Raw genomic sequence first — 276,302 nt, 5'->3', positions numbered from 1 at the left:
AATCACTATTGACCAGATGACACTAGCATTAAAATATAATGTTCCCATCAACTTTCATGGTTTCAGAATCATATATTCCAAGTTGTCAAATTCTTCGTCATCGTCATCATAATTCATAAATAAAAAGTAGTTACTCATGATCCATATCATCATCAATCCATTAACTTGCCACGTCAACCCAACTTTGTTTCTTTGAGTTACATTTGTAAATGCATCATTGGTTTCCCTTTTTCATATGTCAACCAACTGTTACTTTATGAGGGTTTTTCCTTTTTTCCATTTCTTCTCTATACTTTGATGATCCAAGCAAAGTTCAAAATATCTACACGGCGCGTATCGGCCTGTGTCAACGTCCTCGTGTTTGTTGCAGAAATCTGATGGGTAGGAGTCTGAGTTGGCTGTGGTCCTTCCTGCCTTGGTTGCTAAGCCTGTGGCTCACTGAAATAGACCTCTCTTTTTTATAGTTGGGCTGTGAATGTGCCAGTAGAATTATCATATCTCTATGGTAGAGTAAGAGTTGTTGACAAAGAGACAATACTGAGCCATTTGAAGCATTAAATCATGTCCACGTGCAACCAGTCCCAACATTACCATCTGAGGCCACCAAGAATTTGAATACAACAAGTCTTAGCTTCACCGGCCCAAGCCCTTAAATCATAGAATGACAGGACCAAAATCTCCATAACTTCCTTCTGCATTTGCAGAAAAACCCTGTTAATGCTTTGCCCATTTAAAGGTCTGTGACAGTCTGTGGCCGCACGCTAGCACTGTTCATGAAGGAAAAGATAGCTTTATTGGCCAGACCCAGACGGGGACGGGGGGGGGGGGGTTGGAGCCTTTGAGGGAAACAAGCTGGCGTGGGACTTGAGCATGAGAGACAGAGACGACAGAGAGAGAGAGATTAGATGAGAAGAGGGGGAAGAAAAGAGAGATTGCAGCTGCAACCTTGACCCAATTGAATTGGCAAAGCCACCCCTAACAAACAAATGACCCACTGAAGCTGTGAAGATCCCATGAATATAGCCAGGTCAGAGTGAATAGCAGTCCCAGCTTAAGGCATGCCCTTGCCTCTAAGGGTGTCAATGGACCGGTTTTGGATTGGACCCCATCCAGCACAAAATCAATTTAGATGGATTAGATGGACTAATAAGACATATTGGATTGAACCAATTTGGTCCAAAATATTTATTAGATTGGATTGGATCTGATCCATCCGTAACAAATTTATATTGGATTGGATTGGATTAAGCCAATATCTGGTCCATTGATATAAGATAAGAATATATTGAAATCAATCTAAATCAAAATGAATTTGAACAGATTAAATGGTCCAAACATTAAATTAAATCGATCTAAATTAATCCAAAACATTTATTAGATTGGATTAGACCTGATCCATATATAATAGACTCACAATGGACTGGATCGAATTAGACCAAATCCAGTCCAATTAACACCCCGACTTGCTTCATTGGTGTGACTCTACATCATTTATTGCTTACATAAACAAACATCTCACTCCCTGTTTGATAATTGATGCCCCCCATGTGCCTTATCAACTCAACTGACAACTAAATTTTGCAAGCGTGTGGGTTGGGGGTCTTGGGTGGTCCTCACTCCTCACTCTCTGTTCTTCTGCCCTTCTGGGGGATGGACTAGTCAAACTCACCTAGTTGGATCCTTATTACCTTGTCCTGTCTTCTCTCTCTCTCTCAGATAATTACTCCGTGCGTGCGTCTTCCCGAAGGACCCCAACCCACTTTTGATTCCATTTGTTGGAATTTAGTACACCCTCTCTCTCTCTCTACAAGCATGGAGAGCATGTGTTTGTTCCTCACAAGTCATAATTCATAACTGGTCCCAATTTTTGTGATTTAAAAAGTAGGATAAATTACAATGACCTCTTGTAATGTGGGATTAGTGACAAAGATTCCTTATACTTTAATTTGTAACAAAACCCGTTGAATTTTTACATTGTGATAAAATACCCCCTCAGTTGTTAAGTTAAATGACCAAAAGCTTAAATTATCAAAATACCCCACTAAATTTTTTCTTGCCATTTTTTCTGAATCCAAAAATACCTCCATTACTTCTCAGCAAAAAAAATACTTCAGTCATCTCACTGGTGGTCATTGCCGAAATGCAACTCTAATGGAATCTGAGTTCTTGAATTCTTTGATGGGTGTTCTGTCAAAGAAAAGATTATGTGAAGACGTGCATGCTCTGCAAATTCTTCAAGCCTCCAATGGAGGGTGAAATTTCCCCACCCAGATTCAAATTGGATGGATTCTTGCTCAAATAAGAAAGCAGGAAAAGAAAAGGTTGAGAGAGAGAGAGAGAGGACGAAGTTGCCTCGATTGGGTCATCGTCTGGTGGGGGATTGGAGTCAGGAGGTGGCTATTAGAGATGAAGATAGATACTAGAATGGGTGGTGGGTTTTGGAACGATGAGGATAAAGCCGCGGTTGGGGCAGTTGTTGGTGCTCGGGCTTTGGAAGGTCTGATGACGCGCGGCTGTTGGGATGGGAACGGCGGGGATTTGCAAAACAAATTCAGGCACAGAGGCAAGCATAGACAAATGAATTGACATTCGAGCCCTTCATGATGAGGTTATTGTAAGGGTAAGCTGCCCTTTGGATGTTCATCCTGTATCAAGAGTCATCCACGCATTCAAAGAAGCACGGATCACTGTGGTGGAACTGGAATCAAAGATCTCTGCTAGAAATGATACCGTCTTCCACACATTTGTGGTCAAATCTGAAGGATCTTAGCAGCTTACAAGGAGAAGTTGATTGCTACATTTTCTCATGAATCGAGCACCTTATAACCATTCTTCTTGAATCGAACACTACCTAAACTGGTGTGTTAGAGATATTCCTACCTTTTATGCTGCGGCCGCTTCATTCTGAAGGAGCACATATACAAGAAGTGGAGCTGAGATTGGACGTTTTGTTACCTTGCTTCATAATCTTGTAGAAACACAACAAACAAGCGGAACCACACAAGAAAAAGCAAAGAGAAGCAAATACACTATAACTAGAAATAACTATGCATATTACTAATGCAAAACATCACACACGTGCACTATTTTAACTTACAAATTACACTCACTAATCTTACTTGACCAAGAGACTACTCTACACCACCCCCTGACTATTTTAACTTTGAATTACAACACATTTGTAGGGGGTGAACCCCCTATTTATACATGAGCTAACCGCCTATTAGAGGCGATTCTTAACATTATGGAGTTTAATGGACCACGTGGGTCCTTTATTAACCAAGTGTTAAGTCGGTTAAAGAAGTTGGTTGCTGACTTCTTGAATCCTTCTTCTGTCCTCAAGGCATGTGCACCTCTTGCTCTTCTCCAATTTACCATTCCAGGCGGCAAGCATGAAATGCACCATGCAAGCCCCTTGCAGAAGGCAAATGCAGTGCAGGACTTCCAGCTAAAGATTGATTGGATAGATGGAAAAGTTTTCAACTTACACTCATCAATGGAAAAGTTTTCTTTGCTTTCTTTTCCGATGGCCTTAGTGCTATAGAATAGGGTAGTTTGGACATTTAGAAAACTTTAAAAAGTTAGATAAAAATCTTTTTTTTAAGTTAACTGATGAAATACTAACGGAAGAAATTTTTTGTGTAACGGCCAAAGTTCAAAAGGTTTGTTGCAAATTATAGGGTATTTGTCACTAATCCCATAGCACAGGGAGTTTTTATAATTTATCTTAAAAAAATAAAAGCTCTTTTAACAGAAGACGTTCCCTCAACCTTCATCCACATTGGAAGGAGGGAGCTTTCTCATTTCTGAATCACACCTTCCCTTCAACAGGGAGTCCAGCTCCGGGACCAGCACTCTTCCACCTTCTTCACCAACACTACTTTCCTTCTTCGGTCTTTTGTCTTTTTTTTTTTTTAATTTTTTCTATTCCTATGACACTCTCACTTGTCTTGGAACTAACTGCCTGTCGGCAAGCTAGGAGGAGACACTATAGACTACCACCCAATGGCCCACCAGGCCCATTGCCCACAGCCCACAGTACCAGAGAACCAGATTTTACTTTGAACGCACCAACGAACGTCGCCAGAAATGGGGGCCCATGACGCAATTAGTGAGTCCAGTCTGTAATCTGCACTTCACGAATGAATCCCTACCCTCCGTTCATGTCACTGCGTAAGCGTAACTCGGATATTGATATGATATTCCCAGACTTGTACCAACAGTCCAACACCAAGTGGGCCTTCACGTTTCACAGTATTGAGTATGGAGTATTGACCAATGATGACTCTTCTTATTATTTTATATATAATTTAGATAAAAAACAATAGGATCACGTAGTAGTAGGCCACAATGACCACGTTAATGATTGATTCTCCAGGGAGGGCATCCAGGGGACCCACAAATCTCTCCTCCATCTACTTAACACGTGGCAACCTTCAACAGTAACGAAGATCGCCCCTCAAGACTATCACTATCGAATCCCTACGGGCACACCAACAAGAAGCCGAACCTACCGCGGTATCTAATCTCGGGATAAATTACGCTCTTGTCGTTTTCTGCACTGCGGACTCTGATTGACCACGCACGCGCAAGTTGCAACTTGGTTTTATACATGGAGAAGAGAGACCAAATTGCCCTTCATCTGTGGCAACAATGCCTAGACACCCAAGGGCATTTCAGACATTTGGGACATAAATGGCTCCACCGTTGGATGGTCTAACTCCAGATCATCGGACGGTCAAAAAGCAAGGGAGCACGTAAGAGAAGTCAGGAGAATGGTGTGAAAGCATAGCATAACGGTTATGTTGTTGCAGCAAAAGCAAAAGCGGATCATAAAGGAGGAGAGAGAGAGGATTCTGAAAATGACAAAAATAGGAGTTGAATGAATCAAGGATGTATTTGTTATGATATTTATGTCGTACCATAATATAGCGTGTAAATTCAGTGGTAGCCGTAGAGGTAGATTCCAATCAGATGCTGGTACATTTTTTTTTTGTATTTGGGAAATGGGATGCTATTTGATCTGATGAGCCCACCGGTGAAGCCATTGGTGTGGTCTACCTTGCAGACCGGATTGCCCATCGATCGAACCACTGACTGAACCGGAAAAGTGATGTGTGTGGACTGGAGTACAAATAAAAAATATGTATGGTGCAAATACACACAATACATATTTGTATTTGTACTGCTTCCAAACTAAACCTTATCCATACATTCAAACCACGAGATTTATTCCTTCCTTGATGTGTAGTGTAAAGAGAGGTATAGAATTGGGCCCCACTTAAAGGTGTAAATTGGGCTTGCTGCCCGTGGCCCGGCATGCCTCAGGCTAAATTTGGGCCAGTCCGGCACAGCATGGCATATAAATCGTGTTAAATCCGGTACGATGGTTCGGACCATGTTAGGCTTAGGCTTAGGGTTTTAATTTTTTGAAAGTTTTTTACAAAAATATCCTTTCAACGTTGATAAAAATCATTTTTTAGATTTTTTTTTATAAGAAATACCCCCACTTAAACCAGAGACTTCGGTGGGGACACGAGGTACTGAATGGTTGTGGGCCCCCACCAAAGCGTCCCTCTCTCGGCGCGTTAATACCCAAAGCCCAAGTCCACTCCCACCCCACACTTTCACTCACTCACTAATCAGTAAGTAGTAACACATGACTTTGAAAAAAAAAAGTACCCAACTGAAAAAGAGAAAAAAAAAAAAAAAAAAGAGGGGAGAGAAAATAAACAAAGCAAAAGCGAGAGTTCCAGGCTTCCAGCATCACTGTTACAGCTCTCTTTGCTTTGGTCTACTTACTTCTATCTCTCTCTCAAAAAAATAAAAGTTACAGAGAAGAAGGAGAAGAAGTAGCTTGGTTTCTTTCATGCCCTAGCCGTAGCTGTAGAGACTAGTAGCCCTAGATTCAATACTTCCCTTCAAGCAAGGACTAAGGAGAAGGACCTCCGAAGGTTCATAGTTTACTGGTGCGTTATATTCTGATTCTGTTCTTCTTGCCGTGAAATCTCTCTCTCTTTTTCTTTTGCTATTTTCTCTTGCATTCCTGTTTCCTATTGATCTCACCTTTCGAGTTTTACAATGTCGAATTTCTTCGAGCTATATGGTTATTTTATTCTATTTTAACTTTTATGAGGTTTTGCCGTGCCTTTGAAGGATCCGGTTGTGCAATATGCTTTAATGGGAAACCGATTCTGTAGAGGGAATTTCGCGTTTTTTCTTTTCTCAGCTTGTTTGTTCTTCCTTCTTTGTTCAGTTTCACTTATTTTACTTGATTATGAACTGATATAAGTGGTTGGGTGGGGGTTGCTGGATGGTTTCTCTTTGACTTCCCAAGGTTTATACAAATAATTGCTAATTAGGACTTCTTGCTAAGTGATTTTGGAACTGGAGGTTCTCCAGAGGTCAGTGACAAATTGGATTTCCTATGTTGTTCATTGCTTTAGAATATATGTATGGTTTTATTTAATTTGCGTATATATGTTTACTCTGCGTTTGGAGAACATGCTTGTGTTACTAGTGTCTGGACTCGCATGCATGCAGTTCTATTTTCGTTTGATCTGAACTTGTATATTGGTTGGATCTTTCTTTTCTTTATTTCCATAATTACTCAATCGAATGAAAACCCATCTTTTTTGTCCTTGATGGATTTTTTTTTTTTCATTTTGTAGGTATATTTATCATAAAAAGATTGGTTTTGCTTTCTCAGACATCAGGAAGTGATTACATTGCCCTGGAAATTATGAAATTTTAAGACTAGAGCTACAAATGCTGATACAATACTCACTACTTCCGGCGAAGCCTATCTTGACTGTTCTAGTAGGCTGGGAGAAGGAAGGAAAGGATTTCACCTTGCAATATTGACTTAAGCCAACGTCCATTTGTAAATCCATTAAACTGAGAGAGCTCACGTAATGATATATAATCATCTGAAATGGAAAGGATTCCCGAGTCAAAGGCACTTCCTGGGCAACTGCCTGTAGCAAGTCAGGTGACAAATGTACGTGCAAATCTGGTACGAGAGGAAGAGGGTCCATCCAGCGCAAGAGGATCTCGCAGTTCAGACTCACCTGCTTTGGTAAAAGCATGGAAAGGAAAAAGCTCTTCCCAGGAAGCGGCGGACCTTATGCCCGACGTTGTATCACTTAAGGGAAGTGGAGATTCCTATGAAGAAGTTGGCTCTACTTCCTTCTCTGGGGCTAGTCATCCCCCCGAACCTGTTGATACAGATCTTATGAGAACGGTCTATGTGCCAATAGGGCAGAACAAATCTGAACCTGGGTGCTTGGTGAAAAGCTTGTCTATGAAGGGTCCTTTTATAGAGGATCTTTCAATCCGGGTTCCTATGAAGCCAACTACAACTGTTCTTTCAGCTGCAGAAAGCCTGGTTGAAGAACCAAATGACCTGGGTGCATCATCATCATCTCCATTTTCAGTTGCCCGTGCATCACAAACTACAGAAACCACACATCTACCACCTGAGTCTGATGAGAAGGAATGTGTTTGGGATGCATCTTTGCCTCCTAGTGGTAATGTAAGTCCACATAGTAGTATTGACAGTACAGGTGTTGTCACTGCTATGAGCATTGTCAATAGCTGCACCAGTACATACAGGAGTGATGGGATTACTAGTGATGGTATGCTTAGTGTAGAAAGAAACTGTGAAAGTGCAAAGGGGAGTGTTAGAGGAGACTCACTTGAGAGTGCAAAAACTAGTGTTAGCAGAGCAAGTGATAGCAGTGGTCTTAGTGATGACAGTAATTGGAGTAACATTACCGGGAGTGCTAATAAGCCTCACAAAGGAAATGATCCTAGATGGAAAGCTATTCTTGCTGTCCGGGCACGGGATGGGATTTTGGGTATGAGCCATTTTAGGTTGCTCAAAAGACTTGGTTGTGGAGATATTGGCATGGTTTATCTCTCAGAGTTGAGTGGGACAAGGTGTTACTTTGCAATGAAAGTAATGGACAAGGCATCTCTTGCAAGCAGGAAGAAGTTGACCAGGGCTCAGACAGAAAGAGAAATTCTTCAGCTCCTTGACCATCCATTTCTACCTACTTTGTACACACACTTTGAGACAGACAGGTTCTCATGTTTGGTCATGGAATACTGTCCTGGAGGTGATTTGCACACTCTAAGGCAGCGACAACCTGGGAAACACTTCTCCGAGTATGCTGCACGGTATGGTTTATTTTCTCTGCTGCCCTGAGCATTGATTTGGTTTGTGTCCTTTTTTAATCATCAGGGCTTTGTCTCAAGCAACTAATTGATATGGTTGTTTATTTTTCTCTGCATTATTGTGCACCGTAACCACTTATGAGTGCCTTCTATTTTTGTTTCTTTGCTTCTGTTCCCATTGTTCTTTTTCTTCTCTAGTTGAGATATCCATGTGTCTTTGTTCTACTTTTTTATCTGAAAAAAAAATTGTCCACCTGCCATTGCTCAGTTCTGTAAGATTCTAAATTAGGGATTTTCTATAAAATTAGTCTTTTCATCTAAATGCCTTCATCTCTTCAGATATATTTGTTTCAAGATAATATTTTTATTGATATTGCTTAGTTTCGATTTAAAAGTTATGTCCTATATCGCTCATTTACTATAAGTTTTTATGGTTCCTTTTTTTGTTGTTTCAGAGTTAGAAAAGTTGGTGTTTTTATTTATTTTAGTTAGGATCATTCCTCCCTATTTGCTCTTTCCGCAAATGGCAAGTGTCTGCAAGTAGCCGGCTCACATATTACATGTCATAAAATAATTGTTGTCATGGAGGGGACAATCCTTGTTTCCTTGAGGCCATCATTCTCTTAGAAACCCAAAATGTTGCTGAAAAGATGGGTCAATATTTCATTTTATCCATTAAGACTGTCTAGGGTACTTTATCTCTAAGACTCTAACCTGATTCTCTTGATATCCAAGGTTACCAACTTTTTTGAAACAAAAAGAAAAGCAGCTAAAACAAAGAGGGGCATGGGATGCCTCATTAACCATTTCTAAATTTGTTAAGGCTGGATACACAAGCACACATGCACTATAGTGCACCAGTAGTTTAGTGTAAGTGCTCAAAATCAGATTTGCATTAGAATGCATTCTATGTATTGGTTTGCCTAGAATGCTATAGATTTTGTTATTTTAGAATTTTGCAGTTGGTATTATTAGAAAATTTCATGTAGACCAGAAATTATGTTTTGGCTGTTTGTATTGCTATGCCATTATGTTCAGCTTGTATATCCGTGCTACTCTATAATTGGGACATTGGATGTGGTTTATAGTTATTCTCATAAATAGAGCATTTATTCATCGTTTCTAATCAAAGAGAAAGAAATGTAGACTAGAAATTATTATAGGAGACAAAATGCAAATAGTGAGCTGGATCTTACTGAGTAACAACTTGTGTGAAGCTAATTCAATCTTCCGGAGTATGCCTTCCTGGTTTATACACTTGACTATTTGGAGGCTTTATTTAGAGATCTTAGGCATTTTGTTTTGGAATCTGTTTCAGCTGAGTGGCACTTGAAGGTTCTTGATTTAGAACTATTTTTTTCTGGTTTAATTCTCCTAGGGATGTTCCTCACTCTATTGGGCCTTACAATCAATGGCAGCAGTTTCCATTGGATCTAATATTATGGGCTGTGGTTCCATGTGTCATCTGTTGGTCTATTGGGAAGAAAATAAACTGCATTGTCTAATAATGGAAAAGAGAACAACATTTCCGGTCTGTGTGCAGATGCTAGTAGCCTCCTTTTAGATCTATTGTTTTGTATGTAGAAGGTGTTACACTGTAAATCCTTGCAAGCCATATCTTTCCTTTGAGAATATTTATATACTTTGTATATATAATAAAAATTTTCAAGTACTTGTCAAAAAGATAATATCTATTTTGCGAGCATGTTGTGAAGTCTTAACTTCTCAAGAACCTCCTCTAGATAATTGTTTAGCTTGGAGATCCTTCTTGGCTCTTCACCTTGAAACTCCTTGATTTTCTTTTTTCTTTTCTTTTTGGAATTGATTCTGCATGTAGTTAGCTCAACCTTTGCAGCAAGAAGTATAGAAGCTTTTCATGACTTCATATACTCTCTATTATTTCTACTGGAGTACTAATTTGATTAGGGGGGAATAGGTCCTTGAGAAGAGAATCATGATGAAATTGTCTCATTAGTATGCTGTACATTCTCACCTTTCACTCGAAAAGGACAAAGAAAAAGAAGTTAGAAAAAAAAAAGCATACTTCTATGGCTTACGTATAAGATTATTCTCAACATGTGGTCTAATTGTTAGGGCCAAGAAGATCAAAATGCATGCAGCAAAGTCCCAAGACTATCCTTGGATGCTAAGTTTGATAAGCAATTTGTAGAGGTTATTTGAGTGGTTATTCTTTTACATGATGTTATATTTGATGAAAAGCGATCAAAATGCATGCAGCGAAGTCCCAAGACTATCCTTGGATGCTAAGTTTGATAAGCAATTTGTAGAGGCCATTTGAGTGGTTATTCTTTTACATGATGTTATATTTGATGAAGAAATGTAGCTGACCATTTAAATTGATGGTATCTTGGATTGTTGAGTTGCAGAAACTGATTCTTTATGTAGTGTTTTTCTGGTGGCTCTTTGTTGTTCCAAACAGAAAAATAGAATTGATCTGATTTCTTGTATATGTTAAAGGAATCAAATATAGGATAGTTGACAAGAGAGGAGACATGGTATCTATGGTGTCCATGGTATCCATCTTCGGATATGAGAGAAGGTCTAATATTTCCTTTGTTAGAGTGGTTCTGTTTTACTAAAGGCCAAAGCCTTCTAAGGTTCGTAGCTAATGACAAAATAGTCCAGGTTGTAGAGCATATAATTCTATATGGAGGTCTAATGCCTCCTTTGTTAGAAGAGCAAGGTTCTGTTTTACTACTCAAGGCTAAAGCCTTCTAAGGTTCGTAGATAATGACAAAATAGTCCAGGTTGTAGAGCATATAATTTCTATATGGAGGTCTAATGCCTCCTTTGTTAGAATAGCGGCTTCTGTTTAGTGGAGGCCGACCCCCCCCGTCCTTCATGTTGTATGTGAGTTTAACATATGTCTGAAAAGATGAAACATTAGCACAAATAAACAAGTATATTTTGTGACTTTAGAGATACATATTCCAGCTCAAAGCAAAACTAGGGGAAAATTAGAGGTGTAGACCTAGGTCTTGAGATAAGTTGTATGTGCCAGAGGCATGTCTATCTAATTTTTTATTCTAAGTGGGCCTTGGATAGATTTGGATGATCATGAACCAAAGATCACTGTTGCTGGAGATGGAGATAGTTGAAGGTTTCAGTGAGAAAAAGAAGCCAATTAAAGTTCTCTTTTCTGTTAAACCTACTCTTCAAGCTCCCTTACACCATCATACTAAATATATTTCCAACTGTATTATCTTTACACTGCTGTCCACTCATTTTCTCAGCTACTAAGGATGTTTATTGTAATTAAGATAATTACTGGAAGTTAAGATAATTGAAGTGCAGGAAATCTGCAGCACAGCCCCAAGCTACCAATGCTGCACTTTGCCATTGGCATCTACCCTGGTAAGAAGGTCAACCTCTACCACAATCTGCAAAAAGAAGATGAACTGCAGCTAAGAAAACCTACTAGTAATGTAAGTCCCAGAATACATGAGAGGATGTACAGAAAGGGGGGGGGCTATATAGCAAAAATAAGGCCCACTCAAATCTCAGGTTAGCTAATTGCATCATACAAAGAAATCCTCTCTGACCCAGATTTAGCAGTATCAGCCCTTTGGTTTAACTCTGTAGATACATCCAAGAATATCAGAAATTTTGCCAATTCCAAGGAGTAAATGAGCTAATCTCCAGGGACCAGTCCCAGGCTTGCTGGCCCAGATTTAATTTATAAATTTATCATTGCCCAATCTGCAATTAAATTAACATTATATGATTTCTGGCCTTCAATATAGTGGAATGGCAAAATAGAATTTGTATAGCTGAACCTTTGTGCTAAGGCTTTGTTCAGTTGAGTTTTATCTGAATTTCAAGTAATTATGTATGATAAGTTAGTTTGCCCTACCTCAAACTCATGTTCTTTTTCTTTCTTGAGCAGGTTTTATGCTGCAGAAGTGTTGTTGGCCCTTGAGTATCTCCACATGCTTGGAGTTGTCTACAGGGACTTGAAACCAGAAAATGTTCTTGTCCGTGATGATGGCCACATAATGCTCTCAGATTTTGACCTCTCTTTAAGGTGTGCAGTTTCACCTACCCTGATAAAGACATCCTCATTTGATTCTGATCCTTCCAAAAGGACAACTGGGAGTGCATTCTGTGTCCAGCCTGCCTGTATTGAACCAGCTTCTGTATGCATCCAGCCTGCATGCTTTATCCCGCGGATCTTTCCTCAGAAGAACAAGAAAAAAACCCGAAAACCTCGGGCAGAGCCTGGGCAGCCTGCGAGCACCCTTCCTGAACTTGTAGCTGAACCAACAGCAGCACGGTCCATGTCCTTTGTTGGAACCCACGAATACCTGGCTCCAGAAATAATCAAGGGAGAAGGCCATGGCAGTGCAGTGGATTGGTGGACATTTGGTATCTTCTTGCATGAACTCCTATATGGAAAGACCCCATTCAAAGGATCAGGCAACCGCGCAACACTTTTCAATGTGGTTGGACAGCAGCTGAGATTCCCAGACTCACCGGCAACAAGTTACTCGAGTAGGGATCTTATCCGGGGCTTACTGGTGAAGGAACCCCAGCATCGACTTGGGGTGAAGAGGGGAGCAACTGAGATCAAGCAGCACCCCTTCTTTGAAGGTGTAAATTGGGCACTAATACGGTGTAGTACACCACCTGAGGTGCCAAGACCAGTGGAGACCGAGTTACCAGGGAAGTTTGGGGTAGTTGATACAGTTGGGGTGGGAAGCAACAGTAAGAGAATGGTAGGGGCAGACATGAAGTCCGGAGGCAAGTATTTGGACTTTGAGTTCTTCTAGTTTGGATTACAGGATTCTATATCTGTTGTATTACTGTGCCTGGTTAATCATCCTATGAGAACTTGCTTAATGCATTTGTGCTCAAGGCCTCCTAGTTTACACTGGAATTATAATTCATAAGCACGCATTTTTAGTTCTAGGTATACACCTGGAAAAGCTTCTAATCAATCATTTGTTATCATTTATTCGACCTCACTTATGGAGATATCTTACAAGGGTCTGAAGAACATGTTAAGAATGCAATGTCATGGCCTTTTCTTTGATGATTCCCAGTTGCTCATGTACCAGTTGGGCAATAGCCTGCAAAACTGCTTGAATTTCTATGATGACATCCTATACATAAAGTTGGTATTGTGTATTGTATTGGTAAGCCTGGAAATGGATATGCATCACAAATTTAATGAGCATAAAAAGAAAGAAACTAAATTTAAGGTTGAAATAACCATAAATAAGGTATAAATACATAAAAATATATATGCTTTTTTTAATGAGCATAAAAAGATATACTTAGTTATCTATATGAAAAATGCATTATCATGATCACATCATTTGGGACATGTGGGTATCATACAATGTCTTTATTAATAATGCATCAACCAAAAGTCCAGCAGATGTACTATTTAGCATTTTACAAATTACATGTATAAGGGCTCCCATATCTTATTATTTAAGTTAATTTATTAATTAATTATTACAGAAATATATAATTAACCTAAAAGATATATTAGATCCATAAGAAGAAAATAGAAGATCAATAAAATCCAAGAGGCAGACAAAAATCATAAGCAACTATTAGATTTTAATTACTAAAAAATTATTCTATATATTATTATTTTTACCCTTTTATATTGCCAAAAGAATAAGTCAACTAGGTCTTAAATTCTTAATATGATAGATAATGATGAGTATATGGCTTCCTAAAAATTATTAATGTAAATTAAGTAAATTTTGTAAATAATAATTTTATTTATATAAACAATATATATGCTGCTATGTATCATAAATTATATTGTTAATTAATTAGTTTTAGAAGTATATAGTCTTAATGTAAAAAAGTATATCAAATCCATTATAATTTCAGAGATACATATCATATACAATTCATAGATTTTAATTTCTGCTTTTATTATTTTTACATTTGCGACATAAATATGGAACAATAGATTTGCTAGATCATTCATATATCATTTATTCCGTTAATATTTATAAATTACTATTTAATGATCAATTTTTTTTTTAATTTTCTTTTGAACACTCATATATAACACGATTTGTATGAGTTAAATGTGGCCCTCAAGTTTATCAAATACCATCCTTATTTTATCCATTCAATGGTGGACAAGGATAATTGGGTTTGAATCTTACCAATTGCACTTGCACATGGTTTTCTAAAATCTGTATCTAACTGCAATTAATGGCGTCAATTAAGGACATTAATGATACAAAATACAATTTGAATTTCAAAAGGCATGATTAAGAGAGAGATAGAGAGAGAGAGAATTAGTGAAGAATTTGGAAAGCCTGATTAATGGGCGAGAATGGTGGAAAGCAAATTAATATGGGGCATTAAACCTAGAACTCAAATTTCATAATAGCATGGTCTGTATTAATTCACTTCAGTGTTCAGTCGATGAAGGCCAATCCACCCGTTTTCACGTTCCCCTTGCCTTGGAAACCGATATGATATACCTGATATTTTAGCCTGGGTGACTCACCGGGTCACTCATTTTTTCAGCTTACGTGTGACTCGTATCCAAGTCTGAACTCTGAACTTTTCCATCAATGCTTCCAAGGCAAAGAATGAAGGCCCAATGTTTTTAAAACTGACCCATAAAAGGAACAACCTTTCTATCTGGCGGTGGGTCAATTTGAGTTTAGGGTGCAAGATGAGCTGAGCTAGGTCAATCCAATCCGAGGTTTTGAACCTCCAATCTTAACCTTAACCCAACCCAACCTAGTTAACCTTGATCCTATTTCAGACTGAAGGTTTTAGTTGACTCAGTTGGTAAGGTCTTTAGCTTTAATAGATTGTAGTGGAGATTTGGGATTGAATCCCACCTTCATGAGAGCTGGGGATTGGTAAGGTGTTAGCTGACTCAGTCGGTAAAAAAAAAGCCTAGCTTGAAGTTGACTTTGGATTGGATTGGGCTCGGGTTGGACCCAGCCCAACCTTTCCCATTCCTCTTAAAATATCATACAATCTTTTAAATTTTCTTGGTCTTTGACTAAGAGACCTAAGCTCAACTTTCTTCACCGTATATTGATCATATTTTTTATTGGTATTTGTCTATTTGATTCTTTTCAGTGCATAAGTGAAATATATATATAATGTTTCAAATGATGAATTTGTCATGATTTTTTATTGAAAATCTAAAATCATGAAATCAAAACTAATAAATGATAAAATTATGGAATGAAATTTGATGATGCATGATCTAGTGCTCCCTACTAGCAGACAGTTTAGACACCAAACTGAGTAGGTCATCTAGTCGAATTGCAAAAAAGTGATTATTAGAGTGTCCGGGTTGTTTTACCCAGGGTGGGCATTCTGATGCCTAAGTCAATGAAGAACTTTGAGAGAGCTAAAAGCGAGAGAATTAGAAAGTTAGTGAACTATGAGAGCTAAATCGCGTGTATCGTGTGAAGTTGAAGGTGAGGCCTTTATATAGGCGAGTTGTTGTGAGCCTCACAAAGTGCGTCCTGGATCCCCGACCGTCTGGTTCTGAGGTGGTTTCTGTTGAACCCGGGATGCATCGTTAAATACCCGGGATACCGATTTAATAATTTATATTTTTCCAATCCTCAAAACTAAATAAAGAACGTAGTTTAGTGGTGAGGAAGGTGTCGAATCCTCAAGGAAGCAAGGTTATATTATTTTGTTCCAGACAAATAAGAAAAAGAAAACAAATTTGGGATTTGCAGAAAATAAGAAAATAAAATTTATTAAAGCTGAAATTAAATATTCAAAATTGAAAAAGACAAGAAATAAAATTCAAAAATTAAATACAACTGAAATTAACAAGAAAATAAATAAAAATATGTTGAAATTCAAATCCAGTGGCGGTAGCTTTCCGGAAAGACAAACTGCAAGTCGTTCCTCCTTCGTTTGAACCCCTCGAAACACCTTAGCCATGAACTGGGCGAATTCAGATCTACAAAAGACAAAGAAAAACAAAAATTAAATCAAACCAAAATCAAAAATTGCAAAAATTAAATTGCTCGAAAAACTAAATAACAAAAAGAAATAAAATAAAACAAAATAAAAATGGTGGATCAGTTCCAGTGGTGGCAGTTGCAAGTTGGACGAACTGCTTGTAGGAACCCCTCCTAACAAGAACTGGGTGTCCTTCTTCCTGTAACCCTTGAACCCCTCTAGAAGCCTTGGCCTTGTGAACTGGGCTAACCAACCCCTTCTCAAGGGGTGGCTAGTGGGTCTATGCAAAAAATGGGTGCCCCTAGGGTTTAAGAATGGAGGATTAGGATTAAACTAGAGGGATCCTATGGCTAGAGTGAAAAGGAGAGGGCGCCTATAAGTATGAAGGGTTGGGATTTAAGCTCCTAAGATTGAATGGTGGAGATTAGGAGTTAGGTGGCACCCTAGGGTTAGAATGCTAAAGAGATGGCATCCTGGAATGGAGGGTGGAGATTGCAAGGTGAAAATCTAAGGGTATGAGAGGTTACTAAGGCTTTGATGGTTGAGATTAGATGTTAGGGAGGAGTGGAAGGTGAAGATTTAGTAGTTAAGGGCGACTAGGGTTTGTTAGAGGTGAAAAGAATGAGTAGGGAGGCGCCCTAGGGTTTGCTAAGGAGAGGAGAGTATGCTAATACAGTAGGAGGGGCGCCTTTTTGGGTTTAGCAGATATAAAACACCCTCCTGTGCTCAGTTTTTCACATAAACACCCCCTCTCTCAGCTAGAATTCTCACCAGCTTCCCAAAATCTATAGAAAGCTCTGTAAACTTCCCTGTTTTTACCCAGAATTTGCATAGGGACCCTTAAGGTCACAACATTGAATTTAACCGGAAAAAGGGTACTGATTAGTCAGTTTAAGGTCTAAAATACCCCCAAAATGATGCCCTTAAGGCATCAAAATACAGAGTTACCAGTTTTACACCAGGAGGTGGACTCCACATAAGCGAGTAACGTTTATACAATCTTGCGCGAAGTAGGCGAGGTGATAACCGGCTCTTCCAATGTGGCGTCGTGATTCTAGGGAAGTCGAAGGCGATAGCCAGCTAAAGGGGCAGGTCACTAAACGAAGTCGGGTCAGATCGGTGGAAGCAGGTCGCCTCTTACGTTAACCTGAGGTCTTGCTTGGTTGTTCACAATTCGACCTACCAAAGTGGTTCTAAGGTCATAGAGCTGATTGTGAAGTGTTTGAAGTGCTTCTAGGGTCTATTTACATGATGTCAAGATGTCACTCTCCTGATCTACAATGCCATGTGTCGTGATATCATTAGAGGACCAAATTACCCCTCATCAATTGCCCCCACTCCCGAGCTCGGTGAGGGAGTAGTATTAATCCGAGGTGATTTGGTCCAAGTTCTAGCTCCGGAAGTGGTCCGACCAATGGCTCGAGATCGGGTTGGCTCAATCAGTCTAGCTTAGGCATGAGGTAGTGTTCCGAGCACACATAAACGCCATACAATCATTAGGTCACATGGACGTAAAAATGCATTAAACTAATTTTGCCTCAAAATACAAATTGTTGTGTCCTTGTAAACCGTTGGATCCAACCGATCTCAACCATCCATAGTTCAGTTCAACTATGTATAAATAGGACCCTCAGGGGCCCATTTCACTCGTCCCTAACCTTGGAGTTCTGGTGCACAGTGAGATCTTAAAGCTCGGAATTGTTGAAGTCATCGACGTGGTTAGCGAGGTTGGTCTATTCATTCTAAGTAAGTCATATCCCCTTGATTCCGTTCTTTGCTTTTATCATGTTGGGTTTTGAGTCTAAGGAAGAAAGGGGTTCGTCCTACCAGGCCGAGGAGGGGTCCTCAGCCCAAAGAATGACAAGTTTACAATAAGGGAGCCTCATCCTCCCATCATCAACCCAAGAGTAAATCTGATTTCGGTCCCACCAAACTTGAAGGAAGGTGGGATCCATCATTTGAATGGCTGAATTATGCTAGATGGTTGGGCAAAATTTCAAAAAATTTATTTCTCACTTCTAGGAATCGTATTCCATAGTTTCAAAAAAACTACATTTTTCTAGGATCATTCTTGCACCAAAACTGGATCAGATTTGAAACCAAAAGGAGGGAAATGTATACCTGATACGGAATTCATAGATTGCAACTGATTGCTTTCACCTAAGGGGTGGATCTACGAGAGTCTAGACTCTTAGTTTTCATTGAGTCCATCTCGACTTTCATAGCATCTACCCACTTTAAGGAATCTTTGTCCAACATAGCTTCCGTATAAATCATGGGATCTTCCTCATTGTTCATAGCTTCCATCAAGCAACTTTCTTGATAATAACTGTAACGAACTGGAGGTCTAGACACCCGAGTAGATCTTCTAAGTTGAGTGTTATCTGGAATTTGTGGGACATCTCCCACTACTCCTAAGCACTCTTCATCAAGAACAATTTCTTGATGATGATCATTCAAAATGTATTCTTCTTCCAAAATGTAGGCATTTCAACTAACAAATGTCTTTTGTTCTCTTGGGTCATAGAAAATATATCTTGTCGATCCTTTGGGGTAGCCTATAAATAGGCAACTAGTCTTGGATTCCAATTTGTCTGCACTTGTTCTTTTGACATGTGTTGGACAATCTCAAATCTTCAAGTATTTTACACTTTGTTTCTTACCGGTCCAAAGCTCATAAGGAGTCTTAGGAATTGATTTGGTTGGAACCCGGTTCAGCACGTAACTTGTAGTCCCTAATTTGTGTCCCCAAAAAGATATAGGTAGTTTTGAATGCACGAGGAGTGATCGGACCATATCTAATAGAGTCCGATTTCTTCTCTCTAACACACCATTTAATTGTAGTGTAGCAGGAGGAGGCGACTGTGATATAATCACATTGTCCTTTAGGTAGTCCTTGAATTCGTCGGAGAGATATTCATCTCCTCGATCTGACCAAAGGGCTTTGATGTGTCTCCCCAACTATTTCTCGACTTCTTGTCTAAACACCTTGAACTTTTCAAAGGATTCAAACTCGTGTCTCATTAGGTACACGTAACCATACCAAGAATAATCATCGGTGAAAGTTATGAAATAACAGTGTTGTTTTATGTCCTAACATTCATGAGACCATATACATCGGTATGTATCAAGTCAAGTGTGCCCGTAGATCTTTCAGGCTTACCCGTAAATGGTCATTTTGTCATCTTATGCTGAATGCAAAGCTCATAAGTAGGCAGATCTTCTACAGTTAGAAAATCCAAATGACCATCCTTCACCAATCTTGTGATACGTTCTATATTAATATGGCCAAGTCAGTAATGCTACAGGCACATGGGATTAATCGTATCACATGTTCTTTTCTTCGGGATGCATTCCAATGTAGTTTCGGTTATGTTCATTTCCAAAGAAGAATGGAGGACATAGAGACCTTTCTCAAGTTCTCCATAAGTAAGGAATTTATTATTCAATTTAATAGTGATCTTATCACTGAATAAAATAGAATATCCATCATTCCACAATTTAGAAACCAAAATCAAATTTCCTCTAAGTAAAAGTACATAAAGACAATCCTTTAACGTTACAATTCCTTCTCTGAAAAATAAGTCTACTATTCCTATAGCAGTAGCTACAACAGTTGCAGAAGTCCACAAGTAGAGCACCACCTCGTCGTCATTCAGCCTTCTACATTCCTTGAACCCCTGCAAGGTGTTACATGCATGAGTGGAAGCCTCAGAGTTAATACATCAGGATGCAAAAGTGACCAACATATTGGTCTTTATGACAAGTGATTCAAAATTAAGTTCATTATTCTTGTGGGATTCCAGATACTGAGGACAGTTCCTCTTCTAGTGCCCGGTCTTTTTGTAGTAGCAACACCCATCCGACGATTTGTCCCTTTTCTGCTTTTTAGGCTTACCTGCCTTCTTCTGAGGCCTCTTCTTACCCTTCCTCTTTCTCTTTCCAGATTTGCCACCTTCAACAAGCATGGCCACCAGCTTATCCTTCTTTATCAGTTCTTCAACCCTCTTGCAACATATTGTTGAGTTCCTAAAGGCTAACCGTTAGTTTGTTCATGTTATAGTTCATGACAAACTGATTAAAGGACGAGGACAGAGAGTTTAGGACGACATCAGTTTTTTATCATCATCGAGCTAGAATCCAAGAGTCTCCAGTTCATTTATATACCTCATCATTTTCATGACATGGTCATGAACCGGTTAGCTATCGGTCATACTCGTGGACATCAACAGCTTGAGGACCTTTTGTTAGGTAGAACGATTCTGTTCTTCGTACATAGTCTTTAGACTATCTAGAATATCTTTGTAGATTTTGATCTTATCGAATTGTCTCTATATACTATTGTCTAAAAAGGCCATGACATAACACTGGGCAAGAAATTTCTTCTCCTTCCGTTCTTGATACTCTCTCTTGCGTGCTTCAGAAGCCCTATCACCCGGACGTGAGCACCAGATTAAGGTTACGGTACCAGTCAACATAGTTAGATCATTTTAGTTTGTTGTCGTCCAACAAATTGGCAAATTGTTCGTGTGCCCATTTCTGATGAAAGGAAATAGTTATTAGTCCATGACCTAAAAAGTTTCATGTTATCTTACATAGAACGATCTTTTATCTATGTTTCATCTCCATTTATTCATCTTTGATATTTCCCTCCTATCTCAATGACGAGGACACAGTGCATGTCCATGAAAATGTAGGAAATCACATAGGTGCATGGGATGAATTGTTTTAGCTACATAACCCCACCACTTTTTGTGAAGGATCAAGTATCCACCCATCCAATGAGCCCCTTTGGCCTCCATTAGACAATGTTCATTTCCATTTTAGGTTAAACTTTATGTTTGATAAGTGTTTACCCATCATATCGTGGGCCCCAAGGTACCATGAAAGAGTCTTCCATTTTAGGATAGGCCTCTCCCACATCGATTTATGACTCCCATATCATCTCATGAATCAATCCCACCAACTGCATCAACAAAATGGATAGCACAATTTTATGGTGCATCTCCACCCATCGATTCAGCCCATTTTCATGCTATGACGAAAGGCCTATAAAGAATTCATCATATGATATCCCCTATCTCTTTGCACTTATATTAAACTAGAGGGAACAAATAAAGCAGTCCTTATGTCTGATTTATGTCATACCAAAGTCGCTCCCACTGACTTTCATAAAGTCAAATTCGAATGGAACCAAAACGAGCTAGGGTTTCGCGGGGTTCCTCTAGGGGAGGAAGTTGATCAGGGGCCCATCAAAGAGGGAGATCATGCAATGGTCTTAGGGCATCATGATAATGATGTGCATTTAGCCATGATGTTTGCAGAGAGCCACATAAGTCCAAACATGAGTCAAGCACTTATGGCCCATGAACGAATCACATTCATTTAGCACATCACAAACAAGCACACATAAATTGATTAAATCAATCAAAGCATGTAAAACCCTAATCTATTCAGGTTAACACAATATTAGTCCATTAAAGGCCCAAAATTATCCAATAATTTGATCTTGGTATATGGGCTAAACTGCAAAAAGCAGTTTGGCCCACATAGCAATAATGCTGAAATTGGCTAATGTTGCTTTAACTTAACATAAGTAGGGTTTCTCAAGGGAGGGCCGAATTGGTCCATGTAATGGGCCATCAAACCCTTGGCCCAAATCTGATTTTGATCCACCAAAAATGTGACCCATGAGGCTGTGATCAGACCCCATCGAACCATTGGTTCAGTCCAACTAGTTTGGACCAAACTAGGTCAAATCGTTCTAGGGTTTAGTGTCCAAAACATGCAACAATAAATATGAACATGATCTGAAATTTAACAGCTGAAAAAAAGACAATCATCACAAAAAATAAATAATAAACTAGGTCTGCAAGTGTGATGGTCCGAATCTGATCTGGACGAACTACAAACCTGCACAAAACTGTTAATCGCAGATTGCAGTTTCTTGCAAAAACTTTCTTCTTCTCCTCTACGCGCTCCAGAAGTTCTCTCGATGTAAAAAAATAGAAAAACCCTAATTTTCTATTACTTATATTAGAAAAAAACTAATACAACTTTTCTAAAAAGAAAAAAAAATTATTACAGGCCAATAATCAAATAATAATTTTCTTGGGTGCGCAGATCTTGGCGCCATAAAAGAATTCAATCTCCAACACACAAACAGCCCAAGAACCAAAGAAATCACAATAGAACAATTCTAAACTATATCAGAATATAATAAAAAGATTTCAAAGCGATTCGCCCAAAACTGATAACCGATTTCTCAAAAAACTGCAAACTACTCAAATTCGGCTAGACTAGTTCTATCGATTTGAACCTTGGTTCAGATCAGATCTATTTCAGTTCAAGATTGAACCTTTGGCTCTGATACCACTAAAGGAAGGTGAGATCCATCATATGGATAGACGAACCATGCTAGATGTTTGGGCGAAATTTCAAAAAAAATCTTTCTCACTTCCGGGAATCGCATTCCCTAGTTTCAAAAAAACTACATTTTTCTAGGATTGTTCTTGCATCGAAACCGGATCAGGTTTGAAACCAAAAGGAGGGAGATGTATACCTGATACGGAATCCACAGATGTAACTCCCAAGGTGATAGTTCACACCCAAACTGAATCCCAAAACTAGCTTCCACTAAAGATGGTGCAGCTTTGAATGAAGTCAGTTTAGCAATGCAGTTTTCAGCAAAACGACAATCCAACTGGATGGATCAAGCAACGGAGGTGAGCACGAAATTTCTCTGATTTTTTTTGAAAAAATCAAAGGTGAAACTGATCAATATCAGTCCAAGAAACTAGAGATTGAACTAGGGTTTTTGGGCAACAAGAGCAGAGAGAGAGAACCGAAAGCAAAGAATGATCTGGAGCAATTTGACTCCTCTCTTTTTATAAGCCTTAAGGAGCACCACTCCTACTCGAATTAGGAGGTTCCTAATCCAAATCTTTATTTGGATCTAAACTCTATAAGTGGATAAGACTTATCCTCTTATGATAATGGGTGCTCCAGACCATATCCAAACCCATCTTTGCCCAAGACACATGACAGCTTAAGCAGTCATGTGACAGCTTGATTAATCTCATTAGTCATGGGCTTTAAGCCTATTAAGCAAGTGGCTCATGTCCCAAGATAGTTTCTGCCCATTTAGGTTCAATTTGTTTGGCATGGGACCCCAACAATGACCCCACATAAGCCCACATGGGTTCGGCCCAGCCTTAGTAAAAAAGCCTTGCCGAATTCACTACTAAATGTAGTGAACCCCTGAGTTCATCAGTATGGGCTCAATATGGGCCTAACATTTATAGTTAAATTATCCTTGAGTCTAGTCATCCTATTAAGGCCCAAGGATAATGGACTTAAGTAAGATATAGCCCATCAATCTAACAGCCCTTAATGGTCTTTTACACTTAACCTCTCAGCCCACAATGATCAAACACCATCCGATAGGTAAGGACCTCTCCCCTAACTGCAAGGTGCAATGTTGCACTCTCTACTCAGATGGATACCAAGAATTAAAACCTTTTGCAAACACTTTTCTTAAAACATAATATACAAATATCATATAAATATATTTTGCAAAATAAAAAAATCTCAAACACGGATAAAATCGATTGTCGGAAATTTTGGTTTCCATCTGAGAGAATACAATCCCGATCATTCACTTTGCTTAACAAAGGAGCTGATCCTATCACTATGATCACCCACTAAAGTGAATTCTCATACTGTCCCAACATACCCAGGTTTTGAGCCCCAAAGGTGCCTACAGTCCCTAGGTGTTACAAGGTGGCTTGGCCCAGGGACCACTTAGGGTAAGTGTAGGTCCCATAGAGCCCATGTGATGGGTTTCAGGGGGTGCACTGTCCATAACAGTGTATTCGGCTAGGCCTTGTAACAAAGGTTGGGTTGAACCCATGTAGCTAATGTGTAGATCAATGTTTGGGTCCCACGCCATACAAGAAAGCCCAACTGGGCAGCAGTTTGGAAGGCTAAGTGAGCACATAACCTTATTGGGCTTAAAGCCCATTTCGAACTGGGCTGATTTGATTAGTGAAATGAGGGGCGAATTCTGAGATTATATTAGCAAATAGGATTGGGCCTTAACCCTATCCACTTAGAGACTCCATATCTGAATGTGATTCAGATCTGGAAACCTCCTAATAGGATTAGGAGGGGGCTGATCTAATCTGCAGATAAGATAAGGGTTTACCCTTATCATTTAAAGGGAATTCTGATCCAAATCATATTTGCAAAGGATCCAGCTGATACTTGCAAAGGGCTGATTAGAAATAGTGCTCACGTGCCATCCAGCTGATACTTGCAAAGGATCTGGTTCTTTTGAAGAACGCCGCTAATTCTGCTCCATCCTACACTGCGCCATCTTCAGTGGGAGCAGTTTTTGGTTCCTTCCTTGGGCATGAACACCTCCATTGGAAGATACTATTTCTCCATATCAGGTATATCTCTCTCCTACTGCTTTTGTTCAGATCTGGTTCGATTCTTGGTTCAAGATTGATCCTTGAAAAATATAATTTTTCTAAAATAGGGAATACGATTCCCACCACCAATGTTCGTGCTGCCGAGGTCTAAGCTATTAAGGACTTCAAGACTTCGCCTAACTTTCTAAAGGAGAGGGAGGAGTTCAGGACAAACGCCTTTCGTTAGGGTTTCAAGCTATGTCGGATATTGGTGGCCTCGGTGTGCCGCGACTTTGACCTGGCCAAGTTAAAGAGTTCGGCGTGCACCGACAAGATGATGACTAAGGTTAATAAAGAGCCTGGCTCCAAGGAGGAAGACGAGGTCATCGGGGCATTGAGGGTTGCACGAACAACGGAGTTGGTACTGCAAACAATGGAGTCGATGACATGGGCGTTGAGGAGCCCGAAGACATTTGAACTTCTTGCCTCATTTCTTGGACCCCCAGTATATTTGTTATGCGCCAAGTCTCCAAGCTAGGCAACCACAGAAAGATCTACTTCTTTATCTTCCTTTTTTTAGTAGCGATTTACAATGTACTTTGGCATTACTCAATGGAATGAACTTTTTTGCATATACTGTGTCCCTTGTTCTTGCCTTCTATTTTCAGTCACTAGGAAATCAGCCAAGTGTTAAAACACGATCCGAAGTTGCTGAGGTACAACTATGCCTATATCTCAAAGCGACTAGGTTTACGATGTTGGCTAAGTCAAAATGTTGCTGATATGTCGAATTGTCGGCATCTATCAGGTCGGCATAGGGGGCTTTAGAGTCAAAAGCGGTTTGAATTCTCCTTGTTCATTTGACCAGGTCATTGTAATAGGCGGTTTATACTTTTGTTCTCGCAGACGCAGCTTGAAACTTCCAAACTCCTCACAAGTAGTATCTCCTTAAACTAGACACTTATGAGACTTGTGTTAGTTTAGAATGTTCTTAGCCGTTGGATAGACTTAGGGAGTTTATCCTACCAAGGCTACACTGATGTGTTTCCAAAGAAGTTGGGGCAATTTGTATCAACTGCTAGGTTTAGACCCAAAGCACATGCAGTGTGTGTTTGGTTGAAACACTGAACCTGAACCATTTTCAAGTTATGCCCAAAACCTTGGATATTGATGGAACAAACTAGAATGTTACACATAACCCCTAGACTTGATTATAGTATTGCACTAGGTGTTAGATTGGGTTGTCTTTGATATGCCAATCAGTGAGATTCATTGAGAGTCAAAACTTGGGTATGTTAGAGTAGTCTGAAAATTCACTTCAGTAGGTGATCATAGTAATAGGAATGGCCCCATTGTAGGGCAAAGTGAATGATAGGTGATGAGGGCGGGTTTGGCCCTCCAGTGAAATTGTGACACCTGGCACCTCATGCAAACCAAGTGCAGCCTCTTGATGACTGGGCAGCTCGGGCAGCTCGGCATAGGCAGCTCGGTACAGCTCGGGTAGCTCGACATAGGCAGCTTGGTATAGCTAGGGCAGCTCGGCATAGGCAGCTAGCCACTCCACAGTTCAGCACAGGCAGCTGGCCACTCCGCAGTCAGCCTGGCATCTTACGAAGAGCTCGCCACTTAGGGGCAGCTCGCCATAGGCAACTGGCCACTCCGCAGGCAGCCTGGTGTCTTACGAAGAGCTCGCCACTTAGGGGCAGCTTGGCATTTACAAGCAGCTCAACACTCAGGGGTAGTTCGGCGTATCACAGGAAGATCTCCTGCCTGACAACTGTACCTGACAGATCCGGAGACCTGCGCCCACGTCTCTCGCTAGGCGGCGCCGTGCCTGCCAGTCCTAAGAGTTGTCCCTTGAATGGCAGAGCCGTACTCTACAGCAGCCGCCTGCACCCGCCACCTCAGCTCTGACAGTAATGGCTACAGCAGAGAGACAGAGGCGGTTACGCCTGACTTGACAGAGGCTGTTACGCCTGACTTGATAGGACACCACTATATAAGGACTCCGACCCCCAAACACAAGTGGGAGAGAATGAAAAAATGGAGGTAATCCTTGCTCTCTAGCTCTCTCATTTCTCTCCAAACTCCCTCCAATCAGAATGCTAACTTATGCATCGGAGAGTCCCCATCGAGAAAATACCCCTGGGTGCTCTGATTCAGTTCTCGCAGGTCCCTCAGCTCCTGCCACCAGCAAAGGAGAGGAGATCACCTCATGCAAAGGGAAGCCAAGTAGCTCTCCACCAGGGAGCTCATCACCAGGTAGCTCTCCACCAGGGAGCTCGTCACCAAGTAGCTCTCCACCAGGGAGCCCGTCACCAGGTAGCTCTCCACCAGGGAGCTCGTCACCAAGTAGCTCCCAACCAGGGAGCTCGTCACCAGGTACCTCTCCACCAGGGAGCTCGTCACCAAGTAGCTCTCCACCAGGGACCTTGTCACCAGGTAGCTCTCCACCAGGGAGCTCATCACCAAGTAGCTCTCCACCAGGGAGCTCGTCACCAGGTAGCTCTCCACCAGGGAGCTCGTCACCAAGTAGCTCACCACCAGGGAGCTCGTCACCAGGTAGCTCTCCACTAGGGAGCTCGTCACCAGGTAGCTCACCACCAGGGAGTTCGCCACCAAGTAGCTCATCACTAGGCAGTTCGCCACCAGGGAGCTCCATCATCCTTTGAGTCACAGGCCACTGGGGAGCAGGTCAAATGACGAGGAACTTAGCCAAAAAGTTGGTACATCACAAAAAAAAAAAATTAGTACGTGACCAGAAACGGTTACATCAATTGGCGCCGTCTGTGGGAACACACTACAAAACGCTTAAGTTCTCATCCTACAAAAGCTAAGTTCTCATCTTACAAAAGCAAAGTCCTCTTCTCCCAGAAAGCTATGTCCTCACATTTTAGAAATTAAAGCCCTCGCTCTATAATTTACATTTTTTATGAACTCAAAGACTATGCAGGGAGCTAACAGACTAAGTAACTTTACTTTCAATTCGGATAAAGCCTCATCAATCATCTTTGCAAAGTTCCCCCTACAAAGATGAGCTCTTCGTGGCTTCCGCGGGAGTTGGCGGCCAACGAACTACATAGGCGCCCTTACCGGTCGAGCCTTCCAAGGCTCCCGTGTGAGCTGGCGACCTAAAGTTAGTAGTGCTGCCCCCGAAGGTCGAGCTCCTAGTAGCTTCCTGTAGGAGTGGGTGACCGGCATTACAAAGATGATGCAGTGCAATCATAGATCTAAGGCACCCACCTGGTCGGTTCGGCACCTCACTGGTAATTCGGCACCTGGTCAGCTCGGCACCTCGCAGGTAGCTCAACACCTGGTCAGCTCAGCACCTCACTGATAGCTTGGCACCCGGTCAGCTCGGCACCTCGCAGGTAGCTCAACACCGGGTCAGCTCGGCACCTCACTGATAGCTTGGCACCCGATCAGCTCGGCACCTCGCAGGTAGCTCAACACCGGGTCAGCTCGGCACCTCACTGATAGCTTGGCACCCGATCAGCTCGGCACCTCGCTGACAGCTCAGCACCTGGTCAGTTCGGCACCTCACAGGCAATATCTATGGGCCACATTACTACTTAAGACCTAGTCGCCTCTTCGGCATGGGTAAAGTCAAAGAAGAGTGGACTACGAGTCGCTCCCAAAGCCTACGGGCCACATTACTGCTTAAGACCCAGTCGCCTCTTCGGCATGGGCAAAGTCAAGAAGAGTGGACTACGAGTCGCTCCCAAAGCCTACGGGCCACACTATTGTTAGACAGTTTTGTATGCCCTTAGCTTCAATCAGAATGATGTACTTTATGAGTTTATTGTAAATGAATAAAGGTGCATATTTGATTCATGTTCCCTTGGTATGTTTCTGTGTAATACCCTTAAACTGGACACTTAATGAGACTCGTGTTAGTTTAGAATGTTCACAGCCAGTGGGTCGGTCTGGGGAGACCTATCCTGACAAGGCTGACACTGTGGTGCCACCAAGTCGGTTGGGGTGGCCTGTCTCAGCTGCCAGGGTGAGACCCTAGGCACATACAGTGTAGGATTAATTGAATCTTTGAACTGGACCAGATTTCCAGTATTGCCCTGGACCTTGGAGATAGATGGGCAAAACTGGAAAGTTATACCTGACCCCTAGACTCGATTATGATACTACACTAGGTGTCGGATTGGGCTATCTTTGATGTACCAATCAGTGAGATCCTTAGCGGGGGTCAAAACCTGGGTATGTTGGGACAGTCCGAGAATTCATCTGAGTGGGTGATCATAGTGACAGGATCAGCCCCTTTGTCGGACAAAGGTAATGATCGGGGATGCACTCTCACTGGTGGAAACCAAGACTGCCGGCAGCCGATTTCAACCGTTGAGATTTGTTTTGCAAAATATATTTTATATAAGATATAAAAGTATATATATTATGGTTTCTAAAATGTTTGCAAGAAGGTTTTAATTCCTGGGATCCATATGAGTGGAGAGTGCAACACTGTTCCTTGCAGCCGAGGGAGAGGTCCTCTCTTGCCGGGCAGTGTATGATCATTATGGGCTGAGAGGTTAAGTGTAAGACCATTGAGGATAATACCTGATGGGCTAATCTTGCATCTGCCCACAGTCCCTGGGTGTTACAAGGTGGCTTGGCCCAGGGACCTCTTAGGGTAAGTGTTGGGCCCGTAGAGCCCATTTGATGGGTTTCAAGGGGTGCACTGTCTTTAACAGTGTATTCGGCCAGGCCTTGTAACAAAGGCTGGGCCGAACCGATGTGGCTGATGTGTACATCAATGCTTGGGTCCCACGCCATACAAGGAAGCCCAACTGGGCAGCAGTTAAGAGGGTTAAGTGAGCACATAAGCTTAATGGGCCTAAAGCCCAATTCGAACTGGGTTGTTTATTTAGTTAATAAAGGGGCGAATTCTGAAGTGGATCAGCTAATAGGATTGGGCTTAGACCCTATCCACTTAGAGAGTCCAAGATCTGAATAAGATTTAGATACGGAAACCTCCTAATTAGATTAGGAGATGACTAATCGGATCTCCAGATAAGATAAGGATTATCCCTTATCACTTAAAGGGACTTCTAACCCAAATGTGATTTGGATTAGCAACTCCTAATCTGATTAGGAGCTGATCCCTTTAAGATTATAAAAGAAGAAGGGGGCGGCAGCCTTTAGACAGATTATCAGGTTTTCTTTAGTGCTGAAAAGAAGAGAGAATTCTGCTCCCTGCAAATACTCTCTTGCCGCCTCCCTGTTCTTGCTGCCCTGTTTGCCAGTTCGATCTCCAGTTGTGGGAGAAGATTGGATCTTGACATCAGTTCTTTGAGAAAAGATTGAAAGGAAGCTGTGCTCACGTACCATCTTGCTGATTCTTGCGAAGGTCAGAGTTCTTGGAGAAGAACACTGCTGATTCTGCTCCACCTGCACTGCGCCATCTTCAGTGGGAGCAGTCTTTGGATCCTTCCTTGGGCGTGAACACCTTTGTTGGGAGATTCTACTTCTCTGTTTCAGGTATAATTCTCTCCTACTCCTTTTTGTTCAGATCTGGTTCAGTTTAAGGTTCAAGAATGATCATTGAAAATATGATTTTCTAAATAGGGAATATGATTCCCAGTTGAAGGGAGAGAAAAATTTTTGAAATTTGCCCCTTATTCCGCAATCTTTGGGCGTCCATGGGATGGAACTCTCATCCCTTCAACTATTGCTAAATACCCAGTCGCTTCCTCAGCATGAGCAAACTCAGCAAAAGTGAACTATAAGTTGCCCCTAGAGCCTAAGGGTTACACTACTAAACTAGCGGAGACCTCCTAACCTTACAGGCAACTCGCCATTGGCAGGCAGCTCGCTACATACAGGTAGCTCCCAAAGCCTAAGGAATTGGATCAACACTTACTAGCTCATCGACTTACGGGCCAAAAGAAGAAATCTACTCCCTTCGCTGAGTTACTCTCAGCTCGGGAGTGGAGGGCAAATGATGAGGGCGGATTTGGCCCTCCAGTGAAATTGTGACACCTAGTACCACATGCAAACCAAGTGCAGCCTCTTGACGACTGGGCAGCTCGAGCAGCTCGGCATAGGCAGCTCGGTACAGCTCGAGCAGCTCGGCACAAGCAGCTTAGTATAGCTAGGGCAGCTCGGCATAAGCAGTTGGCCACTCTGTAGTCAGCCTGGCGTCTTACGAAGAGCTCGCCACTTAGGGGCAGCTCGGCACTTACAGGTATCTCGGCATAGGCAGCTTGCCACAAGCAGCAGGCCACTCCGCAAGCAGCCTGGCGTCTTACGAAGAGCTAGCCACTTAGGGGCAGCTCGAAACTTACAGGTAGCTCGGCACTCAGGGGCAGCTCGGCGTATCGCAGGAAGATCTCCTGCCTGACAACTGTACCTGACAGATCCGGAGACCTTTGCCCACGTCTCTTGCTAGGCGGCGTCATGCCTGCCAGTCCGGAGAGCTATCCCTTGACTGGCAAAGCCGTACTCGGCAACAGCCGCCAGCACCCGCCACCTCAGCTCTGACAGTAACGGCTGCAGTAGAGAGACAGAGGCGGTTACACCTGACTTGACTGAGGCTGTTATGCCTAATTTGACAGGACACCACTATATAAGGACTCCGACCCCCAAAGACAAGGGGGAGAGAATGAAAAAATGGAGGTAATCCTTGCTCTCTAGCTCTCTCATTTCTCTCCAAGCTCCCTACAATCAGAATGCTAACTTAGGCATCGGAGAGTCCCCACCGGGAAAATACCCCCGGCTCCTCTGATTCAGTTCTCGCAGGTCCCTCAACTCCTGCCACTGGCAAAGGAGAGGAGATCACCTCATGCAAAGGGTAGCCAAGTAGTTCTCCACCAGGGAGCTCATCACCAGGTAGCTCTCCACCAGGGAGCTCGTCACCAGGTATCTCTCCACCAGGGAGCTCGTCACCAAGTAGCTCACCACCAGGGAGCTCATCACCAGGTAGCTCTCTACTAGGGAGCTCGTCACCAGGTAGCTCACCACCAGGGAGTACCTCGTCATTTGCTGGTGGAGAGCTACTTGGTGACGAGCTGCCTGCGGAGTGGCCAACTGCCTGTGGCAAGCTGCCTATGCCGAGCTACTTGTAAGTGCTAAGCTGCCCCTAAGTGGTGAGCTCTTCGTAAGATGCCAGGCTGACTGCGGAGTGGCCAACTGCCTAAACCAAGCTTCCCTAGCTATACCGAGTTGCCTATGCCGAGCTGCCCAGTCGTCAAGAGGCTGCACTTGGTTTGCATGAGGTGCCAGGTGTCACAATTTCATTAGAGGGCCAAATCTGCCCTCATCATTTGCCCCCCACTCACGAGCTGAGAGTAACTCAGCGAAGGGAGTAGATTTCTTCTTTTGGCCCGTAAGTCGATGAGCTAATAAGTGCTGATCCAATTCCTTAGGCTTTGGGAGCTGCCTATAAGGTGAGGAGGTCTCCGCCAATTCAGTAGTTCACTTTTGCTGATTTTGCTCATGCTGAGGAAGCGACTGGGTATTTAGCAATAGTGTGGCCTGTAGGCTTTGGGAGCGACTCATAGTCTACTCTTCTTGACTTTGCCAATGCCGAAGAGGCGACTGGGTCTTAAGCAGTAATGTGGCCTGTAGGCTTTGCCTATGAGGTGCCGAACTTACCAGGTGTTGAGCTGCCTGCGAGGTGCCGAGCTACCAGTGAGGTGCCGAGCTGACCCGGTGTCGAGCTACTTGCGAGGTGCCGAGCTACCAGTGAGGTGCCGAACCGACCAGGTGGGTGCCTTAGAGCTATGATTGCGTTGCATCAGCTTTGTAATGCCGGTCACCCACTCCTACAAGAATCTACTAGGAGCTCGACCTTCGGGGGCAGCACTACTAACTTTAGGTCACCAGCTCACACGGGAGCCTTGGAAGGCTCGACCGGTAAGTGCGCCTATGTAGTCCGTTGGCCGCCAACTCCCACAGAAGCCACGAAGAGCAAATCTTTGTAGGGAGGACCTTACGGAGAGGACTGATGAGGCTTTATCCGAATCGAAAGTAAAGTTACTTAGTCTGTATAGTCTTTGAGTTCATAAAAAATGTAAACTATAGAGCGAGAGCTTTAATTTCTAAAAAGTGAGGACTTATCTTTCTGGGAGAATAGAGAGCTCGGCGCTAATTGATGTAACTGTTTTTTGTCACGTACCAATTTTTTTTTGTGATGTACCAACTTTTTGGCTAAGTACCTCGTCATTTGACCTACTCCCAGGTGGCCTGTGACTCAGAGGATGATGGAGCTCCCTGGTGGCGAACTGCCTGGTGATGAGCTACTTGGTGGCGAACTCCCTGGTGGTGAGCTACCTGGTGACGAGCTCCCTAGTGGAGAGCTACCTGGTGACAAGCTCCCTGGTGGTGAGCTACTTGGTGACGAGCTCCCTGGTGGAGAGCTACTTGGTGACGAGCTCCCTGGTGGAGAGCTACCTGGTGACGAGCTCCCTGGTGGAGAGCTACTTGGTGACGAGCTCCTTGGTGGAGAGCTACCTAGTGACGAGCTTCCTGGTGGAGAGCTACTTGGCTTCCCTTCGCATGAGGTGATCTCCTCTCCTTTGCCGGTGGCAGGAGCGAAGGGACCTGCGAGAACTAAATCAGAGGACCCGGGGGTATTTTCCCGGCGGGGACCCTCCGATGCCTAAGTTAGCATTCTGATTGTAGCGAGCTTGGAGAGAAATGAGAGAGCTAGAGAGCAAGGATTACCTCCATTTTTTCATTCTCTCCCCCTTGTCTTTGGGGGTCGGAGTCCTTATATAGTGGTGTCCTATCAAATCAGGCGTAACAGCCTCTGTCATGTCAGGCATAACCGCCTCTATCTCTCTGTCGCAGCCGTTACTGTCAAAGTTGAGGTGGCGGGTGCAGGCTGCTGCTGCAGAGTATGGCTCTGCCAGTCAAGGGACTGCTCTCAGGACTTGCAGGCACGGCGCCGCCTAGCGAGAGACGTGGGCGCAGGTCTCCGGATCTGTCAGGTACAGTTGTCAGGTAGGAGATCTTCCTGCGATAGGCCGAGCTGCCCCTGAGTGTCGAGCTGCCTGTAAGTGCCGAGCTGCCCCTAAGTGGCGATCTCTTTGTAAGACGCCAGGCTGACTGCGGAGTGGCCAGCTACCTATGCCGAGCTGCCCTAGCTATACCGAGCTGCCCGAGCTGTATCGAACTGCCTATGCCGAGCTACCTGAGCTGCACAGTCGTCAAGAGGCTGCACTTGGTTTGCATGAGGTGCCAGGTGTCACAATTTCACTGGAGAGCCAAATCCGCCCTCATCAATAGGGCTTACACTCTCTTTGATGGAAACCTAAACTACCGGCAGTGGATATCAATTGTGTTTGAGATTTGGTTTTGCCAAATATATTTATATGATATATAGATATATGTATATATATATATTAATGTTTTATTAAAGATGTTTGCAAAAGGTTTTAATTCACGGGATCCATCCGAGTAGAGACTGTGACACTATACCTTGCAACCAGGGGAGAGGTCTTTCCCTGTCCGGCAGTGTTTGATCATTATGGGCCGAGAGGTTAAGTGTAAGAGACCACTAGGGGCTGATTACTTGATGGGCTTTATCTTACTTAAATCCATTATCCTTGGGTCTTCAAAGGATGGCTGAATTCAATGATCATTTAAGTGTAAATGTTGAGCCCATATTGACCCCATAGTGATGTGCTCAGGGGTTTACTTCGTTTAGAAGTGAATTCGGCCAAGTCTTTTCACAGAGGCTGTGCCAAACCCATGTGGACTTATGTGAGGTCAGTGTGGGGTCCCACGCCACAGAAATCAGGCCTAAGTTGCCCATGCAACATCTTGGGTCGTGAGCCTTTGAAGGAAATGGACCTAAGTCTCATAATTAATAAGATTAAGTAAATTGTCACATGAAAACTTTCGAATATGGGTTTGGAAATGGGTATGGAGCACCCATCCTCTTAAGAGGATAAGGATTATCTCTTAATAGAGTCCAGATCCAAATTAGATTTGGATAATCTCCTAATTTGATTAGGAGAAGTGCCCCATAAAGAGATAAAAGAAGAATAGGGCGAACTAGACTAGAACACCACTCTCTCTTGTTCTCTCTTCTTCTTTTTTGTCTTCCAAGAAACCCTATCACAACCTAGGCTTTCAAGGACTGATGGAGATCAGTTTTCTTATTTTTGCAAGAAAACTTCAAAGGAACTTCAGGATCACCTTCCCCAATTCGATCCAAGTAGTTGGGTTGCAGTTTTTTTGAAAACTGTGTTGCTAAATCAACTTCACCTACACATTGCGCCATTTTCAGTGGAGGCTAGTTTTAGGACTAATTTGGGTGTGAACTTCCACCTTGGGATATGCATTTGTGGTATTTAGTATTCTCGGACCTTAAAACTTGCTGGATGTACCAAGAGAGGAAATCGGGTAGGAGCTCTCTAACCTTGGCCAAATAGGCCAACATGGCGAGCTCCCATGCCCCATACTGCCCATTCACTTGGTTCACCAATAGTTGGGAGTTGTTGCACACTATGAGATATTTTGCGTCAACCTCCTTTTCCAATGATAGTCCAGCTATCAGCGCCTCATACTCGACTTCATTGTTTAAAACTCGAGACACAAATCAAAGAGCATACTCTATCTTCACCTTGCTAGGTCCATAGAGGATCAGCCCAAGCTCCGCTCCTCTGCAAGTTGGACAAGCCATCCACATGAAGGATCAAGACTCCTCGTCCTAAGTCGAGTTAGGTGCTACGCTAGTAGATGCCTCCAAGGTGGTCGCGGGCTCGACAACTTCAGGGGTTGCATTGTTGAACGTGCACTTGGCGATGAAGCCTGCCAAGATCTAGGCCTTGATCACTGGACATGACTCAAACTGGATGCCATACTCTCTAAGCTCGATTTTCCATTTTGTTAACCTTCCCGAGACCTCGGGCTTCGGAAGGACTTGCCTCAGAGGTTGATCGGTCAGGACCACAATGGTATGGGCTTGAAAGTAAGGGTGTAGTTTACGGGCTACTAGCACCTGCAAGAAGGCCAGCTTTTTGATATTCAGGTTACTGCACCCCGTCCACCTCGCAAATTAAAACCGGTATGACTACCTCGCCACTCATTGAGAGGTAGAATTTTAGCTCGTCTCCAAGCTCCGGCCTAGTTAGCAAGGGTGGTGAACTCAAGTACCTTTTCAGCTCGTCAAATGCAAGCTAGCACTCTTCGGTCCACTTAAAGTCTTGGTTCTTTTTGATGGCTTTAAAAAACAAAAGGTTGTGCCAGCCGGCTTAGACATAAACCAGTTCAGGGCAGCTATCCGGCCTGTTAGTCTTTGGACTTCTTTAATCGATCTAGGGGTATCTAGGATGTCCTAGATTATTGTCTAGGTTGGCCTCGATGCCACATCGGTTCACTACGTACCCAAGAAACATGTTTGACGTGACCCCGAAGGCGCACTTGTTCGGGTTAAGCTTCATGTTGTATTTTCTTAAAATGACAAAAATGCAATTTAGGTAAAAATTTAAAGAATTTGAAAACTGGATTTTGACAACTATATCATCGACATAAGCTTCTAATTTATTTCTAATTAAATCAGAAAATACTTTGCTTACAAGGCGCTGGTAAGTCGCTCCAACATCTTTTAAACCAAAGGGCATAACTTTATAACAGTACAAGCCCGTTCTAGTTATAAAAGTAGTTTTTTTCTACTCGATTGGATTTGGTTGTCGCTGGAGTAAGCATCCATGAAGTTCAATAGCTTAAACCCCAAGGTCACATCTACCAGGCAGTCTAACCTAGGGAATGGGAAGTTGTCATTTGGGTAGGCTCTATTGAAGTCGATGTAGTCAACGCACATGCACCACTTGTCACTGACCTTCTTCACGAGCACTAGGTTTTTAATCCAACTCGGGTATTGGACCTCTCTAACGAAGTCTACTGCGAGGAGTTTCCCAACCTCCTTGTCCACTATACTCCACCGCTACTGAGCAAAGTTCCTTTTCCTCTACTAGGTTGGTCTAACTAAAGGGTCAACATTCAGCCTATGAGTTATGACAGAAGGGTCTATGCAGGGCATTTCTACTATCGACCAAGCAAAAAATCTAAATTATTAATTAAAAGGCTTACCAGTTCAGAGAGTAGTGACTCCGTGAGGTGGGCTCCGATCTGCACCGTCTTCGCAGGGTCAATATCTAAGGCCGACACCAGGATGGTGTCCTCCATGGGGTAAGCTCTCTCATCGCCATTCTCTAGGGGCAGCTCCAAGTTGACGTTAGCAGCCTACTTTCCTTTCCCTTTCACCACGACCACAAAAAACTTATGTGACTCAAGCTGATCTCCTCGCACCACTCCCACTCCAAAGTCAGTCGAGAACTTCATCGACAGATGATAGGTCAACACCACAACTCTGAGGGTGTATAGGATCAATTGGCCTAATATGGCATTATAGGGCAAGGGAGTTGCGACCACTAGGAAGTTATGGTCGAAGTGCACCTGGTTTGGTGGTGAGCCTGTTGTCACTGGCGCTCTTATGTGGCCAAGAGGCCATGCCACCTCTCTACTGAAGCCGACCAAGGGGACATCAATCGGTAGCATGTCCTTCCTCTCCAGCTCAATTTGCTCGAATGCCTCTAGGAAGATGATATCCGTCAAGCTGTCAAAATCGACCAAAATCCACATTACCTCAAAGTCATTTATCACTAACTTGATCATAAGAGCATCATCATGCAGATACTGGATCCCACGAGTGTCATCCTTGGTGAAGTAATTACTTCCTCCACACGAGAGCGCTTAGGTGAGTCTCGTCCTCATGCACGAGCTCCCAGATTAAGTTCTTTCCAACTAAGGTGCTACATCCTGCCACAATGGACACACCCGTGATCATGTTAAACACACCACGAATGGGCTACTCTGCTAGTGGTGGGTCTCGGGGAGGTTGGTCCCGGCTCGACTACTGCACTTCTATGGGCTAGTCGGTGGTAGATCGGCGATGGTCTTCCTACTTGATGAACTACTTCAAGTAACCTTGGCAGATCGGCTTCTCGATCTCATCCTTGAGATTATAACAATTTTCTATATCATGGCCGAGGTCCCAGTAGAAGTAGTAGTACTTGTTTTGGTTCTTATTGGTGGGGTTTTCTTTCATCTTGGGTGGCCATCTGACTTACTTGGTCATCTTTATCTGCATCAGGGATTCTCCCCTCTTTGCGTTCAGTGCAATGTTGTTACGGTTCTAGATGAGAGGGGTGCAAGAATGCTGGCCTGAGGATCTGCTGCCTCTATAAGGGGACTTGCTCCTTCTTCGTGGCAACTTGCTACAGCAGTTGCAAGGGGACCTGCTACGCCATGGAGACTTACTCTTCTGCCTCTACTTTCTGCTTCCCACTTGTCTTCTGATCTCTTTCGTTTACCGCTCAGCTCTAACTAAGACCCGAGTACTTCTTCGGCCTTCGTAAACTTGGTAGCCTAGTTAACGAACACCTCCATAAAGGCCGGAGGTTTCAACTCAACCTCCTAGCACAAGTTAGGATGTCGAACATTGTTGACTGCTACAACAAGATGTATGGTTGGGTCGAGGTTAGCTATCTGAAGTTGCTCGAGGTTAAACCACTTGATGTAGTATCGAAGCTTCTCATCGGGTCACTAGATGTCATTTAGTAAATAGGCCACCAACTTCAGGTACCGCTTGCTTATCGAGAAGTGGGTGGTGAAGCGGGTTTTGGTCTTCTCCTTGCGCATGAACACCTTCATTGGGAGTTACTGCTACTTCGTATCAGGTATATCCCTCTCCTCCCTTTTGGTTTCAGATCTGATATGGTTTTGGGTTCAAGTTTGATCCTTGAAAGTGAAGTTTTCTAAAATAGGGAATACGATTCCTGGATGGGAGAAAAAGAAATGTTTTAAATTTCGCCCAACCTTCCTGTAGGGTTCGGCCATCCATATGATGGATCTCCCATCCCTTCAGTGATAATTGGATCTTCCGATCTGGCATCATAATCCTGAGGAAGTCGAATGTGATATCTCGCTAAAGGGGGAGGTTGCTCGACACATCAAGCAAGTCGCTAACCAGAGTTGGGTCAGATCAGTGGAAGCATGTCGCCTCTTACACCAACTTGAGGTCTGGCCTGGTTGTTCGCAATTTGGCCTATCGGAGTGGCACCGAGGTCATCGAGGCGGTTGTGAAGTGTCTGAAGTCCTCCTGGGATCTGCTTACATGGTGTCGAGATGTCTCTCTCCTATCTTGCAATGCCACGTGTCAAGATATCATTGGAGGACCAAAATACCCTCATTAAAATTCATTAATTACAACTTGTCATTAGGTCAAGGTTTAAGAGTTAAGATAAAAGGGTTAGGATAGGTGGCAGGACTATAATACATACATACATTCATTAGTAGTAATATAGTCTTGGTCAGGTTGGGTCGGGTTGCCTAAGGACCTTGGCCCATAGACTAATCTGGCCCATGATCACACCTAATTAAGAATGTCATAGGGCTCTTTCCACTTTATGTTCTCTCAAAAAGTCCACACATAATATTTTATATTATATGTTATCACAATCTCTTGCTTCACTTTCCCTTGACAAATCTCGTGCATCGTACAGGTCCCCACTAATTATCATATACTTTATAATCACACTAGAATGGCTAAGGTGATGTTTGGCATTAATGATAATTCCTCCTTGCCGATTATCTAGAAATTGGTGATTTTTGAAAAATCATCAAAAATTATTTTTTGGTATCATTTATGCCATGTGAGCTGATTTTTGAGAAATCAGCTTTGAGTCTGTTTGGTACTAGTTCTCAAGGGCCGATTATTTTTTGTATTAAAGTTATTATTTAATGCCTGGTTGGATGCATGTCATCCTCAAAAATCAGAATAAGCTAGAAATGAAGGAATCACCAAAAAAATGTGATCCCTGAAAAATGTGAGACCTGAGGTACATGCAGTGTGGGTTTTCTTGAAACCCTGAACTGGACCAAAATTCCAGTATTGCCCTGGACCCTGGAGATAGATGGGAAAAATTGGAATGTTACACCTGACCCCTAAACTCGATTATGGTACTGCACTAGGTGTCAGATTGGGTTGTCTTTGATATGCCAATCAGTGAGATCCTTAGAGGGGGTCAAAACCAGGGTATGTTGGGACAGTCTGAGAATTCAACCGAGTGGGTGATCATAGTGATAGGATCAGCCCCTTTGCTGGACAAAGTGAATGATCGGAGAATGTGCTCTCTCTGATGGAAACCTAAACTGTCGTCAGTTAATTTCAACTATAGAAATTTGTTTTTGCAAAATATATTTATATAGAGATATACATATATATAATATGGTTTCAAAAATGTTTGCAAAAGGTTTTAATTCCCGTGATCCATGTAAGTAGAGAGTGCAGCATTGTTCCTTGCAGCCGAAGGAGAGGTCGTCTCTTGTCGCGCAGTGTTTGATCATTATGGGCTAAGAGGTTAAGTGTAAGACCATTGAGGGTAATACCTGATGAGCTAATCTTGCATCTGCCCGCAGTCCTTGGGTTTTCATAAGGTGGCTGGACCCAAAGACCATTTAGTGTAAATGTTGAGCCCATTAAGAGCCCATGGTGATGGACTCATGGGTTCACTGTCTCCTACAGTGAATTCGGCCTGGCCTTGTAACAAAGGTTGGGCCGAACCTATGTGGATGATGTGTAGATCAATGTTTGGGTCCCACGCCATACAAAGAGAGCCAACTGGGCAGCAAGTTAAGGGGTAAATGAGCACATAAGCTTAATGAGCCTAAAGCGAAATTTGAACTAGGGTTAAATTAGTTAATTAAAATGAGGCAAGATCTGATTTATAATCTTATTAGGATTAGCTGAAAGGATAAGATAAGTCTTATCCATTTAAGAGTTCACATCCAAATATCAGATTTGGATCAAGAAACTCTCTCCTAATTAGATTAAGAGGTTGATCCAAAGAAGACTATAAATAGGGGGCGAATTCCTTAGTTTTTACGATACAACAACCTGCAGAATTTTCTCCTATTCTCCATCCCTACCCAGTTTGATCTCCTCTTGTGGAATTCATCAAGAAAGCTTCTTGATACTATTTCTTGGTTGCAGAAACAATCTAAAGTCGTGATCACCAGCCCCTGTTCGATTCTTGCTGAAGAGCCATGCTACTAATCCTACTTCATCACACACTATGTCATCTTCAGTGGAAGTGGGTTTTGGTCTTCTTCTTGGGCGTGAACACCTTCATTGGGAGTTACTGCTACTTCGTATCAGGTATATCCCTCTCCTCTCTTTTGGTTCCAGATCTGGTCTTGTTTGGTTTCAAGATTGATCCTTGAAAATGCAATTTTCTAAAATAGGGAATACAATTCTTGAATGGGAGAAAAAGAAATTTTTGAAATTTCGCCCAACCTTCCTACAAATTTTGGCCATCCATATGATGGATATCTCATCCCTTTAGTGATATCAGAGCCAAGTTCAAGTCTTGCACTGAATTAGATCAAATCTGGATCACTGCAAATGTGTAGAAGGCGTTCTTCTCGATTTTCAGAGTTAGCAATTTTTTCTGGGAAATCGGTTCCCAGTTTTGGGCGAATGATCTGAAAATAAATCTTTATTATTCTGTTATATATTTAGAATTGTTCTATTTATATTTCTTGAATTTTGGGATGTTCGTATGGAGGAGATCGAAATCTTTCTACGACGCAAGAAATCTGTGCATCTGTGCTTTTTTTCTATTCATTCTTGGTCCGTAAATAATTTTTTTTTTTATTTTAGACAGAATTTATAGGAATTCGATTTTGATGTAATGTTAATAGAAAAATTAGGTTTTCAAATTTATTCTATTGAAGACAAAGCTGGAAGCGCAAAGGAGAAAATTTTGCAGATTTGGAAACGACAATTTAAGATTTGTAGTTTTGGAAACTATAAACTGCGGAGTAACTTTTGTTTTGCAAGGTTGCAGCCTTACGAACAGCCCTCTCACTATTGCTTATTGATTCTTGATTGTTATGTATCGGTTTCTTTAATTTCAGATCATGTTTCTTGAATTGGATCTTGAATTAAACATCAATCCCTAGACCCATTCGAACTAGATTGGACCAAACTGGTTGGACCAAATCTGTGGTTCGATGGGGGCTGTTCTCAGCCCTAAAATTTCCTTCATGGGCCAAGGGGTTGATGGTTAATTGCAAGATTCATTTCGGCCCAAATCTGTAAAACCCAGTTTTGATTTGTTAAACTACTTTAGCCCAATTCAACATAAATGCTATATGGGTCGAACTTCTCTTTGCAATTCAACCCATATACCTAGATAATATTATTTGATAATATTATGGGATTTAAATGGTCTGAAAAGGTTTTTAAATTTTAATTATGGGTTTTACAGTTATTTAATTGATTGAACCAATTATGGATTTCATGTATGTGATGTATGTGATGTGATGTGATGCGTACATGGGTCATAAGTGCTTGGCCCATGTTAATTTGATAGTGGATCTTTCGAACACCATGGCTGAATGCACATCATTGCCATGGTGCCCTTAATATCATTGGATGATCTCCCTTTCTTAGTGGGGCCCACTTCAGTTTCTCCCCAAGAGGAACACCCCAGAACTTTAGCCATTTCGGGCCCACTTTGAATCTGGCTTTATGAAAGTCAGTAGGAGCCACTTCGGTTTTACCTAAATCAGATCTAGGGGGTTTTTCGTTCCCTCCATTAAATATAAGTGCATGTGATAGGGAATTTCATATGATGAATTCTCTAAAGCCTTCCATCATTAGTATCAAGGTTGGTTGTATTAGTGGGTGGAGATGCACCATAAAATTGGGCTATCCATCTATTAATGCAGTTGGATGGATTGCTTCATGAGATGATAGGGGCATCATAGACCGATGTGATGAGGGCATATCATCAAATGGAAGACTCTCTCACGGTACCTTGGCATTCACGAGCATGATGGGTGAGCACTTACTGGACAGAAAGGTTTAACCTAAAATGGCTATGAACCTTGTCTGGCAGAGGCCAAAGGGAAAGCTCATAGGATGACTGGATGAGATCCTTCATAGAAGGTGGTAGGGTTTTGTCGCTGAAACAGTTGGCTCCATGCACCCCATGTGGTTTCCCACATTTCCAGAGACAAAACTGTCTCCGTCACAGAGATTGGAGGGAATCTCAGAGGTGCCCAAAATGGAAATGAAACATAGATTAAAAGCCCTTTCTATATGATGACATGAATTAATTAGGTTTTGGACTTATAAATCTGCTATGCCTTTACCATAAATGGCAAACGAAAACTTCACCAAGTTGTTGGATGATAACAAACCCAAGGGCCCTAATTATGCTGACTGGTTTCGAAACCTTATGCTGGTTCTGACATCCGAGAAATTGGACAAAATTGCTAAGAACCCTGCTCTGGATCGTCTGGGTGACAGGGCTTCTGAGGCCCGAAGAAGAGAGTATCAAAAATGGGAAGAGAAAATCTCTCTTGCCCGGTGTTATATTATAGCCTCTTTAGACAATCCGATACAGTGACAATTCGATAAGATCGAAGTGTCCAATGATATATTGGATAGTCTGAAAACTATGTATGAAGAGCAGAACCGTTCTACTCGACAAAAGGTCTTAAAATTGTTTATGACCGCACAGATGATCGAGAACCAACAGGTTCATGACCGTTGTCTAAAGATGATGGGTAATATCAATGAACTAGAGGCTCTCAGGTCAGGACTATATCATGACACCAAAATTGATGTTGTCCTCAATTCCTTACTTCCATCCTTCAATCAGTTTTTCATGAATTATAACATGAATAAGCTAAGGGTTACCCTTCAGGAACTCAGCAATATGTTGCAAAGGGCTGAAGAACTGATTTAGAAGGATAAGTCGATAGCCATTCTTGTTGAAGGTGGAAAATCGGGCAAGAAAAAGCGGAAGGCTAAAAGGAAAGCTCAAAAGAAGAGTAGCAAAACTAAAAAGCAAAAGAAAGACAAGGCATCGGATGTCTATCACTTCTACAAGCAGACCGGCCACTGGAAGAGAAATTGTCCTCAATACCTGGAGACTAAGAAACAAGGTATGTTCGATTCTTTCATCATAGAGACCAATTTGTTGGTCACTTCTGCTTCCTGGTGTATTGACTTTTGGGCTTCGACTCATGCGTGTAACTCACTGCAGGGGTTCAAGATAAATAGAAGACTGAGTGATGGAGAAGTGACACTTTACTTGTGGACTTCTGCAACTGTTGAAGCTACAGCCATAGGAACTATAAAACTAGTTTTTAGAGAAAGAACAATTGTACTTAATGATTGTCTTTTCCTACCTAATTTAAGAAGAAATTTGATTTTGGTCTCAAAATTGTGCATAGATTGTTATTCTATCTTATTTAGTAATGTGATTACTATTAAACGGAATAACAAATTCCTCGCATACGGAGAACTTGATAACAGTCTCTATGTTCTCCATCCTTCTCTAGAAACAAACATTACCAAAACTACGTCGTAAATAATCCCCAAGAAGATGACCCATGATACAGTTAATCTCACGTTCCTGTGGCATTATCAACTGGCCACATTAATATAGATCATATCACAAGGTTGGTAAGGGATGGTCCTTTGGATTTTCTAACTGTAGAAGATCTTCCAACCTGTGAACCTTGCCTTCAGGGTAAGATGACGAAGCGGCCATTTATCGGTAAGCCTGAAAGATCTACAGGCACACTTGACCTGATACATACTGATGTATGTGGTCCCCTGAATGTTAGGACACGAAATAACACGTTTATTTTATAAAATTTACCGATGATTACTCACAGTATGGTTACGTGTACCTAATGAGACATGTCTGAATATTTTGAAAAGTTCAAAGAATTCAAACAACAAGTCGAGAAACAGTTAGGGAGAGAAATTAAGACCCTTCGATCAGATCGAGGTGGCGAGTATCACAACTAGCTCCTCCTGCTACACCACAATTAAACGGTGTGTTAGAAAGGAGAAATCGGACTCTATTGGATATGGTCCGATCACTCCTCGTTCACTCAGAGTTACCTAAATCCTTTTGAGATTTCGCATTAGAGACTGCGATTTACGTATTGGACCGGGTTCCAAGCAAATCCGTTCCTAAGACTCCATATGAGCTATGGACCGGTAAGAAACCAAGTGTGAGACACTTGAAGATTTGGAGTTGTCTAGGGCATTTTAAAAGAACTCTGTAGGTTACTTGTTCTATGATCCAAAAAAGTAAAAGGTGTTTTGCAGTCGAAATGCCAACTTCTTAGAGGAAGATTACATCCTGGATAATCTTCATCAAGAAGTTGTTCTTGATGAGGAGAGCCCAGTGGTAGTGGGAGATGTCCCACCAGCTCTAGAAAATATCCAACCTAGAAGATCTACCCGGGTTTCCATGCCTCTAGTACGTTACGGCTATGACCAAGAAATTTACTTGGTAGAAGCCACGACCAGTAAGGAGGATCCTGTGACTTATTCGGAAGCTATGTTGGACACAGATTCCTTGAAGTGGGTAAATGCCATGAGAGCTGAGATGGACTCAAAGGAGACCAATGAAGTCTGGACTCTAGAAGATCTGCCCCTTGGGGGAAAGGCAATTGGTTGCAAATGGATTTATAAGAGGAAGAAGAGCCCCGAGGGTAAAGTTGAGACCTATAAGGCTCGTCTTGTGGAGAAAGAAGGAATCGATTATGATGAAACCTTTTCGCCTGTGGCCATGCTTAAATCCATTAGGATCCTACTAGCTATAGCAGCATACCATGACTGTAAGATTTGGAAAATGGATGTCAAAACCACATTCCTGAATGGAGATCTTATTGAAGATATCTATATGCAGCAACCGCAAGGTTTCATAGCTACAGGTCAGGAACACATGGTATGTAAACTCAACCAATCCATATATGGACTTAAGCAAGCTTCTAGGAGTTGGAACATTCGGTTTAACTCTACCATCAAACAGTTTGACTTTGCGCAAAATCTGGATGAGCCCAGTGTTTATAGGAAGACCAGTGGGGATAAGGTTATGTTCTTGGTTTTGTATGTAGATGACATTCTACTCATTGGGAATGATGTAGGAATGTTAACTATGGTGAAAGTGCGGATTTCACAGCAATTCTCCATAAAAGATCTTAGAGAAGCCTCCTATATATTGGGTCTTCGACTCTATAGAGATATATCGAAGAGGATAATAGGATTATCCCAGTCTACTTACATTGACAAGATTGTCAAAAGATATAGTATGGAGAACTCAAAGAAAGGAAATGTTCTTTTCAGACATGGGGTCACTCTCTCTAAGGGTATGTCTCCCAAGACTCCCGAAGAGATTGAGGGCATGAAAGAGATTCCCTATGCCTCAGCCATAGGGAGCATCATATATGCCATGCCGTGCACTCGTCTTGACATTTCTCAAGCAGTGAGTGTGGTAAGCAGATACCAATCTAACCCAGGGTAGGAGCATTGGATCGATGTGAAAAACATACTAAAATACCTTCAAAGGACAAAAGAGTTTTGTCTGGTATTCGATAGTAGTTCACTACAGATCTAGGGGTATACTGATGCCAATTTTCAGTCAGATCCAGATGATAGAAAGTCTACATCTGGTTATATCTTCACGTTATGATCGTTTGTTGTTAGTTGGAAAAGCAGCAAACAGGGGTCCACTACAGATTCCACAACCGAAGTCGAGTACATTGCCGCAAGTGAAGCTGCCAAGGAAGCCATTTGGATGAAGAAGTTCATTCAGGAATTAGGAGTACTTCCATCCAGCACATCACCCATTCCATTATTGTGTGACAACATTGGAGCCATTGCTCAGGCTAAGGAGCCATGAGCCCATTCGAAGTCAAAGCACATCGAGAAGAAGTACCATGTACTGCGGGTGATACTTGGAAGAGGGGACGTCCTAATTCAAAAGGTAGCATCAGCGGAAAATGTAGTAGACCTATTGACTAAGCCACTGACACAAAAAGTGTTTGAGAAACACATGGAAAGTATGGGACTCCGACTTGTACCTGATTGGACCTAAGTGCAAGTGAGAGTTGTTAGACAGTTATGCCCTTAGCTCCAATCAAATTTATGTATCTTTTGGCATTTATTGTAAATGAATAAAGTACATAATTGATTCATGTCATTGTGGTGTATTTCTATATAATACCCTTAAACTGGACACTTATAAGACTCGTGTTAGTTTAGAATCTTCACAATAGTTGGATAGATCTGGGGAGATTTATCCTGGCAAGGCTGACACTGATGTACCACCAAGTTGGCTGGGGTGGCTTGTCTCAGCTGCCATGGTGTGACCTGAGGTACATGCAGTGTGGATTTTCTTGAAACCCTAAACTGGACCACAATTCCAGAATTGCCCTAAACCTTGGAGATAGATGGGCAAAACTAGAATGTTACACCTGACCCCTAGACTCGATTATGGTACTGCACTAGGTGTTGGATTGGGTTGTCTTTGATATGCCAATCAGTGAGATCCTTAGAACGGGTCAAAACCTGAGTATTTTGGGACAGCTTGAGAATTCACCTGTGTGGGTGATCATAGATACAGGATCAGCCCCTTTGTCGGACAAAGTGAATGATCGGGGAATGCACTCTCTCTGATGGAAACCTAAACTGCCAGACAGCTGATTTCAACCGTTGAAATTTGTATTTGCAAAATATATATATATATATATAGAGAGAGAGAGAGAGAGATACACATATATATTATGGTTTCAAAAATGTTTGCAAAAGGTTTTAATTCCCGGGATCCATGTAAGTAGAGAGTGCAACACTGTTCCTTGTAGCCGAGGGAGAGGTCCTCTCTTGTCGGGCAGTGTTTGATCATTATGGGCTAAGAGATTAAGTGTAAAATCATTAAGGGTAATACCTGATGGGCTAATCTTGCATCTGCCCACAATCCTTGGGTTTTTCATAAGGTGGCTGGACCAAATGACCATTTAGTGTAAATATTGGGCCCATTAAGAGCCCATGGTGATGGACTCAGGGGTTCATTGTCTCCTAGAGTGAATTTCGCCAGGCGTTGTAACAAAGGCTGGGCTGAATCCATGTGGCTGATGTATAGATCAATCTTTGGGTCCCATGCCATACAAAGAGATCCAAATGGGCAACAGGTTAAGGGGTAAGTGAGCACTAAGCTTAATGGGCCTGAAGCCCAATTCAAACTGGGCTTAAATTAGTTATTTAAAACAAGGCAAAATCTGATTTATAATCTGATTAGGATTAGCTGAAAGGATAATATAAGTCTTATCCATTTAAGAGTCCATATTCAAATATCATATTTGGATCAAGAAACTCTCTCCTAATTAGATTAGGAGGCTGACCCAAAGAAGACTATAAATAGGGGGCAAATTCCTAGTTTTTACGACACAGCAACCTACAGAATTCTCTCATATTCTTGTCATCCCTACCCAGTTCGATCTCCTCTTGTGGAACTGATCAAGAAAGGTTCTTGATATTGTTTCTTGGTTAAAGAAACAATCTGAAGTCATGCTCACCAGCCCCTGTTCGATTCTTGCTGAAGAATCCTAGTTCTTGTTGAAGAGTCGTCCTGCTGATCCTACTTCATCACACACTGTGTCATTTTCTGTGGAAGCGGGTTTTGGTCTTCTCCTTGGGCGTGAACACCTTCATTGGGAGTTACTGCTACTTTGTATCAGGTATATCCCTTTTCTCCTTTTTGGTTTCAGATCTGGTCTGGTTTTGGGTTCAAGATTGATCCTTAAAAGTGCAGTTTTCTAAAATAGGGAATACGATTCCTGGATGGGAGAAAAATAAATTTTTGAAATTTTGCCCAACCTTCCTATAGGGTTCGGCCATCCATATGATGGATCTTCCATCCCTTCAGTGATAATCGAATCTTCCATTATGGCATCGTGATCCTGAGGAAGTCAAAGGTGATAGCTCGCTAAAGGGGGAGGTTGCTCGACACATCAGGCAAGTCGCTAACCAGAGTTGGGTCAGATCGGTGGAAGCATGTCGCCTCTTACACCAACCTGAGGTCTTGCCTGGCTGTTCGTAATTTGGCCTATCGGAGTGGCACCGAGGTCATCAAGGCGGTTGTGAAGTGTCTGAAGTGCTCCTGGGGTCTGCTTACATGGTGTCGAGATGTCTCTCTCCTATTCTGCAATGCCACGTATCATGATATCATTGGAGGACCAAGATACCATCATTAAAATTCATTAATTACAACTTGTCATTAGGTCAGGGTTTAAGAGTTAAGATAAAAGGGTTAGGATAGGTGGCAGGACTATAATACATACATACATTCATTAGTAATAATATAGTCATGGTCAGGTTGGGTCGGGTTGCCTAAGGGCCTTGGCCCATAGACTAATCTGGCCCATGATCACACCTAATTAAGAATGTCATAGGGCTCTTTCCACTTTATGTTCTCTCAAAAAATCCATACATAATATTTTATATTATATGTTATCACTATCTCTTGCTTCACTTTCCCTTGACAAATCTCGTGCATCGTACAGGTCCCCACTAATTATCATATACTTTATAATCACACTAGAATGGCTAAGGTGATGTTTGGCATTAATGATAATTCCTCCTTGCCGGTTATCTAGAAATTGGTGATTTTTGAAAAATCATCAAAAATTGTTTTTTGGTATCATTTAAGCCATATGAGCTGATTTTTGAGAAATCAGCTTTGAGTCTGTTTGTCACTAGTTCTCAAGGGCCGATTATTTTTTGTATTAAAGTTATTATTTAATGCCAGGTTGGATGCATGTCATCCTTAAAAATCAGAATCAGCTAGAAATGAAGGAATCACCAAAAAAAGGTGATCCCTGAAAAGGGGCCGACTTCAAGAACCGATTTTTTGTCAAATCCCTAAAAATCACCAAAATCGACCAACCAAACAGAAATTCCAACATTAATTCCTCTAATGCTGATGTGGCTCCAACATAACAGTGATTTTCAATAAATCACCATCGATGCCAAATATCACCTAAAACTTCTTATATTTTTAACATTATATCACATTCTTTCCCTTTAACAGATTTTAATTGCCACTCTTAATAAGGCCTCTTATCAAATGACTGTTTTCACTTCATTTATTATGTAACCAATATATAATCTTGCCTATTTTGGAGGTTAGATTTCTTCTCATCTCATTAGATAGGAGCAAGGCTTTAACCCCCTCCACTTTACTACATTTCGTTTTCATGTAGCAATATAGTCATTATGTTGCCATATGAATCAAAAAGCGAGATAAGAGGCAAAATGGTTTTGTATTCTATGCACATGTTGATATCAATATTATTTATTCTAAAATACCATAAAAAATGTTTAGGTATTTTTAAAGATTTTCATATTCTTCAATACTTAAAACTATACAATTGTCACTTTGCCAATGCCCGTTTTCAAATAAATTTTTCTAGCCTATTAACAAAGTCTTCCTCCAAAAAATTGAATTTAATGTTATCATTTAGATAGAGTCAAGTTATGCTAATAGACTATTCAATTTGTGCTTAAGGCTTAGTTTGGAAAGAGTACAAATACAAATATGTACAATGCAAATACATACAAAATAATACAAAATATATGGTTTTGCACTCTACATATTTGTATTTGTACTCTTTCCAAACTGAGCCTAAGGCTGCATTTGGAAACGATGCAAATAAGTGTGAATGCAAATATGCAAAATATAAAATGGTTCATACAAATTGCAAACTTGGGTTAGTTTTGTATTGACAATTTACATTCTTGCCAAACAGACTTTTAGCTGTAATGGATGCAAATATGAATTCCAATAAAGTATATGCCTTTTTTTATCAAACCCCAAGCAAATTTACTTCTTATTTATTGATGTACTTTTACATCTCATTGTCAATGTAAACATGCATTGGAAAGTGTGTTTTCTGTCATTTGTCAATGCATAAATGAATTGTTTACAAACACAGGCAAAACTGAACCAGGGTGCAAATTTATCCTGAACCGGGATTTACACTCCATTTACATCGTTTCCAAATGCAGCCTAATGGTTTATCAAAGACTTTTTCTTTCTTCCTTAAGAGACCATTCAACATTTTATTGACCTTTTCATGTCCGTCTGTGTTTGTATTTGTATTGCATATACCCATGTATGTGTATGTCTGAATCAATAGCTATTTGATTTTTCATTTTGTTGTAATTACAAAGCTAGTAATCATGTCAACATTACCATGTTAAAAATGCACATTACAAATTGTCATCGCCATCATCATCATCATCATCATCATCTAAGTCTTATCCTAATCCTATGGGGCCAGCTACATGAATCAGGTTTCACCATTCCACTCTTATTAGTGCCACATCAATTGTTAAACTATGAGCACTTAAATCACTTTTTACTAGTTCAACCCATGTCCTTTTTGGTCTGCCCCTTTTATGTACTTGCAACAGATTGCTTCTTCTTATGGGTGCTTTGGATGGTCTTCTATGCATGTGACCGAAACCATCTTAATCTTCTATACACTAAAGGATTATTACCAAAATCACACTAACAAAATGGTATTACTTATTTTGTTAGTCATCTCTATTTGTAATGTTAGTTAATTATACATCTTCATAGTGGATGCATTGAAATATTTTGGTCTTTATGAACAATATAATATATACGTGGCTCTGTAATTGTATGAGATCAAGTAAACAAAACAAGTAAGCTAAATCACTTGACAATAAGCAATATATCCCTTTATGAACTAATTAGAAGGCATAGTTTAGGTTGTCCTTCAATTATCTTAAGATGTATGTAAGGCTCCGTTCACTTTTCAAGAAGTTAGTTACATGCATAAATGCACTTACTCGGGTAAGTGTTTCCTATGAAATACTTACCCGAGTAAGTGCATGTACCCATGTTCTTTTATTTTCCATGTAAATAAGACAATGGTCATTTTAGCCATAAAAAGGCATTATTAAAAGGGACAAATTTGTCACATCCAAGTGTTGACAACTTTCCCCCATGTAAAAAGTTATTTACCCACCTAGGAAATGGGTATCACTTACCCGGGTAAGCGATACCTAGGGAAAATAAATTTTCCATGGACCCCACATAAACCTGAAAAATGAACCTAGGTATCTTATTCAATGGGAACCAAAATCCCATTGACTAACTTTCCCCCTCTCAAAATCCAAAAATTGAACAGGCCCTAAGATGTATCAAAAAAAGAAAGATGTATATAAGATGAAGTCCATGAAAAGATTTCTGTTATTTGCTTGATCTCAACTCCCAAAAGTTAATTATTGTAGTTTAAGCTTCAAAGACAATCACATTTGAAGTAGAAAGAAAAGAAAGTAAGCATCATACCTGTGGAGGAGGGATAGAAATTATAACATTAGAAACCCAACTTCCATATAAGTAGGGGTGTAAACGGATAGAATTCAAACCGGATCGAGCAATATTCGAATTTGAATCCGATTAGAAAATTCGATATCCGAATTTGATTCGAGATTCGATGGATATTAAAAATTAATATTCGAATTTGAATTCGATTAAATATTCAAATATTCAATTCAATTCAAATTCGAATTCGATTAGTTAATTATTTTAGGTAATTAATAAATAGATAAAATAAATATTTTATTTATATAAAGTATATAAATATATAAATCATTTATATTATTTAATTATTATATATAAATTATATAAGACATTTAAATATTTTATATATTATATATAAGAATCAAATAATTAGTCAAATTTGGATATTTATCGAATCGAATAAGGTCATATCCGAATTCGAATTCGATTAACTATTCAATATGAATAGGATATCCAAATTCGACCGATTAGATATTTGAATTATCTGAATTGATTTGATATGTCAGATCTCAAATTCGAAATCGGATTTTTGAATACCGTTGACACCCCTACATATAAGCTTAATTTACTATGAAGTTTATGATGTCGAACATACTATAACATAACCTCGTAGTGACCATAATTTTCACAGCGAGTGAATCTAGACGTTAATACGACAAGGATAAGGATTATGTTTTGAGCAAGATGAATACCTAAGCAGTTCTATATAACCCCCAAAGTTGGTTGTTGCTTATCATCTTTATTTCTGCATTGGTTTCTTGTCCTCTCAGTTTCTTCCTTTTCTCCCTTTCTTATTGTTAGTTTCTTTGCAGTGTTCCTTCTTGATAGTTACATGGAGGAGGCCAAGGCAAGCAAAATTTTGAATTATCAAGGGTACATGTGGTGAAGATTGAAGGCCTAGCAAGTGTACAAAGCTTCTTATGCGAAGAGCTCTTCCATAAGAAGCTCACTCCCAAGTGATGTTGGTAACTTGTATAGGCTTGTGATTCCAAAGAGCAAGAGATCCAGTGAAGTACTTCCCTCCAGCTCCAAATGCTAGACTCAGAGGAAAAGCTTTGTATTTACAGGAAAGTGGAATGTGGAATCAATTTGTAAGGAAAAAAGCTCTGAAGGCTGGTGACTTTGTATTCTTTTACAGGTGCCAATTCATAGGGGGATTTCAATGACAGACAACCATTTAACATAATTGCAAGTCGCAGCAGTGGGGGTGAAAGAGAAGGTAGATCTATTGGAAGGAATGTGGAGCTGCAACATGGTACGAGAGGGTATTCTCAGCATATGCTGGATGGGGAGAATTCCAAATGCATATTGGATGGGGAAGGGAATAGAGAAGAAGAAAACAAGAGAGTTTGACTATTTGGTGCAGAGATCATTTGATAAAGAAATGAAGAAGATGTAACTGTTTGGATGTTTTTGAATCAATCTTAAAGACTCAATTGTTTCCTTCATTTAATCTTATCTCTATATATTTGTAGAATCAGCCTATTCATCAGTATTCATGATTCAATTGTTTGGAAACTATCTTCATTTGATATTATCTACAAATTATATTTGTAGGATCAACCTATTCATCAATCTTCATGATTCAACCATGTTGGTTTGGGTTGATGTCTGTGTTGTCAAGCTTGAACTGGATACATAAAGCCATTTATTTTGGCTATTCGGTCATGGATTGAACAGCCCAACTATCCAGTTCAACTATTAAACCAGCTCAAGTAAAAATGTTAAAATATGAAAAACAAAAATAATAAATGATTCCACGTTATCTTTTAGGCCCCGTTTGGTTCGCGGGAATAAAGGTCTGGAATCAGAATCGGAATGGGCTATTCCGATTCCAACTGTTTGGTTGAGTGGAATCGGAATCTCATTCCAATTCCTGTTGGAATGGCATTCCTCCATATGAGTGGATGGTCATTCCCTACCTTTCCTTTGGGAATGAAATCTCATTCTTTCTTATTCTACTTCTCAATCTTATTTCTGTTTGAACCAAACAGACTATGGGAATGGATCATTCTGATTCTAGCTGTAAACCAAACAGACCCTAAAATCTGTTTTACATCAAAATAAGCTTAAAACAAGTTAGGCATCTTTGAAATTCTATGGTCACTCAAGAAAAACATGGAGATGCTAAAAACCGAAGAAAACATAGATCACCCATGCTTCAAATTAAAAACAAATGATAACTCTCCTTTATTTTCAGATACCTCAAAGGGACCCATTTTCAAGTATTAACTGTCAACAAATGCATGGAAATTGATAGTTTCTTTTAGAAAATTAGACTGTCATTGGTTTAACAGAAAATAAGAGAGACAGATCCCTCATCTTTCTGTTTCTCTCTTATTTTCATTCAAACCAAAGACACCCTTCATGTTGCATGAACACATGAATTAGAATCTAACACATGATCATTAAGTTTTGACTTAGAAAGATGAAAATAAAAAGGGTTGGAGTGTTGACATGTTTGTAGAAAGGTTACTAATTAAATCAGAAACGTATAACATCTTTCTTTCTTAATAAATTCCCATTTACTCTATCCATTTAGGAGAATCTGTGTGATATTGACCAAAATGCCCTTTTATTAAATACAATAATTCAATAAAGTTGAAAAAGAGTAATTAATAGCAGGTAACAAGAGAAAAAAAAAAAGAACACCCTCAACTAAACTGGACATCTCATCTATGTACTACGTACAACAAGATTTGAACCCTAATATCACCACTTGTATAACTTGTTAACATGTATACAGCTTATAATTATATGGTTGTGACTTGAAAACAAAGCTATTGCCCAGATCAAACGGGCGGACCAGCAGTTCAACTGGTCCTTGTTGAACAAAACACAATTTTTTGGAAAAAAAAAGAAGTCTAGGGTGAAACAAACGCAAAAATTTGATTGGGTGGTCAATTGGTCTGACCATCTCGTTCAACTGAAGGTTGAAAACATTGATATAAAATACAAGTAAAAAGGTTTGAAATGCGTATTTAGGATGAACGGTGAAAAATCCACCACCATACCATGTAGGGTGCAAACTTGAGAGGCTCGAGGATTTGCCAAAATTTGAATAGTGAAGCCCAACGTTGTATAAATTCTTGGGGTTTTAATTGTTCAGTCCACCCCTAGAAATCCTAGCTCCACTATAAGGGTGGACTGAATCCTGATCGTTGATTGATGTCAAATTCACGGACAGGATGAAGTTTTATAGGGTGGGGCTGCCATTTAAAATTTCTCAGGGGGAGTACAGCGTATTTATCCCTAAATTTTCTATGGAGAAGTACGGACAGGCCCAATGCAAATTTCTGATGTCCATTGCAGAACTATAAACATTCAAAATGTCAAAAACCCCCACTCTACACACCAATGCCCGCCTGTGAATTGGCATCAATTCCGAGCTGGCACCCACCCCAACTGTACTTTGGGCCTAAAAATTCTGACCCTGGGCTGAACCGCCATTCTCCCAATTTTCTTTGGGTGCCTTACTTATACCTCCCTACCTTTAATATACCATTCTTTAATTATAATCAAAATCCTTTGGAATTGGAATTTGAATGGTCTATTTTCATAGCCTATGCAGGAATGAAAATGGGAATTGAAATCAGAATGGATGAAATTTCATTCCCAAGGGAGGGGCAGAGAATGGCCACTCCCTCAAATGGGGGAATGCCATTCCAGCAGGAGTGGGAATGGGATTCCAATTCCACCCAATCAAATAGGGGTACTATGATTCCGATTCCAGACCCCTATTCCTACAAACCAAACGGAGCCTTAATTTTTCATATCACAATGGGGTTTTAATTTGATAAGGACAAAAAGTTATTATTATTATCTGAAATTGCCATATACAAAGCATATATACATTCAATAGCATAAATGCTGCCCTAGAGGACCTTCAACCTATTAAATAGCCTCCAACCTCCTTTTAATCTTATTCATTAAGGTTGTGTTTGGTTGTAATATAAATAAATTTGCATTGATGCAAAACCATGGCAGTGCAAATGATTTGGGTGTAAATTATGACATATTTTTTGTTTCAAATTTTAGCTTATTTTGTTTGATTGCGGCACAAATGAAGTAAATTAAGACATGAAGCAGGATAAAGTAAAATCCAAAACAAAATTAAACAAGAATTTGCAATTTTTACATTTACACTACTATGCATTTGTACTAGTGCAAATAAAGTTGCACTACAACCAAACACAGCCTAAAAGACAAATCGGTCAACTTTTCCATTCAGCATCTTCAGGCATTACCAATATAGTATTGTCTTGAGGTATGAACGGAGATTCACCGTCTTCAGCTGTTATATATCAAACAGCCCCTAAGCATTTTCATATTAAAAAAAAAACCTAAGCATAATTGAAAATCAAACAAAGGGACAGCGTATGAAGCTCATTTGGTTGCAGCAAAGTAAAGTAAGTAAAGTTTGGAAGAAGGATTTACATCGAATGAAATTCTAGGGCCTGTTCGTTTGCTCTAAAGTCTAACATCTGAAAATACAATAATTACATTAAGAGGTATATTGGCATTAATGAACTTTTTTTTCCTCTGAACTCTGAATGCAAAGAATGTTGTTCTGAATTCTGAATTCTGAATTCTGAATTCTGAACTCTGAAAATTACTAAATATCCATTTTGACCCCATATATGAGAGTTTTTGTTTGTCTTTTTGGGATATCATTAGAAAACAAAAAATTGCATGATTACACTTTAAGAGATAAGACATATGAGGAAAAGAATAACCATTTTTCTCTTAAAGTTAAAAGATTCCTCTTAAGAGATAAGAGTTTAGAGGAAACGAACAAGCCCTAAGATTGTTACCAATGGTCTTCAAGGCGCTTTGGATCCATCATGGAATATTATTCCCATTATTGAGGAATGCTATAAAGCAAGAAGTTTGAGTTAATAGTAACATATATGTTGTATGCATGTGTTAACAGAAGTTAACTATGCAGCAGATTGGTTGGCCAATTTTAGGCACAATGTCATCATTGGTTGCAGTGCAATTTTATTTGCACAAGTATAAATGCAAAGAAGTGTAAATGAAAAGAATGTAATTTCTGGTTTATTTTGTTTTCGATTTTACTTTATTCTGCTTCAAATCTTATTTTACTTCATTTGTACTGCAACCAAACAAAATAAGGTAAACTTTGAAATTAAAATAAATCAAAATTTGCATCCAAATCATTTGCACTATCATAGTTTTTGCATCAGTGTAAATAAATTTGCATTGCAACCAAACACAGCCTCTTGTTTGTTCTTCATTTGTTTCCATGATGCGTGGGGCCGCTTTACCCGTGTGGATTGTAACTTTGTCCCAAAATATAAAAATAAAATAAAAAAAACTTGGAGAGATTTCAATTCAATTAATATATCAATAAATCTTTATAAAATTAACATAAATTTATAAGATTAAATATAATATAAAAATGTATTAATACTTACTTGCATATATACATATCATGTATAGTTACATTAGTATCATAAATGGAAAATAAATTTATACAAAATCTCGAATCTAACTTAATTTTAGGGTTATATTTGAATGCATGGAAAAAATCCATCGTGTAAAAGTCAACCGATGGAAAAACCCATCGTGTAAAAGTCCATTAGTTTAAAACTATTTGGACCATTGGGAATTTTTAAGTGAGAATGGATGTAAAATTATATCGATTTTATCAATGTAACATTTACATCGATTAACGATATAAAAGTTAGCTAAAAAACAAGATTACATCGATTTTGATGTAACATTTACATGGGAAACAAACAACTATAAAAGTGGACCTGGTGTAGAGTTTTACACCAGCCCACTTTTACACCAAAAACAAACAGGTGTAAATGTGAATTAACGGTTGAGTTTTACGTCAATTCACATTTACACCTCAATCAAACACAACCTAAAGAATTTTAATATATAGTCAAATTATATTGCGTCCCACATCAAGCGGTATCCTAATTCCTGGTTTAATTAATAAAAGGACCAATCATAGTTTCTGAACCATCTTTGACTTGGACGATTGGACCATTTGGTTTAAAAACCGTCTAGTTCCATTTCACCCTTCACCTGTTCCTTGGCAAAAAATTGTTGATTTGATGAATGATCTATCGATTTGGGTGGTTAAACCATTAGACCCATTCAACCCGAACAACGATTTTTTACCTTTTTATTTTAATTTTTTTTATTTTTTTAAATTAAAATGGGTTATTGATTCGAACTACATGGTCAAACCATTGACCTAACAACTAGTGGCCAAAATGATTCCGGTTCCGGATCGGTTTTAAAAGCATTGGGAGCAATATAAATATGGGTAAATTTCTTAAACTACCCTTACGGTTTAGCTAATTAACTAAGTGTACCCCTACGATTTGAAAATTGACTGGTGCTACCCCTATTGTTTCTGATAATTGACTAATCCTTCTTAGTCATTAATGTTTATTAACAGAGATGTAAAAAAGACTATTTTACCCTTCATTGGATCTCTACCTCTCCTCATTTTCTTCATTGTAACCATTGGAAGAGAGAAAATCAGCCCCCCACAATGTCCCACAGCACATTTAAGTCGTGTATTGGGAACATCGGATGATGATACTAGAAATGATGACATCATCATCGGGAGATGTTCACAATACACGGCGAGGATGTGCTATGTGACGTTGTGGGGGGAAATCTAGTGGGGGCTGATTTGAACTCCCATTAGAAACGTTGTAACTGCCGAAACAGTGGAGTTGTAAAAGAAAATCTGATTGCAAAAGTATTTGGAACTGTCGAAACAGTGGAGTTTCACTGGAGTTGTAGAAGAAAACCTGAAATGGGGGGACCTTGAGGCAACACATGAGATTCCCAAGGCCCTGACTACAAAAGTCATAAGGGTCAGATTCACTATTTGCTAGACCGGCTAGAAAGCTTCGATGGATGGTGTAGGAGGATGAAGAGGAAAGAATAGGGGTGGGCCTCAAAGACGGGGGTCACCTGGTCGAAACACAGGGGGTGTGTAGTCAAGAATACTAAGGGCTGCGAGGAAAATTTCAACGTTCAAGGTGAGCACAGTCGCTGGTGCTAAGAGTGGTGTCGCTACTTTTCCTAGAAGAGGGAAAATGAGCCCATGGAAGCTTTGACAAGGTTGGAAGGTGATGGAGGGTGATTTGACCCGACCCCTTGAGACGATGACACATGGACATGACTCAGCACGAACAACAGCTCAGCACCACAGCCTGACCGTGGCTAAGTAGCGAGCCCGCAGGATAGCTCACTACGTCATAGCTCACTATAGGGGAAGCTCGCTACAACGCGAGCTCAAGGACCTCTAATCTACTAAAAGGGAATACTCCAAGTCTATCCCATCTCGCGAGCTAGGGTAACCAGCTCGCTCCAACACTTAGGCAGAAAAACTGCCCCAAAGGCAACCTTGAGAGGGGTCACCTCGAAGTACCCCTAGGAGCTCGCTATAAAGTAGCTCGCGACAAGGTAGCTCGCTATGCGACAGGGTACCTCGCTCCAAGGTAGCTCGCAAATAAGTGACGCGATACTTTCAGGAAGCTTCTATCTGACAAGACCGTACTCATCAGACTGCGCCACGTCTCTTGGCTGACGGTGCAGTCCCTACCAATTCAACAGACTGCACCCACGTCTCTCAACAGATGGTGGCGTGTCTGTCTTCCTGGGACGTGTCACTCACCTGATTGGGTAGTACCCTGCAACGGTTACCTACGCAGCCCTGGCAGATAACGGCTGCGATAGAAGCCCAGTGGCGGTTACACCCGATTTGACAAGAACGCCCATATAAGAGCCCCTTAGTCAAAAAGGGAGGGGATCTGATCTGATTTTGGATCTTGAATCATCTGATCTGACTTTGGATCTTGAATCATCTGATCTGATTTTTGGATCTTGAATCATCTTACTTGCTCTCGAGCTAATCTTGAACACTCAATGATCTAGCACGACCTACACTCTTAGCCTCTTTACACTCTTTACTATTTTCTCCCCAGCGTTCTAACTTAAGCATCGGAGTATTCCCACCGGGCAAGTCCCCCGGGAATTCTTCATCGTCTTCTTCTCAAGTGTCGTCCATTGCCAGCTAGGAGCCAGTCAGCAGCCAGCTAGGAGTGCCCGGATTGCACAACATCATTTGGCGTCGTCTGTGGGAAATGCTTCAAAAAGCCTTCCTCTAAGCTTTTACAGTTTCCTTTTGAAAACTCAGCATTCATGGCCTCCTCCAGCAACGTCGGACGTGGTGCCAGCCAGAACGCTTCTGGGGAGCAACCCCAACTTCCTACTGTCTGTATTGGACAGTTCACCATCCCCCTCTCTATGGACGGGATTCCTAGTTTGAACGTGCCTCTCACGGTGGCACCCGCGGTCGCTCCACTCCCTTCCACGGTTGGAGCAACCTTTACTGAACCCTCGGTTGTGCCCCCAGTGGCCAACCCGAATCAGTTGGAAGACTTAATGCAATGCATGCGAGCCATGCAAGCTCAAATGCAACAGTTCCAGCAGTTCCAACTTTACCAACAACAAGTGTTGCATCAGGTCTCCCAGTACCAGTACTAGCAACAGTTTCCCTCCTTGCCTTAGGCCCGGCCGCCGCTTCCCCCTTGGCACCCGGCCACGAAGCAGACCAAGCCCTCCCGCCGGAGCGAACAACCTTGCCGGGGAGAGCCTCCCAGGCCTAGGATCCCGCCAAGAGCTAAGCCTCTTCCCATGGTAGGAAGGAGAGGCCAGCCACCCCCGCCTCACAGCCTGTGGGCAGGTCGGGGGCCTCCCAACCAATCAAGCCTGCCTCGCCCCAGCGTTCGCAGTTCGAGCTCCCGCTCGCAGAGAACTCGTTTGAGGTCCTAGCCGCAGACTACAGGCAGGGCCCTTCAGTTCAGAGCCACTACCAACAATCCGAACCCATCGAGCTCGACAACACTAAAGCATCGAGCACCAATGTCGAGCCAACAAAGCAGCAGCGAAGACGCCGGCAAGCTCGCCAGACTGCTACCCAGGTCTCTCTCGAGCTCAGAGGAAAAGAGGAGGTAAGCACAGGTGAAGTGAAAGCTACTCCTCTCCTCTCAGTTTCTTCCCCACTGTCTCTAGAACTCCTCGTTGTCCCCATGCCAAGGGACTTCAAGCTCCCTCCACTGGACAAATATGATGGATCCTTCGATCCGAATGATCATGTGGATGCCTTCCAGTCCCAGATGCACCTGGCAAGAGCCAGCGAGTCTTGCATGTGCGTGGCCTTTTCCACCACCTTCAAAGGGGTAGCCCGCAGTTGGTACCAAAACCTCGCACCCGGTTCGATAAGAAGCTGGGCGCAGTTCATGCAAGTTTTCACCTCCCACTTCGTCACCAGCAAGAGGTGCCCGACAACCCAGGAAAGCCTCCTCGGCATAGTTCAAAAGGAAGGGGAGTCCATTCGGAGTTACATCAAGCAGTTCAACGATGCTTGTTTGTAGATACCCGACCTGGATCTCGTAGTTCACCTCACCGCAACCAAGTGAGGTATCACCAACAAAGAGTTCAAGTGGCACGTAGTTGTCAATCAACCCAAAACCGTGACCGAGTTCTTCAAGCTCGTGGATCGGTTCATAGAGACGGAGGAAGAAATCAACCAGAAGGGCAAGCAGGACCCTGAGAAAAGGAAGAGGGAACCAGAGTCCTCGTCTCAGGGCGACACTAGGAAGAAGAAGGACCTAGCTTGGGGGACAAGGCCAATCCAGCCCTTCCGAGCTCCGGTAGTAGAAAGGAACTACACGTCCCTCAATACAAAGCGAGCCGAGATCCTCATGGCGATCAAGAACGCTTCGTACGTGAAGTGGCCACCTCGACTGAAGGTCGACCCTAATGTTAGAAAGAAAATTGTATTGTAGCTTTCATAAAGATCACGATCATAGCACCGAAAGTTGTAAAAACCTCCGCGATGAGATAAAAGAACTCATTTGTCACGGATATCTGAGAAATTTTGTACAAAATAACAGTAATAATAATAAAGCAGGTCGGCAAGGGGAGCAGAGTAGAGACGCTCTCGAGTCCAGTAGGCAAGCGGAACAGCCACAGAAGCAGCCCCTCGAAGAGAGACCAGTTCGGGGGACCATCCATGTCATAGTCAGAGGCTCGATTGTGGCAGGCTGCACCTCAGCTGCAACTCGCGTATCAACTCGTGAGGCCGCCAGGGAAGAGCATAACCCCCCAAAGCGGCCAAGGATGGAAGACCCCATCTTCTTCACAGAAGACGACGCACGCGGGGTCCACTACCCCCATGATGACGCGCTCGTCATAAAGGTGAAGATCAACGACTTCGAAGTCAGGCACGTCCTCATCGACTCAGGAAGCTCAGCGGACATCCTCTTCAAAGCAGCCTTCAACCAACTTCAGCTCCAAGAGAGCGACCTGAAGCCCGCAAACACTCCCGTGGTAGGCTTCAGTAGAGAGAAAGTCAGGCCCCTGGGAAGGATTATAGTACCCATGGAGGTCGGCACTTGGCCTAGCATAGTGAGGCTCAACCACGATTTCTTAGAGGCCGCAACCCTCTCCCTGTATAACGCCATAGTAGGTCGGCCAATTACCCATGCCTTACGGGCTATGGTGTCCACTTACTACTTGGCCATGAAGTTCTCCACGGACTTCGGAATCGGGATAGCGCGAGGTGACCAGTTTGAGTCTCGCAAGTGCTATGCCGCCGCCCTCAAAGGGAAAGCCAAGGGGGCCAATGACCTCGAGTTGGAGCGACCTACGGAGCAGAGCGAGGAGCGAGCTACGCCCACAGAAGAGACCATCTCCATCCCAGCCTCGACGGAGGACCCAACCCGAATGCTTCAGATTGGTGCTTCCATTGAGGAGTCTCTGCGATCTAAACTGGTACACTTTTTACTTGGGAATTTAGATGTTTTTGCATGGTCTGCGGCAGAAATGCCCGGCATAGACCCTAGCATCATAACTCATAAGCTTAATATTGATCCTGTAGTTAGGCCCGTTAGACAGAAGAAACGCAACCTAGCCCTAGAGCGATGGAGGGCAGTCGATGAGGAGGTCGGGAAGCTCCTTGCAGCCAATTTCATCAAGGAAGTCCATTACCGGAGCTGGGTGGTCAACCCCGTTCTGGTAAAAAAGGCTAACGATAAATGGCGATGTGCGTCGACTACACCGACCTGAACCGAGCTTGCCCAAAGGACCACTTCCCACTTCCCAGGATCGACCGTCTGGTGGACGCGACCTCGGGGCATGAGCTGCTGAGCTTTCTAGACGCCTACTTGGGCTACAACCAGATTAGGATGAACCCAGCAGATGAAGAAAAGACAGCCTTCATAACCGAGCTTGGCCTGTACTGCTACAAGGTCATGCCCGTTGGGCTAAAAAAATGCTGGGGCAACCTTTCAAAGACTTGTAAATAAACTGTTTGAGCCATTGATTGGCCAAAAAGTAGAATGTTATGTAGACGACATGGTCGTCAAAACCCAGTTTTCATGCGACTTAATACAAGACTTGCATTTAGTCTTTGAAATTCTGCGTAGATTTAATATGAAGTTGAACCCGAATAAGTGTGTCTTTGGCGTCACCTCGGGTAAATTCCTGGGATACATTGTAAACCGACGTGGCATTGAAGCCAACCCGGACAAAATAAAGGCCATCCTAGATATGAGACCACCCCGGAAAATGAAGGAGGTTTAGAGGTTGAATGGCAAAATAGCCGCTCTGAGCCGCTTCATGTCGAAGTCGGCAGACCGCTGCCTACCTTTCTTCAAGGAAATTAAAAGCGAAGGGTTTGAATGAACCCAAAATTGTCATCTCGCGTTTGACGAGCTCAAAAAGTACATCGCTAGCATACCGGTCTTAACCCGGCCCGAAGAGGGCGATGTTTTAGAGTTATACCTCTCGGCAAGTGACGAAGTGGTCAGCTCGGTACTAATAAAAGAAGTAAATCGGGTCCAACGACCTATCTACTATGTTAGTAAAGTGTTGTAGGGAGCAAAAACAAGATATCCAGAGATAGAAAAACCGGTCTATGCACTGGTTATTGCAGCCCGAAAGCTCCGTCCGTACTTTCAAGCTCATACTATTAACGTCCTCACCAACAAACCTCTGAGGCAAGTCCTATTCAAGCCCGAGGTCTCTGGTCGACTGACGAAGTGGGCCGTTGAGCTCAGCGAGTACGACTTCCAGTACAAGCCGTGAACTGCTATTAAAGCCCAAGCCTTAGCAGACTTCATCGCAGAGTGCACTTTCAGCTCCGAAGTCCCCAGGCCGGTTGAGCACGAGGCCCCTAGTTCGGGCAAGCCCGGAGCTCCCAGGCCGGTTGAGTCCGAGCACCGTGAGGTAGCAGCCAGTGCGGCATCTCTCCTAGTTAGGCCAAGCGCGAACTGGGATGAGGAGCCCTAGATCCTTCACGTAGATGGCTCCTCGAGCCAGTAGGGCAGCTGAGCCGAAATAGTTCTGCGTGGCCCAAATGGCACAAAACTGGATTACGCACTACGCTTCGATTTCACGGCATCCAACAATGAAGCGGAGTATGAAGCGTTGATAGCCGAGCTAGCTCTAGCCAAAGAAATGAAAGCTAAGCACATTATCATCTACAGCGATTCTCAGCTCGTGGTTAATCAGGTCACAGGAGAATATGAAGCTCGCGAACCAACTATGATTGCCTACTTAGCCAAAGCAAGAGAGGCTCTACCCAGCTTCCAGTCACACTTCATCAGGTAAGTCCCGAGGTCGAAGAACGCTGAGGCCGACGCCCTATCCCGGTTAGCCAGCACCAGTGATAACACCATGAGAACCGTGTACATAGAGAACCTGCCTCGGCCTAGCATTTTCGAGGGGGAAAAGGAGGTCGCTCCTGTCGTTCAAGCAGAGCCGAGCTGGATTGACCCGCTTGCGAGCTTCCTACTACACGGGACCCTCCCTACAGACCGCAATGCTGTTAGAAGGGTAGAACGTCAACCGGCCAAATACGTCATGATAGACGAACGGCTGTACCGAAGATCCTACATGCTCCCCTACCTACGCTGCTTGCGACCTTCCGAAGCCGAGCTCGTACTCCGCGACACTCATGAGGGCCTGTGCGGCGGACACTTGGGGGGCAGGGCCCTCGCCTAAAAAGCACTACGACAGGGGTACTACTGGCCAACAATGAAAGCAGATGCTATTGAGCTCGTCAGAAAGTGTGACAAGTGCCAGAAGCACGCCAATATCCACCATCAGCCCGTTACCGACCTCACTATCTCACCAGCCCGTGGTCTTTCGCACAATGAGGCATCGATATACTCGGACCGTTTCCACCAGCGTCAGGCCAGAGGAAGTTCCTAGTGGTAGCAGTGGATTATTTCATCAAGTGGGTAGAAGTTGAACCTCTCGTGACGATCACAGTTCGAAGCGTCCAAAACTTCTTTTGGAAGAACATAGTGTGCCGCTTCGGGTTACCTCGAGTACTGATTTCTGATAACGGTAAGCAGTTCGAGGACATTAAATTCCAGAACTGGTGCCAAGACATGGGGATCTGACACAACTTCACTTCAGTCACACACCCTCAAGCAAATGGTCAAGAAGAAGTCACGAACAGAGCCATCCTCCGTGGGCTGAAGGCACAGCTAGACCAAGCTAAAGGACTATGGGCAGACGAGCTACCCAGTGTCCTATGGGCTTACCGAACCACAGAGAAGACCGCCATCGGAGAGACCCCCTTCAACCTCACCTATGGCATCGAAGCAATCATCCTAGCTGAGATCGAGGCTCCTTCGCTATGACAGGAAGCATATGACGATAAGGCAAATGAAGACGAGCTACGTACCAACCTCGACCTACTCGACGAAGTAAGGGACCTTGCATATATCAGGACCGCAGCTTACCAACAAAGAGTAGCTCGATACTATAACGCCAGGGTCAAGAAGTGGAATCTCCGCGTCAGCGACCTAGTCCTTCGTAAAGTTATGGTACCTGAGCCCGGCATTGGCAAGCTCGGACCGAATTGGGAATGACCCTACCGAGTGAAACGGGTGCTCGGGGAAGGAACGTACAAGCTCGAAACCCTTGAAGGGAAACAAGTACCTCGGGCCTGGAATATTGTCAACTTAAGGGCCAAAATGCCGAGCTAACACGACCTCGGCGCAATAAGACCCAGTCGCCTCTGTGTCATGGGCGAACTACTGAGTAGACCACGAGTCACTCTCAGAGCCTAAGGGCCAAAAATGCCGAGCTAAAAAAGACCTTGGCGCGATAAGACCCAGTCGCCTCTATGGCATGGGCAAACTACTGAGTAGACCACGAGTCACTCTCAGAGCCTAAGGGCCAAAATGCCGAGCTAACACGGCCTCAATGCAATGAGACCTAGTCGCCTCCATGGCATGGGCGAACTCCAAGAGTGGACTATAAGTCACTCCCTCAGCCTAAGGGCTAAAACGCCGAGCTAACTAAGACCTCGACACAATGGAAGACTTAGTCGCTTCACCGAAGTATTAAGTATCAGAGGCGTAGGCAGCTCGGGTCCGAACCCTATGAAGCATAGCTCGTCTCAGTAAATTGGCTGAACCTGACAAGGAACAACCTACGAACATACAGTTCGGGCATACATGGTAATTACTTCGGGGTATACCATGAAAATACCTCAAGCATTAAGGGATAACTCGGGGTAACAGCTACCGAAAAATCTTACTTCGGGTATGTAGCTCTAACAGCTCGAGTGACAAAGTTGCTTCAGTAGAAAATAAAGACCATACCATACTTAGCGAAAAAAAGAAAAATTCCATTACTAATTCATAAATAAAAACCGAGCTTAAACAGCCTGAGAAGAGTTCAACAAGATGTAAAAAGGGCACAACCGCCCAAGAACAAGATTTTGAAAACCAAGTTCTGGCACCCGGGAACCACCATAAGTCAATCAGAAGAAAAGAAAAACAGAAGAGCCGCTTCGGTGCGTTTCTCGGCATTTGAAAAGTCAAAAATCCCCTGGCTTCCGCGCGCACATTTAATGCGAGCAGTCAATCAAGTTTGAACTTCGGTCAAATCCACCCGTCACACTTCATGAACTCCTCACGCTAAGGTAGCACTCTTAGCCCGAGGAGTGGGGGGCAATTGATGGAGGGTGATTTGACCCAACCCCTTGAGATGATGACACATGGACATGACTCAGTACGAACAACAGCTCAGCACCACAGCCTGACCGCGGCTAAGTAACAAGCCCGCAGGATAGTTCGCTACGTCATAGCTCACTATAGGGGGAGCTCGCTACAACGCGAGCTCGAGGACCTCTGATCTACTGAAAGGGAATCTCCAAGTCGATCCCAGCTCGCTCCAACACTTAGGCAGAAAAACTGCCCCAAAGGCAACCTTGAGAGGGGTCACCTCGAAGTACCCCTAGGAGCTTGCTATAAAGTAGCTCGCGACAGGGTAGCTCACTACAAGGTAGCTTGCGACTAAGCGACGCGATGCTTTCAGGAAGCTTCTATCTGACAAGACCATACCCGTCAGACTGCACCACGTCTCCTGTCTGATGGTGCAGTCCGTGCCAATTCAACAGACTGCACCCACGTCTCTCGACAGATGGTGGCGTGCCTGTCTTCCCGGGATGTGTCACTCACCTGATTGGGTAGTACCCTGCAACGATTACCTGCGCAGCCCTGGCAAATAACAGCTGCGACAGAAGCCCAATGGCGGTTACACCCGATTTGACAAGAACGCCCATATAAGAGCCCCTTAGTTGAAGGGGAGGGGATCTGATCTGATTTTTGGATCTTGAATCATCTTACTTGCTCTCGAGCTAATCTTGAACACTCAGTGATTTAACGCGACCTACACTCTTAGCCTCTTTACACTCTTTACTATTTTTTTCCCCAGCGTTCTAACTTAAGCATCGAAGTATTCCCACCGAGCAAGTCCCCCGGGAATTCTTCACCTTCTTCTCAGGTGCCATCCGTTGCCAGGTAGGAGCCAGTCAGCAGCTAGGTAGGAGTGCCCAGATTGCACAGCATCAGAAGGGGAAGAAGATGTTCCCAGTGTTAAACCCAGTAACAGTTGTTGTTGCCGTCGGGACATTCGCTAGAACTTTCATGGTTGTTGCTACCATATCCGCTGCAGTAGCCTTCAACTCTGTAGGAATTCCGACCAAATCCTAGCTTACCTCCGGCAACAGTCCATCTTTGCAGCTTCAATCTTGCATTGGCCTCTAGTACAGATCGAGGAGTTTCTGAAATCCCAGCTTACCTCTGGCAGCAGTCCATCAATGCCACCACGCCATGGGTTGCAGGGTCTGATGCAGGTTTTGTTGCAGAGATCCTCCTTCTCTTTGTCTCCCTCTTTCCGTCACTAACGGCCTTCTTTAAACCAAGCTTCGCCTGGCCAAATCAGATCTAGGTTCCTTATTTGCCGTCGAAAGGAAGAAAAAGGTAATTCCTTTCGACAGTGAGATAATTCCATATGATTGTATTTATAGCATGGTATCGATTCGGTTACCTGCTTTTCATAAAAAAATAAAGGAAAAGAAATGAAAAGAAAGAAAGAAAAAATCGGTCACCTCACCTGGGAAGTAGCATGCTCGAGGCCCTGGAAGGTAATGGGATGACCAAAGAAGACGAAGTCGCCGGAGGGGAACCGAGCCAAAGGTTTCCGACCCAAGTCCATTACAACCTCAATCAGGCGGTGGAGTTCCGGGTGTTCGCTTACCCTCCGTCGCATCTCCTCCGAGAGACAATAGGCGTCCCAATTCGACGTCGGATTCATCTTCCGCCGCGGAAGAAGAAGAAGAAACAGCCAAGAATTCCAAACCAGAACACAAGCATAAGCTACCTCTCAGGAGGTGGGAAACGTGTTTGATGAAAAGAGGGTAAGAAGAAATCGAGAAGAAATGATGTGTAAGGAGGGGCAGCTGTGTTGGTGACGTTCGAGGACGTAGAGGATGGAGGTAGCTCGGGGGAGGGAGAACTTGCTTTGGCGGGAACGCTAACATGACCACCCCCCACGCTCTCAAGAAAAGTTCAGCTTCTTTCTCTAGTTTCCGATTTCTCTGGTGTCGACTGATAGTGTGCAACGTCCGAGGAGAATTTTTGGAATTCTTATCTCGGCATGAATGAAGTTCTTGGGTGCTGCTCGCAGCTTGCCTGCTTGGATCAGGTGGAGGTTCGAATATATTAATTCGGGGAATTGGAATATCAGCAGAAGATAATTTAATATGCAGCAGTTGATAGCCATAACCGTACGTTTAAGGAACTTACTCAGATCTCGGTAGCAATAAGGGCAATTTTTGGGGTTTAATATCAATAAAAGTAATATATTTAAAAAAAATATAAAAAATATGTTAACTTTTTTAAAATAATATCAATAAAGGACAAAAACACTATTTATCATCTTTTTCTTGTCATTTGTTCATCAGAGTCGCCGTCCACCGCTGTCAGCCACCACCCGCCAGCGACGTTGCCAGAGATGGGTGGAGACAGAGGTGGCGGCGACAACGGGCAAAGGAATGACCACCAGCGTTGTTGCCACCGCCACCTCTGCCTTAAGCAACGTTGCCGGAGGTGGGCGGAGGCGGCAGCGGACAATGGCTCTGGTGAACAAATGGCAAGAAAAAGAAGATTAACATTGTTTTTGCCCTTTATTGATATTATTTTTAAAAAGTTAACCTATTTTTAAATTTTTTTTTAAATATATTACTTTTATTGATATTAAACCTCAAAAGTTACCCTTATATGCTAAAAATCCTTCCTTATTTGCTGTAGGTAAGGGTAAAATTAAGTTTTTAAAAAATAATATATGTCATCTATATACAAATTTAACGGAATATTAACGGATGAAAACGGTAAGAATAGAATTAATCAATTGTAAAAAATAATAAAAATAACATCATTCAATTTTCAAACAATAGAGATACAGTTGATTACCTAAACCATAAGGATAGTTTAAGAAATTTAGGTATAAATAAATATCAAAAAAAGAATCTTTTCATTCCAGTTGTTAAAAGTTTATCAGATGGTTGTTGGTTGAGGTTGAGGAACGTGGGAATGGAATCGGGAAGTGGGAAGTACGGAAAGGAGTGTGGGACCAATTCGGATTTGCTCTGCTCTGCAGGCCCCAGTCCTCACATCACTTACAACCGCACATCGAAAATACCTTTCGTGATCGTTCATGAGAGATATTCCCAATGCACGGCTAAAGTGACGTGAGGTTGGATGACGAGCAAATCCGGATTCGTGTCGGACTAAGGCACTGAATATGTTAGAATTTCAGAAATGAAAAAGGAGGGAGGGAGGGATGGAGGTGGTTGTAATTTTTCGGCCGAAAGAAGAAAGAATCTGCTTGTGGGTGGTGTCCGTAAATCGCAATTTCTCACTAATCGGAAGGTTTTCGGTTTTCGGTTTTCGGTTTTCGGTTTTCGGTTTTCCAGCGCAGCGCATGGCCACGCCGAGCCTTTGAAATGTGTTGACTCGAGGCCACCGCCACGCAACTCTGAACCATCGTAATAAAAACGCCAACTCGTCAGCTTTCTTTCTGTTTCCAAGCATATATAAACCCTACTCATTCTGAACTCTGATTGATCGTTTTCGTTCCTGCTATTGTGTTCCTTCAGTCTCATCATTCATTCTTTGTGCATTTCTTTCTGAGCCGTGTCCGGTGAGAGAGCGATATGGATGCACCAGACGAAAGCCCTTCTGCTAAAAGATGGCTTCCTCTCGAAGCCAACCCTGATATCATGAATCAGGTCTCAATCCTAGCCCTTTCTGTCGATTTATGTTTCTGTTATTAAGCATCGGTTACATTTTCTTGTTCTCATTAGGTTAGGATCTGAGAGCCCTTGGGATGCTTTAGAACTCAATTTCTTGATTCTCAGTGCCCCCGCAAAACTTCTACCTGTTGTGTTTGTTATAGACGGAAAGAGTTACTTTCAATTGAATCGAATGTTTGGATATGATGCAGTTCCTTCGGGGCCTTGGTCTTCCCCCGGATGAAGCTGAGTTCTATGATGTGTATGGTTTGGACGAAGAACTCTTGGAAATGGTTCCTAAACCTGTTCTTGCTGTGCTTTTCCTTTTCCCTGTTAATGCCGAGGTCAGAATCTGTTGTCCTGTCGGTTGAATTTGTGGATCTTTTTTCTTTATTCCTCTTTTCAGTTTTTCAGGCACTTGTCTTCAATATCTATTCATAACATTGAGTATGTCTTATTAAAATGCTCTGTTTGCGTAACTGAATGAGACGCCACTTGTTTCCAGAGCGAGGCAGAGAGAGCATTGGAGAAAGAGAGTGCAAAGAAGGTGAGAGTTCTTTCTGCTTTTCTTCTTTTAAGTTGATGAGTTTTACCTTTTAGTCGTGTGGTATTCTTGTCTATGATGATCCATATGAGGGTTCTTTCTGCTTTCTACCTTGTGGTTCCTACCTAATATGCATTTTACATCTTAGCACCTTGCATTGAGATTAGTTTGTGGAAGTTCTTTCTGTGTCTAAGCTGATTATCGCATAACAGTATGCAATATAATTAGTTTTCATCAAGATTCTAAAAAAAGCCAATGTTGGTAGAGATGTCACACCACCTAAAGATGAGTTTGTTAGATCCAAAAAATCAATTCTTATGAGTTTGAGCCCAGCGAAAAAAAAAACAACAGCTACAATAACAATAAAGATTAGATTTAGTTCCAGCAATTCTATGCATCCAAACTTTCTTTGAAATCATGCTAAATGTAGCCGTACCATCTTGCCTCTCAAATGAAATAGCAAAGCGACCAAGGACCTTCTAAATAAGAATTCATCCAGGATCCAGCCTATCACCACTGTGGGATCTTCTTAATTTCAAAGTTTTCTAGACCTAGAGAGTGACCGATCTTTAAAGGTTGTAGCAGAGTGTAGGTTTCTGCTTCTATGGCTGTGGCAGCCCCTTAAGGGCTGAAAGAGCAGCTATTACTGGTGAATCTTTGGCTCCTAAAGAACATCCATGAAAGTTGAGCTTTGCCTGACCCTGAAAGGGAGGGGGAGCAATCCCTAGTCAGTGGCTGCCAATGAGAAGCTGGAACTCAAATCTCAAGAAGGTTTTCTTGGTGAATGTGAATTCTGTGGCATCCAAATTCTTACTTTTATTAACTAGAGCTTGGCATCACCTTTGTTTCAAAAAGCCTGTTGTCTTGCATTTGCTTATCGTTCATTCATATCTTCTCACCACTAGCATTTTAATGAACATTAATTGGTATACCATGATCCACTTTCTGCAGGAAACAAGTGACAAAGTTTATTTCTTGAAACAAACTGTTGGAAACGCTTGTGGAACAATTGGACTTCTTCATGCAATAGGGAATGTATCTAAAGAGATCAAGCTATGTAAGTTTCTTTTGTTGATTATGCCCATGCTTTAATGTTTATATAGTACGATCCCATTTTTGTTATACCTAGATGATGTAGGAATTGATAATTCATTACCTATTTAGTGACACCAAAATCATGCAAAATGAATAAATTTTGACCCCCTAAATAATAGGCTGAAGAAATCAAGAAAATGGCATGGTTTCATCTTCAACATTCCAAAATTGTAAAACCTCTCTAGTAATGCTTTTTAAACTAATTTGATCCTTTAAAATGACTAACCATATTCCTAAGACACAACAAACTAAAAAACACCTATCAAAAGACTCAAATTGACCAAACTTAGAGAACAAAGTTGCCACTCAATGAGAAACTGGGAGAAATTTGATTTCTTTCTCCATGAATTCTTTCACTGTTTTCACCTATGCATTACTAGGTATCTTTTTCAGATCCATTGCTCATTAACTTGAGTTTTATTTTTATGGAGGGAGCCAAATTGATTGGTAGGTCTTTCAGTATTATTGTTTAGGTTGTGAGGGTGGTAATTTTATGGGTTGTTTTTGTATATCTGAGGCTTATTGGCTTTTCCCTAGGATAGGAATTAGGGTGGTTACTTGTTCCCTCACCTTCCTTTTTGGAGGTAGTCTGTTTGTTTATCATAAAGAAAAAGTAAATAAAGGTCAGAAAATGGGATAAAATATTTCAGCAAGAGATATCCTTATAGCTAAGTATTTACTCTAGATAATTTAGCAAAGCCAGCCATATACATAGCAAGGCAAAAACATGTACAGTTTGGTCAAAATCTTCAGTTCTTTAAGTTTGTTCACTGTAAATTCTCTTACTTGCTCTAGTTGTTGACAATGCCAACCAAGAGGGTAAATGGCTCAGCAATCTACTAGTTGTGAGTATGGAGCTGTTGTGTGAATCATCATAGAATAAGATGTCTCTAAGGCTTGGATGATGATGATTTTAGGAAAATACTTGACTTTAAAATAGATGTCTCCTTAGCTCAACTCAAAACCAGGATTCCTCATACCAATAGAAACAGTAAGCAGCTAGAGTGCTGTTTATTATGACTATTAGTGTGAGTACTTGTTACTGGAAACCATAACCAAACCATGCAACCCCCAATCCAATGAAACAATCTCCTGCCAAAGTTTTACAAATCAAGGATCTTGAGTAAACCCTTCCAAGCAGCATTGTCATAGGCCTTCACAAGGTCCAATTTGTGCATGACTCCTTGTATCCTTCTTCTAGATTTTACCCTGTTGCATTTGTTAGCCACAATAATTCTATCAAGTTTGTTTCTAATACAGTTGTGTAAGTGCATGCGTCTTTATGCTGTGTCATGCAGTTTAGTTGCATATGTTGGTTAGGAAAGTGGATTCACGTGTCCTTTCTTGTTAGTATTATCAGTAGTGAATCAAAGTGCAGAAGAAGTGGGATAAGCTGTGATAGAACAAGTTTCACATGTAGTTGAGTTGTGTAGTTTTAGTCAGAGTTGGATGTGTTGAAGTTTTTTTCTCTTTTTTTTTTAAATAATTCTTGTGATTCCCTGCTAAGAGGTCAAACTTTCTTAGGGTGCAACTTAGGAAGGCTCAGGTTGGAAATTTGTTAAAATTTGAATGGGCCCAGCCTGAAGGCCTGGGCCTGATATAGTGTAAATTCCTCAAATTGGGTATCTGACTTGCACCCTTCTGTCTAATTTGCTTCTACTTAATTGGAGAATCCTACATTCCTCTCTAATTGCTCCTAATCATTTTCTTTCCTTGTTTTATGTGAAAATTGGTCAACAGGATTGGAATTCTCCTCAATGAGTACACTTTGATAAGCAAAAAAAAATTACATATCCAACTATCTCCTTGAGTCATAGTAAAGTGGCTCTGCAATAATCTTTTTTAGTTCTTCCTGTGAAGCCAATAGGTTGGAATCCTCTTCAACTCCTAGATATCAGAACATAGGAAGCTGACATTATTGTCTTTATTGGTAATGGCAGACAAAAAGAAATCATCAAACAATTTCACCAGGTCCACTTTAACAAGATTTCAGAACTTTTAGGGCTTCAGTATTGGAAGCCAGCACTTGGTCACATGACTATCTGTATTAGAAGGCCATCATTCACTTAAGTCATGTGGAGCGTTAAGGAGGTAAAAAGCCTCTTTCAAACTAGAAAGCGACATCTATTTTAAAGAAGATTTGACTGATATAATTCAATGGACCATCGGTCGTGGCCAAGGACCATGGAACCTTGCACATGGTCCAATCTGATTAGAAACTTTTCATCTTGTCTGTATGTCTATTACTGATGGATCCCAAAAGACCAAAAGAGCTGAACTTAGTTGCCAAAGTCTTGGCAACATCACTACAATTTTTTTGTCTTTGCGTCAATTCTATACCTACATAAATTTAATGTTTAGTCATGTCCCATTCTGAAATGAATGGAGTCCCTTCAGTAGTCATGTCCCATTCTAAGATTTAATGAAAATCTCAGGTACCACCTGAAAAGAAAATAAATAAATAAAAACAAAGGAAGAAAGAAAAAAAAAGTGTTTGATGTATGGAGTCCCTTCGGCTCCATAAATGCTCTCATAATGGTGAGTTTGGATTGATCTGGTAAATATTGTTAGGACTATGATTGTTAATCTGAAGATGAGATGCAACTTTTTTTTTTTGATAAATGAAGATGAGATGCAACTTTTTTTTTTGATAAATCAAGATGAGATGCAACTTTTGGACTTCAAACATTCTTCAACAAGGCTTTAAAGTTGATACTTCTTTTTTTAGCTTATACTCTCTTAGGCCAAAGTTTTCATGATACAATTTTGTGAAAAATGAAAACATTTGTCTGGAGGCATACTTAGGGCATGCTTTTTTTAAGGTTTTCTTGTTCTGTCAAGAAGATTTTTAAATCATTCTCTTTCACAATGCTTATAACAACCCTTTCTTTTCCTGTGGTTTATGTAATATTTCAGTTGAGGGGTCATTCTTGGATAGGTTCTTCAAATCAACTGCTAACATGGATCCATTGGAGGTTAAGTTTCTGCTTTAACTCTGTACTAAGTTTCACTCTTCTTGCTTAAAAGAATCATGCATGCCTTTATTTCTAATTATCAGTATCTTGTTCTGTGAAGCGTGCTGCTTTCCTTGAGAATGACAGGGAAATGGAAGTTGCACACTCAGTAGCAGCGACTGCTGGTGATACAGAGGCAAGTACTATTTTAGTGGATGAGTAGACAAATTATCTCATCTTAATACAACTCTCATTGAAATTGTTTAATTACGAACTCACATCTGGAGAGGATGTGAACGTTATTGAAGGCTGTTGTCTGACCCAGGGAAAATGGGAACCACCCATGGCATACAAGTGAGGTTCCCACGTGTGGCCTACATGTTCTACTCTAATTTTTACGTTATTGTATTTCAACAGGCTCCAGACATCAACACAAACGTGGATACTCATTTCATTTGCTTCTCATGTGTTGATGGTATGTAATTTTCTTCAAGTTATGTTTTCAAGTTGTGGAAAGTAAAGAGCTTTGATAGTCGTAGTCGAATAGTTTTGCCTCTGCAAAGCAGACATTTAACCTGTAAGGTATGCTCGTGATTGATGAAATGCTTACTTGTAGGAGAACTGTATGAGCTTGATGGAAGAAGGTCGCAACCCATATCACATGGTTCATCTTCACCCAGCAGCTTATTGCAGGTAACCTATTCTGAATTTCGGTGGCATTCAAGGTTCAAAATTTCGATCAGATACACCGCGTATTGGGCATATCGTATCGTGTTTACATGTGTTTCGGGGTCCACTCTTTTTTGATAAAAAACTGTTTAAATATTTTCTCAAAAACCAAATTTTGAAAAAAAAGTTCCACGTGTATTTAAGTACTGATATATGCCTCTGCCGATGCACAAAGTCATATCGATACTACTTGTAGCCGGATGGCATTATCATTTAATAGGACACGGAAGAAATGATGGTAGCTTGGAACATCCTATTATTGATAGAGGACACCCCTGGCTAATATATCCAATGATGGTTTTCACAAAAGACAGGAATACCACTATATATTCATATCTGGGGCTTTGCTTTGTAGTTTGTACTAGAAGCTCAGGAGTACAAATACAAATATGTAGTTGGGATTGAATCTATAAATATCCTGGTTACACGAGGTGCAAAAGTTGCAAGAATTGTCTGTCTGAAACGTTAGTTTCAAGACTTGCATGCTTAGTAGGCAGAAACCTCCATGTTCCCTTCATTTATAATTTCTCTTTTCGCTTTGGAGAATGATGATGCATATATAGCTAATTGAGTTTTTATGACTTTTTTTTCCCAATTTGATGACAGGATGCGGCCAAAGTCATAAAAGCAATGATCGAGAAGACTCCCGAGTCAATAAATTTCAACGTCATTGCATTTTCGAGGAAAGTTGCGGAATCATCATAGACATGGAAGTTGAAATCTTGAAGCCTGACGCATCCATGCCTGCACATTTCATTTCCATATAATCCCGTTTTTCCTTTCTCTTGCAATTATATTAACGAGTCTGATTAGCATTATGGACCAAATGCATGGAAAAGAAATACTTGCGCTCATGTTCTTTCTTAGCACCATTTCCATTTGAGCCAGAGAGAGAGAGAGAGAGAGAGACTCAGCCCTCAGGGTTCCTCTATGCGGTGGTGTCAATCTCAAATGAAAATACAAATAATTCTTGATACAAGGTCAATTAGTAAAATATATGCAATACGCAAAATAAAACGCTTTGATTAATAAAACACTTGCTATGTTCATATTTCATTAGATAGATAAAATCTAACGATACCGAACAGACATGATACAATCCATAAATTCCGTATTTATGATACCGTTTGATTGGTTACAAATGTTTCGAATGTCATGTATTTATGTTTGATTGGTTACAAAATTTTCGACATCATGTGTCTCGAATAGAGAGATTTGTCAACACATGTCAAATTTGAGGTTCAATTTTCATTCTGTCTCATTCTTATCCGAACAAGAACAAAAATGAATAAAACAAGCCAAATATGAAATGAAAATGAGAAAAATAAAATATGATTATTTCTTATAACATTCTCAATTTTTTTTTTATCCGAAAAGAATGAGGCCAAAATATGAGACTCAAGCCTAAGCTCGAGTCATTTTACATAAAAAGAAAAATTAAGGCTTGCGAACCGAACTTAATTAAGATCAAGCTCAACTCTAATATTTAATAAATGAGCGTATATATTGGGCTCGAACTCAACTCAAAACTATATCAAACTCAATTTTTAAGCCCTGAAAAGCTCGAAAATTGTTTTGTTTCGAAAAAACAAATGTTTTTGAATTAAACCAAATTAACTATCAATCATTGGATGAAAACATGTTTTTGGAACTCACAACAAGAAAAAAATTCATATAGGGATAACACCCCCAATGGGAAGCTGGTCCCTTGATTTCAGATTTTACTTTCTTCTTCATCTTTTGCTGTAAGAGCTGTATTCCAGTTCAATAGCAGCAACTGATCCCGGCGGATCAAGAAAGTTAACCCGACCACACACCAAAACCATATGGTCTATTCGTCTCAACGTGTGTGTGCTAACTGCTAAGTACTAGGCCCGCAACAGATCTTCGATATAGGGGCAATCTTATATAAAATGTCTACAGATAAACACAATAAACACTACACACTAATTATGGACTCAAAATGTAGATCCAGACTGGTCCAAATCTGTTCTGTTGTTTGGATCCGACAGATTGAGTCTAGGACCCTGGTTTGTCTACCACGAAAGAGCTTAGAGCAGTCTCTGCACATAAATAATTGACAACAGAAACCACAAAAATGAAAAGAAAGAAACAATAATAGAAGCAACTGACAATAGCAAGAGGAACAGTCATCATCATCAACAACAACAACAATAACAAAGAAACAGAGGTAGAAGAGACACAGAAGAACAGGAGCTAGCCCAACAGTTACGTAGATGGCGAAATTTGTATACAAACTAATATTATAAAGAGGGAAGAGTTGTCTACTACTCAAAATATATATAAGTTGCAGGCTGCAGCAGCTAGCTGCTTTAATTAAAAAGTTTGGCCTTCCCGTAGCTGCTACTGGTTGAACTTACCCACCTTTTCCTTCATGTCTTTCACCGCACTCTGCAGCTTCATTTCTGCTTGATGCAGCTGGTCCGAACCGGGTGGGTGCTTTCCCGTCACGTATTGGTACAGCCACGATAACACCGACACCCCGGCTACACCCAGCCCACCAGACGTCAGGAACCCGGTTATCAACAGGGACGCAGCCATCGCCGCCGGTAACAATATGGGGCTGAATATCACCAGCAGCGGCGTCGCTAGCGTCAGCCCTATCACGGTTGCTGCTAGTGTGAGGCCCGCGAGAAGCAGAACACACCCACCGATGGAGATAGCAGCGACGGCCTTCACCACTTTTTGACAGTTTGGTTGCTGTTGTGAGCTGTTATCAGCCATGTCGGTTGTCGGAACGAGGAGATGGATCGACGGAGATCCGATAATTGGTTTTATGTTGTTGGGGGGAGATGGGAGATGGGAGATGGGAGATGGTGCCTAGCTAGAAAGGCTGTGGCTGTGTATATAACTTATAAGAGAGGTGACGCGTAGACTGAAGTGCATGAACAGAAGTTGTACGTGTTTTGAGTTCTCAATTTGCATGAAACAGGAGTGGGACACGTTTTTTTATTATTTTTATTTTTTAATTTAATTAACTAACTTGTCGTTTCTTTCCATATTACTACTGTGGGGTCTGATCAGCTCACGACAAAAATCTGTGCCAATACCTTCCAATGGTAGGTCCTAGTCAGTCTCACGATGAGATGACAGAGATCTTGTTGGGACTGTGTTGGGGCAGTTTTTGTTAATGTATTAAATTACCTGCTTAGAGCCTTAGAACCAATAGAAAGTAAGATGGATCTCCCCTCAAATCAAGACACTTGTCTCATACACGCGTGAGATTTATTAAGCATAGAAAGTAAGATGGAGGATGTAGGAGAAAAGTTAGTTGTCTATGAATGATGTATGATCTCCCTTTCACCTTTCATGTGAAAGGGAATTGATGTAGAAAGGAGGTGATGCAAATTTTGCATCACTTCTTGAAATGTAAAATTCAAATCAGTGTTATTGAACTATTATTGATTTAGGCAATCGATTTCGTTTTATTATAAATCTGGTCTGGTTTTTAGCTAAAAACTATTAAATTGATTAATAACATATTCAGACTGTTAAATGTCGATCCAGGCTAAATACATTCAAATTAAATCGTTAAACCATCATTCCAAAAACCGGTAAATCGATTTTTAAAATCTTGATTCAAACAATTGCAACATATGAATCAATCAAAAACACCAACCTCCATTTGGATGATCCTTTTTTCACCATGGAATGTGGGTTTGAACACGCAGCTGATACAAGGAGTCACATGTGTAGAAAAGCCATAGGAACACTCTATATGAGTATGTGACCAAAAAAAAATGGTGGGTCCCAATTGTATTAATCATCCAAACTTTTAATCTTTTGAAGATACCCATGTAAGGATAATTCTAACCTCTGAAACCGAAAGGGTAGAAAAGCTCCATTTTAGTAGAAAATTGGTGGGCAAACTCCTACTTTTGATCTTTCTACAGTACCCATAAAGGACTAATATATTTTAACATCTGAAAGAGTAGAAAGGTTTTCTTTCCCCCATTTTTACCCTGAAATTGAAGCTATGAGAAGAAAAAAAGGGAGGAGAAAGGAATATGGGATTCTTTTGGACCTAGAACAAGTTGCCATGTGCGAGATTCCTTATGGGGTTAGCGGAGTTAAGTTCAAATCTGCTGACCACAACACATTGCTGACCACATTTATATAGAACCATACAATATAAAAGATATTACTAATATACAGCTGGATGAATGTTGCCAGCAATGTTTGAGTGTGGTCAGTAAATCCAAACTCAGTGGAGCTCAATTTTTGCAACTAGGGAAACAATAAAAACATAAATGTACAAATTAGATGATATGTTGGATCTATAAATAATTTCTGAAATGAAACATGCATGGTGGCACAAGGACCACCATTAGAAGCCGCTCCCCCCAACACCATTATTGCCTTAGCCTTATCCTATCATCTGTACCCTGGGGATTTACCATTAATTTGTATTCTTCTGCCAGGGGAAAAAAATAAAAGAATTATGATATGCATTGATATTGTGCGGCAAAATATTTTGAAGCCAAACTTTGATATTACTTAGGGGTGGTTATGGGCTACCCACTTTCAATATTACTTAGGGGTGCAATTTGGACAGGCCCAACCTGAGCCCGGAGGGTTGTGCTTGGATTTTAGCTTTTAGGGCCTCGGATTTTTTTTTTAATAATTTATTAATTTTTAAAAAAAAATAAATTAAATCAGATCAGATCCAGAGATCTGACTTCGCGATTGGATTCAAATTTAGATCCTTGCTTGGATTGAATTGCTTAAATTGGATCGAATCTGCGATAAATAATATTGGATTGAATTCGAATATATCCTAATTTAAATCCGATCTGTTTGCATCCCTACCCATCCTGCCCACTTTCCACCCTAAATATAAATAGACAACTAATGAATGTTTGATGCAGAAGAGAACTAGGGATTAGCATCATTCATCAAACCTTATATATTGTCTTAAAATCGGTCTGCCTCTCTGCTCTTTCTTTGTTTTCTGTTCATCAGCTGTCCGGATCAAGCTCCACTTAACCTTTCCCCGTTGACATTCGGTGGATCTGTCTTTTGAGTTTTTGTCCTAAACTAAGCTGAAGATGCTATAAATCCTCACAAAATAAGGCATCTAGATAGAAAACCGAGTTCGAATCTGTACCTCACAGAACGTGCCTCACACCGACCTCACAGAATGTTTAGCCGTGCATCTAAAATATCTCCATACTATGGGAAGATGTTCCCAGTGCACAACTGAAACGCACTGTGAGTATTAGTGTGAAGTGTGCTCTGTGAATAGCAGATCTGATCTTGAAAAACAGTTGGCAGTTCTGGGTCCCATTTGGGAGGGCTGAGCTGAAGATTCAGTTAAATAAGTTTTGCTACTTTAAAGCAAGGCTCAAAATATCGATATGCCTGATACGCCGGTAGGGGCGTATCGGGCATTTTGATACTTATTTTTTTATTTTTTTTTTCAAAACTGGTTCAGGGGAGCCGGTCTAGGACCCCTCCATCCACTGAACCGGTCAGACCCCCGATACACCCACTGTAGGGACGTATCAGAAGGATCTCGGAATGATACGTATCGGCCGATACGGGCCGATATATAAAGATAGTTTGAACCTTGCTTTAAAGTGCTTCTAATAAACTATTTAAAGATGCCAAAACAGGGTTTATTTTTTTTTTTGCCGAAAATAATTTATAGGCTGTCTGTGTGGGGCCCACCTTTGGAAAGCTAGAAGCAGCTGCACTTCAGCCCTCTCAAACGGGCATTGGGACTCTGGGAACAATGTTCAGAGTATCAATACGGACTGATTTTTGAACCCACCAATATATTTAATGCTCCAAATTAGGACTCGCTCTATACTTTGAACCTTGACCGGGAGCTCAACCACCATGAGATTTTGCTTGTACCTAAGTTTGATCAACTTGATCTAGATATTGCTATTTTAAGAGTTTGTCCTTGTATTGTTACAATTTGGTTTTTCTTTTCTTATCAAGTGGATAAGTGCAAATGAAAACGGCAGTAACTGTAATCATAGATTTATGTGGTTAAACAGTCGATTAGTTTCCTGTGTTGAATGGTCTGACCGTTTAAACCGAACAGACAGTCCATTTTGACAAAAAAAATAAAAACTGATTAAACTGTTGAATAATTCGAACGATTTCAGCAGTTTGCTGACCAAATCAATAATTTTTGGGAAAATAATAGTTCTGGGGTAAAACAGTACCAGTCACCTAACCAGTTCCCGATTTTCCCAATCCGACCATCCAGTCCAATCCGATTTTGAAAACCATGGTACAAATACAAATATATAAAATGCAAACATATTTAAAAATAATATAAAATACAAGGTTTTGCACTCAATATATTTGTATTTGTACTCCTTTCAAACTGAGCTTTTAGATTAATAAAACTGTTAATTAATTTTGCGTCATTGGATGTTGTGTCTTTTTTAAGTACAAGGGCTACCTAATGCATTTATGAATCCACCAAACATAATATTCAAGGTGTAGTTTTATCATTTATTAATTAAGGGCCATTGCTCAATTATGGTCCTGATTACCCGGGGTTTTAGGAGGGCTAACAGTGGATTGGATAAGAGCCTAACCTTCACCTTTTCATGCAAAATATGGCCACTCTTAGGGCCCATTTGGAGGGTTGTGCTGAAGGTATGCACTGGATAAGTTATTCAAATAGGCTGATTTGGACAGCCATTAGAATGACTGACAGCCAATTTAAGCTCTTGAGATTTTTCACCAAACAGAACTAACTTATATATAGGCTGTCCATGTAAGGCCCACCTCAAAAAGGCCAGAAGCCTGCTGCACTTCAACCTCCCAAACAGGCTTTCAGGCTGCAGCTTTTGGCTTTATGAGATGGGTCCAACCTGGACAGCCTATAAACAATGTTAAGGTGAAACATCAAGAAAGCCCAAATAAGCTGTGGTTTCGTAGGTAAAATAAATAGTAGTCTTTCGGGCAAAGCTTATTCTAGTAGCTTCTTCAAAATAGCTCAATCAAAGCTCCAAACCTCCCAAATAGGCCTTCAGATTTGAATCTGCATTCTCTTGTCGGCTCAAGAATGCGCTGCCGATCTGCTCGTTATATAGCTGGAACTCTAGTAGGGAAGCGCCAACTTTCATTTGCACATGTATCATAAAATTGCTTACCAATTTCATACAGCTGGTGCATTCCTACAGTTGATCAGACTAAAGGCCCGTTCGTTTTTTAGATTTTGATAAGGGTAAAAGTTGAACAATGAGATTTGGGTTTCCATTGACAAGTTATACATGTTCTTTTGCAGATTTATGTGGAGTCTATGGAAATTTTATTAGACAAGTGATACCCATTTCTTAAATAACTTTTCCCACCTTAGGGGGAAAATTGCCAACATTTGGATGGAACAAAATTATCCCCTGTAATAATGATTTTTTATGGCTAAAACGGTCGTTATCTTATTTATCTGGGAAACAAAAGAACAAAAAGCGAATGGGGGGCCTAAGAAATAACAAGTAGATGTCATCCCCAACAAATGGCCCCTTAATCAATTATTATATTTATCAACATTTTATGACAAATATAATAAATGTATGAAGAGCATATTATCTCCTAGAATCCAAGTATATATCCAAACTCCAAAGTAGTACAAACCAAGGCTTTGGGTTTGTCCATTTGAAAAGCCTTGATCTTGATCAAAACCCCAATACATGGAATAGAAGGTTTTACACGAGTCCGGATCTCCTGCCCATAAAAACTGTCAATGTCTACACATATAACATTGCAGCCACACATGGAGAACATCTCATCCTCCTACGTAGTATTATGCATGGAGAGATGTTCCCAATGCACAGGATAGTGTTTTGTGGGTAGACGTGGGCAGGAGATCTTGAGTTGTTTTATGCCTATAGATTCGAGGGACTCCTTAGCTACCAACTGCCATTTCTCCTTTTTTCTTTTTTTTTTTTTTTTGGTTCATCTGAGAGAACTGCCATTTCTCTATGCTTGCAAGTATACAAAAGCAGGAATCTCAATGAAGGGGGCACACTGCACCTGCACCCATCAAATTGCACTTTTTAAAGATGGAAAACATAAAGCCATTGACTCATGAAGCCAAGTCAAGTATAATCAATCACAAAATGGCCCAACTTTCCAAAGAAAAGATAGGTAAACAATCTACTGTTGCAAGCTTGCAACAAGGATAGAGCCAAATTTCCAGTCAGGGTATCCCACCTACCCTACAAACAGACCAACTACACTTCCATGCAAAATGGGGCCGATCAATGCATTCCACATTACTTTCTCATCAATCATCCATGATCCATGGGTGAATGGTCATGGTCCCCATTTATACTCACAAGTCTGTCTCCACGCTCACAGTCTCACCTTTGGCTTCTCTTGGCTTTTCATTTCAGGTAAGGAGGTGCCCTAGTCTTTAAATCCTTGTCGTAAGTTCACCACCGGCACCCACATCATCATCAGGAAATAATAATATTGGATCACCTTCCATTTGCTTAGCTTTCTCTCTACCATGAATTGCTAAAAGCATTGAAGAAAGGACACCCATATCATATACAACCATTTACTGTTCAACCGTGAAGGCTACGGAGTTAGGTGTCCAAAATTATTGCTCCAGAGTAAACCAAATTACCTCAATACATGGACCAACTGTAACAAGCCTTGTATTGGCATGGGGCACGCACTCAAAAGATTATATTCGCTTCTCTGAATTGTTCCATCGGATCCCACCTGTGTCTACGGTCAATTTTCTATTACAAGTGCAACAGGATAAACTAATTAATCAACAGAGAAAGAGAAAGACATGAATCCAAGGCTACTACTAGAAAAAATTTTACAGAGAAAAATCGAAAACAAAGCTATCTGAAAAGAAGATGAAATGATTAGTGAATTAATTACAATCCAAGTAAGATGTGATTTTATAAAACGAGATGAAGACATTATTTGTGAACATTCCTGTCTACAAAAAGTTGTCGAGAAATCATATTTGTCAGGCTCTGAGCAAGAACAACCAAGCAGATGCACTTACTGGTCCTTGAGTCCTTGAGTAAAGAAATGGGAAACATCTTAATTGTGTAATCGTTGCTGTGAAGCGTACGTCTTCTGAATCATGATTTCAAGAGGTCGACCTCAAGCAAAGACCTGTTTTAAATGTGTCGGACTGAAGCAGAAGACTTTGTATCTGAATAGCCAATTTCAATTCATATCATTGATAATTGCTTGATTTGCTTCGAAGGATACATGATAAAGGAAATGAATCAGCATGTGAAAATGGAGTTGTTGGAAGCGTTTGATAAGACATATAAAATTACAAATTGGACCACATTTATATTTTATGCAGAAGAGGAGACAGTTATGTGTTTCTGCCCCCCCCCCCCCTAGGCCCTTCCTCTGCTTCACGAGCCAGCAGTTCCTCAATTGAAAATACAGAAATGGTTGTCTATTTTTTTTTTCTTATTGTCTGCACTCTGCAGTGAACTAATAATAAATATGGGTTGACCCATTACAACCTGTTATTAGTGTCGGGTTTGGCTGACACAGTAGAATGAGTTGGCTTCAGTCCATTCCAACTTCCAATCATGCTGAACTTCCAGACTAGCTGTAACTAGAAAGATCAGACAATGTAGCCCCACGCCAACCTGACCCAGTTGTTTTTTTTTTTTTTTTTTTTATTGCCTTCAAGTCTGCATTTCCTCAATATCCACTTCATTGGAATTAAGTTGGATTAGTCATTGGTCTTGGAAGAAGAAGAGAAAGCAAAACCATTTTAAAGAAAAGACTTCAACAATTCAACCTTCTTCAGTTCTATTATTATTTCATTATTTGTGAAATGAAGAATCATAAAGATTAGGAAGAAAAAATGGGGGAAAGGCCATATATTTATTAATCGGCTCAAAAAGTCAACCTCTCTTAACAACTCAAGCAATTTCCTGTACAACAAAGACCCCCTCTCCTTCAAAGAAGATAAAATTCCTTTATCTACACAAGTAAAAAAAAAAATAACAGAATGCCTGGAAAAATCCAGCCTTTGCTCATCTAATTTACCTCAATAAAAGGACACTGCATTATTTACTTATTTAATATTATAGGAACGTGTACATACCACCTCAAGAGCCTCGGTAAATAACCCTGAGAATCCAGTCATTGCCTGGAAAACCCCTGGCAACCCTGTTTGTATGTTATTTAGTGTCATCGCCCTTGTCACCTCAATTGCCTTTGCATGTTTCATCATCTCATCCTCCACCCGCCTTCGGCAGGATGCAAGCTCCAACTTCTTTTCGGCAAGGGGATCTCTTGCATCCAAAACATGCCCATCAGACCCACCTTCTGGAGGTGCAATGCCAACCATTGAGTAGGAAAGATAGAACTTTTTCTCAATATTGCGGAGTGCTAGAGACTTTTTCTCAAGATCCTTTGAGGCTGTCTCTGTCCGCTTTTTGATCTTGATCTCCTCAGTTTGCTTCACAACAATTGCATGTACTACATTAACAAAGCTCTTGATGGCTTCAGATGCTACAGTGTCAGGAAGCCGGTCAAGGGCCAATTTCCATTCATCGCAGAAGGTAAAGAGATCAGAGTTGGCCTGGACAGCAAGGGATGCATCTTTGCTACCACTGATGTTGTCATCACCAACAAGAATGTAAGAGAGCTTAAGCCAACCATGGAGAGATCGGATATAGTCACGTTGATATTTTACTAGACGGCAGAAGTTGGAGTGCCAGGCAGACACAGTTGACTCAAGGTGGCGAGTTGCTTGCCGGTGGAGTTCAGAGGTTGATTCCCCTTTGGTGGCTTGGTTCACAAGGCCCCTTACTTGTTGGACAATGTGGTACTGGATCTCATGGAATTGGTTCATGTATCTCCACATGTACATGAGCCTGCAATACATACATTAGAAAAATAATTAAATAGCATATATAATAGATCCAGATGTAATGCATGTCCAGAGGTGGCCCAGACATGGTACACAACGCAAAACCATCTATGTAGAGTCTACAACCAATGTCTTATATCGGTTATATGTAGAAAAGCACATAAGAAAGGCCTAAGATAGGCTAGTTACATGTATCTAAGATCCATATATTAACACATATCCTACCATCAATTATTTTCCAAATTCCACTTCCATTAGAAAGGCTAAGATCCTAAAATAAATCTTGTTCAGTTCTATGCTCCATCCAAAAATGCTTATCTGTATTATTCTACATATCTAAACAGGAAAGTTTTAGTAGTCTGCTGCAAGCCTGCAAGCAACATACAAGTTTTTTTGGGTCAAGGGCCAATATGGCCCTTTTATATTCACATGTTCTTTACATGTGAATATAAAATCATGTGCTAAGTATACATCCAAACATGCATACCAATCATGTGAATATAAAATCATGTGCTAAGTATACATCCAAACATGCATACCAATTAATGTGGGTTAGAAATTCAGGTCCACATACAAGGTTTTTTTTTTGGGGGGGGGGGGGGGGGTGTCCACACAAGAATGAATGACTAAATGAACAGACTAAATCCAGTGGCATGTCTAAACAGTCTATCACTCCAATCTCATTTGCAATGTGCAACAAGTAATATATGGAAAAGGGATAAATTATGAAGGATCAAGGATATTCAATCTCTGTAATGCTAACTGTGCACTTCCATGTTGCACCCACTGATTGTAAGCATTGAATTTCTGGAGCATCTCTAAGGGGCCATTTGACAACAGCTGAATGGAATGAATTATTGTTTTGCCTTTTAGTGATTAAGTTTTTTATGGAGTTAGTGAGCTCCTTGGTGGCAGAAACTGAAGTTGGGTTGATTACAATACCTTAAAATATTTTATTATTAATTATTTCATCCACCAAAAGACAAAGCAATAAGTTAGTTAGTTAAGCTACTTCAGCCATTATCAAATAACCCCAAAGAATTCCCAAGAATCTAATTACCTGATCAGTGTATTCTGCCATAGCATTACTGCTTTCATTAACTACCTGAAACCAGTTCACCACTACTGCCTTAATGAATTGGATTGAAACAAATATATCTAGATCCAAATTTGTTTGTTAAAATTTGGATTTGAATCGAATCTTATCCATAAGGTTTAGATTGGACCCAGGTCAGATTCAAATATTGAATGCCATTTGTAAATTAAATAAAAGATGATCAGAAGGAACAAGGAGCATCAAGCATTTGGTAATATTGATCAATCTCCTCTCCCTTGCAATGATGAAGAAAAGGCACAACTAACAACATATCTTTTTTGTCTAGAATTTTTAGGCTTGTTGTTGATTCTTAAGGGGTACAATATGTCATTTAGCAAAAAACGAGGTTATTTTTGAAAATGAAAAGTTATAAACACAGAGATCTAATAAGTTGAAATAGAAGAGTTTTGAACTCCTTATTCTCAATGGCACTTCATTCCTTTTTCAGTCCAAATAAAGACGTTAATAGTGTGCTGACCTCTAATCAGACTTTTCTCCTTATCTTAACCAAAAAAGAAGAGAAGTTCTTAAATTAAAAAATGCTAAATGCAGCCTTAACCTATGGCTTTTTGTTGAATATGCAACATCCAAATCTATTGGATTTACTAATAGATACCATACTAATTTTATCAGATCATATCAGACAGGATTGGGGAAGATCCATTTTCAATCCGATTATAAACAGATCAAATTCAGATCACCTTATCAGATTGGATTCAAATTCTAATTCAGACAAACAGATACTGTTTGCGGCCCTACCGGCTTACTAGAATTATCTAAATGGCAGAACTCCGGCATTCATACAACTTATCCATGTGGTCAATCCAAATTAATAAACATGTGCCGAGATGCAAATGACAGAGCTGACTTAATACATTGTTCAGCTTGTACTCTACCCACAAAAGCATCCAATGCAGACAATAGAAGAGAAACCAAAGAGATTTGAGTCATACCCATGACAGAGCTCGACAAGTTGCGGGGCAAGCTCTTTGTCTCTGAGCTGAATAATTTCAGAAGAGGTGGTGGACACAGCTTGCGAGGTGACAATGAAAAGTGACTGAAGCCTGTTTATTGATGCCTTGGTCTTGTCCAGCTTTGCTTCCTGCCCCCTGTACTCCTGACTCTGTAGCAATGACAACTTCTTGTCATGCTCGAGCTTCACTCCTTCTCTAGCCTATTAACACAGTCACCACCCAGGTTACATAAACAAACTGCACTCAGCAAAGTCAAATGACTCAAGGATGTATTTATCTTTGGGTAGTCTAGAAGGCTAAAACCCAGAAGAGGGAAATCCAACTGAAATCAGGTGTCCCATCTTAATCAGAACCCCTTTTACCCCTTCAAAGAGAAACCAATAGTACAAAGACAACCTCTCACAAATCAATAAGCATTGAAGAAGGTGCAGCCCTGCAACTGGTGTGCGGACAAGGGTATTTCAATCACTTGGCCGTGGAACAAAGTCACAAACACCAGTACTTAGAACAAGATCACAAGGAAGAGCAAAGCACAGTACAATCACCCAGACCCAGGCAGTTATGCAGTTAGAAAAGGCCGATGTAGAAATTCTAGCCGTTTACTAGGGGCATTTTGGTCCAAATACCACACGGAGCAAACCTGTTTGACGTCATTTTTACGCAAATAATGTTGCTGCCTTGGTGGTTATGATCGTCATTTTCGTCAAATGTGAAGGGGATTTTGGTCCGAATTGGAAGTAGTGGAAGACTGGAACTGGAAGTGGAAGATTAAGGAAGGCGAGAAAGAAGAAAGGAAAACTCATGAGAGAGAGAGAGAGAGAGAGAGAGAGTACCTTCACTTCTTCGTAAAGTTTCTTCTCCCAGGCCAAGAGCCGCTCCATCGTCGAGCAGTGGCTCTTTGGACCGCCCGATTCATCGAGCGAACCGGCGTCCAGCCGGTACTTAATCGCCAACGGTGGCTTCGAAGTCCAGGTAGAGCTTAGGTTACTCAATAAACTACTCGAGTGGTACACAGTTTCTGCAAAAAAAAAAAAAAAAAAAAAAACATCAACCAAAAATAAGTCAAGAACATCTGTAATTTATATTAAACTCTTGAAATCAAGATAAAATTTGAAACCCTAAGAAGCAAATTTCGATCAATTTGATCCGAAACCCCTAACTTACTCTTCAATTGCTTGAAACTCCGGTCAAGCTGAGCACGACCAGTTTCTAGCAGTTCCGAGACTTGTTCGCCAGCTGTAGCAGCCTTCTCGAAGTACTCCTTGATCGCTGCTACGATCTCTGCTAGATTCCGATGCTTAACAACAAGTCTCATATCTTGGATCTCGCCAGTGCCGGCATTCCAACTAACCGAAGATCCAGCATCATCGGATTTCTCTGATTTCCCCATTGGAGCGTAATTCGACTTCACCGTGGCTTCTTTGTGAACCGAAGATCCAAAATTCGATCTTGAACCGATCTCCGATCTCGTGTCTCGGTCTCCTTCGTTGTCGTTTTCGGATTTCGTGTCGGAGCTGGAGGAACTGTAGTGATCGCCCCATTCGCTGCAATGTACTTCCTCTCTATCGGTTCTTTCGTCGTCGTCGTCGTTTTCGTCGTGGTCGAGGTGATGGTGGCTGTGGTCATGGTCGGATTGGTTATCGTGGTTGTGGTCAGAATGTTGGTCCTCGTCTTTGGGGCGCCGGAAGAAGTCCGAACCCGGAGGGGAGGGAGGGTAAAAATTCTCCCAGTTCCAGACGGATGAGGCTTGAGAGGGAGTGCTGCAGTAGGTGGAGTTCGCCGGGAAATTAAACGGGTAATTATATTTTGCGGCGGGCTTTTGACGGGGAGTAGAGGAGGGGCTTGATTCAGAGAGGATGTGAGGGAGCTTTGAGCTTGCAATAGTGGGAGATGAAGAAGGAGAGAAAGGCGGGGGTGGCGGTGGTGGCTGGGGAGACTGAGGTGGCGGTGCTCGTAATGGCGGAGGTGGCGGTGGCGGTGGGCGGTAAGAAGAGATTGAAGGATGGCGAAGGAGAATAGAGGGGGTTTGTTCGGCTACAGAGAGGGGTTCTCCAGCGGCAAAGTCGGCGAGGGCAGAGCCAGTGAGGCGAAGAGAGCGTAGATAGTCGGAATGAGCGGAAGCGAGGTGGTGGCGGGCGTAGACAGCCTCCTTCATGAGGCGGCGCCGCTCCTTGCATCTCCTTACAGTGTCCTCGTTGTCTAGCTTAGACGCCGTGCATCCCATAGCGGTGGGCGGTTCTCGGACGTTGGTGGCGCCTTTTTTTCACTGCTCGCGCCCGTTCCGACTATTGCAGTTCTTTCAGGGAGAAATGAGATGAGAGCATCAGAGGACTCAAACCAATCCAAACATCCTATATTCTCTCTCTTCATGTCCCACTCTCCTCATCGATACTTCACTTTTCTTTCTCTCTCCCCTCTTCACCTCTTCATCGGTCAAAAACAATTCATTCTACTACAAACACTAAAGGTTGCTTTTTTGTTTTTACTTTTTACTTCCATAATTTTAGATTTTCCTTTTGTTTGGGTGGACCGTGGACTGACCCCCTTCCGATCTCGGCCGTGCAAATAAGAAGACCCCACCAACGTGATTGGGTGAGATTAACAGAACATGAACAATTAGGAAGAGAGAATTAGTACGGTACTGTGGGCGTTGGAAGTTGGGATGTGTTTGTTCCCTTATTTATATACATATTTAAGCATACTTACACATGGATACTGAGATGACCAATCAAAGCCACCGTACCAGAGGAGTATACAAAAATACCCAATACACAGACTATCATCAAACAGATCGACGATTCAGATTTGCAACAGTATCCACAGACCCCACGTGGTGGTAGAACCTCAACTCCGAACTCCGAACTCCGAATCCGCTGGCCATCGAAGAGGATATGCTTAAAACAAAAGTCATTTCTTTGAGTAAATAAATAAAATAAATGCAGGTTGAAAGCTGTCTTTTGTTTATGTTTTCTGCTTTTCTTCCCCTTTTTTTTTCTTAATTTATTTATTAGTGGTAAGTGGTAACCTTTCGTGTTTTCGCTTTCCAGATTTCCATGGCGAAAGGGAAAGACGGCAAGGCAAGGCAAGCCGCGAATCCCTGATAGAATTGAACCGGAATTTTCTTTAGACCCAAGACCGGTCAAAGAAGTATAACCCGGGTTCTTCTCGCAGCTAGCTTTGCAGTACACTAAGGGGGAGAATATGCCAATCGGGTGATGCTAAAGTCCTCGGGAGTCCAGATATGTTTGGCAAAGGGACTCTTTTGATATATAAAATAACTTGTGGTGTGAAAAATAATAATTGAAATATTATTTTTAGGTGGCTAATAAGTGGCAACTTTTAGTAAAAGCAAAATAGAAAGGAAGAAAGTGAAAGAAAGAAAGACAAATAAGTAGGAATTGGATTGGAAAACGGTGAAAGTTGTGTTGGAGGAACAGGGAGGGGAGAGGGGAGAGGGGAGAGGGGAGAGGGGTGAGTGATTCATCTTTTTCTCATCCATCCGTGGAGAAGGGGGGGCCATTGGGCCGGCCAATCACTACCACCACCACATGGCAGTGGCACATGCACATGCACTGCCCCTCTTTTTCTTTATTCTTAGTTTTATTTGTTTCGGATGCAAGGCGGGTTTCTTCGTCCAGGATTAGACAGATAGTCCACTTTTTTTTTCCACAGCCACCCGAAAGTCCGAAACCGTTTACGTTGATCATCCACATTAACAAGTTAACAAGCCTCTCTTCTCTTATCATCATCATAGATGATGCTTCAACATTTTAGGATTTACCTTTGGAATTGATTTGATTGATTGTCCAGCAGTTCAGCCTTGGGTTTTTACCGGTCCATGACCATGCTTCTCTTCTTTTGCCTTTTTCTTTTTTCACATCGGAGAAGATGAAGAAGAAAACGCCCATCATTATTACATGGCGGAGTGTTTGAAAGACGTTGCAGGTTGAAATGAATAGTGCATCCCGTACCGATTGATTGAATCATTGAATGATTGTGATTGAGACTCTCGGCAATCGCAATTGAGAGGCAAGCAAAAGTTTTTTAGCCGCAGCGTATTCCTTCAAGTTCGTTCAACAACATCATCATCAAACTTCAATATATAAAAGAGAGAACTCAAAGCCAGATCTCGTTTTATCAAATTTTTGGGGCCAGGCGTGGTTCTACGCCAGAAGAAGAATGCGACTTCACGTAACGTAAATAATAAAGATGAGTTTCTCCCCCACCTCTTCGATCAACTGCCGCTATGGCAGCAACCGAAGTCCGAAGAATAGAATTATTACTTATTAAAGCCACTTGTAGGAGACATCATCTCTGATCCAGCGCCAACCAACAAGAGGGACATGAGAGATGGGGTGGCTGTGGCTGTGGCTGTGGCCGTGGCTGTGGCTGTGGCTGCACTGAGAAGAGAAGATGGTAGACAACCAGACAGCCAATTGTGTAATGTTGCAGTTAAAAAAAAAAAAATGGTGTGCTATACCGTACAGGTGCAGAGTGCAGTTCAGCCAGAAGGGCATAACCGTCCGCTTCGATCATCAACATCAGACAGTCAAAATGGCATTTTTGTTAATTCCATGCATGAAAGTAAAGGCATAAAAAGAAAAAAAAAATAAAAAAAAAAGGAAGAAATCCAGACAGATAGTCTAATACCCCCTTCTTCGCCCACGAACGAATGATGATGAATGACAAAACAAAGAAGGAAAAACCGAAAAAACATACGTCAGTCGTGGTGTGGGTCCGACACTCTGTTTTGCTAACCAGCTAGCAAGAATGGTCGGGTCGGCAGCAACGAAAAGAATACAACTCACATTCACATACTATAGAATATAGATAGAGATATAGATTCGGGATACATCCAAACCCTCCTTTTGGAACCTAGCTACCCAAACTACTTGTCCAGTGTACTTTCTTACTTGTCCTTCCCATGAGCTGGCACGTGGCTCTCATACCCAGATTTCATTTCATCAACCAAAAAATTGGCATAAGAAGCACACAAACCATAACCTATATAAAAGCTTCTGTTTGCTTTCATAGAGATGGAGGAGCGGTAGGCGATGGAGTGTTGCTACTCGCACGGTCATCAGTCCTACGGAACCCGAAACCCCCAAACAACCCCTGCACATAGAGAAAAGAAAATCAGAGTTGCAAAACACAGCACAGACGGACGGGCACGGGCAGACAGACAGAGAGAGAGAGTGGGACCAAACCATGGCGTCGTTGATTGCATAAACCACGCAGTAGTGTTCCTGAGGCAAACAATTTTGGACAAAAAGAGGTTCTTATCAGATTCAGAACTGAAGGCTGAAGCAATTCTGCAGACGTACAAGCTTAACATGGACTCAATGGGTTTTCCTTCCAGAGTTGTACTACATTTTAACCGGAGGCATGGCACCAAACCCAAGTGTAACTGCCAGACCTCATCGGCAGTGGAAATGTGGAATGAATGACCATCTCCAACCAACTGACAACTTCCAGTTGTAGTTGTGTGAGAGATCCATGACCCACAGTGTGGGGCCCATGTTAGACAGAGCCATCATGGTGAAGATTGCACACCCACTAGTACGCATCCTTAATCAGAACCGTTCGATCAGTTATCTCCTTACATTAGTTTGGAGTTCATGGGCATATTTCTATGATATTTACTTCGGTAAGGACTTGAGGAGGAATGCTGCTGTGCTATTAAACAACCAGTTTTATGCAACTCTTGCGAAACTTCGCCCCTACACACCCAAGCAATTGTCTGTAGCGCGAAGAAAACTGGGAGTTGGCATAAAAGTCGTTGTTTACTACAACTCCTTGATAGAAGGAAGCAATCGTTTTTTTTTTCCTCGGACTACCATTTCTTCTGTTATTTATGAATGGAAAGAACTGTAAAATAGGTATGACTGCTTAGCAGCATGACGGTACCACACTTTTTCTCCTGTCTTCTTTTTTTTTATTAAAAAAAAATATTTGTGGGCTTGCCTGCATCATGTGCCACTCTTCAAATTCATCAAACAATTCAAGCCGCTCTATCCTGATCCATGAAAAAAAAAAGAAAAAAAGCAGATGAGAATCTTCAACTGAAGGTTTCTTAAACGTTTTGCTTTTACAATTGAATGACATCCAAAGAACAAAGAAAAAAGCAAACCCATAAAAAAATTACACAGGAATTAGGATTTTTAAATGTGAAACTAGCAACTTTGGGACATCAAAAGCAGGCAGTAGTTTACCAACGTCCAACAATAACGTTAATCAACTTCTCAAAGACAAGCATGGAAGGAAACTTTCAAGGATTCTCACAAGATTGCCAAGGCAATTCCATAGTGGAAGACAAGTCAGACAATAATGGAGGGTGGGGAACCACCAAGAGTTGGACAGAGGGATGACAAACAGAAACAAAATTCAGCAGATGCCTTCCTGCCATGTAACCAAGTTTTCCCAAGACATGACCAAATAAGAAGAAAGATAGAAGCAGAGATTGTAATCAGAAATTAGGTTTTCCTTGGCCATCCAAACGAAATTTTATCTGACTTAGCCGTTGGATTTTAATTAGATACAGTATGTCAAGAGTTGTAGGGCCATGTGCTTTGCAAGGAGCTAAGCATAAAAGAGGACATCTAGACACAGGTATTCAAACTTGGAACCTCAAAGATGCGACTCTGAGTGATTGAGAACCTGTTGGTAGTTCACTGAAAGTCAGATAGACAGAGTAATGAGTTGGTGAAAATGCATATAAACCTAACAGTCAAAATGTGAAGACTACCATCTTAACCCAGTCCCATCTTGATGAGGTGGTGACAGAAGTGGGAGAAATGCTATTTGTGAGGACACAGATTTGGGAATGCCATGGTTTGAGCTTCCACCAGAAAATGATGGGCACTCACAGAGTCCTACTAAACAGGTTACAGGTGATCCGTGATCTACACATTCCGGGTAATTGTACAAGTACGAATCCACTATAAATACTAGCACCAGGACTCGTCTTGAATACCAAGAAGATACTGGTAATAACTGGGGCTAATGAAGAAAAAAATGTTGAAGTAATGCATACATATCAAGGAGTTATATGTTTCCTTTGTTGTTTTCAGAATCTTGTCATGTGAAAGAACATGCTATATCCAGACACAGGTTTATCCAAGAAAAAAAAAAAAGATTATTCTCACAAGAAAAAGAGAAGCAAACGGAATACTAAAGCAAGAAATCAAGGAGTTTTACCTCATGAGACAACTTTATAAAGTGATTAAATGAAAAATGGAAATCAATGAGGACCAGGAGATAGTGTTGACCTATGATGATGCACACAGGTAAAATTTTAATTTTGTTATCATCAGACACATGCCCATTGTTCCAGACAAGTTTTATTGATGGGGAAAACAAATGTTCAAAACCAAACATAGATCAACCCTGGGCATCGAAACTTTACCTTTGGGTCTGTCTTCCTGGCTTTCCCAAAAGTAGGTTTTTGTACCACATAATTGATGGCCAAATACTATATTTCTTGGATAATATCAAATACATGAGGTGGCACAATAAATGAAATCCCTATACAGGAGTAAGCAAAACACTTTCAGCAAAAAGCATGTTTAAACTGCAATTCCCAAAAGTTAGTTGTATGGATAGTTGGACGATGTACATGCATACGAGCAGCTAGATTGGATGTATAAAGCTTTTATTTGGAGTCATACACAATCACAAGGCTATAATATATATATATATAAGCCATTGATCATAATCATGATTAGTGATCCCTAAAGTTTGAAACAGATCGAAAGCTGGATTGGGTCTAATAACTTTTATATGGAGGTCTTGTTCTGATATACCCCACAAAGAATTAGAAAGGATACAAAATAATGACAAAATGGTGACTATAGAGGTATGACCAGTGATCTTGATAGAAAATTCCTTAGGGCTCTGTTTCAACATAAATGGAGGGAAAATTTTCAGGCTGAAATCAGCGTTTTAAAAGCGCAAGGCGCAAAATTATAAAAAAAAATGCTAAAAAATCAAAAACAAAAGTCAGAAATTTCAATAAATGCCAAAAATTCAAAAAAAAATCATAAAATACTAAGCATAATATTAATAAAAAATATAAACTTAAATTTTAAAAAAATGTTCTAAAAAACCTATTATCTAAAATTAAAATGCAGAAACATAAGATGTAATTATGTAAAGCATATTCAAATGAGAATTTAAAAATAAAATTGAACATATAAAACATTTTCAAGCATTTAAAACCTCTAATCTCTTTTTTCACTCAATTGCATTACTTCACGTAGTTAATGTAATGTAAAACATATTACATTCCTGATTCTAAGAGCCGCCTTTGTGCCACGCCCCTCGAGGTTGGGAAAATCGGGCTTGACCTCGGGCTCGGGCCTTAAGCCCAAATTTTAGGGCCGGGCCTAGGTTGACCATAAACCCGGCCTAACCCGCCCGACTTGCACCCTACTCTCATACAATTGTGGGCTTACTTGTCATTGGGAGGAAGAATCACTCTCATTAAGAGTGTTTTGGCCAGTCTTCCGTCATATTATCTTTCTTTGCTAAGGATTCCAACGGAAGTGGCCATGAAAATCGAAAAAGCTCAAAGAGACTTCCTATGGGAAGGAGTAGGGGGAGTTAAAAAATTCCACTTAGTCAAGTGGGACAAGGTATGCAAACCAAAGGAAAGCTGATGAACAAAGCACTTATAGAGAAGTGGTTGTGGAGGTTTGGAAGGGAGAGAGAGGGAGACTTTGTCGAGAAGGGTGGTTGTCGGGAAGTATGGTGTGATAAGATTTGGATGGGAACCGAAGGAACTGAGGAGATCCTATGGGATGAATGTCTGGAAAGGAATTATGAGCTTTAACCAAGAATTCAGGAGTTTCATCAAATTTAGAGTAGGGGAAGGCTCGAGGGTGAGGTTTTGGAAAACGAGTGGCTGGAGATAGGAAAGTTAAGTGAGGTGTGCCCAAGATTATACAAACTAACAGAACACCAAGTCTCAATAGCTCAATGTTATGAATCGAGAGGGGAGCAACTGATTTGGAATCCAAAGTTCAGAACATTGCTAGACCAAGAAGTGGAAGAATGTGTACTATTGTTGAAAAAGTTAGAAGGAACTAACATTTCAAGATGGTCTTTGGTGGAAGGAATGTAAGGAGGGTAGATTCACAGTCAAGTCATTTTACAAAGCATTAATCAAAGAAGTGGGAGGATCGGTTCAGATAAAAAAAGTTTGGGCCCCCAAGGGTAGAAGCCGTTGCATGGTTGGTGGCACATGACAGCATTCTCACTACTGATCATCTGAAATTTAGGGGATTTCATATGGCAAGCAGGTGCTATTTATGCACGGAAGAGGAAGAAACTGTGTTCCACTTGTTCTTCTCATGCAGCATAGCAAGCTTCATATGGAAGTTTTTTTCCTCTTTATTTGGGCCGTGAGGCTTCCAGCCTTCAGTTCCAGCAGAAATGTTTGCTCTGTGGCCAAAGTTCAGAGGAAGTAATAAAGCAAGTATTGTTTGGAGCTGCATCCCTCTTGCAGTATGTTGGTCTATTTGGAGGGAGAAAAACAGAAGAGTATTCGAGAATAGGGCCAACAATATAGAATACCTGGTAGCTTTAGTGTCCAATCTGATATCAGAGTGAGTCCTTGGGCTCCCAGATTTTGATCAAGTCTCCAAAGTTGATTTAATGGAAAATTTTTGGGAGTTGCTTGAGTTACAGCCTTGTAATGTAGTTGAATTCTCAGTTTAATGTTTGGACATGTAATTGAAGTATGTACTTGAAGTTGTTGGTGTGTCATCTTGATTCTTCAAAAAAAAAAACAAAGAACTACATGAGTTCTTGAAATTTGGAAATATAGATACAAAATAAGGGAAGTGAAGAATCATTGGAATTGAGAACAAATAATAACTGGATTCGAAGATCTGCCAATGGCATGGCAGATGGGTTAGCAAGACAAGAAGTAAACAGAACTCAGTTGTGCTGGGGGCTGATTCCCCAAGGTGAAACTTTGTAACAAGAAATGACAAAGGATTAGGGGCAACTAGCAGGAGCTAGGCTAATATCAAGATTGCTTAGCGTATTGCTATTTGTATGCCATTCTTCATACATAATCAATAAAACCTTAACCGTTACAGATCAAAAAAAAAAAAAAAAACAGGCTGAAATATTTGAGCTTTATGATCACTGCTTTTATGTTGAAAACTATGCTTTCCATGCCATTTACATAAAAAGAATTTGAAAGGGTGGAAAACAAAATTTTTGCTGTAAAGAATTAGCCAATATTTCAGTCTCAATGCATTTTACAGAGAAAAAAAATGCAGTCTAGAATTCCTGTTTCAGTAACTCCACTTACTTTCTACATTTTTCACTTGGAGATTATTTTCCTCCACATATGCATAAACCTTTTCTACAAAATGAGATGCAATGACCATAATATCCTCAGTATATAAGAGGAATTCTTACCTTCGCCTTTCTTGAGCTTCAATAAAATTAGAGTAAACATTCAGCATGTCCCAAGCAACAGCCCTCTGAATCACAAAAGCCAGAGAAAGATTATTAGCAAAAACTTTTATGCTGATAGGAGTAGATGCAATGATAAAGAGAGAATATTCTGGGGGAGATAGAGAGAAAGAGAGAGAGAGAGAGAGAGAGAGAGAGAGAGAGAGAGAATTGAATGTAAAGAGAACCACTCTCCCTTCCCCTGAAAGGAAAAAGAAAAGAACAAACAAACAGAAAGGGAGAACTTAAGCTTCAAACTCAAAAGTCATAAAAGGCCCAATGCACATTCAACCATTGAGATTTTTTATTGGAAAGAGTAACTTTCATTCACTAATTAATAAGAAGTACAGAACAAGCTCCCCAAAGAGGAGTGCTGCACTCCACATAGCAGTTGGCTAATACAGTGCTGCCCAAAAAAAAAAATCAGCCATGGAGATCTCATATATAAGCATTATACTAATTGCAAAGGTTAAACAAAACGTATCTTAGAATCCTCTATCATAATTCATACATTAGGATAAACAAAGGGGCAGTGGGGCAGAAGCCAGCTTTACATAGGCCCTATCATTCCAGGCACCAAAAGTGACCCCGTTTCAATCATTGAAACCAGCTTATAAAATTGTTAGTAAACCTATTCTAATAATTTGTCATATAGAATCCCATCCGGGGATAGAATCCAGCATTCTTAGATCTATCTAGGAGATTCCATGTGCCAAAATTGTACCCATTCCGATCATCAAAACTAAGTAACCAACTGACTCCTGGTATCCTAATACGAGTCTGTACCACATAAAGAGGGAACATATCTCCATTTTCTCATCCTGGTGCAGTTATTTCTCATTCATCCCATTCACTGTTCCAAGGGGTGCTTTAAAATCTTTTTTGGAGTATAGATAGATACTACTTTCTAATTAAATGATAATCTTTGATACAAAGTGAGGGAATTAATTTACTAGAAGATATACCTGCCACCCCTGGTCAAGAAAGAGTTTTTCCTTGGCTAGTAAAGTTGGTGTGGCATGTAATCCCAACAATGCGCAGCCTCGACTCTGCACAACAATTTGGAATAAAACATATTAAGAAATTTGAACATTGACAGGAAACAGATCACAACTTTATACTCACAAATAAACAAAAACTTTAGAAATATAATGTGTCAATAGTATGACCCTAACAATGTGTTCATATAAGATGTCAGTGGATAGACTTGCAAATTCTTTCCGGTATATAGTTCTAAAATAAATAAATATCACATTGTATTTACAAAAAAAAAAAAAAAAAATCATTCTCATGGATTAAGTAGGGAAATAAGAGGAAGCAAAAGCAGGGACCAAAAAAGGGATAATGAACTCCATAATCTTCCATCACCTTCATGAAACAAAGCATGGTGCAGAATCAGTTTCCTATTGGATCTAACTGTGAACATACCTCTAGGTACTTCCATTTACAATTGCTGATATTCACAAAATGGGTCCACAAGAGTCTCATTGAAGTTCTTATTAAGCATCAAAGGTTCCTTGATTTCTCTGGAAGCAACAGACAACAAAACAAAGAACTCCAACTCACTTCTCCTCTCACTTGAAAGCACATCTTGACCATTGAAGGGCCCATCTATAACACCATGGGCACACCTGCTTGAGTTTATCTGCCTCAAAGCAATGATCCTCCCAGAAATAAAAATTCTCCTAAATCTGGACTTTAAACTTGCAACTAGAAATGTGAAAATCATATGTCAACATTAACCTCTTCTGTACACAAATTACATATTGTTTTGGAACTTGATAAGCAATCCATGCTTTCCGGATGCTAAACTTCTCCATATAGCCTCTAGCTCCCACCACAATCATTTCTTTAACATTTGTTCAGTCGTTTTATACTCTAGGGTGATGACAATGACAAATCCCAACCCATCACTCCCTTAGGCCTGCCCACACACCACTGTCATCTCATTTAGCAATGCTTGAGCCAAACAAGACTAAATAGTGTCATGTGCTTTTGTGAACCTATAGAAATTAGAATGTGAATAGTCCAAAACATATGAATAAGGAATTTAATATCATGATCCATGAGTGTATGTATCAACTAGATAACCAACTAAGTGCTTTTAAAGCATATCACCTAGGCAACAAACCAGGTTAGTGGCATAACTAATGGGGGTAAATAAGTAACTAAAAATCAATCCAATTGTGATCTATATATTGAAGATTTTTTACACCAAAAAATCAATCCGATTGGATGAATTAACCAACTACAAGATTGTTATTTTCAAACTGGGTGGTGACAGTGTATTCTCTTAATCTGTCTAATGAAAGTTACCGTTTCTGATCAAAAAAATTTGATTAAAAAAAAAAGGATTGTACTCTTTGAAAAATAACTCGTTCATTTGATGGTTAGTACTTGGGAGGTATCAAACCAAGATTTTTTTTCCTAGCAGATCTACATTATGTCTATAATATTATGGTTCAGGTTGAAAAGATCTTCAAACTTCCATCTCAAATACACACACATTGAGAAAAGGTAGCTATATATATTTATTGTCACCTAGGTGTCTAGTTATCTACTCACTTAGCCAGGCCAAAATGTCTATTTAACACCTGGCTGTAAGCCTTATCCCTAACTTCACACCCAGAGGAAAATAAAAGAAGATGATGAATAAAAAACTCTAGTTTACAAGAACAGCTTATTCTTTGACAAAAGTTAATGACCCTGAAGATAAGGTAGGAAGGAAGCTACTACATTGTTTAGGTAATCAAGAAAAAAATCCCTATTACCTCCAAATTTCTGATCATCTGCTGTCCAAAGGGATCATCTGGAAGGATCTGTTGAGCAAAAGAAGAAGATTTTATACTATGGCCTATGGAAAACATTAAATGACAAAACTTAAGGAAACATTCATGAGAAAACCAAAGAAAAAGGTTGAACCTGCTCGTATAAGAAAAATATTGCGGTAGAAAAGGTTTTTGAAGCCCAACCAACTATAGCATGGATTGAATCTGGATCCAAGTATATTAGAACACACTCTGCAATTATAAATGTTGGCAAGCTGACAACAATATCAAGATGAAGCAGCTTAGTCATTTCTCAAACATGAATTATGACTGCCCTAGTCAGCCATGAACTGATAGGTAGACATCTCCCAACACTCAAAAAGAAACAAACGGAAAACATAAATGAGTCATGAAACATCACCACTTGTTCCCCTGCATGGATCAGTGATTTAAAAGGTGCACCTCAGGCGCAAAGGTGAGGTGCATTTTAGGGTATGCACCTCACCTAGGTCCTAGGCGCAGCCCTTTCAAAAGGCACACACCTGGTGCGCCTTTTCAAAATTTTACGCTATTTTGCTTTTTTTGAACTTAGTGGCTGGGCTGGGGGTGGAGCCCCCAGACCCCTGATCACATCCCTCAAGGCAAGCCCAAACAAGTCCATGTTAGGGTCTTAAAATGCACCTTGAGGGGCATGGTACAAATGCAGCTCATATAATAAGTAATGCAATATGTTTTACATCACATTAGCTACTTGAAATAATGCAATTGAGGAAAAAAATAGATTGTGGGATTTACATGCTTGAAAACGCTTTATATGTTTGATTTTATTTTTGAATTTTTATTTGGATATGCTTTTACATGTTATGTTTATGTATTTTAATTTTAGATAATAGGTTTTCAAAAACATTTATTTTAAAATTTAAGTTTATATTTTTTAATTATGTTTAATATTTTTTTGAATTTTTTTGCTTTTTTTAATTTGCTGACCTTTTTATTTTTTTAGCTTTTTTATTTTTGCGCCTTGCATCAAAAAAGTGTGTGCCTCGCCTTACTCCTCGAGCACAAGTTACCCCTTGTGCTTTTTCTGCACCTTGCACTTTTATAACACCGGCATGGATACAACTATAGGTACTGCTCCAGAAAGTAACATCAAGCAATTTTTCCAGGTAACAACATATATTAGAAACCAGAGAGCATGCTTGGGATTTGCTGTGGATGATGACCATTTGGTTGTGATAAAAATTAGCAAGAAAACCAACTTTTCTTTTTCTATTACTTCTAGTTCTTTCAACACGGGAACTGGTTAGCAGTTTTTTTCCTCTAGTTCTTCTATCACTTCCACCAGTCCCAATGGATTCCCCACAACCATACACTATTGCTTTACCACCTAACTACCTGGCCTGAAGTTTGGTCCTTGCTGTGATTGTTCTTTTGATTTTTGAGAAAGGTAAAGTATAATGTATTGCATTAAAATATAAGTATGGTCCTTTGTACAATGAGATGCTGTATTGTACATGTATGAGCCAATTAGTGTAGAGACAGTGAGAAGATCTAGCCGCAGGGCTATTTTTGTACTTTTACTTCTTTTGTTGTACATCTGGTATGTGAACATTGCAAGAAACCCAAGCACACAAAAGATACTTGTTGGAAGCTACATCCTCACTTGGTCCCAACAAAACTAAGAAATAAGAAGGGCAATGCTCATATGGCAGTGAACACTGATTCAGCATCCTCATCAGGCACATCCCTAGAGACTTTAGTTGTTGTTCGGGCTGCCCTCATACAGTTGGAAAAGGAAGTTGGGAGTTCAGCTCAGCCATCTTAGTCACCATCAGCTCCTGCCACATCTGCATTTGCACATTCAGGTACTCGAGCCTCAGCTTACCATGCTTCAGCTCCAGGTAATACTGACCACTACATAGATTCAGGTGCATCTGACCATATGACTAGCTTGCCATCTTTATTCACTTCTTATCACTTGTCCTCTGGCTGAGATAGAGTATCCATTGTTGATGGCTCTCTTGTTCCCATTTCGGGCAAGGGGGACATCAAGCTATCGGATACTATCTCTTTATTTTCTGTCTTGCATGTTCCTAAGCTTGATACTAACCTGCTTTCAGTTAGTAGTATTAACAAACACATGAACTGTTCAGTAACCTTTTTCCCTGACCGATGTGTTTTTCAAGATTTGGAGACGAGGAAGGTGATTGGGACTGGCCGTGAGACAAACGGGATCTATCTGCTTGGAGAGAGTTCTCGTCGGGAGGAGTCAGTGGATAAGAAGTCTTTTGTTTCCTAGTCTGTGAGTTCGGTTATGCTTTGGCATAACCAATTAGGTCATTTGTCTTTTAAGTCTTTGAAGAGTTTGTTTCCTGCTTTATTTGAGTCTGTTGAGTTATCAAAGTTGAGGTGTGAGAGTTGTGAGTTTGCCAAACATTGTAGAACCTCTTATTCTTTAAGTAATAAAAGGAGTAATTCCTCTTTTGATATTGTGCATACTGATGTTTGGGGGCCATATCATATCTCTTCTATGGGTGGGTACAGATATTTTCTACTGTTTGTTGATGACCATACCCGTTTTTCTTGGGTCTATCTTATGCGTTCTCGGGATGAGGTTCTTGCTCTGACCCAAAACTTCCATCAAATGGTTCTCACTCAGTTTGAGACCAAAATCAAAGTCCTTAGATCTGATAATGCAAAGGAATACTTTGCTCAGCCATTGACCTCCTACCTTCTTAGCCAAGGAGTTATTCACCAGAGCACTTGCCCTTATACACCACAGCAGAACGGCGTTGCCAAAAGGAAGAATAGGCATATCTTGGAGGTGACTAGAAGCATTATGTTTACCTCCAATGTACCTATTCCCTTCTATACCCAGACGAGGAGTTGTTCATTGTCCCCCTTAAAACCTTTGGTTGTACCTGTTTCGTTCAGCTTCTCGGGCCTCATCATTCCAAGTTTGAACCTAAGGCCTCCAAATGCATTTTCCTTGGTTATGCACAAACTCAAAAGGGTTATTGCTGCTATGATCCGGTTTCAGGGAAACGGTTTGTCCCCATGGATGTCACCTTCTTTGAGGAGACATCCTATTATCCTAGGGTTTCTCCTCAGGGGGAGAGCAGTGAGAGTGGGGCTGTTTTGAGTTTCTTTCCTCAGGGGGAGAGCAGTGAGAGTGGAAGTGAGGCTGATAGAAGTGGGGCTGTTTTGAGTGGGGTTGTTCCTTTACCTATTCCACTGGATAATGAAGGCTGTAGTGGTGAGGGTGGTCAGAGGGAGCCGGAGTTGAGTCTATCACAGGTGATGCAAGCAGGTTGATCCTAGTCTTTGGCAGTCCCGGCCAACTCCAGTTCCTTCTACGGCTCCAGATCCAGAGCCTACTGAGATACCTCTAACAGTTGCCACTTCCCCTCCGGTGGATGACCATGATCTCCCTATTGCCATTCGCAAGGAAACGACATTGCACCACTTCTACAGCTCACAGCATCTCACAGCTCTTATCCTATGATCGTCTGTCTCCATCTTACCGGTCCTATCTCACTTCCATTGCCGATGTCCCTATTCCAAGAACAGTGCAAGAAGCCTTATCAGTTCCAGAATGGAAAGATGCTATGCAAGTCGAAATGGATGCCCTATTGAAGAATAATACTTGGGCACTGGTTGACCCACCAAAAGGAAAGAAACCGGTGGGATGCAGATGGGTGTTCACTGTGAAGCATAATGCTGATGGCTCTATTGAAAGGTACAAAGCCCGACTGGTTGCAAAGGGGTTCAATCAAACTTATGGTATAGACTACTTGGAGACCTTTGCCTCAGTAGCCAAGATGACCACCATCCGAGTTCTGTTATCCCTTGCAGCAAATCATTCTTGGCCCCTGTTTCAGATGGATGTTAAAAATGCCTTTCTAAATGGAGACTTATAGGAAGAGGTTTACATGCAGTTGCCTCCTGGATTCTATGATACAGAAACAGGTAAGAAGGTGTGCCAACTGAACAAGGCATTGTATGGTTTGAAGCAGTCACCTAGAGCCTGGTTTGATAGGTTCAGATTAGCCCTTGGAAAGTTTGGTTATGTACAGGCCCAGTCAAATCATACACTATTCATCAAGAGGGTGGAGTCCTCTCTGACACTACTAGCAGTATATGTTGATGATATTGTGGTGACAGGAAATGACAGTCATGAGATAGAGTCCCTCAAACAACTCCTTCATCAAGAGTTTGAGGTGAAAGATCTTGGTGCACTACGGTACTTTTTGGGTATTGAGGTTGCTAGATCCAAGCAGGGATTTTTATCTCTCAGAGAAAATATGTTCTAGATCTATTGGCAGAAACTGGAAAGTTGGGTGTTAAGCCGACTGATACACCCATCGAACAAAATCACAAGATTAGTGCAGAGGATGGGGAGCCTCTTGAAGACAAAGTTATGTTCCAACGGTTGGTTGGAAAGCTCCTAATCTCTGCCTCACTCGGCCGGATATCAACTATGCAGTTAGTGTTGTTAGCCAGTACATGCACTCCCCTAGAACTTCTCATCTTCTTGCGGCAGAGAGAATATTAGCATACTTGAAGAGATGCCCGGGTAGAGGTATATTGCTCAAGAACAATAATCACATGAGGGTGGAAGTCTATATAGATGCCGATTGGGCTGAGAGTGTTGATGACAAAAGGTCTACCTCTAGATATTGTGCCCTTGTGGGAGGTAATCTTGTCTCTTGGAGGAGTAAGAAGCAGAGTGTTGTTTCCCGCTCCAGTGCTGAAGCGGAATACAGGTCAATGGCTAATAGAGTGGCTGAAATCTTATGGCTGAGGTCACTACTCGAAGAGTTGGGTATTGACTATGAAAAGCCCTTAATGTTGTATTGTGATAATCAGGCAGCTATTAATATAACCCACAACCCAGTGCAGCATGACAGAACTAAACATATCGAAGTTGATCGACATTTTGTGTGAGAAAGGGTCACATCGCAAGAAGTGTGTCTTCCGTACATCACATCTAATATGCAGCTCGCGGATATCCTCACCAAGGCTGTACCAAGGAAGAAGTTAGAGACAGACCTATCCAAGTTGGGAATGATAGATATCTACTCCCAACTTGAGGGGGAGTGTAGAGAACACTGATGTGGGCCCCACTGCAGTGGTCCCCACTGTGTTCGTAGGACAACAGTGTAGTTATTTGTTTCAGTTATAGTAGTGTCAGTTTGTTAATTCAGTTGTTATTTATTTCAGCTTTTATTTACTTTATTTATTATGTAAGTACTAAGGGCAAATGTGTCCTTTCCATTATGTACTAAACATAACCTATAAATATTAAGAGAGTGGCGGCGGCAGATCTGTTAGAATCTGTCCCTCCTTTCAACCACTTGTGTTCTCCTATTTCTCTTATATTCTCTCTCCTTTCTCTCACTTTTCTTCTATTTTGTAAACCTAAAACCTATTAGGATTCAAGACTGATTACAGTCTTGATCTTCTACTGTACTCTCTAATTTAATTTTTTTCTTTATTTGTAATTTGTACTTTGTAGTTGATTGGTGGCATACTTATGGACATTGCACACCAGACCTTAAGCATATTGCATTACGCATATTAGGTCTTACGTGCATGTCTTCTGCCTGTGAGCGTAACTGGAGCACCTTTGAGCATGTAAGTAATTTTATTATTATTTATTAATTGATTTATGATTATAAAAGTTAAAATATTTATAATCTTCTTATTTTTGTTTGTTATGAATATAGATTCATACCAAGAAGAGGAACAGACTTGATCAAAAGAGGCTTAACGATCTTGTCTTTGTCCAATATAATCAACGTTTTCGTGAGAGGTTCTTGACAAGACGTGCAAACCCACGACAATTTGATCCCATTTGCTTCGATGATGTTGATGAGAGTAGTGAATGGTTGACTGGAAGAGACCCATCAAATGAGCTCGTTTATGAAGGTGGTGATCTCACATGGAATAAAGTGGATGAAGTATTAGGTGCAACTGAAGTTGTTGAGGGTGCAAAATGGCAGAGGAGAAGTGCATATACAGTTTATACACATGCAAGTAGAAGCGAAGGTAGAGGTGGTCGTGGAAGAAGCGATGGTAGGGGACAAGACAAAGGAAAGAGTGTTGTGCAAGAAGAAGAAATGAAGACTTAATGTGGGATAGAAACATTGAGGATAATGAAGATGAAGATGAAGATGAAGTCGAAGAACTTGGTGGGGAAGATGAAGACGATGAGGATGCAGATGATGTTGATTGTGTTGTTAATGATGTTGGCGGATTTAGTGGAGGGGTTGTGGGCTCTTATTACCTAGATACTGAAATTAGCTAGACATTTTTCTTTATCGATCATCTACAAACTTCATTTTTTGTTATCCTTAATCCTTTTGTAGAGATTCTAGAGAATTGGATAAGTGCCATATTTATTTTTTGTTATGGTTTTATTCATTGCTTATTTGGTTCCTACTTCCTATCTACTTCCTTTAAATGCCTAGAATAGATAAATTTCCATCAAGGTATGTCATATGTGTTTAATTTGATTCCTAGTTTTCTACAAAATTGATAATTCCTTTTATTATTTGTTCATTTATTATAAATTTACAATGCTTTTTGTTTAATTTATTATTGATTTGTGTGTGTGTGTTAAATGTTAAAGGAAAAGTGAGAAAAGAGAGAACACTAAAGAAGGACAATGCTCAACATTCACTTCAAAGTCGAAGGTATGTCTTTGACTCTTTGTGAATTTAAAAAATATTTTTAGTATTTATTACTTTATTAGTTTAGTTTTTTAGTGTAGTTGCCTTGCCTAGTTGGTTTAGACTCCTTTTTATTGGTAACATTTTATATTGTTAGCTTTTTATATGAATTTTATACTCATTTGAATGATTTATAGTGTTCATAGTTAGTGTACATGCTTGCTAGTTAGCACACAAAACCAATAAAATGACTTAGAAAAGCATATATAAAGTAAAAACTCAATAAAACTAACATTTTAAAATTCCAACGCCTAGGCGCCCTGTGGTCGACTAGCCCCACCTAGGCGCCTTGAAAACTACAGATCATATGCCTCCTCCATTACTTCTGTGGTTGGCCAAAATGGCACCTCTAGTGGCATATCTGAAGAACGGATTCAACAGCTCATGTCCTCGGCCATCTCCTCAGCGTTCTCTACTATTGGCATGCCTGATGAGTTACCAACCTATTGTCCCTCACCAAATCACCTATGGTATATTAACTCAAGAGCCTCTAACCATATGACAGGAGCCACACTCGGTTAGTATCCCAAACCCCATCTTCCCAATAAATACATTGTCATTGCAAATGGTGAAAAATTATATATACTTGTGATGATTTGCATTTAGGGAGAATGACAGTTCAGCCCTAGGTCAGAATTCTTAGGCCCAAAGTACAGTTGGGGTAGGTGCTAGCTCGAAATTGATGCCAATTCACAGGCGGGCATTGGTGTATAGAGTTGGGGTATTTGGCATTTTGAATTTTTATAGGTCTACAGTGGAATTCAGAAATCTGCAATAGACATATCCGTACTTTTCCATTGTATTTATCTACCTCCAAGTCATCTCTGTTTCATTTAATCCAAAACTTTATTTGTACCTAAGTGCACCACCAATTTGATTTTTGTTGGCCAACTTGTAGAGGAAGACAACATTGTCTCATTCACTTCTGATGGATGTTTGATACAGGACCGGCAAACTAGGAAGGTGAAGGGGAAAAGACATAGACTAGGACGACTCTTTGCTCTGGATTTTGAGATGAATAAGGTTACACTCGTTTCTACTTCTTGTTTGCTTTCTACTTCTTCTGGTTTTGAGTCTGTTAGTGGTGTTAGTGAAGGGGTATTTCAGTCTTTGTACTTGTTGAGAATGTTGATGTGTACTGTTATGTTAGTTCGAGTGCCTCTTACTTAAAGAAGGGCACTCAAGTCTTTTCCAATAAGTTAATAATATAATAACAGGTCTGGCCGAATCTAGGGATTGACTTTTCTCTAATTCGAACCAGCCCTTCTCTCTTTTCTCTCTTTTCTCTCTTTTCTCTTTTCTTCTTTCCTCTCCTACTTCTTGCTGTTTACTTTACTTTACAGTCAACGAACAAGACAGAATTCTAGGGCAGGTCAAACTTCAACATGGTATCAGAGCAAGGTTCACCAAATCAGACTTGCTAGAATTCTATCTTCTGCGCATTCGAATTAGGGTTTCTCTTGGGTTTCTCAGTTGTGAGTTGGAGACTGGGAAAAGGGCTGAAAAGGAGTGATCGCCCTCTTCCCTAGGAGGTTTCTATGCCTCCGATTGTGTCGCTGGTGATTGGTTGCTGTGGTTTCTAAGCCCTAGTTAGGGCTGGTACGTGTGGTGCAGTGGTGTCTCAGCCCTTTGTGTGGTTGGCCTTCAGGCGATGAGGTAATTTTTTTTTATATACTTTTTCTGTTATGGAATACATGAGAGGTGTAGTACAGTTCGCATGATGGGTTTTCAGATTGCAGTATGCTAGGGTTTATTCTGGTTTGTGTGTGATTCGAATGGCAATAGTGTCTACTTAATGGTGAAACTTCCTATAGTTGTGGATTAAGTGTTGGTGGTGTTACAAGTGTGGTTTTCAGCATTTGATATCGCTGAAATCAGTGTGTAGACCTCGGTGAGTAGGGGTTGTGGTGTTGCAGTTTTCAGCATTTAATACTGCTGAAATCAGTGTGCAGATTTCGGTGAGTAGGGTTTGTGGTGTTGCAGTTCTCAGCATTTATTACTGTTGAAATCAATGTGTAGATTTCGGTGAAGTGTCTGTGTGTAGTGTGCAGTGTGTAGTGCTCATAATTCAGTGCTCAGAATTCAGTGATAAGGGAGTTCGGCAATGGCAGATAACAGTGATAGTAAACCTAGTGTCATGATATCTACTGACTACCTGAATGTCCAAATGACCTCCATTAAACTGAATGGAGAGAATTATGTCCCTTGGGCCAAGTCTGTAGAGGTTTTTCTAAAGGCGAAGAAGAAAGTGAAGCATATAAGAGAGGAGAAACCCCTCGCTAATTCTCAGGAGTATGAAGACTGGGAACAGGAAGATGCACAGATCATTACATGGTTGTGGAACAGTATGGAACCCAAAATCAGTGTGAACTTCATGTTTCTTGACACAGCCAAAGAGGTGTGGGATCATGCTAAGAAACTGTATTCAGGTCAGGATAATACCACTAGGGTATATCAACTGTATCAGGAATACTTCAATCTACAACAGGGAAATCAGAGCCTTGAGGAGTACTATGCCAGTGTGAGGAATATCCGTAATGAGTTAAATGTCTATCATCCTCTCACTTCAGATGTCAAAGTTCAACAGCAACAGCGAGAGCAGCTTGATGTGACACGGTTTCTGGTGGGGCTGAAGTCTGAGTATGAACCAGTACGAGCCCAGATACTAGGGGGATCTGCTCTTCCATCTTTAGAGGAGGTGTTTGCTCGTCTTCGGAGGGCTTCCATTGAATCTATGGACTCTAATGTCTCCGATAAATCAGCATTTGCAGTGTCGAGAGGTCGAGGTGGCAGAAGTGGGACTCGAGGAGCCCAGCCTGGCAGGAGTGGTAGTGGTGGATCTACACATATCCATGGTGGTGGTCGTACTGGAGGCAGAGATTCAAAGGGAGCTCGTGGTAGAGGACGTGGCTCGGGTCCACGGAAGTGTACTCACTGTGGTTTGGATGGACATACCATTAACTACTGCTATGACTTACATGGTCCTCCCTCGACGTGGGCCAACCATGCCATGACTAGTGACACCATATTCAGCTCTAGACAGGAGAATCGGTCAGCTGACCCAATGCCTTCTACTCCCTCAGATGGTCCAGGCAAGGAGATGGTGAGTGTTCCTCGTGATGAGTATGAGAGGTTTGTTCAATCCAAGTCGCAGTAGAACACAGCTTCCTTTGCACACTCAGGTATGGCTTGTTTGGCATCCACACCCAACCCCTGGATTATTGACTCTGGAGCCTCCGATCACATGACGGGAACTCCAGGTGTGTTTTCATCTCTCACTCATTGCTCAACATCACAATCTGTTACCCTTGCTAATGGCTCCACGTCATCTATCTGTGGTGTTGGTAATGTTGACCTAGACCCTGTATCCCTATCCTCTGTTTTATATGTTCCTAAGCTTCCATTTAATCTTATGTCTGTTAGTAAGTTGACAAGTCCCTTAAGTGCTCCATCACTTTTTACCCTTCTCTGTGTGTGTTTCAGGATCTCAAGACGGGGATGAAGATTGGTGGAGGGCATGAAGCCGGTGGACTGTATTATCTTGATGGTGGTGGACGAACGTCAACGGCCCTTCAGTCATCCATTTCTCCTCTCCAGTGGCATTGTAGATTTGGTCATCCTTCGTTGAAAGTGTTGCAGTCCTTAGTCCCTTCATTGAGTCAACTTTCTGTTTTAGATTGTGAGTCTTGTCAATTTGGGAAACACCATCGTGTTCCCTTTCGTTCTAGGGTCGATAACCATGTGTCGAGTCTTTTTTCTTTAATTCCTTCAGATGTTTGGGGTCCTTATAAAGTGATGTCATATAATGGATACCGGTATTTTGTTATTTTTGTTGATGACTGTTCAAGAATGACGTGGCTCTATTTAATGAAAGAAAGAAGTGAATTATTTTCCATCTTCCAGAAATTTTATGCTGAGATCCGCAATCAATTTGGCGTTCACATCAAAATTTTCCGTTCTGATAATGGTCGTGAATACTTGTCTTCATCTTTTCAAGAATACTTGGACCAACATGGCATTATACACCAAACTTCATGTACCTACACTCCGCAACAAAATGGGGTTGTTGAGAGAAAGAACCGCCATCTTGTAAAAACGGCACGTTCCCTCATGCACCACATGAATGTTCCCAAAACCTTTTGGAGCGATGCAATGCTCACCTCTTGTTTCTTAATTAATCGGATGCCCACATCTATCCTTGATGGCCATTCTCCTTTTAATGTCTTATTCCCCAACATGTCTCCGTTTCCGCTTTCTCCTCGGGTATTTGGGTGTGTCTGCTTCGTTCATAATCTGAGTCTCGGGACTGACAAGTTAGATGCACGTTCCCTGAAGTGTATCTTCCTTGGCTATTCCCGAACTCAGAAAGGGTACAAGTGTTATCATCCCAGTTCTCGTCGTTCCTTGGTATGTGCTGATGTTACATTCTTCAAGTCTACTCCGTTCTTCGTGGGGTCCGGTGCTGCTGCTTCCCCCACATCACCACCTCCTCTTCCTTTTCCTGTGGCTGATCCACCTCCTCTGGTTCCAGTCATGCCTACGTCCTTGCCTCCGGTGCCACCATCGGTTGACCGTCCACCCATCCGTCACGTATATACACATCGCCCGCGTGTACCGGCTACATCTCCTCCAGCTTCATCACCGTCAACAGATCCAGCTCCAGCTCCGACACCGGCCTCTGACCTAGATCTTCCTATTGCCTTCCGGAAAGGTAAGCGTACTTGCACCCTTCACCCTATTTCCAATTTTGTTTCACTTACCCACCTCTCCGCCTCCCATCTCCAGTTCATATCTTTGTTATCCTCCGTGGTTGTTCCTAAGGATGTCCAGGAAGCCCTTACCTCCCCAGAGTGGTGTCGTGCTATGGAAGAAGAGCTCTCTGCTCTGCATCATAATCACATTTGGGATCTCACCGCTCTTCCTCCTAGGAAGCAGGCTGTCGGTTGTAAGTGGGTGTATGGTGTTAAGTACTTGCCAAATGGTCGTGTTGAGCGCCTGAAGGCGCGGCTGGTTGCCAAAGGGTACTCCCAAACCTATGGCATTGACTACACAGAGACATTCTCCCCGGTTGCTAAAATAGGGTCAGTTCGTGTCGTCATCTCTCTTGCAGCTATGTATGATTGGCCTCTCCATCAGCTAGATATCAAAAATGCCTTTTTGCATGGTGATTTGCTCGAGGAGGTCTACATGGAGCAACCACCCAGGTTTGTTGCTCAGGGGGAGGATGGTAAGGTATGCAGACTTAAGAAGGCTATTTATGGACTTAAACAGTCCCCTCGAGCATGGTTTGGTAGGTTCAGTGAGGTGGTCAAGAAGTTTGGTATGAAACAGTGCCAAGTTGATCACTTTGTCTTCAGTTTTGACTCTTCGGCAGGCAAAATAATATTGGTGGTGTATGTGGATGATATCGTTGTGACTGAGAATGATAAAATGGGCATTGACAGATTGAAAGCATTCCTACAGGAACACTTTCAGACAAAGGACCTTGGCAAGTTGAAATACTTTTTGGGCATAGAGGTAACAAGATCTAAGCATGGCATTAATTTGTGCCAGAGGAAATATGTGCTTGATTTACTGGAAGAAACAGGATTATTGGGTACTAAACCGGCTGAGACACCTATGGAAACAAATACGAGGCTGAGCAGTGATATAGGTGAAGTGTTTGAAGAGCCTGGCAGATACTGACGACTTATAGGCAAACTAAACTATCTAACCATTACTCGGCCAGATATTTTATTTGCGGTTAGTGTGGTGAGTCAGTTCATGCAGAAACCTTTGGTCCCACATTGGAATGCAGTGCTAAGGATTGTGAGGTATCTGAAAGGAGCTCCTGGTCGTGGTTTGCTGTACAGAAGTGATGGAAAACTGGTAGTAGAAGGATACACCGATGCTGATTGGGCAGGTTCTATGTCTGATAGACGATCTACCACAGGCTATTGCACCTTTATGGGGGGTAACCTGGTAACATGGAAAAGTAAGAAGCAAACAGTTGTGGCAAGAAGCAGTGCAGAAGCAGAATATAGGGCCATGGCACATACTGCTTGTGAATTAGTGTGGCTGAGGAACCTTCTACAGGAAATAGGATATGACATCAATACTCCAATGAAGCTCTATTGTGACAATCAGGCAGCGGTTCATATCTCTTCCAATCCAGTGTTTCATGAAAGAACCAAGCACATCGAAGTTGACTGTCATTTTGTGAGAGAGAAGGTGCTGAATGGGGTGATAGAAACTGCATATGTTAGTACGGGAAACCAGTGGGCAGACTTGTTTACAAAAGGCTTGAGTCGGGGGAGAGTGGACTACATATGTAACAAGCTAGGATTATATGATATATACTCACCAGCTTGAGGGGGAGTGTTAGTGGTGTTAGTGAAGGGGTATTTCAATCTTTGTACTTGTTGAGAATGTTGATGTGTACTGTTATGTTAGTTCGAGTGCCTCTTACTTAAAGAAGGGCACTCAAGTCTTTTCCAATAAGTTAATAATATAATAACAGGTCTGGCCGAATCTAGGGATTGACTTTTCTCTAAATCGAACCAGCCCTTCTCTCTTTTCTCTCTTTTCTCTCTTTTCTCTTTTCTTCTTTCCTCTCCTACTTCTTGCTGTTTACTTTACTTTACAGTCAACGAACAAGACAGAATTCTAGGGCAGGTCAAACTTCAACAGAGTCCTTTAATTGGCATTTGTGGCATAAACACCTTGGCCATCCGTTTTCTAAGATACTTGATCAGTTATTTGCTTCTGGTAGTTTACCTGTTTCTGTTATTTCCTTTAAGAATATTAATAAAGATTGTATTACTTGTGGTTTATGTAAAAGTCATATTTTACCTTTTCCTTCTAACTCTGAGCATGCTACAGTTTCGTTTCATTTAATACATAGTGATGTTTGGTCGTCTCCTGTTGTTTCACGATTGGGTTATAAGTACTTTGTAACCTTTTATTGATGATTGCACCTACTTCACTTGGGTTTATTTTCTTCGAAAGAATTCTGAAGTTTATTCTGTATTTAAGTACTTTCATACTTATGTTACTGCCCAATTTGATGCCCGAATATGTGTGCTACGATTGGATTCAGAGGGAGAGTATTTTGATGGGGATTTCCAAACTTACTTAAAACAATATGGAATTCAATCCCAAAAATCCTGTCCAGGCACCACACAACAAAATAGGGTAGCAAAAAAAAAGAATAGGCATGTTTTGAGTGTAGTCAAAAGACTCAGAACACTTCTACAAGAATCCCACGTACCCTCTTGGTTTTGGTGGAGGCTGCCAGCACTGTTGTGTATCTCATAAATCATCTTCCTTCATCTGTTTTAAATAATTCTTCCCCTTTCCAATCTCTCTTCCACAAGCCTCCAGATTTATCTATGCTCAAGGTTTTAGGTTGTGCTTGTTTTGTTCACCTTCCACCTCATGAACACACAAAGCTAACTACACAAGCGGCTTTGTGTGCCTTTATAGGGTACAATTCTGAACATAAATGATTCCTTTGTTATGACCTTTGGTCTGTCGTATTCGAATCTCTCATAATGTAGTTTTTCCTTGAGAGTATCATAGTTTTCAAGGCACCAAAGGCGAGGTTAGGCAACCACAGGGCGCCCAGACACCTAGGCGCCTAGGCGTCGCTTAGGCGTTGGAATTTTAAAATGTTAATTTCTTGAGTTTTTACTTTATCTATGCTTTTGTAAGCTATTTTATTGGTTTTGTGTGCTAACTAGCAAGCATGTACACTAACTATTAACTCTATAAATCATTCAAATGAGTATAAAGCTATAAAATTCATATAACTAGCAAGCATGTACACTAACTATTAACTAAAAATAAATAAATAAATAAGTGCAAGAACTAGGAAGGGAGGATAGGAGTATAAAAGTATAGGGGATTAGGGGCAGGGAGGAGTATAGGTCCCTATTTTTTCAAAAAAAAAAAGGACTGAGACTATCGACTAGGAACAGTCAGAGGCGGGGAGGAGTATAGGGGCAGAGCCCCTACTTTTTCGAAAAGAAAAAAGGGACTGAGACTAGGACTAGCGACTGCGAACAATTAGGGGCGGAAGAAGAAGAAGAGAAAAACTTACCTGCTGAAGCTGAGGTGCGATGGAGTTGGGCTAGGGCATGAAGTCTTCAGTTCTCCTCCCTCTCCTATCGAACCGAAAAAACCCTTATGTATGTAAACGAAGAAGAAGACAAAGGCTTTGTATTGTTGTCTTAATAATAAAATAATGATAATGTGTAACCGATTTTATTTTAAAAGAATAAAGCATCAAATAAAATATCAAAAAACAAATTAAAATAAAATTATTAGATGTATGTAGGCACTCGCCTAGTCACCTAGGCACCCGCTTAAGTCTTTGGGCGAGCACCTAGTACACAAAATCCAGGAAGTTTGGCGAGGCGCCCATGGAAAATTGCCTAGTCGCCTTGACAACTATGGAGAGTGTCTTTTTTTAACAAATTGTAAAATTTCCAGCTCCTTCCACTTCCTTGTTGCATAGTTTTGACTCTACAAGTACCTCAAGCATACCAATATCACCTCCACAGCAATTTCAGACCTACTTCAAGAAGCAACGGTCTTCTTCAATCCCAAATCCCCCCTCCGCTCCACCACCAACTGCCGATCCAGTCACCCCAACTGCCCCAGTAAGTGCACCTAGTCCTCCACTTGAACCCATTGTACCCACTTTACATCGTTCTTCTAGAATTTCTCGCCCACCTGACCATTATGATTTTTCACCGAACAATAGTTCCTTCTCTATTGTTTTATCTTCCACCGACATTCACTGATCTTACCAACAAGCTGTAGTAGAACCAAACTGGAAAGATGTCATGGATTCTGAGATCCGAGCCCTTTTTGAGAACGACACCTGGGACTTGGTCAAAACTCCACCTAAGACATCTCTCATAGGGAGTGAAACTGAAATCTGATGAGAGCCTAGATAGATACAAGGCTATGTTGGTTGCACAAGGCTATAAATAGGAATATGGGATAGATTATGAGGAGACCTTTGCTCCTGTAGAAAAAATGACCATTGTACAACTTCTGATAGCTATATTTGCAGCCAAACAGTGGACAATCCATCAAATGGTTGTAAAGAATGCTTTCCTCCATGGGGAGTTAAAGGAGACAATCTATATGAAGCCCCCTCCTGGATATTGTACAGACCCACAAATTGTTTGTCGTCTGAAGAAGTCACTCTATGGCTTAAAACAAGCTCCTATAGCCTGGTTTGAAAAATTCAGATCTGGTATCATTGATGCAAGCTTTATCCAGAGTTCTTCAGATTATTCTTTATTCATTTTAAGGCGGAAGCTGGGAGTGACGATCTTACTTCTTTATGTCGATGAAATACTCATTACAGGGGATGTTGTAGAAGGAATTACTGAGTTGCAACAGTTACTCAGTAAATCCTTTAAGAAGAAGGACTTGGGGCCTCTGACATATTTCTTGGGGCTTGAAGTGAGTCGAAACTCTCAGGACTATTTTGTTAACCAACAAAAGTATGTGGTTGATCTAGTTAAACCGGCAAATCTCAGTGAGTCCAAGATTGTGGATATCCCACTAGAACTGAATTTGAAACTCAGCAAAGGTGATGGTTCTCTTCTAGAAGATCCTACTGTTTATCGTCAACTAGTGGGGAGTTTAATCTATATCTCACCATGACTCGACCAGATATATCATATGTAGTTCAACTGGTGAGCCAGTTCGTGTCTTCTCCAAGACAACCTCATTTATCTATAGTTCATCAGACCATTAGATATGTACGGGGCACTTTATCACATGAGATTTTTTTCTCCTCTTCATTTCCAGAAACCTTACGGCTTATGCGGATGCTGATTGGGCTAGATGCCCTGACACCCGACGATCCACTACCAGCTGGTGTGTATTCTTAGGCAACTCCCTTATCTCGTGGAAGTGCAAGAAACAACCTATTGTATCAAAATCTTCCATTGAAGTTGAGTACAAAGCTATGTCTTCCTTGTGTAGTGAAATCATATGGCTCCAAGCAATTCTACTTGAAATACTTAATGAACCATCACCATTTGTTCCTCTCCATTCAAACAATGTCAGTGCAATCAAAATTGCCTCCAACCCTATCTTCCATGAGTGCACCAAACACATAAAAGTTGATTGCCACTTCATCCGCGATCTCCTTCTTGAGGGTGCTATATCTCTTCCTTTTGTCTCCTCCAGGCTCCAACTGGCAGACCTATTGACAAAAGCAATGACTCGAGCTCAGCATCTATTTCTCGTGGACAAACTTATGCTTATTCCTAGGCATCAGTTTGAGGGAGAGTGTAGAGACAATGAGAAGATCTAGCCACTAGGCTATTTTTGTACATTTACTTCTTTTGTTGTACATCTATTTTCTATACTCTTTCTTTTGTACACTAAGGGCAGATTTGTCCTTTTACTTTCTTTAATATAAATATCTCTTTTAGGGTGTCAACAGTCATAAGGTGAAACACCCACCAAACTGTTTGTTCTTTCCTCTCTTCCATCTCTCTTCCCGACTTGACTCTGAGAATTAGGACCCCCAAAAAATCCCACCCTCAAAAAAGAAGCAGAAAGCACATCATCCTTGTGTACAGACAGTCAACTCTTTAGTTCCTCTATTGCCACATTGACTGCCCCCAATTCTGAATTAGGCTTCTGTTCAACAGTTCTGCTATTCCTTTCATACCAGATGGCCCACAAAATTGTTGCTGGAACTGTTGACCAACAAAATTTTCCTTTTCTGGACATGCCCAAGAGTTTCCATCTTTCTAACATCTCTTTCATTGATCTGGGGCAGCACCATTGCAGATTTACATCTCCTACAGTTTCACCTGATCTCCTATTAGATGTCAAATCAGAAAAGAAATTCATCAGCTATATCAAACAACCATCTAGAGTGACCAGAGATACAACTGTTGCCCTTAACTACCAACCCCCCCCCCAAACCCCTTCTTGCAGACCCTTTTTAACGGACCAGCTCCCTATAAACCGCTTTTTAGTCAAGAGAATAATTTGGTAATGAGGAATAATTGAAAATTCCTATTACTCTTAACTCTTATCATCATACTAATCCTCTTTCCCTTTGACAAAGAATCCTCTAAGAACAATGACAAAATCCTGATAAAGGCCTTGGTTCACATCCATAGTATCACCCAAATCCACCCCCAACCTTTCAATAGGTATCTCGAGTTTCTCTAACCATAGCATGTGACACATGTCAACCTTCTCATTAAGCTCAGTATCTTCTACTAGGGCTGTCAATGGACTTTAAAGGTGCAAATCCCAATCCAACATCCAACCTTCATTAAGCTCACCATCTTTGACAAGACACCCCCCTATAAGCTAGTGTTATGCATCTTCATTATTCTTAATATAAAGATTCTTTTTAAAAATAAAGAAAAGTGAGATCCTCCTTCCTCTTATTCCTCCTCATCCCCCTCTTAAAAAGGCTTACACCTCCTTGTGTTCAGGAGGCTAACACCTCTTCCATTCTAAACTACACCTCAAGCCTCCAGGTAGTTGAACACCTCATGTCACACCTCCGCATTTTAAAACATTTTCATGACCTCCAAAACTTCAACTGCCTTGCAAATATGAAACAAACTATTGTTGCAACTTGCGACAATCAAAAACTATTTCTTTTCAATCCAGAGACAATATAACCATAGGGTTGCCTCCTCAAACAAGCTCGACCCCATCAAGTTCCCACCTTCAATGACTCCTGGCCAACCCCACATCCCATCAATTAGAATAGAGACCAACCTCCTCACATGCCTCCTTAAAATTCACTGTCTTCTTCCTTAAAATTCACTTTGGTTAGCACAAAATTTTCAATGCTGACAAAATCTTCCTCACTCAAATTGCTCATTTTATTCAACCCACCACTTACCCACTTATACTTGTCTCTATTAAAAAAGTCTCCGATTTCCCCATAGTAATGATTCAAAACCCACCTAAAACCAAATTTCTACCCAGAAAACCAAATCTCAGATTCTCACCTCTAACACCAACCATGTGCCCCCGCTTATGAACTACAAACCTACAATTAACTTAATACCTTTGAAACCAACCACATAGTTGTCAAGGCAACGCCTAGGCGAGCGCCTAGGCGACAAGGCACCCTTTGAGGCTCGCCTCACCTAATCGCCAAGCAGTTTTGTACTAATCGCCAAGTAGTAGTAGTACTACTACTACTACTGCTACTGCTACCGCTACTACTACTACTACTGCTACCGCTACCGCTACTACTACTACTACTGCTACCACTACCGCTACTACTACTCCTACTCACTACTACTATTTTCTTTTCTTCTTTTCCTATAACAAAAATAAGGGTTCAGCCCCTATGTTTTTTGAATTTTCTTTACCTTCTTTTTTTTCTTCTCATGAATATGTTGATTTTCTATACTTTAACATTTACTCTATACTTTTCTTATGAAAATTATGAATAATTATTAAGGAAATATGGCTAATATGGCTATGGTACCTAGGGAACTACCCTAGGATCTATGTTTTCTATATAAAAAAATCCATCGCCTAGGGGACTAGGCGCCCCCCTGATGCCCAGCCTCGCCTTGGCGCCTTGAAAACTATGCAACCACATCATTGTCTTCCTCTTTCCTCTCCTTATCAAACACAATCAAATGATTGAAGGCAAATGTGATTAGATATTTTTTTTCAATCATAATCTGTAGTTCACAAAGCATGATAGCAAACATCCGGTCAGCATCTATTGGAAATTGGAATCTGATCCAGGTTGTCTGCTGTAACTAGAATTCTTGCCAAACAAACTTCGACCCATGACAATTTTTTTCTTATCAATAAACTTAAAAAGGACAGCCCAGTACACAAGTCTCCCGCCAAAGCAGGGTCTGGGGAGGGACAGATGTAAGCAACTTTACCCCTGCATATACACAGAGAGGCTCCAAGATTTGAACCCTGGTCACCCCGGCAATGGACTTGCAACCACATTCCCAGAAACAATAATCCACAACTTTGAGTTACGATCATTTATTAAGCCTCCAGCCAATGGAAACCAGCAATCTAGTTACAACTCTAGTCTTAGAAACTACACCGACTCCCATTCAAAATTTATAAAGCATACTTCTTGATATGAAACATAAACAGGAATACGCCCCATCCCACCATCCTCACTCTCACAGGACAGAACTTATGCCATTTTCTATCTGCCCATTCTGCAACTCACCGTTTGATCCAATTACATCTAGAAACTGAGCCACCAAGTAGGAATCCAACAGCTCTAATATTTTCTCCACACCTCCAGTCTTTTGCACCATGATTTTCTGAGCTTCCACAAAGTTTATGGTAACATTTCCAGGTCACCTACACCTGCAGCCAAATCCAATGCTTCATCAGCACCCATCCCTACTATAGATAGGCACAGGTCAGTCCTTCCAACTTAGGAAGTGTCTTCATATGTTCCAGGACCTTCATGCAAATAGACTAGTCAATGCTCTTGCTAGAAAAGAGTTTGTCAGACTCAGTGTATCGGAGAGCTCACCCCCACCAATTAGTTCTGTTCAAATGTGTAGACAGCATACTGTTTTGAACCTTTTCTTCTAATTTGATCTGCTTCCAGAGTTCCACTCTTATAACTATATTATAATCAAATTTTGTAAGTTTCTTAACAATTTGAAAATTAAAACTAAAAAGAATCAAACTGCATCCAAGATGTCATGAAAGATTTGAAATATATATATAAAATCAACTAGAAATAGTGAAGGCATTGATAAACAATTCCAGATTAACTATTAAGTATTGTAATAGAAATTGAAGTGCATCTAGAAGAATGAAACTCCACATGCACACACCTTGGATCCAACTGAGCCTGAGCCATAATACTATCTAGATTTGGAATGTCACGCAAATCAACAGGAAGTAGTTTGTAATGATCGCTTAGTACCTCCCCTTTCTCTGCACAATCAGGCTGTCTGTAATTAGTGTAAAAGAGAAGAAGTCAATAATTAACTGGTTAAATAACATAAAAGGATAGTGGAAAATATTGACATTGACTTGTGAACAGTTCCATGGTTCTTAATAGAAGAAGGCTAGTAGTGATCGACATAATAGTTTTCTGCAGGAATATCAGCAAGTAAAAGGTTTGTGCATACCTCATACTATATTTGGAAAACTAAAATGAAGATTCAAATATGCATTTCACAGAAATTTCATTCAACTACCCACTAGTACTCAAAAATAAACTAATTGCAGCAGAAACCTTGGTCAAGTTTTCTTTGAATTAAATCAGTCAACAACAAAATAATTCTATTAAAAGAAAATATTACAGAAGTGATGTAAGGGTCCTCAATGTCCCACTCAGCTACAGCCCACTATTGAACAGTTTCACAGTCCAGCACAATGCATTTACACAACTCCTCACCACACCACCCTTGTGAACTCCAGTTCCAAATAGATATATTTGCCTATCTGTACCTCACCACCCCTTCCCATGACCATGCTAGCATCCTTGCCACCTTGCTGAAACATTGCTCATTACTACCTTAAACCTAGTCATAACATCACCCCCCCCCTCGATCAATAACATAAAAAAAAAAACTCATCGATTGATTAAAATTAAAAAAAAAAAGGTTACAACAAGAGGTTGTGAATACAACTTAAATAAACCATACATTACAAAGACACATCCCACCGCTCTATTACAATTGTGCCCAATACATTTTCTGCTTATAAACTCCTTGTTTTGCCAGACCACCTGCCAAACAAGTAGCAGATCTTCTTACTCATCTTATTGGAATATTCAAATCTTTTGATAGCCACTTGCAAAATCTAATTTCACTTCTGCAGTCTGAACTGCCAAACCACCCCTTTACCTTTTTTTCAGCCACCCTACTGCTATCTTCAAATCCCCTTCAATGATTCAGATTTCTTTAGCTTTTTGAACCCAAAAAACTGCTGCCAAAAGTTCAGCCCTAACTGAATCACCTTCTTCCATTGGAATCGAAAACCGCGCACAAATGGTTCCACCCTCATCCAAGTCACCCCTTATCACCCCTTCAATTCTTGAAGATCCAGGATTGCCCAAGCTACTGCCATCAAAGTTCAATTTCATCCAAACACCACCTGGGGGTAACTAAACCTCAAGGATTTTCTGAAACCCCCTTCCCCCTATCACTCCATTCCCCCTCCAATTATCTTGTCATTAGTTTGGTTGGATGTCATTATACCTCAACCAAGGGTAGAGACCCATCTCCTTGCTTCAATGCTCAAAGTAATTGACAATCACCTAAACAGTCTCTATAGATCCCGATAGAAAAATGTGCAGGCAAACTAGAAAGATGACTTGGTTGGGGATCTCATGAGTTGTTGAAGACTTGAAGGTCAACACATCAAGTGGCAGAACATGTGCTTGCATTAGTGCATACAATATAGAAGATATTCACTTTTAAATATGATACTAAAAACTCAATGTTTCAGAAATTTCAGAAATGGTAATGAGATCCAGTCATGAATGCCTAGAGTAAGATTTCACAACTTCCAGCCTTGGATAAAAAGAACTTTGGGTTTTAATATCAATCCTATTAAATGGCACCTACCTCGTGAAATGGTTGCTGTTGGTCCAATTGTATCCCTCAATTGGCTGCAAGTGTCTATAAGAGCCGCCTTCTTACTAGTCACCTAATAAATAAAAAGCAAAGGACGTTTTGTTGCATATTATGAACCAACAGCAAAAATATAAATCAACCATAGAGTAAATAAAATGCATTGCTTCAGCTTCCTAATATGATACTAAAACTCTATTGCAGCCAAACTAGAAAGTTGGCACATAGAGTGGCTAAGCATAACATGATATAAGTTTCTTCAACATGATAGACGATCTTCACCTAACTTAGCTACTGTCATCCCCCATGCCAAAAATTATGACCTAGTTATTGCCCACTAAACCCATGAGATAACTACAAATGTTTCAAATCTTGCACCTCCTTAAAATCCAGTTCCACATATAAATATGGCGCATTCCCTTCATCCTGTAAAACAAAATTGAATATTTATAGTCAAACCAATGAATATGTATACTTGCTTTAGTGCACATAATATAGAGCATAAAGGACTATATCAAGCACAGATTAAAATAACCAGGTCAACTTCTGGAAGTAATTAAGGCATAGAATTAATGCACAAGTAACCACTACAGCTTCCCCATCTTAGCATAAAAAATCTCCATAAGTATAGCAAAACACAGATAGACGCATTAGGGAATGTGGCAACAATTCAATATCAATATAGTTCACATACAAATTTTTCACTAAGGAATTCAATAACCTGCAACTGAAAATAGGTTGTATCAAAGCCTGCTCCAAGAGATAATATCTGCTTTTTCATAAAAGCTTCACCACCATTATTGATTTCACAAGTGAGAAACTGAGTGAGAAGCTTCCGAAGAGCAGCCCACCGAGAATAATAACCTTCAGGACATCATTTGCAGAATGACAGAAAAGGAGCTTCAGTCTAAAAATAGATATTGAAACAACTTAATATGATATTCTAGTTTCTGATGGCAATTAACCCATACCACGGTTGATTATTGGAGACCTCCGAACAGGCCTTCTGACAAACAAATGAATGTAGTCATCTTTCATATATCCCTTTTTAACACATGATCTATACAGTAAAAAGAGATATCATTAGTATATTAGTGTTCCTAGAAGTAGGAAGTAACCTAATAAGGTTAAAAACAAAGATAGCTACTTCCTAATACTATAATTCCATAAGTAATATTAGAACCAAAAATAGTTATATTTCTAATTCCTCTATAAGAAATTGACAAACAAATTTGCATGTTCTTACAAAACATCCTCTTGTAATGTTAGTACTGGATATTACAGTTCACAAGTTCTGAGTGATATCTCTTAGGAACTGATGTAACACTGCAAAATTTTAGCAACATCAGAGACCATCTCTTAGGAACTGATGTAACATTGCAAAATTTTAGCAACATCACACCACTACCTGCAGTGATGCAAGCCGGGGGTAGACATCCCTCAAACCTAAAATGGAACTTGGATGCAACCTTGTCCAGTAGTGGTTGATAAAGAAAAAAAATGAGCTAAAAGGGCACAGAGTAGCAATCGAAGTAGATGCTATGAAGCAGACACAAGTCGATATCATTCCTCCTTGGTAATGGTCAATATCTCACTATCTGGCTGGCTGTGTAGCAAATTTAGATAACTAAGGTACTGTGTGTGTGTGTGTGTCATCATGAAAACTTCACCACATAAAAATCATTCCTCGGATGTTGCATAACTATGACATAATAATATCATATGTAATTGGTTGATAGATATTAAACTCTTCAGACAACCCCATCATTTCAGAATAATAGTCCTCAAGTGTCTTATCCTCCCACTATAGAGTGAAAAAAGGACTGAAACAACTGATAAAAACAAGCAATATCATTAATCCCTAAATACATTTTTTCCACCTACTGCTATATCTGCTAGATGTATCCAAGAAAATCAGTCTAAGTTATCTTTAGTTCCATAGAAATCTATAGCCATGTTTTAAGCTGGGCATCCTCTTGTTCCCACTTAGAATAATAGAACTACCAAATTCTTGTTTCCTAGAAAAGACCATTACCCAATGTTGGTGTTGGGACCCAAATACCTTCCCTGAACCCAACAAAGGGAGTGAAGCAGGCCACTACCCATCAGCAGTACTCAAGGAGGCAGAAAGGACAGGCGACAGAGCCTCAGGGACAGGCGACAGAGCCTCAGAATTAGTTACACACAGAGAGGGTGATTCTGCCGACAGAAGATATTCCCTCCATGATATTTCCCAGAGTTAGTTATCCTGCCAATCAGAGGATATTCCCTCTATGATTACACCTGTAGGCCAGCTATATAAGGTCATACTCTTACAATGAAAGGCAGGAATGAATATCCCCTGTTTCTCTCTCACTGAATCCCTCTTTTCCTACCTCCCCTTCTCTTCTTCCTCTCCACTTTCTGTTTCAGGAGGTTAAGCCACCCTTGAAGGGGCTTCCAAGGTGAGCGGTATCTCACCAAGTTGGTATCAGAGCAAGGTTGCAGACCAGCTATGCCGCAGACAAGATCCTCTACCATGGAAGATAGAGTCGACCAACTTGAGATTGGGTTCCACCAAGTACTGAACGAACTCAGGGATCTCAAGGTGGTCATCTCTAACCTCGCCTCCCAACAACAGTCCGGCAAGACCAGTCAGCCAACAGGGGCCGACACCTCTGTTTCCAGTAGCCAGGGAACTGAGGGTTACCCCGCCAAAAACGTTACTAAAATCAATTTTCCAAACTAGTCCGATGGAGATCCCATTCCTTGGATCTTCAGAGCAGAGAGATTCTTCGAGTATCATGAAACCCCTGCACACCAGCGCGTCGCCATCGCCTCCATTCACCTAGAAGGAGACGCTATTCTCTGGCTCCAGTGGTATCGACAAACCCATCCTCGGGTAACTTGGGCGGAGTTCACAGAAGCTCTATGCATCCGTTTTGGGCCGACGGCGTTCGTGGATTACGACGAACTCCTCACTCAACTAAAATAGACTGGGACAGTAGCAGACTACCAACTCGAGTTCGAAAGAATGGCGACCAGAGTACATGGATGGCCGGAGAAGGCCTTGGTTGGGTGTTTTGTGGGAGGTCTCAGAGAAGACATCAGCTTAGAAGTGAGAGTTCTTCGACCAGTGACAGTCATGGCGGCGGTGGGTATGGCTCACTTGCAAGAAGAGAAGATTGATAGCATGCGCAGGACCAGCAGGCCAGCGGGCCGAACAGCAACCCCAAAAACAAGTTGGGGATTCTCAGAAGCCCATCTTGCCCAGGCCCACTGTGCCTTTCAAACGCCTCTCGTGGGCTGAGATGCAGGCCCGATGCGAGAAGGGCCTCTGTTACAACTGTGATGATAAGTTTGGGCCAGGCCATAAGTGTTGGGTCCAGCGAGTATTTCTCCTTCAAACAGAGGGAGAACCGGAGGGGACAGAACTAGAGCACTAAAAGAATGGTAGGATCCATCTAATGGATGCCATAAAGGTTGCGGAATGGGTGGGCAAATTTCAAAAATTTTCCTACCTTCTTCCAACTAGGAATCATATTCCCTAATTTAAGAATACAATATTCAAGGATCCTACTTGAACCATAATCGAACCAGATCTGAACCAAAAGGGAAGGAGGAATTATACCTGATCCAGAGAAGCAGTATCTCCCAAAGTTGGTGTTCACGCCCAAAGAGGACACCAAGATCCGCTCCTGCTGAAGATGACACAGTTGTATGTGGAACGGAACCAGCAGAGTGCGTCCTACACACTGAATCCTTCGCAAGAATCCACTGGAAACTCTGAGCACCAAACCTTTCTAGTCTTTTCTGCAAGACTGATGTCAAGAACTGATTTCTTGATTTCTTTCTTCTTCAAAGAAAGAAACCTCCTAATTAAGAAACCTGATTATGATCTCTTAGGGTTTCTCCTCTTTTCTTCTTGATTAAGAAACCTCCTAATTAGGAGTCATCCCAATCCAAATCAGTATTTGGATAGGGGATGATCTTAAACCTATCTGTAGATTAAGTTAGCTTACTCCTGATCTTATCAGGAGGTTACTAGATTCAAATCTGATTTGAATTTGGTCTCCCAAAGTGGATAAGGTTAAAGGCCCAATCCTTTTGCTAACTTTAATCCCAGATCCGCCCCATAGATGGGTGATCATGTCAGCCCAGCTCGAAATGGGCTTTTGACCCATTAAGTGTTCAGTGCTTAACTAGTTTCCAATATGTTGCCCAGTTGGGCTTCTTTGTATGGCGTGGGACCCAAGCATTGATCTACACACCAGCCACATGGGTTCGGCCTAGCCTTTATTACAAGGCCCAGCCGAATTCACTGAAAAGTTCAGTGAACCCCTGAGCCCATCACATGGACCCTATGGGCCCAACACTTACATTAAGTGGTCTCTGGGCCAAGCCATCTTATAAAAACCCAGGGACTGTGGGCAAGTGCAAGATTAGCCCATCAGGTACTATCCTAAATGGTCTTACACTTAACCTCTCAGCCCCTAATGATCAAGCACTGCCCGACAAGAGAGGACATCTCCCTCGGCTACAAGGAACAGTGTCGCACTCTCTACTCACATGGATCTCGGGAATTAAAACCATTTGCAAACATTTTGAAACCGTATATATATATATATATATATATATATATATATATATTAATTTTGCAAAACAAAATTCCAACGATTGAAATTAACTGTCGGCAGTTTAGTTTCCATCAGAGAGAGTGCATTCCCGATCATTACCTTTGTCGGACAAAGGGGCTGATCCTGTCACTATGATCACCCACTCAGATGAATTCTCAGACTGCCCCAACATGCCCAAGTTTTGACCCCCGCTAAGGATCTCACTGATTGGCATATCAAAGGCAGCCCGATCCGACACCTAGTGAAGCATCATAATCGAGTCTAGGGGTCAGGTGTAACTTTCCAGTTTTGCCCATCTGTCTCCAAGGTCCAGGGCAATACTGGAAATCTGGTCCGGTTCAAGAATTCGAGTAATCCCATATTGCATGTGCCTTGGGTCTTACCCTGGTGGCCGAGACAGGCCATCCCAACACTTGGTGGCATACCAGTATCAGCCTTGGCAGGATAAATCTCCCCGGACTTATCCAATGGCTGTGAACATTTAAAACTAACACAAACCTCAATAAGTGTCCAGTTTAGGGTCTTACACAGAATTATACCAAACAACATGAATCAAACATGCACTTTATTTGTTTACATTAAATATCAAAAGTACATCAAATCGGATTGAAGCTAAGGGCATACAAAACTGTCTAACAAGCACATCGAAGACTGTGAGTTGATATCAGGCGAACCAGAACCTGTTGGAGCCGAGATCTCCCTACATGCTCTCATGGGCCTCATCCTTCTTCAGTCCATGCGAGTAGAAGGAAGAATGGTTGGCCGGTCTATGATGGTTTTGATTGACAGTGGCTCTACTTTGAATTTCATCACTTGCCGTTTGGCAAAGCAACTAGGTATGACTATACACCCCACTCCTCTCTTTTCAATCCATGTGGCTAATGGGAATCAGATGTTATGTGATGGTGTATGTAAGAAGGAAAGGATCCTCGTACAAGGCCATAATTTCGTGGTAGATCTCCACCCATTGGAATTCTTGGGGGCTGATATTATTTTGGGAATCCATTGGTTACGTGGCCTAGGTCTTGCACTATGTGATTGGGCTAGAATGACAATGGATTTTTGCCAAAATGGACAGACCTGCCATTTGCAAGGGGTGCGGCCCCTGGTCCCCGAGGTGATACTTTAGCCTCTATAATACGGGCCTCCAAGGATACTGGACAGCCCTTGTTTATGCACTTAGGCATTCGACCCACAATTCCAAGTTTAAACAATCAGAACTTTGACCAACCCACTGAAGCCCAACACCAGACCCTAAGATCAATCCTCGATCAGTTTGGTGACATATTCAAGGAACCGAACCAGTTACCTCCACCCCGGGCCCATGACCATCAAATACCCCTCTTACCAGATTCCAAACCAGCCAATGTGAGGCCATATAGATACCCTTATTTCCAAAAGCTGGAAATTGAGAAGGCAGTAAAAAAGCTAATGGACAAGAGGCATATACAGACCAGTACCAGCCCGTTTTCATCCCCCGTACTCCTAGTGAAGAAGGATGGTAGTTGGCGGTTTTGCGTAGATTATCGGGCCCTGAATCAGATTACAATGAAGGACAAGTTCCCAATACCCCTCAATCATGAACTGTTGGACGAGTTAGGGGAAGCACAAGTGTTCTCCAAACTGGACTTGCGGTCCAGGTATCATCAGATCCGGGTTCACCAGGCTGATATCCACAAGACAGCCTTTAGGACCCACGATGGCCATTATGAGTTTCTGGTTATGCCGTTTGGTCTTACCAACGCCCCCTCCACCTTTCAGGCCCTCATGAATGACATCTTTAGGCCTTTCCTAAGGCAATTTATTCTGGTATTTTTCGATGACATCTTGGTTTACAGCAAGGATTGGGGCACCCATATGAAACATCTGAAACTTACCCTCACAATTCTGAGAGAGCACCAGTTGCATGCCAATTTGACAAAGTGCTCCTTTGAACAAAGACAGATTCGGTACTTAAGCCATGTGGTTGCTGCAGAGCGGGTTATGGCAAACCCAGAAAAGATGGATGCCATCCAAAAATGGCCCAAGCCCACTACTGTAAAGGCTCTCAGAGGTTTTCTTGGGCTTACCGGTTATTATAGGCGCTTCATTAAGGGGTATGGGCTTATGGCCGCCCCTCTAACACGCCTGTTAAAGAAGGATTCTTTTGGTTGGGTTGATGATGCCCAACGGGCCTTTGAAGACTTGAAGACAACAGTTTCTAGCCCTCCAGTCCTCACTCTTTCGGATTTCTCCCAGCCCTTTGAGATAGAGTTCGATGCATCGGGTGTCGGAGTGGGGGTCATTCTGATGCAGAAGGGGCAACCCATTGCTTATTTCAGCAAGACTCTCTCAACAGCTCACCAAAATCAGTCCACCTATGTCAAGGAAATGATGGTCGTGGTAATGGCAGTACAGAAATGGCGTACACACCTATTGGGATGCCAATTTATCATAAGGACAGACCAACGAAGTTTGAAGTACATAACAGAACAAAGGGTGCACACCCCGGAGCAGCAAAAATGGCTTAGTAAACTAATGGGATTCGACACCCACATCGAGTATAAACTCGGGCCTGCCAACAAAGTAGCTAATGCCTTATCACGGGTAGAAGAGCTGGCCCAACTAACCTGCTCTCAGCCCAGTTTTCCCTTATTTGAAGTTATACGGCAAGAAGCCAGATCTGATCCACAGCTGCAAGACATTAGGGAAAAGTGGAAACGTGACCCTTCTCAGGTTCCGAGTTACCAAATTGTGGGACATGATCTTTTCTTCAAGGGAAGGTTTGTGGTTGCTCCAAATTCCACCCACAAAACTGAATTGTTACGGTTGTTTCATGATTCCGCGTTGGAAGGACATTCAGGGGTGCTACGGACCCTAAAAAGACTCAGCAGCCACTACCATTGGATAGGAATGCGCAAGGATGTGTTGCACTATGTATCAGAATGCCCAACTTGCCAACAGCAGAAATACTCCTCACAGTCACCCGCGGGCCTTCTACAACCCCTCAAGATTCCAGAGCAAGTGTGGGAAGACCTCTCCATGGATTTCATCACGGGACTTCCTCGTTCTGCAGAAAAAGAGGTCATCATGGTTGTGGTTGACCGCCTCACCAAGTATAGCCATTTCTCTGCTTTGCCTCACCCTTACACTGCAGCAATGGTGGCCGACATTTTCATACGGGACGTAGCAAAACTGCATGGAACACCAAGATCCATTGTCTCGGACCGTGACCCTACCTTCCTAAGTTCATTTTGGAAGGAGTACTTCAGATTGCAAGGAACCCGACTGCACCCATCCACCAGCTATCACCCGCAAACTGATGGACAGACTGAAGTCATTAATCGATGCTTAGAAGCCTACCTTAGATGCTTCATAGGGGAGAAGCCTAGACAATGGGCCCACTGGCTTCCGTGGGCAGAATACTGGTACAACTCAACTTATCAGTCAGCTGCAGGGATGACACCCTTCAAGGCCCTAAACGGCAGAGAACCCCCTCCCATATTACCCTATGAATATGGGTCATCCAAGGTGGCAGAAGTAGAGACTCGCCTACTGGAAAGAGACGAGATTCTTAGACTGCTCAAGGCCAATTTGACAAAGGCCCAGCAACGAATGAAGATCAGCTATGACTCTCACCACCGCCCATTAGAGTTTCAGGTGGGTGATTTTGTCTACCTTAAGCTCCAACCTTACCGCCAGGTCTTAGTGGTAAGATGGGCTTGGCACAAGCTAGCTCCCAGGTATTATGGGCCCTACAAGGTGCTGGAAAGAGTGGGCCCTGTTGCTTACAGATTGGACCTCCCTGTTGCTTACAGATTGGACCTCAATGCTAAGGAGGGAGGAATTGTTGGGACCCAAATACCTTCCCCAAACCCAACAAAGGGAGTGGAGCAGGCCACTACCCATCAGCAGTACTCAAGGAGGCAGAAAGGACAGGCGACAGAGCCTCAGAATTAGTTACACACAGAGAGGGTGATTCTGCCGAGAGAAGATATTCCCTCCATGATATTTCCCAGAGTTAGTTATCCTGCCAATCAGAGGATATTCCCTCTATGATTACACCTGTAGGCCAGCTATATAAAGCCATACTCTTACAATGAAAGGCAGGAATGAATATCCCCTGTTTCTCTATCACTGAATCCCTCTTTTCCTACCTTCCCTTCTCTTCTTCCTCTCCACTTTCTGTTTCAGGAGGTTAAGCCACCCTCGAAGGGGCTTCCAAGGTGAGCGGTATCTCACCAGTTGGTCTCAGCCATCCTATGGCAACTTTTTTTGGCACAAAACTCAAATACCATTACATCAAGTAAATGTCCCTACCAATCAAGTAAATTTTCCCTTGACTATAAGGAAAACTTCAATAGGCTTTACACATAAACTTAATAGAAGTCATTTAAATGTGTTTAAGAAAATCAGAAGATAGAATAACGACCAACTGAGAATCCATTTCCAATTTTCCATTAACCACATTTCACTCAATGAACCACTATAATCAAAACCAAAATCTGGTAGTTTACCCTCACAAACATTGAATGGCCATAAATAACACTGAATGTACTACTTCAGCATATAAAGATCACTCACTAACCTGTCCAAATAAAACTGCACGCTTCAAAAAGTCACAAATAGCATTCTTCTTCAATCACAGACTATAGAAACCAAAAGAAAATTGATTAATCACCACCCTCACAACTCACAATGTGCACAGTTACCATCTTCTTTGACTCACTAACATAGGGACTTGTAGATAGAAGGCAAAACTGAAAGGTAGCCTTTTTTTTAGGAAACGGTAACTTTCAATAGATAAAACCAGAAGAACAACTGTCACCTTCTAAAGTAAAAGGTGACCCCTGAATAACAAATAACTTACAACACTGCGCAAAACAAACCTCCTGATTCAACCCTTGTTTTGCTAGGTAGTCAGCTAAAGCATTTGCTAGGTAGTCAGCTGAAAGGTAGCCTTTTTTTTTAGGAAACGGTAACTTTCATTAGATAAAACCAGAAGAACAACTGTCACCTTCTAAAGTAAAAGGTGACCCCTGAATAACAAATAACTTACAACACTGCGCAAAACAAAACCTCCTGATTCAACCCTTGTTTTGCTAGGTAGTCAGCTAAAGCATTTGCTAACCTCCTAGACCAATGCACTTGTGCACCCAGCTCCCTTCTGAGGCTCAATAATTCCCTTACATGTTGTCTAAGGGACCATGTTCCCAAACTATTTGATTGCAGCCAACCTACTACTAATTTTAAATCCCCCCCACTTCCACTGTTGAAAACCCAATTGCTTGGCCCATCTGAGCCCCTGGAGGAGAGCCAATACTTCAGCTCTAAGTGAGTCCCCCAAACCTATTGGACCAGAATACATAGCTAGAATTTTTCTTTCCGCATCTCTAAACATACCCCCTATTCCAGAAGGTCCAGGGCTCCCAAGAGAGCTTCCATCAAAGTTCAGTTTGACATTACACTACAAAGGAGGGGACCAAACTGCTTGTATGGTAGGTGATGAAGTAGAAGACATTGCTAAAATACTCCAGCCTCTAGTCAAATCATCTATAGAGACATCCTTGAACAAGTCAAGAGTTTTCAGCCAATGTACTGCCTTGATGGTGATCCCTTCAATAACTTCAGGAGCTGATTTTTCTTTCCCTTGGAAAATCCTATTATTTCTCTCTTCCCACACTGCCCACAAGATAGCTGCCCTCGTTGTTCTCCACATCACCCTTCCTTTCTTCTTTGGTTGTCGGAAAAAGTTAGGGTCAAATAAAATCCACTACGCTTGTGGGAGGAGTCCACCTACAATCAAAGAGAGAGGAGAACCAATCCCAAATTAGAGCACTAAAAGGACAAGAAATTAATAGGTGATTCACCATCTCACCATTCCTCAAGCAAAGGCTACAGACATGAGGTGACAAGCACCAATTTGGTCCCTTTCTTTGAAGCACTTTCAAGTAGGGGTGGCAATGAGCCGAGCTTTTCACGAGCTGCTCGAGCTCGAGCCTAATTCACTGGCTCAATTATTAAATGAGCCGAGCTCAAGCCTACTAGAGTATATATATATATATATATATATAAAATTACTGAAAATAGTATATATACTAAAAATATTATAATTATTAATTCTTATTTTTTAAAATATCAAATAAAAAATATTCTTACATATAATTTTTTATTTTTATAAAATATTTTTTCTCAAAATCGAGCTCGAGCCTTGTAGAATAGTCTCAAGCGTGGCACTATTCGGCTCGAATCCACCCCTACTTCCAAGGTATTGATTTTTTGGAGAACCACTTCCCAACAAAAAGCCCTTACTTTTGGGAATACCGGAGCGCTCCATACTTCTTTAACAGGAAAGGAGGAAACCGGGTTAAAAGGAAGGACCATAGCATTGAAAAACAAAGAACAAGAAAAACTACCTATAGAAGTTTCAATCCAAATTCTACTGTCAGGAGAAGAGTGGTTAGAAAAACTGAACTTATAAGAGAAAAAATATCATTTGTCGAATCCACTTCTGAGTCCCTCAAACCTCTCCTTAGTCCCAGATCCCAAGAATCCCCAGAAACAAGAAAAGAAGAGATAAATTGAGATTTTTTTCAAAGAAAGGGAATATAGGTTCAGGAATCTATCCTTAAGGGGAGATTCCCCAATCCACAAGTCCTCCCAAAAAAGAATCTTATTACCCACGCAAGCATCATACCTGATGAAAGGAGAGAAGACAGGCAAGATACCAACAATATCTTTCCACGAGGAAAAGCGCGAAGCCCTTGGGTCGAGTCCAGCGTCCCATCCATTTACTGCCATTCCATGAATACTTCTTATCACCTTATGCCATAAACTCTCTTACTCCTTAGGAAACCTCCATAACCATTTGCCTAACAAAGTTGTGTTTCTTATTCTAATATTTCCAATTCCTAACCCCCCTTTGTCTTTCTTTCTAGACACCACTTCCCATTTTACCCTATGATCCTTTTTAGTATCTCCAAGTTCCCACAAAAAATCTCTCATTGTTTTTTCAACCTGGTTTGCAATCTTAACAGGCAATTTGAAGGTAAACAAAAAATACACTAGCAAATTTGCTAGTGTTGACTTAATTAGAGTGATTCTACCCCCTAAAGAGATGTAGTTCCTTTTCTAACCTGCTAGCCTTTTTGAGAATCTTTCCAAAACCGGATACCAAAATCTATCTAACCTCGGGTTTCCTCCCAATGGTAAGCCTAAATACTTAAGAGGCCAATCACTGACCTCACAACCTAAAGATCTAGCCAAAGATGCCACCTCTACTTCTTGCCTATTAATTCCAGCTACACAACTTTTATTCCAATTTACTCTCAAGTTGGAGACCTTTTCAAAATTCTCTACCAAGACCTTTAAATTTTCCAACTCCTCCGGATCTCCTTCACAAAAAAGAATCAAGTCATCAGCAAATTGAAGGTGGGCTACAACTATTCCCTCCCTCCCCACTCTCCACCCTCTAAGCAAATTTCTAGCATCGGCTCTAGTAATCTAAATACTCAACACATCAACTATCAGGGTGAAAAGGAAAGGAGAAAGAGGGTCCCCTTGTCTTAAACCTCTCTTTGCTGGGAAGAAATCCTTGGCTACCCCATTAACTAGAATGGAGTAGTGGCATGAAGAGATATAACCCTTAACCCACATGCACCACCTTTCTCCAAATCCTCTAATTCTCAATACTTCCAGTAAAAAACCCCAGCCCACCAAATCATAGGCCTTCTCCAAGTCCAGATTGCAAATCAAACCCTTTTCTCCTTGTCTTTTTCTATAATCCACACATTCATTGGCAATAAGGATCTGATCAATAATTTGTCTTCCTGACACAAACGCCCCTTGGTTCGGAGAAATCAAAGATGGTAATACCTTTCGGAGATTACCTTCAAAATCCAGCAAAATATGCTTTGAATCTAAGAGAAAATCCAAAGAATAATTGTTGATTTTCTTCTAATAGTAGGGTACTAGAAAATAACAGAAAAAAAAAAATCACGTGTTCCCCACCACTAGTTCCTAAAGAAGAAAAAGAGCATCTATAGAGAAGAACAAAAACTAACTCATTCAATTCTGCTGCTCTGAACAGAAATAAATGACTTTATAGAACTCCTCAGTCCTCATTCCTCAGAGTTTTGGCTGAAGTAGAAATTTGGCAATTACTAAAGATGCAGCTGACTCCTAATTAGAATCCTAAAAACCCATAAGAAAGTAAGAATAGAAACTCAGAAAAATAGTAGTTGGCTTAAAACTAATAATGTCCTAATGCTGTGTTTGGTTTGAAGGAAAAAGTAAGGAAAGGTAGGGAAACCTTTACAAACAATATATGGGTTTCCCTACGTTTCCCTTCCCTTCCCTACCTTTTCCTTCAAACCAAACATAACCTAAATGAAATAGGAAACTACTGACTGTGGACCTTCTACAAATAGCAAACTCCATAAAGAAAATAGCAGGTGATTATAAGCATGGGGCTCAACAATTGCAAGGTTAAAGCCAATGAATTACCTAAACATATAAAAACAAAGATTCAACTATGTCCAGTGGTATACTGTGTCATTCGGCATTCTTCTTTGTTATTTAGGCTCAGTTTGGAAAGAGTACACATACAAATATGTAGGGTGCAAACCATGTATTTTGCATTATTTTGTATGTATTTACACTGTACATATTTGTATCTGTGCCCTTTCCAAACTGAGCCTTATATAAAACAATATACAACAAAATAACAAAAAATAAAGATTTTTATCTGAGAATGTTAAGAATTGTTTTCTCAATATTCAAGTAATATAGAATTATAGATGCGAGATTTGCAAAATGACACATGCCAAGGAGCTGAATTAGAGAAGATGGGAAAAAGTACGTCTTTAGTCTAGACTCTAAACCTCTTTGAAAACTGGCATATGTATGTATGTTTATATGTACTTACAGAGAACAGCATTCTTATTTACTTATAACATTCATATACCACTTTTTTATAAGAGAGTCCCCAAAATGTGCCAAGACAAACTTCAGTAAAAACCCAAACCTCAATCAACTCCCAACGCAATCAAGGCCACATGAGATGGGAGCATGTTATCATGTGCATGGAGCTAATATTTCTCATAGAAACTTTGGAGAGACTGAAATTATGTACTTGTTATTGTTAATGCTGCTACCGTTAAATATGCAACTCACACCTAGGAATAGAACCTAACAAAAATTCAAGGATAGTGAAATTTGCAGACAACCACAACATCAAATTACTGCAGAATCAATCTTATCGTGAATCAAATCTAAGTTTATCTAATTAACAGAAACCACCAAAAGGGTGTTTGTAACTTTGGATGCCATGTGAAACCAAATCATTTCATCTTAGTTTTTAATAGCATTTAACTGACAACATCCTCATCTAAAACGGAACATTTCTACTTATAAATGTTAACAATGGACAGAAATGAATTCAGCTCTTACAATCTTGAAATTATCATGTTCATGTTTTATTCACAATCATATATTCATATATATATACACACACCAAAGTGGAGAAAAACGGTTGCTTCCTGGTGTTCTCAAATTTTCCTAATGTAGCTAGTGATTAATACATGGATGTGATTAATACAATTGGTCCTAAAAGTTTAATGTTCGGTTTCCTTTTTTATTCCTTCTATTTGTATAACTGCATTGATGAACACCCACAAGAAAATGTATGGAGTTCTCAATCGTGTAACCCTTCACTTAAACTATCTGTTATTTGTATTGCTCCATATGGAAAACAGCAAAAACCTGATTCGAATAATCATCATTACTGATCCAAAAGAGGAAAAAATGTGGAATGTTCTATTCCCAAGCATCGAACAAAGAAGGGTTCCAGTATACAGTAAAACAGGGAGAATAATCGAGCAAGATTCCTTGCAGGAACAATTCTCCTATATCCCAAACTAATTGATATATTCAAATCGGCTAAACATAAAAAAGTAGCCGCTATTGATTGGAAATCTACGATCAACGATATAGAGAATAAAACTGGCAAAGGCAAACTTCAATTATACCTGAAACCGCAAACAACAGAGCGAAATACATAAATCACTGATAAACATGAAAAAAAATGATGAATTTTTACGCACAGCTTGCTTGCCGCGGCATCATCGTTGGTGGCCTGAACGGCTGCTGTGTTGCTACGTGAATCTCCCGCCGCTTTCGACATCTTTTTGGCAAAATTTTCAAGTTCGCGGAAGAGAGGGAAAGAGAGGGTCCTCGATTACAGAGACCTCTGTACAAATACAACCTTCGATGTTCAAGTTTCGCGGAAATATGACACAGTACCACGCAGCGTTTACGTCGAGCCTCAAAATTCAATATTCACCGTTGGATGGATATTCACATCTTAAACTTCTTCCAACCGCTAGATGATTAGATGAGCACACGTATGTTGCCACATGTGCGGCTGTAGTGGACTGTTGGAATTGTTTTCTTTTTTTGTGTGTATTTATAAGGTTGCGTTTGGCAAGTCTTTCTGCACGGTCTTCCGTCTATTAGAAGCCCATAAGACCGAAAATCGGTCTATTCCTATTTGGTTTGCATCAGATCTCCCCATCAAAAGACATTGTGTTGAAAAGCTCGGAGAAGCCCAATTTGGGCTGATTTCAGGAAACTAGGATCATAGCTTCTGGGCTGATCTCACACGCATACACAAATGAACTCTAACTCCCAATGCTAAACCCCTCTCATTCGCACACTCGAGACTACATTGCTCATACTTCTCACAGGTTCGATTCCTCCATTCCCTTCATCCTCCTCTTCCTCCTCCTCCTTCTTCAATCTTCTTCTTCTTCTTCCTTCTTCCGCCGTCACCATCCTCCTCTTCATCTCTCTTCCCTGGTTCCACTAATTTTTCCCCTTTTGTAGGAGATTACAAAGCATTTGGTGCTCATGAATCTTGCGGCAGTGGTAGCTTGTTATTTGGTGGTGGTTTGCTCAGGTACAACCCCCATCTCAATATGTACTGTTAGGGTTTTTTTGGAACATCGATTGTCTTTAAACTTCTATGTGTTTACTCCTTTTTTTATGTAGTTAAAAATTGTTAGGTTTTAAACTTGTAATGTTAGGTGATGAATCAATTTTCGGTAATGTATCAATTTTTTGTGTTAAGTACCTCGTCATTTGGTCTGCTTCCAAGTGGCCGATGACTTAGAGGCCGAAGTGGAGAATTTTGCTAGGTGAGGACCTAGATGCCGAGTTAACTGGGCCGAGCTGGGCAGGTTAGGTGCCGAACTCACTAGGCCGAGCTAGGCACGTTAGGTGACGAGCTGACCGGGCCGAGCTAGGTAGGTTAGGTGACGAGCTTACTAGAGTGTTGAGCTGCCTATTAGGTGCCAAGCTGACCAGATGGTCGAGCTGCCTATTAGGTGACGAGTTGACCAGAGGGTCGAGCTGCCTATTAGGTGACGAGCTGACCAGAGGGCCGAGCTGACCAGAGGGTTGAGCTGCCTATTAGGTGCCGAGCTGACTGGAGGGCCGAGCTCCTATTAGGTGCCGAGCTGACCAGAGGGTCGAGCTGCCTATTAGGTGCCGAGTTGACCAGAGGGCCGAGCTGACCAGATGGCCGAGCTTACCAGAGTGTTGAGCTGCTTGGTGGCAAGCTGAATTGATTGTTGAGTTTCGTCATTCTTTAGAGACCTGCAAGGAATCAATGTTAGAGGACCCGAGGTGGCTAACCCGGCGAGGTCGCTCCGATGCTTAAGTCAGTACTCTCATAGTAGACTGCGAGCTAAAAATCACAAAGCATGAGAGCTATAATATGCTTACTTGCCCCCCCAATGCCATTAGGGTTGGTGCCTTTTATATAGGCATTGTTTGGCATGGACTTCACGCACTGCATCCGAGATTTCCGCGAGGTCGTCTAAGTTGTCCGAGATTCCCTAAGGTAACCGCCATGCATGTTGACCACTCTCCGGATCGTTCGGCACGTGAGCCAACTTCAAAGGATCGTGAGAGTGTTAGGATATGCATGCCAAATTTGTCGGCGAGCATGTCTCGCAGGTCACCAAGTCGGCACCTCGGCTAAGCCGCCAGTTCGTGCCTGGGCCAGGCCGCCAGGTGGGACACCATCAACTTGGCTAAGGCAAGTTATTGCCTAAGTGGTTCCGAGTATCACCTATTTGTTCCGATGTGCCATGTGTCACAATATCATTGGAGGGCCAAATCCGCCCTCATCATTAGGTTTGCACATGTCTTATTAGGTTTTTTTTGTTTTGAAACATCGATTATTGTTAGGTTTAAGAACATAAGATTCTCTGGTAATGCTATAGATACCCATGTAATAAGAATTGTGGGCAGACCTGATTTCCACTATTTTTTTCCCTTACCTGTCTTTCTATTGTTTCCCTCAAAGAGACCTTGCGATTGGCAATGTCCCACCTAGATAAAGTCTATTATACAATAATAATGCTAATTGTAAGAAGACCACTATGAGGTTGTATGGATTATTTTGTTTTGGAAAGTTCTCTTTCTAGTTAAAATATAAGGAAAAGTGCTCACCAATAGAAAAAGAAAAAAAGAGACAAAATATGCCTTCAAACTAAAAGTTAGATACATGATGATCCATCGAGTTTAATATATAGTAAACAAGTAGACCCAATACACATATATCTAACAACACAAATTGTCTGAAAACAGGTTATTGTTTTTGTTTGCTACTTATGGGGTGATAATTTTAATTAGTTAAACTTTAAATTTATATTGAAAATTATCCATTATATTACGTTTGCTATATAACAAATATTTATGGCACTATAATAAGGTGGAGGTTGAAAATTGAAATTGAATGTCAAATAACTTGTACTATTGTAGTTTGGAGATAAGCTTAGTACAATCACTATATAGGGAAAAATCCAACTAAGATTTCAGAAATCCATTTAATTTTCAGTAATTGTATATTATTGGTGTAAAAAGAACAAGGCAATTATTCATGGTACTGCAACAAAAGGGAGCTTGAAGTTGAGTGTCAAACAAGCTTATATAATTGATGATTGGAGATAGGCTTGGAACAAATTTAATCAAAAGAAACTTTTCAAAAAAAAGTGGTGAAAATCCCAAGTTATGGGTGTAAAGGCCTATAAATAATCTTTTATTTTTATCAAGAGATATGTAAATAATTTTCTTTAGTCATGAATACAATTAACAACCTAATTCAATTAAAATCTTTTCATTGGTGATTTGATCCCATAATCTTTATGAATGCAATTTTGTGTACATGGGTTAGATTGGATAACAACAGTAGTATTTCTCTGAGGCTGCAATTGGTATCCCAATTGTTTGAATTGATGAAACATGGAGCTCTCTTCTATTTACCAAAATTTCATATCAATTGGTTCTGCTCACCTTGCGTTTATCAAATTTCTGATTACAAGGCACAATAAATAATTAATAATGTGGGGTAGTAGCAGGTAGCTAATAGAACTATAAAAGCTTTCCTTGTAACTATAGAAAAATAGGCTCCACACATAATTTCATATTATGCAATTAGGTATGTACAGTTTACAGTATACTTCAGTACCAGAAATTTCGTTGCCCCATTACAAATGATGAATACTTTTTGATGAATCAATTTTTGGTGATGTATCAATTTGTTGTGTTAAGTACCTCGTCATTTGGCCTGCTTCAAGTGGACGATGACTTAGAGGCCGAAGTGAACTTTTGTTGGATGAGGACCTGGATGTCGAGCTGACCAGGCCGAGCTGGGGGCAGATTAGGTGCTAAGTTAATTGGGCCGAGCTGGGCAAGTTAGTTGTCGAACTGACTGAGCCAAGATAGGCAGGTTAGGTGACGAGTTGACTGGGTTGAGCTAGGCATGTTAGGTGACAAACTAACCAGAGTGTCGAGCTGCCTATTAGTTGCCGAGTTAACTAGAGAGTCGAGCTGCCTGGTGGCGAGCTGGATTGATTGTTGAGCTTCGTAGTTCTTTAGAGACCTGCAAGGAATCCATGTCAGAGGACTCGGGGTGGCTAACCTAGTGAGGTTGCTTCGATGCTTAAGTCAGTACTCTCATAGTAGACTGCGAGCTAAAAATCACAAAGTAATATGAGATCTAGAATATGCTTACTTGCCCCCCCCCCCATGCCATTGGGGTTGGTGCCTTTATATAGGAATTGTTTGGCATGCGCTTCACGCACCGCATCCGAGATTTCTGCGAGGTCATCTAAGTGGTCCGAGATTCCTGGAGGTAACCGTCATTCATGTTGACCACCCTCCGGATCGTTTGACACGTGGGCCAACTTCCAAGGATCGTGGGAGTGTCAGAATATGCATGCCAAATTCATTGGCGAGCATGTCTCGCAGGCCACCAGGTCGGCGCCCGTGTCAGGTTGCCAAGTCACGCCTGGGTCAGGCCGCCAAGTGGGACACCATCAACTTGGCTAAGGCAAGTTGTCGCCTAAGTGGTTCTGGGTGTCACCTAGTTGTTCCGAGGTGTCATGTGTCGCAATATCAATGGAGGGCCAAATCCACCCTCATTGTTAGACAGTGTATGCCCTTAGCTCCAATCATAATGATGTAACTTATGACATTTATTGTAAATAAATAAAGTAAATATTTCATTCATGTTTTAGTGGTGTGTTTCTGTGTAATACCCTTAAACTAGACACTTATAAGACTCGTGTTAGTTTAGAATGTTCACAGTCGTTGGATAAGTCTGGGGAGATTTATCCTGCTAAGGCTGACACTTATGTGCCACCAAGTGTTGGGGTGGCCTGTCTCAACTGCCAGTGTGAGACTTGGGGTACATGCTGTGTAGGTTTACTTGAAACCTTGAACCATACCAAATTTCCAGTATTGCCTTGGACCTTGGTGATTAGTGGGCAAAACTGAAAAGTTACACCTGACCCCTAGACTTGATTATGATACTGCATTAGGTGTCGGATTGTATTGTCTTTGATAATACCAATCAGTGAGATCCTTAGCGGGGTTCAAAACTTAGGTATGTTGGGAAAGTCTGATAATTCATATGAGTGGGTGATCATAGTGACAGGATCAGCCCCATTGTCGGACAAAGGTAATGATTGGGGGGATTCACTCTCTCTGATGGAAACCAAGTATGCCGGCAGCCGATTTCAATCGTTGAAAATTATTTTGCAGAATATATTTATATACGGATATACATATACATATTATGGTTACAAAATATTTGCAAAATGTTTTAATTCCCGGGATCAGTGTGAGTAGAGAGTGCAGCACTGTTCCTTGCAGCCGAGGGAAAAGTCCTCTATTGTCGGGTAGTGTTTGATCATTATGGGCTGAAAGGTTAAGTGTAAAACCATTGAGGGTAATGCATGATCGGCTAATCTTGCATCTGCCCACAGTCCCTGAGTTTTTATAAGGTGACTTGGCCCAGGGACCACTTAGTGTAAGTGTTGGGCCCATTAGGAGCCCATGTGATGGGTTTCAGGGGATTTACTGTATTTTCAGTGAATTCGGCGAGGCCTTGTAACAGAGGCTGGGCTGAACCCATGTGGTTGATGTGTAGATCAATGTTTGGGTCTCACGACATACAAGGAAGCCCAATTGGGCAGCAGTTTGGAAGGTTAATGAACAGTTAGACTTATTGGGCCTAAAGCCCATTTCGAACTGGTTTAGTTAGACTAATTAAAGAGAGGGGCGGATCTAGGATTGGATCATAATATAGGATAGGGTCTTACCCTATCCACTCAGAGAGTTCAGATCTGAATTTGGATCTGAAAACCTCGTAATGAGATCAGGAGAAAGCTGATCTAATTTGTAGATAAGATAAGGATAAAGGGTTTATCCTTATCTCTTAAAGATAACTCCTTATCCAAATACAGATTTGGATTAGGAAACTCCTAATGAGATTAGGAGCTCTCTTTAAAGCTATAAAAGGAGGAAGGGGTGAACCATTCAGCCCATCACAAAATCCTGATATCAGATCTTAGATCATACAGAGAGAAGACAACAACAGTGTGACTGCACCATCTTCTCCCTGTGTTCTCCTCTAGTTGTCGTCCACTGCCAATTTCATCTCCATTGTTGTAGGAGCGATCAAAAAGCATTATTGATATCATTTTTTGGTGAAAAAACTGATTGGGAGTTGTGCTCGCCTACCCTCCAGCGAATTCTTGGTGAACGATTTGGTTTTTTTGAAGAACACTGTTGGGCGTGAACACCCTACACTGTGTCATCTTTAGTGGGAGCAGTTTTTTGAGATTTTTCTTTGGGCGTGAACACCTTCATTGGGAGATACTATTTTTTCGTATCAGGTATATCCCTCTCCTACTATTGGTTTCAGATATGGTTCGGTTTAGGGTTCAATATTGATCATTGAAAATGCAGATTTTCTAAAACAGGGAATGTGATTCCCAAATGGGAGAGAGAATTTTTTGAAATTTCACCCTACCTTCCTACAGGGTTCGGCCATCCATATGATGGATCTCTCATTTCTTTACTCATCACTTTTGTTTTTCTACAATATACATATAATTCAACATACAAGGCAATTAAAAGAAATCACCCTTAATTGGAAGATTCAAATAATCATCAAACCCATAAATATGAGCAAAAGTCATTAATCTAGCTCATAGTCCAACAAGAAAACAATTACATGGGAATTGTCTATCCATCTAACTACTATGTAACTAGAGTATTCGTGGCTAGGAAGATCGAGGCTATTGGGTATGTGGATGTATTGTTCATATGATTTAAGGGCCAAGAAAATACATATATGAGAGTTCTTTAAAAAAAATAAAAATCTATATGAGTGAGTTGAAATAGGTTGGAAGGAGGCTATTTTGTTTACTATAAGAAAGGAAGTTATGATTAAGGCAGTGTTCATTGCCATTTCCACATATGCATTGTCATGGTTTTTATTTCTAAAATGGCTTTGAGATCAATTGGTTAGAATTTAGAGGGAACTTCTTTGGGGAGGAGGAAAACATAATGAAAATGAATTGGATGAGTTGGAAGAACTTATGTAAAAAAAAAATGTAAGTTTCTTAAACTACCCTTATGGTTTAGCTAATATGCTTGATATTGATAGCACAACAGAGTTCAATGATATCCTTGATTCTTTCTTTGACATTCCACCTACATCCTACCCTCTTGTTACAACTTTATAGAAATTATTGTTAATGCTAGACCTTCAAGATCAATAACATTACAAACCTCTATAAGAACAAAGGAGATTAATTATGACAGGTTCAATTTGGGTTAACCCCATTTTATAACCTGGATCATCAATGGTTGTTTTTCATTCCATTTGATTGTTGGTGTTATAGGTTTTGTTTATGAACTTTTCATCATTAAATTTAGAAAAGAAACACTTATATTTGAATATGATATTGTTTGTGTTTTTAGATGCTTTACATCTAACAAAATGGATTTTTGGTACATTATGGTTGTTTAAACAAATAGTTTTTAAGAAAGCACAAATGAGTGGAATCCACTTGAGGCATATCAAAAGAACCAAAGTTGCTCTTAAGATGGAACAAAGTTTACTGCTTTGTTATTACTTGGAAGAGAGCATTCACACAAGCTTATTTGTTTTGTTATTCAGTGCATTGGTTGATTGTACATATTGGTTGATGTAGGTTGTACTGGCAATTTGTTGAAGCTATCATACCCTTGTTATTGGTTGCAGGATTCTGTCCACTTACGAACATTCAATGGGAATAGCTACTTCAGGTGACTCATAGAGCCATCAAACATTTTTCCATTTTTTTAGTTGATTAGAAAAAATATGATTATTTTATAAAATTTCAACAATATTGTGTTAGTAACCCAAAGTTTCATGATGATTAGATGGCGACAAGTGTATCTAACACATCTTTTGAGAATACCCCATCACAAATGCAAACTAGACACCTACACAATAAACTTTTTTTATAGATTTACTTGTACAACAAGTCCAGAGTGGGGGAATTTGGAAAGATGTGAGACAAAGTTTTTTTCGCAAAATTTTCCCTGAAGTTCAATACGAAATCATTTAGTCACAAGATACAAAACTTAAAGAGTAGATATAAGGAGTTTACAAAGCTGAGATATGGGCAAACTGGATTTGGTTGGGATAAATAGAATAAAATGGTTGTAGCCTCACTAGAGACATGGGACAACTATTTGACGGTGTTTGCTATAATATATATGATTGTTTATTTAAATTCAATACATTGCATACAAATTGATTGGTGTCTGGCTTTTTTTTTATAGGCTAATCCCAAAGATAAAAAGTTTTGTACAGTGGGTTGCCCAGAGTATAACAACCTAGATGTCAGATTTTGGGGAACAACACCCACTAGAAGGTTTTCAGCATCATTGGTACAAGGCATAGAGTCCCCACCCTGAGATGAGGGAAACATCTCAATTGGCCAACTTGTTGATGAGACCCAACATCCATCAGTAGGAGTTGATGAACCAATGAATGGCAATATTGACATGGTCTCAACTACAAGCACCAAAACTCCACGTAGGAAGAGACCGACCAAATTTTGTGATGCAATGGTTGATTAATCTACATTAACTGGAAAGAGGTTTAATAGGCTGGTTGAGGCAATAGATGGGTTGCGAACAAGGACAAATAGTCCAACATCCATGTCTTCTGTGCTGGCAGAGGTGAACACCATTGAAGGACTTTACCTTTCTGACTATGATAGGATATACGGCATTTTCCATGACCCAACAGCAAGAGAGTTTTATTTGAACCTGCCCCCAACTATTAGGAAGAGTTGGTTGATGGGTCGCATAGGTTGCTGAACATGGTGGTTGTCTAACTTTGATTAAAAAGTTGTCTAGTATTATGCCTTTGTGGGCTTTTTTTTTGTGAGATGATTAACCTTGAAACACATATGACTTGATGGATTGCTTTTTAATTTTTTTAATGGTGAATGAATGGTTTGATAGATACTTATTGTGATTTGTAAAGACAAGTTTATATATTTTTGCTACTTCTTTATGGTTATAATTACATGTTGGATGGATGTAGATGCTAGTGAATGTAGGTTTGAGTTACTTCCATTTGTTGTTAATGGTATATAGGTACATGGTGAATGGATGGATTTGGGGATATACATATGATGAATGCAATTTTATCTGCTATTATTTGTATGATGTATGTATGAGTTGGGCTCGAGGCAGGTGGGTGATTAATGAATAGTAGGTGGATGATTGTCATAGTGTAGGTGTCAATGTATGCTTATGGGTCACCACCATAAGTATTTGTCATTTGGCATCGTGATCCAACATTGATATTCATCTTATATTCATTCATTATTCATATGCCATATCAAAATGGTTGACAACCCTACTAGGATTGTAGTGTTTTCAACAATTGCATTTGCTGTAGTTGAGGACGAAGAGCAACGGATGTTGACAAATATCATCATTGTGAGAGAAATGGAGAAAGAAGAGATGTCAATCTCTATGACACTATACCATGATGACATACTGATCAGGTCAGAATATTTAAAGAATGTCATCTACAATGGTGGCAGTAGATGCCTATATATGTTCAGACTCACACCAATAGTGTTTCTTAGATTAGTAACCTCGATGAGACAAAGAGGGTTAGTGAAAGACAGTCGGTATGTATCATCCGATGAGCAAATTTGGATTCTATTGCAAGTGATAGGGCACAACAAATCAAACCAAGATACTACATACCATTTTTAGCATTATTGTGAAACAGTTTTATGACACTTTAAAAACTATTTTGAAGGCCATCTGTGAGTTTGGAAAAGAAATTGTGCGACCTAATGATATGACGGTTGTGCCACCCCATATTCAAAATAATTCAAAGTATTTTCCATGGTTTGAGGTAAATCATTATATTTGTTAGATGTTTTATTTCTCTTTGAACCATTACATATAAAACTGATGCATTTCTCCCTCTCTTTTTTGTAGAACTATGTTGGTGCTATAAATGGTACACATGTCCATGCATGTGTTCCACCTAGTGAACAAGTGCCATTTAGGGGATGCAAGTCAATCACCACCCAGAATGTGATGTGTGCATGTTCATTTCACATACTATCTCATGATTCAATGGTATTTTTGGAAACAATCCAAAACCCAAATAACATGTTTCTTCTACCATCAGAAGGCCAGCAAAACAACCATAAATAATTATATGATTGTATGAAAATCATCGATACTTGATTGTAAGAAAGTCACCGATACACTGATAAATTTAGTTGCATTTTTTGTATAGGAAAGTATTATGTTGTTGATTTGGGTAACACAAATATGTCGAGATTTCTATCTCCATACTGATCTGAGAGATACCATCTGAGAGACTCTCAAGGAAGAGGTGGTCGTCGAAGTAATGGTGAAGAGTGCTTTAATTATATGCAATATTCACTTAGGAATGTCATAGAGTGGTGTTTTGGAGTTCTGAAGGCACGTTTCCCAATTTTGTAGTTAATGCCTCCCTACCCACTTCACAAGCAAATTAGGATTGTGTTTGCTACACAATTTCATCTGGATGTTACAGATAGAGGATATGTATTGGAATGGGTTCCTACAAGAGGATGTTACCATTGACGGATGGAACAAGTTAGAGATGAAATTATGTTCAAGATGGTTGATCATTACAACTTATGTGTTAATCGTAATTGACCAAGACATAGGAGACAATCTACTTAGCTTGTGTGGGTTGTGATTTGATACTTGGACTGTTTATTTTTACTTTGAACTTGTATGTGTATTTCACACTGTTTGTTATAGTTTGAACTTATATGTGTACTGTTGGTTATTAGTTGTTTGCATTTCCTAATGTTCAGATGTTATGAGTTAATTGTACTTGTTGAATGGTAGTTGTTTACATTTCCTAATATTCAAATGTTATGAGTTAATTGTACTTGTTGAATGGTAGTTATGGCCACTATTCATAAGGAACCGATGTATGCATGCGAACAAGGACATATGAGGTTATTCATGGCAAAAACCAAAAAGAAATTATGGAAGATGGTTTTGTAAGTGCCCCAATGGTGAGGTATGAAACCAATAAATCAATATTTGAGAGTAATACTACTTAATATGAAAAATGAGTAATGTGTAATCGGTTTTTGTTGTTATTATATTTCAGCTACATGAATATGACTTCATGTGGGTAGATAATTATACACCGAACGAACCTCAAGTGCAGATGATTGAACAACACAACAATGGCCATGACAATGCGGACTATAAAAAGAAGCATGTTGTTGCTCTTAGAGTATGTGCATGTTGTTGTGGAATGATGTGTTTCATCATTTTCTTGATGCTGTTAATTATCGTTTTGTTAGTATGGAAATGAATTATAAGGACACCTTTAGCAAACTCTTATGAACATGTTTATGTTTGCTATACATATTTAGCTGAACCAATTAAAATTAAATTCGAGTGGACCCTACAAATGGTGTATAGACTCACATTAAAGACATGAGAACCGTAGTTAAAATTAAATTTGATTTTTTGGGCCCCACAAATGGTGTGTAGACTCACATTAAAGACACGAGGACCCCAGTTAAAATTAAATTTGATTTTTTGGGCCCCACAAATGGTTTGTGGAACCCACATTAAGGACATGAGGACCCCACTAATGCTAAAGCAATATATGGTGTTTATAATCAATGCAAGATAATACTAAGTATATGTGGGGCCCACACATATACCCAAATCAATTCAAGGTAACTGGGACCCATAATACCCAAATCCACTGCCCTGTGACCCAACCATGATGGGGTTAACTATTATATTGTTAGTTAGACCAGCTAAATTAATCAAAGTGGACCCCACAAATGATTTGTGGACTCCACATTAAGAACATGAGGACCCCACCAATGCTAAAGTCGTACGAGAGAGTACACAATATATATGTCCCACAAGCCCCATGTCCACCATGGTCTTGGGCCACTATGACCCAATCATGATGGGTCAAGTGTCAAACATGCACAAGTAGTCCATATCAGTAATGTGCAATAACCTACAGTTTACCAAACGGTATTTGGGCTGATAGTGTCTTCCAACATATTGATGAATATTTGCACTTGCCAAACGGTCTTCAGGCTGCCTAGATCTTATGTTAAAAGCTCAATGCATCTATTGATTGTCAGAGCTACAAGAAGATATTCTCAAAAAGATTTGCCAAACGGGCCCTAAGTTAAAAGTATGAATGGCAACGAAGCAGGTTCGGGGTGGGGCTCCCCTATCGTGTCCCCCATTGGTAGGGTGGGTTCGGGGCATGTCACCCACTCCCCATTTGGAAGTTGGAATCCTCGAATTTTCTCCGTTCCAATGCAATCATCTAAAATGTATCTAATTTAGTTGTATTTTGTAAGTAGGATTATGTGAATTTTGGGTATTTTAAGAATTGAATATTGGTAATTTGGGGCATTATAAAAATGAAATTACAAGATCTTATGGTTCAAATGATTTGGGGAAAACTTAAAGGCATTTTAGAAAAATAACATTAAATTAAATCTATAAATATTTTACTGATTTATCATCGGATTCAAGGAATTATATGTAAACCTTGACCCCGCCCCGTTCCTGATTCAGGGCAAAAAATATTTTCCCGCCCTTGTTTAAGATTAAGGAAAACCCACCCCATTTGGGCATACGGGGGAAGCTCCTATATTTATAAGAAAAATTGTCATCGATATTTAAAAGAAAATTGAGTTTCTTTACCTAGCACAATGGTAACGTGTCATAGGAGTTGTTTGTTGCAAATCGCCAAATAACAAAAAAAAACTTTTCAAATATCTCATGTATCTCCAAATTCAAATGCATTTGAAGTTTGAACATATCAAGTGCATTTGATGAATTTGAAACGGTAAAAGCCCACCGAGTCCCAAACCCAAATGTGCAAAATTTGAGCTTGGGTCTACGAATGTCAATGGACCTATTTTGGGTTGGACACCAACCAAACTAAAATCAAATTGGACAAAATTGACAGATCAATAAGACATTGAGTTGGACTTAGTGGTCCAATGTATTTATTGGGTTGGATTGGACCCGGTACATCTATAATTAATTTATATTGGATTGGGTTGGATTGAACAAATATTTGGTTAATTGATAGGCAATAAGAATATAGGTGTCAATGAGCCAAGTTTAGATTAAAACCATCTAAATTAAGACAATTTTGAACATATTGGACAGTACAAACATTGAATTGGACCAATCCAAAATTGTCCAAAATATTAATTGGATTGGATTGGACTTGGTCCATTTGTAATGGACTCATATTAAACTGGATCAGATTGGACCCAGTCTAGTAAAATTGACACCCCTAGTTAGGTCTGTCCTAATTTGAGGTGAGACCCAAGTTTATCAGTCAGAGCTTAACTCAACCTAATTAAAATTGGGCTCGGGCTTATGACAAAAATAAATTATGTATGCATTTTTGGATGGCCATCTTTTTATTGGGCTTCATGGTCCAATTTTAAAAGTATAATATGGAGTTTAACTAAATACTAGTTGCATGTCAAATCCAAATATCGACCAATTGTATCTTGATGTTTAACCATGTGTGCTTAATCATCGCATCTTATTGCATGGTGTAGTGGATGCACCATGGATTTTGCTTGTAATTTATTGTAAACTAGCGGAGGGGGCCAGTAAAACATGATGGTAAGTGGCTTGTCAAAGGTAAATTATTATATAGGAAATTGCGAAAGGTAAAATTTTTAATTAAAAGTTTATTGGAAAAAATATATATTTAAAATAAATAAAAAATAGGGATAATAATATATTTCATTTAATAAAATAAGTAAATAAATAAATAAATAATCACAGCTATTAGACAATAAAGTGGAAGAGGGAGAGATGCCTTTTGTCATTGTATTTTTGTTTTATATAGTTGAATAATTGTAAATAGTTAAATAATAATTAATTGAATTTAATAAATAAATGATATAAATAGACAATCAAGTGAGAGAGTAAATATATAAACATATACAGGATTCAATGTCTTACTTTGCTAGCAATAATAATTTGTCAAATTATTAAATCATTAACTAATTAAATAATTTAGTAAAATAAGTAAATAAATAAATAAAACTTTATGTATTATCAACACAATATTGGTAAAGGCTATCTCAAAATTATTTAATTAATTAATTTAGCGTTGTTAATGGGTCGGGCTTAACTACTGGGCTACCAAGCCCATGAATAGGCTTAGCCCGGTTCATGGCCCGGCCTGGCCTAAGACTTTGCTCGCAGACTAGCCCGGCCCATGGCATGGCACGAGCTTGTGTGGGCTTAGGCTAAAATAAAATTTTAAGATATTTTTTGTCTATTTTTTAATTTATGTCAAAATTTTCATTATTTTTTAAAACTTTTTAAAAAACATGGCTTAGTGCGGTTCATTGCCCAGCCTAGCATATGACTTGTCCTGTGGACCTTGCATGGGCTCGGGCCGTATATTATATACAATAACAATATAATATATTAACATATAATTTGATTATATTATTCCATTTTATTATTGTACATATATAAACAATTGTACACATCAAAATTCACATAAAATAAAAGTTTAAGATCTTTTCTAATTTTTATCTTCTTTTTTAATTTATAAAAATATGTCTTAGCCTGGTTTATGGTCCGATAATTATATATATATATAAAATTATATATATATATATATATATATATATATATATATATATATATATATATATATAATTTTATTTTAAAAAGCATGGCTTAGCCCAATTCGTGGTCCAGCATGGCCTAAGACTTGGCATGCAGCACGACACGGGCTCAAGCCATATATTATAACAATAATTATATAATATATAATTTTATTTTTAGTTTTATTATATTATTTTATTGTTGCATATATAAACAATTGTATACATCAAAATACATATAAAATAAAAGATAGATGGCTCAACTTCATTTGCAACATGTATGAATGTATTTGTTTAGGCAGAATACGACAATACATATATATGTATGTATTTATTTAGGCGGACTGGATTAGGTTGGGTTAGAATCAATCTAAGAACCCTAGACGATGAAAGGTACGGCTGTTCATAAGAAGGCCCAACCCGACCAACCCGAACCGACCCAATCTGAGTTGGCCGGGTTTTCATTAGCACGGAATTTGGGTTGTGCAAATTCCTAAATCAATGATTCAGGTCGATTTTGGTTTTCACACAAGAAAATCGAAACCGACCCGAACCGAACCGACTTAGTTCCTAGTTCAAACATGAAGTTCCAAAGCCCATTAGGCCACCTAGTTTTTGAATGGTTGCAAGAAACTTTGGATTAGTGAATAGTGATTAATGAACAACTTTTGTGATTAACTTTTCATTTAAATTTTATCATAGGAGATGGCTGAAATGATGTTCAATTTATGACTATTTTTAAAATTAGCAAGATTTTGTCAAAGGGATGAACTTAGAACCGAAACCAACCCAACCCGACTCAAACCGATCAGGTCGGTTTTGCTTAACACTGGATCGGTTTTGGTTTCTATGTTAGATAATCCGACCCAAGGCGTGTGGCAGAAGCTGCAAAACGATGACTCATTCGCAACTGTACATAATGTCAAACACGGAACCACCATGAAACATCGAACAAAGGAAGCCTTGGCACATTCCACATGTCCTAACTAGCAGGGGCACAATTGTACTCCCTCCCAGTACTTAAAGGCACCCACCATGATGTACTATTTTTCCCATATTCTTTCATTATCTAAACACTCTAGAGCTCTATTGCTATCTTGCTCTCAAGCACCAGCTAAGACCAACTTGGCCTAACTGACCTCCTCACTGCCTTAATTGAATTAAGCTTTGGAGTGCCTCTCCCTGTGGAACTGCCTTGGGGTTTATGACATTGTTTCGTCGCAAGTCATCGAGTACACATCACTTCATTATGCTCTGTTTGTCCGGCGCAACTCATGTGATATCGCTCCTTCGTATTGATTCCAACTCAACATGTCTATTTCAACATGAAATTTATCTGTTGTTCGTCCACCTTATAACGTGGACAACATCACTTACCCAATATTTTATTGTTTAATTATTGATGTTTTATTGTTATTTCATTAATTGTTTATTAATATTCTACTATTATAATTATTTTTTTCATCACTTTAATTTAGGGGTGATCATGAGTCGGGCTGGGCCGAGTTTAGCACTAATTATATAGTGCTTTAACCTAGGCCCGAGCTCGGCCTGCACCATAGGCCTAGTTTGCAAGCCCAAGCCTGGCCCCACATGGGCCTGGGTCTGGCTTACAGGCTTTTCGGGCCTATGAAATCCAATAATAAAAATTTAATTAAATATAATACATAAAAAAGGCACAAGCCCAAGGTAAAGTGGCCTTGGCTAAGCTATGGGCCTACACACACAATAAAAAAAAGGCATGGGCCTCATTTAATTCTTAAAGTTAGTTTGGCTTGACTTATCTATCATTTTATAGATAAAGGTAATGCCTCCATTCCTATTATTAAACAATGTGAGACTTTGAAAGACACCAAATAACAAGTACTACTATTGAGTGTTTTTTCAAGCCCCACATTGCTTAGGCAATGAGAACGAAAGGCCTTGCCTAGGAAGGCAATTTACATACTTTAATTGGCTCAGGTGTTTACACAGGTATTGACATGTCTCAATTAATTAATATTTATTTATATGTTAAAACTTAAATTTTTATATTTTATATAAAATAATAAACATTTAGTATAAAATAAAATATATGTATATATCTATAACATATAAAATATACTGCTATAATATATATTATATTGCAAACCAGGCTTAAAGTGTTGGGCCCAAGCCTGGCCCAAAATTTTTCAGGCTTGATACGAGCTCGAGCCGGGCTAGGCTTGCACACAAAAACCTGGGCCCAAAAATTTGTGGGTTGGCAAAGATTGGGTTTCTGGGCCAAGCCAAGAATGACCACCCTTAGTTTAATTATATTGTAATAATGTTTTATTATTTTATTAATATTAGAGTTTGGGTTTTTGTCATGAGTTCTTTACTTATTGATGGGCTTTGAAATGGGAATCCCATTCCCAAGGGAGAGCTTAGAATGGTCATTGAATCCCATTCCTTCCAAACAAACAGTTGGAACTAGAACGGATCATTTTGATTCTGATTCCAAAAACCTATTCCACGAAACCAAGTGGACCCTAAGGGCATGCTTGGTTTGAAGGAAAATGTAGGGAAAGGAAGGGAAAGACAAGGAAACGTATATAAGGTCCCTTCCGTTCTTTGCATTTTCCTTCAAACCAAACATAGCCTAAAAGATTCATGCCAATTCAAATTCAAGTTTGATAGTAGAACTATAGCATTGTTAACTCTTAAATCAGGAAAAAAAGGTTTGTATTTGCTTAACACAAACCCCTTCTTGTGCTATCTCTATCTCTCCATGTCATGTTTACCAAAATCACATAAGGCCTCGTTTAGTTTGTGGGAAGATTTGGGTGGGATGGGATGGGATTGGAAAGTATACAAATTTAACTTCCCATTATTTGGCTTTATATGGAATGGGATGGGATGGCAGAAAACTTTTGATCTGTCTTTGCATCGATTTGGGTTCTACCATGGCAGAAACATCTTCAATGGTGGTGGCGACAGAATGTAGAAGGGCAAAGGAGATTACCGGTAGCGGTGGTGGCGGTGATTACCAGCAGCGGTGGTTACCAGCAACGGTGGTGGTTACCATAAGGGAAGGAGAGAGTGAAGGTGGTGGCAATAGAAGGTAGAAGGACAAACCCAACAGCGGTGGTGGCGGTGATTACCAGCAACGGTGGGGCAAAGGATGATGATGAAGAAACTCGAGTTTTCTCAAGTTTTTCTATCGGAGTCACACTGTTTTGGTGCGACCTTGATTGCACAATTTTGGGATCTCAATTTCCACTTTTTTATCATTCCATCCTCCTATTTCCCTTGAAACAAATGAGTGAAAATGGAATATTTTTGGAATATTCCCTTTTTCTCATCCCCATCCCACAAAACCAAACAGAGCCTTATGGTTGAACTTATCCATCTATAGGACTTGATGGTAAAACTCAAGTAACCATGGAATAAAGATATGTAGTGGTGCCATGGTCCCTAAGGTTGTGTTTGGTTACAATGCTAATTTATTTGTACTAGTACAAATGTAAAAAATGTAAATTCTTGTTTAATTTTGCTTTGGATTTTACTTTGTCGATGTCTTAATTTACTTCATTTGTATTGCAATCAAACAAAATAATCTAAACTTTGGAACAAAAATAGGTCAGAATTTGCATTACCATGGTTTTGTATCAGTGCAAACTCATTTGCATTACAACCAAACACAACCTAAGGTACATAATGTGTTGATCTCTACTCAATACGATGAAACCAATTGCAAAGGATTATTTGTTTGGCTCCACGAGGCTACACCACAGGGGTAGTAGCTCATCCCCAAATCCATTACCCACAATCCTGATGTAAGCAAGATTTGATCCCAAGTTTTCGGTACAACCAACAAAAGATATACTAACTAGCCTACTAGGTTGTTTTGTCATTATTGCCCCAATGCTGGGCTCATTGGTAGGGGTGTTGATGGCATTCGAAAATTCGATCTTGAATTCGAGATTCAACAATAATTGAATCAAAATCTGGTAATTCAAATATCTAATCAGATTTGAATTTATATATGACCTAATTTGATTCGATAAATATCCAAGTTAAACCGACAATTTAATTCTTATATAATATATAAAATATTTAAATATTTTATAATATATATAATAATCAAATCATATAAATAATTTATATACTTTATATAAATAAAATATTTATTAATTATTTAAAATAATTAATTGGTCGAATTTGAAACAAATAGAATCGAATATTAATTTTCAATATTCGTTGGATACCAAATAAAATTCGAATATCGAATCTTCTAATCATATTTGAATTCAGATATTACCTTATTTGATTCGAATTCGATCCATCTACACCCCTACTCATTGGTAAGAAGATCATCCTTGGCGCCTATGGTTGATGGGAGTGTTCATGGTGGAGGTGTTTTATTGGGGAAGTATCCAATAAAAGGTGACCCTAAGTGGTGCATAGTATACATTGTTGTTAGGCTACCAAGGGTGTAATCGTTGCTCATTCCACCTTTGGCTTGCACCCACATGCGGAGCCCATCTCTTTTCACATGCTTGGATGGCGGATTAGCCATTTGTTCATGAGACTTTGAAGGGGTTGACGACATAGATTGTTGTTTTACGCACGGGGTTCTCTACTTCACCTAGAGACAGTTCCAAATATTCAAATAACACTCATTAATAATAGGGGTGCATAGGTCTAAATTCAAAACCGAACCATTAGTCTTGGTTTTTGGAAAATCGATAATCGATTAACCATCAATTCAATTCATCGATTGTTTTGTTTTTTTATTTTTTTGTAAAATATGTTATAAATAAATATGTAAATATATAATAACAATTAGAGATACATATAAATTTTTCTACTATAAATAATAAATAATATATTATATATTATAAATAACAAAACATAACTATTTATATAAGATATATGTAAAAAATATATATAGATAATATAAAATCTCTCTCTCTCTATATATATATATGTATATATATATACTGGTTGGTTCAGTTTCATTGATTCGATTCAGTTTTTTCTTGCTCACCCCTAGGCAACAGTGCCCTCGTGCTCATTTCTATTATCATTCATCAACAAAATTGCGGGTTAGCAAGATGACCATTTTGAAAATGGCCTTTGATTCCTCTTTGAAGAGAAATTGAACCATTTTAGGGTTATATGTTTTCTATGGTTTCAAAATAAGAAAAAAACAAAACATGTTTAATACCATTTCCATTTTCTTAGACAATAATCAGTAAATTGATTGTATATATTTTATACTATTATTTGGTACTAAGTAGACATAACAAGGCATCACATAGGTAAAAAGGTGAAGGTGTTATTTCCTTCAACTATAAGAAACATCAAAATGGCGTCTTCTCCAATAATTGTTCTTACAAAATTCGAGCATTCATTATTTGCTTGGAAAGGGATTTAGCCCCTATTTGGTATCACTTATTTTAAGTTCTTGTTCAAATAAGTACTTAGAATAGGTGGTAGGACCACACAATAACTGGAAAGTAAGCATTTAATCATGTTTTGCATAAAAAAACAAAGGCCCTGTTTGATGATTAAGTGGTTGTTAAAAGAAGTACTTGTTGAGTACTTATTTTAACAACCAATTCAGGCTGTTTGGTAACCCACATTCGAAATCACTTATTATGTTTCTAAGCACTAATTGGGGTGGGGATGTTTGGTAGACTCCAGATCTCCTACCCACAATACACTACCTCCCGTGAATTGGGAACATCTCCCCCTTCATAATACTATGTAGAGGATGAGATGTTCTCCACGTGTGGCTGCGATAAACATGAGCAGAGTTCTCATGGGCAGGAAATCCAAACACTGTTTGGTAAGCTACTTTCCCCATAAGTGTTTATATTGACACAAATGACAATTTTAGCCCTCACTTCACTCATACATATATGCAATGCTTTTCACATGTTATAGTATACATTTTAACTAAGAGTCCACGTAGACCCACACAAATCATCTTCTTCACCTTTTGAGCTGAGAAACCAGAGCGGCAACAACAGTTTCCGCTTCTCCTCCCGGTAATCTCTTCTTTGATTCTTTTATCCACACTCTGGCTATCCTAATACTCCATACCCTGTGTTTTCGTTGATCTAGCTCCAGTTTGGCAATCTCAGGAACCCGTTCATCCCCTCTTTCCGTCAAACGGAGCAGGCGGCGACGACAAATCAGATCTCCACAATCGGTTCCCCCCTTTATCCTCATCGTTCTCACCCTAGCATTTTTCTCTTCTCTTTCCTACCGTCCCCTCCCCCACATAGCTCTGTTGTTTCCAGCTTTGCAAGATAAGGTAATTGCCCAACAGTGGACTCTACACCTTTGTTCTAGCACCAGCTGAAGCTTCCCCTATTTCTACAAACTCCCTCAAACCATTCAAAGAAGTCTTCACCACATTTTCGTGCACGGAAGGTGGAAATCAGTTCAATCCTCCACCATGACTCATCATAGTCTTTGATTCATATGCGTTGAACATCTCGAGCCCATCTAATTTTTTTGCTCACAGCATTAGACAACCGGCCAGAACATCACTCAGCTATTTTCTTGACACCATTGAACGATAGCAGCCGCAACAGTTCGAGATTCCACGGGGAATTAGTATTTGGCCAACTGACATTTACTTCTAAACCATTGCAAATTGTGGAAATCTCCCCTGTTCCGGTTGTTAGCCGCTAGAAGTTTGAGATCCCATTAGATTGCAACTTCCTCTGTCATAGGTCATTTTCAGGCCACATTCTCATCAGGTAATGCTCTCTCCCACCTCCTATGTGCTTAGCTCTGTGTGATTGCTTTTGCTTCGAAATTTAACTGGCATCTAGAGCTAGGAGGAGAAGAAACGGGTTGACTCAGCTCATGTACTTCCTGGTGGACTTGTAACTGGGTGTGTCGCTACCTGGTAGAGATGTTCGAATGATAGGAGATGGAGGTATAACCCTCACGTGAGGGCATTTTAGGTATTACAAGAAGATATTAAGGACTAGTTCATCCCATTTTTTTGGAGAAGTACTTCTTCAAGAAGTGCCTTGAGAAGTCACTTTTTTAAATATGTACTTTTTTTTAAAAAGTACCTTTTCCTTGCTTTTTTACCAAACACACAATACCACTTAATGTGTGGTCCCAACTCTTAAAAATAGTACTTCTTATAAGTGTTCTCAAACAGGGGCAAAAAAATGCCTGGATAAGTGCTTATTTCAAAAATAAGGGCTTAAAAAAATAAGCTAGTCTAAGGCTCATTATTTTAAGTACTTATAAAATAAGTGCTTATTTTTTTCACATGACAAAATATTCCCAAAACTTTTTAACAATAACATTATATATGCCCCTCTCTTTAGAGCCATTGCACTACAACAATCTCTTCGCTCGGAAGAAGATAGAGCTTAGGGAAGGTAAATACCTCTACCTAACTAGTTATCATCGGCTTGTCATTTTCGTTATGCACAACAACAGAGCCAATAGGACACTGTTTATCATTTTAGGTTGATGGTTCATCACACTTGTAGCTGACTTTTGGCATTTTCATTTCTCAGGTTCTTTGACAAAATCCAAGTAGAAAGCAGTTTTAGGCAATTCATCTCTCTTCTATAGCTAAAATAAACAAATTTTCCACTGTCTTCGAAAAACACCCTATAGTGCTCACATAAAAACCATTTTCAAGATTAGGACTTACAAACAATTTTGAGCAATCATGTAGACATCGTAAAACCCTTTTCTCTTATTCGAGATCCAAAAACAACGCTTCGGTTTGAAAGGAGTACAAATACAAATTTATAGAGTGCAAAACCTTGTATTTTGTATTGTTTTGTATGTTTGCACTCTATATATTCGTATTTGTACTCCTAAGTTGGAAAGAGTACAAATGCAAATACATACAAAATAATACAAAACATAAGGTTTTACGCTCTACATATTTGCACTTGTACTCCTTCCAAGCTGATCCTTATGTTCAATTTGGACGGAGTATAAATAAAAATATGCATAATGCAAATACATATAAAATATAAGGTTTTGCACTCTACATATTTATATTTGTACTCTTTCCAAACTGAGCCTTGGTTTTTATGGTTCTACTAATCATCGAAAACCCATTTTTATTATATCTACTATTGTACATATGCTTGTCCTTTTTAAAGATTTATCAACCTGTAATGTCAAATTTCAATAGGTTTTTGGGTAAGCATTCCGGTGATATTTGTTGGGTTTTCTTCGAATTTGTGAAGAATTCATGGATTAGGATTCCAAGAACAAATATTTCCACTATTGAGGGAACATAGTATTGTGCCAACGATGTTTTTAATTAACGTGGTTTTGAGGTTGCTCAGTTTGGGTTCAATGACTGACTTTTGGTGAGCTACTAAAGAGATGAAGTACTTGGGTGTTACTAGAGATATTTATACTTGTGGTATTGTGGTTGCTATAAAGTACAAACTACAAAGCAGGTTTGTATGATAAAAGTGTTGGATTTTGTAGGGAAGATGTGGAATTCTGGAAATAATTTTATAAAAGTGTTTTGTTGAAATTACCTAATATTCTTATATAATATAGATTATTTAATAGTGACATATGGGTCCATGTGTAGTGCCACACGTGTGACACATGGGCCCACGTGTGTCATGAGGGGTAGAGTTGTCATCTCCATTGAAATTATTTAATATAATATTTATAAAATGACATTTATATGGAATTGTTAAGTTGGGGCTAAAATTATTATTTCCACAAAAAAGTACATATTGGTTAAGTGGCTCACCAAATAGTATATCTCAAATAAGTACTTAAATAAATGTAAATAGTTTTGAGAAAGAACCCCCAAACACCAATAAGTTATTTGTTCAAATAAGTATTTAAATAACTATTTCTCAAACTATATTTACATTTATTGGTGGTTTAGCGAATAAGTAGTTTGAGAACATTTATAAGAAGTACTTCATTTAAGAGCTGGGACCACACATTAAGTGGTTTAGTGTGCTTGGTAAAAAAGTGGGGAAGAAGTATTTTTTTTAAGTATTTATTTAAAAAAGTGACTTTAAGTTGGTTTTTTTTCAGCACTTCTTGAATAAGTACTTTGCCACTAAAAAAGGGACAAACCAGTCCCTAATATTTTATTGTAATACCTAAAATACCCTCACACGAGGGTTATATCTCAAAACATCTTTACTAGGTAGCAGTGCACCTAGTTACAGGTCCATTGGGAAATACATGAGCTTAGTGAACCCGTTCATTCTCCTCCTAGCTCTAGATGCTGGTGAAATTTCGAAGCAAAAGCAATCACACAGGAGGTGGGAGAGAGCATTACCTGATGAGAATGTGGCCTGAAAACGATATATGACAGAGGAAGTTGTAGTCTACTGTGATCTTGAACTTCAAGCGGCCAACAACCAGAACAGGGGAGATTTCCACAATTTGCAATGGGTTAGAAGTAAAAGTCAGTGGCCAAATGCTAGTTCTGACGACTGATTTATAGTGGAATCTCGAACTGCTGCGGCTGCTATCGTTCAATGGTGTTGAGGAAATAACTGAGTGATGTTTTGGCTTGTTGTCTGATGTCGTGAACAAAAAATTTAGATGGGCTTGAGATGTTCAACACATATGAGTCAGAGACTATGATGAGTCATGGTGGATGATTGAACTGATTTCCACATTCCGTGCGCGGAGACACAATGAAGTTTCTTTGACTGGTTTGAGAGAGTTTGTAGAAATAGGGGAAGCTTCAGCTGGTGCTAGAACAATGGGATGCTCAAAGAAATCCCCAAAAGAAAAAGAGAAGAGAGATGACATTGTATATGTCGAAGATGGTCAAAGGTGCATAGTTCCACCGTTGGGCGTTTACCTTCTTTCGCAAAGTCGGAAATAACAGAGCTATGTGGGGGGAGGGAATGGTAGGAAGGAGAGGAGAAAAATGACAGGGGTGAGAGAACGACGAGGATAAAGGGGGAAACTGACTGTATAGATCTGATTTGTTGTCGCTGCTTGCTCTGTTCGACGGAAAATAGGGGATGAACAAATTCCTTAGATTGCCGAACTGGAGCTAGATCGACGGCAACACAGGGTATGGAGTATTAGGATAGTCGGAGTGTGGATGAGAGAATCATATAAGAGATTACCGAGGGGAGAAGCTAAAATTGTTGCTGCCACTCTGTGAAGAATATGAATTGTGTTTTATTATTATTATTATTATTTGTTATGATTTATTACTATTATTATTATTATTAATTGGGTCCACATGGCGATTCACGTGTGGGTCTAAGTGGACTCTCAGTTAAAATGTATAGCATAATATGTGAAAAGCATTGTATATATGAGTGAAGTGATGGCTAAATTTGTCATTTGTGTCAATATAAGCACTTATGGGGATAGTAACTTACCAAACTTCCCCACCCCAATAAGTGATTAAAAACATAATAAGTGATTTGGAAAGTGGGTTACCAAATAGTCTTAAGTGGTTGTTAAAATAAGTACCGTGCAACAAGTACTTCTTTTAACAACCACTTAATCATCAAATAGGGCATGAGAAATAATTACTTAAGTACTTATTTGAACAAATACTTATTGGTGTTTGGGGGGTTTTTTCCCAAACTATTTACATTTATTTTATTTCTCAAACCACTTATTTGTGTTTGGGGGTATTTATTGGTAATTATTTATTATATTTAGTAATTATTTCTCAATACGCTTATTACCAAATACCAATATTTATTGTATTTTTAGTAATTATTTTTTACATTTTTGATAAATATATTTTAATAATTGTATAAATCTATTTTTGTTTTTTCATTTAAAAAAATTGTCAATAATTTTTGGAGATTAAACTATTGCTATTTAACTTTTCAAATTTAATTTAATGTATTTTTGTCATAAATTTATTTTTAGCATTTATGTGTTTTTTATTATTTATTGATTAATATTTATTAGAGATTGAACTATTGTTTGAGATTACACTATTTATTGTATTTTCACTATAAATTTATTTTCAATAACTATGCATTTTTTCTATAAATTTTTAATAATTACTAGAGATTAAATTATTGCTGTTTATTGGAGAATAGACTATTAATTTAGCTGAAAAATCGACCAACTTCAATAACTATGCATTTTTTCTATAAATTTTTAATAATTACTAGAGATTAAATTATTGCTGTTTATTGGAGAATAGACTATTAATTTAGTGAAAAATCGACCAACTTGGGTTGTATCGATTTGGGTTGATTTTTTGTCTAATTGGTTGGTAGGGCTGTTCATAAGAAGGCCCAACCCGACCAAACCAACCAACCCGGACCGATCCAACCTGAGTCGGCCGGGTTTTCATCAGCATCGGTTGGTTTTGGGTTGGACAAATTTATAAACCGAAATATCGGGTCGGTTTCGGTTTTCTTGTGTAAAAACCGAAACCGACCCGAAACCGAATTGAACTAGTCTTCCTACTTAACTAGTCTTCTAATATAACTATAATAACTCTATCTTCTAGTTCCTATTTAACTAAATTGTATTTATCCTAGTTTCTATAGTCTTTTACACCAAACAGGCAACCCATTAGTCAATTACAATTAGAATTAGGTGTCATCTTTTACCTCCTATATTAGAATTTAGAAGGTTTCTTTAAATATAAATGTTTCGGCCTTCTTTCTATAAAACAAATTGACTTTCTATTTTATTGTCTTATTGAATATTGATAACTTTTGTCTTCTATAAAATAATTTTGTCTTTTGTCTTATTGAATACAAAAGTTTTTTGAATAGAACAGGGGTTACTAAGGTTGACACTGGACCAAAGGTGAGACAAGTTTCAGAAATAAGGTTTGACTATAGGAGCAAAACCGAAACCGATCCAACCCGATTCAAACCGACTAGGTCGGTTTTGCCTATCAGTGGGTCGGTTTCGGTTTCCACCTCAGATAACCCGACCAGGTCGGGTCGGTTGGGAAAACCCCACTAAACCAACCCAACCCGACCCGTGTACAGCCCTATTGGTTGGTTCAAAAGATTTAAACTTCAAAAACTATAGTGGCATTATTTAAAAAATAAATTTACGATATAAAATATTTTAGACTAAGAAATATGAGAAATTTTCGACTTTCATGTGTTAAAAAAATATATTTAGAATATAAAATATTAGTATATATCTATGATTGGGTCGGTTTACAAAGGGCCAAACCAAAACTAACCCAACCTAATTGGGTAGAAAAAATTGTTGAATCAAAACTAATTGAAAATACTAGAAAAACAACCAATTCGAGTTGAATTAGGTCATGTTGATCGATTTCATTGGTTCAATAATCAACCTTAGTTGAAATTAGTTATTGTTATTTTTGTATTGTAAAAAATTATATATAAGATATAAATAATTATTAATTATTTTAAAAAAGTTAAGATATAAAATAATTATATATCATTGTGTATTTTTATTGTTTAGCTTTTGCTTCGCACGAATTCCCGCTCGTACCTTGACTTTTTTTTTTAAAGTAAAGTTCTCATGTGACATGCTCATTTTTACCGTGGGTCGCAGATGACATCCAGTCATATAACAAATCCGTGCGCTCGGTGAAAGCAGCTGACCAAAGCTACAGTCATCGGAAATGGGTCCATGATCCATGGACCAACCCATTTGTCCATATCGGCTCTAGACTTTTACGGGAAGCTCGCTGAACGAGCCGACTAGCAAACTGCTCCTTATATACAGGTACGGGTATTCTCGTCGAAGGTATTCCTGTTCCACAAGGGAAGGCGCCGATGGATATCGAGCAAAAGCAAGCAGAACTGATCGAGCACTTCGTCAAGCAGGCCAAAAGCCAAAAGGGATCGGCGCTTGCAAATGTAATAATCGAAGCAACGTCGCATTCATCTCTTTTTGCGTTTTCGGAGATTCTAGCAGTTCCTAACGTCGCTGAGGTTAGGATGCCTTCCTTGGTCATCTCGCTTATCTTCTTTTAGGGATGCATGTATTATTTATTTATTTTTCCCGAGATGGAGACCGAGTTGGGTATGCATTTCTTTGTTAAATTCATCATTTCTGGCGTTATATTTACAGGTAGTGTTATACTGTTATTGCTCATAGATGTTTGCTCAGAGTTTTATTTATTTTTGATCAATTTTGCTCAGAGTTTTCCTGTCATTGTTTTTTTAAGAGAAATTCTGATTTTGTGGGCTGTGGTTTGATTGAATGTTCATTTTATTGGGTTTATTGATTAGAAATTTATGTATATTAGGGTCTTTTTGTCTGGCTTAAAGAGCACTTCACTCACAGAGTTGCAGTTTGCATTGGTTGGCTATTTATCTATCTAGTGATTTTAGTGCGCTGAATTGTGATATTATAAAACAGAGAAATAACCAGAAACGAACAAAACGCACAATACACACTAATTTACGTGCTTTGGTAGGATGCCTTTGTCCATGGGCAAAGACGATCAGAAAATTTCACTATTTTAAAAGGGGATTACAATGAGACGAAACATAACAAGAACTCCAAAAAAGAAACTTTCTTCCCAAGAACAATGCTTTATTACCAAGAGAAACACACATGTAGTACATACTCCCAGTGGAAGGACAAAAGTCTCTGACCAAAAGTACGCCAGAAGCATATATTTATGAATCAAAGACACAAAACTTGTCTCCGAAAAACCAGGAGAAAAATAAACCTAATTTTGGCAATCATAAGTGAAACTGATGCACACCTCTCACTGAACCTTTCTTAATTTCTTAATATCCAAGGAATACACCACTGATAAAAAAAAAAAATCCAAGGAACACACAAAGAACTTCTGGTGCCAAAAAACATAAAGAAATAAAGGAATTGGAGGTGATTTCCTTACTCATTTGAATGCGTATGTTGGTGTGGCTTGGAATTCAAGCTACCACCCAACAGCATTTGAATGGACAACATCTAAAATGAAATAGCATATACCTTTCGTTAATCCGGAATTTCCTATTTAATATATTCGATTAACAACTGGAAATGTCTTCATCTTACATGGTGTTTCTGCAATGGAGAACTAGCTGATCAAATTGGGGGTGGGGGGAAGGTGGCAATGGGATCATCCATTCTGAATAACTCCCATGGTCACAACTTAAACATTCCCTATACAGATAAGGTACTTAGACATTAATTAATGTCTTTATTGTTAACTAGCATACATGCTTGAAGCAACTTTCCATCAAAAGACAAGAAAACAATCTACATTGTCCTGCCAATTCTACAACTTTTCTATCTATGCTATCTGTCTTTTTTTCCTTTTGTTTTTTATTTTTTCCATAGCTCTTTGCTTTTAATTCAAGTGGTGTAAGGTGGTGCTAGCTAAGGTGGTCAGAAATTCTAAAAATTGGGAAAAGCTGACAAGTGTTTAAGGTTCCTCTCAGATCTGCTGATCTGGATGTTGGTGAGTGGTAGAGTAGTGAAAAACACTGAATGCAGGTGAGGGAGAAAGCTGGAGTTCCCTCGGTAATGGAGAAATCTCCTGAAAATGGATCTGGTGTGGAATATCCTAGGTTAGAGTTCCATGGCTGATACTCTCTCTTTTCTGATGTCTGGATCTGGGAACTGCTGGTCTAATAACTGATGATCTGTTATGGGTATGTGAGTGGGTATTTATAGCCATTTTTGGACTTGACCCTTTTTAATCTGATTGTCTTTTATCGGGGATCATGAAGAAGGTATTCGTTATAAAAATATCTTTCTGAGATGATTAGTTAGTTGTGCTACATTGGATTTATTTATTGCAGATAATATTACACGAGGACTAGTACACAGTTACACACCTTTCCCAGCCGCATGCATGTGTCTTATACTTGTTTCCTTTTCTGCTGTTGTTAACACCGTACTTTCATATGGTTATGATATTTGAGATGCCACTTTCCCATATTTCTGATAGCTAACTGTGACCTTGTGCATGTCTATGCTCTTACAAGTAGTTATTAACTTGTTACTAATTTACATTTTTCTAGATGCTGTGTATGATTTTTTCTTCTATACACAGATCAATTAATTTCCTTCAGTTTAGATATTATTTATTTGATGTTTTTGACTTGTTCTTACTGTTAACTTGTATGCAGCTTCAAGGGTCTGAGTATTCTGTATTTCTTGACATACTTCGATTGTTTGCTCATGGCACATGGAGTGATTACAAGAGTATGTCCTATGGACCTTTAACTTGTGTTGGATCTATCTTTTTTTTTGACATTGACCATTTCGTTAAAATGTTATTTAATTCTTTCCATCACTAGATAGACAGATTTGAAAATTTTTACTTCCTTGATGTTTGAACAAGAACAATTAAAGCCGATAAATGTTGTTCTTGGGTTAGCATGGCTAATTGTGGTAGTAAGTCATAGATCTGTGGGGGCATAAGGGCACAAGTCCCCAAACCCCAACATGCTCTAGCCAGAGATTTATTTTGTGAGCCCAGTAGCTTCAATTTCTTTATTCAGTGTGCCATGTTTTACATGCCTACTGTTCTTTTAGTACATGATGGGAATGTAAGGTGGGTCAAATCTTGAAATTACATTATAACCGATATTGCGAATCTATTAAAAGAAGCACTGATGTTTCAAGCTGCATGACTGACATATTACATATGTAATAATTCCAGGTTACTTCTGTTAGTGTCGACTGTATAGGGGTATTTTAGTCTTTCTATTTATGTTTAAAGCTGATGTGTAATGTTTATGTTAAGTGATGTGTCCCATACTTAAGTAGGGACATAATAGTCTTTTGTTTATTGGATATAAACATATAAATATAACCTGGGTGACTAGAGAGAAGATTTATGCTCTCTAGTTCGAACCAGAGTTCTCTTCTTCTCTATTCTCTCTTCTTCTTCTTCTTCTTCTTCTATTCTCTCTAGTATTTCTTCTAATTACCTCTTTAACACTAATACTAACAGAATTCTAGTGCAGATCAGAATCATATCAACTTCGAAACTTTCAATTGCTAAGTTGTAGTGTGGAAGAACAGGAGAAGTGATTCACATTTATTACTGGCAGGATGGAGGGATTTGGTGTGGAACATTCTGATATATTGTCTAATTTTCTTTTGTTCCCAAGAAGCACCTAATGATAAAAGTGGTAGCAGGACGTTTCTCCATCAGATCATGCTACAGCCTGTTAACAAGCTCCAGTTCACCCTCAGTGGGCTGGGCATGGATCTGGACCATTGCTTCTACCAAAGTTAAATTCTTCATCCGGTCCATAGAGGAATTGTGGTGGATGATCTGTACAGTCTTTGTGCCGGCCTGGGGAGTCCACCAACCACTTACTCATTCAATGCTCTTTTGTTGCCTGATTGTGGTCCCACTTCTTGGTACTGTTCGAGCACAATGGGTGCTGTGCATTGATCTGAGTGGGCTGCTCTCTGCTTGGCAGACTGTGGGTTTCAGTCAAAAGGGTCACATTCTATGGAATACTTTTCAACTTGCCATTTGCCATTTGCTGGGTTGTGTGGAAGGAATGCAGCAGTAGAGTTTTTGAATGTAAAGCCTCCTAGGTTGAGAGGGTGATCCAAAAGGTCGAATATGCTTTACTCTCTTAGGATAGAGTATCTCAGCAGTATTTTTTTTTTTTTTTTTGAGAAAAGCTAATTTTGAAATTTCATTAATGGGAAGTCAGTACATGAGAAGATATACAAAGGAGAAAATAGAAGCAGACTTCAGTTACAAGTGTAAAACATTATCACTATACAGATTTTCTCTGTTTATCCCGAATTTTGCTAGACTATCTGCTAAAGTGTTCAACTCTCCAGGGATCCATGCAAGATTTGCATCCATGAGACCTAACAAATCTCTATCCTCCGTCAAGTAATGAGCCAACCTCTAAGGACCGCCATCTCTCCCCTAACCATTTGATTGTGTTAGCAGAGTCACCTACAATGGTTATGCTCACGTAACCCAAACCAATAGCAATTTGAATCCCAGTAAGAGCTACCAACACCACAGCCTTTGTAGAGTTGGCAATCCTGATAGGGCCACTGTAAGCCCAACAAATGTTTCCATCTTTCCCCCTAATTACACATTTACACCATTAATACCAACATTGCCCAGGTTCCCTAACGTACTGCCCTCAAAAATCCCCTGCCGAAGAAAGGAAGGGTCCTTGGGAACAGACAAGGATCTACAGGAGTGTAAGAAGTCGTTAACATTTCTCTGCAGGTCACTTTCAGAGGTTCCTTTGAACATCTCCGAGTTGACAGCCCACATGTTGCAAAGATGGGGTGATGTGAGAAATTAGGTATTTAGTCACTATGGCCTTGTTATGAAAAATTCAACTTTTTCTTTCCTACCAAACACCTCAAGATGTTGCATGAACAACTATAGCCTGATAAGGTTTTCTTCTCTTGCTGAAACTTCTACTTTGCCACTGCTGGAGAAGGTCCAAGACACATTGTGGAGCAACCTGACCAGCTCCAATGAGGTTTAGAAATTGGTACCAAAATTTCCTTGTTTCTTGACAGTGGAACAAGAGGTGTTCAGCAGATTCTTCTTTTGACTGAGATCATATATATTTATTCTCTTTAGGCAAGCTTCCTAAATGAAGAAGCAAACTCTAGGTGGAATGTGAGAGTACCAAATCTTCTTTGAGGGGAAGTTAGTACTAATCTCTTTAGTTGTTAGACCCATGAAGTAGGACTTAGTTGAGAACTTGTTGACAGGGTGAATGCTCCAAATGTGTTGGTCAAGGGCCAAAGGGGAAATGCAGACCTCCCTTAAGGTTTGAAGGAGATCAGTGATTTCACCAAACTCTACATCCCTTAAGGTCTTCTATGGTTCAGGTTCCAACTAAATCCATGAGAGGGAAGAGAGAGGCAAGTTGAGATGGCTGCTTCTTGGTTGAGGCAAAGCTGCAATGGTTGAAGATCTGAGGAAAAAGGAAGCAGCCAAGGTGGACTCCCCACACCAAGGTCATTCCAAAACTGTATTTTATTCCCGCTCTCCACTTTATATCTAATGAATGGAATAAACTTATTATAGGTGGAGACACAATACCTTTCTAAGGGTTGGATGCTTTCACCCAGTTTAATTGAATCTTGCTATAACTGTTTGCACCCTTCCTATATTTGCTGGCAATGATTGCAGTCCAAACAACATAAATTTCAAGAGGGAATCTCCACAACCATCTACCAAGAAGAGCAATGTTCCTTTCTTTGATGCGATCAATGCCTAACTCTCCCACCTTATTGGGCTTACCCTGCTCACCAAATGGCTCCGATTCCTCTGAAATTGGCTGGATGAACACAAGGAAGGGCTTTGTTTTCTCTGAAATTTCAATAGAGAAGCTTGAAATCTATCTTCCACATTGAACATCTTGTTCAAGTGAACTCTTAGATTGGCAAACATACTGGTAGGCATGTAAGGAATAGTAGACAGGCCAGATTTATTTTGGGAGCATCAGGCCCAGGGCTACTTTGTAAGGGATCTCTCTGTATTAGTTTGACAAAGAAATGTCAGCTCACTGAGGCACTGCTGCTACGTTAGTCCCCTTCAGTCCTACCTATTGGATTTTGGGGCTCTCCTTTGTGCTTGCAACATAACACTGAAGATACCTTATAAATTCTGTTTAGAGGGGCATTTGGGAGGAAAGAAATGCTTGAATGTTCTGGAATAGGGACAGACCTACTAGATGGTGGTGCAAGTTGATATCCATCAGGGCAATTGTGGTTGCCTCCTTGAAAGTACTCTGTTAAATTTAACTTTGATGGATGTTCTTTGAACAACTTTGGACCTTTAGAATTGGCAGGTGTTCAGGTATAACAATGCTTATTTTATCTTGGTATACTTGAGGTTGAGATTAGTAGGATCAGGTGACTCAATGAGTCTTGAGCTCGTGTCACTTATCTAAGGATTCAGATAGGTGTTCTCCATGCATTTCTAACTTGTATTTGACAGAGGTTTTCATATAGTAATTAACTGGATTACTGGGTAAGGAATAGATCAGATGACCTTTGCAGACTAGGCCATTGGATATTCGGATTAGAGAGGAAAGGTCATCGAGTTCCAGGTTATAAACTGTTTTCCACTTGGGTGCATAGGTTTGGTAATTCATTAGTTGATTTGTTTGCTAGAATTGGAGTTTAGAAACAATCTGCTTGGTGGAACTTTAATGCCAGGATGGATCTACTTCTATGTGTTTATTGTCCAGGGCAGCCCTCAATTTGGGTTTGGGCTATAGACTATAGCCTGGTACTTGATTTACACTCATAATCTTTTAATCAGTATTTTAAAAGGTGTGGGAGGCGTATGCCTAGAGGCTGCCTCCAGGCAAGGTGCCCCCAAAACACCTTGAGGTGTATGGCAGAGGCATTGATGCCTTAGAGGTGTACGCCTCAGGTGCGTAACTGTGTATGCCTCATACGCCTTTTGCATGAGGCATGCTAGAGGTGTATTCCTCATGTGCCTCAGGTACACTTCATACAAAAGGACAGAAAGAACGAAAAAGAAAAAGATGAGGTCCTCCTTCCTCATCTTCCTCCTCATCCCCCTCCTCTTAAGGTGGCTTACGCCTCTTATGTCTGAACTATGTCTAACACCTCCAAGTAGTGGAATGCCTCACGTCACGCTTCCGTGTTTTAAAACATTGCTTTTATTAATCTATTACAGGTCAGGAGATTCCCTAGATGGGAGTCTCAGCCATTGTGATGTGTCCAATACATACCATTGTTTGACCATTTCCTTCTCCAAGCCCCTAAACCAGGGAGGCACTCTTGCCATTTCTCCCTCCATTTGGCTTCTTTTGGGTCTCCATTGAATCTCATGAACTGCAGCTATCGTCTGACAGCCTTTAAAGCTTTTGATGTTCAAGACTAAATTCATTGTGCAAATGTTGGGTCTGTCTGTCTGAGAGTGAAAACATCAACGACATACTTGAGCACAAAATTGAACTGGTACTGTGTCTTAAGGATCTTGTTTCTTTTTTATCTTATTTTCTGTTCTTGAAGGAAATTAAGTGGTGCTTTCATTGTTGGCTTCGTGACTTGGGATGTCGTAACTAGTGATGATCAATGCAGGGTGCTTACTTTTATTTTTGTTTTCATCTTCTATGCCTTATGTAGAGTATTTTTAGGCCTGAACTTGCAGCCCATTGTTTCTTTGATTATAATCTTCATTTTTTCCTTCCCATATCTTTGGAGCATTCCACCTGTTTTTTACAAGTTCTTTCTCAGTATGAAAAAGGTGTGGTCAAGCTTCAAAATATCAATACGTATTGTATCGGTGGTCTCCCGATACGCCCCTGCAGTGGGTGTTTTGGGGTCTGACCTGGTTCAGGGGGTAGACGGGCCTTAAACCGACCCCTCTGAACCAGTTTGAATAAAAAAACCAAAAAAAGGAAAACCTCAATGCAGGCCGATACGCCCCAACCAGCATATCGGCCTGTATCAATATTTTGAACCATGGGTGTGGTGGTGGGTTTATTGTCCTTCAACCTCAAGACAAGGGCTCAAAGTTTTTTGTTACAGAGTTGGTTCTGTTGGGGAGTGCCATAGTTGTTACTTCTTAGAGACAAAGATGCTTCAATCAGTTATAATGGGTTTTCCCTAAATTTGCAGCTGGTGACATCAATGAAAAAAATGCAATTGGTCACCATGATTTATCTACCAGAAGTATGTCTGGAAATTATTTGTTTGAGGCTCATTTTGAGATTGTGATGCAGTTATTTACTGAGATCAGAGTCTCGACATGTTAGTGACACAATCTGAGCTAGTGGTCTCTCAGGTTGTCTGTTATGATCTTATTAATGTTTCCTGATTTCTCTTGCAGTCATGTAGAGTCTGCTATATAGATTTTAGTTATAAATTAATATTGTCTGGCAGTTGTTGATAAAGAGTAATGCATTGCTATTCTTAATGAGCAGTTTTTGATCTTAGTGATTTTTTGTTGATGTTCTTTGTAGAACACATTTTTGTTACAAAGATATTTTTTTTCATCTTTTTAATTTTTACATTTTTGTTATCATGGTGTTTTACAATGGAAGCATTTATGACTAATAGGTAATGCTGGCCATCTTCCGCAACTTGTACCTGATCAGGTCCGCAAGCTAAAGCAGCTTACTGTGCTTACACTTGCTGAGACAAATAAGGTATTCTTTATATATCTTGTTTACTACCTGTTCTTGATGGTTTTTACTCATTTTAAATATCAGCTTTTATGTTGTGAAATTTGTGGTGATTTGTTTGCTAGTACTTAGTGTTCTACACTCAGTCTATCATGGACACAGATACTAGAGATGTAACCTGATGTGTGTCAACAAATCTGACTGAGAAAGTTGAAAAAGCATGGACCGTGGAATTTGCATCAGTAAAGTATTTACCACACAAGAAGATACCTTGTAAATTCTAGCATCATATGCCTATGGAAAAGGGCAAAGTTAATCTTTGTTACCTAGGAATATTCTGTAGGAAAAGATGGAATTCCTTCTAAACAATATGTAGTAGTACCCCCAGGATCCATGGTGTGGTATTGTGGTCCCAATCTGCTCTCTGTTTTACACAGACACTCCTCCCATCTTGGACAATCCGTGCAAAACATGGTCGCTAGGTGCACTTTTCAAGTCTTGCAGACTGAGTAATGGAATTATTATTATTATTATTATTATTATTATTATTATTATCATTATTTGCATAGGTGACCATAACGATTTCTTAATTATAAGCAAATGTATACATGATGCACATCCAACCATTACAATACGTAGCTCCTGCTACTTTTCCCACATCACCTAATTTTCACCTTAGCCCATAACATCTGATTTCTGTCCACCCCTTGTCTTGATAATGCGTCAGCCAAAGAATTAGCTGATCTTTGTACCTATTGAATTTTAACTTGGAAGTTTCCAATCATCCATCTAAACTTTTTTTTTTTTTTTTTTTAATTTCATTCCTAAAGCTTCATATTGATCCCTCACCATTCAAAAACCACCCCATCACTAGCTTCGAATCACCTTCAATGATTAATTTGTTCTAATTATTAATCAAAAAATTAATTTGTTCCGATCGAGATCTTATTCTCATTGCACAGTGCACACCCTCCAACACTGCTAACATTTCTGTCCTTAAAGAGTTCCCTACTTTAATTGGGCCAGAGAACATAGTGACAGCATGATGCTCTTCATTCCTAAAAACACCTCCTACTCCTAAAGCCCCCCTCCCCATTCCCTCAATTCCCTATGTTTTTTTTTTGATGAAATGAATAAGTAGTTTTATTAAGGAGAACAAACAGCCCTGGAGGAGGCACGAGGTGCTACCTCCCCTTCAGGGTGTTTACAGATCCAAATCTTAACAAGAACAGAACAAAACCATAGATTAGCTCAATACAAAGAAGCCCGAGAAACCCCTTGTTTGGCCAAAGCAGTGTTTTAAAAGCACAAGGCGCAAAAAAGGCGTAGGGGTCAATTTGCGCTTGAGGCGCAAGGCAAGGCATACACCTTTTTAAGCAAGGCACAAAAATTAAAAAAATGCTAAAAAATCTAAAAAATCAAAATATGCCAAAAAATTCAAAAAAATGCAAAAAATAAAAAAATGATTAAACATAATATTAATAAAAATATAAACTTAAATTTTAAAATAAATGTTTTAAAAAACCTATTATCTAAAATAAAATACATAAACATAACATGTAAAGCATATTCAAATGAGAATTTAAAAATAAAACCAAACATATAAAACATTTTCAAGCATATAAAACCCACAATCTCTTTTCTTCTCAATTACATTACTTCAAGTAGCTAATGTGACATCTTATGTTTTTGATTCTACGAGCTGCTTTTGTGCAACGCCCTTCGAGGCAAGCCCAAACAAATCCACGTTAGGGTCTTAAATTCTTAATTTTCACACAAAAAATAATGATTTTATAGTTTTAATTGCTTTTTAAGAAGATATTTTATTAGGATGAATGAATGAACAACATTACCAAATAGGGGGTTCTCGAAGCTCTGGTTTGCCCGTGCACTATTTTTTGTGTGAAAACTAAGAATTTAAGACCCCAATGTGGACTTGTTTGGCTTGCCTCAAGGGGCGTGGCACAGGGGTCTGGGGGCGGAACCCCTGACCCAGCCACTAGACTCAAAAAAGCAAAAAAGTGTCAAATTTTCAAAAGGTTCGCGCCTGGGCTGAGGCGCAAGGCACACCAGGCATGCACTTTAGAAAGGGCTGCGCCTAGGACCTGGGTGAGGTGCCTACCCTAAAATGTGCCTCGCTTGTGTGCCTAGGCATGCCTTTTAAATCACTGGGCCAAAGAGTTTGCCAAAGCATTTGCTGATCTACGAATCCACTGGAAATTGATTGACATATTCCTTGTGGCCCATTTTACTTTTTTCAGGAGATCTCTGTAGCCCCAAACAGCATTAATTGGATTCAGCAGTCAGCCCACTACTAGCTTGGAGTCACCTTCTACCAATAGGTTCTGCACCCCAAGTTGGTTAGCAATTTGTAGGCCTTGTACAGCTGCAAGTATTCCCTTGTTGCTAATATGGAAAGTACTAATTCTAAGGGGAGTTGGTGGGCACCGGATCTCTTTCACTGGAAAAGGCTGCAAGGAGGAAAGGGGAGAAGATAAGACTCTAAAGTAAGATGCATAAGAGAATGGACCCAAGGGAAGTAATGGAGTTTTCTTTTTCTTTTTCAAGAGAAAATAACTAATAACCATTATATTTTTTGTATTTTGGGCAAATTAATAGTTGGTGCTTGACTATCCATCCAAAAAAATCTGTTGCTTTTCTCACCCTAAATAAGGTGGCCTGGGAAGATAATTTCACTTTACAAGTTTCTGATAATTTTTGGAGCATGTACATCTGCCTTTTGTGTGCTTCCAAAAGCTTCTTTATCTAGTTCTTGAAAAATTCTTATAATGTTTTATCCTAATGATCCCCCATCATTGAATCTGGTTATGCTAAACTTAGATGGATTTGGGGAACCCAAGCAGCATTGTTCTTAGAGATAGTTTTGGTGCTGTACTGGTATTGTTTTCAAGACCCATTGGTGTGGGGGAGTCTACAAGAGCTGAGTTGCAGGCTGTTTTATATGGACTGAGAATGGGAAGAAGACATTTATCAAAAAAAAAAAAAAAGAGGACGGGAAGAAGACTGAATATAAGAAATATAGTGGTGGAGTGAGCTACATTCCTTTGGGTGAAAAGGTCTGCAAATGGAATGACAGACACTTTAGCTAAGAAAGGAGTTCGTAGAGAACAATTTTTCTGGGCAAAACTGTAATGGGGGCTGGTATTATGTGAGAGGGCAAAACTGTAATTAAGGAGAGTAATATGAGGATGGGACCGATGGGTTGCTGGTTGTTACCAGCTTTATTATGTATTTCTTATCTTAATTAATGAAAGTAACTTCTGTTTGCTGATTAAAAATAATAAGGGGAGGGTTGTCTCAATAATGTGGTTTCATAGATCAGCAAATTGCATAGCTGATTCATTTGTCAAGCAAGGGGCAAACAGGGAACAATTGCACTAGGGGGTAACAAATGAATGATAGTTGGAAGATGTAATGTAAAGAAAAAGTGGTTAGGTGGTGATTTTGTCTTTATCAATAAGGAATATTGTTAGCAATCAAGAAAAATATTTTTACCCTAGTGATTTTGTCTTGCCCAGGTACTCCCCTATGATCAACTGATGCAAGAACTAGATGTTTCAAATGTACGTGGACTTGAAGACTTTCTCATCAACGAATGCATGTATGCGGTAGGTTCCTGTACAACTTGAGGACTTCCTTATCAAGTTGATTTTGTCTCAGAAAGGTGACTTTTTTCTCCTTTTTATGCTTTATATGTTGTGTAGAAAGGGAGTATCACATAATGATCAAAAGTGGGCCCATTATGTCTCCCTTTCCATCTCTATTTCTTCTTGTCCTTGTTTTCCTCTGCCTTCTCCCCCTGCAGTTCCATTCATGTTGCAGTAAACATGGTTACAGTTTTGGACTTTTGATCCTTGATCCATTTATTTGAAGAAAAGGAATAAAAGACTTTATGTAGTTTATGGTCTACAGTATAATCTTCATGTGTCTTTTTTTGGGGGGTGGGGGGTGAGTTGAAAACCCAATCATGAATAATGAGAGCATCTTCTTTTCTTTTCTTTTTTTTTTGTGGGTTGAAAATTGAATCATCAAATTTAACTGTCTACTTCATGAAAAAAAATGCTACAATTCCTTAAACTTTGAATTGGTGCATAATTTGTTTTCTGTTCTGTTTGTAAACATCAGATCATAGGTGCATGGATGTTAGATATAAAATCTGATGATCCTGGAGGTCCTCTCTGTTTAGTTGAAACCACTTGATCTTTTTGATCAATGAAACCACTTCATCTTTTCCTTTTGTGAGGTGGCAGTATAGGCCAGTCAATTGATCCATGGTTGTTCTATTGTATATTTGTATATGATTTCTGCTATTGTCTTTTATATTCAATATTGTTGCTTTTTATGGAAAGATTTCAATTTTATCTCCCCCCAAAAAGTGGCAATCTAGGAAGCAAGTTGTCCTGTAACTTCTAGTGGGGCTACATAAGTAATTGCCCAAAGGAAGTAATTTACTAGCATTCTTAGGGTATTGAACATTGTTTTTTATTTTTCCTTTTAACTTTTTCTAATGCTTGATATTCAACAGATTCCTTTTGAGAATTTCCATTTAAGAATTAAATATAATTTTTTGTTTTGAAAATATTAAAATATAACCAGGGCAAAACATAATTTTTTTCTGGGTTTTATTGCAGGGCATAGTTAGAGGAAAGCTGGACCAGTTGCGTAGATGCTTTGAGGTTGGATCTTACTGCCCTGTCCTTGCTTTTAAATTGGAATTTTCAATTTCAATGCATGAAAAGGCTCTCCTAATCAATCTTTGTTCTATTATTTGTGGGAATGCAGGTCCAGTTTGCTGCTGGAAGGGATTTGAGACCTGGACAGCTTGGGAATATGATACAGACAATAGCAAACTGGTACTCGTAATTATGATTTTATTTTTTCAGATATGTCTGAACATGAGTTCAATAAGATATTCATATATTAATCTTTACATTTGCTTGTCCAGTGACAATACTTATCTAGTAGATGTCCCTATCCTGTGTACAGTATTTGGTAATGTCTCATGACACCATTAGGGTTCTTCCTCCCCATTCAGAAGATAAAATAAAATAGAACAGATTTTGAGACCTGGACAGCTTGGGAATATGATACAGACAATAGCAAACTGGTACTTGTAATTATGATTTTATTTTTTCAGATATGTCTGAACACGAGTTCAATAAGATATTCATATATTAATCTTTACATTTGCTTGTCCAGTGACAATACTTATCTAGTAGATGTCCCTATCCTGTGTACAGTATTTGGTAATGTCTCATGACACCATTAGGGTTCTTCCTCCCCATTCAGAAGATAAAATAAAATAGAACAGATGTACTTATGCGTGCCTTTTACTATCTTATAACTCTTAACTACATAAATATGTGCCTTCTACATTTACTACTAGTTGGCGTTTCTTATGAAAATGTTCATTTTTTAACATTTCTTTTGATTTATGAATAAATACATTGTTAGGTAGTTCGAGAGACCTAGGTTTGAATCAGATGTGTACTGTTCACACGCCAAGAAAGGATTTTTGTATTAATCTTTGCGCTCTTCACATAAAGATACATATGATACAAGAACTGGTGCTGAGAGACACGCATAAGTTTGTCACTAAGAAATAGATGCACGTGTCAGAGCCTTGGTAAATAAGTTTGGCAACTGAAATACAAAAGATACATGTGGAAGAGTAATGTGTCCAATAAGAAATTGTTCCCGAATAAAATGGCAATTGACCTCAATATGCTTGGTGCATTCATGAAACACTAGACTAGATGCAATCTTGATTGCACTAATATTATCCACACATAGAGGAATGAGGTAGAGAAGGCAAAACCCAAATCATTCAATCATAGTTTTCAAGGCGCCAAGGCGAGGCTGGGCGTAGTAGTAGTAGTAGTAGGGCATGAAACCACACTTAGGCGTCGCACGTCGCCTTGACAATAGTAGTCGCTCAAGATTGAATAGACACTCAAAAGGAGAAGAAAAAAATAAGAAAAGAGGGAGAGAGATAGATAGAGAGAGAGAGATTTTGATAAAAGAGAGTTGAGTTGATGTGTTTAAACAGCCGCCCCCCTCTTAAATTTATATACATAGTTTCATACTCGTAAAAGCTGAAAAAAGACTTATCCTAATCTTATCATAAAGAACTAATCCTAATCATAACTTATTGCTGACATACGAACAGTGGGGACCACCTTAGTGGGGTCCACATTAGTGTTCTCTACACTCCCCCTCAAGTTGGGAATAGATGTTTGTCATTCCCAACTTGCATAGATCTGCTTCTAACTTCTTCCTTGAAACCGCCTTGGTGAGAAGGTCTGCCAGTTGCATGTCGGAGGTGATGTATGGAAGACATATTTCTTGAGATGTAACCCTTTCTCTGATAAAATGTCGATCCATTTCAATATGCTTAGTTTTTTCATGTTATACCGGATTATGGGCTATATTGATGGCAACTTGATTATCACAGTACAACATCAAGGGTTTCTCATAAACAATACCTAACTCCTCAAATAATGATCTCAACCATAGGATCTTAGCTACACCATTTGCCATGGACCTATATTCAGCTTCAGCACTGGAACGGGAAACAACATTTTGTTTCTTACTCCTCCAAGAGACAAGGTTACCTCCTACAAAAGCACAATATCCAGAGGTAGATCTTCGATCATCAATACACCCATCCCAATCAGCATCTGTGAAAACTTCTATCTTCATGTGATCATTATTCTTGAATAAAATGCCTCTGCCTAAGCACCTCTTCAAATATGCTAGTATCCTCTCAACTGCAAAGAGGTGAATAGTCCTAGGAGAGTGCATATACTGACTAACCACACTGACTGCATAACTGATGTCGGGTCGAGTGAGACAAAGATAGAGAAGTTTTCCAACTAACCGTTGGAACATAGCTTTATCTTCAAGGGGTTCTCCACCCTCTGCACTGATCATGTGATTTTGTTCAATGGGTGTGTCAGCAGGCTTAATACCCAACTTTCCTGTTTCTTCCAACAAGTCAAGAACATACTTTCTTTGAGAAACAAAAATCCCATGCTTGGATCTTGCTATCTCAATGCCCAAGAAGTATCGTAGTTCTCCCACATCTTTTACCTCAAACTCTTGATGAAGGAGTTGCTTAAGGGACTCAATCTAAGTATTATCATTTTTTGTTACTACAATATCATCCACATATACAACAAGCAAGGTTAAGGAAAAATCCACTCTCTTAATAAACAAGGTGTGGTCTGACTAGGCCTGTACGTATCCGAACCTTTCAAGGGCTTGTCTAAATCTATCAAACCAAGCTCTGGGGGACTGTTTTAGTCCATACAAGGCTTTATTCAACCAACAAACCTTCTTTCTTGTTTCTGTACCATAAAATCCAGGAGGCAACTACATGTAAACCTCTTCTTGCAAGTTTCCGTTGAGGAAGGCATTTTTTTTTTGATGAATAGAAGGCATTTTTAACATCCATCTGATACAACGGCCAAGAGTAACTGACTGCAAGAGATAATAAGACTCTGGTAGTGGTCATCTTTTCTACTGGTGCAAAAGTTTCCAAGTAGTCAATACCATATGTCTGAGTAAATCCTTTTGCAACTAACCGGGCCTTATACCTTTTAATAGAACCATCAGCATTATGTTTCACAGTGAATACCCATCTACATCCAACCGGTTTCTTACCTTTAGGTTGATCAACTATCTCCCAAGTATTGTTTCTGATGAGGGCATCCATTTCTGCTTTTATTGCATCATTCCATTCTGGTACTTCCAATGCTTTCTGTATTGTTCTGGGAATGGGAACATCGGCAATGGATGTGAGAAAAGACTTATAGGAGGGCAACAAATGATCGTAGGACAAGAACTGAGAAACACTGTGAGCTGTGGATGTGGTGTAACGACGCTTGCCCTTACGAATTGCTATGGGAAGATCAAGATCATCTAATGAAGGTGAAGGCTCCTTTGTGGGATGTCTTTCATCTGTAGTATCTGTGGTACCTGGATCTGGCTCTGTAGAAGGAACTAGGGCTACTGTGGTACCGGGATCTGGATCTGCAGAGGAGACTGGGACTGGCCTGCACTGTTGATGTCCAAAATCAACCTGTCTCCATCGTCTGTGATAGACTCTCACATCCCTGCATCTCTGACAGCCCTCCCCATTACACTCCTCTTCACTTAATGTAAAGGGACTTCTGACGAGTTAACCCCATCCTTACTACTCTTCCTCTGAGGAGAAACCCTTGGATAATAGGGTACATCTTCAAAGAAAGTGACATCCATTGAGACAAATCTTTTCCCAGAAGTAGGTTCATAGCAGCAATATCCTTTTTGAGTTTGTGCATAACCAAGGAAAATACATTTTGAGGCCTTAGGGTCAAACTTGGAACGATGAGGGCCAAGAATCTGAACAAAGCATGTACAACAAAAGGTTTTAAGGGGAATGGTAAACAACTCTTTATCAGGATTGTAGAGAAGATGGGCCGAATGGCCCATAGGCTGTTTATTCTTTCTTGTTATTTATGTTTTTCTGTAATGGGCCTTATTCTGGACCCATTCTGTCTATATTAAGTTCTTTGTAATTTCTTGCCCAACTAAGGGCCTCCTTGTAATTATTCAAATCTATCTTAATAAAATAGTGTTAGGGTGCTGAGAGAGAGTAGGTTCGAAACTCTCATTCTCAAACCCTCATTGCCGAACTCTCAAGCTCTCCTCTCTTTAGTTTTCTTCAAGGATATAAGAGGGTAAATGGAGATTTCATGTCAAGAACCCGTGAAGGAGTCCTATTGATGAGATACACTGTTGTAAGAACAACATCCCCCTAGAAACGTATAGGCACATTGGAGGTAAACATAATGCTTCTGGCTACCTCCAATATGTGTTTATTCTCTCTCAGCAACCCCATTTTGCTGTGGTGTACGAGGATAGGTACTTTGATGGATAATCCCATGTTCAAGCAAATAGGAGGCTAATGGGTTTGCAAAATATTCTTTTACATTATCAGATCTAAAAATTTTGATTTTGACCCTAAATTGGGTTAAAATCATCTGATGAAAGATTCGGGTTAAAGCTGAAACATCATCTCGAGAACGTACGAGATAAATCCACGAAAAACGAGTATAATCATCAACAAACAGTAGGAAATATCTATACCCCCCCATGGCAGTGGTATGGTAAGGTCCCCAAACATCAGTATGCACAATTTCAAAGGGAATATTACTTCTATTATTACTTAATGAATAAGTTGTCCTGCAGTGTTTTGCAAGTTCACAACTCTCACATTTCAAACTATACATCTGGATAGATTCAAATAAACTAGGAAACAAACTCTTCAAAGCCCGAAAAGATAAATGACCCATCCTATTATGCCAAAGCATAGCCTGATCAACTGACTGAGAAACACAAGACCTCTTAGTCTCACTATCTTTCCAATGAGGACTCCCTCTAAGCAAAAAAACTCCATTTGCCTCACGACCAGTCCCAATCACCTTTCTTGTCTCCAGATCCTGAAAACCACATCGATCCGGAAAAAATGTTACTAAACAATTCTGGTTTTTTGTAATGCTAAGCTTAGGAACATGCAAAACCGAAGATAAGGAAATAGCATTAGACAACTTGATGTCTCCCTTGCCAAAAATAGGAACGAGGGAGCCATCAACAATGAACACTTTGTCTCTGGCTGAAGATAAATGATAGGTAGTAAATAGTGACGACAAACCAGTCATATGGTCAGATGCTCCAGAATCTATTATCCATGAATGTTCTGTATTACCTATGACTGAGGCATGGTGAGTTGAGGCTCGATTACCTGAATGAGCAAAAGTTGAGGTAGGGGGTCCTGATGGTGTCTGTGGAGGTGGAGCTGAATTACCAACTTCATTTTCCAGCTGAACTAGAGCAGCTCGGACAACAACTAGAGTATCTAGAGGATTGCCTCTTGTGCTAGATGAGGTTGTACTATCAATGTTAACAACCATATTTGCATTCCCCTTTTTGTTTCTGAGTTTTGTTGGAACTAGATGTGGATGTAACTTCCAACAGGTCTCTTTAGTATGTTTAGGTTTCTTGCAATGCTCACATACTAGGTCCTTCTTAGCTTCCTTCTTCATGTCTCTTTCCTTATCACTCCTAAATTTGGGCTTAACTGCTGTCAGAGCTGATTCAAAAGGCTGTTGCTGTAGCATAACTTTTCTCCTAGTCTCTTTACTGTGCACTAAGGAATAGGCCTGGGACAGAGTTACACTGTCTCTTGTCAACAGTTGTTGCCTCACAATATCATATTTCGAATTTAGACCAGCCAGGAACTCAAACACTCTATTAGTTTCAATCTGCTTTCTGTAAATCTGTGCATCATTCGGACTTTCCCATTCAATTGATTCAAGGTGGTCAATTTCATGCCACAGGGATTTCAAGATTGAAAAATAAACAGAAACTTGTTTCTCACCTTGCTTGAGATTTTTAACCTCACATTTCAGCTCATAAGCCCTAGCAACATTAAGGGGCTGAGAGTAGGTTTCTTTCACAACATCCCATATTTCTTTAGCTGTTTTTGCCCATAAGTAATTTTGGCTGATGTGTGGCTGCATGGAATTGCACAACCATGTCATCACCAAATAATTTTCCTGAATCCACTTAGCATAAGTGGGATCTTCCTTATTTGGTTCCTTCACATCTCCCAACAAATAGTTCGGTTTTCCTCTTCCCCCAATGGCCATCATGGCTGATTGGGCCCACTCTAAGTAGTTTGAACCATCAAACTTTATAGTTGTAATTTGGAAGGTGTTTTCAGTCATGCCACCTGAACCAGTCCCAAAACAACCCTCCCCTTGGTGCTTGAACTCCATTCTTGGTTAGAGGTTAAGCAAAAAACACCTTCTATTTACTGTAACAATCAGCCTACTGGGTCTCACAAATTAAGCTATCTTTGCTGCTGCCCTCAAGAAGGAATAAGAATTTACCCAGGAATTTATGAGAAAAAAAACTGATCTTGATTCAAAAAATTCTTGCTGAAATTCTGATCGCCAACTTTAGTTTGCTCAAAATTGATCTTGATTCTGATCAACCTGAGAAACTTCTGAAACAGAACTGATCTCGGAGAAAAATCTTCTTGATCGCCAACTTCAATCTTGATGAGAGAACCAAAAAATCTGATTGGCACCTCCAATCTTGACCAAAGACCTAACCTTGATCACTTAATTCTTCTCTGATTCTTCCTAATTACAAGGAGCACTTTCCAATCCTTGGACAGTTGCTGAAGACTTTTTGTAATCTCCAAGAATCAGTCAAATGAAAAAAAACTCAGCCCTAAATAATTCTCATGTGGTCGGCTGAATTAATTCCACATGAGAAACCCTAGATCGAATGCTCTGATACCAAGTAGTCGCTCAAGATTGAACAGACACTCAAAAGGAGAAGAAAAAAATAAGAAAAGAAGAGAGAGAGAGAGAGATTTTGATAAAAGAGAGTTGGGTTGATGTGTTTAAACAGCCGCCCCCCTCTTAAATTTATATACATAGTATCATACTTGTAAAAGGACTGAATTGCTTACATGGTAAGATAAGATAAAGCTGAAAAAGGACTTATCCTAATCTTATAAAAGACTAGTCCTAATCTTATCATAAAGAACTAATCATAATCATAACTTATTGCTGACATACGAACAGTGGGGACCACCTTAGTGCGGTCAACATTAGTGTTCTCTACAACAACTATGCATTTAATAGGGCACGAAACCACACCAACTCACTATAAATAGAAGACAACATGATACTTGGCTTCAATGGAGGTTGTGTTCAAGGCAAGGAAATAAGGGGGATTAGGGTTGGGCCACATCTCAGAAAGAAATCAGGCTTTCCTCAGGAAGTGGCTTTGGAGGTTCAAAACGGAACAAAACTCTCTGGGTCTCTGTAACTCGCAGCAAATATGGTTGAAATAGTTGGGGACGGGGCAACTCTCTCCCTTTACCGGCTCATTCCTCTCAAAATCTGTTGAAACCTCCATTCTTTTGCTTCCTTTTCTCCCCTTATTAGATTGAAAATAGGAAATGAGAACATTATTAAATTCTGGACAGACCTTTGGTGGGGAAACATTCCTCTCTGTGAAGCCTCCCTCTCTCTTTAGGCTAGTGCGTGACAAACAAGCTCTCATTTCTTCTACGAGGATCAGGGGGCCTCGCTTTTAACTTCAACTTTCGTAGACAGCTGAGAGACTTAGAAGTACCTGAGATCACCTCCTTACTCTCCCTACTCTGAGAAGTTTTCATCTCCCCCTCCACTGAGGACACGATTATTTGGTCCTTAACCCCGCATGGCTCCTTCACTACCTCTTCATTCTTTCAACACTTAACCACCATCCCATCCCCCCACCTTTTCCGGGCAAAAAGATTTAGCTCCCCATAGTCCCTCCTAGAGTCTCTTTTATGGTCTGGGAGGCTTCTTGCTCAAAGATGAATACCTGTGGCAACCTCCAAAAGAGATTTCAAGGACACCGCTATTATCTCTCCTTCTGTTTGTCTGATGTGCTATAAGGACAGAGAATCTATTGGACACGTTTTTTTTTTTTTTTTAACTGTATTGCTTCTAGAAGCCTTTGGCAATTCTTCCTTGATTCAGCAGCTAGGGGCAGGCTTAACTTGACTCCCCCAAACTCTGTTATAGAGTTTATCAACTCTTGGCAAGGTCTAAAGTTGACTTTGGGCAAGAGAGGAAACTATTTCTGGAAAGTAATTGTGCATGCTGTCTTGTGGAATATCTGGGAGGAAAGAAATAGGAGATTATTTGATGAGAGTTACTCCTCCTTGGAGACTCTTAGAGATCGTATCCTAGCTAACATTAGCAGCTGGATGGTGGCTAGTAAAGTGTTTGAAGGTATCAATCAGAATGACATATTGGACAACCATTTTGTCAACATCTCCTTTTCACCCACAACCTCCCCTGAAAATCATCCCAAGGCAAGATTCTAAGCTCATTCTGAATTTTGATGGCAGCTTTAGGAGGTCTGCAAAGAACAGCCCAAATACTGGAATAGGAGGTTTGACTCGAAGAGTGAATGGAGATGTGACTTGGGCCTTTAATGGCCCTCGAAAGGTGGCTCATGCGTCTGAAGCAGAGGCTAGGCCCTCCTAGAAGGCCTCAGAATTGCCAAATCTCATCAGTTCTGTTTCATTGTAGTCGAAGGAGATTCAAGGAATGTTATAAGCTGGGCCTCAGGACAAACTTTGGACCTGTGGAAACTATCTCATTTACTGTAAGAAATCAGGGAGCTGGCCTCTTTCTTACAATGCAGCTTTAGATGGATTCCTAGAGAATTAAACCATGTGGCTGATAATCTAGCTAAATCTTGGCTGGGAAGGGATTTTTTGTATAGTGATCATACTTTGCCTTTGTAGTGGGCTTTGTCTTTTGTTTTTTGTTGACAAGGCTTTGTACATCTCCTCATTCCTCCCCCTTTTTTGATCTTAATGGAATCTGTTATCTTTTCTCAAAAAGGATTTGGATACCATTTGTTGTTTTTTACACTTCTAGGATATCAAAGAATCTCCAAGAAAGACACATCACCTTGTAGTAAAGTGTCGAGTATTAGGACACCTGGTCCAATCAGCGTTCACATAGGCGGCAAGAGTAAACAAAGGTGAGGAAAAAAAAGAGTCCATGGGACAAAGTCCCTCTAATATACCAGATAATTTGAAGGATGGTAGTCATGTGAGGCTATCGAGGACCAGAGATAAAATAGTTGACAATTTGAGATATCTTGACGAGTCATGATAAGATATATGAGACTGCCAACTTGTCAGCGATAGAGAGTAGCATCAGCCAAAGCTTCTGCATCCTTTCTAGAGAGCTTATGATTGAGTTCAAGAAGAGTATTAACATGCTTATCATTTGTCAAGTGGGCTGAGCCGCTGAGTTGACCCCAAATCAAGAGCATATTAATGTTGGTTTACAAAGTATCCATGAGCAGAATGAGACACTTCTAGTGCCAGAAAATAAGACAACCGATCAAGATCCTTCATCTTGAATGAATGACTTGGAGTCTTCTTCACCATCAATATCATCCCCGATAATTAGGATATTATTAACATAGACCAATAGCAGAGTGATGCCATGGGAACCCCAAAGAGTAAATAAAGAGTAGTTGGTTGAATTCTGAACAAACTCAGCTTCGGTGATGGTAGAGCAGGATTTCTCAAACCAAGCTTGAGGAGCTTGTTTGAGACCACACAATGACTTCTCCAAACAACATACTATCTAAGGATTAGAACTATATCCAGGAGGAGGCTTCATATAAATTGTTTGTTTCATGTCTCCATGTAGAAATGCATTCTTGACATCCATTTGATGGACATCCCACGGTTTGATAGCAGAGATGGCAATATTGGTATGCACAGTGGTCATTATCTTGTCTATTGGAGCAAAAGTCTCTTCATAGTCAATACCAATATTCCTGCTTTATAGCCTTGGGCAACAAGTCTAGCTTGTACCTATCAAGGCTCCCATCAGACTTTAATTTGACAGAATATACCCAACGAATACCAGTGATAAATGCGTTAGGTGGAGGAAGAACAAGTTCCCAAGTGTCATTCTCCAAGAATGCCTGTATTTCTATATCCATAGCTTCCTTCCAATGAGCAACAATCATGACTTGTTGATAAGTCTTGGGAATGTCTATAGAGGACAAGACAACAGAGAAAGGGCTATGGCTAGAGGGAAAACCATAGTGGTTAGGAGGACAGGAAATATGAGTGGAATGACGTAAAGGAGGATCTGAAGAAGACAATGAATTAGTGGAGGAAATGAATGTGGTACTTATAGGATCAAAAGGTGGTGTAGATCCAACATCTGGTGGCGAAGGGGGCAATGCTATATGAGCTGGAGCAACAGAATGCCTCTTCATGTAGGCCTGAAAGGGCTTTGCAATGGAAGAAGATGGAGGATAAGAAGCCCTAGGACCTGTAGAATCAAAATAGTGCAACAACGAAACAAAAGGAGCAAGAAATTTTTGAACATGAGAAAAGAAAAAAAATGTTTTCAAGGAACATAATGTTTCGAGAAATATGAACACAATGAGCTTTGAGATCATAACAAAGAAATGCTACCTGAGGTGTAAGCTTTGTGCACTCATGTGGTGGGAGGTGAACAAAACAAACACATCCAGAAACATGAAGCATAGAGAAATTAGGAGAACGATTGAACAAACGCTAAAAAGGTGAGGGATTATGTAGAATTGAAGAAGGAAGAAGGTTAATAAGAAACACAGTTGTGCTGGCCCCCTCCACCCAAAAGGAAGTAGGAGAATGGGAGTTAGAAAGTAAAGTTCTTACCACACTGAGGATAGCCCATTCTTGTGCTCTACCACTCCAGTGACAATACTTATACAGTAGATGTCCCTATCTTATGCACAGTATGTGGTCATGTCTTATGACACCATTAGGGTTCTTCCTCCCCATTCTTTTCTGGATAATTAATGAAAATTGCTTTAGTAAGTTAAATGCAAGGGCCCAAGGAACTCTTAACTATATAAATACGTGCCTTCTTCATTTACTACTAGTTGGCATGCCTTATGAAACCGTTCATTTTTTAACCTTCCTTTGATTTATGAATAAATACATTGTAGGTTGGCAACTTCAGACAATCTACTACTCTCAATTCAAGAAAAAATAAAATGGGCAGATACAATGAGTGAGTTAGACAAGAAACATAAGAAGGAAGTTGAAGAAAAGGTGGAAGAAGTAAAGAAATCGATCTCACTCAAGGTCAGTTGAATTTGCTCACATTCTTTTCTTTTTGGCACTTTTTCCATAGTTCAGTACTAGTGACTTTGGTTTTTAGATCAGCTGGTTGATATTTGGAATAAGGTTACATTTCCCTTTCCCTTTCCCTTTACCTTTCCCATGTCTATTTGTTAATTCTATATTGCCATTTTTTTGTATTATTGTTGAATTATATGGATCTTCATATGCTTGACTATGCACATGCAAGTGGATCAAGATGGTCAATTTGATGGATCTGCCTTATTCATTTAAAAAAAGATGGATCTGCCTTGGAGATCTCCTAGCAAGTAGGTCAGATAAGCAATCTATGGTGACAACTGTTGGTTCAAATATGTATTGTTAGTAGGGTCCAAGTACCGCACAACTTGTGTGGATGATGTAGAATATGCACGGAATAACTATTTTGAAAAAACTATAGGAAAAAATCCGAAGATATTTGGTAAAGTAAAATTTCATTTAGGTTGCATTTTGGGTTACCAATAAATAAAGTGAATTTGTTCTTATCCATCCGTCAAAAAAAATTCTTAGGTTTTCAGTCAATAAATTTTTTTGAGTTAGCAATAAAAAAATGCTTTTCAATCCCTGACAAATATTTTGTCATAGAAAATATTTAAAAGGGTAAAAACAATTACTTGTGAAAAATTATATTTCTAAATCTTGCCATGTTCAATTTCAACCCAAAAATAAGTTGGGGTCATGGGCTGGGCTACTAGATTTTAGGCTAATGTGTAGGTGGGAGAGTTCTTTGAATTCAAACCTTATATTTAACTGCTTTAAAGAGATCAGGTATCCACTAGTACTCTTAAAAGTAAAGAATTAATATTGGATAGAATTTTACTTCTTTTTGTGTTTTGCTGACAACCAAACAAAGACTAGTTATTTCCCAAAACAACAATTTTCACAATATTCTATGCCCAACCAAACACAGCTAAAAAGAAAAAAAAAATGAGTCACAATCTGCTGAAGAAGTTTTACTGTCAGGAAACTGACATCGACCAAGAAAACAAAAATAGCAAACTAATACAACTGAAACCCACCTTTGAAAATTATTTGCAACAATATTGAAATTTGACAAAAAAAGATTAACTGCTGCAACCCCTCCCATACTTTGGGGGGTCTGACATTTAACCATCATATTCTTTGTTTTTGGCAGATTCCTCTGTAAATTTTCACCCTATTATCACGTAACCCACTTAATGGATGGAATATGCTAATATGGGCTCTGCTACAAGGAATGAGACTTGCTGCTCAACTTGAAATTAGGGAACTGGAAATTGAAGGAGACTCACAATTAGTAATTGCTTGGACAAAGAGAATCAATTCAACCCCTTGGAAATACAGACAAGCTTTTAGGAAAATTGATGCTCTAGCAAAAAGATTCAGTGAAACTTTTAGTTGGGTAAGGAGGACTGCAAATGGGATGGCAGATGTGCTTGCAAAACAAGGAGTTGACAGGCATCTTCTATTTTGGGCAAAATTATAAGATATGTAATCTGAGAAGGGGGAAGGGTTCGTTGGATGTGCCAATCTGTACTAAATGTCATAATTTTTATAAATCATTAATGGATTTTTTTACTGATTATAGAAATGCTTATATGCATGCTAGGTGCTTTGTTAAAATACCCTTTTCTTGGTGTATAGGATGATTTACCCTTTTCTATTAATAATGTTAAGAAAAAAATTTCTAGTCATGATCTTTTAATCAAATATCCAGACCATAAAGTGAATCCTCAAAAAAGTCAATTATCCTTGAAAGTTCAAGTGATGTGCAAAGGTTTCATCTAATGTGGAATTGTAGATGAAGCAATAGATATGTTTCACATCCTTTCAAGTGTTGGACCAATCCAGGCTATGTAAGTGATGCACTAAATTCAAGTGAGGTGCAAAGGTTTCAACTAATCTAGGTCATGGAAGTGGAATTGTAGATGAAGTGATAGATATGCTTCTTGTCTTTTCAAGTGTTGGACCAAATCCATGCTATTTAAGTGATGTACCAAATCACCAAAGGTCCGGGTCATCAAAGTCGGTAGGTTTTGACTCTTGATCTTCTTATCCAATTTGTAATATTGGACCAATTTTGATGGACCACATCAATACTGGTCATGATGATGCTGGCAGTTATTAGTTGCCTTTGAGGGAGCTAAATAGATGATTCCAACTCAGTTTTTCATAGACAAAGCCCCAAGGATTAAAGTCTTTATCAAGCCTGATTTTTTTGGCAGTAACCAGTATGAGTTATGCATTATGGCTAGTCACCATGGGTTAAGGTATCTATTGGTTTTTGAACTTAATTTTCCAATGTAGAGCAGTGGCTCAGATACTGCTTCTACTTATTATATGCTACAACACTAATGCTAATTTTTGAGGTTTTAATTCTTTAAGCAAATATATAAGCTCTTAAAAATAAAGTATATAGGTTGTTGGTACGATAATATACATATCCTTTGGAAAATGGATGGTAATGCTTTTCTGTATCGAAATACAATTTCACAATTTGACAGTCATGAGATAAAGGCAGAAGCAAGATATTTGAGAGAGAGAAACCTCTATTTGATGGGATGATGAAAAGGAGGGGAGAGGAGAGACCTGTTTAATAACCCTTGCTCTTTAATTTGGGGGGTTTGGCAGGAGCGGGAATAGGAGAGTCAATAGTCATCTATCCTAGAAGGTATATTAGGAAATAAGATCTTACACATTAATGTAGACCATGCATTCTGGAATTTGAAATGTACTTACTATTCTGTCCCAAGTTGGAATTATATTTGAAATGGTAACATGTAATGATAACTTGTTAGAAGATGGTTTCAAGTTTTATTAGTTAAAAAAAAGAAAAAAATTATGGATTTTCTTCGTCTCTAGTCCCTACATTTTAGTAGATAAGAAATATCATCATCTAATAATTCAAGAAACCCTCTAATGTAAGACTATTCATGCAGTTCCAAAACCAGCTCGTTCCTCCTGTATTTTTATCTATGTTTAAATACTGAAAACATACAGCTTGCGAAAAAAAGCCCGTCTTATCAATTGATTCAAAATCATCAACATTAGATCTTCCATTATCACTATTGCCAGTTTTATTACAATACTACTCGTCATTGCCAGTTCTAATACTGTTGAGACTTTTATCTTAAAGAATGCTCAGTTAATCCCAACATCAGATGAATTATTCAACACAAGCCTCTTTTGGAGGGTTTAGTTGTATCATCAATGTTGGATCATATTCAACTTTTATGACTTTAATCCCCAAGAAATTTGAAACTGTCCATCCCAAGGAAATCAGACCCTTTAGTTTGGTTGGAAGCTTCTATACAATATCATAAGTCCTCTCACTTTGTTTCAAGATCATCTTGCTATCTTTCCCAACCCCAAAGGGCCTTTGTTTGAGGTAGAGTGCTGTACAAGGGGTGCAATTTGCAAACCAGCTGGGGGTACAACACCTAACAATCGAGGGGGATTCCAAAGTGGTGGTGGGTTAGTTGAAAAATCCTGAAGAGGCTATGTGGTGTTACAAGAATGAAATGAAGAAATTTAGTTGGTTGACAAGGAATATGTTGGTCACTATACAGTGGGTGGGGAGATCAACAAATACTTTGTCCGATGTGTTAGCCAAGCAAGGGGTAAATAGGGAATAATTGTTTTGGGCTTAGTTGTGATTCTTGCTTTTCTTTCCTAGTTTACTTGTAAGATTCAAGGAGGGGCTGCAGCTCACGCCTCTCCCTGGGATGTATGAACTCACTCTAAATCAGTTTTTGAATTAATAAATTTATTATCATTCATCAAAAAACATATTTCCATTTCCATGGGTACTGACACTAAATATTACTGGAAATTGACATTCCCCAATGAAAATTACGAAGACTATGTGGATTGCATAGGTGGGATTATAGCATGATGAGTAAGCAATTGTAATGCAAATATGTAAAGCAATAGTATTATTGCTTGCTTAATAAGGATGATGACCACTTTGAGCTAGCTCGAATTCTTTTTGAAGTGATGTTAAATCTTAGTTTTGTCTTTGTTATTTGGTTTTGTATTAGATTTTTTTTTTACCAATGAAAAACTATGAGAATACAACTCTTTGAGCGGGTATCCAATCTCAAGGTGAATTTGGATAAAAGTAGTTTGGCGGGTGTGAATCTGGAGGGGAGGGAGCTTAGAGAGTATGCAGATGTCTTAGGGTGTGCAACATCGGATTGGTCGATGGCTTACTTAGGCCTCCCCCTAGGGGATAACCCTAAGAAGGTAAGCTTTTGGAACCCAGTGGTGGAGAGATTTGGGAAAAGGCTTGCCTCTTGGAGGAAAAATTATCTTTCCTTGGGGGGGAGAATCACTTTGATTAGATCAACCCTAATTAATCTTCTTGTGTACTTCCTATCTGTGTTTAAGATCCCCACAAAGGTCTCTAACACTTTGGAAAAGCTTATGAGGGATTTCTTGTGGGAGCCTGGAGAGGAGAAGCGGGACCATAGGGTGAGTTGGGAGGTGGTAACTAGAGGTAAAAAGCTAGGAGGTCTTGGGATTGGGAATCTTAGGAAGAGGAACATGGCATTGTTGGGGAAATGGCTATGGAGGTTTTTGTTGGAAAGAGACAAGTTGTGGACAAAGATTGTGGCTAGTATACATGGGTTGGAAGACAATGGTTGGGAACTTGGAATCTCGGCAAGGACTACAACCGCTTCTCCTTGGTCAGCCATACACAAACTGCTTCCAATATTCTCCCCTTGTATCAGGTATGGTCTTAACTTCGGCAATAAAATAAAATTTTGGGAACAACTTTGGGTTGGGGACTCACCTCTAATGGACCAATTACCCTCTTTGTATGTTCTTTTTGATTTGAAAAATGAACCCATTTCTTCCTTCTTAACCCCCTCAGACTCTCCTTCAGGGTTTGGGTGGAACCTAGGGCTGAGAAGGGCAATTAGGGACACAAACTTGGACCACATTTTGTCTTTGTTAGCCATCCTTGAAAATGTCTTCCTGGATCCCATTAAGGAGGACACCGGATTTTGGGTTCCCTCCTCTTTAGGTGTTTTCTCTTGTGCCTCATTTTTTGAGTCTTTAACTCAGCCTTCTGGTCCCATTGGGTTGTCTTTCCCGGTTAAAGAAATTTGGAGTAGGCCCATTCCTCCTCGGGTTGGTAGTTTTTGTTGGGAAACTTTACTGGAAAGAATTAACACAAATGACCTACTTCAGAAGAAGAGACCCAACTATTGTTTACTTCCTAATAGATGTACTCTCTGTAAAGCTGATGGGGAAACTGGTTACCACCTTACGGTCACTTGTTCGGTTGCTAAATCAGTTTGGGAGTGGGTCTTTTCCCTTTTTGGGTGTGTTTGGATTCCCCTTAGGAGTGTCCAAAGCTTGTTCTCTCCATCTTTTTTCAGATGGCCGAAGAAGAGAGGGAAGACTATGTGGAGAAGCATTAGGGCTGCAGTGTGTTGGTCTCTATGGGAAGAAAGAAACTCACGAATATTTTCAGATAAGGAAAGAACCATTGGAAACTTATTAGATCTAATCTTGTTAAGGGTGGCACATTGGTTGAAAACTATGGAATTGTTCTCAGATTATTCTATGGCTGATGTGGTGAGAAATTGGAAGGAGATAGCCTCCTCTGCCCTCTGTAAGAGGACCTGTAGTCCTTCGTGGTCCCCTCCTCCTTCTGGGTTCATAAAATTGAATTTTGATGGTAGCTGTATAAGGAACCCAGGGCCTTCTGGGATTGGGGGAGTATTCATGTATGAGGCAGAGGCTATTATTTGCTATGTTCTCAGGCCCAATTGGGGAAGGAGACTCTCTTAGGGCTGAGATCCTCGCAGCCCTAGAAGGTATCCAAAGAGCAAGGGGGTTGAACATCAGATGTTTGGTTCTTGAAGGTGACTCGGAGGTGGTGATTAGGTGGCTAAAGGGGGGAGGCAACGAATTATGGAGTTATAACAATGAGAAGAATAAATTTAACTGGATGAGTAGGGATATTGTGGTTCATTACAACTAGGTGAAAAGGATTGCTAATTCTTTTGCTGATGGGTTAGCAAAGCAAGGGGTGGATAGGGTTGACTTTTTGGGCTAATTTTTGAAATTTCCTTGTTTTTTTTTTTGGTGGGGAGTAAAGTCTTTTTACCTCCTTTTTGTACCTAATCCTCACATAGTTTCATATCTTTAATAAATGTTCTCGTTATTGATAAAAAAAACTATGAAATCATTTTCCCTTTCTTTACGTCCAATTTTTGCTTGAACTTATCTTGTAATTTTAACTCTTAAAGGAGTAGTATTTTGTCTATTAACCTTAGTGTTATGGCTTTGTTTGATGATCTGAAACAAAATAATCTAAAAGGGTGTTTCTGTTGCTTCTTTCATAAAATATCAATGCATATTTCTACATATTTTACAATGTTTCCATTATAATTTTTAGGGTAAAAGACTTAAGCTTCACCTAATGTTTATCCTAAATACTAAGACTTCCCTCTCTTTTCAGGTTGGACTTAAACCTCCCTGTCAGGTGAAATTATGGGACAAGGACCTTCCCTCTGTTAGCAAATTGTCAAGATCCGTTTCCACATGATATCACTTGTTGCCCTCTTATGGTCTTTTTACCTTAACTCAAAAAAACCACCTGAAATCCTGGAAGGTCTGTTATGACAATTCTTATTTGAAAGAGGTCTGGGTTCAAGAATCATTTCTTGCCACTTAGGATCATCTGCATTTATTTCTCCGAAAACAAAACTCCTAGTGAGTCCACTGAACTAATGAGTTCTCTCTCTTTTCTCTCTTAAGTTCCATAATTCACTCATAACTTAATCTCAAAGTTGAAGGGAGAAACAAGAGAACACATAATTCTTCTTTTATGTATCAACATTGGAACTCTCGAGTCTTGACTTGCATTTGTTAGTGGGCATCAATCAAATCTAGCCGTGATATAAGGCTTATTGAACTGTTCATTTTCTTCCTTTTTGTATTAAAATATATGACCCTTCAAGTTGATCAACTTGATTGAATCTTCATCTCCAGAATAATTGTAACTAAACATTAGTTGTGATCAAAACTAAACATTAGTTGTGATCAAAAGATTTTAAATTGGCATTTCAGACATTGTTTTCTGAAGAAGATATCAAAAATCTTGAAAAGGAAAAATAAAAAATGGGCTGAATAAGGAAATATGAGCTCTCTCAAGTACAAAAAAAAGCTTGAAATTGAAAGGAAGGATTCTGTTTCACTTGATCATTATGGCCTTGTTCTACCAGTTTTCTCCCCTAACATCAGGTATGATTTGAATTCCGGTAACTCCATAAAATTTTGGGAACAAACCTGGGTGGGGAGTGCCCCTCTAAAGGATCAGTTTCCTTCTTTGTATGCTCTTTCTGTTTTGAAAAATGAGCCAATCTCGTCTTTTACCACCCCATCCTCTTCCACTTCTGGGATTGGGTGGAACTTGGGTTTAAGAAGGGATTTGAGGGACTCAGACTTTGACAATATTTTGAGCCTTATTGCAATTCTTGATAACGTTGTCTTAGACCCCACTAGGGAGGATTCTAGAATTTGGACACCTTCTCCCAACGACATTTTTTCTTGTGCTTCTTTCTTCAAAGTCTTAAGTTAGTCCACCAGTCCAACCTTCCCTCCTTTTCCTGTTGATGAGGTTTGGTGCAGAGCAATACCTCCTAGGGTTGGTAGTTTTTTTTGGGAAGCCTATCTGGAAAGAATCAACACTGGTGATCTACTCCAAAAGAAGAGACCTGATGTAGCGTGATCTGGTCACTCCTAGCTGGCACTCACGTGGCTCCTAAGAGGTACCTGAAACGAAGAGGAAGAAGAAGAATTCCCGGGGGGTTTGCCCGGCGGGAACGCTCCGACGATTAAGTCAGTATTCTGTGTGAGAAGCAAAAGGAGGATGAAGGCTAAGAGTGCAAATTGTGCCAATGGTTCGAAGATACCCTGTTCCTTGAGAATAAGCCCCTTATAACAGAATTCCGTCGCATCAGGCCCTCTGGCTTCTGACAGGGCAGGTATAACCGCCACTGTCAGTCTGCCACAGCCGTTACAAGCAAGGTTGAGGTGGCACACGCGGGGCCGTCGTCGCAGGGTACGTGCCTGTCAGGTGCAAGGCACCTTCTAAAGGTGCCAGGCGCGACGATGCCTGACGAGGGACATGGCTGTTGCCCCCAGATTTGTCGGGTACGGTTGTCGGGCAGGAGATCTTTCGGCGGTAGGCCGAACAACCCTTTCGCAGGTTACCCTGCGCCGGGCTGCCTCTGAGGTGACACCTCCCTAAGGAATACTCATATGGCCTTCTCACCGGTAACTTTCCATGGGAGCACGGTCCTGACGAGATCGTGATCTCCAGGGAACAACTAATAGCTGGGCTCCAACTTCCTCTTCACCCTTTGATCGTTGAGGTGTTGGTACACTTTAACATCACCCTGGACCAACTCCACCCAAACTCCATACGGAATGTTGTGGGGTCCATTTCTCTTTGCTTTGACCGTTCTCTCTCCATAGATTTAGATATTCTTAGCACAATTTTGGCCATAAAGAAGAGTGCTTCGGGCGCTCTCCCCGGGCACAGGCGGTCCTACTACCTGTCCCCCCGCCCGGATTTCAAACTCATGCACAAGCTGTCCCAGCTTGGAAGCAGGACTACTTCGTAGTTCGGAGCAGCACAGGGTGGCCCTTCCCCACTGATTGGAGGATGGCCGTTCAAGACTCCGGTGTCATCCTAGACGGGAAGACCAAGAAGGCGCTCCAGTCACTTGCTCAGCTCGGGTTGAATTATAAAGACTTCAAATCCGAGGAGAAGCTCGTCCAGGCCGGCTTGAGCTCGGGTAGGTTTCGCTTTACTTAGGCCTTTTGCACGTGTGTTTACTTCGGATTGCTGATGCCGTGTCTTGCTGCAAGTTCCAAGGAGGCGGAGAGAATAGATAGCCAGAAGCTCTTCCGCTAGATGAAGAGAAAGAAACGCGTAGCCAAGAAGGCGTGCGTTAGGTCCCTGCAAGCATCATCCGAGGCCCAACCTCCACAGACTTCAGCTCCGGGGCCCGAGGTGGTAGCGGAGCCTGCTGTTAGGCCCACCGAACCTGCTACTAAGCCCACCGAGCCTGTTGCTGAGAGCGTTGCCGAGGCCTTTGCTGCAGGGGCTCGTCCTGCCGAAGCTGCTGCTGAGGCCTCTGAGAGTTCCACTCACGACGTAGAGATGATGGCATCTAGTTCGGAGGGCCAGGGGAGTCAAATTGTCCTGAACCCTCACTGCAGCCTGGAGAAGAGCAAGCTGGCTGCATACCCGGGGGAGGTCAGCGAGTGGGCTGAACTCACTCCAGGTCAGCTCGGTGCCCGAGTTGCCACTCATACTATGGTGGTGAGTCTCCCTTCTCTTTTCTTCTCTTCTCTTGACCGGTTTCCCTTTTGCAGGTGAACACCGCCATTCGCGCCTTGACCCTTCAATCAGATCAGCACCTGAGGCGGGCTCTGGAGGCTGAGAAGTCATCTCGCGCAGCCCATACTGAGTTGAGGGCAGCTCGCTGTCAGGTCCACCGCCTGGAGAGTGACGCCTCGGCTCAGAAGAGCTTCATCGAGGTGTTAATGGCAGAGAAGGGGGAGTTGGCCCAAGACAAAGATAAGCTGAGGGCTGAGGTAAACGGGCTCAAGGTCGGTCAAGAGGCCTTAGGGCTTGAGGTGAACAGCCTCAAGGCTGAGCGGGATGCCCTGAAGCTCGAGATACAAGGCCTCAAGGAGGCAAAGGGGAAGCTGGAGCACGAGGTGGAGTACCTCCAAGAAGATGTAAGAGAGAAGACCGCGATCTTCGAGGGTGCTCTCAAGGAGGCCAAGACTCAGGCCGTCATCGACTATGTCAAATCTTCGAGGTTTGACGACGTGATGACCGAGGCCTACCGCAAGGGCTTCAAGCTCAGTCGGTGGCTAATTAGGCACCTCTACCTCGACCTGGATTCGAGCGCCATCACCACTTCTCGGATCACTGACGACATCGTGCGTCAGTCAAAATATGATCCGGATTCTAAAGATGAGGGCGCCGAAGATGAAGCAGAGGATGCTGGCCCAGTTATTGCCCCCGAGGAGGTCCCTAACAGAGGCAACGAGCTTCCGAAGTACTTTGCTCCCTGTATTTGTAAACTTAATCTCCCTTGTAATCAAGACGTTCTTAATGAAATTTATGTAATGAATTTTCTACAATGAAGAAATTTTTTCCTTTTGTCAAAAGTTTGTGCATATCATTTTTGTCGAAACGGTTATCTCACCCCAAGCTGTTACCTATCGAGTTGAACTTCCGAAGTGGGTGTTCCTTAACGGCCATCGTGACCCCGAATTGTTTAGTAGGGGTAGCCTCGTGTACGCCAGGGTGAGGGACATAGTAGGGCGCATGCCCGACCTGTCTACACCCGAGGTAGGTTGCCGTCTATTATCCTAAGCGGGTCCAACTCTTTGCATGCCAGGGCGGGCTATTTGTTGTAAGGTTCGTGCCCGAGCCGCCTGCACCTCAGGCGCTGCAAGTACTTAGTTCATGCTGATGGGGTAACTTAATTTTGTATGCTGCCGAGGTTTCTTCATTAGCTCGGCGTTTCAGCTCTTAGGTTGGAGGAGTGGCTCGTGGCCCACTCTCGGAGTCAGCCCATGCCATAGAGGCGACTGGGTTCTGTTGTGCCTAGACCTGTTCATGGGCCGGGTGGCCCGACGGGCCGGCCCGACCCCCGGACGGGCTTGGACATTTTTATAGGCCCGCGGGCTTAAATTCGGGCCAAAAAGCCCGGCCCGCAATAAATTCGAGCCGGGCTCGGGTTTTGTCAAAATAGCCCGGCCCGACTCAACCTAATATTAAACTTAAAATTATTTATGTGATTATGTCCATTTGAATAATTTTTTTTGATTTAAGAATGTAAAATTGTGTTTTAAAATATAAAAGAAAGGGAAAAATACCATCTTGTAGGCTCATTGTTCATTTAAATAGAAAAAAAATACTTATCTGAAATTTTAATTCTAATTTGAATAGGGAAAATTGTTTTTTTTTTCAATTTGGTCGGGCTTCGGGCTTTTTACCAGGGCCGGGCTCGGGCCCAAGTTATAGGCCCATTGGTCGGGCCGGGCTCGGGCTCGGGCCTAGTATATTTTCATTAGTGACAAGTGAAAGCCCGGTCCGAGCCCGGCCCGACCCGGCCCATGAACAGGTCTAGTTGTGCCGAGGTCATATTAGCTTGGCATTCTGGCCCTTAGGCCTTGGGAGTGGCTCGTGGCCTACTCGATACTTACAGATAGTATTGTCTTAGATTGACAATATTCCATTCCCGAGGTACTTGTTTCCCTTCGAGGGTCTCGAGCTCGTATGTTCCTTCTCCGAGCACTCGCTTCACTCGGTAGGGACCTTCTCAGTTGGACCCGAGCTTGCCAGCGTCGGGCTCAGGTACCATAACTTTAAGAAGGACCAGGTCGCCAACGTGGAGGTTCCGCCTCTTGACCCTGGCGTTATAGTACCAAGCTACTCTCTACTGGTAGGCTGCGGTCCTGATGTACGCGAGGTCTCTTCGTCGAGTAGATCGAGGTTGGTACGTAGCTCATCTTCGTTTGTCTAATCACTGTATGCTTCTAGTCGCAGCGTAGGTACTTTGATCTCTGCGGGGATCACCGCTTCGGTGCCGTAGGTGAGATTGAAGGGTGTTTCTCCCGTGGTGGTCTTCTCTGTGGTCCAGTATGCCCATAGAACACTTGGTAGTTCATCTGCCCACAATCCTTTAGCTCGGTCCAATCGTGCCTTTAATCCGCGAAGGATGGCTCTGCTCGTGACTTCTGCCTGACCGTTTGCTTGAGGGTGTGCGACTGAAGTAAAGTTCTATCGGATTCCCATGTCTCGGCACCAGTCTTGAAATTTGATGTCCTCGAACTGCTTGCCGTTGTCGGAAATCAATACCCGAGGTAATCCGAAGCGACACACGATGTTCTTCTAAAAGAAGTTTTGAACATTTCGGGCTGTGATCATTACGAGGGGTTCGGCTTCTACTTACTTGGTAAAGTAGTCCACTACTACTACTAAGAACTTCCTTCCACCCGTTGCTGGCGGGAATGGCCCGAGTAGGTCGATGCCCCACTATGCAAAGGGCCACGGGCTTGTGAATATTGGCATGTCTCTAGCATTTGTCACATTTTCTGACGAGCTCAATAGCGTCTGCCTTCATTGTTGGCCAATAATACCCTTGTCGAAGTGCCTTTTGGGCGAGGGCCCTGCCCCCCAAGTGTCCGCCGCACATACCCTCACGAGTGTCGCGGAGTACGAGCTCGGTTTCGATAGGTCGCAAGCAACGCAGGTAGGGGAGCGTGTAGGATCTCTTGTATAGTCGTTCGTCTATAATGACGGATTTGGCTGCCTGGCGCTGCACCCTTCTGGGCTGCATTGCGATTTGTAGGGAGGGTGTCGTGTAGCAAGAAGCTCGTGAGCGGGTCAATCCAGCTCGGCTCTGCTTGAACGACGAGAGCGACCTCCTCTGCGCCCCCGAGAATGCTAGGCTGAGGCAGGTCCTCTATGTACACGGTTCTCATGGTGATGTCACTGGTGCTGGCTAACCTGGACAGGGCGTCGGCCTCAGCGTTCTCTGACCTAGGGATTTGTCTGATGAAGTGTGACTGGAAGTTGAGCAGGGCCTCTCTGACTTTGGCTAAGTAGGCGATCATGGTCGGCTCGCGAGCTTCGTACTCGCTAGTGACCTGGTTGATCACGAGCTGGGAGTCGTTGCAGATAATGATGTGCTTGGCTTTTACTTCTCTGGCTAAGGCTAGTCTAGCTATCAACGCCTCGTACTCCGCTTCATTGTTAGATGCCGCGAACTCGAAGCGTAGCGCGTACTCTAGTTTCGTACCACTTCGTACCCAAGACTGCTAGCTCGCGCTTGGCCTAGCTAGGAGAGATGCCACACTGGCTGCTACCTCACGGGGCTCGGACCTAACCGGCCTAGGAGCTTTGGGCTCACCCGAATTGGGGACCTCGTGCTCAATCGACCTGGGAACTTTGGAGCTGAATGTGCACTCGGCGATGAAAGCTAGACTAGCCCACTTCGTCAGCCGACCAGAGACCTCGGGCTTAAGTAAGACTTGCCTCAGAGGTTTGTTGGTGAGGACGATAACAGTACGAGCTTGGAAGTACGGGCGGAGCTTCTGAGCTGCAATTACCAGTGCGTATGCTAGCTTTTCTATCTCCGGTTATCTCGTCTTTGCTCCTTGCAACACTTTACTAACATAATAGATGGGTCGTTGGACCCAATCTACTTCCTTTATTAGTACTGAACTGACCACTTCGTCGCTCGCTGAGAGGTACAGTTCTAAAACATCGCCCTCCTCGGGCCGGGTTAAGATCAACACACTAGCGAGGTATTTCTTGAGCTCGTAGAACGCGAGCTGGCAGTCTTGGGTCCATTTGAACCCTTTTCTCTTAATTGCCAAAAAGAACGGCAGACAACGGTTCGCCGACTTGGACATGAAGCGGCTCAGGGCAGCTATGCGGTCATTCAACCTCTGAACCTCCTTCAACTTCCAGGGTGGTCTCATATCTAAAATGACCTTAATCTTATCCGGGTTGGCCTCAATGCCGCGCCGGTTAACAATGTATCCTAGGAACTTGCCCGAGGTCACACCAAATACACACTTGTTTGGGTTCAGTCTCATATTAAACTTACGCAGAATTTCAAAAACAGAATGCAAATCTTGTATTAATTCATGTGAGAATTGAGTTTTGACGACCATGTCGTCTACATAGCATTCTACTTTTCTGCCGATTAACGGTGCAAACAATTTATTTACAAGCCTTTGAAAGGTTGCCCCTGCGTTTTTCAACCCGAAGGGCATAACCTTGTAACAGTACAGACCTCACTCCGTGATGAAGGCAGTTTTTTCTTCGTCCGCTGTGTCCATCTTGATTTGGTTATAGCCCGAATAGGCGTCCAAGAAACTTAGCAACTCGTGCCCTGAGGTCGCGTCCACCAAGCGGTCAATTCTGGGGAGCGGGAAGCAATCTTTTGGGCAAGCCCAGTTTAGGTCGGTGTAGTTGACGCACATGCGCCACTTGCCATTGGCCTTCTTTACTAGGACGGGGTTGGCTACCCAGCTCGGGTAATGGACTTCTCTTATGAAGTCGGCTGCGAGGAGCTTCTTGACCTCCTCGTCGATCGCTTTCCACCGCTCCGGGGCTAGGTTGCGTTTCTTCTAATGAGCCTTACTATAGGATCAGTATTCAACTTGTGAGTTATGAGTTCGGGGTCTATACCGGGCATCTCTGCCGCGGATCATGCAAAAACATCTAAATTTTGAAGTAAGAAGCTTACCAGTTCGGATTGTAGAGGCTTCTGGACGGAAGCGCCAATCTGGAGCGTCCGAGCTGGGTCTGCCGCTGAGGTCGGCTCGTTCTTCGCCTTGCTCCGTAGGCCGCTCCAGTTCGAGGTCGTCAACCACCTTGGTCTTTCCCTTCAGGGCGGCGACATAGCACTTGCGGGACTCGAGCTGGTCGCCCCGCGCTACCCCCACACCGAAGTTTGTTGGGAACTTCATAGCCAAAACTGGTAAGTGGAGACCACCGCCCGTAGGACATGGGTGATCGGTCGACCTATTATGGCATTGTAAGGGGAGGGGGTCGCGACCACCAGGAAGTCGTGTTTGAATCTGACCACACAAGGCCATGTGCCGACTTCCACAGGTACTGTTATTTTCCCAAGGGGTCGGACTTCTTCTCCGCTAAAGCCTACAAAAGGAGTGTCTGTAGGCTTCAAGTCGCTTCTCTGCAACTGAAGCTGGTCGAACGCAGCTTTGAAGAGGATGTCGGCCGAGCTGCCTGAGTCAACGAGTACGCGCTTGACCTTGAAGTCGTTGATTCTTAGCTTTATTACGAGTATGCGCTGGACCTTGAAGTAGTGGACCCCTCGCGCATCATCTTCAGTGAAGAAAATTGGCTCTTCTGTCCTCAGCCGCTTTGGGGGGTTTTGCTCTTCCCGGGTGGCCTCACGAACTGACGTCCGAGCTGCTGCTGAAGTGCAACCCGCAATGATCGAACCTCCCACTATCATGTGGATGGTCCCCCGAACTGGCCTCTCCTCCGGAGGTTGCCTCTGCGGTTGTTCGGTCGGCCTGCTGCTGGACTCGGAAGCATCCTTACCGTGCTCCTCTTGCCGACCTGTTTCATTACTATTGTTATTATTATTTTGTACAAAGTTTCTCAAATATCCGCGACGGATGAGCTCCTCTATCTCGTCGCGGAGGTTTTTACAACTCTCGGTACTGCGACCGTGATCTTTGTGAAAACTGCAATACAATTTCTCTGAAGGACGTATGGGGCGTCCTTGATCGCCATCAGGATTTCGGCTCGCTTTGTGTTCAGTGGGGTGTAATCAGCTCGGTCCGCTACAAGAGCTCGGAACAATTGACCCGACTTTGCCCCTCAAGCTGTATCCTTTTTCTTTCGGCTGTCCCCTTGACTGGAAGGCTCTCCTTCCCTCTTTCTTTTTTTCGGGCGTGCACTTGCCCTTTTGGTTGATCTCCTCTTTGGTAGCTATGAACCTGTCCGCGAGCTTCAGAAACTCGGTTATGGTCGCTGGTTGGTTGACGACCATGTGCCATTTGAACTCTTTGTGTGTCACGCCTTTCTTGGCTGCTGCAAGGCGTACGACGGGGTCCAGGCGCGGTATCTGCATACAAGCATCGTTGAACCGCTTGATATAGCCCCGGATGGACTCTCCCTCTCTCTGCACTATGCTGAGGAGGCTTTCTTCAGTTCACGGGCACCGCTTGCTGGTGACGAAGTGGGACGTGAAGGCCTGCGCGAACTGCGCCCAACTTCTTATCAATCCAGGTGCCAAGTTCCGGTACCATGTACGGGCTACTCCTTTGAAAGTAGTGGAGAAGGCCACGCACATGCACGACTCACTGGCTCTCGCCAGGTGCATCTGTGACTGGAAGGCATCTACGTGATCATTTGGGTCAAACGACCCGTCATACTTGTCAAGAGGGGGGAGCTTGAAGTCTTTGGGCATTGGGACTGCCAGGAGTTCGAAAGTCATGGGGGATGGAACTGAGAGGAGGGGAGCTTTGACTTCGGCCGAGCTTACCTCTTCTTTGCCCCTGAGCTCGGGCAAATCGCGGGTGACAGATCGGCGAGCTTGGCGGCGGCGTCTCTGCTTCTTGGTGGGCTCGGCGTTCGTGCTGCTCACCTCTGCGCTGTCCGGAATGGTTTGTGCAGGAAGTAGCCCGGTCTGCTGGTGATGGCTGCGGACAGAGGGATCCTGCTTGGAGTCTGTTGCCAGGATCTCGAACCGGTTCTCAAGGAGCGGGGTTTCAAACTTTGACTGCCGAGGTGATGTAGACCTGGCGAGCTGGGGTCCTTCCGACCTGTCTGCCCGTTGCGCGATCGGGGTAGCTGGTCTCTCTCGTCTGCCGCGGGGGGAGGCCTGGTTTTTTGGGAGGTTTTGGGGGGCCTCTCCTTGGCCAGAGGGGCGCTCGTCCTGGCGGCGAGACCTAGCTTGCTGCGAGGCTAGGTGCCGAGGCGGGAACTGCGGCTGCTGAAGCTGAGATTGAGGCAGTTGGGGGAACTGCTGCTGGTAGTGGTACTGGGAGATGTGGTGCAGCACTTGCTGCTGATAGAGCTGGTGTTGTTGGAGCTGCTGCCATTGGGCTTGCATGGCCCGCATGCATTGCACCAGGTCATCGAGCTGGCTCTGGCCGGTTGCCAGAGGAACAACAGTTGGTTCAGCAAAGGTTGTTTCCACAGAGGAAGGAAGGGGAACACCCACAGGCGCCGTCGCTCGCGGCACGTTCAGGCTGGGGACTCTGTCCACCGGGAGAGGAATGGTGAACTGTCCTATGCAGACCGTGGGAACCTAGGGTTGTTCCCTGGAGTTATCCATCTCCATGCTTCGTCCAACGTTACTTGAGGAAGCCATGAGTGTTGAATTTTTTCAAGGAAGAAAAGAGCTGTGAAAGTTTAGAGAGAAAGGCCTTTTGAAGTCTTTCCCACAGACGGCGCCAAATGATGTAGCGCGATCCGGTCACTCCTAGCTGGCACTCACGTGGCTCCTGAGAGGTACCTGAAACGAAGAGGAAGAAGAAGAATTCCCGGGGGGTTTGCCTGGCGGGAACGCTCCGACGATTAAGTCAGTATTCTGTGTGAGAAGCAAAAGGAGGACGAAGGCTAAGAGTGCAGATTGCGCCAATGGTTCGAAGATACCCTGTTCCTTGAGAATAAGCCCTTTATAACAGAATTCCATCGCATCAGGCCCTCTGGCTTCTGACAGGGCAGGTATAACCGCCACTGTCAGTCTGCCACAGCCGTTACAGGCAAGGGTGAGGTGGCACGCGCGGGGCCGTCGTCGCAGGGTACGTGCCTGTCAGGTGTAAGGCACCTTTTAAAGGTGACAGGCGCGACGATGCCTGACGGGGGACATGGCTGCTGCCCCCAGATTTGTCGGGTATGGTTGTTGGGCAGATCTTTCGGCGGTAGGCCGAACTATCCTTTCGCGGGTTACCCTGCGCCGGGCTGCCTCTGAGGTGACGAGCTGCCTGTAGCAAGTTATGCCGAGCTGGCTGACCCGAGGTGTCTGTGCCTCGGGGTATCCAGAGGTGGATTGGTGCGTTCCTGTCTGGGAGGGGCTCGAGGTCCATTGGGAGGAGCTCGGGCCTTAAGAGAGGTCAGGGCGCCCCGAACTCGGGATGCCCCGAAGTGTCTTAACCCCGGGGAGGAGGTGCGGGTAAGGCAGCTTCCGCCGAGTAGTTTATCCTCCCAGTTGCCGAGCTGAACTTGGTGGGACCTTCCCTCCGAGTTGTGGTCATGTCCGTTGCGCTGTCATGCTGAGTCACTGTTTGAGCAAGGTCACGCCCACGTGTACCCGTGCTGCGAGGTCAGGCCAAATCACCCCCCCATCAAGACCCAATACTTGTTTGTCACCTCAATGGTGTGTTCTTTGTAAAGCGGATGGGGAGACTGGTTTTCACTTCCTGGTGTCTTGCCATTTTGCGAGGTCAATGTGGGAATGGGCTTTGTCCCTATTTGGATGTAGCTAGAATCCCCCATCAGACTTGCAGGGCCTTTTTTCCCCTTCTCTTTTCAGGTGGCGGATAAAAAGGGGAAGGACAATGTGGAGAGGACTAAGGGCTGCAGTATGTTGGATACTTTGGGAAGAAAGAAACTCCAGGATATTCTCAGAAGCTCAGAGAGGAGTAGCAGATCTGAGGGCTATCATTCATATTAGGGCGGTACAGTGGCTGAAATCTTTGGAGCTTCACAGATTACACTGTGGATGACATGTTGAGGAAGTGGGGTGAAATTGCAAGTTGCACACAGACTAAGTCAGTAATGAGTGTGGCTTGGACCCCTCCACCTGGTGGATTCGTGAAACTAAAGTTTGATGGGTGTAGCAGGGGAAATCCGGGACAATCAGGGATTGTGGGTGTTTTTAGGGATGAAAATGGGGTCATTTCTGCCATATTCTCAGGCCCAATTGGAGTGGGTGACTCCCTTAGAGCTGAGATCTTTGCAGTTATGGAAGGAGTCCAGAAAGCTAAGGAATTGAACATCAGGAAACTCTTAATTGAAGGGGATTCAGAGGTGGTGATAGGGTGGCTGATAAAAGATCACAATGGCTTATGGAAGTACAATAATGAGAGGAAATTCAAGTGGCTGGTGCAGGAGATGGAAGTTAAGATACGTTGGGTTAAAAGATCGGCTAATTCTATAGCTGACGGTTTAGCTAAACAAGGGGCAGAAAGGGATTCACTATTTTGGGCTAAGCTGTAACTATAGTGTGTTTTCTTTCTTTTTTTCCTTTTCTTGAGGTTCTTTGTTGTTCTTGGAAGATAAGTGTGTTTGTCTTCCTAATGTAATTCTTCTATTGATGAGTTAATGAAAGTGTTATTGATCAAAAAAAAAAAAATCATTATGGCCTTGTTTGAAAAAGGCATATGGTCTGGGATGATCAGCAGCACTAATGCAAAATCTGAATTTTCTCTTAGCTACACATTGGACAAACTGAAATAAAGAGGTATTCCTTTTTCTTACCTTGTGCTTGAGAATACATAATCCGTTATATCTAAAACTCTCTGGTGACAGAGTTTCCAATATTTTGAAAATTTGAAGAATCAATGGGGTAAAAGAGACATTTTAATTACTATGTTAGACATAACTTTAACAGGGGAGATTTTAGTCAAATTTGTAAATAGATGGGAGGTTTCAGTATTTAAGAGAAACCTCAGGTGAGGTTTACGTCTTTTTACCTTTATTTTTATAACATTTCTATATGACACATTTCTGACATGTGTCCTATATTTGGATGCTTGACATTTTCATTGGCACTAACATTTTAAACCTAAGGTAAACAAATCATAGACCAAATCATGGTAGCATGAGTATGTGCAGGATATGAAAAACAAAGGCAAGGTTGAGTGTCAAATTGGATCTAGAAAAAGCCTTGACATGATAGATTGGTCCTTGGAGAAGAGTGACTATAGAGAAAGATGGAGAAAATGGATATGCTTAAAATCTTGTCACTATTTGATTTTGGTGAATGCATCTGTGAAAGATTTCTTTCTAGCTTTGAAGGGATCTTAGACAAGGAGATCCCTTGCCACCATTCCTATTTACCATCATTACAGATGTTTTTGGATTTTGTCTGGGGCCAACTGACTAGGTCTTGTGAGAGATTGGAGGATAGGGAGAGATGTGGCAGTATTGTATTTTGTCGGATGACATAATATTGTGTAGGACATTGGAGTGGAAAGAGCAAGGAACCTACACTTATTAGTCAAGTCCCTTGATTTTTTTGTTCTTTTGACAAGTCCCTTGAATTTGTCTCTTAACTTGAAGATCAATCTCCAGAAAATCTGCATAGCGGGGGTGAACATGGATGAGACAATAGTGGGGAGATATGCTGGTATTTGGGGTGTACTAGAGGAGAGTGGCCAGTAAACTACCTAGGTCTACTATTAGGAGGGATCCTACACTCCTTTGCTTTGAAGTTGGCTCTAACTTGTAGATCAATCTCTTGAAAAGCTACTTAATGGGGATGAACATGGATGTAACATTAGTGGGGAGATATGCTATGGTGTTGGGGCGTGCTAGAGGGGAATGGCCATTGAACTATCTAGGTGTACAGTCTACTATTAGGAGGGAACCCTGGAACCTGCAATTTTCGGAACCCTATAGTGGATAGATTTGTAAAAAGCCAACAAATTGGAAAATGAATTACATTTCTTTTGGAAGGAAGACAACACTAATAAACTCCACCCTTGCCAACTTACCTGCTATTTTTCATTTTTTTCCCATGTTCATAATTCTAGTTCTTGTGGTGAAAAAGGTTAGAGAAAAAAAGTGAGGGACTTTCTATGGGAGCTAGGGACTAAAAAGATAGTTCAGATGATTAACTGGGAGATTGTGTGTAGACGGAAGGTGGTGTGAGTCAGCTACCTGAATTGAAGAATTTATTCAGCATCGAACTTGGGCCCTTTGGCCAGGCCCATTCAATTTTTAAGAAATCCTCAACTCAAGCCCTCCCAAGTTGAACCTTTAGTTTTTTTTTTTTTTTTTTTGGGTATTCAGTTGAACCTTTAGTTAAAGCATAATAATTTAACGGATACTAAAAAATATGATAAATTGGATGGTCACAAACATTATATGAAGTTGAATCTTGATTTTCTATTTCTTGAGTTGAACCAATTAATGCTTGGTTGGTCCTGATTTCTCTGCATAAAACTTTAGAAGCTAAATGTCTCTGGAAGTAATTGATGTAGGACTATAGAAATTAGTGCTTATATTGGGACATGTTGGTCGATTGTCTTACTTACGTGGTGGCAGAAGTTACACACTGTAAGCAGGCAGACATGGAGTTCCGAAGTCATGAGGAGATCCTCTATTCTGAACCTGGTGGAGTGATGGACTATGAGGAAGATCGAAGTCGACCCAAGAGGTACTACTATCCCTCTTTGCTCCCTAGATTGTGATGCAAGTCATTACATAATTTGGGTACTGATTACCATAAGAAAGTGAGCAAATCAATTAGCTTGTCTGTTCACATACTTCATTTGTTCAAGACTTGATAAATGTTTGTCCACTCTAATTAACTAAATGTGTAATTATTTTTTAAACATAGACCATAGATGTGTAAATGACTAGTACTTGCGTTAGTACGTAAAATTTAATGGAGATGTATACTTTGGTTTACACTCATCCTGCCTTTTGATCCTCTTGCTAAACTGCAAAATGCAGGAGACGACCACCTATATCATGACAGAAAAGAGTTAAGGAAACCATCATGAAGAATAAGAGTGAAGGAAACCCATGAACAGGTTTTCAAGTGGCTTCTCAGATTTTCATGGATGGCATACTGGTATCATAAACTGTCTTCTGTTGAGACATCATGCCCTCTCTGATACTGTGTACACCATTACCATTAGAAATTTAGAATTCATGCATTTGGAATTGGTAGTGTGATTTGAAGTTTGAATTTCTCATTCTATCCACTCCTATTTAGATCAGACACGGAGATTGGATTAGAGGTGTGGATGGAATATCGTACAACTTTTAGCACAGAAATGTTGTATTTCTCATTCTTTTTGTTGTTTTGAGGCCATGATGATGATAGGTCACCCATCTTTTTGAAATCAGATAGTCTATCTGCTCAACCTCAGACAAGGTGCTTTTGGTGTATATACCATATTGCCATGTGCCTGTCTTAGAAGGAAGTTCAGAATTACCACATATCAAATATTATCATTTGATCTTTGCGTTCTTTTGCGTAGAAAATAACTAGTGATGCTTATGATACTCAAGTATCGTCATTTGATTTAATACTTTGTGTTCAGTCATTACTCATCCAGCTACCTACGCACACCCAAAGCAAGACACCTATGAACTAAGGTAGTAATGAAATTTTGGCCTTTTCCAGCTCAGACAGAGATAGAATAACTGGGGTTTACTGGATTTGATTAATGATGAATGATGGTTGATAAAACCCCATTACAAATTTCTTGTAACCATGGTTGTTTTGTGGCCTCTCAGATTGCAATTATCCCGGGTAAAAGGGGGTGTTTATTGTAAAACAAATACGGAGCAAGCTTGTTTGCCAATATGGTTTCACAGATTATCATCCTTGAAAAAGTAAAATCAACTGTGGAGTTGAACAATGTGGACCAATCTCAAGGGCTAGTCTATGGTAGTCACATCCAGATCCAGTGGAGACCAAATTTGAAGGGCTTTCAGATCCTCAGGTGGTTCTCCTGTCTCCTGTGGTAGAAACTAGAAACTAGGGTGGAGGGTCGTAGATGGTAATAAGATTTGTTTGAAATGGATACTGTAACTTAACTTATAATAGTCGTAATAAAATAAAGCCACCCTCAGTCCTCACCTCACCACCTCACCACCTCACCTCAGGAGTTCAGATTTTGATTTCTGAGACTTTGAAAGTCAAGACTTAAGGGGCAAATGAGTTGTTGGGTCAAGCGTTTTCTCAGCACGTGTGATTGGATTTTGATAACTCGAGCATTTATTTATTATAGGGATAAAAGGGCCTGGCCTGGTCATGTGTGCGCCGTTTTAACTTGAATTGAATATGAGAAGATGATTTTGTCGGAGGAGTACGGATACACCCGATGCAGAATTCTCAATTCCAGGCCCCCCTCTCCCCCCTACTATCTGATCCTTTGATTTTGACCGTTGTCTAGTTAGTTAGTTATCTATCAGTCGGTAAATAATAATTAATAACCATTAATTAGTAAACGTAGATGTGTGATGTGTCATCAGTCATGTGCGTGGGCCATTCTGGATGTGGACCCATCTCTTGGTTGGGGACGTGGACACTGACGACAAACACAAACCCCAGGCCCACATGGCCACATGGCCACGTGGCTTGTCGTTCCACTAGGTTGATGATGACCGATAAGATTGGATTTAACCGATCAATTCTCAAATGAGGAAAATTGAAAATTCCAATCTAACGGCTATGGATCTGCCAGGGTGGTGTAGAAGAAGCTGAGAGTTGAATTGTTTACACTAGTATGAAATTGCTAAATGCTTGCTAATCAAATATAATGTGTAATTGTGCAATGTTCTCTCTCTCTCTCTCTCTCCCCAGGCCCCTGTCCCCACAGGCTAAATTGTTTCTCAGCCTCTGTACCCGAAGGTACCTTTTCTTAGAAGTGAGGAGAAAAAAAAGCTTCCAGAAAGTCAGAAAGTCAAGAAAAAAGCATGATGCCTTCGCCCAACAATTTCCTTGATTGGTCAAGGGAAGAAGCGTAAAGGCCCGAGGATTATCATCTAATTTCTTCAAAATATATGAATGTGGGTCAGAGTTGGTCAGTCTATAAATTAGAAGCCAAGGTCGTCACGATTCCTTCATATACATTCCTGTGTTCTTATGCTGGAAAGTGGAAAAACATTTATTTGTTGCTGATTCCCGTTAGGAAAGAGCAAAAATCCATGTATAGTTTCCTTACCAACAGGCAACAACTAAAGATAATTTTTTGTTTTTTTCATTTAAAAAAAATATGGGAAATTGTCTAAAACTCACAATGAGTTTTCATATTTCTCTTAAACTCGCTACAAACTACAGTTTTTTAAAACGTTTAAAACTCACCATGTCAGTAAGTTTTTATTTTCCAAACCCTACCTTCCGTTAGTGCACCGTTAATGTTTCTTAACAGAGGTCTTCACGCCAGCATAAATAACAATTTTTATAATAAAATCACCCTTGAATGGTGAGTTAGAGGAAAATGGTCTTTTTCATTTTTCAATTTTCATTTTTTTTTACATTTTTAGTGTTTTGTTATAATTTCTAATGTTTTTTATAATTTCTGATTTTTTACATTTTTCTATTTTCTACCATCTATAAAATTTCCTGTGTTTTTTGTTATTTATTTGCAATTTCTGTGTTTTTCTATAATTTTTGGTGTTTTTTCTACAATTTTTATTTTCTGATTTTTGTTTTTCAATTTCTATAGTTTCTATAATTTGAAAATAATTTTTTATTTTGTGTGCAATTTCTACCTTTTTTTACATTTTTTGTAGTTTCTGTGTTTTTATGTATTTTATATTTGAAAATATTTTTTGAACTTTTTCCTTTTTTTTTCATGTCTAAATATTAAAATATATGTATATACTTTATATATGTATATATTTTATATTTTTCTATGAAGATCCAAATGGTAATATATTAACAGCCGTTAGTCTCTTTAACGTCAAATTAGTGACATGGTGAGTTTTAGACATTTTGAAAAGTTGTGACGAGTTTAAGAGAAATGTTGAAAACTCATGGTGAGTTTTGGACAATTTCCCCAAAAACATATTTAACTAACGAAGGCGAAGGATCCCTTATTTTTTTTTTTTTTTATACAAGATTGTTGTAGCAATAACGTTTTGTAGGGTTACAGTGTGTCCTTTCTTCTATGATATATTTTATTCGAGAGAAAAAACATAATAACTAGCATAGTTATCACGAGATAAATGGTTTCTAAAAGGGTTTTAATTTAGATTTTTTTCCTGTTACACCAATGAAAATAAGAATTTAAAAAAAGAGAGGTTTTAATTTCAACATTGAAAATCCATCTCTAATTTATTTTTCTTAGGTCTAACCAATTGGAAATAAAACAGTAAGTAATGCAATTTTAAACAGAATCAATCATTGCAAATTTCTTAACAGTGGTGATAAATAGGCAAGATATATTGGGCTATTTCCACAAAGTGATGCATAATCAATATGGCAGTAAATAGAATGGAATGGCGAAACAAGATTCATGTAACCCACCCCATATAGTTGGGATGAGGCTCGGATTATAAATTTCTTCTTTAGATGTTTTAGTCAAAGTGAATCTCAAAGGTTTTGCATTTTTTCAATTAATAAATCATCATATCATCTAAGCTTTGGCTGATTTGAAATATGCAAAGAAAAAAAAAGGACTGAAGATGACTGAAAAAGAAACAGCTCAAACTGCTTTCAAACTTTGGAAATCCATTTTCTAATTTATTTTTCAAAAATTAGATGCCAGTAGCGACCAGTAATTACATCATCTTAGGTCCAACTAATCAGAAATAAAACAGAAAGGTGATATAGGATAAAACTGAATTCTGTTGTTATCTAAAATGCAGAAAACTGTTTTTTATAGATTTGATATCTGAAAATAGAAAACCTTCTTTTTCACTTTTCAGGGCCTCTATAGTCTATAATATTAAAAAAGGAGGGCATTTTAGTCATAATGAGTTACTTAAAACACATCTGAAAATGTTCCTCACATGAGCCACCTTTTATCAATCAAATTAGACCTATTATCACTTTACAAAGGTATGGTTTAGATGTTAATGCAAACAAGATCCATCCTTTGGAAAGCCAGTTTTTTAGATATTAGACCCTGTTTCAGTGTTATCAAATACCACCTAATAGATTCACCACATTTTTTTGTTTTTGGATTTTGAGAGGGGGAAAAGTTGGACAATGGGATTTTGGTTCCCATTGTGTGAAAGTTTATTTTCTTGGGTATCATTTACACAGCTCCTAGGTGGGTAAATAACTTTCCCACCTGGGGGAAAGTCACTAACACTTGAATGGGACAAAAATGCCCCTTTTAATAATGAATTTTTATGGTTAAAATGATCATTGCCATATTTACCTTGGAAATAAAAGAACATGGGTATTCACTTACCCGGGTAAGTCTTTCGTAGGAAACACTTTCACGGATAAGTGTATTTACCCGAATAAATAACATACTGAATGGAGAAACAAAATTCAAGTAGCCAACCCCATATAGTTGTAATAAGGCTTAGATGATGATGAAGCCTTGTCCCATTTATATGAGTTTGATTATATGAATCTTGTTTCACCATTCTATTGGATGCCATACCAATTGTTAAATTATAAGTGCTTAAATAATTTTCTATGTTTATAAATCAGTAACTATTGCTAATGATAAAAATAATTCAGAAAGCCAATGCATCTTAGGTCCAACAAGTATAGAAATAAGTCAGTAAGTAATTTTTAAACATCTTCAATCAATCAATAGCAATTTCTTGCTTTCACAAAACTTCTCAACTGTTTCAAAATTCAAACCATCATCCCATCCAATCAACGGTTTCACACCAGATGAACGAGTAAGACCGACATCACTATGTTTGGTTTGAGGAAAAAGGTAAAGAAAGGAAGGAAAAGATAGAAAAGTCTATACAAGATTTATAAAGGTTTCTTTACCTTTTCCTTCTTTTCTCTATTTTTTCCTTCAAACGAAAAACAGCCTTATCTACATCAGTCAACAAAACTGTAAAGCCCAGAGGGTCCAGTCGTCTTGGGCTCTCCTGCATCAACTCAGCCCATCTTGGGATTCCAATTGCGTCAGGTACTTCTCTGTACTATGGCTATTGGGCTTTTACTTGTTGGCCAGATTTAAGGGTGCCATAATGGAATTATTAAGCATTAATGGTGGGCCCAGCTCAGGATCAATCATGGAATGTCTTTTCATGTTTTGGGCCAAGTTCAGATGAAGTGTGATGATCAAGGTTGGACTTTGGATCCCATTTCCATTTTCCAGCATTCTGTGATCATTGCTTTCTCACATTTCTCCCCTTTGTCTTGATTTTTTCAGACCCAAACTTTAGAATAAAACCTCATGAAATAATAACAAATCTTCTTTTAATATTCACAAATCCAAACACCACTTCAAAGTTCACACACTTGTCTCTATTTTTCTATTGTCCCTGAAAAAATAACGTGGAAAAGGATGAACTCGTTTTCCCACTGTTCGTGCTCTGCATATTTTTTTTATAGCCCTATACAAAAACTAACTGACCAATAGCTGCTCGCCACATAGCAGTGGAGCCCCAACTGGAAAGACTTCTGATCGACTCGTCGTTTCTAAGCCGGCTTGAGCCGCCGCAGGAGCTGCCTGAGCCGAACTGACCACCCCTCTTCTCCTCCGCTTAGGTGAGGCGTTGTCGGACGACGACGTCGATGACGAATACGAAAGAGAAGGAGAGTAGGGTTCCGGGGAGGAGCGCTTGGAGGTCACTCGCACTGGTTCCGGTTCATTCGATCCGATTCTGAGTGGGAAGTTGAGTAGAGCTCGAGAGCCGCGCATCCGGTAAGCAGCTCGGTCGTAAGCCATCGCGGCATCCTCGGCCGTCTCAAATGTTCCGAGCCAAACTCTGGCGCCGTTCTTCGCCGGATCTCTAATCTCCGCCGCAAACTTCCCCCACGGTCTTTGCCTCACGCCTCTGTAGTGCTTCCCCTTCGACGGAGCTGCCGGAGCTGGAGCCGGTTTCGGCTTCTCTTGCTGCGCCAGCGACGGAATCGAAATTGGGGGAGCTACAGCTGCAGACGCCATCGGCGTTTCCGGCATCGTTTCCTGAGGCTCCAATTTAACCGGCGTCTCCGTTAAGTTAAAGTTGGATGCCGCCGTTTCCTGTCCGAGTGACGGAGTCCATCCGACATTACAAGCGTCACGGAGCATGCCGAAAACCACCATGTCTTCCGAATCATCCTCCTTCAGAGGCAGATCTCCCCACTTGTCGGTCAAGCAAGGGAAGAGGCTACTGAAGCTGGAGCTCCTGCAATAAACGGGACCTTGCCCCTGCCCTTGATTCCTCGCCTGAACATTCATCTGCGAATTCGCTGAAGCTTCCGATTCCTCCAACAGATGTTTTCTTATCGATTCAAGAACAGCAAAATCAGAATCACCACTGTTAATCCCGTACATTTTTTCCAACCTCTCTGAGTTTTTGAATTTAGGTTTTTTTTTTAATTTTTTTTTTGAAAATTTGAGGGATTTTGGTTTTGCTTCTCTCTGCGATTCTCAGTGGAGTAAGACCTGAGACATGAGAGAATCGAATTTGGAGGAACTGGTGTGGAGGGTATAAATAGAGAGAAAGGTTCATGCACTGAACCGATTTATGTTTAAAAAATTAAAATTAATGGAGTTTCTTTGAAATTTCCGCTCTCTGCAAGTGGGAGAGAGAGAGAGAAAAGATGAATTGATCACGTGGTTTTTATTGATTGAATTTGGTCTGACGTCACGAGATTTAGCGAAGCAGCGGGCCACGTCAGTTCCATTGGCAGTACCTTTAGTCGTCAGTCGTCATACTCATCGGAGGAAGGTAGAACTAGAGAATAGAAAGACTTCGGTTCGGTTCGGCCGTTGATCAACTCGCCGAAGAGATAGTGGGGGAGGTTTGGTTGCAGGTTTTACGTTTTAGCCTTTCAGGTTCCGGGGGGATGTTTGGAATTGATTATGGGCCCAGTAGTGGTATGTGATTGGCTGGTGACGCCCAGTAATGGTGTGATTGGCCGGTGAAGCTTATCTTGTCGTCGCTGGTCGCCAAAGCAGTGTAGTCATTCTCATGGGACTATACGTATGATTTTAATGCGTCGAAATCACTGTGGAGCATCACTAGTGTGGGCTATGCTCCAATAAACGATCCGGGGTAGTGTTTGTTGTTTGGCCCCGAAAAGTAATTTAATTTTTATCCAAGCCTTGGATATTGGGCTCTTTCCTATTATTTTGTCTTTTGGAGGTGTTTTCTCTCTCCAACATGAATGTTTTTTTTTTTTTTTTTTTTCTTGTTTCTAAACTATGCCTCAGCTAAGCAAATAAGTAAAAAAGTAAAAACACAAAGTGTAAAATATTTTCATTTGAAATCAACAAAAAAAATTGTTTACATTGTAGACACAACATCAACTAATTAAATGGGATCGGATGTAAATAATAAATAAAAATATAAAAGGGTAAATTGTATACACCCTTAGAGGGTTGTGAAAATATCAAATTGCCATTCGAAATTCTATGGAGTGACATCATTAGTGACAAAAATTAAGAAAATACCTATTCTAATTAAAAAAAAAGTTAAAAGGGTAAAACAGTCTTATAAAATAACATAAGGGTAGTTGTTTGGGGTTGGGGAGCTTTAAAATGCTTAGGGCATAATGACCCAAAAAGAGAGGTGTAGGCCTCAACAATTAAGAAAAAATTAGTTAAAGTTTATAAATGATAAAAATAACATATACTATACCAACTTAGAGTGATAAGAAAGTACAATAAACAATAAATCTAGCCTTTTAAGTACTAAACTAAATAATAGTTAATCAATTAACAAGTATAAACCATTTACATTTCAAGTTTCAAAAGGAAATATTCTCAAATAATTCAAATGACTAATCATAATTTTTTGGTCAAAAAAAAAAAAATTCTCCATCATCAATAAAATTGTTTTCGCAAATGGGAAGATATAATGAATCATCCATATAATTGATATTAGACTTATCATCCATATAATTGATATTAGACTTATGGGTTAGTCGACATTTTTGAACAAAGGAAACAACTTAGTTTATTTGATATATGTAAAAAACAATAAAAAGTAAATAAATCAATTACAAAAAGAAATAAGGAAAATAACAAATTTCAGGGTGCTCATTCATTGAATCATTATGGTATGCTGTCTTTCACAAACATCATTTTGTTATTACACATTTAAGTACCAAAGGGTATTTTTTGGTAGCATCACACATTCCACGTGAAATTATTGGAACTCCCCTTCTAGAATCATATAACAAAAAAAAAAAGAAAAAAAAAAGAAAGGAAAGACTCAAAAACCCATTACCTAGAAAGAAAAAAAAAATGATTTGAAATCTTGTTTGGCATGAACACTACAAATGAAAAATTGAGGTGGCAGTATAAAGCATAGTTTTTAAAACTGGACCGGATTTGATGGTTGGACCGAAAAAACTAGGAACTGGTCAGGTGACCGATTTCGTTTTATCCAGAACCGTTATTTCTCCCCAAAACTGTTGATTTGATCAATAAACCTTTGACCCGGGCGGTTGAATCGTTCGATGATTTAGCCATTTTTTTTATTTTTTTTATTTCTTGTCAGAACAGGCCATTCATTCGGTTGAATGGTCAGACCGTTCGACCCAGGAACCACACCCCTGACCGATTCATTGCCCAGGTCAATTTTAAAAACCTTAGTACAAAGTGTGACCATTACATCACAAAACATATGCCATAGTGGCTGCTTTTGAAAGCAAAACAAGTTTCATCCACTTTTGGAGATTGGGTTCGAAAAATGGTTACTTAAACTAATTTTACAAATTAAAAGCATCAGTAAAAAAGTGGTATGTAAAATACAAAATAAAAGGATTAGACTATGATATTTGTTAAAATTCACGGGAGGATTTCGATTGATGAAAGCTCTTTCAGTATCATGTTTTTCCGGCAGTATGGATTTTCAATAGTAGGATTCGAGTATGATACTGGAAAATCATGATATCAGAAAAACTTGAACCAATCCGATGGTATTTATCAAACTTCAAGAAGATTTTGATTGATCAAAGCCCTTATGATATCTGTCTTTCCAACAGCATCGATTTTCAATAATATTGTTGGTCCTTATTGTTAGGCCCGTAACCATGATTTTTTTTTTATTCTTTACAAAATTAAGAATATTTATTTAAGTATTCTTTATGGGTAGGCATGATTTACATGTGTTTTCTATTGCCACAGTGAGTTTTTTAATAAATATTTAATTATTTTTATCTAGTAATACTGCAGGCAAGGACAACATGTATGTGGGCCCTTTTTTAGTAAAAATGTCTGTGGCCCATGATGGACTCATGTTGGATTCTGATCACGGGAATTAGCTAATTTTTTCTCATTCGCTCTTCCAAAAGTCAGACCAGACAGAATCTAGCGGGTGAAGGGTACAGAATAAGAAGAGGAGAAAAGGGAAGGGGACATAGAGATAGAGGAGGAAGGAAGATATGTACCGTCCCTTGCACGGGGGTGGGAAGACGAAGTTTATGACTTTTTGTGGATAAGAGCCAACAGGCCAATCTAAAGGAGAGCACACTGGACCCCCACTAGGCCCCCATAAGCTCCTAGTTGCTTTCTTTATGTCACTTCATGGAAGCAGTGTCCTCGCCTCCTTTGACTCTCTTAGGATTTTTGCGGCCCAGCTGGACACATTGCGTTCACTGCTGGCCTGCTGGGCTTCACCTTTCCGTTTTAATTCTGCCATTAAATATCTACTAACTATTTGGGTTGGGGAAAAAGAAATTGAATGGAGAATTGGTGACTTTACATGATCTAATCAACCATCTTATTAAATCTCACAAATTTGGAATCTGATTACATCTTATTAATTAGATAAGATGATAGAGCTTATTTTTATATTTAACAGTTTACTAGGAGAATTGGTGATTTCAATCAATTAGGCTGCGTTTGCTTTGATAGAAATTAAGAAAGAAAAAGAAATTTGGGGAAAAGTTTTTTAGGGTGTTTTTTTTTTTTTTTTGATTTTGAGAGGGGAAAATTGGTTAACGGGATTTTGATTCCTATTGATCAAGAATCCCATATTCTTTTTTCAGATTTATGTGGGGATCATGGAAAGTTTATTTTCATGAATATCACTTATTCGGGATATCCATATCTTAGGTGGATAAATAACTTTCCCACATATGAAAAAAGTTGCCAATACTTGAATAAAATAAAAATGCTCCTTTTAATAATGGAGTCTTATGGCTAAAATGGTCATTACTTTATTTATATGAGAAATAAAGAAACATGGATAAATAATAAACAAACAGGCTTTTAAAGAATCTTAACTTCCCCCTCTATCTCTCTTTGTTTCTATCAAACGAAACACAACCTTATTATTTATTCGATGAACACAGTCTTTATGATGTATCTATTTGGGGCCGGCTGCACGAATATCTTCCTGTCGTTGTGTTTTATGAAAAGTCATTTTTTCTTTCGAGTTGTAAGTCCTTATATCATTTCTTACCATTTCAGACAATTCTTTAACATTTTTTGGGGTCGTTGGTCGTTTACGCGATTCAATAACTTGTTGATCAGATTAAAATTTCAGATCCAAGTGGACCTATAAAGAGTGTAATCAAATAGACTTAAGAGGGAAATAACCACTTTATCAGATAAGTTTTATAACAAAGTGAAGATATATTGTTGTCTATTTTAGACCTGGCAATTGGGTTAGGTGGATTGGCTTCGAGTTGGGTCAAGGTACTTTGGGTTGATTTCGAGTTGAGATATCAAATGCTAGACCCTAATCTTAAATGTTCGGGTTAAGGTTGACCCATGAGTCAATTTGGGTCATCAAAAAAATTGAAGTTAAAAAAAATAAAGAAAAATTACATAAAAAATGTCAAAATAAAAAAAAAAATAATCTTAAAATTCTAAACATAAAATAAAAAACTTGAACACTTAACAATTTAAAGAGTAAATAATAAAAAGTAAAGACTAAATAGAAAAAATTAAAAAGCAAAAACTTCCAATGATACATAAATATTCCCAAGTAGACTTGACAATCAAGTCAGCGGGTTGACCCATGACCCAACCCAACTCAACCTAATTTTTTTTTTTAGATTGGGTCGGGTTGGGTCATTTTCACATTCGGATAACTAAAATATGAGACCCTGACCCTGTTTTTTCGGGTTGGGTTGGGTCAGGTTCGCGGATTGGATCAACTTTTTGTCAGATCTAATCTATTTCTTTCATTAGGGACCCCTATATTGCATGCTAACTGCTAAGCTATTTTTATATGAAGTTTTGTCTTTGGTGCCGGAGGGGTTTCATGCCAAAACAACACGCGACAAGATTCTCTGCAAGTAAAAACTCTGTATACATTGTAAAAAACATGAGAATCCAGTTGTTTAATGAAAATATTTTTTCACCAATTTAATATATATGTACGGGAGATATTTCCAATATATGACTGGATGTTATAGGGGCAGGGTTTTTACTTGTAAACGATTCGGGTTCAAATTTAAATGTTTAGGTTCAAAATATCAAATTTAGGAGCTGATGTAGCGCGATCCGGTCACTCCAATCTGGCACTCACATGGCTCCTGAGAGGTACCTGAAACGAAGAGGAAGAAGAAGAATTCCCGGGGGGGTTTGCTCGGCGGGAACGCTCCGACGATTAAGTCAGTATTCTGTATGAGAAGTAAAGGGAAGACGAAGGCTAAGAGTGCAGATTGCGCCAATGGTTCGAAGATACCTCGTTCCTTGAGAATTAACTTCTTATAACAGAATTTCGTCGCTTCAGGCCCTCTGACTTCTGACAGGGCAGGTATAACCGCCACTGTCAGTCTGCCATAGCCGTTACAGGCAAGGCTGAGGTGGCACGCGCAGGGCCGTCATTGCAGGGTACGTGCCTGTCAGGTGCGAGACACCTTCTAAAGGTGATAGGCGCGGCGCTATCTGACGAGGGACATGGCTGCTGCCCCCAGATTTATTGGGTACGGTTGTCGAGCAGATCTTTCGATGGTAGGCCGAACTACCCTTTCGTGGGTTACCTTGCGCCGGGCTGCCTCTGAGGTGACGAGTTGCCTATAGCAAGTTATGCTGAGCTGGCTGACCCGAGGTGTCTATGCCTCGGGGTATCCCGAGGTGGATCGGTGCGTTCCTGTCTGGGAGGGGCTCGAGGTCCATTGGGAGGAGCTCGGGCCTTAAGAGAGGTCAGGGCGCCCCGAACTCGGGACGCCCCGAAGTGCCTTAACCCCGGGGAGGAGGTGCGGGTAAGGCAGCTTCTGACGAGTAGTTTATCCACCCAGTTGCCGAGCTGAACTCGGTGAGACCTTCCCTCCCAGTTGTGGTCACGTCCATTGCACTGTCATGCTGAGTCACTGTTTGAGCAAGGTCACGCTCACGTGTACCCGTGCTGCGAGGTCGGACCAAATCACCCCCCATCAATTGCCCCCCACTCCCTGCGCTGGCGAAGATGACCTTACGCGGGGAGGTCATGACACGCTGGGTGGATTTGGCGTCGGTATTCATGCCGCTTTGGCGCGTGCTCCGTCTAGCTGGACCGGTCTAGTGCCCGGTTTGATAAAAAAAGACTCGAGTCACGTTTGGATTACGTGCGGATCTCACGTGATTTGGACTTCGCGGACGTCAAAAACGCGCTAAACCGTTTTCGCCTCGAGGAACCCGTAGCTGTGGTTATAAATAGGGGGACCGTTGGCCATTTTCTTCGCCACAAAGCTCTCGTCATTAGCGTTTGAGCTCACGTTGTAGGTCTCTTAGCTCGGGTCTTCCAGTTAGTCCTGTTCTCCCAGTCCGGTTGCGTTTCTTTTGGTGAGTCCTCTTGAGCTTCCTTTCCCCTTTCAATTTGTTTCTTCCCTTTAGTTCAATATGTCATCTAGTGTAGACATCCTTATCGACGAGCCCGAGGTGGGTACCTCGGCTCGGGGTGGCTCCTCCGCTACTCAGCCATCCGAAGTACGGGTGGCGTCGGGTCACCTAGCGTCCACCTCCCACCGAGGTCGGGAGCCAGATCAGTTCGGCCCTTCTATAATGACTTCGGAGAGGCTTCAGAGCCTCATACAGAGGTTCCACCTCCCTAAGGAATACTCATATAGCCTTCCCACCGTCAACTTTCCATGGGAGCACAGTCTCGACGAGATCGTTGAGGTGTTGGTATACTTTAACATCACCCTGGACCAACTCCTCCCAAACTCCATACGGAATGTGGTGGGGTCCATCTCTCTTTGCTTTGATTGTTCTCTCTCCATAGATTTAGATATTCTTAGCACAATTTTGGCCAAAAAGAAGAGTGCTTCGGGCGCTCTCCCCGGGCATAGGCGGTCCTACTACCTGTCTCCCCGCCCGGGTTTCAAGCTCATGCAAAAGCTCCCGAGTAAAGTCCCAGTTTGGAAGTGGGACTACTTCGTAGTTCGGAGCAGCACGGGGTGGCCCTTCCCCATTGATTGGAGGATGGCCGTTCAAAACCCCGGTGTCATCCTAGACGGGAAGACCAAGAAGGCGCTCCAGTCATTGGCTCAGCTAGGGTCGAATTATAAAGACTTCACATCCGAGGAGAAGCTCATCCAGGCCCGCTTGAGCCCGGGTAGGTTTTTCTTCACTTCGGCTTTCTGCATGTATGTTTACTTTGGATTGCTAATGCCGTGTCTTGCTGCAGGTCCCGTGGAGGCGGAGAGAATAGATAACCAGAAGCTTTTCCGCCAGATGAAGAGAAAGAAACGTGTAGCCAAGAAGGCGCACGTTGAGTCCCCGCAAGCTTCAGCCGAGGCCCAACCTCCACAGACTTCAGCTCCGGGGCCCAAGGTGGTAGCAAAGCCTGTCATCGACTTGGAAGGGGGGGCGGTGCCTCAGGGGCCCGAGGTGGTAGCGGAGCCTGCCGTTAGGCCCACCGAACTTGCTGCCAAGCCCACTGAGCCAGCTGCTGAGAGCATTGCTGAGGCTCGTGCTGCAGGGGCTACTGTCGGGGCTTGTCCTGCCGAAGCTGCCCCCGTGGCCTCTGAGAGTTCCACTCACGGTGTGGAGATGACAGCATCTAGCTCGGAGGGCCAGGGGAGTCAAACCGTCCTTAACCCCCAGTGCAACTTGGAGAAGAGCAAGCTGGCTGCATACCCGGGGGAGGTCAGCGAGCGGGCAGAACTCACTCCTGGTTAGCTCAGTGCCCGAGCTGCCACTCATACTATGGTGGTGAGTCTCTCTTCTCTTTTATTCCCTTCTCTCTCCCCCCCCCCTTTTTTTTTGATTTCCCTCTTGACTGGTTTCCCTTTTGCAGGTGAACACCGCCATTCGCGCCCTGACTCTTCAATAAGATCGGCACCTGAGGTGGGCTCTGGAGGCTGAGAAGTCATCTCGCGCAGCCCATACTGAGTTGAGGGCAGCTCGTTGTCAGGTCCACCGCCTGGAGAGCGACGCCTCGGCTCAGAAGAGCTTCATCGAGGTGTTAATGGCAGAGAAGGGGGAGTTGGCCCATGACAAAGATAAGCTGAGGGCTGAGGTAAACGGGCTCAAGGTCGGTTCAAGAGGCCTTAGGGCTGGAGGTGAACAGCCTCAAGGCTGAGCGGGATGCCTTGAAGCTCGAGGTGCAAGGCCTCAAGGAGGTGAAGGGGAAGCTGGAGCACGAAGTGGGGTACCTCCAGAAGGACATAAGAGAGAAGACTACGATATTCGAGGGTGCTCTCAAGGAGGCTAAGAGTCAGGTCATCATCGACTACGTCAACTCTTCAAGGTTTGACGACGTGATGACGGAGGCCTACCGTAAGGGCTTCAAGCTCAGTCGGTGGCTAATCAGGCACCTCTACCCCGACCTGGATATGAGCGCCATCACCACTTCACGGATCACTGACGGCATCGTGCGTCAGTCAAAAGATGATCCAGATTCTGAAGATGAGGGCGCCGAAGATGAAACAGAGGGTGTTGGCCCAGTTATTGCCCCCGAGGAGGTCCCTAACAGAGGCAACGAGCTTCCGAAGTAGTTTGCTCCCTGTATTTGTAAGCTTAATATTCTCCCTTTTTCTTTCTTGTAATCAAGACGTTGTTAATGGAATTTATGTAATGAATTTTCTACAATGAAGAATTTTTTTCCTTTTGTCAAAAGTTTGCACAATTCATTTTTGTCGAAATGGTTATCTCACCCCAGGCTGTTAACCTATAGAGTTGAACTTCCGAAGTGGGTGTTCCTTAACGGCCATCGTGGCCCGAACCGTTTAGTAGGGGTAGCCTCGTGTACACCGGGGTGAGGGACATAGTAGGGCACATGCCTGACCTGTCTACACCCGAGGTAGGTTGCCGTCTGTTATCCTTAACGGGTCCAACTCTTTGCATGCCAGGGCGGTCTATTTGTTGTAAGGTTCGTGCCCAAGCTGCCTGCACCTCAGGCGCTGCAAGTACTTAGTTCATGCTGATGGGGTAACTTAATTTGTATGTTGCCAAGGTTTCTTCATTAGCTCGACGTTTCAGCTCTTAGGCTGGAGGAGTGGCTCGTGGCCCACTCTCGGAGTCTGCCCATGCCATAGAGGCGACTGGGTCCTGTTGTGCCGAGGTCATATTAGCTCGGTATTCTGGCCCTTAGGCCTTGGGAGTGCCTCGTGGCATACTCGATTTTTACAGATATTATTGTCTTAGGTTGACAATATTCCTTGCCCGAGGTACTTGTTTCCCTTCGAGGGTCTCGAGCTCGTACATTCCTTCCCCGAGCACTCGCTTCACTCGGTAGGGACGTTCCTAGTTGGACCTGAGCTTGCCAGTGCCGGGCTTAGGTACCATAACTTTTCGAAGGACCAGGTCGCTAACGCGGAGGTTCCGCCTCTTGACCCTGGCGTTATAGTACTGAGCTACTCTCAACTGGTAGGCTGCGGTCCTGATGTACGTGAGGTCCCTTACTTCGTCGAGTAGATCGAGGTTGGTACGTAGCTCATCTTCGTTTGTCTGATCACTGTATGCTTCTAGACGCAGCGTAGGTACTTCGATCTCTGCGGGGATCACCGCTTTGGTGCCGTAGGTGAGATTGAACGGTGTTTCTCCCATGGCGGTCTTTTCTGTGGTCCGGTATGCCCATAGAACACTTGGTAGTTAATCTGCCCACAATCCTTTAGCTCGGTCCAACCGTGCCTTAAATCCACGGAGGATGGCTCTGTTCGTGACTTCTTCCTGACCGTTTGCTTGAGGGTGTGCGACTGAAGTAAAGTTCTATTGGATTCCCATGTCTCGGCACCGGTCTTGAAATTTGATGTCCTCGAACTGCTTGCCGTTGCCGGAAATCAATACCCGAGGTAATTCGAAGCGGCACACGATGTTCTTCCAAAAGACGCTTTGAACATTTTGGGCTGTGATCGTTACGAGGGGTTCGACTTCTACCCACTTGGTAAAGTAGTCCACTACTACTACTAAGAACTTCCTTCCACCCGTTGTTGGCGGGAATGGCCCGAGTAGGTCGATGCCCCACTGTGCAAAGGGCCACGGGCTGGTGAGATACTTAAGGTCGGCAGCGGGTTAGTGGTGAATATCGGCATGTCTCTGGCATTTGTCACATTTTCTGACGAGCTCAATAGCGTCTGCCTTTATTGTTGGCCAATAATACCCTTGTCGAAGTGCCAACTTGTTTTATTACTATTGTTATTATTATTATTTTGTACAAAGTTTCTCAGATATCCGCGACGGATGAGCTCCTCTATGTCGTCGCGGAGGTTTTTACAACTCTCGGTACTATGACCGTGATCTTTGTGAAAATTGCAATACAGATTCTTATTTCTCTCATTGGGATTTCCCCTTAGACGGGGTGGTCACTTCACATACGGGGCATCCTTGATCGCCATCAGGATTTCGGCTCGTTTCGCGTTCAGTGGGCTGTAATCAACTCGGTTCACTATAGGAGCTCAGAACAGTTGACCCGACTTTGCCCCCCGAGCTCTATCCTTTTTATTTCGGATGTCCCCTTGACTGGAAGGCTCTCCTTCCCTCTTTCTTTTTTTCGGGTGTGCCCTCGCCTTTTGGTTGATCTCCTCTTCGGTGGCTATGAACCTGTCCGCGAGTTTCAGAAACTCGGTTATGGTCGCTGGTTGGTTGACGACCATGTGCCATTTGAACTCTTTGTGTGTCATGCCTTTTTTGTCTGCTGCAAGGCGTATGATAGGGTCCAGGCACGGTATCTGTATACAAGCATCGTTGAACCACTTGATATAGCCCCGGATGGGGTCTCCCTCTCTCTGCACTATGCTGAGGAGGCTTTCTTCAGTTCGCAGGCACCGTTTGCTGGTTACAAAGTGGGACATGAAGGCCTGCGCACTGCGCCCAACTTCTTATCGATCCAGGTGCCAAGTTCCGGTACCATGTACGGGCTATTCTTCTGAAAGTAGTGGAGAAGGCCACGCACATGCACGACTCACTGGCCCTCGCCAGGTGCATCTGTGAGTAGAAGGCATCTACGTGATCATTTGGGTCAAACGACCCGTCATACTTGTCAAGAGGGGGGAGCTTGAAGTCTTTGGGCATTGGGACTGCCAGGAGTTCGAAAGACAGGGGGGATGGAACTGAGAGGAGGGGAGCTTTGACTTCGGCTGAGCTTACCTCTTCTTTGTCCCCGAGCTCGGGCAAATCGCCGGTGACAGATCGGCGAGCTCGGCGGCGGCGTCTCTGCTTCTTGGTGGGCTCGGCGTTCGTTCTGCTCTCCTCTGCGCTGTCCGTAATGGTTTGTACAGGAAGTAGCCCGGTCTGCTGGTGTTGACTGCGGATAGAGGGATCCTGCTTGGAGTCTATTGCCAGGATCTCGAACCAGTTCTCAAGGAGCGGGTTTCAAACTTCGACTGCCGAGGTGATGTAGACCTGGCGAGCTGGGGTCCTCCCGACTTGTCCGCCCGCAGCGAGACCGGGGTAGCCGGTCTCTCTCGTCTGCCGCGGGGGGGGGGGGGGGGGGCTGGTTTTTTGGGAGGTTTTGGGAGGGCTCTTCTTGGCCAGAGGGGCGTTCATCCTAGCGGCGAGACCTAGCTTGCTGCGAGGTTGGGTGCCGAGGCGGGAACTACGGCTGCTGAAGCTGAGGTTGAGGCAGCTGGGGGAACTGCTGCTGATCTTGATACTGGGAGACCTGGTGCAGAACATGTTGTTGATAGAACTGAAGTTGTTGGAACTGTTGCATTTGGGCCTGCATGGCCCGCATGCACTGCATCAAGTCCTCCAGTTGATTCGGGCTGGCCACTGGGGGCACTACCGAAGGTTCTGTGAACGTCGCTCTGACTGTAGCAGGGAGTGGGGCGACAGGTGCCACTGTAAGAGGCACACTCAAGCTGGGGATTCCGTCCGCCGAGAGGGGGACGGTGAACTGTCCGATACAGATAGTAGGAAGCTGGGGTTCTTCCTTGGAGTTATCCTTTTCCGTGCTTCGTCTGACGTTGCTAGAGGAAGCCATGAGTGTTGGGTTTCTGGAGAATAAAGAGACCTGAAAGTTTGGAGAAAGGCTTTTCGAAGCGTTTCCCACAGACGGCGCCAAATGCTGTAGCGCGATCCGGTCACTCTTAGCTGGCACTCACATGGGTCCTGAGAGGTACCTGAAACGAAGAGGAAGAAGAAGAATTCCCGTGGGGTTTGCCCGGTGGGAACGCTCCAACGATTAAGTCAGTATTCTGTATGAGAAGTAAAGGGAAGATGAAGGCTAAGAGTGCAGATTGCGCCAATGGTTCGAAGATACCTCGTTCCTTGAGAATCAATTTCTTATAACAGAATTCCGTCGCTTCAGGTCCTCTGACTTCTGACAGGGCAGGTATAACCGCCACTGCCAGTCTTCCACAGCCGTTACAGGCAAGGCTGAGGTGGCATGTGCGGGGCCGTCGTTGCAGGGTATGTGCGTGTCAGGTGCGAGACATCTTCTAAAGGTGACTGGCGCGACGCTATCTGACGAGGGACATGGCTGCTGTCCCTAGATTTGTCGGGTACGGTGGTCGAGCAGGAAGCCTTCCTGTGGTATACCGAACTCCCCTGCGCGAATTACCTTGCGCCAGGCTGTCTTTTGAGTGACGAGCTGCCTGTAGAAAGTTGTGCCAGGCTGGCTGACCCGAGGTATCTGTGCCTCGGGGTGCTCAGAGATGGATCGGTGCGTTCCTGTCTGGGAGTGGCCCGAGGTCCATTAGGAGGAGCTCGGGCCTCAAGAGAGGTCATTTCGCCCCGAACTCGGGACGCCTCGAACTCGGGACGCCCCGAAGTGCCTTAACCCCGGAGAGGGGGTGCGGGTAAGGCAGCTTTCAACGAGTAGTTTATCCGCCCAGTTGCCAAACTGAACTTGGTGGGACCTTCCCTTCGAGTTGTGGTCATGTCCGTTGTGCTGTCATGCTGAGTCACTGTTTGAGCAAAGTCACGTCCATGTATACCCGTGCTACGAGGTCGGGCCAAATCACCCTCCATCAGGAGCATTTCTGAAAATATGTTTTGCTAATTTTGTTTTGGGTTTGGTTAATTAAAACCAAACTCTGGTGTAATTTCATTACTTCATGCCAAATAATATAAAACAAGATGCATGAAAAAAAACTAAACTAATGAATTTATTGGAGCTATAGTGGGCCCAAATGTAATTAACGGCTTTGTAACCTTTTTGGTTCAAAGATCCATCCCTTTATTACCCAGGCCCATCTTGATCCATTATGTGATTGATTAAAGATTAATTAGCTTTATTAATAAGCAATTTTGAGTCGTTATGTCGGTATTCGAAACTCGAAAGGATACACCGTCGATAAGTGGGATGGTCCATCGTACGGCGCAGAATACGACACGAGTCAAAATTCAGGAGTTGAATTGACGAAATGTGGTCATAGTAGTAGACTCTGGAACGTAACGTTTCTAACTTTCTAATTTTGGTAAGCTTTCGTGCGCACGTCGCTACCTCCAATCCCAACGATCCCTCACGTGTGCGCAGGACCAGTAGACCACCGCATCGTTGCCTGTTGAGACCAAGTTACCATAAGATGTCGACTACGATTTTTTAATCGTGGGTCCTACACAAAAAATAATTATTTAGGTAAACGTGATTAAATCGGATGGAACGAAGAAGCATGGTTTTCTGCTTTTATTTTTATTTAAAAAATTAAAAGAAAAAGAAGTACAACAATGGTTGGTGTTGATTGTTGAGTGGAATTCTAATAAAAAGATCTTTGGCTCTTCCCAGCTTTAAAAGTTATTTCTATTATAATATTGTAGTCGTTGATGTAGCATAAAATAATAGATGATACGGTGTGTTTTGCCTACTTTTGAATATTCGTTGGTTTTGTTATTTGTGATTTGATCAATATGCGGATTGCTTTGCCTAGAGTGCTATACCCGGGATTGAGTGGAATTCTCTAATGCATATTCATGTCATAATTTGTGTCGGATCCAGAATGGAACCCATGGATTTTAACATTGTATCCATTTACATAGTTTCAATAATCAGGTACATATTTGATCTACATTTTCGTTCCATTTAGATCTAATTCGGATCCCGAGACCATGAGAGATAATCCTACTGAAGTTGTCTGCAGAATCCAACTTCCAGAAGGAATAGATCCGACCCATTTCATTTTTCTAAGAAGTACTACTCTGATAGGCGGTCCTCTGCCCACCAAATTGCTGGACTTGGTCCAAACTGGTCCTAAAGACCAACAGAAGAGCCGCGAAATCAGGTTCTTTTAGACCGTAGAATCCAAGATCAGAGATCGCAGCAAGCAATATCTTGGTCAAGTCTGAACGTCGAGCTCGGAGCTCCACAATTCTTCGTCTCATTGATTAACCTAAGGTTAAGATGAAGAAAATTAATGACAAATAAGGCGGTCATGATTGGTTACATTTCAACGTTTCTGATCTCCTCTTCCCATTTAATCTACATTGGCTCTACGCAAATCTACGATAGAGGTCAAATGGTCAATAGACCTTATCCTCCTAGCTAGTAGCTACCCTAATGAACCAATAATAGAGCGATCGACTAGCTCTAGTTTGGTGGGGGCTTTCTCTTCTCACCTACTCTGGTGTGCTGTGTGCTTGGACCGACTCACTGATTCGTTGATATTTATGTATGATTATCAATCAATCTAACTATCTAAGGTTGTGTTTGGCGCAACTTCTTGCTTGTCTCATTGGCCTTCTCACTTTTAAGAAGTCAGGTCGAAAATATTTTTCAGCCGTATTAGCGTATAAACAGAAGCCATCTTTTATTGACTTTTTACCTTCTTATTTTTTTATTAAATTCGAATTTGAATAACTAATTGACTTTTACATTACTTGAAAACTCGAGCTTAAATTATTCAGTTAAAAATCGATTCGATGCACCCTTATGCCAAACACTGTCTAAAACTAATATTCATATTTTCTTTATAAAACATTTAGATAGAACTGGAACTCCTTTGGCCACCGGTGTCAGGTTAGAGGTTCGACTGTCTGGTCATAGCTCATAATGGATATTAGCCTTTACATTTTAAAAATAAAAAAAATAATTAAAATAAAAATTGGCCTCAAAACCATTGTTTGAGTTGACGGTTCAGCCGCCCAGACCAATGGATTGCTTACCAATTCAATGTTTTTGAGAAGATAATGGTTCAAGGGCCTCAAGACTAAAATGGAACTGGTAACCTGAGTGGTTTTTCAGACTGGACGGTCCGACCATGAGACATGACAAAACATGTTCTTTTAGGGGTGTGGCTCGTTTCAGGACGATCGAGCTAAGGTTGGTTAGGGAACACAAAATCTTGGGCCAGTTCAGCCAGACCAACACATACACGTTGAAAATATATGTATTCATCAATTGTATTGGTATCAATTTATTATGTCATATATGTGTTGCATATTAACATATTTTATTAAGAATACACCATAATGTAGAACATGTTAATGTGATGTGCTTTGAGATTAGTCACACCTTTTCGGACCACAAGGCCTTAATTTCGAGGAAGTGTGGTTTCATATTGTATGATCAATCGCATAATAAGGATTGGACAGATTGGAGGGACCAACAAGATGTATTGGATTGGACCAATCCAGTCCAAAATATTTATTAGATTGTATTGGAGTTAGTCCATCCGTAATGAATTTATATTTGATTAAGCCAATATTTGGTCCGCTGATATAAGATAAGAATATAGGTGTTAATGGATTGGGTTTGGGTTGAAACCATTCTAAATCAAAACGAATTTGAACAGATTGGACGGTCCAACTATTGAATTGGACTGATCCAATATGATCCAAAATATTCATTGGATTGGATTGGACCTGGTCCATTTATAATAGAATCGGATTGGACCAAATCTAGTCCAATTGACACCCCTACCAAACAAGTAGCATTAATACATCATATTTATGCTTAGAAATTGTGCTAGACAGTGGAAATTGGAGGAAACATGGCACATTGAAAAGTTCACAACCATAGTATTTTAGGGCTTTTGTAAACATGATTTTTATTTGTTGTGATATCAAATTTTGTTTTATTTGTTTGTTTTGCTGTTGTTGTTAACATGATTTCAGTAAAGTTAGGTTTTACAAATGACAAAAACTTACCTGGGAAATAAAAGAACATTGGTAAATACACTTACTTGGGTAAGTGTCTCCTAGGAAAAACTTACCCAGGTAAGTAACTTATCGAAAAGCGAACAGGGCCTAAGGGTATGTTTGGGAGTGCTTATGTTAAAAATAAGTGCTTATTTGAATAAGCACTTATTTGCATTTGGCACCCAATTTTTTCAAGTGCTTATTTTAAAAAATTAAGTAGTTATTTTGTATTGGGCGTTTAGTGGACTTTTTCTCCAATAAGCACTTAAATAAGCAATTGTGATTCTTTTGTCCTTCATTTTCTTGCAAATTTTCAAAATATCCAATTCAAAGTGAATGAATAAAAGTACTTTGAAAGAAGTGCTTTTATAAAAGTATTTTTACAAAAATGCTTTCATAAAATTACTTTAAAGTGCTTTTGTTTTTGTAAAAGGGTATACTTGGTATTCTAAAAATTCACTGAAAACAATTATAGAAGAAAAAAATTGAATAAGTATTTATTGGATGAACACTTAAAAAAAATTAGAAATTTGGACTTAAAAAATAAGCCCTTAATTTTAAAATAAGCACTTACTCCAAACAAACACAATAAATATTTAATGGTGTGATCTTTGCCTAAATAAATACTTACTTCCAAACATGGTCTAAGTAATTTTGATCATTGTTTATTGATAATATTGGCTTCGGCTGATCCTCCTGGTGGGCTTTGTTGGTTTAAGCGTCACCATGCGGATATATAAAATATTAATCCGGACTTTGTTAAATGATAACATGTTATTAATGAAGAATTTTATATTTGATAAGGATTTAGTTTATTGTATGTGTTTCTGACACATGGCAATCATGCCTGAATTGAGGCCAAATATCTTATTTATAAAAAAGAAAAGAAAAGCTGAAGCTTTTAAGACATTATTATTTATGAAATCTGTTCCATAAATATTTTATGGTGAGTCCTTTCATCTAGTCTTTTGGGTTTTTTAAAGTTATGGAAATATTTCATGCTAACAGGTGGCTACATGTATTTTGGATAGAGACTGCTTGGGTCTTCACGTGCTGTTTGTTGGAAGTCCCAGTCAGCAGATCTTTGTTGGGCCTCCCAATGAAGTAAAGGGCTGATTAAATATTCGTCAATTACAAATCAAAACCTAACCTGCTTTTTATCGTAAATCAAATGAAAAATGCGGTCTGGAAATGATACTTCAAGATTGACTACGTGGATAACAGGTGGCCACATGCTAAGATCATCACTAACCACAAAATGAACGACGGAGACTTGTATTTGAAAGATGATGTGGCAATAGGTGCAAACCCTATCAACTACTACATGTAGGTTTATTCCAAAATTTATTTCTTTCTTTGTTTCTTCATTTTGATGAATTTTTTCTCTGTGAAAGACATAATCTGTGTGGGACCATTGGGTTAATATCAATAAAAAATAATATTTTTATAAAATAATTAATATAAGGTAATTTTTTTAGAAAAATATAAAAAAATGGCATTAATACTGTTCATCGTCTTCCTCTCCTGCTCTCTCAAGAGGAAGACGATGGAATGATATTTTTGCCCTGAATAAGGGCAGTGGTTGAAGGTTGTTGTAGCGGTTGAAGGTTTTATTGCAGAGGTGACACGAAAAATAGGTATAGCCCATGAGTATTTGCGCGGGAATCGGTATCCAATACCGGGTACCCACACGTACAGCAATATTTCTGTCTTCCACAATATCGTTTGGTTTCGTGTACGTGGAACAATTCGAACTATTAGGCAGCCCACTGTGTAAGTGTGACGCCATTCCCGTCTTCATTGCCGGCCGTCTCATAATTTTCATCTACCGCTGGTGTGGTCGGCTGAAGCAAGCAGCTGAGTAATGGTAGAGGTTCTACAGAGTTTTGGATTGTATTATTTCTGTCTGGACACAGAGCACAAGACTCATTATTCTTAGCAAAGTTAGCCACGGGATTTGAGTCATCACGACAATCTACAGAAGACTCCATGTTTAATACCTTAATTTTGATCTGATGTATCTCTATCTACACTACTCTTGACAGACTACACTTGTCTCTAAATCTCGGCATATATATGTTTGCATAAATTAAAGATCGCAGTAACAGTACAAGAGAAATTGGAGCGTTTCAATATTATTACAAAAAGAAAAGGAAGACGATGAACACAAAACCACTGCTCTCAAACGAATTGGAATTGGGATTGCTGTAAAATATAAGATCAAAGGCCCACTGCTCTCGAATAGTAGGTGTGTCTTTTCTTTCAGTCATAGGAAGTCTACCTTGTGCGCAACCAGTCACTGGAGGATCGATCTCCTCGTCGGAGGTCTACCTTGTGCTTTTTCAGCTGTCGGAGGTCGAGTACAGTCACCAGATATATACCTTGTGCATTTTCAGCTGCCGGAGGTCAAATACAGTCACCGGAGGCTTACCTTGTGCAGTTTGAGACACCAGAGGATCAACCTTCACTGATTCAGGATTGAACTGCGAATACCGGGTGTGTCTTCCTTTTCCGTTCTGTCATCTGGATTTTCTACTGTATTCCATTATTTTTTATCAGGATTCAACCGTTGCTTTACCTTTTCGAAAATAAAAATGAAAAGATTAAATTAATGAAAAGCTTTCTACATTATGAACCAAAGCTGTCTTATTGCAGTCAAATTTCTGTAATTCTGTGGCCGCTATAATGTTGGAATGATCTGAATCAATCCGAATTATATTGTTTTTCTTTTCTTTTTTTTTTTCTGATGTAATTCTGTGGCTGCTATAAAGTTGTAGTGATCTGAATCAATCCCAATTATATTGTTTTTTTTTTTCGGATTTTTTTGGTGTGTTTAAATGACTGTGGAAAGGTTGTTATCGACTTACTGTCTTTGCAATTTTTATGAACTATTTGTAATTTTCTTCATAATTTTTTATTTTCTTTTTTTACATGCTATTCTATAATTGGGACGGTATGATGAACATAGGATTTTTTTCCACCCTTGAATATAAGATAGAATATACATAATAGAAGCACTGGATAGGTACCAGTGCTGAAAACTACAACTTTTTCATATAAAAAAAAGATTTCATTTTCTGAGAAAACAGTACTTACAACTCGCACATATACAACAGTGCTGTATTCACAGCATCAATGCCAAATACATACTTAAATTTTGCTATTGGAAAAAATGTTTCTTCCAAAAAAAGTTAATCATTGCAAATAATCCAAGAAAAATGAAAGTACAAATGCTTTACTTTATGCAATTCAACCTAACAAAAAGTGAATCTCCATTTCAATAAGAGCTCGGGTGGGCTCCCCACATAAGAGTGACTCATAGCATTGGAAATATCTCTTGTGCTTGTTACGGGGGAGATTTCCCAATTGATAGAGGGTATGGGTTGTGGGGCACTCCTTGTGGTCAGGTACTTGACGGGAGATGGTGAAAATTGTCATCTTAAATTTTAAGCCCTATAAACCTAAACATATTTTTCTCCTACGTCACATGGGGATCCGCTAGTAAGACTCAGTTTGGAAGGAGTACAAATACAAATATGTCCAATGCAAAATCTTGTGATTTGTACTATTTTTGTATGTATTTGCACTGTACATAACCGAGCCTAAAGCAATAATGTAGGCACAGGCATTATATGTGTGGCCCATTTAGATGGTCCCATCTTGGATTATGATTAATGGAATTTGATGATTTGTTTTCTCTCTCGTTCTCATTCAAAATTCCAAAAATAGAAAATATTTGGTGAAAGTAAGAGAAGAAGAAGAAGAAGAAGGTAGCATAGATATAGAGATTGTATGGAAAGTAGGAATGGCAATGGGGTAGGGTGGGGACGAGGAGCCACTTCCCATCTGAATTCGTAGCTCCTTAAATAGGATATTACAGAAGGGAATTCCTAATTAAACTCAAACTCCTAATTACCTCCTTCTAATGGTAACTCACTCTTACTTAAGATAAAGATAAAGATAAGATTAGATAAAGATAAGGGATAAGATAAGGATAAGGTAAGCTGGCGGCGAGTTGGCTTGATGTGTCCAGATAAGGATGGGCCCACCCCTACAAGCTGTCGTGTGGGCCCCGCTCTGCTGCTATTGCCGGGTGCGTGCGCGTGCCTCATGGTGCCGTTGCCGTGCGGTGCCGGGCGTGTGCGCGGTGCGTGTTGCGCGCCATGGTGCCGTTGCCGTGCGATGCCGGGCGTGTGCGCGGTGCGGGCTGCGCGCTATCGGCGGTGCGTGCTGCTGTGCAGCACTGCCAGGCAGTGCCTGCTGCTGTGCGTGCTGCTGCCTATGATTGCGCCGCAATGCGCCGCCGGATGGTGTGACCATAACAAGTACCCCTAACACTTTTTTGTATAGAAAAATAAAATGACCAAATAGAAAAAAATAGAGTGGTTGTCTATATTTACTAGGGGGGAAAAAGGTATTTGTGTTTTTAGTTTCTTTTGATTAAGCCTATTTGAATATATATTAAGATTAAAACTATCATTTTCCACTTTCATTTAATAGAAGGTTGATAAATAAATTGATTTCAAAATATAGGGGATGTTTTAATAAAATACAAACTATAGGGTAGGTTTTAGTAAATTTTTAAAAATATAAAGAGTGTTTTAGAAATAAACTATGAAATTTATCCTTTTGGTTTCAATGTTTATTAAATATACACTAAAAAACAGAAATGCTTTCATTTATGTCCATGGGGCGTTGGGGGAAACTTCAATTTCTTATCTCCCCGAGGTCTTCATGCTTGAATATTTATTGAAACGAAATGCTTATCTAGTACGGTGTTAGTTGGAACACCCATAAAGCGTCCAACCAAACAACAAAATCAATAAACATTTAAAAATAATATTTTTCAAATAAATATTTATCTAATAAATACACTTCAATAAATGACCATCAAATCAAACACATTGTGCGGATAAGACTTAAAGCTAACAAGTCAATTTTTAGAGGACACAATGGACCCCATTAGCTCCTACTTGCCTTCTTTATGTCACCTCAGGGCAGCAGAGTCCACGTCCCCTTTTGCCTCTTTTTGACCCAGCTCCAATATTGCGGCTCAACTTTCCCCCTTTAGAGCTCATTTGTGAGGATTTTGCTTGAGCTGTTTCGGAGAAACCTACCAAAAATAGTTTTACAGAACAATCGATTTCTCAGCTCATATAATCATAAATGACTTTTCGGGCTTTTTCACCAAACATGATTTCACAGCTCTTTGTGTTGAGCCTACCTTATGATGTGTGTAATAGGATACTCTTCAAGCAAAAACTCTGCAAATTCTGTAAAAATATGAGGATCCAATCACACATTGGAAACAACTTGTATTGAACTTTAGGTAGCAAGAGTTTTTGTTTACAAGGTACAATACCAGAAGCCGCTGCATAAAGCCCTTCCAAGCGGGCATTTAGTTTGTGTTTGGTATAGATTTTATTTATTAAATAAGTATTTATACTTGATTTATCTTTAAAACCGAGAAAAGCACTTAATAAACCGTTTATTGATAATTAGGTACTACATCAGCAGTTGAGTGAATAAATGCTCAAGTGTTGGGAGAAGTGTTAAAATGAACATCCCCAAATAGTTGGTGTATACATAAGTCAAAACACATTTTTGTGAATATCAATATATACGGATGAACATAATGAGAAAATTACTGATTTAACGATGACATAATAACCTTTTAATCTAACATCTATCATAAAACGTTTACAGAACAAAACACACGCTTAATTGTCCCATTAAATAACTATCATTAGGTTTATTTTATATTTTCAGTAGAAATCTACACTTTATTGTTTTAACTAAATCGTTGAAACTGTTAAAAGAATTTTTACTTGGGCTATTAGGAATAAATATGCTGAATGGAGCTCAATTCTTTACATTATCTTCCCAACGTAGCATCTTATTAAATTTCACAATTTTGGAATCAGATTACATCTTATTATTTTTATGTCCAAACGTAGCATCTTATTATTTTTATGTCCAAATAATATATTAGGAGAATTTGTGATTCCACTCAAGTCTATTAAACTCAATACAACCTTAATTGTTACTCTCCTGCAATGTTTTTGAATCGCTGTTGACCCATACGGTTGAACCATTCAGTTCGGGAATTGTTTAGGCAATCGATTCTATTTTACTTCAAACCCTGTTGAATTAGTTAATGATTCGTTGATGTAGGCGGTCAAATTATTGACCCGTTAAACAGTTTTGGCCATTTTTTATTTTAATTATTATATATATATATATATATATATTTAAAAAAATTTCACCAAAAGGAACCATCCATTCAAACCTAACTATCAAACTGTCAACCTAAAAACCAGTGGCTAGAACGATTCTAGTGCCAAGTCGATTTTTAAAACATTGTTGTGCTGTATCAAAAGTCATGCTTTTGTCCTTTTTGCAAGCTGTTTATCTGATTCAATACCTTGTTGAATAAAATAAAGTTTTATCTAAGTAGATCCATCAGATGATCAGAAGCGTAAGTAGTAACAGAAGTAGTTATCAGATATGTTTTAGAGCCAAGTGAAAGTTTCAAACTTAATTGTTGTCTAATTTAAGGCCCCGTTTGGCATATCTTTCCATGCGGTCTTTCGGCTGCTTATAAGCTAGGAAGACTGAAAATCGGTCTATTCCTGTTTGGCACGCTGAAGATCTTGCCGTCAAAAGATGGGGCGCCGAAAAGGCACAGGAAGCCCATTTTGGGCAAATTTCGGGAAGCTCCAAATGAAGCTTCCCGCATTTTCCGTGTTTTAATCTCGTGCGAAAAGACCTGAAATACCGCACGGAAAAATGCACGTCTACCAAACGATTTTCGGGCTGCCCAGATCTTATGTCAAAAGCTCAATGCATTTATTAACTGTCAGAGCTACGAGAAGATTTTCTCAAAAAGATTTGTCAAACGGACAGTTATGTAGCATTAAGTATGGCCCCAATGTATTTTTGTATAAATTGTTTTTCTTGGAGAGTTTTATGCCAAGATTAGGGGTGGACATCAATTGAGCTTTTCATGAGCTATTTAAAACTTGGCTAATGAAAAGTTCGATTTTAAGATGAGCTCGTATCTAAGCATGGGCTTAATCTTTATAATTTATGTATATATAAAAATATTATTTTTATAACTAGTTTTTTATAATTCTTAATTATATTTATTTATTTCTTTATTTTTATAGAAAGTTTGGCTTGTAGTTGAACTCAAGCATAGCTGATTAATGGCAGATATGGATTGTTACGTTTGGAAAGTTTAGGTACAATTGTCCGATTTTAAAGTATGGAGACCAAAGTAGCTATAGGCACAAAGTACAAGATATCGGGAATTTTCCCAAATAATTATAAAATATCTTTCCTCCGGATGAGTACAAGATATAGCACAAAGTACAAGATATCGGGAATTTTCTCAAATAATAAAGATGAATTTATTAATGATTCGGTGCGTCTTTTGCCTACTTTAGAATTTTCTAATGTTTCATGTATATCTGATTTGATCAATATGTGAGTTGCTTTGCCTGCATGCTAGACCCGCAAAATCAGGCTTAATGAATTGAGATGATCAAGCGAAATATCTCAACTTGGGGTGTTTATTGGTTGTTTGGTTTGGTTTCAGGCTATTTAATTAATTGAATTGACCTGGTGGTCATCCAAAATTGATTGACTAATGATAAAAATTGGCCAACTAAGGTTGTATCAGTTTGAGTCAGTTTTCGATTTAGTCAATTGGTTCAAAAAAATGAAATTTCGAAAATTGTAACAGTATTATTAAAAAGTAAATTTCAAAAAATTAAACGGTTACATTATGAAATATTTTAAACTAAAAAATATGAGATTTTTCTCACTTTCTTGCCTCTCGGGTTATCATAACAACTAAACCAAAACCAACCAAAATAATTTGAAAATCGACCAACTTGGATTGGATTGCATTAAGTTGGTCGGTTTGGTTAGTTTCATCATTTTGATGAATACCCCTAATCTCAATCAAACCTAAATATATCATATCCATTAAAGCATTTTATATTTTGTTTTGGGCCCAATTAGAACAATGTGGATCTTTATAATGGATCCATTTGTTTTGTTTCAATCGGGTAATATAATAACTTTAAAATATTTATTAAAAAGACAAAAAAGTAATTTTATAATTTTACAAAATATATCACGAAATTATATACTAACAATTTAAATTCTTTTTTCCAGTTTATCAATTTAAATGTTATTCAAATAATAAAATGTAACATTAAAAAATAAAATCTTATTTAAATATTTCAATAAATAAATATCTTAAATAGAAAAATATTATAAATATCTAAATAATTATATAAAAAATATTTAATAATATGTAATAGCTTTGAAGTAGAAAAATAATTATAACATGATATTGAAATAATGAAATCAATAATAATTTTATGTCTTATAAAATTAATAATGAAATTATGTAATAACAATATAAATTATAATTTCATGGATTATTAAATTCAATAATTAATAAATATTTTAAAATTTATATATTTTACATATTATTTAAGTATTTAAATAACTAGTTATTTTAAATAACAAAATATTTAACACAAATATATTTAAATTAGTTAAAATAACAAAAATATGTAATAAATTTAAAAAATCTGAAAAGTAGAAAAATAATTATAACATAGTATTGAAATTTATAATAATCTAATATTTTACAAAATTAATAATGAAATAACTTTAATAATAATTTATATTTTTACATGATATTGTTGATAACTAATTTGACTTATATGAATTAATAAATCGAGAAAATAACTTTCAACCTTTCATTAAGATTGTACCCACTCAGGTTGAATCATTTTGGGTCGATTTTGTGATTTGGTTAGTCAGTTCGGAAGATTTAAACTTAAAAATTAAAATTAAAATTTAAAAATTATAGTGCAATTATTAAAAAATAAATTTATGATATAAAACATTTTAGACAAAGAAATATGAGAAATTTCCCACTTTTCCATATTAAATAATATATTTAAGATATAGCATATTAATTATTGTTATTTTTGTCAGCTTAGAAATGGTCAGGTCATTCGATTTTGGTTAGTTTACAAATGGTCAAAACGAAATTGATCCAACTTTGTCAAGTTGATCGGGTTGGTTGGTTTCAACAATTTTCTGAATAAACCTAACCGAAATTAATTATTGTTATTTTTGTATTATAAGAAATTTATTAAAAGTAGTATATAAAATATGAATAATTATTAATTATTTAAAAAGTTGAAAATATAAAATAATTTCATACTCTTATGTGTTTCTATTAGGGTCAATTACTAGAACACACCTTATAGTTTTACATATTTACTTAAACCTACCTTATTGTTTTAATTATACTAAAATATTCCATATATTTTACACTTTATTTACTTAATGAACCTTTCATTAAGGAGTGTTTGTTTTGTCCTTAGGCCCATGATTTTTTATTACAAAAATACCCTTAACACTTTTTTGTACAAAAAAGAAAATTGACCAAATATAACCAAAAGTGGTTTTTTGTGTCTTATTCGGGGTTAAAATGGTATTTTATTTTTATTTTCTTTTGATTAAATTTATTCAAATGAACATTATGATCAACATTGTCATTTTTCACTGTCATCTAATGGAAGATTGGTTAAATCCATTGCAAATTATAAGTGGTGTTTTAGTAAAATACAAACTATAGGATAGATTTTAGTAAATCCATAAAAATTATTTGGGGTATTTTAATAAATGACTCTTTTTATTATTTAGTTTTCGCTTAACAAATCATGTGAATCGAACGGGTCCCCACTAGTTAAAATTAAATGAGAGTTGTAAGTACAAGAATGGCTAACTGATTTACATCTTTTATGTGTAAGTTCTAGTTGTAAGTATATGTACAAATTAACTAAATACAATAATTATTCATAAGGATATATAACTAAATATTAAATATTAAAGTATCGATATCAAATATCTTATTAAAATATAGCGAATGATAATTTTCTATACCAATAATAAAATAAATGGGAGTCATATGACTTAGGACATTCCCATTGGTTGAATAAATATCACATTCAGTTGATTCGAACTTTTATGTTTTGTTGTGTGAACTTAGAGTCCTGATTGGTTGGTCAATAAAGCCCGAGTTCAACAGAATATGGACCGAAAAACTCTGCGATTTGAAAATCCAAGTCAGAATATGGACTTTTGGATCCTCACGTGCTTGATACTGAAAGTCCAAGTCAGAATTATATTCTACCTCTTTTGACTCTCAAGGTAATGGCCATAGTCTCAAAGAAAGTAGAAGGAAACTTCTGCATCTAACGTGACGTGGCATAATATATATGCATTTCTTTTCAGGCAATCGGTTCCGTTTCACCCTTGACCTATAGTTTAGTCAAAAATTATTAACTTGGTCAGTGATTCATTGATTCGGCCAGTTGAATCATTAACCTATTTGATAATAGTTTTTGGCTACTTTTTATCTTAATCATTTTTTAATTATTTTATTTTTTTAATTGAAACAGGTTATTCATTCGAACCAAATGATTAAACTGTTAACCGAAAAACCTGTGGCCAAAGTGGATCTAGTCCGAAATTGGTTTTTACAATATTTTGATCCAGTGATCTAGGCCATGTTTGAAACCAATGTCATTTCCTGATAGTTGTCATTTAAGAAAATGGTACTGCATTGGTATGCCATTTTCTTAAAAAAAAGTTTTTTTTTTTGCCACGACCGTTGGTTCCACATAAGTACTAACAGTAATAAAACCAGAAAACACCAAAATTATTGTTTTCTTAGACCACCATACCTTTCCTGGTTTTCAATGCGATTTTGATATCAAATCAGCCCCCCACAAGATTGTCCCCCACAACGTCTCACAGCATATTCCTGTCGTGTATTGGGAACATCTTCTCAATGATGACATCATCATTTCTGGTATTATCATCAAGAGATGTTTCCAATACACAATGGGGATGTGCTGTGTGAGAAGTTGTGCGAGACTGATTTGAACTCTACAATTTTAGAGAAAACAAAAAAAAAAATATCGATTTTCGAAAAAAACAAAACATTTAACCAATCACAAAGCGTGGTCTGAAAAAAACAGATTTTAGTTGTAGTATCGTTTTTCAAGAAAATGGCATCGGTTCCAAACAGTGGCCAAGTTACAATCCCAAACAAAATTAGCCTGTAATTAACGCGACCGATTACAAAAACAATAAAGAACTCTTGACGAGGTCAATGAGTTAAAGATCTGGATGGTTGGCCTATTTGATCCTCTAAGAGGAAATCATATTAGCTGAACTTGATAGCTGTTTTGTTTACGGGTTGTAGGACCAATAATCACAGCCCGTAAAATAATAGCTTTGTTCGGGTTATGGTTGACTTGGCTCCGGACGCCCCGTGTCGCCTATGTGGCTGCATTATCTCTTTGGCGACGTCAGCATCGCATCACCTCCACGGCTCGGCTTATGTCTTCAAACACATTGACACCATGTCATGTGGATAAGCGCGACCAAAACAGGAGATCATCATGTGGATGGGGAGAACTCCGCTGGGGATTAGGTCATATCCAGAAGATCTCGGCGGGTAACCTCATCTCGACAACCCCAGAAGCCTCATCCGATAAGGACACAGATCATTGGCTATAAAAAGGTACTTCCTGCTCAAGGTAAATGATCCGACTTTTGACTCCCATACTATTACCGCTTAGACCAGCACTACTCTCTAACTACACGGCCCGACTACCCACTACTTTCTACCGACTTGAGCGTCGGAGAACCTACCCAGGGATAACTCCTCGGGCTTCTGATTTGTTTCTTGATTTCAGATTTCATTGCACGGTTTAATCCTTCCACCTCGGCTCTCCCCAATTGCAAAGATTATCTGACTATGACCTCAGTTCTTGCACTACCTAGGATTGAGTAGCATCAGATTGGCGTCATCTGTGGGAAATGCAGAAAAAGCCTTTCCTGAAACCCTTTCTTTACCGCCCAATCAAGAACTGATCAAGATGCTGAGAAACAACACTGAAAGATCGACAGGCCAATCCCCATCTCGGGGATCTTGTTCTCATCGTAGTCCTCCGCGCCACGAAACCTAGCAACCTCAGCAACAAGTCGTAGTCGATCCTACCCATTTCCAAGCGATGCAAGAAAAGGTCAACAAGATCTTGGCTATAATGCAATCGCTGGGATCCACGACGCACGGGTCGGACAAAGATGGGGCACGACTCGAGGAAGAAAAACCAAACGTCTCAAGAAGATCGAGCCACAACAGGATTCCAGCCAAGGAAAGGCTACCCGGATTTGAGTAAGAAAAACCAGACGTTTGCCCGGTCCCGTGAACGTGACAACCGCAACAGGACCCACCCGTCTACTAGGATTCCAACCAAGGAAAGGCTCGGCAAATGGACGCTGCACCAGCCGGTCTTCATTGCCGAGTCCAATTTGGACAAGGACCGCCCAACACCACCCAAGAAGGGAAGAGTCATGCCTGTCGCGGTTCCAGACAACAGGGATGTGAAGATCCAGGAACTCCGACAACGCCTGACTGAGTTGGAGCGGAGCCAGGGCACCAACTAGCCATCCTTTATACAGGACATCGTGGATGAGCTCTCCCTAGTAGGATGGCGAGCATCGCAATTCGAAAGGTACGATGGAAATATGGACCCCGATGACCATGTCGCAGCCTTTAAAACCCAGATGAAGTTGCACGACTCGTCCGAAGGGTTGATGTGTAAAGCTTTCGTGGCGACCCACAAAGGGGTAGCCCTGACTTGGTATTCCTCTCTCCCCCCGTGCTCCATCTCCTCTTGGGAACAGTTGGAGAGCAATTCACAGCAAGCCAAATGCATTGGAAGACTTTGGCGAGTCTTATGCAAGTGTGGCAGAGGAAAGGGGAATCCCTCAAAGACTACCTGGCAGGATTCAATATCAAGGCACTACAGGTCTAACACTTGAACCAGTCAGTGGCCATCACAGCCATATAGCATGGACTCCACTCTTCCCCATTCAACTTCTCCATCTCGAAGAATCCTCCTCTGACCATAGCCACGTTGATGAGCCATTCACAAAAATAGGCGCGACTACCTTGCGGGCTTCATCGACACAAAAGAGGACAACCCCCTAAGGTGGAGCGGTGCCCTAGGCCCCCAGGTTGAGCTCCCTCGACCGGAATCATTGTAGTGATCTCAGGTGGAATGGCTTCTGGAGGGGAGAGCAGCTATGGCCGGAAGAGATATGCACGACTACTGGAGATTGATAACAGGGAATAGAAGAAAAGACAAGAGGATCCGATCACATTCATCGAAGGCAAACCTTTGGGGGGTCCAAACCCCGCATGACGATGCCCTAGTGATCACGACTGAGATAGCGAACTACGAAGTACGACACATCCTAGTAGACACAGGGAGTTCAACTGACATCTTATTTGAAGAGGCCTTTGATAAGCTCGGCATCGGTAGAGATCGTCTCTTGCCAGTCAATACTCCCTTGATGGGTTTCTCCGAAGAGTTAGATCACTTCTACAGCCATGGTGGACTTTACTATCGCTTGGTGCCTTTCTTCTTACAAAAGCATCTAGTCGGTTAATTAAGTGGAGTGTGGAACTAAGTGAGTTCAACATCGAGTACACCCGTCGGCTTGCCATCAAGGCCCAAGCCTTGGCCGAATTCTTGGCAGAATGCACCTTTACAACTCAAAACCCGGCCTTAGAACTACAGAATGGACTCTCCATGGGGATTATTCATCCAACAAGCAAGGTAGTAGGGCCGACCTCATCCTCTTTGGCTCAGAAGATACTGTACTAGAGCATGCTCTCAAGTTCGAGTTCAAGGCCTCCAATAATGAAGCAAAATATGAGGCCCTGATTGTCGGACTTTGACTTTCCCTAGACATCGGTGCTCGACATGTCGAAGCCTTCAGTGAATACCAGATAGTAGTCAGCCAGATCCATGGTCAGTTCGAGACGCGGACTCCGACCATGGAAATCTATTTACAAAAGGTGTGGAGATTGTTCAACAACTCGATAATTTCATTATTCAATAGATCCCTCAAGCTGAAAATGTTCGAGTTGATGCACTCTCAAAGTTGGCTAGTTTGCCTCGGATTGAGCTCAACGCAACAGTCTAGATTGACACTCTAATCCAACCCAGCATTGCTCCTGCTGTGTTCCTCATCCTTCTAGTTCAGCAAGGCCTGTCTTGGAAGGACCCAATAATTTCGTACCTACAGGACGACACATGGCTGGAAGACCGAGTAGAAGCCAAGAAACTCACACACAGGTCGGCCCAATGTTGCCTCATCCAGGGAAAACTCTACCGTCGGTCACACACTTTTCCCAACCTAAAGTGTCTTCTCCCTTCCGAGGGCAACTATGTCCTTAGGGAGATACACGAAGGAATCTTCGAAGATCACCTCGGGTTGCCCGAACCCTGGTTTACATAGCGCTTCGACAAGTGTACTTCTAGCCGACCATGAAGCAGGATGCAGCCCAGCTCATCAGAAAGTGCGACCGATGTCAAAGTTATTCTAATCTTCATTCCCAGCCAACAATTCCCTTGAAGCCGATCACCAGCCCATGGCCCTTCGTGATTGGGAATGGATATCCTCGGACCTTTCCCTACCGTGGTCGGGCAAAAGAGGTTCCTCCTTGTTGTTGTGGACTATATCACCAAGTGAATGGAAGCCGAAGCCCTGGGATGTATTACCACACACAACGCCTGAAACTTCTTCTAGCAAAGTGTTCTCTGCCGCTTTGGTGTTCTTCGGGTTCTCATCATCAACAACGGCTCACAGTTCACTGATCAGAAGTTCAAAGCGCTCTGCATCTACCTGAAGATCGACTATAGAAATACAGCTGTGCACCGACCTCAGAGTTCTGGATAGACCGAAGTAACCAACTGAACCCTACTGCACGGCCTAAAAACCAGACTTGATCAGGCCAAGGGAAGGTGGGTTGAGGAGTTGTTGAGCATTCTCTGAGCATACATGACTACACCGCAGATAGTTACCGGAGAGACACCCTTCAGCCTAACCTATGGGGCCGAAGCCATGATACCTATGGAATAGGCTCACCAACTCACTGGACCGAGTTCTATGACGAGGAGCAGAACAATGAAGACCTCCGCGCAGAGCTTGACTTAGTGGAAGAATCACGTGATCAGGCACAACTCAAGATGGTCGCGTAACAACAAACAATGGCGAAGTACTACGACTCCAAAGTCCGAAGAAGAGAATTCAAAACCGGCGACCTTGTTCTTCGGAATGTCATAGTGCCCACGCTATTAGAAGGAAAGCTCGGACCAAACTAGGAAGGACCCTATAGAGTTACCAGTGTGATCGGACCCGACACCAATAGAATACAAGGCCTCGACGACAAGCCCATACAGAGGAGCTAGAATACCAAAAAACTGTAGATGTACTACCAATGATTTTACATCAGTAAAGAGTTTGTTTGTCCTACAATGTGGTTGTTCAATGCACACCACACACACTGCGCACACACTACGCGGCACACACTGCTCAACATACAGCACAACGTATGACGCTCAACCAAACTCTCAATGGTTGGAATTTATGTGCATCGACTCGACTGACTTATAACGGCCAGAGCTTGCAACGCATAGACACTGGCTAGCCTGGCAATTCATAATCGAGCATCCCAGTTGAATCAACTAATTAACACTGCGCACACACAACGCGGCGCACACTGCTCAACACACAGCACAACGTACGACGTTCAACCAAACTCTCAATGGTTGGAATTTACGCGCATCGACTCGACTGACTTATAACGGCCAGAGCTTGCAACGCATAGACACTGGTTAGCCTGGCAATTCATAATCGAGCATCCCAGTTGAATCGACTAATTAACGACCAGAGCCCAAAGTGGAGAAGAATTCTCCCGCCTCTTATGGCTAGAGGGCGGTCACCGAACTCCGCATACCCCATTGACGAAGCGTCAGATTAGAGCTAATTGAGGAACGCCTAGCCCATGAAGAGCCAAAAGCTCCTGAGACCTACAACAGAGCATCCCTCCAAGAGATGAGAGCTCGGATAACACTTCGGGAAAAAACCAAAGACTAAAGATCTCGACCACTTCCGACCTTGGTCATGGTAAGATCTCGGCAACAAAGAGCCAAAAGCATCCTTCTCATTAATCACCAAAAGTTTGTACAAGGCTTAAGGCTTGGCATACCAAGCCGTTTTCATCATTGGAAATAAAAAAAAATGAAAAAGAGGAAAAGACAATATCGACAAAAAGCAGGACAACAGTAGCAATAGCGGTGGGCAGACACATTAGTCCTCGGTAGGGTGATCATCGGCCTCCTCATTCCCCTCAAGTACGTCAACAAAGGCTGTGTTATCCTCGGCGGGTGGGGTGTCAGGACCGTAGGGGCTCAAGCCTCGTGAAACCTCTATAATATCGAGGAACCGGCGCAAAATCCTATTCTGAAAGAGATCGAACCCCGTGTCGAAGGAGTGTGCGACATAGTCATCCATCTCATGTTAGTACTCCACTGAACCCCTAAACCGAGCAATCGCCACGTCACCTTCCCGGGCCTCCCTCTTGGCAACCTCCTTTTCAGCTGCTCCCGCACAGCCTTCAACTCAGTAATGTGCCCCTTCAAGTTGCGGATTGTGTTAGACCGCTCTACAATGCCACGCTTAAGCTCGGCCACTTCATCTTCCAGCGCAGTCATCCTCATATTTCCCGCCTCATGCTCATCTTGCTGAGCCTTCAGATGCAAGATCTCGGTGTGGCTTGCCTCGTAAAGGCCCTGTAGCGACCGAAGACAGAGAAGCTGGTTGGGCACACCTTCCATTTCGATCCCGTCTTTGGAGTGGACACTCTATCGCGGTTATTGAGAGATAGAGTGTTGTCCTTCGGTGTGTTCACTTGTGGAGAAGGATGTATGCAGCCTAGGTGCCCTCCTCTGGGTCAACCACAACAAACTCTTCTTCGGACCTTTGCCTAACTCTCCTCTCCTGCCTGGGAGTCCACTCGGCGGCACCGCTTCGGATTGTGGCTGGGCCCCCCGAGCACCTTGGCTTCGTCTGTCCTGCCCCTCCCTCATTCAACAAAGGATCTCCTCCTGGCTAGCTCTCTCAGCCCCTATAGCAAAACAAGCGCCTAAGTGGTAAAAGTCATCAACTCGGGAAAGAAGAAGACCGGAAAATAAAAGGCCAAAGCAACAAAACAGATTGACCTCTTCGTTCATCAGTCCGGCACGGATCAACATCGGGAAAGAAGTTGATGCTGCGCAATCCGGGCACTGCTAGCTGGCAGTAGACTAGCTCCTCACTGGCGACGGACGGTACCTGAGAAAGCGGTGAAGAATTCCCGGGGGACTTTCCTTGTGGGAATACTCCGATGCTTAAGTTAGTTCAAGATAAGATATCAGATATTCGAGAGAGACCTCCCCTTCAACTAGGGGGCTCTTATATATGAGTGTTGTTGTCAAATCGGGCGTAACCGCCACTGGACCTCTATCATAGTGGTTATTTGCCAGGGCTGCGCAGGTAACCATTGCAGTGTACTAACCAATCGGGTGAGTTACACATTCCGGAAGGACAGACACGACACCACCTATCAAGAGACGTGGGCACAGACTTGTCGGTTTGGCAGGGGCTGCGCTGTCGGTCAGGAGATGTGGTGCAGTCTGACGGGTACGGTCTTGTCAGATAGAAGCTTCCTGAAAACATCGCGCCGCTTAGTACCGAGCTATCCTGTCGCGAGCTACCTTGTAGTGAGCTCCTGAGGGTACGGCGAGGCGATTCCTCTTGAAATGGTCCTTGAGGCAATTTTTCTGCCTAAGTATTGGAACGAGCTAGGGTAGAATTCCATTAGTTGGACTACTTGATCGAGGAGAAGCTCGCGCAGGCCGGTCTAAGCCCGGGTAGGTTGCCTTTTCGGTCGCGTAGTGTCTTGTAAAATTTTTTTTCCTAGACTAATACCTTGTGGTTTTTTGGCAGCCATCATGTCTGGTGTTGACGCACACCGCCTTCTTTCCAGCAACCAGAAGCGTAAGGCGAAGAGGTCGCATTCGGACAAAGCCACAACTTCTGGGGGTGCTGAGTTGGAGTCTGCTGACCCGGTCTTCGCTTCTCCACCACCTAAGATTCCACCTGTCCCATTCGAGGGAGTCGCCATGGAAGGTGGCGCAGAAGGGCCCGCGCTCCCCGCGCAATGGCAGTTTTCTTCGTCTGGGCCATCCCACCCCTTTCCCTTCTCACAGTTCCCTACCGAGAACTAGGAGGGTGTTAATGACTACATCGTGGCTACACGTAAGAGCCGAAGGGCGATCTGCCACGAGGAGGTCACTTGCTAGGGAGAGATGGACCCCAAGGAGCTCGCCAGGTTTGCCTCCGCCCACTGCATAGTGGTAAGTGTCCTTTCTCTTCCTTCTTTCTCTTCCTTCTTTCTCTTTTTTTTTTCCTTTTCTCTTTTCTGACCTTAGTCTCCTATTGGCAGGTGAACTCCGCCATCCACACCATGGCCCTCTAGACCAACATCCACTCTGGCGATGCTCGTAATCAGGGGTCAACCGTGCAGAAGCTCAAGGGCGAGCTTGAATGGGCCCGAGGTGAAGTCCTTCAGGCTCAAAAGGGGAGCGAGGCCCAGGAGCTGCTCATCTGGGACCAAGAGGCGCAGATCTCCCAGCTATCTGAGGAGAGTGCTCACTACAGGGAGGAGACATCGAGGGTGTCGGCGGAGAGGAGCTTCTTCGGCAGTAGGTTCGAGACTTGGAGTCCACGCTTCAAGACCAAACTCGGAACTTCGACGCCATGGTGGAGGCCGAGTGGGCTAAGGCGGTCTGCAACTTCAAGGACTCCCAGGATTATCACGACCTCCTAGTGGAGTATGGCTCGAGCTCGTACCGCTCCGGATACAAGATCTGCCGCTGGTTGGTGCGGAAGGAGTTCTCTAGGCTCAACCTCGAGGGCATAGCGATGAAGGGCCTTGATCCTGAGACGGCGGACCAGGCGGAGGAGGGGGAGCCTGACTCCTCGGAGGACGATGACGAAGTGGAGGAAGTGGACCCTTGAGGCTGGCGACTCTTCTGTTATTTTCTTCTGACTGAATTCAGGTGGTTCCCAGGTGTCAGAACCATGTTTTCAAAGTCTCTTTCTGGGGCGGTTGTGCCCTATTTACTTTTGTTGAACTCTCTCCGGGCTATTAAGCCTGGTTTTTATTTATGAATTAGTAATGGAATTTTTCTTTTTCTGCTAAGTATGGTGTGCTCTTTATTTTTTACCGAAGCGGTTTCATCCCTCGGGCTGTTAGAGCTACATACCCGAAGTAAGATTGTTTGGTAGTTGTTACCCCGAGCTATCCCTTAATGCTTGAGGTATTTTTATAGTATACCCCGAAATAATTACCATGTATGCCCAAATTGTTTGTTCATAGGTTGTTCCTTGTCAAGTTTAGCCAATATGCTGAGACGAGCTATGCTTCATGGGGTTCAGACCCGAGTTGCCTACGCCTCTGATACTTAATACTTTGCCTTTACCGGTGAAGCGGCTAAGTCTTCCATCGTGCCGAGGTCTTAGTTAGCTCGGTGTTTTAGCCCTTAGGCTGAGGGAGTGACTTATAGTCCACTCTTGGAGTTTGCCCATGCCATGGAGGCGACTAGGTCTCACTGCACCGAGGTCGTGTTAGCTCGGCTTTTTGACCCTTAGGCTCTGGGAGTGACTCGTGGTCTACTCAGTTGTTCGCCCTTGCCAAAGCGGCGACTGGGTCTTATCGCGCCAAGGTCTTTGTTAGCTCGACATTTTTGGCCCTTACGGTCTAAGAGTGACTCGTGGTCTACTCAGTAGTTAAAGGTAACACTATCTTATGTTGACAATATTCCATGCCCGAGGTTCTTGTTTTCCTTCAAGGGTTTAGTGCTCGTATGTTCCTTCCCCGAGAACCCGTTTCACTCGGTAGGGTCCTTCCCAATTCGGTCAGACTTTGCCGACGCCGGGCTCAGGTACCATAAATTTACGAAGGACCAGGTCACCGGCGCAGAGGTTCCGCTTCTTGACCCTGACGTTATAGTACTGAGCTACTATTTGCTGGTAAGCTGTGGTCCTGATATATGCGAGGTCCCTTACTTCGTCGAGTAGGTTGAGGTTGGTACGTAGCTCGTCTTCATTTGCCTTATCATCATACGCTTCCAGTCGTAGCGAGGGAACCTCGATCTCAGCTGGGATGATTGGTTCGGTGCCGTAGGTGAGGTTGAAGGGGGTCTCTCCTATGGCGGTCTTCTCTATGGTTTGGTAACCCATAGAACACTGGGTAGCTCGTCTGTCCATAGTCCTTTAGCTCGGTCTAACCGTGCCGTCAGTCAACGGAGGATAATTCTGTTCGTGACTTCTGCTTGACTGTTTGCTTGAGGGAGTGCAACTGAAGTGAAGTTCTATCGGATCCCCATGTCTTGGTACTAGTTCTGAAATTTAATGTTCTCGAACTTTTTACCGTCATCCGAAATCAGAACCCGAGGTACTCGAAGCGGCACACTATGTTCTTCTGAAAGAAGTTTCGGACATTTCGAGCTATGATCGTCACGAGAGGTTCAACTTCTCCCCACTTGGTGAAATAATCCATTGCTACCACTAGGAACTTCCTCTGGCCTGTCGCTGGTGGAAACGATTCGAGTATATTGATGCCCCATTGTGCGAAAGGCCACGGATTGGTGAGATACTTGAGGTTGGCAGCGGGCTGGTGGTGGATATTGGCATGCTTTTGGCACTTGTCACACTTTTTGACGAGCTCAATTGCATCAGCTTTCATTGTTTGCTGGTAGTACCCCTGTCGTAGTGCTTTTTGGGTGAGGGCCCTGCCCCCAAGTGTCCACCGCATAGGCTCTCATGAGTGTCGCGGAGTACGGGCTTGGCTTCGAAGGGTCGCAAGCAAAGCATGTAGGGGTGCGTGTAGGTTCTATGTTACAGTCGTTCGTTTATCATGACGTATTTGGCCGCATGACGCTCTACCCTTCTGGCGGCAATGCGGTCTGTAGGGGGGGTCCCGTGTAGTAGGAATCTCGCAAGCGGATCGATCCATCTCAGCTCTGCTTGAATGACAAAAGCGACCTCCTCTGCCCCCCCCCCCCCCCCCCCCGAGAATGCAAGGCCGAGACAGTTTCTCTATGTACACGGTTCTCATGGTATTATCACTGGTGCTTGCTAACCGGGACAGGGCGTCGGCCTTAGCGTTCTCCGATCTCGGGATTTGCCTGATGAAGTGGGACTGGAAGTTGAGCAGAGCCTCTCTTACTTTGTCTAAGTAGGCAATCATAGTTGGTTCGCGAGCTTTGTATTCACCTGTGGCTTGATTGACCACAAGCTGGGAATCGCTGCAGGTGGCGATATGCTTGGCTTTTACTTCTTTGGCTAGAGCCAGCCCGGCTATCAACGCTTTATACTCTGCTTCGTTGTTGGATGCCGCGAAATCAAAGCGTAGTGCGTACTCTAACTTTGTGCCACTTGGGCCGTACAGGACGATTCCGACTCCGCTGCCCTACTGCTTCGAGGAGCCATCTACGTGAAGGATACAGGGCTCCTCATCCCAGTTCGCGCTTGGCCTCAATAGGAGAGATGCCGCACTAGCTGCTACCTCACGGTGCTCAGACTCAACCGGCCTGGGAGCTTCGAAATCGCCCGAACTGGGGGCCTCGTGCTCAACCGGCCTGGGGACTTCGGAGCTGAAAGTACATTCCGCGATGAAGTTTGCTATGGCTTGGGCCTTAATAGCAGTTCACGGCTTGTACTGGAGGTCGTACTCGTTGAGCTTAATGGCCCACTTCGTCTATCGACCAGATACTTTGGGGTTGAGCAGAACTTGCCTTAGAGGTTTGTTGGTGAGGACGACAACAGTATGAGCTTAGAAGTACAGATGGAGCTTTCGAGCCGCAATAACTATTGCGTAGGCCAGCTTTTCTATGTCCGGATATCTTGTCTTTGCTCCCTGCAACAGTTTACTAACATAGTAGATAGGTCGTTGGACCCGATCTACCACTTTTATTAGTACCTAGTTGACCACTTCATCAATTGCCGAGAGGTACAGCTCTAAAACATTGCCCTGCTTGGACCGATTTAAAACCAGTATGCTAGTCAGGTACGTTTTGAGCTTGTCGAATGCGAGCTGGTAATCTTGGGTCCATTCAAACCCTTTGCTTTTAATTGCCTTAAAGAAAGGTAGGCAATGGTCTGCTGACTTGGACATGAAGCGACTCAGGGCGGTTATTCGGCCATTCAGCCTCTGAACCTCCTACATTTTTCGGGGTGGTCTCATGTGTTGGATGGCCATTACTTTATCCGGGTTGGCCTCAATGCCGCACTGGTTAACGAAAATAGGGTTTTGACGACCATGTCGTCAACATAGCACTCTATTTTTTGGCTAATCAATGGCTCAAGCAACTTATTTACAAGTCTTTGAAAGGTTGCCCCGGCATTTTTAAGCCCAAAGGCAGTCTTTTCTTCATCAGTCTTTGAAAGGTTGCTCGGTTATGAAGGCAGTCTTTTCTTCATCAGTCGGGTCCATCCTGATCTGGTTGTTGCCTGAATAGGCATCTAGAAAGCTCAGTAGCTCGTGGCCTGAGGTTGCGTCCACCAGATGGTCGATCATGGGGAGTGGGAAACAGTCCTTTGGGCAAGCTCGGTTCAGGTCGGTGTAGTCGACGCACATGCGCCATTTACCGTTAGCCTTTTTTACCAGAACGGGGTTGGCCACCCAGTTCGAGTAATGGGCTTCCCTGATAAAGTCAGCAGCAAGGAGCTTCCCGACCTCCTCGTCGACTGTCCTCCACCACTCAGGGGCTAGGTTGTGTTTCTTCTGTCTAACGAGCCTAACTACAGGATCAATGTTAAGCTTATGAGTGATAATGCTGGGCTTTTTTGCCGCGGACCATGCAAAAATATCTAAATTTTTAAGTAAGAAGCGTACCAGTTTATATCGCAGAGGCTCCTCAACGGAGGCGTCGATCTCTGCTCCGTAGGTTGCTCCGGCTCGAGGTCGTCGGCCACCTTGGCTTTCCCTTTAAGGGCGGCGATGTAGCATTTACGAGACTCAAGTTGGTCACCTCGCGCTATCTCGATTCCGAGGTTTGTGGGAACTTCCTGGCCAAGTAGTAGGTGGATACCACAGCTCGTAAAGCATTGGTGATCGGCCGACCTATTATGGCATTATACGGGGAGGGGGTTGCGACCACTAAGAAATCATGGTTGAACCTCACTATGCTAGGCCAAGTGCTGATTTCCATAGGTACTGTAATCCTTCCCAGGGGCCTGACTTCCTCTCCGCTGAAGCCTACCAGGGGAGTGTTCGTGGGCTTCAGGTCGCTCTCTTAGAGCTGAAGTTGGTCAAAGGCTGCTCTGACGAGGATGTCCGCTGAGCTGCCTGAGTCGACGAGGATGCACCTGACTTCAAAGTCATTGATCTTCATCTTTATGACGAGTGCGTCATCATGGGGGTAGTGGACCCCGTGCGCGTCATCTTCTGTTAAGAAGATTGGGTCTTCCATCCTTGGCCGCTTCAGGGGGTGCTGTTCCTCCCTGGCAGCCTCGCAAGCTGATGTCCGAGCTGCGGCTGAGGTGCAGCTTGCCACAATTGATCCTCTGACTATCACGTGGATGGTCCCCCGTATTGGTCTCTCTTTGGGGGGCTGCTTTTGCGGTTGTTCTGCCTCTGTGCTGGACTCGGGAGCATTTCTACTCTGCTCCCCCTGCCGACCTGCTTTATTATTATTATTATTATTATTATTATTTTGTACAAAATTTCTCAGATACCCGAGACGAATGAGCTCCTCTATCTCGTCGCGGAGGTTTTTATAGTTCTCGGTGCTATGACTGTGATCTTTATGAAAACTACAATACTAATTTTTATTTATAACATTAGGGTCTGCCTTTAGCCGAGGTGGCCACTTCGCGTTGAGGGGCGTGTAGTCTCTTTCTGCTGCTGGAGCTCAGAAAGTCTGATTTGGCTTTGCTCCCCGAGCTTGGTCCTTCTTCTTCTTGCTGTCGCCCTGAGTTGAGGGCTCTGGATCCCTTTTCCTTTTCTCGAGGATCTGCTCGCCCTTCTGGTTGATCTCTTCCTCAGTCTCGATAAACCGATCTACGAGATTGAGGAACTCGGTCACGGTTTTGGGTTGATTGACGGCCACATGCCACTTGAACTCTTTGTGGGTAATACCTCGCTTGGCTACGGTGAGGCGAACTGTGGGGTCCAGATCGGGTATCTGTAGACAAGCATCATTAAACCACTTGATGTAACTCCGAATGGACTCCCCTTCCTTTTGAACTATGTCGGGGAGGCTTTCTTGAGTTTTTGGGCACCTCTTGTTGGTGACAAAATGGGGGGTGAAAACTTGCTTGAACTGCGCCCAACTTCTTATCGAACTAGGCGCGAGGTTTCAGTACCATGTGTGGGCTACCCTTTTGAAGGTGGTGGAGAAGGCCACGCACATGCAGGATTCACTGGCCCTTGCCAGGTGCATCTGGGATTGAAAGGTGTCCACATGATCATTCGGATCAAAGGATCCATCATACTTGTCCAGTGGAGGGAGCTTGAAGTCTTTTGCCTTGGGGACAACAACAAGTTCTGGAGATAGTGGGGAAGGAACTGAGAAGAGGGGAGTAGCTTTTACTTCACATGAGCTCACCTCCTCTTTACCTTTGAGCTCGGGTGAGATACGGTTTGAAGTTCAGTGAGCTCATCGGTGTCTTCGTTGCTGCTTTGCCGGCTCAGCGTTGGTGCTGCTTGCTTCAGTGTTACCGAGCTCGATGGGCTCGGACTGCTGGTGGTAGCTCTGAACCGAAGGGCCCTACCTGGTGTCTGCGGCTAGGACCTCAAATGGATTTTCTGCGAGCGAGAGCTCGGATTGCGAGTGTTGTGGTGATACGGGCTTGGTTAGCTGGGAGGCCCCCGACCTGCCCACAAGCTTCGAGGCGGGGGTGGCTGGCCTCTCCTCTCTGCCATGGGAAGAGACTTGGCTTTTGGAGAGATCCTAGGCCTAAGAGGCTTCTCCCCGGCGAGGTGGTTCGCTTCGGCAGGAAGGCTTGGCTTGCTTCAAGGCTGGATGCCTAGGGGGAAGCCGCTGTTGGGCCTAAGGCAAGGAAGGAAACTGCCTCTGATACTGGTACTGAGAGACTTGATGCAACACTTGTTGCTGGTAGAGTTGGAACTGCTAGAACTGCTGTATTTGAGATTGCCTGGCTCGCATGCACTGCACTAGGTCTTCCAACTAATTCTGGGTGGTCACTGGGGGCACGACCTACGGTTCAACAAAGGTCGCTCCAACCATGGAAGGGTGTGGAGCGTTCACGAGTGCCACTGTGAGAGGCACGTTCAAGTGGGGGATCCCATCTACAGAGAGGGGAACGGTGAACTGTCCGATACTGGCAGTGGGAAGCTGGGGTTGCTCTTCAAGAGCGTTCTGGTTTTCACCACGACTGACGTTGCTGGAGAAGGCCATGAATGCTAAGTTCTCAGAGGGAAGATGTAGAAACTTAGAGAAAGCCTTTTTGAAGCGTTTCCCATAGACGACGCCAAATGATGTTGCGCAATCCGAACACTCCTAGCTGGCAACTGACTGGTTCCTCGCTGGAGACGGACGGTACCTGAGAAGAGATCGGTGAAGAATTGTCGGGGGATTTGCCCGAAGGGAATACTCCGATGCTAAAGTTAGAACGTCGGAGAAAGCAGCAATGAGTGCAAAGAAGGCTAAGAGTGTAGGTTGTGCTAGATCACTGAGTTAGTTCAAGTAAGTTCAAGATAAGATATCAGATATTCGAGAGAGTCCTCCCCTTCAACTAGGGGGCTCTTATATATATGAGCATTGTTGTCAAATCGGGCGTAACCGCCACTGGACCTCTGTCGTAGCCGTTATTTGATAGGGCTGTGCAGGTAACCGTTGTAGTGTACTGACCAATCGGGTGAGTAACACGTCCCAGAAGGACAGACCTGCCACTACCTCTGTCGTAGTCATCGCTTGAACAAGGTCACGCCAACGTGTACCCGATTCATCCAAAAAACTGGTCCAACCTCAAGTCACATGGTCTGAATTAAATGCTCAACCAAACTTCAACTTCAAGTTCTTCATCCGAGAACTGAAGAACTCTTCCACGCCACACCGTGGACGAGCACTTCACTCCTCGACTTTGGAATTGGGGGAGTGGTGTTTGAGTAATGGTTAAGCTGGTTCTAGATGCCACATGTCACCTACGTGGCCGGATTATCTATTAGGCAACGTTAGCACCGCATCACCTCCACGACCCAACTTATCTCTTCAACCACATCGGCACCAGGTCATGTGGATTAGCACAACCAAGACAGGAGATCGTCATGCAGATGGGGACAACTCCGCTGGGGATTAGGTCCTATCCCGTAGACCTCGGTGGGTAACCTCGTCCTGACAACCCCGGAAGCCTCATCCGATCAAGAAACGAATCATCGGATGTAAAAAGGTACCTCCCACTCATGGTAAAGGATCTGACTTTTGAATCTCATACTGTTACTCTGCTGACCAGCACTATTCTCTAACTGCTCGACCAGACCATCCATTGCTTTCTATTGACTTGAGTGTCGGAGTACCTACTCGAGGATTTCTCCTTGGGCCTCTGATTTGTTTCTTGATTTCAGATCTCATTGCGCAGCTTCGTCCTTCCACCTCGACTCCGCCCTGTTGGCAAGGATTATCTGACTCCGCCCTGTTGGCAAGGATTGAGCAACTTCAAGCTCTAAACTACTTACCTGAGTCAATGACCCAGTATAGAAGTGTAGGATCAAACAACTCATCATATGCACCAGCTAGTGGTTTCAGAACATCTGGCCAAATGCTATAAATGTGATGAGGTTTTGACTAAGGGTTTGTTTGGTTTAAAGTTTGAATAAAATTGAAATTGATTGGAATTGGAATTAGAATGTTCTATTCCCATAGTCTATTTGGTTTAGATAGGAATTATAATGAAAATTGAAATCAGCTCGAATGAGATTTCATTCCCAAAGAAAGGGGAGGGAATGACCATTCCCTCAAACAAGGGAATGCCATTCAACCAAGAATTTCAATTCCACCCAACCAAACAATTGGAATTGGAATGGTCCATTCCAATTTTGATTATAAACCCCTATTCCCACAAACCAAACAGACTCTAACTTATTAAGGACACATTTATATCTTGTGGTGAACATCATCTTCTAATGATAAACATCCTCTCTAGAAACCCAATTCTTGTGTGTACATTAGACATGTTCATGGTTTGGGCCGGCCTTTGTCTTTGTATTAATAGAATATATGTTGGACCGAGGCTGGCCAAACCAGTGGGCCTAGGTCTTGAGCCTGAGTCAGCCCTTATATAAAGCCCGGATTCTAGGCCCATGCTTGTGCTCGATCAGAAGATTGAAAAATGATTTTTCTATTCAATAAAAAACTGTTTTATTTATATTAAAAGACCTGAATAACTAAAAATAATGAAATATCTTACTATTACTTGAAAAAAAGATAAGAATAATAAAGAAAAAATATTATATATATTTTTATAAAATATATTTTTATTATATAAATACATTATCAAATCTAGCTTAGGCTTAGACCGAACTTTTTTAAAAAAAGTCCGAGCCCAAATCCGCAAACTTAACTTAAATCAGACCGGCTCGGCCCATCAGGCTACCTGGCCATGAACAGGTCTAATGTACATGCACTCATGCAGGGGTATTTTCACTTAAATGGTGCTGACGGGATTAAAACTACAATAAAACACTCCTAAGAACACTTTATAAGGATGGAATAATTAATTAAATAGTGTTTGCAAATATAACTTAATAAAAAAGATTCCAACACAGTGATGAGATCACTATTTAATCTATATTGGCTTACCCAATCAACCCGGCGGTCAAACCACTAAACCGCTGTCTTCCGAAAATGAAAGTCGATAAGTCTCCCTCATATCCTGGGAAGGTATACTGACTAGTTGGTCAAACCGAGTTTGAGTTTTGCAATGCTTGGTTCAAGTGGCTTGTGAGCCTATCCGAATTTATAATAAAACAATATTTTTTAATATATTTCTATTTATAATATAAATAAACATTAATTTTTTGACATTAACGTATTTTGATAATATGAATTATATTTTATTTATAGCATTTATAATATTAATTTACTTATACTTTTTAATACTAATTTATTTATATTCGGCTTAAGTTGAGCCAAGCTCAAGTAGTTCACAAATCAACTTGAATCGAGTTCAAGCGAAGTACATGAAATTTGATTGATCTCGCGTTGAATTTCGAGCTTTGTGATTTTGAGTTTAGCTCAAGCTTGAACAGCCTGATACTTGGTTCGACTCAACTCAATTCTTTTTGCGAAATCTAAGTCATTTAGTGTTGTTTGAAAACACTCAACCATGGTTTTGAAAACCATACCGACCGTTATGTTAGGAACAATCCTGCTAACTGGTTCTATTTCACCTTAAAATCGTTATGGGCAAAAAACCGTTGATTTGATTGGTGACCCACTGACTCAAGCAGTTGAACCATCGACCCAGACGATCAGACCACTTGACCTGGAACCAGTGGCCAAAATGGTTCCCTATCCGGTCCGGTTTTTAATACCTTGAACTCAACCAACTTAATGAGAAAAAAGTGAGGGAGAAAATATATATGCCGAATTGCGCTGACAATTGAAAAAAAAAAGACTCGAATACCAAAACCACCTAAATCACTAGTTTGAACCAAAACTGTGTTTGATAGGTTTAATCATCAAACCGGAAGCAATGAAAGGCCTCAGTTGTACAAATGATTTATTCATCCAAGTTTCGTTATTGGATTCTGGGGGATGTTTTGTCTGATTCCGATCTCCTGCCCACACAAATTCTGCTCACATCTACACACATAACATCGCAGTCACACATGGAGAACATCTCATCCTCCTACATAGTATTATGCAAGGGAGATGTATGCACTTTGATGAGTTCTCATGGGCAGGAGATCCAGAGTCGTTTTGTCTAGATGTATGCACTTTGATGAGTCACTTGAAAAGATGAGGTGGCAACTTTAGACCGGTCATTGGATAGGAACATTTTGGACCTGCATGTGGTAGCTAGCTCCTTGTTCAAAGTCACGAGGGTTTCTTTGGGGCTATGATTGTTGAAAAGTAGGGCTGTTCATAACAAGACCCAAACCGACCAACCTGGCCCGATCCAACCCGAGTTGGTCGGTTTTTCTTCATCATCGGTCAGTTTCGGGTTATAAAAAATCATAAACCGATAGTTCGGTTCGGTTTCGGTTTTCACAGATGAAAACCGAAACCGAATCGACCCAAACCAACTTAGATATTATATATATATATTTCAACTTTATTTCAGAAATCTACATATTATATATAAAATATTTGATATATAAAATATCAGTTTTAATCCATCAAATCATTTTTAATTTCTAGACATCCAGCCTTTGCTTTCTTAGATTTGAATCCTTTACTATTCACACTGAGAGAATCATTCATAAAACCGTTGCAAACCAACCCAAACCGATTCAAACCAAGCAGGTCGATTTTACTTAGTACAAGGTCGGTTTCAGTTTCATTTCTAGGTAAACCGACCAGGTCGAGTCGGTTATCGTTCACCTAGCTAAAAAGGTTATCGATATTAGTATCCCAAGAGTTTTGAAAGATACTTTGAGAATTGATATTCCAGGGGTTTCCAAATAGAATAGCTTGGGCATAAGGACAATTAAGGAATAAATGGACTGTTGTTTCAGGTTCAATTTCACAAAGGACACGAGTTTTTGATTATCTTTTAAACAACGTTTCTCTTTCACAGGTACAAACTCATTAAGTACCCTCCACAGAAAAAGTTTAAATCTGGGAGTAGTATTCATTTTCCAAATTTTTCTGAAGCAGAAATTGAGAATTGGTGAGAGGTGAGACGAAAGGGCAGTGATTTTATTTCGATATTCTCTTTTTCTTGTGAAACTACCTGACAAATGAGATAGCAAGATCCAAGTAATTGGGTTTGAACTTGGATAAATGGGAGTTTCCAAAATGTGTTGTCTCTGTAGGGGAGAATAATGAGTATATGAGTTCAACATTCCATTGGCCGTGATGGAGTAAGTGGGTGATATTCGTTTCTTTGAGATTTGGGGCATGTGGGAAAGGAATCCAAGAAAAGTTTTGATTTTTTTTTTTGAATCCATGGTCGCTGAGAAATTCAAAAGATAGAATTTTCATTAACTAAAGCACCACTTTCAGAGGCTAAATCACTAAGTTCTGGGCTAATGGATTTCCAATAAATTGACCATTTAGAGAGGATAGAGGAAGGAAATAGATCTTTGTTTTTGAGGTATTTAGATTTCCATATTTGAGCCTAGAGTTTATGTTGTTCATTAATAAATTTTTAGGCTACTTTCTTTAAGAGGCTTTAGTTAAATAGAGTAAGATTTTTGAATCCTAAGCCTCCTGGTGCCTTTGGACGGGTCAATTTATGCCAAGCACACCAACGATGGGGAAGAGATTTTTCTTTAGAAATACCCCACCAAAATTTTTTAAAATATATCTCTAATTGGTCAATAGTTTTCTTTGGGAACTTAATAAGGGACATGGCATGGATAGGGGTAGCTTGGAGTACTTATTGAATTAGCACTTGTGACTGATGGTTGTTGCTCTCCATCTGTTTAATTTGATATTGTCTAGTATAAAAGACAGTTAGGCATTGATGGTGCGCAATTCGGTCACTCCTAACTGACACTTGCTTGGCTCCCGAAGGGTACCTGAGATGAAGTAGAAGAAGAATCCCCGAGGGCTTGCCCGGCGTTAACACTCTGACGCTTAAGTTAGTATTCTGTGGAAGAAGCAAGGAGAAGGTGAAGGCTAAGAGTGTAGATAGCGCGAGTGATAGATTATACCTCGTTCTTTGAGAATAGGCTCCTTATAACAGAATTCCGTTGCATCAGGCCCACTCGCCTCTGATAGGGCAGGTATAACCGCCACTGTCAGCATGTCGCAGCCGTTACAGGCAGGGCTGAGGTGTCACACGCGGGGCCGTCATTGTAGGGTACGTGCCGGTCAGGTGTAAGGCACCCTCTAAAGGTGGTAGGCACGACGCTGTCTGACGAGGGACATGGCTGCTGTCCCCTGATTTGTCGGGTACGGTGGTCAGGTAGGAGATCTTCCTGCGATATGTCGAACTACTCTTTCACGAGTTACCCTATGCCGGGCTATCTCGTAAGCAGCGAGCTGCCTATGGCAAGCTATGCCGAGCTGTCTGACCCGAGGTGTCTTCACCTTGGAGCATCTAGAGGCTGGTCGGTGTGCTCCTGTCTGGGAATGGCCTGAGATCCACTGGTGGGGCTCGGATATTAGGAGAGGTTAGGGGGCCCCGAGCTCGGAGGCAGCTCGGGGTGCCTTATCCCCAGGGAGGAGACGCGGGCTAGGCGGCTTTCGACGATTAGTCTATCCCGCCTAGTTGTTGGACTGAACTCGGTGTGACTTTTCCATCGAGTTGCGGCTGTGCCTGCTGTGCTGTCACGCTGAGTCATCACTTGAACAAGGTCACACCCACGTGTACCTGTGCTACGAGGTTGGGCCAAATCACCCTCCATCAGGCATGTTTGCTCCTAGACAAAAAAAGGGGAAGCCCTAAATGTCTAGTATTTTCCGGAAAAGACTTCAATTTGACTTGTCTTCTTATTAGTCTTTGAAGCCTTGGATGAATATTTCTACTACAGTAAATTACTGACTTGTTTATATTAATCAATTGACTAAAGATAACTTGAAAAGAGTTTAGAATTTGATTAAGATTGTCAATTTCTTCCCTATGAGCTCTGATAAAGATCATGAGGTCATCCGCAAAGAAACAGTGAGAGATTTTGGGGGAGGAAGAGGAGATGGAAATCCCTTGGATTTTTCTCTCTGCTTCAGCTTTATGGAGAAGTCTAGATAGGCCTTCCATAGCTAAGATAAAGAGGTACGGAGAGAGAGGATCCCCTTGTCTTAAACCTCTAGAGGGGTAGAAGCGGCCTTCTGAGGTACCATCGATGAGGATAGAAAAGGATACAGAAGAAATTCATTCCTTAATTAAAAGACAGAAGTCATCTAAGAACTCTAAAAGGGACAGAATTTTAAGGAGATGACTCTATTCCAGCTTGTCATAAGCCTTAGACATGTCTAATTTCTGGCCAATGTAGCCAGTCCCTTTCTTTTTGCGCCTCAAGAAATGAAACATCTCTTGAGTGATTATTGAGTTTTCTGCCATTTGTCTTCCCAAGACAAAAGCCATTTGGTTTGGGGAGATAAAATTGTCTAGAATAGTACGAAGATGGTCTACTATTACTTTTGCTAAAATTTTATACGTGACATTGCAGAGGCTGAGTTTTAGATGTGTATGTCACATCTCAAATTTATGTATTCAAGATGCCTTGAATATTATTTGAAATCATATTTCAAAAATTAGAAATTGTTTTATATATATAAAAAGTTCAAGGGCAAGAAAACAAGAATTTAAATATTTATGCCAAAAATATGGTTTAAAATATAAACATTTTATATTAGATGTAAGGCATAGGTGGAATTCTACCTATGCTATGTTAGAAAGTTGTATATCTCATAAACAAATTCTTTATGATTTTTATAATTTAAAAATGCCTAATGATATGATTTTTGAGGAAGATCGGGAAATGGTAGTCTATATAAGAGATTTTTGAAACATTTTTATGATGCAACAAATGAATTATCTTGAATTTATTATCCAACTAGTTGTAATTTACGGTATCAATTAATGGTAATTAGTGATTGTTTTGCCAAATATAGAAATGATCCACAATTTCAATGTATTGTTGAAATTATGGAAAATAAATTTAAAAAATATTGGAAGAATATTTGCCCCCTTTATTTTTTAGCTACAATATTAGACCCTAGGATTATGAAAGATGGTTTAGATATTTTACTTGAAACATATTATGAAGATATGAATATTGATATAGGAAATAAAAAAGAAGAAATAAATAAATTATTATTTGAAATGTACAGTTTGTATGAATCTGAAATTGTAGGAAATATTCTTACAACTTGTTCATCTTCTCCTTCTTCTCATTCTAACTTTGAGCCCAATAGTAGAAGAGAAAATCTTTTTTATTTAATAAGTAGAAGGCAGAAATCTGGTAGCTCTACAACAAGTTCATTTACTAAACTTAATTTTTAATTGTAAGCAATTTTTTTTTTAATTTAGGTGAAGTATCAAATAATTTTGATATTTTCGCCTGGTGGAGTGAACACTCGAAAAATTATCCGGTTCTCACCGCCATGGCACGTGATCTACTAATCCCGCCTGTGTCTACAGTTCTATCGGAGTCTTGTTTTAGTGTACCAGGGTACTGGATGACAAAAAGTTGCATGAACGATGAGAGCATAGAGATGTGCATCTGCTTCAATGATTGGTTAGATGCAGAAGATAGATTACAAGACAAGAGAAGGCATGATACAACACCGGACATTTCACCCGAAGCAAATGATGAAAGTCATGAATGATGATTCATGAATTTGACCACTTGTAGAATTTTTCATTTTTTCAAATTATTTGATATATATATTTTTTTAATTTATTTGATATATTTTTAAAATTTTTTAACAATATAATTTTGTATTTTCAATTTGTAACCATATTGTATTTTTTATATTTTATTAATTTATTCCATTTTTATATTTCATTCATCCAAGTATGCAATGATCCAATCATTCATTGTATTTGTAATTCACTAATTTGTACCATTCAAATTTAAATGAAATAAAATTCATATTTTTCTTCCAATTTGTTATTCCATCATTCTTATTTCAATTTGGTTAAGTAGTTTTTTTTCATTTATGTGGTAAACAACTTAGATTTCTCATTTCTTAATTTTTTAAATAGTTCCTAATTCCCAAAATTCATAGGAAAGTGAAATATTTTAGTTTTACAATTTTACTTAGAAAAGAAATCAAAATTTTCAAAAAAAAAAAAAACAGTGCAACCCGTTTCGGCTTAGGCCCAAGGCCCGCCCTGTGGCCCAGCCCAACACGGTCCAAACCCATGGCACGGCCGGCAGCCCTGCCTGGCCCAGGTGGCCGACCCCCCTAATTTCCACCAGACGGGCCGGGCCGTGCCGTGCCACTTTACACCTTTAGGCTGAACCGTCGTTCTCCCTAACAATAACAGACTGAGTCACCTCTGATCTGATGATGGCCATGATTGATCTTCCATACATACCCGTCAAAATTAAAGAACACGTTTGTATTGGCAAAACATGCGGATCCAGACCAGGTCCGTTCAAATTTTGACAAAAGCCAAACCGTGGCCCGGCCCATGAAAGCACACCAACTGCCAAGTCTCTCTCTCTCTCTCTCTGAGTTCAAGTTCATGGAGCGTTGGAGCGGAGTCTTAAAGGTTACTCTCGATCCCAGTAGTAGGGCCTACTACCGAGTTGCGGCTTCTCTGTGCCTCGCTCCTTCATCGAAATCGCTAACTGTAAGTTTCGTCTCGTCGCCCTTTTTTTCCCGCCATGAAACCTTAAAACCAGGAACTGACCTGTGCTTTCTCTTCTGCAACTCTTCTCTCCTGTTGAGACCTTAACCCTTTCCCTCCTACCTCAACACTTACAGGAAATAAAGCAAACCCCTTTTGTTCTCTCTGCAATTTAGAAGTTAGAACAAACTTCTTTTATAGAATACATTTTTCAACGGCCACAGGGAATGATAGAGCCCTTCTTTTATTCCAACCCTAATTTAAACTTGTTCGGCCCTTTCTCTTATTTCGTATATCTTCGCCCTCATTTTCCTGTCTGAAATTGCAGATACCTTCTGCACATGCAATTTTCTTCAACGGAGATCGGGTTGAAGGCACTGGGAATCCCGTGATCGAGAGGCTGTCGGATTTGCAGAATTTAACCGACATTCTGGTTTCGAAATTGGGTGCTTCCGTTAATGCTTGGGTTATCGAATCTTCCATTTTTAACGGACCTTTTGCTGTTTATAAAGATTTTATCCCCTCTGTGAACTATAGAGGAGAGCCCAAAACTTACAGTCCACATGGATTTCCTGCTTCTACATCAATTGTCTTGCTCTTATCGAAATGCCTTGAAGAGGTAAGAGGTATATACCGGATTCCTACATCAATTGTCTTTCTCTTTTGAATTCTGAGTTTAGAGTTACATTGATTCGGTATTACTGTAATTGGAAGTCGAGACCCAGACAAATCAAATGTCTTGACTAAGTACAACCCTTTAACATTATCTACTATAGACTCAAGTATCATATTGAATTTTAAGTATATTGCATTTTCATTTTGCAACTTTATAACTGCAACTTCATAATCTTCGTAATGTAACCATCTATCCTAATTGAAAATTATATATATTTATTACAGCTGTGTGGTTTATCCATGGCAAGTGAATCCCTCTAATCCCAATACTTTGGGTTCAGATAGATCTGACTCCTAGACTGACACGCACATTTTTGCAAATGTAAGATAGAGTGATAGATGTAATTTCAAACAGTTGAATTTGCGAGCCACTTATTTGATTCTCATTACCTAGTTTCAGTTGATTGAACTAATTGAATCACCTGCTAAATTGTATTTATTTTCTAAATGTATCGCCTTTGCTTGTTGATTAGCAGGCTCAGAATGTGATTCCTGGAGGACATCAAAAACCATCATCATCATGTCCACGTGTGCCTAAAACTGTGGTCCTTGGTTTTAGCAAGGGTGGAGCTGTACTTAACCAGATAGTTACCGAACTTGCTTATTCAAGCATTGAGAACAAAGTAGGGACTACTAAATTGAAACAGCCAGTGGGTGGAAATTTCTCTAGAGATCAGGAAGAAGAACAGATTATACCCAATTCAAAGGAAAGCTTCTTAAGCAGCATTTCCGAGATTCACTATGTAGATGTTGGCCTAAATTCAGCTGGAGCATATCTGACTGATCCCGATGTAGTTTCAAGAATCTCGGAGCATGTGATGGGGGGTGGTTCAGAAATTCATTTTGGCTTGCATGGAACTCCCAGACAGTGGTGTGATGGCATGAGATCATGGATTCGGAATGAGAAAGACAGATTGCTTCATCTGCTTCAAGATGCATCCAAGAAGAGTGGAGGAAAACTAAAGGTGTGTGAAAAATTTTATTTTGCAGATAAGCGCCCAGATATGCAGATGCATTTCGAAATAATTGAAAGATTGGATATGAGTTAACGTTGTAAATTTTACTTTTGGTGGGCATACATAACTTTTGGAATTTTATAAGATGGTGTTTGTATCTTTGAAATATCATGTTGAGAAGCTTTTATTTGCAGTTCTGTTGTTAGAATCTTCTTTAAGGCTCTGACACCCATTCAGGTAATGAATAAATGATGTGCCATTAAATTTAAACCCAATGTTTAATCTGTTTTCTCTCATCTATAAACTCACTTGTAGGTTTGTTGTCAACAATTTTCTTGGGCTTTACTGCTTTAAGATTGATCAGGTTTGGTCTCTGGTTGTACCATAATCCATTCTTCATTGATGCTTTATTTTTCCTAAAAGTACTTCTTCCAGTTAAGGGAGGTTGAGTCAATGCACTAGGAAAGTTCCACTGAAACAGTTCCAGCCTCTATTTTGTGTCTTGACGAGTGCCAATGTCTCGTGCTCTACTGGGAACCTTGTAGCTTGAAACCATTGTTATGACAAGAAGAAAGAAACTAACCAAAGAAATGGATGTTTTGGCCTCTTTCCGGCAGTTGGTAGGGAGACCATTCTGTATCTGATTGATTTTCGTATTGGCTCTGTTTGTTTCTTCACTCTACAGACTACAATAGGTGGAAAAAAAATAATCTGTAAATTCGCAAATATTTTGTTAAAAATTTGTAAATTGTCTTTGTGCATTATCAACAAAACATCCGGGCTACCTTAATTAAAGTTTTCAAGTTTGGAAATTATGGGCATTTCGCAACCAAAATGCGAGATGAAACTTTTAAAGATTTCAGAAATTCGGGGGATTATTTTATTTTAGTAATATTTTATTTATTTGTAGATATTATAAAATAAAAACTGAAACTTCAGGTTCAAATGCAGTCAAAATCATGGAAAATATTCTGAATTCATCCTAAATTTTAAAGATTTTGTTTTGGTCACCGTATATATAAGTCGAACCAGAGTTTTATGAAATCTTATTGGAATTTAAAGGCATGGGTTCTTGGTGGCTTAGATATATTACAAGTCATTCTGAATCGGTGAATCCTGAATGATTTATTAATCTAAGCATTCTGAAGTAAAATGGATGGTATGGTTGAGTTTGAGCCAAGAGAAAAGCTTGCCTTATCTCATGGCAAAGTTCAAAATTTCTCAACATATGGGCCGATACACAGAATGTATAGAAACCAATCGTTGCGTTTCTTTTAATTTGTATTGAGCCAATACGGGCCCATATCAAATCGTTTCGGGTCTGTATTGGCCGGTACGAACCAGATTACATTATATATAACGAACATGATTCCACCACTACCCAAATCCACTGTGCTCTTTATATTTTATGTATTTTGATCCTTAAATAAACTTTATCTTTTTAGTGGATGTTAATTAGGGTGATTATGGGTCAAGTATGGCCTAAGTTTTTTATATATAAAATCTTACATATATTAAATTGAATATAATATAAAATATGCATATAATTTTTTTTGATACATTATAAAATATAAAATATTATATGTTTCATATTAAAATATAATATAACATAAATATATATATTATAAGTGTCATATTATAATATATATATATATATATTTAAATATAGGGTTAAATACTTAAACATCCCCTAAGGTTTAACAAATGAACACAAATCTACCTTACTGTTTAAGAAATTACTTAAGTCCCTTGGACATTTCTAATAATGGACAAAATCCCCCCCGACGTAAGACTTGTTTTTTCAAAATGCTTAAACTACCCACCCTTTTATGGTCCAAAATACCCTTTACTTTTGCATGGCATCCAGACCTCTATGGCTTAGAAAATGCAGAGCTCAAAGATGAAACCCTACAACATGACCGTCTTCAGTATGGTTTTCGTAGTGATTCCAAAACTCTATAAATCGACCAACGGTAGGAGTCTTCAGTTCGAGAAAACAGAATATTCAAGGAATGAGGTGCAGGGGCTTCCTTGTATACCCTTCTTTAGGTCCTCGGAACTAGCACCATCCCCAGACCCAGCGGCTCGAACCCCAGCTTTCAATAGCTTGAATCCACTTGTCAAAGTTTTATGCTACTTCAAAAACTGGGAGGACGAATCCTCACCACCTGTCCAAATGTTTCTTCTCGAACATCGATTTCGTTGTCTTAATCACACTGTCCAACCCATGCGGCCTTCTAAAAGCCTCAACAATCAACTCTCGTTGTCTCCTCCATTTCTCATTTCTAAACTGAATTCATTGATTGCCATTTGCTTTTAGCAATTTATGAAGTTCTACATCAATATTGCGTATAACAATTGTCTACTTATTCCTTGTTCATCCTTGATATATGCTTCAAATAGAGAGAAACTGAACTGCTTTTAATTAAGCTTTGGCAATAAAATGAGGGTTGTCATTGCTACCGCCTACCGGAGTGTGTGAGTTGATCATAGAGGGTTACAAGGAACCCATTCTGCAGTTAAAACAAAGGATCAAACAACTTTTGGGTGTTCCATTTGCTTCACAAACTCTTACACCATGTGAGTGGGAGTTAATGGATGGACTTGACAGGGAAGATTATCTTGTTGTTGTTGTTGATGGCACAAATATCCATCATACCATTGCACTGCTTCAATACCCTCTAGAAACTAGTAGTAAAATCCAAGCAACTCCCACCATCTCGGTGCTCCAACGGGGTGCTTCGACATTTGTATCTTCAACAAATTGTAATCCTCATTGGTCCACTCCTTTTCTTCCTCAACCACAGATCCATTACCATAGGAAAAAGTAAAAAAGCAGATCTGTTTTAGTTAATGGCAGTAGGAACATCATTGAAGCTCCATAGATCAATGGAGTTCCTACCCATGGCGGCATTCCAAATGGGATTTGATGTTGTGATTGGCTATTGCTCCACACCATCGTCTGCTATAGGCATGTTCAAAACATCTTCTGGGGTCTCCTCCTTTACTGTCACATGTTCAAAGCAGGCATCACCACCGTCGTGGTCGCTACCAAAAATCTCACCCAAGATTGCTTCCACTCCAATTTTACCTTCTCTTTGAAAGGAAAAATGGAACAAAATATAGTAAATCAATCCAAACTCAGCAATTGGCTCTTTCTTCACTAGAGACAACAGTTTGGTTTCGCAAGTGATTCCGAAACCCTGTAAATTGACCAACAGGAGGAGTTGAAGTCCTCAGTCTGGGTTTTTTTTCCAATGTTTTCATTTTCCTTCTCTTCTCCCCACCGATTTTCATCTCTTTGATTCCGTTTGGATTCATAGCACTGCACCACCACTGCAACTCCTCTTGTCGGGATTTGCAGTGGTCACTGGAGATCTTGTTGGAATTTGCATCAGTCATATTCTCTGGTGTGTTTTTCCAATGGTCACCATGTTACCTCTTTACTTAACGGAAGGGCAGTAAGGTCTTTTTACCTTTTCATCCATATTTAACGGGGTTATCAATTGTCAGAAATGTCCGGGGTACTCTAGGTAATTTCTTAAATAGTAGGATAAATAAGTTTGTGTTCATTTGCTAGCGTTTTAAGTATTTAACCCTTAAATATATAGGTTGGACCAACCCTAAACACAAAACCCAAGCCTATACCTAGAATTTCTGAGCTGGGTCGGGCCAAGATGATATATTCTAGATGTTTTCACTAAATGCTAAAATTGACTATTAAAATTTATATGTTAACAAATATTAAGACAACTTATTTTGATCTTATGAGAATCAAGGTATGTAAGTACACATTTTAGTTGTTTCATCATTTTTCGGCGGTTACCTATTGTGTTCTGATCTCTCACATTTCATGTAAATTGTTTAAAGTAATATTTTTACATTTAAAGAATTTATTTATAGTCATATATAGCTTGTGCTTATTGTTATTAATATATTTTTAGGTTTATTTGAGTTTCATGGTGTATACATGTGTATCTTTGTTTTTTGTCTGTGTATCTATACGTATCCAAAATATATCTTGATACATCTCTTAAAATTGTCTTTCTGATGCATTTAACATTTTTAATGCCTTAAACCTTGTTTGATAGTTTTCTTAATAAATGTTATAAGTATTAAGATCATGTTTTAAATACTCAAATCGGTACTGGTAGAGAATAAAAAACTATTCGGGGAACTCACCTAATAACTTAAATTTTAGATTAAACAATTCTTTGAGAAGGTATGAGAGCTTATTTGATCAAGTAATCTTGTATTTGATCATAATCGCCCCATTATAATTAATTAAATTTTATGGGTGGACCTGTATTTGTCTACATTTATAGTTTGATGAGCTTTCGTGTGAGAAGGCATGGTAGAGAATAATGAATATTTGAGAGGTACAACCCTCTAGATCTGGCCATCACGTTATATTGGTACCAACGTTTTAAAAAACGACTCGGAACCGGAACTGTTCTGGCCACTGGTTTTTGGGTCGACAATTTGACCACCCGGTCTGAATAGATGGCCCACTCTAACAAAATAAATTAAAAAATAATTAAAATTTAAAAATGACCAAAAACCATTGAACATGTCGGATGGATCAATGGATCGTTGATTGATTCAACGGTTTTTTGCCAAAGACTGAATTTGGAGTAAAACATAACTAATTACCTGAACGGTTCTTAGACCAAACGGTCTGGCCATTATATATCTCCCTATAAATAATAAATACAAGTAGAAGAGGTATTCTAGATGTACGGCCAAAACATGCTGTAAAGTCAGTGTGAGGCGCAGATCCTCAATCATGTCGAGGGCCCATTACCGCAAAGCTCATGTAGAAGCTCCATCAAGGTCAACTCAAATGTTCTCCCAAGGTTCTGACTTAGACATAATAATCCAATTCCTTAGAGTTAGTTGCGTTGAATCAGTAGATTTAACTGTGTCAAAATTCAAGTCGTCAGGTGACATTTTAATTTGGGTTGACAATGATTCCGAAACAATTGTCAAGTTGAATTGAATTGGTACATGCAACTGTGTCAAAAATCAAAAAAGTCGTCACACTAGAAAGGCAGAAACATGGCCAAGAGATTTTTAAGAGTCAACCCAAGAGATCGAATAGACCTACCTTAGTTTTCAGGATTTAAAATTACAAACGGACTTTTGGTTAATTCAACTTAGATCGTTGTGAGAAACGCTCTGTGAGGAGCAGATCCCAATTCCTTTGACGTTTTTGTGTTTATGTTGTTCTTGATTATTGACTTCACTAAAAGAATGTAGATCTAATCCTAATCTACTGTGTTAGGGTGTTCAATGAAAGCCAAAAAAATCAAATCGATGGGCTGATTAATTGATTGGTTTCAGTTTATAGTTTTTCAAAACTTGATGGTATCAATTCGGTTTTATCCCTACTGAGCTCCTTCTTCCTTCCTAATTCGATATTAAGGGTCTGTTTGGTTCATACTTGGAATCAGAACCATTTAGAATGGTCTATTCCTCTCAGCTGTTTGGTTTAGTCTGAAATTGGAATTGGAATCAGAGTTGGATGGAATGGATTCTCATTTCCAGGGGAGGGGGAGGGAATGGCCACTCCCTCATATTAGAGAATGCCATTCCGCCGGTCCGCCCAACCAAACAGTTGGAATCACAATGGACCATTTTGATTACAATTCAGGACTCCTCTTCCCGCAAACCAATTGGACCCTAAGATATTTGTATAGTAATCCGATGAATTATACACAGATTCTCTCATTCCTAAAATTTCCAAAAATGGGCTTCATGCTAAACTGTCCCTAGATAAGATATGAAATACCGCTAGAAATCCTTTAAGAGAAGAAGGATATCAAACTTCCAAGTTAGAATTCAATGAAACGAAGTTAAAAGATATGATTTTTTTTTCTGTGTATGGTTATTTCCAAAAAAATTTGCAGAAGACTGCAATCGTCAAAGAATAGAGTTGATGAATTGTCTTCTTAGGCTATGTTTGGTTTGATAGGAAAGGTAAGGAAATGAAGGGAAACCTATACAAGGTTTGTAATGGTTTCTTTACTTTTCCCTTCCTTTCCCTACTTTTTACTTCAAACCAAATACAATTGAACACGAAAATTCGAAAAGGAAAATTTTACATAAGAATTTGAGAAAGGGCATTCCAAGAGAAAACTGACATAATCGGACTCCAATTGAACACTTGTTGGCAAATCATATAGGTGTGTGTGGATAGAAAAAAACATAGAAATCAGAACAAATCCAAAATAAGCATATGAGAGTTGAAATGATCCCCCCACAAGATAGTTTCC

At 40.8% G+C, this 276,302-nt stretch overlaps 7 protein-coding genes and 1 long non-coding RNA gene across 17 annotated transcripts; 4 read left to right on the top strand and 4 right to left on the bottom strand.

Annotated features, from left to right (window-relative positions):
- The first annotated feature begins 5,621 nt into the window (after positions 1–5,621).
- Positions 5,622–13,240, top strand: LOC104610497 (serine/threonine-protein kinase D6PK). Of its 3 annotated transcripts, none has more exons than XM_010277140.3 (3): positions 5,622–5,969; positions 6,710–8,181; positions 12,086–13,240. In XM_010277140.3, exons 2-3 carry the CDS (start codon positions 6,935–6,937, stop codon positions 12,966–12,968), a joined length of 2,130 nt encoding a protein of 709 aa, XP_010275442.1. In that variant the 5' UTR covers positions 5,622–5,969; positions 6,710–6,934; the 3' UTR covers positions 12,969–13,240. The 3 variants fall into 3 exon arrangements, with proteins under 3 accessions (XP_010275442.1, XP_010275440.1, XP_010275441.1); XM_010277138.3 differs by having other exon boundaries at positions 6,672–8,181; XM_010277139.3 differs by lacking the exon at positions 5,622–5,969 and adding an exon at positions 6,200–6,404 and having other exon boundaries at positions 6,672–8,181.
- Positions 13,241–57,149: 43,909 nt separating this feature from the next.
- On the bottom strand, positions 57,150–68,963 carry LOC148804356 (uncharacterized). Its single transcript, XR_016080923.1, has 2 exons — positions 68,246–68,963; positions 57,150–68,061 (listed from the first exon to the last, which is right to left on the bottom strand). It is a non-coding gene; the product is annotated as an uncharacterized LOC148804356 (long non-coding RNA).
- A 1,080-nt stretch (positions 68,964–70,043) lies between these two features.
- UCH3 (ubiquitin C-terminal hydrolase 3) lies at positions 70,044–76,600 on the top strand. 2 transcript variants are annotated; one of them, XM_088895859.1, is made up of 10 exons: positions 70,044–70,178; positions 70,290–70,421; positions 70,637–70,768; positions 70,930–70,971; positions 71,920–72,025; positions 74,980–75,038; positions 75,139–75,213; positions 75,435–75,492; positions 75,634–75,710; positions 76,353–76,600. In XM_088895859.1, the coding sequence occupies exons 2-10, from the start codon at positions 70,347–70,349 to the stop codon at positions 76,449–76,451; spliced, it is 723 nt and encodes a 240-aa protein (XP_088751985.1). In that variant the 5' UTR covers positions 70,044–70,178; positions 70,290–70,346; the 3' UTR covers positions 76,452–76,600. The 2 variants fall into 2 exon arrangements, with proteins under 2 accessions (XP_088751985.1, XP_010275439.1); XM_010277137.3 differs by lacking the exon at positions 70,044–70,178 and having other exon boundaries at positions 70,215–70,421.
- Positions 76,601–85,577: 8,977 nt separating this feature from the next.
- On the bottom strand, positions 85,578–91,125 carry LOC104610494 (nitrate regulatory gene2 protein-like). Its single transcript, XM_010277134.3, has 4 exons — positions 89,839–91,125; positions 89,508–89,692; positions 88,654–88,874; positions 85,578–86,608 (listed from the first exon to the last, which is right to left on the bottom strand). Exons 1-4 carry the CDS (start codon positions 90,896–90,898, stop codon positions 85,804–85,806), a joined length of 2,271 nt encoding a protein of 756 aa, XP_010275436.1. The 5' UTR covers positions 90,899–91,125; the 3' UTR covers positions 85,578–85,803.
- A 2,188-nt stretch (positions 91,126–93,313) lies between these two features.
- Positions 93,314–139,137, bottom strand: SBI1 (Leucine carboxyl methyltransferase). 3 transcript variants are annotated; one of them, XM_010277133.3, is made up of 13 exons: positions 138,920–139,137; positions 125,193–125,281; positions 124,943–125,085; positions 124,600–124,647; positions 124,216–124,297; positions 122,473–122,575; positions 102,064–102,184; positions 101,913–101,960; positions 100,107–100,190; positions 99,106–99,170; positions 94,639–94,690; positions 93,882–93,920; positions 93,314–93,789 (listed from the first exon to the last, which is right to left on the bottom strand). In XM_010277133.3, exons 1-13 carry the CDS (start codon positions 138,997–138,999, stop codon positions 93,703–93,705), a joined length of 1,041 nt encoding a protein of 346 aa, XP_010275435.1. In that variant the 5' UTR covers positions 139,000–139,137; the 3' UTR covers positions 93,314–93,702. The 3 variants fall into 3 exon arrangements, with proteins under 3 accessions (XP_010275435.1, XP_010275434.1, XP_010275433.1); XM_010277132.3 differs by lacking the exon at positions 93,314–93,789 and adding an exon at positions 98,248–98,447; XM_010277131.3 differs by lacking the exons at positions 93,314–93,789; positions 93,882–93,920; positions 94,639–94,690 and adding exons at positions 96,131–96,198; positions 98,248–98,447.
- A 26,948-nt stretch (positions 139,138–166,085) lies between these two features.
- Positions 166,086–211,976, top strand: FUS5 (Proteasome component (PCI) domain protein). 4 transcript variants are annotated; one of them, XM_010277128.3, is made up of 10 exons: positions 166,086–166,281; positions 168,439–168,514; positions 174,362–174,450; positions 177,966–178,055; positions 179,079–179,123; positions 179,230–179,300; positions 190,039–190,177; positions 196,668–196,691; positions 211,008–211,119; positions 211,419–211,976. In XM_010277128.3, the coding sequence occupies exons 1-9, from the start codon at positions 166,123–166,125 to the stop codon at positions 211,083–211,085; spliced, it is 771 nt and encodes a 256-aa protein (XP_010275430.1). In that variant the 5' UTR covers positions 166,086–166,122; the 3' UTR covers positions 211,086–211,119; positions 211,419–211,976. The 4 variants fall into 4 exon arrangements, with proteins under 4 accessions (XP_010275430.1, XP_088751984.1, XP_010275429.1 ...); XM_088895858.1 differs by lacking the exon at positions 196,668–196,691 and having other exon boundaries at positions 211,011–211,119; XM_010277127.3 differs by lacking the exon at positions 196,668–196,691 and having other exon boundaries at positions 166,087–166,281; positions 211,028–211,119.
- Positions 211,977–216,800: 4,824 nt separating this feature from the next.
- On the bottom strand, positions 216,801–218,031 carry LOC104610490 (ethylene-responsive transcription factor 2-like). Its single transcript, XM_010277126.3, has one exon. It carries the CDS (start codon positions 217,883–217,885, stop codon positions 216,971–216,973), a length of 915 nt encoding a protein of 304 aa, XP_010275428.1. The 5' UTR covers positions 217,886–218,031; the 3' UTR covers positions 216,801–216,970.
- A 50,157-nt stretch (positions 218,032–268,188) lies between these two features.
- LOC104610489 (uncharacterized) lies at positions 268,189–270,331 on the top strand. Of its 2 annotated transcripts, none has more exons than XM_010277124.3 (3): positions 268,189–268,399; positions 268,725–269,015; positions 269,545–270,331. In XM_010277124.3, exons 1-3 carry the CDS (start codon positions 268,238–268,240, stop codon positions 270,118–270,120), a joined length of 1,029 nt encoding a protein of 342 aa, XP_010275426.2. In that variant the 5' UTR covers positions 268,189–268,237; the 3' UTR covers positions 270,121–270,331. The 2 variants fall into 2 exon arrangements, with proteins under 2 accessions (XP_010275426.2, XP_010275427.2); XM_010277125.3 differs by having other exon boundaries at positions 268,195–268,399; positions 269,548–270,331.
- The last annotated feature ends 5,971 nt before the right edge of the window (positions 270,332–276,302 follow it).

This window comes from Nelumbo nucifera, chromosome 1, assembly GCF_055504915.1.
Source record: "Nelumbo nucifera cultivar China Antique chromosome 1, China Antique-T2T, whole genome shotgun sequence".
Classification (NCBI taxonomy): domain Eukaryota; kingdom Viridiplantae; phylum Streptophyta; class Magnoliopsida; order Proteales; family Nelumbonaceae; genus Nelumbo; species Nelumbo nucifera.
The sequence above is the reverse complement of the archived record's forward strand: the minus strand, read 5'-3'. Positions and strand labels throughout refer to the sequence as shown.

Bases quoted from the DNA above. Each gene is read 5' to 3' on its own strand.
- LOC104610489 (XM_010277124.3), top strand. From the start codon at position 268,238: ATGAAAGCACACCAACTGCCAAGTCTCTCTCTCTCTCTCTCTGAGTTC. The intron at 268,400-268,724 runs GTAAGTTTCGTC...CTGAAATTGCAG, and splicing joins CTTCATCGAAATCGCTAACT to ATACCTTCTGCACATGCAAT. The intron at 269,016-269,544 runs GTAAGAGGTATA...CTTGTTGATTAG, and splicing joins TATCGAAATGCCTTGAAGAG to CAGGCTCAGAATGTGATTCC.
- FUS5 (XM_010277127.3), top strand. From the start codon at position 166,123: ATGGATATCGAGCAAAAGCAAGCAGAACTGATCGAGCACTTCGTCAAG. The intron at 179,301-190,038 runs GTACTCGTAATT...AATACATTGTAG, and splicing joins ATACAGACAATAGCAAACTG to GTTGGCAACTTCAGACAATC. The intron at 190,178-211,027 runs GTCAGTTGAATT...CACTGTAAGCAG, and splicing joins AGAAATCGATCTCACTCAAG to GCAGACATGGAGTTCCGAAG.
- UCH3 (XM_088895859.1), top strand. From the start codon at position 70,347: ATGGATGCACCAGACGAAAGCCCTTCTGCTAAAAGATGGCTTCCTCTC. The intron at 70,769-70,929 runs GTCAGAATCTGT...ACTTGTTTCCAG, and splicing joins TTTTCCCTGTTAATGCCGAG to AGCGAGGCAGAGAGAGCATT. The intron at 72,026-74,979 runs GTAAGTTTCTTT...GTAATATTTCAG, and splicing joins ATCTAAAGAGATCAAGCTAT to TTGAGGGGTCATTCTTGGAT.
- LOC104610490 (XM_010277126.3), bottom strand. From the start codon at position 217,885: ATGTACGGGATTAACAGTGGTGATTCTGATTTTGCTGTTCTTGAATCG.
- LOC104610494 (XM_010277134.3), bottom strand. From the start codon at position 90,898: ATGGGATGCACGGCGTCTAAGCTAGACAACGAGGACACTGTAAGGAGA. The intron at 89,693-89,838 runs GTAAGTTAGGGG...TTTTTTTTGCAG, and splicing joins GAGTTTCAAGCAATTGAAGA to AAACTGTGTACCACTCGAGT. The intron at 88,875-89,507 runs GTACTCTCTCTC...CTGTGTTAATAG, and splicing joins AACTTTACGAAGAAGTGAAG to GCTAGAGAAGGAGTGAAGCT.
- SBI1 (XM_010277131.3), bottom strand. From the start codon at position 138,999: ATGTCGAAAGCGGCGGGAGATTCACGTAGCAACACAGCAGCCGTTCAG. The intron at 124,298-124,599 runs GTGCAAGATTTG...TTTATTTATTAG, and splicing joins TGGAACTGGATTTTAAGGAG to GTGACTAGTAAGAAGGCGGC. The intron at 100,191-101,912 runs GTAATAGGGATT...ATTGTTGTGCAG, and splicing joins AGATGATCAGAAATTTGGAG to AGTCGAGGCTGCGCATTGTT.
- LOC104610497 (XM_010277140.3), top strand. From the start codon at position 6,935: ATGGAAAGGATTCCCGAGTCAAAGGCACTTCCTGGGCAACTGCCTGTA. The intron at 8,182-12,085 runs GTATGGTTTATT...TTTCTTGAGCAG, and splicing joins TTCTCCGAGTATGCTGCACG to GTTTTATGCTGCAGAAGTGT.